This window comes from Ranitomeya variabilis, chromosome 2 (assembly GCF_051348905.1).
Source record: "Ranitomeya variabilis isolate aRanVar5 chromosome 2, aRanVar5.hap1, whole genome shotgun sequence".
Taxonomy (NCBI): domain Eukaryota; kingdom Metazoa; phylum Chordata; class Amphibia; order Anura; family Dendrobatidae; genus Ranitomeya; species Ranitomeya variabilis.
Genome location: NC_135233.1, coordinates 892,023,204 through 892,311,561, shown reverse-complemented (window position 1 = coordinate 892,311,561; position 288,358 = coordinate 892,023,204). Strand labels below are relative to the sequence as shown.

At 44.3% G+C, this 288,358-nt stretch overlaps 2 protein-coding genes across 4 annotated transcripts; one reads left to right on the top strand and one right to left on the bottom strand.

Annotated features, from left to right (window-relative positions):
* The first annotated feature begins 94,606 nt into the window (after positions 1–94,606).
* Positions 94,607–118,879, top strand: TTC14 (tetratricopeptide repeat domain 14). Of its 3 annotated transcripts, XM_077290450.1 has the most exons (12): positions 94,739–94,934; positions 99,718–99,842; positions 100,508–100,707; positions 100,798–100,882; positions 102,731–102,860; positions 105,510–105,662; positions 109,932–110,003; positions 110,090–110,209; positions 110,699–110,821; positions 113,598–113,715; positions 114,994–115,103; positions 117,676–118,879. In XM_077290450.1, exons 1-12 carry the CDS (start codon positions 94,801–94,803, stop codon positions 118,445–118,447), a joined length of 2,142 nt encoding a protein of 713 aa, XP_077146565.1. In that variant the 5' UTR covers positions 94,739–94,800; the 3' UTR covers positions 118,448–118,879. The 3 variants fall into 3 exon arrangements, with proteins under 3 accessions (XP_077146567.1, XP_077146566.1, XP_077146565.1); XM_077290452.1 differs by lacking the exon at positions 117,676–118,879 and having other exon boundaries at positions 94,607–94,934; positions 115,011–115,103; XM_077290451.1 differs by lacking the exons at positions 114,994–115,103; positions 117,676–118,879 and having other exon boundaries at positions 94,732–94,934; positions 113,598–114,987.
* An 898-nt stretch (positions 118,880–119,777) lies between these two features.
* On the bottom strand, positions 119,778–269,455 carry CCDC39 (coiled-coil domain 39 molecular ruler complex subunit). The gene is made up of 20 exons (XM_077290449.1): positions 269,097–269,455; positions 259,359–259,478; positions 253,422–253,568; positions 250,475–250,633; positions 250,134–250,226; positions 249,616–249,744; positions 244,114–244,305; positions 240,390–240,493; positions 239,934–240,066; positions 237,068–237,262; positions 172,504–172,668; positions 172,008–172,145; positions 171,313–171,521; positions 170,914–171,037; positions 170,067–170,226; positions 169,189–169,295; positions 162,622–162,762; positions 149,086–149,265; positions 143,813–143,895; positions 119,778–120,229 (listed from the first exon to the last, which is right to left on the bottom strand). Exons 1-20 carry the CDS (start codon positions 269,184–269,186, stop codon positions 120,079–120,081), a joined length of 2,820 nt encoding a protein of 939 aa, XP_077146564.1. The 5' UTR covers positions 269,187–269,455; the 3' UTR covers positions 119,778–120,078.
* Between the last annotated feature and the right edge of the window lie 18,903 nt (positions 269,456–288,358).

Below are 288,358 nucleotides of genomic sequence, written 5' to 3'. Positions count from 1 at the left end.
ACTTCCAGTGTTGTGTCAGGTTCAGGTCACGGTCACTTTAGTTTCCATCACCCGAGAGCTAGTCCGTTTGTTATTTTTCATTTCCCTGCCATTGGGAAAATCATAACAGTTTGGCCGGCCGCATGTGTTAAAACTATGCACTAAAGCAGGAAAGGATATGAAAAGGTTTTTTTTTTCCTTCTGTGTTTGGAAAGTGCACCTTAGTGCTTATTTATACTCCTTGCTTAAACTGCAGTCTTCAGCCTTTTTTTTTTTCCTCTCCTCTTAATCTCTGAATGGCTTTGGTTACACCTGTTTGAATCATGGATCCACAGAGTTTGGTTGCAGGTCTGAATAACCTGGCTACAAAGGTCCAGAACTTACAAGATTTTGTTATACGTGCTCCAATGTCTGAACCTAAGATCCCTATGCCTGAATTTTTTACCGGAGACAGATCCCGTTTTTTGAATTTCAGAGAGAATTGTAAATTGTTTTTGTCTCTGAAATCTCACTCTGCTGGTGATCCTGCGCAACAGGTTAAAATTGTTATTTCTCTATTGCGGGGTGACCCACAAAGTTGGGCATTTGCATTGTCGCCAGGGGATCCTGCGTTATTAAATGTAGATGCGTTTTTTCTGGCTTTGGGGTTGCTTTATGAAGAACCTAATTTAGAGATTTTGGCTGAGAAAGCCTTGATAGCTCTTTCCCAAGGGCAAGATGAAGCTGAGATATACTGCCAGAAATTTCGTAAATGGTCGGTGCTTACTAAATGGAATGAGTGCGCTCTAGCAGCTAATTTCAGAGAAGGTCTCTCTGATGCCGTGAAGGATGTCATGGTGGGGTTCCCTGTGCCTACAGGTCTGAATGATGCCATGAAATTGGCTATCCAGATTGATCGGCGTTTACGGGAGCGCAAATCTGTGCACCATATGGCGGTATCTTCTGAGCAAAAATCTGTGCACCATATGGCGGTATCTTTTGAGCAAAAACTTGTGCACCATATGGCGGTATCTTCTGAGCAAAAACCTGTGCACCATATGGCGGTATCTTCTGAGCAAAGACCTGTGCATCATTTGGCGGTGACCTCTGAAAAGGCACCAGAGCATATGCAATGCGATAGTGTATTGTCTAGAGGCGAACGACAGAATTACAGGCGCAAAAATGGGTTGTGCTTCTATTGTGGAGATCCAGCTCATGTTATATCAGCATGCTCTAAACGCATAAAGAAGGTTGATAAAAAGGTTGATAAATCTTTTTCTATGGGTACCTTGCAGTCTAAATTTCTTTTGTCCGTGACATTGATTTGTACTTTATCATCTGTTACTGTGGATGCTTATGTGGATTCTGGCGCCGCTCTGAGTCTCATGGATTGGTCCTTTGCCAAGCGTTGTGGGTTTGATTTAGAGCCTCTGGAGGTTTCTATTCCCTTAAAGGGTATTGATTCTACACCTTTGGCTAGCAATAAACCACAATATTGGACACAAGTGACTATGCATCTTTCCCCAGACCATCAGGAGATTATTCGTTTCCTTGTGTTATATAATCTACATGACGTATTAGTACTTGGATTACCATGGTTACAAATTCATAATCCAGTCTTGGACTGGAGATCAATGTCTGTGCTGAGTTGGGGATGTCGGGGGATTCATGGGGATGCACCTTTGGTTCCCATTTCTTCATCTACTCCCTCTGAGATCCCAGCATTTCTGTCAGATTTTTATGATGTCTTTCAGGAGCCTAAAACTGATTCTCTCCCCCCTCACAGAGAGTGTGACTGCGCTATTGAGTTGATTCCCGGTAGTAAATTTCCTAAGGGTCGCTTGTTTAATTTGTCTGTACCTGAACATACTGCTATGTGGGAGTATATCAGAGAATCTTTGGAAAAGGGTCATATTCGCCCCTCTTTGTCTCCATTGGGGGCAGGGTTTTTTTTTGTGGGTAAAAAGGATGGTTCATTGAGACCTTGTATCGACTATCGACTTCTGAATAAGATTACTGTTAAATACCAGTACCCGTTACCTTTACTGACTGATCTTTTTGCTCGCATAAAGGGGGCGAAGTGGTTCACTAAGATCGATCTACGTGGTGCGTATAATTTGGTGCGGATTAAGCAGGGGGATGAGTGGAAGACCGCATTTAATACGCCTGAAGGCCATTTTGAGTATTTGGTAATGCCTTTCGGTCTCGCGAATGCCCCTTCCGTTTTTCAGTCCTTTATGCACGATATTTTCCGTGAATATCTGGATAAATTTATGATTGTGTATTTGGATGATATTTTGATTTTTTCGGAGGACTGGGAATCTCATGTTCAACAGGTCAGGAGAGTTTTTCAGGTTTTACGAGCTAATTCTCTGTTTGTGAAGGGCTCAAAGTGTATTTTTGGGGTCCAGAGAATTTCCTTTCTGGGATATATTTTTTCCCCTTCATCTATGGAGATGGACCCTGTTAAGGTTCAGGCTATTTGTGATTGGATACAACCTACTTCTCTAAAGAGTCTTCAGAAATTCTTGGGATTTGCTAATTTCTATCGCCGATTCATAGCGGGTTTTTCTGCCATTGCTAAACCTTTGACTGATTTGACCAAGAAGGGTGCTGATGTTGCTAATTGGTCCTCTGCGGCTGTGGAGGCCTTTCGGGAGCTTAAGCGCCGCTTTTCTTCTGCTCCTGTGTTGCGCCAGCCTGATGTTTCGCTCCCGTTCCAGGTTGAAGTAGATGCTTCCGAGATCGGAGCAGGTGCAGTTTTGTCGCAGAAAGGTCCTGACTGCTCAGTGATGAGACCATGTGCGTTTTTCTCTCGGAAGTTTTCGCCCGCTGAGCGAAATTATGATGTTGGAAATCGGGAGCTCTTAGCCATGAAGTGGGCATTTGAGGAGTGGCGTCATTGGCTTGAGGGTGCTAGACACCAGGTGGTGGTCTTGACTGACCACAAAAATCTAATTTATCTTGAGTCAGCCAGGCGTCTGAATCCTAGACAGGCGCGCTGGTCGTTGTTTTTCTCTCGATTTAATTTTGTGGTCTCGTACCTGCCTGGGTCTAAGAATGTGAGGGCGGATGCCCTCTGTAGGAGTTTTGAGCCTGACTCGCCTGGTGATTCCGAACCTACTGGCATCCTGAAGGATGGGGTGATATTGTCAGCTGTCTCCCCAGACCTGCGGCGCTCTTTGCAGGAGTTTCAGGTGGATAGGCCTGATCGCTGTCCGCCTGGTAGACTGTTTGTCCCTGATGACTGGACCAGTAGAGTTATTTCGGAGGTTCACTCTTCCGCGTTGGCAGGTCATCCTGGAATTTTTGGCACCAGGGATCTGGTGTCTAGGTCCTTCTGGTGGCCTTCCTTGTCTCGAGATGTACGTATTTTTGTGCAGTCTTGTGATGTTTGTGCTCGGGCTAAGCCCTGCTGTTCCCGGGCCAGCGGGTTGTTGTTGCCCTTGCCTATTCCTGAGAGGCCTTGGACGCACATCTCTATGGACTTTATTTCTGACCTTCCTGTTTCTCGTAGGATGTCCGTCATCTGGGTGGTGTGTGACTGTTTTTCCAAGATGGTTCACTTGGTACCTTTGCCCAAATTGCCCTCCTCCTCTGAGCTGGTCCCTCTATTTTTTCAGAATGTTGTGCGTTTGCATGGTATTCCTGAGAATATAGTGTCTGACAGGGGTACTCAGTTTGTGTCTAGATTTTGGCGGGCGTTCTGTGCCAGGATGGGCATCGACTTGTCGTTTTCGTCTGCATTCCATCCTCAGACTAATGGCCAGACTGAGCGTACTAATCAGACCTTGGAGACTTACTTGAGGTGTTTTGTGTCCGCTGATCAGGACGATTGGCTTGATTTTTTGCCATTGGCAGAGTTTGCCCTTAACAATCGGGTCAGTTCTGCCACTTTGGTTTCTCCATTTTTTTGTAATTCAGGGTTTCACCCTCGCTTTTCGTCCGGTCAATTGGAGTCTTCGGATTGTCCTGGAGTAGATGCTGTGGTTAATAGAATGCATCAGATTTGGGGACAGGTTGTGGACAATCTGAGGTTGTCCCAGGAGAAGACTCAACAGTTCACTAATCGTCATCGGCGTGTCGGTCCTCGTCTTTGTGTTGGGGACCTGGTTTGGTTGTCTTCTCGATTTGTTCCTATGAAGGTCTCGTCTCCTAAGTTTAAGCCTCGGTTTATCGGCCCTTATAGGATTCTGGAGGTTCTCAATCCTGTGTCCTTTCGTTTGGACCTCCCAGCATCTTTTACTATTCATAATGTTTTTCATCGGTCATTATTGCGGAGGTATGAGGTGCCGGTTGTTCCGTCTGCTGATCCTCCTGCTCCTGTGCTGGTTGAGGGTGAGTTGGAGTATGTGGTGGAAAAGATCTTGGACTCCCGTGTTTCCAGATGGAAACTTCAGTATCTGGTTAAGTGGAAAGGCTATGGCCAGGAGGATAATTCTTGGGTGACAGCATCTGATGTTCATGCTCCTGATTTGGTTCGTGCATTCCATAGTGCTCATCCAGATCGCCCTGGTGGTTCTGGTGAGGGTTCGGTGCCCCCTCCTTAAGGGGGGGGTACTGTTGTGAATTCTGTTTGTGGGCTCCCCCGGTGGTGTTTTATGGTATTGCCACTTATTTGCCTTCTTCTATCCTTGATCACCTGTTGACACCCATTAGGGGAGTTTCCTATTTAAGCCTGCTTGGCTGCTGGTCTGATGCCGGCCAACAATGTATCAGTAGCATTCTGTTGCATTCTCCTGCCTCAAGTTCCAGTTCAGCTAAGTTGAATTTTGTTCCTAGTTTATGCTATTTTTGTCCAGCTATCTGCAATGTGACTCTCTGTAGCTGGAAGCTCTCGAAGACTGAAATTGCCACTCCAGTGGCATGAGTTGTCACTGGAGTTTTAAAGTAATTTCAGGATGGTGTTTTTGAGTAGTGTTTTGAAGTTGACCGTGAAGTAACTCTTTCCTGTACTTCTGCTATCTAGTAAGCGGACCTCACTGTGCTAAATCTGCTGTTCATCCTACGTATGTCTTTTCCTCTTGACTCACCGTCAATATTTGTGGGGGCCTGCTATCTCCTTTTGGGGTTCATCTCTGGAGGTAAGGCAGGTCTGTATATTCCTCTGATAGGGGTAGTTAGATCTCCGGCTGGCGCGTGGTGTCTAGGGCATCGTAGGAAACACTCCCCGGCTACTTCCAGTGTTGTGTCAGGTTCAGGTCACGGTCACTTTAGTTTCCATCACCCGAGAGCTAGTCCGTTTGTTATTTTTCATTTCCCTGCCATTGGGAAAATCATAACAGGTGAGTATCCGTTCGACGTATCTTGCCAAAGGTGACAGTATAGACTCTGTGGAGGCCACTATGGGTCTCCCTGGTGGGTTTTCAAGATTTTTATGAACCTTAGGGAGTGTATAAAATACAGGTATAATGGGATTAGGGTTCATGAGAAAACTACATGTTTTCTGGTCCAGAACCCCCAGGTGTGTATATTTGTAAAGAATAGTTTCGATCGTGTGGCGAATCTCGTGTGTAGGATCCCTATCTAATACCTGATAGACAGACCTATCACTCAGTTGTCTCATTATCTCTGCAAGGTATTTGGCCCTGTCCATGATTACCAACGCCCCTCCCTTGTCTGCTGGTTTCATAATGATAGACTTATCCCCCTGTAGATTTTTGAGAGAATGTCTTTCCTCTACCGTCAAGTTGGGAGGATGGAAAAGGTTGCCTCTTTCAATGTCCCCCCTGAGAGATGTAAATGCATCTTGTACAAAACCAACAAAAGTTTCGACTGCGTGAGAACTTTGTAACAAGTTGCCAGCTCTATACATATAACAATACTACTGTTCACATGCCCGCATATCGGCCATTATAACTTGCAGCTCACACACTGCCCACAGCGTAATATCTAGCGACTCTGCTAGATACATTACCGCTGTTATTATGGAACGCATCCACACTGGCTGAAACGCACGGCCATGTTCTTCCGGTCTGGCCATTCCTATACAGCGTCACTTCCGGTTAGAACGCGTGTATATGACTCATACCCAGGGATAAAACAGTACCGCTCCCACATGGTTACAGACAAGCGGTGGATACCGTGTCTGCTAGGAACGCATTTCCCCACAGCGGCTCCCCTCCAGGTATGAAGAGCATTTGGACCACTACGACCGTATAACTGGTAAACCACTTTATATAACATCCAGCCCCCTTATGTTTTTTCCAGCCGGCACAAATCACAAATAGGTCGCCATGGGAGGCCAGTACTTTGCATCTGGGCAACGTTACCTGAGGTAAATACAAAATAGGTGGGGTGCCCCCTGAATAAATATGGCATTACACTGTGTAGACATATCTACATCCCTCTCTTATATTACCATTATTCCACAGTCTATCACAGGTCCCTATCTATACAGCAACATATGCTTCCACAAGCGACTACTTTTTGTGAGTACCACCATGCACTATCAGCTATACACTCACGTCTCACAGCTGTGAATGACTGTCTTCCTTTATCACGCCATTTCAGGCAACACGCCATATCTGCGTCCCGACTATTGGAACTATCCACACACTTTGATAAGATACAGTACGGTATGTGTCTCTCCCGTTTTGTCTTTCTCACATTTGGTTGGTAGATCGCCATGCTTAGCGAGAATATTGTGCTCGGTTATACTCTTATGGATCTTGTAATAATTTACAAATATGGCTCTGTTTCATGAATTGTACATACTTTGTTTTGTTATACGTATTGGGTGTTATCTGTACACTGTATTATACTATATTTTTGTTTTCACTTTGAATGTTGTAGTGACTGATGAAAGCCTAGTATAGGCTGAAACGTTTCTCCAGTGCTACTTCAGTACCAATAAAACCTGAAAAAAATCTATAGTTAAGTTGAGTGCGAGACTTCTTCTACTGTTTACTAACAGGTCACCATGCCTGGCACACCAGGAAGTCATTGTTTGACCACCGGATGCCATGACAACCTTCAACTCTCCTCTCACAACCTTGTAAATTCAGTGGTTGCTATCAACAAGGGCCACTGGCCCTGGCTGTTACTGCAGGAGCTTGGCGAGCTCTTAGTGGTGATGGTGCAGGGAAGTGCTGATATTTTAGCGATGTCCTGCAGATTACATGCTGTGATCAGTCAGTGACTCAGATTAAATGACAGATCACAGGGATCAGAGAGTGGGGACTGCTGAAATGGGTCCACGAATCTCTAGCTATGCCAGTCAGCTGTCAGTGAATGCTGTTGGCACGGAGCTGTCACTGTGTTTTCCCACAGTGACACTTATAGTACAGGTTGGTTTAGCTAGCATATCACTAAACACTCTCCAAGGGCAACTTCTCCTAAGGATTCAGGAACCGTGTGGTCAAGAACAATACGTTTTCCAGCATGATGAGACCATATCACGAGGCAAAAGTGATAACTGCAGTAAGCGGCTTGATGAACAAAATATTGGGTCCATGGCCAGGAAACTCCCCATACCTCAATCCCATTGAGAACCTATGGTAAATCCTCAAAATCAGGGGAGAAAAACAGAAACTATGATAAACTCAAGCACTAATTTGGCAAGAAAGGGCTGTGATAGTCAAGAATTGGCCCAAAAGCCCAGCATGCCATGGTGATTTGTTTCAGTCTTAAAACTTCTGATCATGACTCTATATTAAATACATTATATATTTATGTTGTTACATTCTAAAATACCTAGCATTTTTTGTGGAAGGAACTCTAGCTTTTTCATGTGCCATTTGCTCATTGTGTGGGTTAGAGGGAAGCTGTCAAGGTGATTCATGCTACCCAAACCACAAGCAGCATGAATTGCAGCCTTGCTGCACAATTGCCTGGGACATTATTTGGGGAATACTTAAAAGAACTGACCGGGAACCATAACCAGAGATGACACTAATCAGGCACCCCTGGCTGGCTCTTCTCAGCACTGCTGCAGGTGATTGACAGATTTTTCCCTCACGTGTACATAGGGAGAGACTTGTCGATCACCTCTAGAGAAACATAATTATGGAAAACATTCATAATGCATATTCAAATATATTCCAGTTTCTGAATGCAGAATGCACATCTCAAAACACATTCTTAAATTCTTAAGAGGAGCGTGGAATTATTTAAAATATTTCTCATCCTTTTTACAACCAAAGTGTCATGTCTTGCAAATATTATGCTAGCATATGCATTTTTACTTGTCAACCTCACAAGCGTCAAAAAAAAAAGAAAAGAAAAAAAAGGTGCTGGCTAAAAATACATTTTCAACTATTTCAGTTCAGAGAAGACATGGTGATTAAATACAAGAGCTTTGGCCTCTGGACCGTCACGTCAGCAAAAAGCAAACCTGAGCTCAAGAATAAAACTTAACCAGAGCAGAGATTTCCCTCATGACCCACACAAGCACTTACAGCAATAGAGCACTATTATATTTAATGTGCGCTTCAATGCCTCTAAACATAAAAGTTATTTTAAAATATTGCGCTACATAAAAATAAGTAACTGCATAAATGTGTGAGAAGACTTACTTATGTTCTTATTTTTTAGATTATTTACAGGCACTCCTATCCGTGTCCAGGTTATTTCTACAGTTTCCCCATCACTAATACATGATATATATCAACTGGACTCTTAACTTATAGTGAAGATCCTTAGGTTTGAGTGTGACTTTTTGACAGCAATAGTAGCTGTTTGTGCTGTCAGCAAAAAAGTATGGAATAGGATGAAACTGCAACGTCAACATAACTTTGGGAGTTATCCAGTTTTAGTCCAGCATGAGATGGCAAATGTAAGTGAAAGCCCTTTCTAAGGACAGGTGGAATGAGTTAGATCCTCAGCAATGGTTCAATTCTAACCTGTCTATAGCGTTGAGAAAACCCTTTTAAAAATGAACAATCAGAAAAATATTGCTACATAGTCCATATTAGCCCATATCCAATATGGATCCAGTGGGATTGTGACATTCTTTACTTAGGGTTTCTAAGGTGGTGGCCAGTGGAAAGAGCTTTCACGCTTTGTCTAAGCACTTAGATGTCAATTAAGGATTTTATTCACACCACACGTTTCTGCGCCGGTCTGGTGCCTTTTTCAAGGTAAAAAAAAAAACTTTTGTGTTTTTTTTACCTTGAAAAAGGAATTGGTCCAGCAGGTGTGATTAAAAACCATATACGATCAAGGCTTCTTAATTTCCACAAGCTTCAGCTACCATGATATCTCCACTAAAGTGAATTGCTATCTTGAACAATTTCTTCTCCAGCCACGGGGCCGCAGCTGTGGATTCTAGGGCTGTTATAGATGTTATGTCCTCACACAACCCCCCCCAGGTGAGCACTACCATCACTTTCACCCTCTCTTACGGTATTGCCCTAATGTCCAAACCAGACCTTCTTAGGGGCTAAACTCCACTAGAACAAGGTCATGACTGGCTTCACATCACGAATTGGGTTGTTTTGACAGAAAAAAAGTACAAAAAAAGTTACAAGCAAAAAGTAACAAAAAAGTTATTTCTGTTACAAAATCTGCCACATGTGAATTCATGGCTTTACAGTTGTCAGCTGAAAGTGATGGTGTGGGCTGAGTTATGCAATGTACCATGTAACTATCTGTTAAATACTGGATGTCCCTACTACAACACAATTAGTATATTAGTTTACGGCAGGGCAAAAAAAGAGGTAAATTTTGAATGACATAAATATGGCTCATTATTAGAAGTCAGATGTATGCCAAGTATGCCATTGTTAACGCATGTGAATCACTGAAGCAAATATGAACAATCTCATACATTTACAGATGGACGATTTGTTCATTTGTAATCTCCACTTCATCCAGGTACACACGCCTTTGAAGAAAAACCTAAGTGTAAGTAAATTTGCTCTCTGCAGATTGCACAATCCAGCAACAAAAGAAGTGACTAAGGTTGGCTAAATTTCCTCTATATGTACATACATCCTCTTTAATAACAATTTCCTGCTGATTTTTCAATTACCTGTTATGCTAGCATTTTATTTTTAGTACCGAACTTAACGACTTTGGTTTATAGTAATTCTATATGTTTCATTCTCAAAGTACACTTTAAGTAAAATAAACGAAGTAGTATTAGCATTTAATGAGGATCTATCATGAGTATTCGCTCTTAATTTGATCCTGATGCTTCCCTGAATTTTCAGATGTTTGGGGTGTTTTTCATAAAATCCACCATAGTGGCCCAGAGATATGGGCCTTTTTATTTAGTATTAATTTTTAAATTTTTAACAAGGGTCGTGGCCCAAAGCATTCTCTGAGGGCATGTCTTTAGGCTACTTTGCAAAATTACCATGTGAGCAATTCCCCTTGGTAAAGATACCATAAATAGTAACACTAAACAACAAGGCTAATATGTCTGGAGCAGGTACATTTGAGAAAAACAAAAAAATGGAATACTCAGGGGAGAGGTGGGAATAAAATAAGAGCAACAACAGCCCAGTTTTGAACTGGTGACAGGTCCTCTTTAAAAGGGTTGCCTCACTTTCAATCTTCTGGAGCGCACTGCTCTTCTTCCTCGAGGCTTCCTGCTTGCCGAGAGGTTATGGTCAACATATGGCTTAGCCACTAGATCAAACTCTGCACCGTTCCAATACTGCTAGCACAGGCAACTTTGTCTCTGCAGCAATCAAGGAGCAAAAGAGCACTGAAGCTGGCCAGATCCAGTGATAAGGCAAGCTTCAGAGCAATGCTGTATAGCAAACAGCTTGTAAGTGCACACTCCTTGTCTAAGAAACCAGGCACCTATGGGGTGGCAGTTAACTTGACAATGACTTGTAAACTATGGAACTAAAAAGTCCTACGTTCTTGGGAACAGAAGATTTTTAATAAGAGGTAAATTGAAAATTAGCTTTATTTAATCCCTTAATGACAGCCAATACGTCTTTTAACTGACCTGAGATATAAGAGAATAGCATCCCCATACAGGTGACAATCCAGCAGGTGTCACCTGTACACTATAGCTAACAACTTGCTGCATCAGCCACGATCAGTGTTTGCACCTTCCATATCTTTTTAACCCCTTAGATGCTGCTGTCAATAGTGACTACATCAATATAAATGGTTAACAGCGTGTAGGGGCTACCTGTTTATCCCAATTGGTGCCCTCAGATCATAATTTTGTGGTCCAGATGTTTGTCATGGAAATTCATGACCAAATAGCGGCCTTAAGAGTCTGATGGCTGTTGTAACCTGTTCAGAAGTTAGAGACATTAAGGTGGTAAAAATACACATTTTAATTTCTGTCATACCACTTTGCATTAATTCCTGAAAAGCACCTGAAGGGTTAATAAACTACCTGACAGCAGTTTTCAATATGTTAGGGGGTGCCGTTTTTAAAATGGTATCATTTTTGGGGGTTTCCCAATATATGGGACCCCTAAAATCACTTAAAACATGGATAAATCCCTAAAAAAATAAATTTTGTAAATTTCCTTGAAAAAATGAAAAATTACTGCTACGTTTTTAAACCTCCTAAAATGCTAACAAAATAAAATAAAATGTTACAAATGGTGCTGATGTAAAGCAGACATGTGGGAAATGTTATTCATTAATGTTTTGCTTTGGTATGACTATCTGGATTAAAGGGATAATCATTCAAACTTTGAAAATTGCTAATTTTTTAACATTTTTCTCAAATTTCTTATATTTTTTATAAATAAACACAAAACATATCAACCTAAATTTACCATTATCATAAAGCATAATGTGCCACGAAAAAACATTCTCAAAATCACTGGGATTTGTTGAAGCGTTCCAGAGTTATTACCACATAAAGGGATACTGGTCAGATTTTAAAAATTTGGCTCCGTCACTAAGGGGGTTAAAGAACTTTAAAATGTTACCAATTTAATAAAAATGAGACAGCCCCTTTAAATTGTAATCTCTTTTGGTCAGCTTCAGGTATATATTAGGTGCTGTTATAATTTCCTGCCTACTTGTAAGGGTCTTATTATTACTTTTTCTGCATGGTGTTTGGGTAGAAGCTTCCAGATGCAATGCTTGCCCTTACTTGAGTAACTTTTGCTGCTGCCCTTAGGTCCCATAATGCTATACACCAGTGTTTCCCAAACTCCAGTCCTCATGGGACCCAATAGATCAAGTTTTCAGGCTTTCCTTAGTATTACTCGGGTGAGAGAACCTGTGGCAATTTCTGATGCCACAGATGCCTGTGCAATACTAAGTACAGGGTGGGCCATTTATATGGATACACCTAAATAAAATGGGGATGGTTGGTGATTAGTGTTGAGCATTCCGATACCGCAAGTATCGGGTATCGGCCGATACTTGCGGTATCGGAATTCCGATACCGGGATTCCGATACTTGCCGCGTATCGGATACCGGAATCGGAAGTTCCCAGATTCAAAATTCCGAAATTCAGCCAATGAGAATGATTCCAAGTGTGGGCACATCCTGTTTAGCATGGAGGGCATGAAACTACTGGCAAGGCTGTGATTGGCTGCTGAAATGATGTCATGATGCAGTTTAAAAGTCGCTGGCGCCATTTTCCGATCACTCTGCTGTGAATTCAGTTAGTGACAGGACACTGTTTGCTGACTGAGGGACAGTTTAGAGATAGCGATTTGCTTCTTTGTGCTTTTCAAAGGCTAATTTAGCAACCGCTGTGTTCACCTACTATTCACCTTGCTTTTGCCTTGTAGCGCTGTTTTCACAGCGATCTGCAAGGTCTGTGTGTGTGTGTGTGTGTGAGTGCAGCCCACTCTCTAGTCTGAGTGCAGCCACATAGGCCATCCATAGCTGGTTGTATTCAGTTCAGGGAGGGTGGTTCATTGCCTCATACTGTTCTTTTTTTTTTTTTTTTTTCAAGTAGTGTAGTCTGCTGCTAATTTATTCAAAAAAATCCTATTAGTGTCTTTCCACCCGTCTCCAGCTAATTTGTGGAAAAACACTACATAGGATAAAGTAGAGGAGGGTTTTTGGGCCTTGCAGCGCCGTTTACGGCTGTCTGCACGGTCTCCGTGTGACTGCAGCTCGCCCTGTAGTCTGTGAGCAGCCGTAGCCTGGTTGTCTCCAGCTCAGGGTTGTTCACTGCGTCATACCGCCAAATCAATTTTAATTTTTTTTCAAGTAGTGTAGTCTGCTGCTAATTAATTTTAAAAAATCCTATTAGTGTCTTTCCACCCGTCTCCAGCTAATTTGTGGAAAAACACTACATAGGATAAAGTAGAGGAGGGTTTTTGGGCCTTGCAGCGCCGTTTACGGCTGTCTGCACGGTCTCCGTGTGACTGCAGCTCGCCCTGTAGTCTGTGAGCAGCCGTAGCCTGGTTGTCTCCAGCTCAGGGTTGTTCACTGCGTCATACCGCCAAATCAATTTTAATTTTTTTTCAAGTAGTGTAGTCTGCTGCTAATTAATTTAAAAAAATCCTATTAGTGTCTTTCCACCCGTCTCCAGCTAATTTGTGGAAAAACACTACATAGGATAAAGTAGAGGAGGGTTTTTGGGCCTTGCAGCGCCGTTTACGGCTGTCTGCACGGTCTCCGTGTGACTGCAGCTCGCCCTGTAGTCTGTGAGCAGCCGTAGCCTGGTTGTCTCCAGCTCAGGGTTGTTCACTGCGTCATACCGCCAAATCAATTTTAATTTTTTTTCAAGTAGTGTAGTCTGCTGCTAATTAATTTAAAAAAATCCTATTAGTGTCTTTCCACCCGTCTCCAGCTAATTTGTGGAAAAACACTACATAGGATAAAGTAGAGGAGGGTTTTTGGGCCTTGCAGCGCCGTTTACGGCTGTCTGCACGGTCTCCGTGTGACTGCAGCTCGCCCTGTAGTCTGTGAGCAGCCGTAGCCTGGTTGTCTCCAGCTCAGGGTTGTTCACTGCGTCATACCGCCAAATCAATTTTAAATTTTTTTTCAAGTAGTGTAGTCTGCTGCTAATTAATTTTAAAAAATCCTATTAGTGTCTTTCCACCCGTCTCCAGCTAATTTGTGGAAAAACACTACATAGGATAAAGTAGAGGAGGGTTTTTGGGCCTTGCAGCGCCGTTTACGGCTGTCTGCACGGTCTCTGTGTGACTGCAGCTCTATCTGTTGTCAGTTCAGCCCCCAAAAAAGAAATAAATAATAAAGTTCACCAAACACACCAGTGACACCACTTTACATTTCTGTAGGCCACATTAGCTCATATTAAAGTCTAGTCCACACTTTAGAAAATTAGTGTTTCTTATACCTGTTAGGAGGAGTTGCTCAGGAATAAGCACACAAATCCGTTAGTACTTTTCTGCTTATCTTTATCAGTCAACCAAGATGAAGAAGGCAGTGAGTAAGGCACGTGGGCGTGGGCGTGGGCGCGGAGCAGGGAGGGGACGTGGGGATTCTGTGCCTGCTGCGGGCACCGGTGACTCATCAGCACCCACTTTCACCAGGCAACAGTCGTTAATGCGCAGCTTTGTGTCAGAGCGTCGTACACCGCTGCTGCGTCAAGACCAAATTGAAGCTGTTGTCGGATGGATGGCAGCTAATGCATCAACTTCCATTAGTGCCACATCCTCTCAGACACAGAGCACTGGAGAGCAGCCATCTGTCTCTTCACCACCTGCCAAATTGCCCAGGCAGACAGAGAGCCCAGGACAGGAGCCGTCTCTACTTCTGTTCTCTGAATCTCTTGGCTTGGAAACAGGGGGCCAGCCAAGCAGCATTGGAGAAATGGAAGAAGAGGCAGGGTGCAGTGATGCCCAACAGCTTTTTCTGTCTTCCTCTGAAGAGGCGGGTGGGCCAGTGGCTCCGGTCACCACATCGCAGGCCGCATCAGCTGATGATGACACTCAGGTGCCACTTACTGGTGCGTGCTCTGCTGCTGAGACTACCCAGGAGGAGCAGTTGGGGGCAGAGGGTAGTGTAGATGATGAGGTCCTCGACCCATCTTGGCGTGAGGGACAGGAAGGTGGTGGGAGCAGCTCTGAGGAAGAGATTCCCCGTACGGCCCAAAGAGGGAGAGGGAGGGGGAAGACCGCGGATCCTGCAGCCTCCGCTTTGGCACCCGTTAGGAGCATGTCTCTTCCAAAGGCCAAAAAGGGCGCTCCCAAGACTTGCAGTGCCTGGTCCTTTTTTGACACAGTTGCAGATGACATTTGCTATGTCAGATGCAACGTGTGTCATCAAAAAGTCAAAAGAGGTCGAAATGTCAGCAACCTCAATACCTCCAACATGTGGAAACATGTGCGCAACAGGCACCCGGCGGAGTTAGAAAAACACACTGAAGAGGTAGGCCAACCAACAGCGGCAGCTACCACCTCTTCAGCTCGTGTTGCCTCTTCCTCTAGCTCACACGCAGCTGGTTCGGCTTCCTCCCAGGATCGCCGTGGAAGAACCTCTGGCCCTGTTGTCCAGAGACCCGCTGTAATTCCACCCGCAGCACCACTTTCCCAGTCATCCACACACTCCCAGCCCAGTCTACAGCCATCGGTAGTACAGGCATGGGAGAAAAGGCGGCCTTTCTCGTCAAACCACCCACGAGCACAGGCTCTGACTGCAGGCATTGCCAAACTGCTGTCACTGGAAATGCTGTCATTCAGGCTGGTGGAGACTGACAGCTTCCGTGACTTGATGTCATTGGCAGTCCCACAGTACAATGTGCCCAGCCGCTTTTACTTCAGCAGGCAAGCCGTCCCTGCCCTGCACAAGCATGTGGAGGGACACATAAAACACGCGCTTCTGAACGCCGTCAGTAGCAAGGTCCACCTCACCACCGATGCGTGGACCAGTCAACATGGACAGGGGCGATACCTTTCCCTCACTGCCCATTGGGTTAATGTCGTTGAGCCAGGTACAGACCGTGCGAGTGGCGCAGGACGTGTCCTGCCCACTCCAAGGATTGCAGGAATCCATTCTGTACGCATTGACTCCTCCTCTTACACCAGTTCCTCAGAATCATCGCTGCAGGAGCCGTCACAGTCCACCTCCACATGGACCCGTGATGAACGTGTACCTGTTACGACCGACATGAGCACAGCCGTGGCCAAACGTCAACAGGCCGTGTTGAAATTAATTTTTTTGGGGAATCGTAGCCACACAGTGCAGGAGCTCTGGAATGCCATCAAGCAGGAGAGCGATGTGTGGTTTGTGCCAGCGAATCTCCAGCCAGGCATGGTAGTGTGTGATAATGGCCGAAATCTGGTGGCAGCTCTGGGCCTCGGCAACCTCACTCACATCCCATGTCTGGCACATGTGCTCAATTTGGTCGTGCAGAGCTTTTTGAGGGACTATCCGGATCTTGATGCACTGCTGCACAAGGTCCGCCTAGAGTGTGCTCACTTGCGGCGTTCCAGCACGGCAAAAGCGCGCATTGCGGCTCTGCAGCGCCGACACCGCCTGCCGGAACATCGCATCATATGTGACCTACCTACCAGGTGGAATTCCACGTTACATATGTTGGAGCGGTTGTGTGAGCAGCAGCAAGCTGTAATGGAGTACCAGCTGCTTCAGGCGCAAAAAAGTCGCAGTCAGCGCCGTACAGACTTCACAACCACAGAGTGGGCCACTATGAATGACGTCTGCCAGGTTTTGCGTCCCTTTGATTATTCCACGCGGATGGCGAGTGCAGATGATGCACTAGTCAGCATGACTGTCCCCCTTATCTGCCTGCTTGAAAAATCACTGCAAGCGCTAAGGGATGATGTTGTGGAAGAGGTGGAGGATGAGGATTCACCATTTCCATCATCTTCTGGACAGTCAGCGCCACGTGGTTCCTCACAAACGCGTAGGCAGGGGACAGTTTGTGAGGAGGATGAGGAGGAGTCAATGGAGGAGGAAGACGTCCGTCCAGAGGAGGGAGTTACCGAATTGTCCAGTACTCAGTGTGTACAGCGAGGGTGGGGTGATGACGAGCAGGCAGAGATCACGCCTCCAGCAGGGGACAGCGTTTCTTGGGCAGTTGGCAGTCTGCAGCACATGGTGGATTACATGCTGCAGTGCCTGAGAAACGACCGCCGCATCGCCCACATTCTCAACATGTCTGATTATTGGGTGTTCACCCTCCTCGATCCTCGCTACCGGGACAACGTAGAAAGCCTCATCACACCGTTGAACCGGGAGCGAAAAATGCGGGAGTACCAAGACACACTGGTCAATTCCATCATCTTCTCCATTCCAACTGAGAGAAGTGCTGCTAGTGCATTACAAAGCAGCTCAGTGCGTCCAGGCAGTGGAGGAGGCTCTGCACAAAGAGGGAGCAGAAGCAGTGCCTCTGCCCAAGGCAAGACCAGTATGGCCCAACTGTGGCACAGTTTTCTGTGCCCCCCACAAAAGTCTACACCATCACAGACGGCTCCAGTCAGCAGGAGGCAACGGTTCCGTCAGATGGTGACAGACTACATGTCTTGCCCTCTTGCTGTACTCCCAGACGGCTCTTCCCCTTTCAAGTTTTGGGTCTCAAAGCTGGATACATGGCCAGAGCTAAGCCAGTATGCATTGGAGGTGCTGTCTTGCCCTGCGGCCAGTGTATTATCGGAACGTGTCTTTAGTGCTGCAGGTGGTGTACTAACTGACCGTCGCATGCGACTATCCTCCGATAACGTTGACCGGCTTACTTTCCTGAAAATGAACAAGGCCTGGATCTCGCAGGAATTTGCCACTCCTCCTCCTGATTAAATAATTAGGTCACTGTATACGTTATCCAGGTCTCCTGTTGTGTTCATCTTTCTACCACCTGAACTTAAATTCCTGTGCTCCAACACCGCCAGTTGAGGCTCAGAAGTGCCGTCTGCACAGTCAAAACATACGACCCAGTGTTATTGGGTTTCAGTAACGTCAGCTGATCCCCAGCTGTGTAGCCGGCAATGTGTCATGCGACCGCCACGCTGACACAACAACTGAAATGTAAGGGAATCTGTCCCCCCCCCCCCAAGGCGTTTGTTACTGAAAGAGCCACCTTGTGCAGCAGTAATGCTGCACAAGGAAAAGGTAGCTATTTTTGTTTAGCTCCTTGCACACGCAGAACTTAACACTTATAAAATGTGTCCACTGATACCGTAAAACCGTCCCGGAGGTGGGACTTTCCTTCGTAATGTGACGCAGCACAGCCGTCATTCCTACCCCCACGGCGCCGCGCACCGGCTCCTCAGCATTGTTTTATTCCGTCCCGGAGCCTGCGCTGTTATGTTATCCCGTGGCCAGGCACACTTAGCGCTGCCCGTCTTCTGGCATCATTTGGTGTCAGGATGGCTGCGCCTGTGCGGCCGCGCTGGCAGAGAGCCCGCCTCGCAGTGTCTTCTGATTTAATCCCACTGGGGGCCTGGGATCCATGGACATGCGCAGTGCATATCTGAACCTCCACCTCTCACTCATTTCCCTATGGCTTCTTCAGACTGTTCGGTGTCAGCTGGTCCCTAATAGCATGCCACGGCCGTGACACCGCACAGTCTTAAGAAGCCGTAGGGAGGGGAGTGAGAGGCGAGGATATGCACTGCGCATGTCCATGGATCCCAGGCCCCCAGTGGGATTAAATCAGAAGACACTGCGAGGCGGGCACTCTGCCAGCGCGGCCGCACAGGCGCAGCCATCCTGACACCAAATGATGCCAGAAGACGGGCAGCGCTAAGTGTGCCTGGCCACGGGATAACATAACAGCGCAGGCTCCGGGACGGAATAAACCAACGCTGAGGAGCCGGTGCGCGGCGCCGGGGGGGTAGGAATGACGGCTGTGCTGCGTCACATTACGAAGGAAAGTCCCACCTCCGGGACGGTTTTACGGTTGCAGGGGACACATTTTATAAGTGTTTAGTTCTGTGTTTGCAAGGAGCATGATGAAAAGAGCCACCTTTTCCTTTTGCATCTTTTGTGCTGCACAAGCTGGCTCTTTCAGCTACAAACGCCTTGGGGGGGGTTAAAGGTTCCCTTTCGACTTTCTCAGGCTTCGGCCTACATTGTGTTCCTCTGCTTTTCCACCTGTCCCTGGGCTCCAACACCGCCAGTTGCCGTCCAGAAGTGCTGTACGCACAGTCAACAGTCCCTCCTCTGTTATTGGGGTTCAGTAACGTCAGCTGTTCCCCTGCTGTGTGTGTGGCAATCCCTCCTCCAACCTCCTCCAACCTCCTCCTCCTCCACCTGTCCCTGGGCTCCAACACCGCCAGTTGCCGTCCAGAAGTGCTGTACGCACAGTCAACAGTCCCTCCTCTGTTATTGGGGTTCAGTAACGTCAGCTGTTCCCCAGCTGTGTGTGTGCCAATCCCTCCTACCTCCTCCTACCTCCTCCTCCACCTGTCCCTGGGCTCCAACACCGCCAGTTGCCGTCCAGAAGTGCTGTACGCACAGTCAACAGTCCCTCCTCTGTTATTGGGGTTCAGTAACGTCAGCTGTTCCCCTGCTGTGTGTGTGGCAATCCCTCCTACCTCCTCCAACCTCCTCCAACCTCCTCCTCCTCCACCTGTCCCTGGGCTCCAACACCGCCAGTTGCCGTCCAGAAGTGCTGTACGCACAGTCAACAGTCCCTCCTCTGTTATTGGGGTTCAGTAACGTCAGCTGTTCCCCTGCTGTGTGTGTGGCAATCCCTCCTACCTCCTCCAACCTCCTCCAACCTCCTCCTCCTCCACCTGTCCCTGGGCTCCAACACCGCCAGTTGCCGTCCAGAAGTGCTGTACGCACAGTCAACAGTCCCTCCTCTGTTATTGGGGTTCAGTAACGTCAGCTGTTCCCCTGCTGTGTGTGTGGCAATCCCTCCTACCTCCTCCAACCTCCTCCAACCTCCTCCTCCTCCACCTGTCCCTGGGCTCCAACACCGCCAGTTGCCGTCCAGAAGTGCTGTACGCACAGTCAACAGTCCCTCCTCTGTTATTGGGGTTCAGTAACGTCAGCTGTTCCCCTGCTGTGTGTGTGGCAATCCCTCCTCCAACCTCCTCCAACCTCCTCCTCCTCCACCTGTCCCTGGGCTCCAACACCGCCAGTTGCCGTCCAGAAGTGCTGTACGCACAGTCAACAGTCCCTCCTCTGTTATTGGGGTTCAGTAACGTCAGCTGTTCCCCAGCTGTGTGTGTGGCAATCCCTCCTACCTCCTCCTACCTCCTCCTCCACCTGTCCCTGGGCTCCAACACCGCCAGTTGCCGTCCAGAAGTGCTGTACGCACAGTCAACAGTCCCTCCTCTGTTATTGGGGTTCAGTAACGTCAGCTGTTCCCCTGCTGTGTGTGTGGCAATCCCTCCTACCTCCTCCAACCTCCTCCAACCTCCTCCTCCTCCACCTGTCCCTGGGCTCCAACACCGCCAGTTGCCGTCCAGAAGTGCTGTACGCACAGTCAACAGTCCCTCCTCTGTTATTGGGGTTCAGTAACGTCAGCTGTTCCCCTGCTGTGTGTGTGGCAATCCCTCCTACCTCCTCCAACCTCCTCCAACCTCCTCCTCCTCCACCTGTCCCTGGGCTCCAACACCGCCAGTTGCCGTCCAGAAGTGCTGTACGCACAGTCAACAGTCCCTCCTCTGTTATTGGGGTTCAGTAACGTCAGCTGTTCCCCTGCTGTGTGTGTGGCAATCCCTCCTCCAACCTCCTCCAACCTCCTCCTCCTCCACCTGTCCCTGGGCTCCAACACCGCCAGTTGCCGTCCAGAAGTGCTGTACGCACAGTCAACAGTCCCTCCTCTGTTATTGGGGTTCAGTAACGTCAGCTGTTCCCCTGCTGTGTGTGTGGCAATCCCTCCTACCTCCTCCTAACTCCTCCTCCACCTGTCCCTGGGCTCCAACACCGCCAGTTGCCGTCCAGAAGTGCTGTACGCACAGTCAACAGTCCCTCCTCTGTTATTGGGGTTCAGTAACGTCAGCTGTTCCCCTGCTGTGTGTGTGGCAATCCCTCCTACCTCCTCCAACCTCCTCCAACCTCCTCCTCCTCCACCTGTCCCTGGGCTCCAACACCGCCAGTTGCCGTCCAGAAGTGCTGTACGCACAGTCAACAGTCCCTCCTCTGTTATTGGGGTTCAGTAACGTCAGCTGTTCCCCTGCTGTGTGTGTGGCAATCCCTCCTCCAACCTCCTCCTCCTCCACCTGTCCCTGGGCTCCAACACCGCCAGTTGCCGTCCAGAAGTGCTGTACGCACAGAGCCAAACACCTCGCCAATGTGTTAGTGGGGTTCAGCACCGCCAGCTGTTCCCCTGCTGTGTATACGGCAACGTGTACTGCGACCGCCACGCAGGCACAACAAGTTAAATTTAAGGGAACCTGTCCCCCCCCCCCAGGCGTTTGTTACTGAAGGAGCCACCTTGTGCAGCAGTAATGATGCAAAGGGAAAAAGTGCCTCTTTTCGTGGTGCTCCTTGCAGATGCTGAACCTAACACTTATGAAATGTGTCCCCTCACAGCGTTCAACCGTCCGGTAGGTGGAACTTTCCTTTGTCATGTGACGCAGCACAGCCGTCATTTTTACCCCCTTGTCGCCGTGCGCCGCCTCCTCAGCGTTGTTTGAATCTGTCCCGGAGCCTGCGCTGTTAGGTTACCCCTTGGCCATGCACACATTTTGCGCTGCCCGTCTTCTGACATCATTTGCTGTCAGGCTGGCTGCGCCTGTGCGGGTGCGCTGTCCGAGATTCAGCCTCGCGGTGTCGTCTAATGTAATCCCACCGCGGGCCTGGGATCCGTGTCCATGCGCAGTGCATATCCTCGCCTCTCACTCCCCTCCCTACGGCTTCTTCAGACTGTTCGGTGTCAGCTGATCCCTAATAGCATGCCACGGCCGTGACACCGCACAGTCTTAAGAAGCCGTTGGGAGGGGTGTGAGAGGCGAGGATATGCACTGCGCATGGACACGGATCCCAGGCCCGCGGTGGGATTACATTAGACGACACCGCGAGGCTGAATCTCGGACAGCGCACCCGCACAGGCGCAGCCAGCCTGACAGCAAATGATGTCAGAAGACGGGCAGCGCAAAATGTGTGCATGGCCAAGGGGTAACCTAACAGCGCAGGCTCCGGGACAGATTCAAACAACGCTGAGGAGGCGGTGCACGGCGACAAGGGGGTAAAAATGACGGCTGTGCTGCGTCACATGACAAAGGAAAGTTCCACCTACCGGACGGTTGAACGCTGTGAGGGGACACATTTCATAAGTGTTAGGTTCAGCATCTGCAAGGACCATAATTAAAAGAGCTAAGTTTACCTTTTCCAGCATTAGTGCTGTACACGATGGCTCTTCCAGCTACAAACGCCTGGGGGGGGGGTTAAAGGTTTCCTTTCAACTTGCTCCAGTGCAGGCTTCGGCCTACACTCTGCTCCCCCTGCAGAGCCCGGGCTCCAACACCGCCAGTTGGGGCCCGGTACTGCTAGCTGCACAGAGAAAAACACCTCGCCAATGTGTCAGTGGGGTTCAGCACCGCCAGCTGTTCCCCTGCTGTGCAGCCGGCAACGTGTCCTGCAACTGCCACGCAGGCACAACAGACCCAAAAGCTGCCGCCAGTGCAGGCTTCGGCCTACACTCTGCTCCATCTCCTCCTCCTGCTGACCCCGGGCTCCAACACCGCCAGTTGGGGCCTGGTACTGCTAGCTGCACAGAGAAAAACACCAGCCAATGTGTCAGTGGGGTTCAGCACCGCCAGCTGTTCCCCTGCTGTGCAGCCGGCATCGTGTCCTGCAAAAGCCACGCAGACACAAGAACTGAAATTGAAGGGAACCTGTCCCCCCTCCCCCAGGCGTTTGTACGTTTTTAAGGCCACCTTGTACAGCGGTAATGCTGCATGTGTGCAAGGTGGCTCATAAACGTATTCTCCTCGCACATGTGGAACGGAAAACAAGTCTAAAATGTGTCCTCTGTGTGACCATTTAACCGTCCCGGTGGTGTGACTTTCCTTTGTAATGACACGCTGCAACCCCCTTGGTAGCGCTGCCCGTCTTCTGGCATCATTGTTTGGCTGCCTGCGCCTCTGCGGCCGCCCTGACCCACACAACGCCCCTCGGTGTCTTATTTCTTGGGACTGCGAGGGTGTGTTTGATGGGCATGAGCAGTGCATCAGTTCGCCTGTCCCTCATCTCCTTCCGCCTTCTTCAGACTGTGCGGCTTCATGGCCGTGGCATGCGATAAGGGATCAGCTGACGCCACATAGTCTGAAGCAGGTGTAAGAACCCAAGCGAGAGGCGAACATATGTACTGCGCCAGGCCATGAATCCCAGCCCCGCAGTGTTTTAACTATGTCAATACACTGCGGGGCTGTGATTCATGGGCATCGCGAACCGCACCAGCCAACATTAAATGAGGTCAGAAGATGGGCAGCGCTAACAGCGCTAGGCCAGGGGATAACACGACAGCGCAGACTCCTGTACAGCAAATAACAACGCTCAGGAGGCTGCACCCAGCACCAAGGTGGGATTCTTGACATCTGTGCTGCGTCTCATTACAAAGGGAACTCGCGCCTCCAACACAGTTTGACTGTATAAAGGGCTAAATGTTATACGTGTTCCATTCAGCGTGTGCAAGGAGCCAAATTAAAAGAGCAACCTTTGACTTGTGCACCACTACTGCTGCATAAGCTGTGGCTCTTCTACTTTGTAACCCCTGAGGGGGGGTTAAAGGTTACCTTTGAAATTGGTTCGATTAGGCTTCGGCCTACACTCTGCTCCCCCTGCAGAGCCCTGGGCTCCAACACCGCCAATTGGGGCCCGGTACTGCTAGCTGCACAGAGAAAAACACCAGCCAATGTGTCAGTGGGGTTCAGCACCGCCAGCTGTTCCCCTGCTGTGCAGCCGGCAACGTGTCCTGCAACAGCCACGCAGGCACAACAGACCCAAAGCTGCCGCCAGTGCAGGCTTCGGCCTACACTCTGCTCCATCTCCTCCTCCTGCTGACCCCGGGCTCCAACACCGCCAGTTGGGGCCCGGTACTGCTAGCTGCACAGAGAAAAACACCAGCCAATGTGTCAGTGGGGTTCAGCACCGCCAGCTGTTCCCCTGCTGTGCAGCCGGCATCGTGTCCTGCAAAAGCCACGCAGACACAAGAACTGAAATTGAAGGGAACCTGTCCCCCCTCCCCCAGGCGTTTGTACGTTTTTAAGGCCACCTTGTACAGCGGTAATGCTGCATGTGTGCAAGGTGGCTCATAAACGTATTCTCCTCGCACATGTGGAACGGAAAACACGTCTAAAATGTGTCCTCTGTGTGACCATTTAACCGTCCCGGTGGTGTGACTTTCCTTTGTAATGACACGCTGCAACCCCCTTGGTAGCGCTGCCCGTCTTCTGGCATCATTGTTTGGCTGCCTGCGCCTCTGCGGCCGCCCTGACCCACACAACGCCCCTCGGTGTCTTATTTCTTGGGACTGCGAGGGTGTGTTTGATGGGCATGAGCAGTGCATCAGTTCGCCTGTCCCTCATCTCCTTCCGCCTTCTTCAGACTGTGCGGCTTCATGGCCGTGGCATGCGATAAGGGATCAGCTGACGCCACATAGTCTGAAGCAGGTGTAAGAACCCAAGCGAGAGGCGAACATATGTACTGCGCCAGGCCATGAATCCCAGCTCCGCAGTGTTTTAACTATGTCAATACACTGCGGGGCTGTGATTCATGGGCATCGCGAACCGCACCAGCCAACATTAAATGAGGTCAGAAGATGGGCAGCGCTAACAGCGCTAGGCCAGGGGATAACACGACAGCGCAGACTCCTGTACAGCAAATAACAACGCTCAGGAGGCTGCACCCAGCACCAAGGTGGGATTCTTGACATCTGTGCTGCGTCTCATTACAAAGGGAACTCGCGCCTCCAACACAGTTTGACTGTATAAAGGGCTAAATGTTATACGTGTTCCATTCAGCGTGTGCAAGGAGCCAAATTAAAAGAGCAACCTTTGACTTGTGCACCACTACTGCTGCATAAGCTGTGGCTCTTCTACTTTGTAACCCCTGAGGGGGGGTTAAAGGTTACCTTTGAAATTGGTTCGATTAGGCTTCGGCCTACACTCTGCTCCCCCTGCAGAGCCCGGGCTCCAACACCGCCAGTTGGGGCCCGGTACTGCTAGCTGCACAGAGAAAAACACCAGCCAATGTGTCAGTGGGGTTCAGCACCGCCAGCTGTTCCCCTGCTGTGCAGCCGGCAACGTGTCCTGCAACAGCCACGCAGGCACAACAGACCCAAAGCTGCCGCCAGTGCAGGCTTCGGCCTACACTCTGCTCCATCTCCTCCTCCTGCTGACCCCGGGCTCCAACACCGCCAGTTGGGGCCCGGTACTGCTAGCTGCACAGAGAAAAACACCAGCCAATGTGTCAGTGGGGTTCAGCACCGCCAGCTGTTCCCCTGCTGTGCAGCCGGCATCGTGTCCTGCAAAAGCCACGCAGACACTTGCTCTTGTACCTTCTGCTCCCCATCCTGGTTCCAGTACCGTCAGCTGGTTCCGGGCAGAGCCTTTGGCTTAGGTGCCTCCCTCTGGGTATCCGAGTTCCACCAACGTCAGGTGGTCCTTGGTAGTGCTTTCAGGCACGGGTACCTCCTGCTTAGTAACCGGGTTCCAGTAACGTCAGCTGGTCCTCGGTAGTTCCATTGGCTCTTGGACCTTCGGCTACCCATCCGGGTTCCAGCACCGTCAGCTGGTTCTCGGCAGTGTCTTTTGCTCTTGTACCTTCTGCTCCCCATCCTGGTTCCAGTACCGTCAGCTGGTTCCGGGCAGAGCCTTTGGCTTGGGTGCCTCCCTCTGGGTATCCGAGTTCCACCAACGTCAGGTGGTCCTTGGTAGTGCTTCCAGGCACGGGTACCTCCTGCTTAGTAACTGGGTTCCAGTAACGTCAGCTGGTCCTGGGTAGTTCCATTGGCTCTTGGACCTTCGGGTAGCCATCCGAGTTCCAGTTCCATCAGCTGGTTCTCGGCATTTTCTCAGCCTTCTTGTACCTTCTGCTACATTTCCAAGTTCAAGAGACTAAACACGATGACCCGGAAGACCACCCCTAAGATGACGACGACACCAGAGACGACAACCACCGTGATGACGACGACCCTGGAGACGATGACCCCGAAGACCACCCCGATGACGACGACCCCGGAGACGACGACCCTGAAGACCACCCCGATGACGACGACCCCGGAGACGACGACCCTGGAGACGACGACGACCTGGAAGACCGAGAAGCAGAAGAACAAGAGGCTGCAGAACAAAGAGCAGAAGAACATTAAGCATAACACTAAATATCAGAGCAAAAAATATTATCTAAATTATAAGCAGAAGAAGACTAAGCAGTGTATGGGGGTGAGTCCGTTCCTCCTCGTGGTGCCCCTGGATAAAGCCTGATGCTGCAGGCCAAACTGAACGCGGACAAATGTAACTCTTTTGTGACAGGCAGAACGGAAGGTGTAATCTTCAAAGTTTTATAGATAACAACTACGGGAATGCCTGTCACAAATAAGAATATGATGAAGAAGTAGAATATGATGAAGATAATAGTAAAATAAAAAGAATATGAACAATGTAACCAAAAAAATAATAGGTAGAAGATGAAGAAGAAGATGAATAAGGTGAAGAAGTTGATGTCAAAGAAGCTGATGATGAGGATAATGAAGAAGAAAGTGTGGGAGAAGTAAAAAAGAAGGTGAAGGGCGTGGAAGTAGTGAAACATCAATATCTGACAAAATAAAAAAAAAAATTAACATAGTCAAAATCTTTCTACCGCCGAACGTCATAAAAAACCCCCAAAATCCTGCTATTCTATTACATTGGGCTAAACCTCTGTGCCTTTAATGTCTCCACCACGTCCCCCAATACATCCTACATTATTCTTAGTTGTTTTCCTTCATGTAGAATGAACCTACAAGTTTATAAAGGGTTTATTTTAATTCCGATATTTTCGTCCCATTGACTTGCATTGGGATCGGGTATCGGTATCGGATTGGATCCGATATTTTGACGGTATCGGCCGATACTTTCCGATACCGATACTTTCCGATATCGGAAAGTATCGCTCAACACTATTGGTGATATCAACTTCCTGTTTGTGGCACATTAGAATATGGGAGGAGGAAAACTTTTCAAGATGGGTGGTGACAATGGTGCCCATTTTGATGTCTGCCATTTTGGAGCCAACTTTATTTTTTTCAATGGGAAGAGGGTCATGTGACACATCAAACTTACTGAGAATTTCACAATAAAAACAATGGTGAGCTTGGTTGTAACATAACTTTAATCTTGAGTTAACTCATGAGTTGAGTTATTCATGAGTTATTTACAAGTTTATGACCACTTATAAAATGTTTTCAAAGTGCTGCCCATTGTGTTGGATTGTGAATGCAACCCTCTTTTCCCACTCTTGACACACTGATAGCAACACCTCAGAAGAAATGCTAGCACAGGCTTCCAGTATCCATTGTTTCAGATGCTGCACATCTCATATCTTCACAGCATAGACAATTGCCTTCAGATGACCCCAAACATAACAGTCTAAGGGGTCAGATCAGGAGTCCTTGGTGGTCATTCAACTGGCCCACGATGACCAATCCACTTTCCAGGAAACTGTTCATGTAGGAATGCTCTGACCTGACACCCATAATGTGGTGGTGGAGCACTTTATGCGCCACATAAAGTAAGCTCATTTCTGGCAATAGAAATGCAATGACAAGACTGGTGCCATACTATTCTGTCTTCCACAGCTGTCAGCACAATGCCAGGCTGATTGCTTGGGATGCGCTCCCCAGATGCCGATACAGCTCACCATGCGATGAGAGGCAGGGCGCCCACTACTGGCACCGGGCCCCTCCACCTGCTCAGGGGCCACATAGCGGCAGAGCAGGGAGATCGATTCTTCCTGCTCTGCCGCTGAATGTAACTGTATCGGCGTCCTGGGAGCGCCGATACAGTTACAGTAGCGTAGCTCCGGGTGGGTGACCACCCCCTCTGCCCCCCCAGTAGCTATGCTACTGTGTTATACACAAACACTGCATGTTACACACAATTATTGCATCTTGCAAACAGAACACTGAATGAGTCCAAAGGCTCCATATTTACATTCTGGACCACACCGTGGGGTGGAGATATGGTGAACAGCCTCCCACCTACTCTTAAGATGTTCCCAAAAACCCAGCCTTTAACATGGCAAACTAACCTCTCTCAGCACTTAGTATGCTGGAGCATTTTTCCAGGTTCACATCACTGAGTCTAACATCCTGAGTGACACATATCTCACCTCCAGTATTTTACCATGGACCTTCTCACACTCCTTGTTCCAAGAATAGTCTATCTTTGACCCTTAATCAGTTATAATATTTTTTATCAATCTTTTAGTATCCCTGAAAATAAATATTTTAGCAAAATTCCTGTAGATTGCAGTACTCCAATCACATAGTTTGCAGGTGAGTACTGATTAAGTAGTCTTTTTCACTCAGTGTAACCACACATTCATTAACATTATGATTCTAGACTCTATATTTAATATACGTCCTGTGAACACATTGATAGTCCTACAGAAAGTAGTAGGAAAAACTATTTATGCCCCCCAATTTTAGAGGTAACAAATAGAGAAATACAATAACAATAACACCTACACTAATCCAGCACACGACCGTTAATCTAATATTAATATAATCTTTACTGAAAAAGTGGATAAAACATATAAATTAAAACCATATATGACAAAACAGACAAGATAAAATAGATGTAGAGGAATACAGTGCAAAAATTGTGAAGTAGAGTGCAAAAATATGAATGTATAAATACAACAAAGTGCCAATGCACAATAAAAAATATGCAGCACTTAATTCATAAGAATGTAGAGTTCAAATCATAATGAATTATGGAATACTAAGCATATATCACCGAAAGGTATACAAAGTTCATATGAGTGGTCACAGCTCATCAAGAGAATGCCAAGAGTGTGCAAAGCAGTCATCAAAGCAAAAGCTGGCTACTTTGAAGCACATAGAAAATAAGACATAATTTCAGTTGTTTCACACTTTTTTGTAGTATATAATTCCACATGTGTTAATTCATAGTTTTGATGCCTTCAGTGTGAATGTACAATTTTCATAGTCATGAAAATACAGAAAAAAAATGAGAAGGTGTGTCCAAACTTTTGGTCTGCACTGTATCTAAACAGTAGAAACCCCCCATAAATGACCCCATATTGGAAACTAGACCCCCCCAAGGAACTTATTGTCAGGACTCTGAACATTTTTTCCTTTTGTGCATTACTGCCCTTTTCCAAGATGGCATCTTTGGTCTCATGTGCACTGTGTCTTCCTGCTGTAAAACTCCACCCCAGCCTATAGTCTGTGCTAGAGTATTCTGCCTTGCATCCAGCTCATGACCTCTGATTACTCCCTGGCTATATACCTGCTCCTGTGAACCTTTGTGGTGATCCTGCTACTCTGCTCTGAGTTCCTGCTGCATACACAAGTTTCCAGTAATCCTCCTTCATCTGCTGCTCGTGTTTACTTCCATCTGCATTTGCTGGACATGTAAGCTGTTGCTGCTCTGCAAAAACCTGAGACTATTAACCAGGCCTCCCTGGTTGAGCTAAGATATGATTTGAACTGCCTTATAAGCTTATCTATTTGTGTTTGGACTAAGACAAGGATTTATTCCTGTCAAGTATCCTCAAGAATAACTGTGCTTCATAGACTTTCTGCTTGATTGCATTTTCCTCTGAAGTTTCCTATAGACTGCTAAGCTGCGTTTAATATTTACACCAAGTGTTGTGGGCTTGAGTTTCTCTCTTCCACCTGTTTGAATCGCCGTGTGATAATATAGACTTTACCACTTATAAAACTGTGTCCTGTAGTTGTCTTGTTCCAAGCAAAGAGTCTTCTGAGTTATCCCCTATAATTATTACACTTATCTAGATGTGTTGGGACAACTTTGAACCCACAAGTGTATCACTACAACCCTAACCCCAACACACCCCTAACCCCAACACACTCCTAACCCTAATCCCAACCATAACCCAAACCACACCCCTAACCTTGACACACTCCTAACCCGAATCCCAACCCTAACCTAATCCCAGCTGAAAATGTAATCCAAACCCTAAGTCCAAGTCTAGCCCCAACCCTAACTTTAGCCCCAACCCTAACCCTAGCCCTAACCCTAATGTTAGCCCTAACCCTAACCCTAATGGGAAAATGGAAATAAATAAATTTTTTGTTTTATTATTTTTCCCTAACTAAGGGGGTGATAACGGGGGGTGTGGTTTACTATTTATAGTGGATTTTTATGTCGGGTTTTTATGTTTGGAAGCTGAAACACATTAAAAGGTGCTTTTTATTGCAAAAAACAGTTTTTGCATCACCACATTTTGAGGGCTATAATTTTTCCATATTTTGGCCCATGTGAGTCATGTGAGGTCTTGTTGTTTGCGGGACAAGTTGACGTTTTTATTAGTACAATTTTCGGGCACATGACAATTTTTGATCGCTTTTTGTTACGATTTTTGGGAAGCAGAATGAACAAAAACCAGCAATTCATGAAATTCTTTTGGGTGGGGCATTTATATCATTCCGCGTGTGGTAAAATTGATAAGGGAGTTTTAGTCTTCGGGTCAGTACGATTACAGTGATACCTCATTTATATAATTTTTTTATGATTTGGCGCTTTTATACAATAAAAGCTATTTTATAGAAAAAATAATTGCTTTTGCATCGCTTTATTCTGAGAACTATAACTTTTTTATTTTTTCTTGATGATGCTGTATGGCGGCTCGTTTTTTTGCGGGACAAGATGAAGTTTTCAGTGGCACGATTTTTATTTACATCCGTCTTTTTGATCGCGTGTTATTCCACTTTTTGGTCGGTGGTATGATGATAAAGCATTGTTTTTTGCTTCTTTTTTTATGGTGTTCACTGAAGGGGTTAACTAGTGAGACAGTTTTATAGGTTGAGTCATTACGGTCATGGGAATACCAAATATGTGTACTTTTATTTTTTTTTATTGACATAAAGGAATGTATTTATTTAAACAATATTTTTTTTTCTTTATTTAGGATTTTTTTAAAAAAAAGATTTTTACACAGTATAATATTTTTTTCTTTTCTACTTTGTCCCAGGGTGGGACATCACTATATAGTGTCAGATAGCTGATCTGACGCTTTGGAGAGTACTGTGTCAGATCAGCGATCTGACAGGCAGAGCAGGAGGCTTGCCGGCGCCTGCTCTCAGCAGGCACTGACAAGCCACCTCCCTGCAGGACCCGGAAGGACCCCGCGGCCATCTTGGATCTGGGGGTCTGCAGGGAGGAGACAGGAGGAGACCCTTGGAACAATGCGATCACATCACATTGTTCTGAGGGTCTCAGGGAAGCACGCAGGGAGACCCCTCCCTGTGCGATGCTTCCCTATCCCACCGAAACGCTGCAATCTTGTTTGATTGCAGTGTTTCGGGGGTTAAAGTGCCAGGAGCGGTCCGTGACTGCTCCTAGCACATAGTGCCAGATGTCAGCTGTGATAATCAGTTGGCACCCGGCCGCGATCGGCTGTGCTCCCCCCCAGTGAGCGTGGCTGATTGCATATGACGTACTATCCCATCAATGGTCATATGGGCCCAGGTCACCTCGACGGGATAGTACGTCTGATGTCAGAAAGAGGTTAAGTTGCTGACCATCCCCTCAGAGGTGATAGAAGCCATAAAACACACAATGTCTGGGATTAACCACTGAGGACCCCCCAACAGAGCTCAAATAATTCAGCCTACGAAGTCACAAGAGGACTACCTCAGAGACTACACACAACACAGGACCTAGAGGACAGCTGATATTGATTTTATTAACCCCTCAGCAGCGGTTTAACCTGGTGAAATCCTCACTCAGTGACACATTAATTTGTTTATAACTTAGAGGTTTATACAGTGTTCCAAATTATTATGCACAAAGAGTTTAGGAGTGATAAGGTTAGAATTTTTTGTTTGTCATTTAAACTCATTGATGGTGATGTGTGTCAGGGCTCTTTATATCACTGAAAGCAATTGCAGATACCTGTGCAAATTAGTTTGGCAGGTGTGTCCAAATAAAGGCAAGACTACTTAAGAAGGCTGTTCCACATTATTAAGCAGCGTACATTTTTTGCCAAAATGGGAAAGAAAAAGGATGTGTCAGCTGCTGAGAAGTAACAAAATTGTGGAGTATTTAGGTCAAGGCATGACTACAATCAACATTGCCAAGACACTTCATTGTGATCATCGCACAATCAAGAAGTATGTAGCTGATTCCCAGCACACACGTGTGCGTGCTGATAAGGAAAAATTGAGGACTCTTTCCAACAGGCAATTGCATAAGGTTAAAAGAGCAGCTGCAAAAATGCCTTGTTATAGCAGCAGACAAGTTTTTGAAGCTGCTGGTGCCTCCAAAGTCCCCAGAACAACAAGATGCAGGGTCCTTCAGAGGTGTGTAAGCCATCCTGTCGACCACCTCTATCCACTGCACACAAGCAGAAATGGCACCAGTGGGCCAAACGATACATGAAGATTGACTTCCAAACTGTTTTGTTCACCGATGAGTGCCGTGCAACGCTCGATGGTCCAGATGGATGGAGTAGAGGATGGCTGGTTGATGGACACCCCATGAAAACACGGCTAAGGCGCCAACAAGGAGGAGGTGGAGTAATGTTTTGGGCTGGAATCATGGGGAGAGAGATTGTCGGCCCCTTTATGATCCCTGAAGGGGTAAAGATGAACTCCATAATCTATGTGGAGTTTCTAAAACAACACTTCCTGCCATGGTTCAAGAGGAAGAACCGTGCTTTGCGCAGCAAGATCATTTTCATGCATGATAATGCACCGTCTCATGCTGCAAAAAACACATCTGCATCTCTGGCTGCTATGAGCATAAAAGAGGACAAACTTATGGTGTGGCCACCATCTTCCCCTGACCTCAACCCCATCGAGAACCTCTGGAGCATCATCAAAAGGAGTATCTATGATGGCGGGAGGCAGTTCACATCTAAGCAACAGCTCTGGGAGGGTATTCTGTCCACATGCAAAACAATTGAAGCAGAAACCATCCAAAAACTGACAAATTCAATGGACGAGAGAGTTCAGAAGCTTCTTTCGAACAAGGGGTCCTATGTGCAAATGTAACATCACCTAGAATAAAGTTTTCACTTGAAAACTGTTTGATTCCATTTTGTAATAAGCTGATAATGCTTATAACTTCACAATTGACCATTTTTTTGTTCAAAATAAAAAAAAAGGTTGAAAACTCTGCTGTGCATAATAATTTGGAACATGCATTTTGAGTGTTTATTTTTTTTTTAAAAAGAAACTGTTTTCATAGGCAGTTTGTTCCACAATATTGCAGCTATACTAGAATAGTAGATGACTGGAAAATAACAATGACTGCAATTCAGATAGGTAATTTAGAGAAAATATGAGGAAATATTATTTGCATAATAATTTGGACCACAGTGTATTAGTCCTCTCGGAAATTCAAGGTTATTTAACCTCTATAGATAAAGGTCAGCAGCAAGAGCTCCATACTCTATATACTCCATACAGGAACTACATGCTACATAGCAGATTCTAATGTAACTCTTCTGAACTGAGACATCACCGCCTTCTATCTTATGATCATTGTTGCTGGGTATGGATACATTTGTGGGCAAACAAACTAAAGGAGGCTGCACCTCTTCTCGAAATCAATAAGGCTCATCCTCACCTAAATCTACCTCTGATACTAGTGGCGAGACTTCACATTCAATAGCGGATGCCATCATGGAACGCCCTATGGCCAAAATACATTTCAAACCTCAATAGACTCAATAATAGACTCAATAATAGACTCAATAATATCACAAGTTAACAGTCAGGGCACTTGCCTGGATGAGGCCAAACTACGTATCTCTGATTTGGAGGATGTTACCAGGGAAATGGCAGAACATCTAGAGAGAAAAGAGAAAGTCATCACAGAGCTTCAATCTAAAGTGGACGATTTAGAAAACCGATCTAGACACAATAACTTGAAACTGATAGGACTAACAGAGTCCATAGATCCCTCTGAATTGCTAAAATTAACATCTGAATGGCTGCCGGGAGTCTTTGACATTCACCTGACATCGGCTTTAATGGCAGTTGAGAGAGCACATAGAGTAGGCCCGCCGAGGGGAAAAGACGACAGACCCAGACCGGTGATATTTAAGGTCCTTGACTTTCAAGACAAAATTTGTCTACTCACTGCTTACAGGAAGAAAGAACACCTATCCTACGAAGGGCACAAAGTTCTGATGTTCCAGGATTATTCGGCCATGGTGATGACCAGACGCAGGGCCTTCAACCCAGTGTGTAAGCTGCTGGCTGACAAAAACATCAGGTTTGGCCTACAATATCCGACGATACTGCGCTCTAACCTATCTGGGAAGAGCTGGGTCATCGACGACCCGGTGAGGGCTTTAGTGGTTGTCCGGGAAACTGCCCAGCCACCATTAACAAGATCCAGAGTGGCTTATGCAGTGACAATATCATGAATCACATAAGGTGATGTCACTTGACATCGGTTTATTATGTTGTAGTTTTTTGCTATTTTCTTACTTCTGCGTCTAATGTTAGGATGCAGGTTTAAGGGAAAGGTTGATTTTGGCACACAGTTACAAATTTTGTGGGAGGGGGAGGTTTTTTGGGGGGAGGGTTTCTGCATTTGATTTCAGGTAATCAACAATGCAGGGATTTTAATGCCTACTCGCTGGGATGAGCAGGGATCCCTTTATTATGTAACGGTTACATCTAATCATATTTCCCGCACTGGAGCGGGTTAATGGTAGATATCAATAGGCAAAAAAAGTCCGCTATGACATCTTTTCTTTGGTGTTCCTGGAATGTCAATGGGCTAAATTTCCTGGTCAAAAGGAAAAAAAAAAAAATTATTGGGCTAATGTGCTGAAACAAATCGTGGGTTGGGACACCTCCCACATGATTGTGGGTGGCGATTTTAATGCGTGACATCACTATGGATAAATCTAATTCTCAATCTCCTCATATACCTACGCAAGGGAGACTAATACAATCTTTTTTAGATCACCTGGGACTGATGGATGTTTGGAGAGTGCAACACCCTGTTGAGGGAGATTACTCTCACTATTCACATGTTCACAACTCTCGTGCTAGAATTGACTACAGATTGCTGGGCCCCTCACTCAAGAATCACACATACCAAAATTCTGGACGGGCATATCTCAGATCATGCATCATGATAACGTTCAGCCTAAAACTAACTAACCCAATCTATTTTCATAGGAAATGGAGCTTTCTGTAATACTTATACCACTCAGATGATTTTAAAAAATTCATACAATTTTCATGGGATACGTACAAATCTGACAACCAAATACACTGTGAAACACGAATTCTTTTCTGGGATACCTCTAAAGCAGTGTTAAGAGGTCAAATAATTGCGTATGTATGTCATAAAAAAAACCGTTGCAGGAGCGGACCCTGGCAGCGCAGAGGGCTTTAACTTTAGCATATAAAAATTTTAAACTCAGTAATTCACCCCCCACAAAAAACAATATATCGAGACAAAAGAACTAGCTTATGCACTAGCTCATAAATGGGCCACTTATAGTCTTGATCTCCAAAAACAAACATTTTTTAAATGGTGCAATAAACCTGCCAAATTACTTGTGTCTCTTACTAGACCATATAGAAAGGCCACAAGGATTCGCAAAATTCGGACCAAAGAGGGCAGTGTGTTGACAGAGAATGAGGAGATTGTAGAAGAATTTAGATAATTTTTTGGCTCCCTGTTCAAAGAGGAGAAGAGAGAGGGGGACGATATTTTAAACTTTATGCAAACAAGGTGGCACATTTACACCTTTACAGAGGAACAGAGGGAAATCCTTAACGCCTCCCCTTCGGAAGTCATCCAAACTATAAGCTCCTTGAAGCTCTCTAAATCTCCTGACCCTGATGGGTATAGCAATGAATTTTACAAAATATTGGGAGGAAGTATAGGGACACATCTTTGTGAAGTCTTTAATCAGTTGGTTTCGTTCAGGGCAGCTCCCGGACCGTTTCAATGACATAATAATGCTCCCCAAAGCGGGCAAAGATCTTTTACTAGTGGAAGGATATAGACCAATCTTGCATTTAAACTCCGACTTTAAAATTTTCACTAAAATACTAGCAAACAGAGTGCAAAAAATAATCCCCAATCTGATATTGCCTCAATAAATTGGGTTTGTCCACCATAAATCCATAACATACAACATATGGACGACTTTGGGAGCTATCTCTTACGGAAAATCTCATGGTTGTTTAGAGTCTATTGTGATCAGCCTGGATGCTGACAAAGCGTTTGACAGGATAGCATAGGATTACCTCTTTGATATCCTGGAGTTTAGAAACTTTGGTTCATGGTTCTGTGAGGCGATAAAGTTGCTATATAAAAGCCCGGTGTCCAGGCTGGCCATAAACGGTATACTCTCTGCCACAATTGAAATTCAGAGAGGAACGTGTCAGGTTTGCCCCTTTTCGCCCTTACATTTTAATGTCGCTTTAGATCCTTTGCTTAGAACCCTCCAAAATTCTTCAATATACAGGGGCATAGAGGTAGGCTCCACCTCACTTAAAATTGCGACAATATTCTCCTATTCTCCTACTCATCTCCAATCCCAATGCAGCAATACCAGCTATCATGGAGGCCCTAAATCATTATGGCAAATGCTCAGGCTTTAAAATAAATTATAATAAATCAGAGGCCCTGGCTCTGCTTAAGCAAGGGAAATTAAATAACTCGACACTTCCTTTCCAATGGAGCACATCATCTATCAAATATTTGGGTGTCCATCTCTCGGCAAATTTGGCGTCATTATACTACGTTAATATCACACCCCTAATTACGTCCATATTTAATCTTCTAAACTCCTGTAAAAATTTTACTTTGCCTTTTTCCGGATTATGTCATTTAATTAAGATGATAATATTTCCAAAACTATTGTATATTTTCCAAACACTACCTATTTTGTTGACACGAGCGGATGTTAAAATTCTAAACACTGCTTTTAGGAATTTTATTTGGGGAGACAAAAAGCGTACATGTATAGGTCTAATCAAACTACAAGCCCCAAAGGAGGAGGGTGGCATCAATTTCCAGGATATTGGAAAGTATTATCTAGCAGCAAATCTCAGATACACCATTGATTGGATAAAAGGTAGCTCACATTTTGCAAATGTACTACTAGACCAACAATTAAGCCCTCGTATCTCCTTACCAGCATTACTACATATGGCCAATGATAACCTTATAGCAGACATAAGAAATCACCCCACCTTATGGCAAACTATACAGACGTGGAGGAGATGCAGGAAACTATGTCATCCGAGAAGCAATTTTATGCCCTTTCTGGGTAACCCGGGTTTTGTGGGAGGTAAACCTCCTTTATCATACATTGAGCTGGCTGGGCAGGGTTGCATCTTGGCAGCTGACCTATTAGATGATAAGTTCTCCACGCTTGCATTTGACATAGCAGCACAACGTTTCCCATCATTTGTAAACAAGTCCTTCCTTTTTCTTCAAGCAAGGAGCTTAACTTTGAAAAGTATAGCAACTAGGGGTGTAGATAGAGGGAGGAACGCTTTGGATGGCTTTCTTAGGACCACCAAGATGCAGATAGCCTCGACAAGCAGTATCTACACAATATCTAAGCAATGGTCATGGGAGGGCAAAAAGACAGGCCCAGCATGATGGGTTAATGATATACAGAACATCACAGTCGGGGAAATCTTAGATGCCTCTTTGATGCAACGGACGGTGATCCCCTCCAGCAGTTATGCAGACATGTCTTTATTGCACCTTCATAGAGCTTATATTACTCCACACATTAAGTCTAGGATGTCTCCAGTGGGCACATTCACATGTTCCAAATGTGGGACAAGAAACACAGACATATTTCATCATATGTGGGGATGTCCCAAAGTGCAAAAAATATGGCAGTCTATCCACACCGAACTGCAGTATCTTGGTGTGATATTGTTTCCATTTTCGCCGTAATGGGCAATATTTAATATTTTAGATAGCTCTCAGCACAAACTCCCAAAACATCTTAAGGTAATATTGATAATATGGGTCTCAGCTACCAGAAAAAGTATTTTGCCGCACTGGCTAAATCCATTGCCACCACCCAAATCTCTCATATACTCAAAAATAATGTATATTTTTCGAATGGACAGGTTAGACACCCTGACAAATAAAGAAAAATTGACTGGGAAGTTTTTAAGTACATGGTCATTATTCATCCCATCACTATCTGAGGACAAATGAGGACGCATTTTGAAAACACCCAGTGGTATCTTCTCCAGAAAATTAGCGGACATAACCCTATTCCTTGAGCTTATCGATCGCTAATCAAATGCAGAGTTAAGGGGTTTATATGTTGGGGGGTGGGAGGGTAAAGTGAGATGGGGACTTTTAGGGGTCGAGTTCCCGCCTCTGCACAGGGGGAATCTCGGGCCATCTCCGCTGCGGTCTCCCATTCTTCTCCTGCCGCAGTGGAGCCTGCTCAGAGGAGACGTCAGTCCCAGCGTCTTGCTCATGCTGACTCTGTGCAAAGAGTTGCTGCTGCCTTTCCTGCTTCTGCCATTGAGGCCAGTGTTGGGCAGCGGCGAGCAGACGCTGCTGGGACTAAGTCCTGCTTTCCTCGTTCTGAGCATGCCCAGAGTAAGATCTCTCAGTAGAGATCGAGGGTCACATGTTCAGATACTGCTGTCAATTCTATTGGTCCTTCTAGGAAGGTCCTGTAGGTGCGCAGGCTCTGTAGCAGCCTCTCATTGGTCCTTCTAGGAAGGTCCTGTTTGTGCTGCAACTATTTAAGGCTCGCATGGCCGCACGGCCATGCGCTAGTGTCTTTTCAAGTTATGTGCTTTGCGCCAGTGTGGTCATGTGGATGTATGTGTTCAGGGACCCGGCTGAAATAAGCCCCTAGAATGCTGGCACCTCTGATGAGGAGATTGTGTTTGAATGTATTTAGGGACCCAGCTGAAATAAGCCCCTAGAATGCTGGCACCTCCGGCGAGGAGTTTTGTATGCATGCGTGACCACTGACTGCTCTAATTTGGGTAGTTAGCCTGTGCCTCTGTGAAAGTTAACAGGGCACAGAGCTTTGCTTTCTCGGCTGCTCTGTGAAGCTAACAGAGCTGGTTCATACCGCCATATAGTGCCGCCATTTCCTAGGAGCAGGTTCTCCTGCACGGTGGACCCCGGGCTGCGAATGCATCTGTTTCAATAAAACATTTATATTTACTCAGTGCGTTCCGCTAGCCCTAACAGGGACATTTAGGAGTATTATACCTGTCAAATAAGCAGCAAATAAGATTGATACCTTCAAACCTGCTCTTTAACCCCTTAATGACAGCCAATACATCTTTTAACTGACCTGAGAGATAAGAGAATAGCCTCCCCATACAGGTAGCAATCCCGCAGCTGTCAGCTGTGCACTATAGCTGACAACTTGCTGTATCAGCAATGAACAGTGTCTGTACCGTCCAAATCTGTTTAACCCCTTAGATGCTGCTGTCAATAGTGACTACATAATATAAATGGATAACAGAGTGTGGGGGCTTCCTCTTTATCCCAATTGGTGCCCTCAGATCACGATTGTGTGGTCCTGATGTTTGCCATGCCCATTCATGACCAAATAGCGGCCTTAGATTCTGACGGCTGTAGTATTCTGTTCATAAGTTAGAGGCATTTAGGTGGTAAAAATACACATTTTCATTTCTGTCATACCACTTTGCATTAATTCCGGTAAAGCACCTGAAGGGTTAAAAAACTACCTGACAGCAGTTTTCAATATGTCAGGGGGTGCTGTTTTTAAAATGGTATCATGTTTGGGGGATTCCCAATATATGAGACCCCTAAAGTCACTTTTAACATGGATAAGTCCCTAAAAAAATTTTATTTGTACATTTCCTTGAAAAAAATGAAAAATTGGTGCTACATTTTTAAACATCCTAAAATGCTAACAAAATAAAATAACATTTTACAAATGGTGCTGATGTAAAGCCGACATGTGGGAAATTTTATTTATTAATGGTTTGCTGTGGTATGACCATCTGGATTAAAGAGATAATCATTAAAATTTTAAAAATTGCAAATGTTTGATTTTTTTTTATAAATAAACACAAAACATATTGACCTAAATTTACCATTATCATAAAGTATAATGTGTCACGAAAAAACCATCTCAAAATCACAGGGATCTGTTGAAGCGTTGCAGAGTTATTACCACTTAAAGTGACACTGGTCAGATTTCAAAAATTTGGCTCCGTCACTAAGGGGTTAAACCAATATTTTAAGTTTTATGCCTGTCAAATAAGCTTGTTACTTCAAGACCTGTATGATTATCTTTTATTGTAATGCTCTTTAAATCAATAAAACATGTTGGAAAAAAAAAAGATTTTAATAATCCTTCAATTTTAAAAATAAGTTAAAGTCATATATATATTTTTTAGGAGATACAATGTGGGAGCAGTATATTGTATATTTTAAGTATACAGGCCCAAGGATTGAGAGAGGAAATATATTAATATGAATCATGTTGATATAATGTGGCACATACAATTGGATCACACTATGCAATAAGAAATATTTTGCAAAGTTATTAAATGTAAAGATAAATAAGTATTATTCATGCACTGTATATCTTATCACTTGCAGCTTACTTATTTAGGGGAAACAGGGTCTTACTTTGTAAAAAAAAAAATATTCTGTCTCTGTTAAAAGAATACATTCTATTTTGAAAATGAACGTAATATTTGCTTTAATCTATGCATTGCTTGCAACTCTTATCTTTTTCATCTATCTTGGCAGAAAAAAGCAGCGAAACTTGTAAGAGTCTTGCAACTGATTTTCCTTAATCATGTGTGCTTTGAACTAACACTTTGGAACAGTCGTTTCTAATATAAAAAGGATTTTGCAGTTTAATTACAAGCAACTCTAAAAACGTAAATTGGAAAAAAAAATGTGAAAATATATTCTAATATAACTAACCATCAGAATTTTCCGCTTGACCCTCATCAGGATAATTTCATTAGGTCTTATGCTCAAGGGCAATATTTTTACACAAAGACATAATGTGCCTTCAAATACTGGATGATGCATGACTTTGCAATACTATGGATGAAAGGTTAATGGGCAGACTACACACTGCTTTGTATCTCTACCATTGCCTAGCTCTACTTCAATTCATAAAGGGGCCAAACATAAGCTAAACATGCCAAAATTCTGGTGCTATTTGTGCCCAAAATGTGTCTTTCATGACTTGCACCATATTTATTATTATTTTCAGACACTTTCAATGCCTTGTCAGACAAGAGGGGTAGTAATTCTATAGAGAAGTGTGTTTTCATAGTAAAGACTGCAACCCAAAATGAAAGACCATGCAGGAAAAATTTTGGTGCAAATTTCAGGCAGAAAGTAAAACAATAGTCATGAGCGAATGTGCTCGGATGACGTCTGTTAGACAGCCTCAACATATGCAGGGATTGCCTGTTTGTTAGGGAATTCCCACATGTTCAGGCTGTCTAGCAGCCGCAAATCATGCAGGCGAAGGGACTTGAACTTAATATAAGCACACCCAGATACTCGAATAACACCTGAGCATGTTTGAATAATCGCTGATGAAGAAGGACTGAGCTCCTTCGAAACACGTCGGATACCTTTTGGCCCCAGCATCACTCCGTAGCTCTTGTAACGTCACACGCTGAGCGCTTTCATCGGCCATTTTTTTCCTGTCTGTATCCAGGGACAACCACCGGCCGGTGCGTTTTCTGTCTCTATGCTGATTCACTGCCACGCCGCTTCACTGTGGCTGCGGTCAGCCCCACTCCATGGCCCAATCCCCACCTGACAGGACCACCATCAGGAAACCTGACAGCCGTCTGTGCATCCAGAGCCCTGTGCATCTACTACACCCCGGGAACCTGGTGAGTCAGATCGGTGCTACTGGTGCAAGACACTTTAGAGAGCCGTGCTGGCTTTTACTGTATGTCTATATTGCACGTGCACTACATTCAATTGGGCAGATCTATGAGTGTTAGTTTCCTTGTATTTTGCCAACACGCTTGTTGTTTAGTGGCCCATCCTGAAGCGCGGTATCAATCCTTTTCATTATTAAGATTTGTAAGCTGCCCATGCCATAGGCACTAATACAAGTCTATACCATCAGAGATGCAGGATTTTGAACTGTGCGCTGATGAAAAGCTAGATTGTCCCTTTCCCCTCATGTCCGCAGGACATCAAAACAATGTGTAACCCATGCACCACTCTGTATCCCATGCAGACTTGGTGCAGCCCCTCCACTAGGTTGTAAAAATGGCACATACTCCAAGAATCCAAGGCACTGGGAATTTTGTTTCTACAAAAATATTTTTATTGACAGCAGTGTACACAGGAAAGTTTGGAACGTTTTGGCCTTGCAAGACCTTTGTCTTGTCAAAAAAAAGTGAATAGTGAATTAACACAAGACAGAAAGTAGTCTTATTACATTATAATCATTAGCATAAGTATACTCCCAGTGCTGACCCATCCAGCCTATAGTATGTGAACACAAAAACCTCAGTGATATGTTATTAATATCACAACAAGGGCTCAAAAATAGCCCATATGCCAACAGGCACCAGCAAACCAGCTCCAAAATATAAATATATAAAATAGGAGAAATTAAGGAGCAATCAGGTATATAAAAAATAGAAAATTTTATTAACAGAAGTCCACAAAAATGTAACACTAAGTGAAAGCAATCAAAACATTACAGGATTAAATGCAGGAAACTATACCATGAGGAAAAAGACTCCAATAGTTCTACCTGCCCATATTTGTGCAAATGTTATATTCAATAAGGTGCAAGTGCAGTCATAGATCGCACATCAATGGCAAGCCGCATAGCCCTGCAGTAATTTGTCAACACATCATATTATCAATTTGGGAATGCATAATGCTTACCACGGACAGGGGTAGAGGAGTCTAAGACCAGGTGTGGATACCCCAACAGTCCCCGACGCGCGTTTCACGGGTTAATGAACCCGCTTTCTCAAGGGGAAAGCGGGTTCATTCACCAGTGAAATGAGCTGTTTCTTATTATAGTTTTTGTGAACCTGTCCTGTCTCAACCTGTACCTGTGTTATCTACCAGTGATGCAGAAATTATCTTTCCTAAACCCTGAGTCTGTTCTGGCTGAGTATCTTGATCTGTCCATGCCTGATCTTGTTCTGTCTGAACCGGCTCCGATATCTGTTCTACCAGTTATCTGAATCATGTCTTGCCTGCGAGCCCGTGACTGCTATCCTGACCCTGGAGTGATACCTGGTGGCTACCTGCAGCTCAAGCCTAACTCCACCATCAGGGGCTCTAGTGAAAACCAGGTAGATCATAGAAACAACGCTAACACCTTGTGCTGCCATTCCTTATAGTCAGTGTATATAGATCTAAAGGTTCCAATTCTACCCCCAATCAGTATTCTGGCATCAAGCACACTCCCACCTAACTGCACGTCACCTAACCGCTTACCCATGCCCTTCCAGGGTAAGCCCGCCCCTTACGCAGTGTGTCCATGATCCACCACCATGACATACCATAAACTCCTGACAGGATGAAACTTGCAGTTAATTGGGGTAGAATAGTTACCTTTAGATCTAGATATACTGCATATAATGAATGGGAGCACAAGGTTTCAGTGTTTTTTCTTGGGGAAGTTTGGTCTCATTATACGGCTAATTGGGGTCTCACTATTGTTGTATGGAAGGGTGTCAGATGTAGCTCATAACCATCTCTCAGAGCTGAATGTGGTCTCAAGTCAAGAAAGTTGAAGACTAATGATGAGTGAATAGTGAAATATTCAGATTCAGGAAAATCGATACAAATAATTTCTAATATCCGTGTATTCGTACCGAATAACGAATCCAATGCGAGTCAATGGAAAAGGCGAATATTTTTCAACTGGACCCAACAAACAGGTCTGGGGGCATGGGAAAAAAGCTGAAATTGATGGGAAAGGGCTAAAACTAAATGGTAACAGCATGGAGAAGATGCCTGCATGCCATTCTGACACACATATGGTATCTGGGAATAATGTTGTCAGACTACCAAACAGTTTTTTAAAGACAAAAATGTTAAGAAACATTTTTTCCTTCATAATTACAAGTATGTAAATGCTAAATAAAAAAAATTATACCTCCCATTTAGCATATGTTCACACTGAGCGTTTTGGCTTTAGTTTTTCATTTAACATTTTTCCCTCATGTTAAATAGCAAGATAGTGGAATAGATATTCCCCATTCCTTTACAATGCCATTTCAAACATACCCATTGGAATTTTGGGCTTCACCAGCCACCACCACCACCACCACATCCACCTCTCATTATGCGGCCCTCGCTTTACATTTTCAGAGGGCCAGCAAGTGCTATGAAACCTGCGTTCTGTAAGCTCAACAGTTAATTTTTGCCACCGGATCCCAACAGAACAACTGGTGGGTGAAGCCGCTGTAAGGTGAATATTGTACAAGAGTTGGGGGAACTGTATGATAAATGTCAGGAAATTGGATTCTACCAGACACCAAAAGCATTAGAATTAAGTTCTAAATACAGTATGCAAGCGAGGGCCTCTATTATCAGTCCTGAAATTATTATCAGGCCTGAAACCCATGTCAGAAACATGTTCAAGCCTCAATTTACTTGGAAGTAGCCTCCTCAAAGGAAAGAGACAGGAGTGCCATTTACCAATCTGCACAAGTCTACGCACTTCTTCTGGAAACTCCACAACCAGGCAGTATGTATCTTTTGCATGGTTTTGAGCAACAATGGCGTAATTACTTGTACAGGATATGTCCCAGAGAGTGTTGAGGTCTGTGGAGTGTATTACTCAGGTGACAGAAAGTGCTACAGAACTCAGGTAAAGGCGTTAGCGTGGCAATGACCATGTTGCAATATGTGTAAGGCTGTGGCCTGAATGGATCTGTGGAGTGTATTAACCCAGTCTCTTAGACATTCTTAAAAATATAAGGAAATGTCCCTTAACATCACCCTTTCTCATCTTGAAAGCAGTATGCTTATGAAACAAAAAATACTGGCTTTATTTTTCACACGTACATTTACAAAGGTCTTATGTACAAATTCACTATATCTAGCAAAGTGTGGCTATTTTTTTGGATATTGCAGCTTAATTATACATGGCAACAGCAGACTGATTTAAATTGCATGTAAATAGTCATGTTTGCGTATCTCTGCAGGCTATGCGCCAGTCGCACAATCAATAAAAAATTATGATTTTTTTAGATCGCTTTGCTGAGACGCTACAAATGTGGAGTAATGAAGATTATTGCCACTGCTAAATTGTCACGTAATATTATCTCTACCCGGATTGCGCCAGTTACACAACTGCCAGATAAAGATACGCTATTTTTTAAACAAATATATTTTGGGGGGGATTTTTTTACATCGACTTTATGTCACACCAACAGCACACTATAGTAAATTGTGACGTTTCCGTAGCTCAAGAGGTTTTGCTCCAGTCGCACAACTGCTATACAAATATTACGCATTTAGGCAATAGACTAGGAATATTATTTAGCAAATAGATTTTAAAATGGATGCTACTATATGCTGGCTCAGAGGAATATTAAATTGCGGTAAAAAATATATATAGGTTGCTACACAGGATTATGTAGCACCCAAGAAAATGGTTTTGTATTTGCTGGTACTACTTAATATTTCCCTCTACAAATAGCTGATGTTTATATTTTGGTAGTGGATGAAACATCCCTATTTCACCCTAATCCCACAGTCTGTTCCTAATACTATTACTGTACAACACAGTGGAAAATAGCAGAGATCTACAGCAAGTACTTGCAATGATGAGAACACCCAGGTGCCTGCCTTTCACGCTTCATCCTTTTATATCTCTCCCTACTAAATTCCCACTTAACAGACAACTAATCTTGACAATCTTCAGGTCTTAAAAAAGCTTTTTGGAATGAATAACGCTTACTATAAGCTCCTACCACTCTTCCTATGCTCCTTTTACTCTTCCTACGCTTAAACTACACTCTCCCTATGTTGTTTCAGGCTGCCATGTGTGCAAGATGGTGCCAGCAGCCTTTAAATATCCCCTATGATGCTGGAAGGCCAGGCAATCACAGTAATGCCACATCAAAGATGGCACCAGTATTACTCTGATTGGCAAGCCAGCCCAGCATGTTTATTGGCTGCAAATAAAGAGCCAAACATGCTGGGTGGATCACTCAAATATACAAAGGTGAATACCTCATTACTGAGTAATGAATTGCCCGAATACCGTACTATTCATGTGAGTAGCAGATAGTGCCAAATGTATTCGCTCGTCACTATTGAAGACCAAAGGTATAGGTAACCAAGAGATCATAGGTTCAAGTCCCTTAAAAGGACTACGGTAATAAAAAAAATTAAAATACACAACCCCAATTTCAAAAACGTTTGGGATGCTATGTAAAATGCAACGGAAACAAGAATGCAATGATTTGAACGTCTCTTATAGCCATATTTAATTCACAAGAAAGCATAAAACACATATCAGAAGTTGAAAGTTGAATATTTTTCCACTTCAATTGAAAAAATTAACTCATTTAGAAATTAATGGCAGCAACACATCTCAAAAAGTTGGGACAGGGTTAAGAAAAGGCTGTAAAAGTAAGTGTTACTAATAAAAACAGCCGTTGGGTCAATTTTCAACTAAGTCACATAAATGTGTATAAAAAGATGATGTGTTTATATAAGGAGTTTAGTTTTTGACATTCAATTTTATGCAGAGGGAATACATAATGTTAGAGACAGTGGAAAGACAATCACTGGTATTTTGTAGTAATGCAGGGGTGATATACGGAGACGATGTGCATAATTTGGTGTTGTCAGCATATAGATAGTACTGAAAACCGAATTTACTGATTGTTTGTCCAATAGGGCCAGTATACAGTGGGCAAGGAAAGTATACAGACCCCTTTAAATTGTTCACTCTTTCTTTCATTGCTGCCATTTGGTAAATTCAAAAAAGTTCTTTTTTTCTCATTAATGTACACTCTGCACCCCATCTTGACAAAAAAAAAACAGAAATGTAGAAATTTTGTATTAAAAAACAAAAACTGAAATATCACATGGTCATAAGTATTCAGACCCTTTGCTCAGACACTCATATTTAAGTCACATGCTGTCCATTTACATGCTGTACAAGAAAAAGAGGATGGGCATAGGACTGATCTTTGAAGGACCCCTACAGTAAGGGGGAAAGGAGAGGAGGAGGAGCCAGCAAAAGTGGAAGAGTGGTCATAGAAGTAGGAGAACAGGAGAGAAGGATGTCCTTGAGGTCAAGAGCTCGGCGCAGTGAGGAGGAACTGGTGATCCAGAGTGTTGAATGTTGCATAGAGCTCTAGGGTAATATGCAGGGAGTAGTGACCATTAGATTTAGCTGATACTGGATCATTAGAAACTTTAGAAAGGGCAGTTTCAGTAGAATGTAGCGGAAACCAGATTGTGAAGGGTCCTTGTTTCCCTCCATGGATTAAAACCATATTTAGCAATACATTGATTAGATTCTCAACTTGCTCCTTCAGAGCAATATCTAACAAACCCATCATGTCATGCAAAAAAAAGGTTTTCACTAAGAGTGAGAAAATCTATTTTATGCAAAACAAATTTGTGTAGAATTTTTAGTAATTCGCTAAACCTGGCAAATTAGAACAATTTATGATTACTTTGCTTGATCCACTGATTAATGTAACTTACACCAAGGGGATATCTTAATGATGTGTCAATGACTTGAATATGCCATATGGCACTTACCATTAGGTAAATCTGATGTTTGTGTGTGTTTTTCTTTCCACTTCTTGTTAATTTTTTTGATATTTTTGTTACTTGATAAATGCCACTAAAAATGATATTATTAAAAAAAATATATTGCTTTGCTAAAAACGCCAAAAATGTATGCCACCATTTTACACATTGCAGAAGATTGCATCAGCCAGAGGGGGGCTCATGTGACCTGGAGAGAAGCTGGGTGGGCTTCCCCATTATGCCTTTCAGCTATCTCATCACATGGTATGACAGCCAATCAAGAGAGACCATCATACTTTGTATAAAAGCAGAGGCAGGGAATACAGAAGTCATTTTGTGGTGAATCTGGATAGTGACTGGATATCAAACCTTACTAACTAAGCATTAGAAATCCAACTGGAATAATACCACTCCATACATTCAATTAAGAAACAGAATACGGCACTCTTAAAGTCACAAGGAATATTTTAGTTCTAATGAGAATGGCAATCAAAAGAAATTAGCGAGTAGTGATGTTTCGGTCAACAAGTCCTTCTTCAGGCTATTTTGCAATCAGATTACTATGTGGAATAGCGCTATGTGTTATAGGGATATGCTGCGATTCTCATTAAAACAGAGCACTGGCTCTGCATTGGGGCTGGCTGTCAGTCAGGGTCGGGGGCGCAGCTAAAATGCCCGCTCTGTATGCTTACAACAGTGTCTCAACAAGCTCTTGTGCTGCCCCGTGATTGAAACCAAATGCTGCCAGGGAGAAAAGTTCATGTTCTCCCCGTTGCATTCGCCGGGCAGGTTGGTAATGCTGTTAACCTGCACATTAACCACGTATCTGCATGTTAATAGCACTATTTCTGGTGACACGTTCCCTTTAAACAGTTGCAGGTGGCCACAAATAAGAAAAGAAAAAAATCCAAAGTGTGCATATCACAAACTACTGATTTTGCGCACCTGTAATATTAGTCTAATTTGACATACATATAAGCCACACTAATACCGCAGCCTTGTCTGCTCGTTGTTTTGGGGGCGTACTGTGTACCTAGCATACCTTGTTTAGTCCTTATTTTGGGAAGAATGGAGAAAGCTATACTAAAAAAAACACAAAAGAGAATTAAAAAATTCAGATGTTTAACCCCTTAGCACTGTTTGAAGTTTACATCTGTCAGGAGCAAAGGTCAGTTAGTGATCTATGACGGATATATCCATCATGGTAATCACACATGACATCTTCTGTACTGATGCGATCAGTTGCAGGAGCCCAACTGATCTCCATAGCCAAGCTCCGGCTGTAACTGCTAGGAACGCCTTACTTACCAATCCTAGCTGTTTAACCCCTTATATGCCACATTAATAGTGATGGCGGCACATGAGGAGTTTGATAGAGGTTAAGTGCTCCCTCTTTCAGTCCATTGCCCTTGTAATGCGATTTCTGGTGCCGTTGGGTTGTTATGGAAACCAGTAGCGTGAAAAAGGTCTCTGGGTCTGCCATACATTATTGCCAATCAGACCTTGCTGGAGGTGAGGGCTGATAGGCTTACTATCAGTAGTGCACTGACAGGATAGTGTGATGCACAGCACTGCTAAGATGGTGCTGTATATTACCAATGTGATATTAACCCCATCATGACTTATGATGCACTATATCCGTCATAAGTCATCTCCTTGTCTTTGATGTGGGTTTGCACACCGATCATTTTTCCTTGCAGATGTACCTCTAACAGATGTTAACCCTGCTAAATGCCGCGGCCAATCGGTGACAGCGGCATTAACATCACGCCGACAGAGAGGCACGTCATTCTATTTTCCTCATCGGCGCTCCTGTGATGCGATCGCAGGACGTCGATATGTTGCCATGACAGCCATAGGTTTGTCTGCTGAAGACTCCTGTGTCTGCCATCACAGTACACCTGTGAAAACTAGTATGTGGCTGGCATTCATAGTAGACCGTAATTTTTGCTATATACAGCAATGCCACAGCACGTAGCACAAGCAATCAGTATGTATATAAAAATTAGAATCACTCTACTTTTCCCCTCATTAAAAATGAAGAAATAAAAATGTTTTTAACAATACACATATTTCGTATCATCGTGTCTGTAAAAGTACAATCTGTCAAAATATCAAATAAATTAATCTGATGGGTAAACGATGTAGCTTACATTGATGGAAAAATAAAATTCCTTTGTCCTAAAGACCTTAAATGGTCAAGTTCTTAAGTGGTAGCTGTTCAACTCTCTCACAAAGTGTGTGCCAAAAACTACTGGTTTGTTTTTTTTGCACAATTGTTTTACTAGTCAAATTTGACGTTCTTAACCCTTTCATGTCGTGTCTCCCCCTTTGATGTAGGCTCCGGCGGTGAGCCCACATCAAAGTCGCGACATGTCAGCTGTTTTGTACAGCTGACATGTGCGCGCAAAAGCGGCGGGTGAAATCGCTATTCACCCGCCGCTATTAACCTGTTAAATGCCGCTGTCAAACGCAGACAGCGGCATTTTACTGGCGCTTCCGGCAGCCGGAAATGACGTCATCGCCGACCCCTGTCACATGATCGGGGGTCGGCGATGCATCAGGATGGTAACCATAGAGGTCCTTGAGACCTCTATGGTTACTAATGCCGGCCTGCTGTGAGCGCCCCCCTGTGGTCGGCGCTCACAGCACACCTGCATTTTTGCTACATAGCAGCGAACATCAGATCGCTGCTATGTAGCAGAGCCGATCGAGTGGTGTCTGCTTCTAGCCTCCCATGGAGGCTATTGAAGCATGGAAAAACAAAAAAAAAATGTTTTTAAAAATATGAAAAAAATAAAAAAAATATGAAAGTTTAAATCACCCCCCTTTCGCCCCATCCAAAATAAAACAATGAAAAAAAAATCAAATCTACACATATTTTGTATCGCCAGGTTCAGAATCGCCCGATCTATCAATAAAAAAAAGCATTAACCTGATCGCTAAACAGCTAAACAGCGTAGCGAGAAAAAAATTCGAAACGCCAGAATTACGTTTTTTGGTCGCCGCGACATTGCATTAAAATGCAATAACAGGCGATCAAAAGAACGTATCTGCACAAATGTGGTATCATTAAAAATGTCAGTTCGGCACGCAAAAATAAGCCCTCACACGACCCCAGATCACGAAAAATTGAGACGATATGGGTATCAGAAAATGGCACATTTTTTTTTTTTTTAGCAAAGTTTTGAATTTTTTTTCACCACTTAGATAAAAAAACCAATGATGACTTTCAAAAGTACAACTCGCCCCGCAAAAAACAAGCCCTCACATGGCCATATTGACGGAAAAATAAAAAAGTTATGGCTCTGGGAAGGAGGGGAGTGAAAAACGAAAACACAAAAACGAAAAAGGGCCGCAGCATGAAGGGGTTGAGTGCCAAATCTATTCACACATTACACATTTACCAACAAATGAGCAAGCACGCTTTCAGTTTTGCTTTAGTTCTTTGTACATTTGTTTGAGTACCTACCATCATTTGGGCTGTGCACCTTGTCGTTTTAGTTTTGCACAGGCTGGTGTAAAACAGTCAGGCCCAGGTCTTTCTCGGCCCACCGTCTATTTTGAGGTCTGCGGGCACATAGTCAGGTGAATTACTAGAGATAGCAACCATCCTGATAGAGTACACCTTATGACAGTTTACAATTTTTTGATTAATAAAAAGTCAACTAAGTATCCTATGTTTTTACATGTATTATTATCTACTTACGGAAGTGTATACATTCATTGTTTTTATTCTAAGTTACACTTGTCTGTTAACCCCTTAGTGACAGAGCCAATTTGGTACTTAATGACCGAGCCAATTTTTACAATTCTGACCACTGTCACTTTATGAGGTTATAACTCTGGAATCCCGCTGATTCTGAGAATGTTTTTTCGTGACATATTGTACTTCAAGTCAGTGGTAACATTTCTTCGATATTACTTGCGATTATTTATGAAAAAAATGGAAATATGGCGAAAATTTTTAAAATTTTGCAATTTTCAAACTTTGTATTTTTATGCCTTTAAATCAGAGAGATATGTCATGAAAAATAGTTAATAAATAACATTTCCCACATGTCCACTTTACATCAGCACAATTTTGGAAACAAAATTTTTTTTTGTTAGGGAGTTATAAGGGTTAAAAGTTGACCAGCAATTTCTCATTTTTACAACACCATGTTTTTTTTAGGGACCACATCACCTTTGAAGTCATTTTGAGGGGTCTATATGATAGAAAATAACCAAGTGTGACACCATTCTAAAAACAGCACCCCTCAAGCTGCTCAAAACCACATTCAAGAAGTTTATTTACCCTTTACGTGCTTCACAGGAACTGAAACAATGTGGAAGAAAAAAATGAACATTTAACTTTTTTTTGCAAACATTTTACTTCAGAACCATTTTTTTTCACAAGTGTAAAAACAGAAATTTAACCACAAATTTTGTTGTGCAATTTCTCCTGAGTACGCCGATACCCCATATGTGGAGGTAAACCACTGTTTGGGCGCACCGCAGAGCTTGGAAGTGAAGGAGCGCCGTTTGACTGTTTCAATGCAGAATTGGCTGGAATTGAGATCGGACGCCATGTCGCGTTTGGAGAGCCCCGAATGTGCCTAAACAGTAGAAACCCCCCACAAGTGACACCATTTTGGAAACTAGACCCCTTAAGGAACTTATCTAGATGTGTGGTGAGCACTTTGAACCCCCAAGTGCTTCACAGAAGTTTATAACGTAGAGCCGTGAAAATAAAAAATCGCATTTGTTTTCACAAAAATTATTTTTTCGCCCACAAATTCTTATTTTCACAAGGGTAACAGGAGAAATTAGACCACAAAAGTTGTTGTGCAATTTCTCCTGAGTACGTCGATACCCCATATGTGGGGGTAAACCACTGTTTGGGCGCACCGCAGAGCTTGGAAGTGAAGGAGCACCGTTTGACTTTTTCAATGCAGAATTGGCTGGAATTGAGATCGGATGCCATGTCGCGTTTGGAGAGCCCCTGATGTGCCTAAACAGTGGAAACCCCCCACAAGTGATACCATTTTGGAAACTAGACCCCTTAAGGAACTTATCTAGATGTGTAGTGAGCACTTTGAACCCCCAAGTGCTTCACAGAAGTTTATAACGTAGAGCTGTGAAAATAAAAAATCGCATTTTTTCTACAAAAATGATCATTTTGCCCCCAAATTTTTATTTTCACAAGGGTAACAGGAGAAATTATACCACAAAAGTTGTTGTGCAATTTCTCCTGAGTACGTCGATACCCCATATGTGGGGGTAAACCACTGTTTGGGCGCTCCGCAGAGCTTGGAAGAGAAGGAGTGTCGTTTTACTTTTTCAATGTAGAATTGGCTGGAATTGAGATCGGACGCCATGTCACGTTTGGAGAGCCCCTGATGTGCCTAAACAGTGGAAACCCCCCACAAATGACACCATTTTGGAAACTAGACCACTTAAGGAACTTATCTAGATGTGTGGTGAGCACTTTAAACCCCCAGGTGCTTCACAGAAGTTTATAACGTAGAGCCGTGAAAATAAAAAAAATCGCATTTTTTCTACAAAAATGATCTTTTTGCCTCCAAATTTTTATTTTACCAAGGGTAACAGGAGAAAATGGACCCCAGAAGTTGTTGTACAATTTGTCCTGAGTACGCCGACACCCCATATGTGGGGGTAAACCACTGTTTGGGCGCATGGCTGAGCTCGGAAGCAAAGGAGCGCCATTTGACTTTTCAATGCAAAATTGACTGGAATTGAGATCAGACGCCATGTCGCGTTTGGAGAGCCCCTGATGTACCTAAACAGTAGAAACCCCCCAAAAGTGACCCCATTTTGGAAACTAGACCCCCCATGGAGCTTATCTAGATTTGTAGTGAGAACTTTGAATGCCCAAGTGCTTCACAGACGTTTATAATGCAGCGTAGTGAAAATAAAAAATATATTTTTTTCCCACAAAAAAGATTTTTTAGCCCCCAAATTTTTATTTTCACAAGGGTAACAAGAGAAATTGGACCCCAAAAGTTGTTGTCCAATTTGTCCTGAGTATGCTGGTACCCCATATGTGGGGGTAAACCACTGTTTGGGCACACGGCAGAGCTTGGAAGAGAAGGAGCGCCATTTTGGAATTCAGACTTTGATAGAATTGTCTGTGTGTTATGTTGCGTTTGCAGAGCCCCTGATGTACCTAAACAGTAGAAACCCCCCACAAGTGACCAAATTTTGGAAACTAGACCCCCTAAGGAACTTATCTAGATATGTGGTGAGAACTTTGAATGCTCAAGTGCTTCACAGAAGTTTATAATGCAGAGTAGTGAAAATAAAAAAATATTTTTTTTCCCACAAAAAAGATTTTTAGCCCCCAAGTTTTTATTTTCACAAGGGTAACAGGAGAAATTGGACCCCAAAAGTTGTTGTTCAATTTATCCCGAGTACGCTGATGCCCCATATGTGGGGGTAAACCACTGTTTGGGCGCACAGCAGAGCTCAGAAGGGAGGGAGCACCATTTGACTTTTTTAGCGCAAAATTGTCTGTCGTGTTTGGGGAACCCCTGATGTACCTAAACAGTGGAAACCCCCCAATTCTAACTCCAACCCTAACTCCAACACACCCCTAACCATAATCTCAACCTGATCCATAATCCTAATCACAACCCTAACGATAATCACAACCCTAACCCCAAAACAGCCCTAATCTCAACTCTAACCATAACCCTAATCAAAACCCTAAATCCAACACACCCCTAACCCTAATCTCAACCCTAACCTCAAACCTAACCCTAATCCCAATACACCCCTAACCCTAATCCCAACCCTAACCTTAACCCTAATCCCAACCCTAATCCCAAACGTAACCCTAATCCCAACCCTAACCTTAACCCTAATCCCAACCCTAATCCCAAACGTAACCCTAATACCAACCCTAATCCAAACCCTAACCCTAATCCCAACTCTATCCCTAACTTTACCCCAACCCTAACCCTAATTTTAGCCCCAACCCTAGCCCTAACCCTAACTTTAGCCCCAATCCTAACCCTAAATTTAACCCTAACCCTAGCCCTAACTTTAGCCCCAACCCTAACCCTAAGGCTACTTTCACACTAGCGTCGTACTCGGCCCATCGCAGTGTGTCGGGCCGACGTACCGACGCTAGCGTTGTAATCGCCGCACAACGGGTGCAGAGGATGCTGTTTTTTCAACGCATCCGCTGCCAATTGTGAGGTGCGGGGAGGCGGGGGCAGAGTTCCGGCCGCGCATGCGCGGTCGGAAATGGCGGACACGTCGCACAAAAAAAGTTACATGTAGCGTTTTTTTGTGCCGACGGTCCGCCAAAGCACGACGCATCCGTCGCACGACGGATGCAACGTGTGGCAATCCGTCGCAATGTGTCGCTAATGTAAGTCAATGGAGAAAAAAACGCATCCTGCAAGCACTTTTGCAGGATGCGTTTTTTCTCCAACGACGCATTGCGACGGAAGCCAAAAAACGCTAGTGTGAAAGTAGCCTAACCCTAACCCTAAATTTAGCCCCAACCCTAGCCCTAACCCTAGCCCTAACCCTAGCCCTAGCCCTAACCCTAACCCTAACCCTAATTTTAGCCCCAACTCGTCTCTCATGCCGGCCGGCAGATGGCAGCAGATGGCGGGCGCACTGCGCATGCGCCCGCCATTTTCTTTGCAGAGGAAGAATCCGGCCGGCAAGAGGAGACGCAGGAGGACCCGGGGACACCGGGTGAGTATGATAGGATCCCCGAATCCCCCTATTTCTCTGTCCTCTGATGTGCGATCACATCAGAGGACAGAGAATTACAGATCGCTTTTTTTTTTTTTTTGCGGTCGCCGGTAAACTGTTAATTACCGGCGATCGCAAAACAGGGGTCGGTAAAAACCGACCCCGATCATGTTCTTTGGGGTCTCGGCTACCTTCGGCAGCCGAGACCCCAAAGATCTTCCGGGTGCCGGGCGGCGGGCGCACTGCGCATGCGCCCGCCATTTTTTCCCGGAAAAAAGATGGCGGCGCCCATCGGGAGACACGAGGAGCACCGGGGGAGATAGGTGAGTATTGGGGGGCTATTGGGGGCCATCGGGGACACTATTTCTCTGTCCTCCGATGTGATCGCACATCGGAGGACAGAGAAATTAAATGGCAAATCGCGTTTTTTTTTTTTTTGTTGCGACCGCCGGTAAACGGTTAATTACCGGCGATCGCAACTCGGGGTCGGTAAAAACCCCCCGAATCATGTTCTCTGGGGTCTCGGCTACCCTTGGCAACCGAGACCCCAGAGAAAATCCGACTCTGGGGGGCGCTATTCATTTTTTCCACAGCGCCGTTAATTAACGGCGCTGTGGTTTAAGTACCCTTAGCGGCCGCCGTTAAAAGGCGTATCGGCGGTCGTTAAGGGGTTAATGGCCAGTGTGCCTGCCCATGTTTTCAGTTTTGCTTTAATTTTGTGTACTTGGCACACTTGGGCATGTGGCCCCCACCTTGTTTATTTAGCTTTCCACAGGCAGGTGTAAAACATCCATGCCCAGGTCCATCTTGACCATCGTCTATTTTGAGGCCTGCTGGCCATAGCGAGTTGAACTACTAGTTAGAGACCATCCTTAACACTGTAGCCTTGCGGTGCTGGAGTCCTGGGTTCAAATCCCACCAAGGACAACATCTGCAAGGAGTTTGCATGTTCTCCCCGTGTTTGCGCGGGTTTCCTCTGGGTTCTCAGGTTTCCTCACTCATTCCAAAGACATACTGATAGGGAATTTAGAGCCCCATTGGGGACAGTGATGATAATGTATGTAAAGCGCTGCAGAATATGTTAGCGCTATATAAAAATAAAGATTATTATTATTATCCTTATTGAGTACACTTTGTCACAGTGGGATGACTTTTACGCTCTTTGGATCAAAAGAATGCCAACTAAGTACCTTCTGTTTGTTTGGGTTTTTTTACATGTGTTACTATACTACTACAATTTTACTTACTACAGGGTATACAGTCATTGTTTTTAGTCTAGGTCACATTTGTCTATTAATGGCCACAGTGTGAATGTGCACCTACACATTACACTTATACCAACAGGTGTGCTGGCCCATGTTTTCAGTTTTACTCAAATCCATATTGTGGCATTTTGCCGCTGTTGTTTTTGTACCTGGACCTTGCATTTCTTGCTGTTTTTTTTGTAAAGAGTGAAATAATTGCACTCAAAAATGCTAAGAAAAATGAAAAAAATTCAGAAATGTCACTGTGTGAATGTCTGCCTCTCAATGTGTGCATGTTGCAAATTACTTTTTTTTGTACACCTAATTTATTAGTCAAACTTGACATTCATACATGCTACAACAATACTGCAACCTGTTGCTGTTTTTGTATATGTACCTACTAACTAGAATTTCTTATTCTGTCCTTTTTGAGAGGTAGAGAATTCTGGTCGAAAACCATGACAACACTTCATTGTAGTGTAGTAAAACATGTATGGCAATAGAAAGAATGTCAATTGATGGGTTAAAAGAAAAATCTAAATAAAAGGGGAGAAGCCAGCACTGCTTGTGGTCAGAACGCAATACAAAAGTGCAAATGCACATATTAATTTCTAACTGTATATCAAAATGAGACATTTAGCAAACAATTGATCAATTCTCCCCGCCACGCCCAGGCATTCTCATAATGGGGCACAAATCAAACAGAGCCTGGGGCAGGGCAGGGCTGCTGTAAGTGAGTACAGCAGCCTAGATCAATCACAATGAAAATAATCAATTCTTTGAGCCACCCCGCCACGCCAAGGCATTCTCATAATGGGGCAGTCCTGCCCTGCCCCAGGCTCTGTTTGATTTGTGCACCTGTGCCTGTCTCACTCTTTATCTGTGGTGCTGGTCAGGCAGTGTGGAGGTCAGATCTGAAATGTCTATGTTTGGACCTGGTCGACCTTCATCAGCGCGTACCCTTTCTAGCGCCATGGGAGTGATTCTGAAATGCTACAGGTACAATTTGCATTCAATATGGTCCCGCTTTTAATACATTTAGGAGGCCGTAATGGCACAGCGAATATAAAAAACGTAAAGTGGTATTAATGTGGTTTTGCTTCCAACACATTTAGAAGGCCATAATTGCACAGCGAATATAAAAATTGTAGCGTAGGACTGCCCTATTATGAGAATGCCTTGGTGTGGCGGGGTGGCTCAAATAATTGATCAATTGTTTGCTAAATGTCTCATTTTGATATACAGTTAGAAATTAATATGTGCATGTGCACTTTTTGTATTGCGTTCTGACCATAAGCAGCGCTGGCTTCTCCCCTTTTATTTTAAAAGAAAAATTCCAATGCCACAGCATCTGGCAATACGAATGTGGAAAAACAACCACTGGCAACAACCATCTAAACAGTAGTACTACCAACTACAGGTCACAACTATCCTCCTTTTACCGTTCAAAATAGTTTTATTGGTTAGAAAGTGGAGGATATTTTGTAATACAAGGCACAATTGTTTTAGTCACAATAGAGCAATTTTACCTGATATTACCTCTGATAGTGACACTGTCAATTTGAGCCAGTGTTATGCACTGACCTCCTACTCTGCCATTCTAACAGTTAATCTTTTCAGTTGTCGACTTTAAAATTTGTCAGTGACACCTCTGTCTTTTCTACCCCCCATTAGCCACAGTAGTCATGGAGATAAGGAAGGCATTTCAAGATAAGAGCATTATCAGCAGTTGGATAGAGAAACACAGGCTATGGTCCAACACAGAGGGAAACCAACCCACAGCCAGAGATCGCCGGAACAAGTCTTGGAGTTAAGACATGACACACATGTTCTCAGCATGCCATATGTCTTAAATTTTTAATGAAAGATAGCTTGTTTTAATAAGGTGGTGACCATGGCAAAGAGAGTGTCTGCACATTTCAACTGGTCTTACATGGCTTAGAATGCCCTACAAGCTTTGTAAAAGCAGAACTGTCTGTAATGGACTTGTAATACTTGAATTCAATTCTGCAAATGTTCGAGTGTCTGTATGAGCAATATAAAGCAGTGACTTATTTCATGCAGCTGTCACACTGGAGCTGGAGGTATTTTAAAATCTGCCATTGGCAGCTGCTTCGTAATGTGTGTCACCTACTGAGGCCCTTTGAAAAGGTTGCTAAATTTGTCATCCCCTTATATTTATATTGAAAAAAAAAAAAAAACAAGGATGCAGCAGGTAATGGAGGAAGAACAGCAACTTCTACATGTTTATCACCGCCCTGGGTGCTGTTAAGGACCCTTAGAAAAAATGTCACATGCAGGAGAATGTGGAAGAGGGGGAAGAAAAGAAAGAGATGCAAAGAGTACAAGTAGATATGGAGGGGGACATTGAATTATTCTTGGCACAGGCAGGGGAAAAGGCTGACAGTCAGTGTGATATTGAGCATAACGATAACGACGTTGACTATGATGGCCATCACAATGGAAGGTAGAAAGGGAGCAACTTGGACCTAGTGCTAGTGAACATGGCAAGCTGCATTCTCGTTTGTTTGAGGTCTGACAGATGTATTGTTAGCAGCTGGTAAAGAAATCACAACTGAGTATCCATGCTTTTTATGTGTATATATTTCTGTTTCTTCAGAAGTCCCGAAAGCTTGCTTTGTAACATTTTTTTGTGTTAGCTATTAAAAAGTATCAGAACTACAAGATTATCTTGTTTTTCACAATGAGAGCATTATTTTTCCAACTGGCTAACACGGTACCAAAAATGGAGAAACTCAAATAAATAACTTTTACAAGTTTATTTCAAAATTGCAAAGTGAGATATGATAAATGCACTAAAGTAATTTTGCAGAAAATAGCAAAAAAAAGTAAGCTACGGGTTACGCATTCTAGGGTTAATTGTGTTTGTGTATTTGTAGCCTGTGTTCTATAGTAATTTCTTCACATCACAACACCCCACTAGACTTGCTGTCTTAGGCCAGGGTCACAATTGCATGTGCAATGCGAGAAACTTGCGCGAGTCTCTTCAATCAATACCCGGCACAGCCGTAGGCACTCAGGAACAGAACATGTGGCTGCATGTATTTCTATGCAGCTGAACGCTATGGTCCCGAGAGCCGGCGGCAGTGTCGGGTATTGATTGAAGAGACTCACGCAAGTTTTTCGCATTGCACACGCAAGTGTGACCCCGGCCTTAGAGATGCTCTAACTTAGTCGTCTACTCATCAAAATGTGTTCCCTGTCATTGAACAGATTTTTACAAATGCCAATTGCACCTGCCTGCAGAACTTGAAGTTCAAGAACGACTATTCACTTGCTGCCTGATAAATACCACTACTTGACAGAGGTCATTCAGAAAATCAATATTATTAATTTTTCCTGACACCTTGTTAAATTTTACAGCTTAATGGGTGTACACACTGTATATTGCATATATATAGAAACCACTTAACAAAAGAATGACGCATAATTGCATCATTATGGGGGTAACCGTGTGTGCAAAGGGCTCAAGAGCTAAGTTCTGTCCACATGTGTCTAAATAAAAAAAGATATTATTATTTATTTATATAACACCATTAATTCCATGATTCCATGAGAAGGGGTAGCATACAAAATACAGATGTCACTTAAAGTAAACATACTAGCAATGATAGACTGGTACAGAGGAAAGAGGATCCTTACATTCTACAAAAATAAGACAAATTTGGTATTGATGCATCCATAAAAGTCCAATCTATGAAAATATAAAATTCAATAATCATACAGATGAAGCCAAAAAGAGAAAAAAAATATCAAAATATCAGAATTGCATTTTTTCGGTCACCAAACCTCGATAAAACATGCAATAAAAAAGATCACTAAACACTGTACACTATAATTGGTATCAGGAAAAAAATCAATTTGCCATGCAGAAATAAGATCTCACACAGCTCAGTCAACAGAAAAATAAAAAGGTTACAGGCCTTGGAAACCAACACTTTTTTTAAAATTTCAAAATTGTTTTTGACCACTTAAATAAAAAATAAAAAAATACAAGATTGCGATGGCCGTAATTGTATTGACCTGGAAAACCATGTTTCTAGGTCATTTTTACCATATAATGAATGCTAAACCAGAACACATGAGCTGCGCGCACAGTGAACAAGCCAGTAGAGACATGTTCACACCACCAAGAGACTTGAAAACACAAAAAAGCACAGTAAAACCAAAAACACTCTGTTGCAAAAAAATCACAGTGGACAGCAAGTGCTAGTAAAAAGATGGAAAAAACAGGGTATTTGGTTGATACATTTTTTGCAAAAAATGTATATTAAGCCGCTCCACCAATCGCCAAGGTATACCCATATCAGAGCAGTCCTAACTAATGTATGTAATCCCTATCTGATGTATTTAAAACCTGGTCATATGTACCTGTATGAGCAGGATTCAGAAAAGGAATGTCCATGTGGACACGCTGGACAGAATGGCTAATGTGCGCACAGCTCAAAAAAAGAGGGGTGGAGGCCTCCCCAGTCTTGTGGAAACAAGAAAAACAATTATGTAAAACCAGAACACATGAGCTGCGCGTACAGTGAACAAGCCAGTAGAGACATGTTCACACTACCAAGAGACTTGAAAACACAAAATAATGAATGCTGTAAAGAACAAAGCCCAAAAAACAATGACGGAATAGAATTTTTTTTCACCATTTCATCCCATTAGAAATGTTTTCACATTGTTTAGTACATTATATAAAAGTGGATGGTATCATTTAAAAATTGCAAAAATCAAGCACTCATATGGCTTTGTCGATGGAAAATAAAAATGTTATGCGTCTTGGAAGAAGAGGAGAAAAAAAACAATGCAAAAATTTAAATTGGCAGCGGACCTAGAAGTTAACACATACCTGCATAGAAAATCTAGACAATTTTCAAGCACCCTTGCCTAGTTCTAGATATTGGTTTAACCCTTGCCGTCAGCTGTCGTTTACATATGGAGGCCATGCGCCACCACTCTCTGGAGTGGTCTCAGTAGCTGAGAGCCCACTTTGTATAGCGCTATTTCTAGCTGTGTTACATATCTGGCACCCGGCACTAAGGCTATGTCTCCACGTTAAGGCTACGCGGCGTTATCGCCGCAGCGGCGAAGCCGCTCGGCGCTAAGCCCCACCCCCTTAATGGGACGCGATGGTGCCGGATGTGTACAGTACACATCCGGGATCATCGCACCCCTCGCCATAGGGCCCTGTGATATGCCTTGCGGGGACGCTGCGTCCCCGCAAGGTGTACGGACATGCTGCGTTCTGAAAAGACGCGCAGCATGTCCGTAGTCGCAGGGCCGCCGCGTGCGGGTTTCCACGCATAGTGGAGACGGGATTTCATAAAATCCCCTCCACTATGCTGGAACATCTGGACGCTGCGTGTTTGACGCTGCAGCGTCAAACACGCAGCGTTTACTGACCGTGGAAACATACCCTAACTGGTGCAGTCAGAGCTAGCTCTGATCACATAAGTTTAACCTCTTTATTGCAAAGTCAAGCATGACAGCAGCATTTAAACAGCACCCGGCATCATCATCATCATCCCACTCAACATACGAAATGTCGAGGGGTTGCCATGGTAACTGAGGGCTTTCTGACATACTCTGTGTTTGCAATGGTGTAACCCCGATGAAGCCCAGCGTATGGCTGGGCTTCATGTGAGACGAGTAATTATACAATACACTGCAACGCTGCAGAATTGCAGTATATTTTATAGGTAATCAAGAGATCCTGGATTCAAGTCTCATAAGAGGATTACTACAAAGTATTTCTTTATATTTTTTACAAAATATTAGTTAACACAAAATACCATATATACAGGTTTAACTAGTTAAACTGGGCATGGAAAAACACAAACCCTCACACAGGTCTACTGGAGAGGAACAAAGGGGGGAAATTTAAAAAAAAGCTACAGATCTTAGAAAATGGAGCCATAGACCAACGTATCAATTTTAGTTACTTACATATATATATTTTTTTGCAGAATTCTGAAAACAAAGTATGTACAGAAAAATTGTATTAATAAAAACCTTAATTCAGCATTAAAACAAGTCCTTACAGAGCTCCATTAATGGGAAAATACAAAATTTACAGATCTGAATAATTCAGCCATCATCATCGGGGAAAGGTGCGAGTTCGGCATGCGAGCCTGCATCAAAGTTAGACACAACATATGACATAAATGCACGTCATATGTTGTGAAGGGATTAATACAATACTCATATTACCTGCTCTGTGCAGATGACTTTTCAGAAGTCATATCATTGTTATTACAGGCAGGATTACTATTACAGATAACACAGGATCCACCATGATGGTCACAGATCAACTTCTCACCTCGCTTTACAATTACCTCTGCACAGATTACAGAACATACATAAACAACAATAGACTGGTTCTGGCTCCTATTGAAGTCAATGATTCAAAGCGAATATATCGCTGTACCTGCCATAAATCATATAAATGTTGTAATCAGAAGCTCCGGCAAGATAGCGTCCTCCGTAATCATGTAAAGGATATAAAATAAAAAATCTACAATTAAAACAACAAAAATAGATGAAAAAAAGAGAATATGGTTCACTATCAGGTTTTAATGATTACAATTAGTATAGGTGAGACACATAAGCTCTACAAACCGCTAACTTCTTTCTACAAAGGACCTAGAAAGTGCAAGCATCAGCAATTCTGCATTCTCATCCGGTCATAAACAGTAGCATTCATTATTATATATATATATATATATATATATATATTTATTTCCATTTTCATTTTAACTGTTTCATTACAGAAAATGCCTGAGTGTCAGCTAACATACAGTACCAGAAACACTTTTACCACATTTTGCTGTTGCCTTAAAACACTTTACTTATTCAATAATATGACACAAACAGGTTTCCCACAAAAATTTTAATTTGGAAAACTAGTTCATACTTCTCTAGCTGACGGTGGCGAAAAATGGGATTTTGCAGAATGACTTTTTGGAAACTTTATTGAAAAGTGTCAGAGCACCCTCTAGTGGTAGCCCAAACAAATAGTAGGACAGATCGCTTTTTAATCCCTTGAAGAATATATAATAGATCACATTAAAATCTCCAATACATACCTACATACAAGCCGGGAAGGTTCCAACTCTGTCTCTTCTACTTTATCACACTCTGGGCAAAAATTAGTAAAATTAGTGTGGTAATATGGTAATATACTTTTTCCTCCCCATCGTAAAATATACTTATTGGAATGCAATTTCTGAACAACTAGCTATTCTAAATTTCTGTAAGTACACTTTCTCAGTACACTATGCATTTAAAGGGGTTGTCTTCTTTCAGAAAACTTTTCCTGATATCCACAGTCCCTTGTAAAAAAAAAAACAAGCTGAGCTTTACTCACCCTCCCCGGGTCCAATGCTGTGTCTCTGTGCAGCGGTAACAACACATCGACATTACTGCATAGAATCAGTGAGATCAGATGCTCTGCCGCTGAGAACACTGAGTGGCTGCAGCAAAGTCAACAAAACATCACTGCTGCAGTCAAAAAGCAGATATTTCAATGCACATAGTCTGCCATAGTCACCGGCAGTACGAGTCCTGTTTACACAGGATGCTGCACTGCTGAGCACCATGATTATTTGCACTGTGCATTTTGCTTGTTCATCTGGTTATTGTCAGCCTGTTTAACCCCTTCACCCCAAAGCCTGTTTTCACCTAAGTGACACGGCCAATTTTTACAATTCTGACCACTGTCACTTTATGAGGTCATAACTCTGAAACGCTTCAACGGATCCTGGTGATTCTGAGATTGTTTTCTCGTGACATGTTGTTTTCTCGTGACATGTTGTACTTTATGATAGTGGTAAAACTTCTTCGATATGACTTGCATTTATTTGTGAAAAAAACAGAAATTTGTCGAAAATTATGAAAATTTAGCAATTTTCAAATTTTTCGTTTTTATGCCCTTAAATTAGAGAGTTATATCACATAATATAGTTAATAAACAACATTTCCCACATGTCTGCTTTACATCAGCACAATTTTGGAAACATAATTTTTTTTTGTTAGGGAGTTATAAGGGTTAAAAGTTGACCAGCGATTTCTCATTTTTGCAACAAAATTTGCAAAACCATTTTTTTTACGGACCACCTCACACTTGAAGTGACTTTGAGGGGTCTATATGACAGAAAATGTCCAAAAGTGACACCATTCTAAAAACTGCACCCCTCAAGGTACTCTAAACCACATTCAAAAAGTTTATTAACCCTTCAGGTGCTTCACAGGAATTTTTGGAATGTTTAAAAAAAATTGAACATTTAATTTTTTTTTCACAAAATTTTTACTTCAGATCCAATTTGTTTTATTTTACCAAGGGTAACAGGAGAAATTGGACCAAAAAAGTTGTTGTACAAATTGTCCTGAGTACGCCGATACCCCACATGTTGGGGTAAACCATTGATTGGGCACATGGCAGAGCTCGGAAGGGAAGGAGCGCCACTTGACTTTTCAATGCAAAATTGGCTGGAATTGAGATCGGAACCCATGTCGTGTTTGGAGAGCCCCTGACGTGCCTAAACAGTGGAAACCCCCACAAGTGACACCATTTTGGAAAGTAGACCCTCTAAGGAACTAATCTAGATGTGTGGTGAGCACTTTGAACCTCCAAGTGCTTCACAGAAGTTTATAATGTAGAGCCGTAAAAAAAATTAATATTAATTTTCACAAAAAATGATCTTTTTGCCCCAAATTTTTTATTTTCCCAAGGGTAGCAGGATAAATTGGACCCCAAAAGTTGTTGTGCAATTTGTCCTGAGTACGCTGATACTTCATATATGGGGATAAACCACTGTTTGGGCGCATGGCAGAGCTCGGAAGGGAAGGAGCGCCATTTGACTTTTCAATGCAAAATTGGCTGGAATTGAGATCGGAACCCATGTCGTGTTTGGAGAGCCCCTGACGTGCCTAAACAATGGAAACCCCCACAAGTGACACCATTTTGGAAAGTAGACCCTCTAAGGAACTAATCTAGATGTGTGGTGAGCACTTTGAACCTCCAAGTGCTTCACAGAAGTTTATAATGTAGAGCCGTAAAAAAAATTAATATTAATTTTCACAAAAAATGATCTTTTTGCCCCAAATTTTTTATTTTCCCAAGGGTAGCAGGATAAATTGGACCCCAAAAGTTGTTGTGCAATTTGTCCTGAGTACGCTGATACTTCATATATGGGGATAAACCACTGTTTGGGCGCATGGCAGAGCTCGGAAGGGAAGGAGCGCCATTTGACTTTTCAATGCAAAATTGGCTGGAATTGAGATCGGAACCCATGTCGTGTTTGGAGAGCCCCTGACGTGCCTAAACAATGGAAACCCCCACAAGTGACACCATTTTGGAAAGTAGACCCTCTAAGGAACTAATCTAGATGTGTGGTGAGCACTTTGAACCTCCAAGTGCTTCACAGAAGTTTATAATGTGGAGCCGTAAAAAAAAATTAATATTAATTTTCACAAAAAATGATCTTTTTGCCCCAAATTTTTTATTTTCCCAAGGGTAGCAGGATAAATTGGACCCCAAAAGTTGTTGTGCAATTTGTCCTGAGTACGCTGATACTTCATATATGGGGATAAACCACTGTTTGGGCGCATGGCAGAGCTCGGAAGGGAAGGAGCGCCATTTGACTTTTCAATGCAAAATTGGCTGGAATTGAGATCGGAACCCATGTCGTGTTTGGAGAGCCCCTGACGTGCCTAAACAATGGAAACCCCCACAAGTGACACCATTTTGGAAAGTAGACCCTCTAAGGAACTAATCTAGATGTGTGGTGAGCACTTTGAACCTCCAAGTGCTTCACAGAAGTTTATAATGTGGAGCCGTAAAAAAAAATTAATATTAATTTTCACAAAAAATGATCTTTTTGCCCCAAATTTTTTATTTTCCCAAGGGTAGCAGGATAAATTGGACCCCAAAAGTTGTTGTGCAATTTGTCCTGAGTACGCTGATACTTCATATATGGGGATAAACCACTGTTTGGGCGCATGGCAGAGCTCGGAAGGGAAGGAGCGCCATTTGACTTTTCAATGCAAAATTGGCTGGAATTGAGATCGGAACCCATGTCGTGTTTGGAGAGCCCCTGACGTGCCTAAACAGTGCAAACCCCCACAAGTGACACCATTTTGGAAAGAAGACCCCCTAAGGAACTTATTTAGATGTGTGGTGAGCACTTTTAACCCCCAGTTGTTTCACTAAAGTTTAGAATGTAGCGCTGTGAAAATCAAAAAATCATTTTTTCTTTCCACAAAATGATGTTTTAGCCCGCAATTTTTTTTCCCCCAAGGGTAACAGGAGAAATTGGACCACAAAAGTTATTGTCCAATTTGTCCTGAGTACGCTGATACCCCATACATTGGAGGGAACCACTGTTTGGGCGCACGGCAGAGCTCGGAAGGGAAGGAGCGCCGTTTGAAATGCAGACTTAGATGGATTGGTCTGCAGGTGTCATGTTGCATTTGCAGAGCCCCTGATGTACCTAAACAGTAGAAACCCCCCACAAGTGACCCCATATTGGAAACTAGACCCCCCACGGAACTTATCTAGATGTGTTGTGAGAACTTTGAACCAACAAGTGTTTCACTACAGTTTATCACGCAGAGCCATGAAAATAAAAAATATTTTTTTTTCCACGAAAATTATATTTTAGCCCCCACATTTTTATTTTCCCAAGGGTAACAGGAGAAATTGGACAACAAAAGTTGTTGTCCAATTTGTCCTGAGTACGCTGATACCCCATATATGGGGGGGAACCACTGTTTGGGCGCACGGCAGAGCTCGGAAGGGAAGGAGCGCCGTTTGAAATGCAGACTTAGATGGATTGGTCTGCAGGTGTCATGTTGCATTTGCAAAGCCCCTGATGTACCTAAACAGTAGAAACCCCCCACAAGTGACCCCATATTGGAAACTAGACCCCCCACGGAACTTATCTAGATGTGTTGTGAGAACTTTGAACCCCCAAGTGCTTCACTACAGTTTATAACGCAGAGCCGCGAAAATAAAAAATATATTTTTTTCCACGAAAATTATATTTTAGCCCCCATGTTTTTATTTTCCCAAGGGTAAGGCTGGTTTCACACTTGCGTTTTTATCTGCATGCGTTTTTTTAAAAAACGCATGTGTGAAAAAACGCATGTAATCGCGGTAAAACGCATGCGTTTTTTTAGACGCATGCGTTTTTATAGAAAAACACAAGAAAACAAGAAAAAACCAAAAAACCCTAACCCTACCCCTACCCCTACCCCTAACCTGAAATACGTGGCACTGAAATACGTTTATATACGTATATACGTATATAAGTGCCACGATATTTCAGTGGCCACGTATATAAGTGCCACGTATTTAAGTGCCACGTATTTAAGTGCCACGTATTTAAGTGCCACGTATTTAAGTGCCACGTATTTCACGTAAATGCCACGATATTTCAGTGCCACGTATTTCACTGAAATATCGTGGCACTTAAATACGTGGCACTGAAATATCGTGGCACTGAAATATCGTGGCACTGAAATATCGTGGCACTGAAATATCGTGGCACTGAAATATCGTGGCACTGAAATACGTGGCACTGAAATACGTGGCACTGAAATACGTGGCACTGAAATACGTGGCACTGAAATACGTGGCACTGAAATACGTGGCACTATGACTGTCAGAAAATGTTCATTAAACGGTTAGGGATGAGTTTAGGGGTAGGGTTAGGGTTTGGATCCCTTTATCACCTTGATGGTGGTGGGTGACTTTTCAGTGTGTGTTCTGGTTTTTTTCTATAAAAACGCATGCGTTTTTAACGCAAACAAACGCGTTGAGATCGGACGCCATGTCGCGTTTGGAGAGCCCCTGATGTGCCTAAACAGTGAAAACTCCCCAATTCTAACTGAAACCCTAACCCCAGCCCTAACCCTAGTCCTAACCCTAGCGCTACTTTCACACTAGCGTTTTTTTGCATACGTCGCAATGCGTCGTTTTGGCGAAAAAACGCATCCTGCAAAGTCATCTGCAGGATGCGTTTTTTCCCCATAGACTAACATTAGCGACGTATTGACACACGTCGCAAGCATCGTGCGACGGTTGCGTCGTGTTGTGGCGGACCGCCGGCAGCAAAAAACGTTACATGTAACTTTTTTTGTGCTGACGGTCCACCATTTCCGACCGCGCATGCGTGGCTGGAACTCCGCCCCCACCTCCCCGCACCTCACAATGGGGCAGCGGATGCGTGGAAAAACAGCATCCGCTGCCCCCGTTGTGCGGCGCTTGCACAGCATGCGTCGGTACGTCGGGCCAACGCAGCGCGACGGCCCCGTACCGACGCTAGTGTGAAAGTAGCCTAACGGGAAAATGGAAATAAATATATTTTTTAAAATTTTATTATTTTTCCTAACTAAGGGGGTGATGAAGGGGGATTTGATTTACTTATATAGCGTTTTTTGGGCGGATTTTTATGGTTGGCAGCCATCACACACTAAAAGACGCTTTTTATTGCAAAAAATAGTTTTTGCATCACATTTTGAGAGCTATAATTTTTCCATATTTTGGTCCACAGAGTCATGTGAGATATTTTTTTTGCGGGACGAGTTGACATTTTTATTGGTACCATTTTCGGGTACATGACATTTTTTGATCGCTTTTTATTCCGATTTTTGGGAGGCGGAATGAACAAAAACCAGCAATTCCTGAAATTCTTTTAGGGGGTGCGTTTATACCGTTCCGCGTTTGGTAAAAAGGATAAAGCAGTTTTATTCTTCGGGTCAGTACGATTACAGCGATACCTCATTTATGTAATTTTTTTATGTTTTGGCGCTTTTACACAATAAAAACTATTTTATATAAAAAAATAATTGTTTTTGCATCGCTTTATTCTGAGAGCTATAACTTTTTTATTTTTCTGCTGATGATGCTGTATGGCGGCTTTTTTTTTGCGGGACAATATGACGTTTTCAGCGGTACCATGGTTATTTATATCCGTCTTTTTGATCGCGTGTTATTCCACTATTTGTTTGGCGGTATGAGAATAAAGCGTTGTTTTTTGCCTCGTTTTTTTTTTTTTTTTTTTTTTTTTACGGTGTTCACTGAAGGGGTTAACTAGTGATATAGTTTTATAGGTGGGGTCGTTACGGACGCGGCGATACTAAATATGTGTACTTTTATTGTGTGGTGTTTTTTTTATTTAGATAAAGAAATGTATTTATGGGAATAATATTTATTTATTTTTTCTTTATTTAGGAATTTTTTATTTTTTTTTTACACATGCGGAAAAAATTTTTTTTAACTTTTTTACTTTGTCCCAGGGGGGGACATCACAGATCGGTGATCAGACAGTGTGCACAGCACTCTGCCTGATCATCGATCTGACAGGCACATTGCAGAGGCTTGCCGGCGCCTGCTATGAGGATTCTCAGCAGACGCCGGCAAGCAGGGTCATCTTATGACCCGGAAGGAGTCCCGCGGCCATCTTGGATCCGGGGACTCCTTCCAGGTCACCGGAGCAGCGCGATCTCATCGCGTTGCTCCGGTGGGAGAGCGCAGGGAGCCCCCGTCCCTGCGCGATCCCCCTCTATGCCGCTGTCACTATTGACAGCGGCATTAGAGGGGTTAAATGCCCGCGATCGGCGACAGCGCCGATCGTGGGCATTGCTGCGGGGTGTCAGCTGTCATATACAGCTGACACCCGCACCCGATCACCGCGGCGCTCAGCGTGAGACCGCGGTGATCGGGGCGCCGTACTAGTACTGCGGCTGGCACTAATGCAGTGCCGGCAGCGCAGTACTAGTACGGCGCATGTCGCGAAGGGGTTAACACTGCAAGATAATTGTGCAATGAGCATTTTTAGGAATGCTTGTTCAGGGTTATCTTTCAGTGTAAATGCAGATTTAAAAGGAATTTGTCAGCAGGTTTTTGCTATGTAATCTGAAGACAGCAGGAGATAGAGGCTGAAACACAGATTCCAAGGATGAGTCACTTATCAGGCTGTGTGCTGTTGTTTACTTACAATCACATGGTCATTATCATTGACCTGAGGCCAGGGCAATGATGAGGTCCTAGACTCCACATGGAGCAAAGGCCATCTTAGTGACGTGCACAGTTCGGAAAAACAGGAGTTTGTCACGCTGCCCCAGCAGCACAGCAAAAGAGTTAGCAGGGTGCAAAAGCACAGCAGGCGGCCCCTAGTCAGTATGCCTGCTGCTACTGCCCGCCGCTCTGACAAAATCTACACACCGAAGCCAGCTTCCTGGTGAGGCATTTCTTCATGCAAAGTGCTGACAACAAGCAACGGGTGGTTTGCATGCTGTGCTGTCAGAGCATGAAGCAAGGCATAAATGTTCTGAACCTGAACACCACCTGCATGACAAGGCATCTGACTTTCAAGCAGGAGGTGCCGTGGCGTACACACCTGAAAAACCAGGAAAGATCTGAGGCTCCTCCTGCTCCCTCTTCTTCTGAGGTCTTGGCCTCTTCCTCCCGCCCCCAATCAACAGGGCCACCTGGCTCAACACAAAAAAGAGGATGTGACAGCACCACCACCAGTATACACATCAGAAAAATGACTGTCAGCACTCACTGTAAAAGGGCGCTCGTTCAAAGTCCAGGGAACCCTCCTGGGTAATAAACGTAGTCAGAAGATCATAGGAACAGCGCTCCAGCCGGGTGTTATAATCCAAAATAAATCTTTATTCCAGCCATGTTACAGCAACGTTTCGACCGTACACCGGTCTTTCTCAAGCATACATAGTAGTGTTACAGGCAGTCTTAAATAGTGTGGACACCATGCAGGGAGCCAATCACTATCCAGTACCAGCCCACAGTATAGTATCATATACAATATAGAAAAAAACAGACATCAGACACGTGTATATACATAAATACCCCATAAGTAAACTCACAACACATATATTAATCTAATAATCTTTATAAGAATATAAAAACAATGCAATGTTTTTCCGCAGCTCATGTAATCACTCAATGTATCCCCGTCTCCATGGTGATCAGCTACCAATGAGACGATCTTCAACATTCCCTTCCTGTATGAGTGGGACCAATCCGGACTTGCGGCGCCAACACATATAAGTGACCTATCCACCACCTTCACATACAACCGAACCTCATTCCTATCCAATCAGATCTACTGATCTATTGATGGTGTACTCACATCAGCACCACCACCAGTGTCACCGAGCAACTCCACACCGTCCCATTTAAGTGTTCGGATCTTCATCCCCCAAACTCTTGAGAGAAAGAGGAAATACCCCTCTACCCACTCACGAGCCCTGGTCCTGAATAGCAGCATTTCAAAATTCTGAAAGGCTGTCATTTCAGTGGTGGAGATGAACACTTTTAAAAAACTGATGGTGGTGGCTGTCCCGAAGTACTGTACGTTGTTCCCAACAGCCACTATTTTTTCAGGCAGGCCATCCCTGCCCTGCATGCACATGTTGCGGACCAAATCAGGTGATAGTGGATACGTAGACTAGTAAGCATGGACAGGGATCTAACTGCCCACTGGGTAAATGCAGTGGTGGCTGAGCAAGAGGAGGAAGGCATTGTAGTGCATATCCTACCACCACAGAGAATTGCTCGATCTTTCTCTGACCATGTTACCTCCTCTTCCTATTCCAATTCTTCCACCACCTCCTCATCTGGTTACAGTAAGACCTGCATCACCAACTTCAACACAGCCAAGGGGTAACGACAGCAGGCTGTTTTGAAACTCATCTGTTTGGGGGGACAAATCCCACACCATGCAGGAGCTATAGACTGGGCTCAAACAGAAGATGGATGAGAGGTTGGTGCCGATGAACCTTAAGACCTGCCTGGTGGTGTGCGATAACAGGCGAAATCTCATACTTGCTTTGGGCCTAGCCGGTTTGATGCACATTGCTTGCGTGGTGCTTGTGCTGAATTTTGTGGGCAGCACGGTGGCGCAGTGGTTAGCACAGCAGCCTTGCAGCGCTGGAGTCCTGGGTACAAACCCCACCAAGGACAACATCTGCAAAGAGTTTGTATGTTCTCTCCATGTTTGCGTGGGTTTCCTCCCGGTACTTCGGTTTCCTCCCACATTCCAAAGACATACTGATAGGGAATTTGGATTGTGAGCCCCAACAGGGACAGCGATGATAATGTGTGCAAACTGTAAAGCGCTGCGGAATATGTTAGCGCTATATAAAAATAAAGATTATTATTATTATTATTGTGGTGCAGACCTTCCTTAAAAATTACCCACATGTCAGAGCTGCTGATGAAAATGTAGGCAGGGTAAGCGCTTTTGGCGTTCTCACCCAGCTGCTGCTTGTCTGACCTGCAGAATCACTTCTGCCTTCTCGCTCACCGCCTCATAAGTGACCTACCAACAAGGTGGAATTCCAACTTGCATATGCTGGAAAGACTGTGTGAGCAGCAGGTAATAGGGGAGATTCAGCTGCAGCATGCATGGGTGAGTCGCTCTGTGTACAGTAACTACACCACTTCGCCACTAATGAGAGGGCCTTCATGCAAGACTTGTGTGCCGTATTGCACTACTTCAAATACTCCACCAACATGGCCAGAGATGATGATGCCATCATGAGCGTTATACCACTTCTAAGCCTGCTTGAAAAAATGCTTCTGGCGATGATGGATGTGCTGGCACAGGAGGAAGAGGATCAGGAGGAACCGGGACCATTCACATCATTATCAGGCCTGTCGTCCACACATGGATCGGAAGGTGGGTTCCTATACCAACAGTGGCAAGGTACACAACTGTCCAGCCAGGGGACAGTTTTGGAAAATGAGGAACTGTGCTCACAGCAGGGTGGCACTCAAAGCAGCTCACGGGCATCACTGGAGCGTGGCTGGGGGGATACAGAGCACCCAGACGATATACCTCCCACCAAGGACAGTTTGTTGTTGCCTCTGGGCAGCCTGGCACACATGACCCAATACATGCTGCTGTGCCTGTACAACGACTGCTAAGTTGGCTGAATTGTTACCACTAGGGTTGAGCGAAACGGATCGTTCATTTTCATAAGTCGCCGACTTTTGGTAAAGTCGCCAAAGTCGCGTTTCGTATGACGCGTTTAGCGCCATTTTTACAGCCAATGAAGGAGCGTGGGCAGAGTGATGACATAGGGGTTAGGGCGCGCATGCCTATCATCATTTTATCGCTTGTGCGCAGTAGTGATTTGGAATGTGTAAAACGAAATTTTTTTCGTTTTCGAAAGAGACGAAAACAAAAAAAAAAAATCCCCATTGACGTGCATAGGGTTTCGTGTTCCGGCCGATCCTCGACTTTGCGCAGTAATCGGCCGACTCGACTTTTCCAACAGTCGGGTTTCGTGAAACATGACTCGACCCTAAAAAAGTCAAGGTCGCTCAACCCTAGTTACCACTGCTGATTACTGGCCACCCTGCTGGATCCCCACTACAAGGACAACATACTATCCTTACTTCCATCACTACACACAACAATTGTGAAAACTATTGAAATTTTATTAATTAAATCACAAAATATCAATTACCGCAAAAATAGATAAAAGGAGAAACAACTCAACAAGACAAAAATGGATAAAAAATGGACAAAAGGTGGGTCCAAAATCAATGTATATAATAACAATATAGTTGTGAACCAGCATCAGGTAAGTGAAATGGTGAAAAATGACTGTATCTGAGGTGGTAAAGAAAAATCAGTCCAGTCCCATGATTATAACTGGCAATTACAGACAAAAAATCGGTACCGTTGGTAAAAGGAAGTCAATTTATCAGAAGAGGGAATTGTCACATAGATGGAAAAAATAATAATGTCCTGGTGCAGTGGCAATTGGGGTAATAGTTTTTGGGGTTCATGTCAGCTGTGTAATGTCAGCTGGCATCAAGCACAGGGGTTAGTAATGCAGAGGCGTCTATCGCACACCCACATTACTAACTATTTAAAAATAAAGACACAGAGACAGGAAAAAAGTTTATTTGAATAATCACTCCCCCACACGTTCCCTGATAAACCATATTTATTATTCAAAATTAATCCCAGCAGCTCCAACGTAATCCATTATGGTTCCCATGACGTCCAGCTATTCTCTCGTGCAAACTATGGAGTGTTATTCTGAGGACGCTTCATAGGTTACTCGCGGTTATGTCTCATGAGCGATGATGTCAGTAACATCATCATCTGTGACACATGTCAGGAGTGACCTATGGAGGTTGGGTGATGGGTGGGAAAGAAACCTTTATAAAATCTCATCTAGAGAAACTCATTGTTAGGCTGGTTTCACACTTGCGTTTTGATCTGCAGCGTTTTAGCGCTAAAAAACGCATGCGTTTTTTTCCCTATACTTAACATTAAAAACGCATGCGTTTTTTAGCATGCGTTTTGACGCGTTTTTGACAACGCATGCGTTTTTTGACGCGTGCGTTTAGTTGCAGAAATGCAACCTGTAGTAATTTCTAGCGGCTTTTTTTGCCGCAAAAAAACGCATGCGTTTATTCACGGCAAAAAAATGTATTGCTATCTATGTAAACACGTGCGTTTTTAAGCACATGCGTTTGCTTGCGTTAACAACGCATGCGTTTTTATAGAAAAACAAAAGAAAACACAAAAAAAAACAAGAAAACCCTAACCCTAGGGTTACTAGGGATCCTAACCCTAACCCTAAGGTTAGGATCCCTAGTAACCCTAGGGATCCTAACCCTAACCCTAGGGATCCTAACCCTAACCCTTAGGGTTAGGATCCCTAGGGTAACGGTTAGGGTTAGGATCCTAAGGGTTAGGGTTAGGATCCCTAGATTTAGGGTTAGGATACCAAGGGTTATGGTTAGGGTTAGGATCACAAGGGTTATGGTTAGGGGTAGGGTTTGGATCCCTAGGGATATGGTTAGGGGTAGGGTTTGGATCCCTAGGGTTATGGTTAGGTTTTGGATCCCTTTATCTCCTTGATGGTGGGGGGTGGCTTATCAGTGACCTGGTGACCAGGACATTCTTCTAATAAAAAGCTACCCCTAACCCTAACCCTAGGGATCCTAACCCTAACTAACCCTAACCCTAGCTAATTCTATTAATAGTGGGTTTTCTAGTTGATTTTGATGATTGACAGCTGTCACACACTTCTCAGCATGCGTTTCAAAAACGCAAACGCAGGAGAAAACGCATGTAAACGCGTTAAAACGCTGCGGTTTTTTTTCTGCATGCAAAAACGCATGCGTCTAAAAAAAGCAGCGTTTGCATGCGTTTACATGCGTTTTTTCACCACCTGCGTTTTTTTTAAAACGCTGCAGATCAAAACGCAAGTGTGAAACCAGCCTTAGATCCCAGGAGAGATTTCATATTATAGATCTGTCCAAATTTCTATGGTGATCTCCCTGCCTGAATGGCTCAGAGATCCAATTCGTAAGACATTACTGTATTTATCCTTTTTATTCTTGTGATTTTTTTGCTTTATATACTTATGTATGTCTTTTTGTAACTTTGTAATTTACTCGAAAATGTAATAAGTTTCCCTAAAGCGGGAAAGTATAGTCTGGTAGTGTTACCCTATGGATGTCGATGTCAGAGAGCTGTACTTGTGCTTGAGAAGGTTGGAAGGCATGTTTGCTAGTGTATTATTCAGTGCATATGTATCGCTGGCCTTGTAAATGAATGGGTAGTGGCAAAAAAACGTGTGGTGTGGATGGGTAAACTGGCTGCGGGGTGCGCTTAGCGCATTGTCAGCCTATTATGATAGGCGAGATAACGAGTTAATTTGAGAAACAGTGTTCCCCTTTACAGTCACATCTAGGTCATGTGTGCTGTGTTCGTTCGGGACATTAGACATATTTTTTGATGGGCTAGGGCAAGAAACAGAGATTTTGACAGGTGGTGTTTCTCTTTTTTTTAGTTATGATTCTTAATTTATCTCACATGCTGTGCCCTCCTATAACCAGCAATCTAGTTTTATTCACTTGTGTATTGCCACCTTTAGTGTCAATTCTACTCCTCTTGGAATTCTGTATATTACAATCCTCTTCACCTTTGCACTGGATCCCTTTCTAAAACATATACAGTTGTGCTCAAAAGATTACATACCCCTGGAGAATTTTTGCTTTCTTGGCCTTTTTTCAGAGAATATGAATGATAACACCAAAACTTTATCTCCAACCATGGTTAGTGGTTGGGTGAATCCATTTATTGTCAAACTACTGTGTTTTCTCTTTTTAAATCATAATGACAATCAAAACATCCAAATGACCCTGATCAAAAGTTCACATACCCTGGTGATTGTGGCCTGATACCATGCACAGAAGTTGACACAAATGGGTTTGAATGGCTACTAAAGGTAACATCCTCACCTGAGACCTGTTTGCTTGCAATCAGTGTGTGTGCATAAAAGCTGATTGAGTTTTGGGGATCCAGACAGACTCTTGCATCTTTCATCCAGCCAATGACGTTTCTGGATTGTGAGTCATGGGGAAAGCAAAATAATTGTCAATGGATCTGAGGGAAAAGGTAGTTGAAGTGTATAAAACAGGAAAGGTATACAAAAAGATATCCAAAGAATTGATAATGCCAGTCAGCAGCGTTCAAACTGTGATTAACAAATGGAAAATCAGGAGTTCTGGAAAAACAAAACCACAGTCTGGTAAACCAACAAAAATATTGTCCACAACTGCCAAGAAAAGTGTTCAGGATGCAAAGACAAACCCACAAATAACATCAACTGAAATACAGGATTTTCTGAAAACTAGCGGTGTGGCTGTTTAAAGATGCACAATAAGGAGGCACTTGAAGAAAAATGGGCTGCATGGTCGAGTTGCCAGAAGAAAGCCATTACTGTGCAAATGCCACAAAGTATCTTGCCTACAATACGCAAAACAGCACAGAGACAAGCCTCAAAACTTCTGAAACAAGGTAATTTGGAGTGATGAGACCAAAACTGAACTTTTTGTCCACAACCATAAATGTTATATTTGGAGAGAGGTCAACAAGGCCTATAATGAAAGGAACACCATTCCTACTGTAAACCACGGATGTGGATCACTGATGTTTTGGGGATGTGTGAGCCACAAAGGCACAGAAACTTGGTCAAAGTTGAAGGAAAGATGAATACAGCATGCCATCAGCAAATACTGAAGGCAAATTTGCACTCATTAGCCCGGAAGTTGCGCATGGGATGTACTTGGACACTCCAACAGGACAACGATCCAAAATACATGGCCAAGTCGACCTGTCATTGGCTACAGCAGAACAAACTGAAGGTTCTGGAGTGTCTCCTGACCTCAATATCATTGAGCCACTCTGGGGAGATCATAAGCATGCAGTTAATGCTAGACAGCCCAGAAATTTACAGGAACTGGAGGCTTTTTGCCAAGAAGAGTGGGCAGCTTTACCATCTGAGAAAATAAAGAACCTCATCCACAACTACCACAAAAGACTTCAAGCCAGAGGCGTAGCTAGGGTTTTGGTCCAGGGGGGGCGAAACTTCTGAGAGGGCCCCTAACTAGGTAACCTTCATTACAATTCGGTGATGCGCCCTAATAGTGGAGGAGAACCTCAGCTGATGACCGCGCTGTTACTGAAGATAATCTCTATATAAAGACCAACACAGATATTACCGCCATATGGTCAGTGGTAGATACCAGCCCTACAGAACATATAAGAGATCACTGCACAGTTACAGATAATGACTTACCTCTGACGTTCTTTCTGATAGGAAAAATGAACAATTCTGTCTTTTCCATCTGGCCCAGACGGACATGACAACTTCTTCCAGCTACAACTCATCTGCAGAGAATACAGCAAAGACACGTTTCACTTCTCACATTCCAGCCCAATCACCATCTATTCCCAACCTCCTCATCCTGCTGATACCCCAATACAGAGCTGCTGCTGCCGTATGTGTCCCTATTACTGCACCTGATACCCCAATACTGAGCCGATGCTGCCATATGTGTCCCTATTACTGCGCCTGATACCCCAATACTAAGCCGATGCTGCCGTATGTGTCCCTATTACTGCACCTGATACCCCAATACTGAGCCACTGCTGCCGTATGTGTCCCTATTACTGCACCTGATACCCCAATACTGAGCCACTGCTGCCGTATGTGTCCCTATTACTGCCCCTGATACCCCAATACTGAGTCGCTGATGCCGTATGTGTCCCTATTACTGCCCCTGATACCCCAATACTGAGTGGCTGCTGCCGTATGTGTCCCTATTACTGCGCCTGATACCCCAATACTAAGCCGATGCTGCCGTATGTGTCCCTATTACTGCACCTGATACCCCAATACTGAGCCACTGCTGCCGTATGTGTCCCTATTACTGCACCTGATACCCCAATACTGAGCCACTGCTGCCGTATGTGTCCCTATTACTGCCCCTGATACCCCAATACTGAGTGGCTGCTGCCGTATGTGTCCCTATTACTGCACCTGATACCCCAATACTGAGTCGCTGCTGCCGTATGTGTCCCTATTACTGCACCTGATACCACAATACTGAGTCTCTGCTGCCGTATGTGTCCCTATTACTGCACCTGCTGTGTGGTTCTCTGTGCCCTCTAAATTCTAAAGCACCCCTCTATAATATAGTAATGCCGGGTGCAAGTGCCCTAGAAAACACTGCCCACATTTTTGTCCCCTAGAAAGTAATAATGCCCTCTGTGTGTGCCCCTTTGATAGTCACAGTAACCTGAGTTCCCCTGTAACAATAAGTGCCCACTTTACATTTAATAAAGTCCCGATTCTCCCCCACTGTACAGCTCCCCTATACACAGTATGATGCCCCCTCACTGTATATACTGACCCCTTAATATCCCCCAAACTGGCTCCAACACTGTATGATGGCCCCGTCACTGTAATCTCCACACTGAATGATGGCCCTCTAGATAGCCTCCATATAGCATAATACACCAGATAGTCCTCAATATGGTATAATACATTCCCCATAGGCCTCCATATAGTATCATGCACTCCCCATAGGCAGACCCTATAGTATAATGCCCTTCACATAGGAACACTATATAGTATAATGCAGCTCCCATAGGCAGCCTCTATAATGAAGGCTGTAAATGTGTCCCCAATCCCCTCCGCAAGGCATAAAAATGACCTCTCATTATACTCACCAATGGCGCTCAACAAGGCATAGCTGGTCTTGAGTTAAGATCGCCATCCTCCATTACTGCTTCATCTGGATGACACATCCTACGTCATCCACACAGTGTCACCCATCGCTCTCCTGTGCAGGCGCACTTCTTTCTGAGCTGCTGAAAGCAGAGCCAAGTACTGTAGTGCATATGCGCTGGGAAAGGCCAAAGGGCGCTGATTACCTGGAAATAAAGCCGGCGCATGCGCACTACAATACTGTGCTCTGACTTCAGCAGGGCAAAGAGAAGTGCGCCCTCACAGGAGTGCGATAGAGGACACTGAATGCACGATGTAGGAAGCATCTTCCACATGAAGAGGGACAGTGATCACAGGAAGAGGGACGGCGCCGGATCAAGACTAGTGACTAGTGTTGAGCATTCCGATACCGCAAGTATCGGGTATCGGCCGATATTTGCTGTATCGGAATTCCGATACCGAGTTCCGATATTTTTGTGATATCGGAAATCGGAAGTTCCCAGTGTATGTTTCCCAGGGTCTGGAGGAGAGGAGACTCTCCTTCAGGCCCTGGGATCCATATTCATGTAAAAAAATAAAGAATTAAAATAAAAAATATGGATATACTCACCCGTCCGGCGGCCCCTGGACCTTACCGATGTAACCGGCAGCCTCTGTTCCTAAGAATGAGGAGTTTAGGACCTGCGATTACATCGCGGCTTGTGATTGGTCGCGTGAGCGGTCACATGAGCAGTCACGCGACCAATCACAAGCCGCGACGTCATCGAAGGTCCTAAACTCCTCATTCTTAGGAACGGAGGCTGCCGGTTACATCGGTAAGGTCCAGGGGCCGCCGGACGGGTGAGTATATCCATATTTTTTATTTTAATTCTTTATTTTTTACATGAATATGGATCCCAGGGCCTGAAGGAGAGTTTCCTCTCCTTCAGACCCTGGGATCCATCCAGGATACCTTCCGATACTTGTGTCCCATTGACTTGCATTGGTATCGGGTATCGGTATCGGCGATATCCGATATTTTTGGGATATCGGCCGATACCATCCGATACCGATACCTTTGAGTATCGGAAGGTATCGCTCAACACTACTAGTGACGCCCAGACTGTGCCATCCGTGAGTATAATAAAAGCTCTTTTTTGTGCCCTGCATAGAGGATTGGGGACATAGACAGCATTCTAGAACACTCTGTGAGGGCGTACAGATGCTGGCCGGACCTTATATGGTGACAGGCTCCCACATGTAAAAGCCGTCCTGCAAGATTCCAGCCGCTCGCAAACTTAAGAAAATAATCATTCTCCTTCTCATAAGCTAATCAGCAGTAAATAAACTATGTGCCAAGACACTTAGCGATTACATGTCAGTTTTCAGTGTCTGTCCAGATTGCAGGATAAACAAGATATACAAGTTTAAGAACCTTCATTGCTTTATATACTGTGCCTGTATGTATGTATTCAAGGCAACAGATCAGACATATGAAATAGCAAATGACATGTGCCAAGATACTCATCATGCTGTGTGGAGAGTGTCCTCTGGTCCTGGGGGCTGCTCCTCCCAGTCAGATGCAGACATCATGTGTAGGCAGTGAGCTCAGGTCAGAGGCAGAGTCCCCCTGCGTCCCCGGCTGCTGCTGGAGCTGATCACTTCTCTGCAGCACAGGAGCTTTGAAGCAGAGCGCGCTCAGCCAGGATTGGGTGAGTGGTGAGTGACCTCCCTTCCCCTCTCCTCCACAGACTGCAGAAGAGCGATCACATGACTCACTCCCTGCACTCTGATTGGAGGCCTTCTCTTCCTTCTCTCTGCTGACCCCCTGTGAGCGTTTGTACCGTGCATGTTACTTTAGCTACATACACAGTACAAACGCAGGGAAAATTAAAGATAAACATTGACCGGAGGCAGGGGCCCCTAACGCCGGCCCTGACAGTGGCGTAGCTCCAGGTGGGCCCCCTCAGAGCACAGAGCCCGGGGCGACCGCCCCCTCTGCCCCCCTGGTAGTTACGCTACTGCTTCAAGCTGTAATTGATGTTAGAGGAGGCAATACACGGTATTAAGAAATAGGGTATGTGAACTTTTGATCAGGGTCATTGGGATGTTTTGGGTTGTAATCTGATTTAAAAGGAGAAAACACAATAGTATGACAGTAAATGGCTTCACCCAACCACTAGCCATGGGTAGAGAAAAAGTTTTGGTGTTATAATTTATATTATCTGAAAACAGGCCAAGAAATTAAAAATCCTGCTGGGGTATGTAAACATTTGAGCACGACTGTACCTTTTAAGGGAAGGGATGCATTTTAATATATTAATACATAATTTTATATTTTTGAATTCCCCTGTAACTGTGACTATTGATGTTGTCTTATTATCCCAAATTACAGAGGAAATCTAGCCTCCAGCTGCATAACAAAGCTGACTGGGTCTCCAAGGACATAGCAGCTCCTGCTCTCTCCCAACACGTACGAACACGATTACTGTGATTACTGGGTCCAGAGGAGGAAGTGCAGAATGTTCAAGAACCCAGACATTTCTTTCGGTTTTGCTTTTTCATTATTACTACTCTTGCTAGAAGAGCCATTTTTCTTTTTCTGTCAAATATTAGAGGGCTTATTTTTTGTGGGACAAGTTGTAGTTTTTAACGACATAAAAAGCTGGTATTAGGGGTAAGCAGACCAGGCAGCTGCTTAGTGCCCTCGCTCCTCCAGGGATCCCCAGCCAGTGGCGTGCGCCTAATAGCGGCACACTATGCGGCCGCTATGAGGTCCGTGAATATGAAGGGCCCGCTGCCCCCCCGCATTTAACTTAAGGCATCATAGATGACGATACAGTTGAAAGCAGTAATGGAAGAGAGAGCGTCAGATGATGGGTGCACAATGATGTCACTTCATCGTGTGACACGCTAATGAGACCAGAGCAGAGCCTGGAGCAGCTTGGGGAGCTAGGAGAGGTGAGTTGTGTGAGGGGACTGCATTATACTGTGAGGTGGGTGGCTGCACTATACTGTGTGTGGGAGGGACTGCATTATACTGTATGTGGGGCTGCATTATGCTCTACTCTAAAAGGGGGCTACATTATACTGTGTGTGAGGGGTGCATTACACTGTGTGTGAGGGGCTGCACTATACTGTGTGGGGGGGCTACATTATACTCTGAGGGGGCTGCATTATGCTCTGAGGGGGCTGAATTATGAGGGGGATGCATTATACTCTATGAGGGGGGCTGTATTATACACCGAGGGGCTGCCAAGTCTGAGGTGCAGAGCACTCTGTAAGAGGTTTTCTTCCAGGATATCTCTGTACTTGGCCGCATTCATGTTTCCTTCAATGGCAACCAGTCGTCCTGGCGCTGCAGCTGAAAAACACCCCCATAGCATGATGCTGCCACCACATTTCACTGTTGGGATTGTATTGGGTGATAAGCAGTGCCTGGTTTTCTCCATAGATACCGTTTAGAAGTATCACCAAAAAGGTCTATATTCGTCTCATCAGACCAGAGAATCTTATGTGATACCCCAGGAGTTCAGGTACCACAGTGGTATTGCCTTCCTCTCGGGGAGGGTGATGCCATGACTTGAAACGAGGAGGATCCCTTAACAGGTCATCTGTACATGCAACATGTTCTGATTCCAGGCCAGAAGGGGAAAGCTCTAGACCCGGTTTCAGGGGAGCTTCCCTATATATATGTTCTGGCTTGGTGGAGGAGTTCAGATCAGTCTGTAGAGAGTGTGTAGGAGAAAGCAGCAGAGGAGAAGTGAGGAGCTGGAGGGGAGCTGCGGCAGGGCTCCTGTTATGATCCCTAGTGGCTGAGGATCACAAATAGACCAGCAAGTGATTAAACTAAGGACGAGCTCTAGGGAGATGGTAACTGGACTGATCGCAAATCTGAACCTATCCAACACAACTAGAGGTAGCCGGTGAACGTGCCTAAAAAATTACTAGACATCTCGAGCCAGCCTGAGGAACTAGCTACCCCTAAAGAGAAAGAAAGACCTCGCTTGCCTCCAGAGAAATAATCCCCAAAGATATAGAAGCCCCCAACAAATATTAACGGTGAGGTAAGAAGAAGGCACATACATAGGGATGAAATCAGATTCAGCAAAAGAGGCCCACTAGTACTAGAAAGCAGAAAAATAGAGCAGGGGTCTATGCGATCAATAAAAAACCCTTACAAAATATCCATCCTGAGATTTCAAGAACCCACACACCAACTAACGGTGTGTGGGGAGAAACTCAGCCCACTAGAGCAACCAGCAAGCGAGGGAATTACATTTTAGCAAGCTGGAACAGAAAACATGATAAACACTGCTGATCAAAAAATGAGCAAACAAAACTTAGCTTGTCCTGGATGGACTGGGAGCAAGGTAGTCAGAAAGAATCTGAGTAGCACTGATTACATCGACAGCCGGCAACAAGTGAAAGTAAAACAGAGCTATATAGGAACCTCCCAGAGGATAATGAACCAGCTGATAGCCAGAGACCAGCAGGATAACAGACAAAGCCACCAGGGGGAGCCCAAAGCAAAAGACACACCATACCACCAGTGACCACAAGAGGGAGCCTGAACACAGAGTTCACAACAGTACCCCCCCCTTGAGGAGGGGTCACCGAACCCTCATGAAAACCACCAGGGCGATCAGGATGAGCCACATGGAAGGCACGAACCAAATCGGCTGCATGAACATCAGAGGCGACAACCCAAGAATTATCCTCCTGACCATAGCCCTTCCATTTAACCAAATACTGGAGCCTCCGTCTAGAAATACGAGAATCCAAGATCTTCTCCACCACGTATTCCAATTCTCCCTCAACCAGCACCGGGGCAGGAGGCTCAACCGGAGGAACCACAGGCACCACATACCTCCGCAACAACGAGCGATGGAACACATTATGAATAGCAAATGATGCTGGGAGGTCCAGACGAAATGACACAGGGCCAAGGACTTCCAGAATCTTATAAGGACCGATAAACCGAGGCTTGAACTTAGGAGAGGAGACCTTCATAGGAACGAAGCGAGAAGACAACCATTCCAAGTCCCCAACGCGAAGTCGGGGACCCACACAGCGACGGCGGTTGGCAAAGAGCTGAGCCTTCTCTTGAGACAGCTTCAAATTGTCCACCACATGATTCCAAATCTGATACAACCTATCAACCACAACATCCACTCCAGGACAGTCAGAAGGCTCCACCTGACCTGAGGAAAAACGAGGATGAAACCCCGAATTACAAAAGAAAGGAGAAACCAAAGTAGCAGAACTAGCCCGATTATTAAGGGCAAACTCGGCCAATGGCAAAAAAGTAACCCAGTCGTCCTGATCAGCAGAAACAAAACATCTTAAATAAGTCTCCAAGGTCTGATTAGTTCGCTCGGTTTGGCCATTCGTCTGAGGATGGAAGGCCGACGAAAAAGACAAATCAATGCCCAATTTAGCACAAAAGGTCCGCCAAAATCTAGACACAAACTGGGATCCTCTGTCAGAAACAATGTTCTCAGGAATCCCGTGCAAACGAACCACATTTTGAAAAAACAGTGGAACCAACTCGGAGGAGGAAGGCAACTTAGGCAAGGGTACCAAATGGACCATCTTAGAAAAACGATCACACACCACCCAGATGACAGACATTCTCTGAGAGACAGGGAGATCTGAAATAAAATCCATGGAAAGTGCGTCCAAGGCCTCTTCGGGACAGGCAAAGGTAACAGCAAACCACTGGCTCGAGAACAGCAAGGCTTAGCCCGAGCACAAATTCCACAAGACTGCACAAAGGAACGCACATCCCGCGACAAGGAAGGCCACCAAAAAGACCTGGCCACCAAGTCTCTGGTACCAAATATTCCAGGATGGCCCGCCAACACCGAAGAATGAACCTCGGAGATGACTCTGTTGGTCCATCTATCCGGGACAAACAGTCTCTCCGGTGGACAGCGATCAGGTCTATCCGCCTGAAACTCTTGCAGCACACGTCTCAAATCTGGGGAGATGGCAGACAAAATCACCCCCTCTCTAAGAATACCAGCCGGCTCTGAATCTCCAGGAGAGTCAGGCACAAAACTCCTAGAAAGTGCATCAGCCTTCACATTCTTCGAACCAGGCAGGTACGAAACCACGAAATCAAAACGAGAGAAAAACAACGACCAACGAGCCTGTCTGGGATTCAGCCGTTTGGCCGACTCGAGATAAATCAAATTCTTGTGATCAGTCAAGACCACCACACGATGCTTAGCTCCCTCGAGCCAATGTCGCCACTCCTCAAATGCCCACTTCATAGCCAACAACTCCCGATTACCAACATCATAATTCCGCTCGGCAGGCGAAAACTTTCTTGAAAAGAAAGCACATGGCTTCATCACAGAGCCATCGGAGCTTCTCTGCGACAAAACAGCCCCCGCTCCAATCTCGGAAGCATCAACCTCCACCTGGAAGGGAAGTGAGACATCTGGCTGACATAAGACCGGAGCCGAAGAAAACCGACGCTTCAGCTCCCGAAAGGCCTCCACAGCCACAGAAGACCAATTAGTCACATCAGAAACTTTCTTGGTCAAATCCGTCACAGGCTTAACAACACCAGAAAAATTAGCTATGAAGCGACGGTAAAAATTAGCAAAACCCAAGAACTTCTGAAGACTCTTAACAGATGTAGGCTGCGTCCAGTCATGAATAGCCTGAACCTTGACTGGGTCCATCTCAATAGTAGAAGGAGAAAAAATGAAACCCAAAAAAGAAATCTTCTGGACTCCAAAGAGACATTTTGAGCCCTTCACAAATAAAGCATTGTCACGTAGGACCTGAAAGACCATCCTGACCTGCTTAACATGAGACTCCCAATCATCCGAAAAAAACAGAATATCATCCAGATACACAATCATAAACTTATCCAGATATTCACGGAAGATGTCGTGCATAAAGGACTGAAAGACTGAAGGAGCATTAGAAAGTCCAAAAGGCATCACCAAGTACTCAAAATGGCCTTCAGGCGTATTAAATGCAGTTTTCCATTCATCACCCTGTTTTATACGCACAAGGTTATACGCATCACGAAGATCTATCTTGGTGAACCAACTAGACCCCCTAATGCGAGCAAACAAATCAGTTAACAATGGCAAAGGATACTGAAATTTGACCGTGATTTTATTCAAAAGGCGATAATCAATACAAGGTCTCAGGGAACCATCCTTCTTAGCCACAAAAAAGAATCCTGCACCAAGAGGGGATGAGGACGGGCGAATATGTCCCTTCTCCAAAGACTCCTTTATATAACTCCGCATGGCAGCATGCTCCGGCACAGATAAATTGAAAAGTCGTCCCTTAGGAAACTTACTACCAGGAATCCAATCTATAGCACAATCACAATCCCTATGAGGAGGTAGAGAATTGAGTTTGGGCTCCTCAAATACATCCTGGTAGTCTGACAAAAACGTAGGGACTTCAGAAGGAGTGGACGAAGCAATTGACACCACAGGAGCGTCACCATGAATTCCCTGACAACCCCAACTTGACACAGACATAGCTTTCCAATCCAGGACTGGATTATGAGTCTGCAGCCATGGCAGACCCAACACGACTACATCATGCAAATTATGCAGTACAAGAAAACGAATCACCTCCTGATGAACAGGAGTCATGCACATGGTCACTTGTGTCCAGTACTGAGGTCTATTCGTAGCCAATGGTAACATAGTAACATAGTTAGTAAGGCCGAAAAAAGACATTTGTCCATCCAGTTCAGCCTATATTCCATCATAATAAATCCCCAGATCTACGTCCTTCTACAGAACCTAATAATTGTATGATACAATATTGTTCTGCTCCAGGAAGACATCCAGGCCTCTCTTGAACCCCTCGACTGAGTTCGCCATCACCACCTCCTCAGGCAAGCAATTCCAGATTCTCACTGCCCTAACAGTAAAGAATCCTCTTCTATGTTGGTGGAAAAACCTTCTCTCCTCCAGACGCAAAGAATGCCCCCTTGTGCCCGTCACCTTCCTTGGTATAAACAGATCCTCAGCAAGATATTTGTATTGTCCCCTTATATACTTATACATGGTTATTAGATCGCCCCTCAGCCGTCTTTTTTCTAGACTAAATAATCCTAATTTCGTTAATCTATCTGGGTATTGTAGTTCTCCCATCCCCTTTATTAATTTTGTTGTCCTCCTTTGTACTCTCTCTAGTTCCATTATATCCTTCCTGAGCACCGGTGCCCAAAACTGGACACAGTACTCCATGTGCGGTCTAACTAGGGATTTGTACAGAGGCAGTATAATGCTCTCATCATGTGTATCCAGACCTCTTTTAATGCACCCCATGTTCCTGTTTGCCTTGGCAGCTGCTGCCTGGCACTGGCTGCTCCAGGTAAGTTTATCATTAACTAGGATCCCCAAGTCCTTCTCCCTGTCAGATTTGCCCAGTGGTTTCCCATTCAGTGTGTAATGGTGATATTGATTCCTTCTTCCCATGTGTATAACCTTACATTTATCATTGTTAAACCTCATCTGCCACCTTTCAGCCCAAGTTTCCAACTTATCCAGATCCATCTGTAGCAGAATACTATCTTCTCTTGTATTAACTGCTTTACATAGTTTTGTATCATCTGCAAATATCAATATTTTACTGTGTAAACCTTCTACCAGATCATTAATGAATATGTTGAAGAGAACAGGTCCCAATACCGACCCCTGCGGTACCCCACTGGTCACAGCGACCCAGTTAGAGACTATACCATTTATAACCACCCTCTGCTTTCTATCACTAAGCCAGTTACTAACCCATTTACACACATTTTCCCCCAGACCAAGCATTCTCATTTTGTGTACCAACCTCTTGTGCGGCACGGTATCAAACGCTTTGGAAAAATTGAGATATACCACATCCAATGACTCACCGTGGTCCAGCCTATAGCTTACCTCTTCATAAAAACTGATTAGATTGGTTTGACAGGAGCGATTTCTCATAAACCCATGCTGATATGGAGTTAAACAGTTATTCTCATTGAGATAATCCAGAATAACATCCTTCAGAAACCCTTCAAATATTTTACCAACAGTAGAGGTTAGACTTACTGGCCTATAATTTCCAGGTTCACTTTTAGAGCCCTTTTTGAATATTGACACCACATTTGCTATGCGCCAGTCCTGCGGAACAGACCCCGTCGCTATAGAGTCCCTAAAAATAAGAAATAATGGTTTATCTATTACATTACTTAGTTCTCTTACTACTCGTGGGTGTATGCCATCCGGACCCGGAGATTTATCTATTTTAATCTTATTTAGCCGGTTTCGCACCTCTTCTTGGGTTAGATTGGTGACTCTTAATATAGGGTTTTCATTGTTTCTTGGGATTTCACCTAGCATTTCATTTTCCACCGTGAATACCGTGGAGAAGAAGGTGTTTAATATGTTAGCCTTTTCCTCGTCATCTACAACCATTCTTTCCTCACTGTTTTTTAAGGGGCCTACATTTTCAGTTTTTATTCTTTTACTATTGATATAGTTGAAGAACAGTTTGGGATTAGTTTTACTCTCCTTAGCAATGTGCTTCTCTGTTTCCTTTTCGGCAGCTTTAATTAGTTTTTTAGATAAAGTATTTTTCTCCCTATAGTTTTTTAGAGCTTCAATGGTGCCATCCTGCTTTAGTAGTGCAAATGCTTTCTTTTTACTGTTAATTGCCTGTCTTACTTCTTTGTTTAGCCACATTGGGTTTTTCCTATTTCTAGTCCTTTTATTCCCACAAGGTATAAACTGCTTACAGTGCCTATTTAGGATGTTCTTAAACATTTTCCATTTATTATCTGTATTCTTATTTCTGAGGATATTGTCCCAGTCTACCAGATTAAGGGCATCTCGAAGCTGGTCAAACTTTGCCTTCCTAAAGTTCAGTGTTTTTGTGACTCCCTGACAAGTCCCCCTAGTGAAAGACAGGTGAAACTGTACAATATTGTGGTCGCTATTTCCTAGATGCCCGACCACCTGCAGATTTGTTATTCTGTCAGGTCTATTAGATAGTATTAGGTCTAAAAGTGCTGCTCCTCTGGTTGGATTCTGCACCAATTGTGAAAGATAATTTTTCTTGGTTATTAGCAGAAACCTGTTGCCTTTATGGGTTTCACAGGTTTCTGTTTCCCAGTTAATATCCGGGTAGTTAAAGTCCCCCATAACCAGGACCTCATTATGGGTTGCAGCTTCATCTATCTGATTTAGAAGTAGACTTTCCATGATTTCTGTTATATTTGGGGGTTTGTAACAGACCCCAATGAGAATTTTGTTACCATTTTTCCCTCCATGAATTTCGACCCATATGGACTCGACATCCTCATTGCCTTCGCTAATATCCTCCCTTAAAGTGGACTTTAGACAAGACTTTACATAGAGACAAATCTCTCCTCCTCTCCGATTTTTACGATCCTTTCTAAACAGACTGTAACCCTGTAAGTTAACTGCCCAGTCATAGCTTTCATCTAACCATGTCTCGGTTATTCCCACTATGTCAAAGTTACCTGTAGATATTTCTGCTTCTAGTTCTTCCATCTTGTTTGTCAGGCTTCTGGCGTTTGCGAGCATGCAGTTTAGAGGATTTTGTTTTGTTCCAATCTCCTCGCTGTGGATTGTTTTAGAAATGTTCTTACCTCCCTTCTGAGTATGTTTTCCTGGGTCTTCTTTGTTCGAGTCTAATGTTTTTCTTCCCGTCTTCCCTGGTGTAGAATCAATTCCCCTTAGTGGAATAGGGAATTTCAAAGGCTCCAAATCAAAACCACAGCGCCTGGCAAACGACCAATCCATCAGACTCAGGGCAGCACCTGAATCTACAAAAGCATTAACCGGGTAAGATGACAGGGAACAAATCAGGGTAACAGACAAAATGAACTTAGGCTGTAAAGTACCAATGGTGACTGATTTATCAACCTCCTTTTTGCGCCTAGAGCATGCTGAGATAACATGAGCTGAGTCACCACAGTAAAAGCACAAGCCATTCTGCCGTCTATAATTTTGCCGCTCACTTCTGGTCAGAATTCTGTCACATTGCATAAATTCAGGTGTCTGTTCAGAAGACACCGCCAAATGGTGCACAGGTTTGCGCTCCCGCAAACGCCGATCAATCTGAATGGCCAGAGTCATTGACTCATTCAGACCTGCAGGCGTAGGGAACCCCACCATGACATTCCTAATGGCTTCAGAAAGACCTTCTCTGAAATTTGCAGCCAGGGCACACTCATTCCACTGAGTAAGTACCGACCATTTCCGAAATTTCTGGCAGTACACCTCTGCTTCATCTTGCCCCTGTGAGAGGGCCAATAACGCTTTTTCAGCCTGGTTCTCAAGATTAGGTTCCTCATAGAGCAATCCAAGGGCCAGAAAAAACGCATCCACATTGAGCAATGCAGGATCCCCTGGCGCCAATGAAAGCCCAATCTTGAGGGTCACCCCGCAAAAAATAAATGATAATTTTAACTTGCTGAACGGAATCACCAGAGGAACGAGATTTCAAAGAAAGATACAACTTACAATTGTTCTTGAAATTCAGGAACCTAGATCTATCTCCAGAAAACAACTCCGGAATAGGTATTCTAGGCTCTGACATAGGACTGTGAACAACAAAATCCTGAATACTTTGAACCCTAGCAGCAAGATGATCCAGACTGGAAGCCAAGCTCTGGACATCCATGTCAGCAGCTGAACTCAGAGCCACACCAAGATTAAGAGGAGGAGAGAAGCCAGCCACAGCAGCTAGACACACGGCAAAAAAAAAATAAAAAATTCTCAAGGCTTCTTTTCTCCTGCTTCTGCCATGCAATTAACACTTTGTTGGCCGGCTGTACTGTTATGATCCCTAGTGGCTGAGGATCACAAATAGACCAGCAAGTGATTAAACTAAGGACGAGCTCTAGGGAGATGGTAACTGGACTGATCGCAAATCTGAACCTATCCAACACAACTAGAGGTAGCCGGTGAACGTGCCTAAAAAATTACTAGACGTCTCGAGCCAGCCTGAGGAACTAGCTACCCCTAAAGAGAAAGAAAGACCTCGCTTGCCTCCAGAGAAATAATCCCCAAAGATATAGAAGCCCCCAACAAATATTAACGGTGAGGTAAGAAGAAGGCACATACATAGGGATGAAATCAGATTCAGCAAAAGAGGCCCACTAGTACTAGAAAGCAGAAAAATAGAGCAGGGGTCTATGCGATCAATAAAAATCCCTTACAAAATATCCATCCTGAGATTTCAAAAACCCACACACCAACTAACGGTGTGTGGGGAGAAACTCAGCCCACTAGAGCAACCAGCAAGCGAGGGAATTACATTTTAGCAAGCTGGAACAGAAAACATGATAAACACTGCTGATCAAAAAATGAGCAAACAAAACTTAGCTTGTCCTGGATGGACTGGGAGCAAGGTAGTCAGAAAGAATCTGAGTAGCACTGATTACATCGACAGCCGGCAACAAGTGAAAGTAAAACAGAGCTATATAGGAACCTCCCAGAGGATAACGAACCAGCTGATAGCCAGAGACCAGCAGGATAACAGACAAAGCCACCAGGGGGAGCCCAAAGCAAAAGTCACACCATACCACCAGTGACCACAAGAGGGAGCCTGAACACAGAGTTCACAACAGGCTCCCTCCACGCTGAAGCACAGGAACCGGACTCCGGGAGTCCGAGGCTGTGTGTGACTTTATACCCCACAGCAGAAAACGGAGGGAAGGAGATTGAAAGTTACTTGCTCACATCTACACCCGAAGGCACAGAAGCATCCAGAGCCCGGAGTCACAGTATATACAGACACCTGTAAAAAGGCTTGCGCTGCCTGCCATGCGGGTACTGTCCTATGACACAGAGAGAGAAAGAGAAAGGACCTTTTTACAAACCATAGGCAATAAGGAAGGCTCCTAACCCCACCTGGCTAAGGGGATCTCTAATCGTTTCCAGGCTGCCTGGACCTCACCATCACCTGTTACCAGTACCCTGTACTGTGACTTTTCACCACCAGTAAACAGGTAAAGAGACGGCAACCATGTGTCCTCTGATTCTTTCTGGCACCACACCATCTTTGCCTATTACACCGGGAGCCCTGGGGACCCAGCTTCACTTGTGGGAAGCCATACCATCCTTGCTGCGGTGCCATCACCCCCAGAGGACCCCTTTAAGCAGCGTCGGTTATCCCTGACCGAATACCACAGGTGGCATCACGAACACTCTTTATTCAAATAACCTCCTTAAAGTCCTTTCTTTTACTTGGATGCCCAGGGTCATGGACCGGGTCACTGCCACCGTGACCACCCCTTTAACTACCACCAGACCCAGCCCAAGAACCCCAGGGTCCTAGCGGGCGCTCCACTTAGTTCTCAAAGTCTGGGAGTCCTTCATGTGTTTTTTTAGCAAACTCTAAGCGGGCTTTCACATCTTACACTGAGGAGAGGCTTCCATCGGGCCACTCTGTCACAAAGGCCTGATGGTGGAGGGCTGCAGTGATAGTTGACTTTGTGAAACTTTCTCCCATCTCCCTACTGCATCTCTGGAGCTCAGCCACAGTGATCTTGAGGTTCTTCTTTACCTCTCTCACCAAGGTTCCTCTCCCACGATTGCTCAGTTTGGCTGGACATCCAAGTCTAGGAAGACTTCTGGTGGTCCCAAACTTATTCCATTTAAGGATTATGGCCACTGTGCCCTTAGGAACCTTGAGTACTGCAGAAATTTTTTTGTAACCTTGGCCAGATCTCTGCCTTGCCACAATTCTGTCTCTCAGCTCCTTGGCCAGTTCCTTTGACCTCATGATTCTCATTTGGTCTGACATGCACTGTGAGCTGTGAGGTCTTATATAGACAGGTGTGTGCTGTAACAAATCAAGTCCTATCAGTTTAATTAATCACAGCTGGCTTCCAATAAAGGAGTGGAACCATCTCATGAAGGATCACAGGGAAATGGACAGCATGTGACTTAAATATGAGTGTCTGAGCAAAGGGTCTGAATACTAATAACCATATATTTCAGTTTTTTTTTATTAAATTTGCAAAAACTTCTACATTTCTGTTTTTTTTAGTCAAGATGGGGTGCAGAGTGTACATTAATGTGAAAAAAAAGAACTTTTTGAATTTACCAAAAGGCTGCAATGAAACAAAGAGTGAAAAATTTATAGGGGTCTGAATACTTTCCGTACCCGCTGTATGGTCACCATATGGTGGTAGTGTTGGTGTTTGAATAGGGATTTATTTTCAGTTACAGTAGGATCATCTGCAGTTTCCCCTATTCCCATGATTAAAGTGTGCCACCATAGTTGTAATCAAGAGTTAGGGGCCCACTCAAAATGTTTACCCCCCAAGTTGAACACCTAGCTGCGCCTCTGACTATCACACTCAGAAGGCTATCCATTCCCACTTCCTTCCGTCCCAACATACAGCCCCATGTAAATAACATTATACCCGATTTTTTAGCCTCTTCAAAGACAGTCCCATGTAAATAACATACCAGCCCTCCTTTGAACGTATAATCCCACATAAATATCATCCCTTCCATACAGTCCCATGTAAAAACAATGATCCATTTTCAACCCCCAATACGCAGCCTGTGTAAAACAATGATTCTTCTTTTCTGACCCCTCCAAGAAACAGCCCCATGTAAACCATTATTCTCACTTTCTGACCCAACATATTCACATGTAAACCATTATTCTCCTTTTCTGAACCCTCCAGCATTCAGTCCCATATAAACCATTAGTCTCCCTTGCTGACCCAGCATATTCCCATTTAAACCATTAGTCTCACTTTCTCTCCCCTCCAACATACAGTCCCATGTAACCCATTATTCTCCCTTTCTGATCCCTCGAACATACCAAGAAAAAACATATTTCCCCTTCTCAGACTCCTCAATTTAAAACATATTTCCCCCTTTGTAGCCCAACTTCAGCACACAGCCCCATGTAAAACAAAATAATTGCCCCCTCCAGCGCCTAGAACTGCACACGCGCTCCCCTCAGCTCCCAGCAGTCCACCGTGCACAGCACACACACTCCACAGCTTCCTGGTCTGAGCGCTGTGCACACAGTACTGGGATGCCCCGCCCCTTCCCGTGACGTCATCACTCACAGGAGCATCTCCATTGTAGACAGGACGGTGATGGCCGCTGTGCGGTGAGGAGCTCGTCTTATCATGGACAAGGACCTGGTGCGGCAGTGCCTCAGCTACCACGGCCCCACTCTGCTCTCACTGGTAAAGTGTGAGCAGCATGACCACGCCGGCTTCAGGCAGCTGCTGGGAGAGCTGTCCAAGTGGCCGCAATACAGGTAATGCACGTAGCGCTGGGCTTATAGACAAGCAGAGGCAGGCTAGGGTCACAGGCGGTGTGCATGTATACATATGGACAAGCAGAGGCAGGCTAGGCTCACAGGCGGTGTGCATGTATACATATGGACAAGCAGAGGCAGGCTAGGGTCACAGGCGGTGTGCATGTATACATATGGACAAGCAGAGGCAGGCTAGGCTCACAGGCGGTGTGCATGTATACATATGGACAAGCAGAGGCAGGCTAGGCTCACAGGCGGTGTGCATGTATACATATGGACAAGCAGAGGCAGGCTAGGCTCACAGGCGGTGTGCATGTATACATATGGACAAGCAGAGGCAGGCTAGGCTCACAGGCGGTGTGCATGTATACATATGGATAAGCAGAGGCAGGCTAGGGTCACAGGCGGTGTGCATGTATACATATGGACAAGCAGAGGCAGGCTAGGCTCACAGGCGGTGTGCATGTATACATATGGACAAGCAGAGGCAGGCTAGGGTCACAGGCGGTGTGCATGTATACATATGGACAAGCAGAGGCAGGCTAGGCTCACAGGCGGTGTGCATGTATACATATGGACAAGCAGAGGCAGGCTAGGCTCACAGGCGGTGTGCATGTATACATATGGACAAGCAGAGGCAGGCTAGGGTCACAGGCGGTGTGCATGTATACATATGGACAAGCAGAGGCAGGCTAGGCTCACAGGCGGTGTGCATGTATACATATGGACAAGCAGAGGCAGGCTAGGCTCACAGGCGGTGTGCATGTATACATATGGACAAGCAGAGGCAGGCTAGGTTCACAGGCGGTGTGCATGTATACATATGGACAAGCAGAGGCAGGCTAGGTTCACAGGCGGTGTGCATGTATACATATGGACAAGCAGAGGCAGGCTAGGCTCACAGGCGGTGTGCATGTATACATATGGACAAGCAGAGGCAGGCTAGGCTCACAGGCGGTGTGCATGTATACATATGGACAAGCAGAGGCAGGCTAGGGTCACAGGCGGTGTGCATGTATACATATGGACAAGCACAGAGGCAGGCTAGGGTCACAGGCGGTGTGCATGTATACATATGGACAAGCAGAGGCAGGCTAGGGTCACAGGTGGTGTGCATGTATACATATAGACAAGCACAGAGGCAGGCTAGGGTCACAGGTGGTGTGCATGTATACATATGGACAAGCAGAGGCAGGCTAGGGTCACAAGCGGTCTGCATGTATACATATAGACAAGCACAGAGGCAGGCTAAGCAGAGGCAGGCTAGGGTCACAGGTGGTGTGCATGTATACATATGGACAAGCAGAGGCAGGCTAGGGTCACAAGCGGTCTGCATGTATACATATAGACAAGCACAGAGGCAGGCTAAGCAGAGGCAGGCTAGGGTCACAGGTGGTGTGCATGTATACATATGGACAAGCAGAGGCAGGCTAGGGTCACAGGCGGTGTGCATGTATACATATAGACAAGCACAGAGGCAGGCTAAGCAGAGGCAGGCTAGGGTCACAGGTGGTGTGCATGTATACATATGGACAAGCAGAGGCAGGCTAGGGTCACAAGCGGTCTGCATGTATACATATGGACAAGCAGAGGCAGAATAAGCTCAGGCGGTGTGCATGTATACATATGGACAAGCAGAGGCAGGCTAGGGTCACAGGTGGTGTGCATGTATACTTATGGACAAGCGGAGGCAGACTAGACTTACAGAGGCGGTGTGTTTGTATTCATATAGACAAGCAGAGGCAGACTAGGCTCACATATGTGGTGTGTATGTATACATATGGACAAACAGGCAGGTTAGGCTCACATGTGGGGTGTATGTATACCTATAGACAAGCAGAGGCAGACTAGGCTCACACAGGCGGCGTGTATGTATACATATATATTTTCTCTCCTTTTCACATATGGAGTTTTGGAGACTTTTTTTATTTTTAACCTTGTACTAAAACGCTGCCTATGATTTATTCAAGCAGTGTTCAGACACAACTGAGATGTTGTTTTACCATCACATGACCAAACATGGGATTTTGGACCCAACATATCTTCCTTTTAAGTGTTTGAATATGAGAGCTACCGTATATTTCATTCATTTTAATATGAACTTTGTGCTCGACATAGACAGCTTTATAAGGTAGAATTTGTCCGGCTATAAAATTTGACATATCTTGTGGGTTTCTTTTTTTCCCCCTCTCTTTTTGATACATGGAGTCTTTTCCTTTGACTACCGTCCTATACACAGGTTTATCGGAATGTAATTAAAAGATATATGCCCTGCTCCCTATGCCATGTTGTTTTTTGGACTTTTTTATTTTTAATATTGTGCTAATAATATCCACTTATGATCTATTTAAGCTTCGTTCAGATACAATCAAATGTTGATGTACCATTGCACGATGAAACATGGGCCTTTTGAACCAACACATTTTTCCTCTAAAGAAGGGGATTGGTCACCCCAGGGGACATATATGACCTATTAAAGGGAACCTGTCACCCCCCCCCCCCCCCCCCAGTCGCTTCAAACTAAAAGAGCCACCTTGTGCAGCAGTAATGCTGCATTCCGACAAGGTGGCTCTTTAATTATTGGTGCTGTAACTAGAGAAACAATCTGTTTTATAATTTGTCAGAAATACCTTGTCTTCAGTCCTGGAGGCCGGCGTTTCCCCCCTGCTTCAGACGCCACACAGACGTCACTCAAATCTTCTTGGCACCGGGCGCCGACTCCTCAGCGCTGTTTTGAAAATAGCCGGCGCCTGCGCTCTTTTGTCATGCCTTGGGCAGGCGCAGTGAGCGCTGCCCGTCTTTCCTTATATGCAGTCTCGGTGACTGCGCCTGTGCGGCCGCCCTGCCTGTGAATCCCAGCCCCGCAATGTGAATAAATCATAAGACACTGCGGGGCTGGGATTCACAAGCAGGGCGGCCGCACAGGCGCAGTCAGCTGGGCTGCATATGAGGAAAGACGGGCAGCATTCACTGCGCCTGCACCAGGCAGGGGATAAGAGTGCAGGCGCCGGCTACTTTCAAAACGGAGCTGAGGAGTCGGCGCCCGGTGCCAAGATTTGTGTGGCGTCTGCAGCAGGGGGGGAAACACCTGCCTCCTTGACTGAAGACAAGGTATTTCTGACAAATTACAAAACGGATTATTTCTCTAGTTACAGCACCCAGAACTAAGAGAGCTACCTTGTCAGAATGCAGCATTACTGCTGCACAAGGTGGTTCTTTTAGTTTGAAACGACTGGGGGGGGACAGGTTCCCTTTAATATGGGCATACAGGTAATAGAAATGTTACACTGGTCCTACCTGTATGCCTCATATCAATGGTCTTGTTAAGGAGAAATGTTATATTCTGTCTTTATGTTAATGATTTCTTCCAGGCTCTGGGGCGTGAGGTGCCTGGAAGCAATCCCTGCCTCCTGTCTTCATTGTAATACTACCCCCCTCCCAGTCAGTTATGGCCATGGAATCTTGCACCCCCTCAGAAATCCATACCTCATCCTCCCTTCTGTGGGCGCTGCATTCAGGGATCTTCTGCACAGGTGAGTCTCTGTGATCTCTGGTGTGTGCGCTGATAATATGCTCTCCCAACAGTCATCGCTAGGAACTATGTGTACATGGCGATGACTATGCGGGGAGAGCACCTTATCGGCGCTCACACTGGAGGTCATTGGAGTGGAAGTTGCCCCCGCAGAAGGTCCCTAAGTGCAGTGCCCACAGAAGGGAGGATGAGGTATGTATTTCTGAGGGAGTGCACGGTGCTGTTATACTGATTAAAATGATGAAATCTGTCTTCTGGTTGTTGTTTAATCTGTATTTTTAGTTTTGAGTTAATGATATGCTCGTGCTCCAGGGCGGCCTGTAGTGTTGGGGGGGGGGGGAGGGTCTTCATGTGGTGCTCTGCTTAGCTATTTCTGTATGGCTTCTGACAGGTCACTGATCCCTTAGTGACCTGCGTATCATCAACTCAAAACTGAAAATAAAGATTAAACAAGAACCACAAGACTGATTTAATCAACCAAGGTATCATTGTAATCAGTAGAACGGTGCCATCCTGTTACTGTCTATAGGTTAAAGACAGGTTCCTTTTAAGGCTATGTTCACACATTGCGTTTTTTATGCGTTTGTTTCCTAAGGCAAAACCTGCTCTCTTGGCATTCAGAAACTTTCCTCAAAAAGCAGATTTTTCTTAGTTTTTGTTGCTTTTTTTAATTTTTGTGCAGCGGTTTTTGTCTCTTGTGCATGCTGATGAAGTTCAGTTCAAAAAAAGAAATCTGATTTGACTTCATCAGGTTTTGGGCTAAAAAGCGCAGCATAAACTGATGCCTGTGTTTTTTCAGCTTTTTTTTCAGCACCCCCAATGGGTGAAAAATGCTGAAAGTGGCATGCTAAATTGTCCAAAACCTCAGGTTTTGCACAAAATACTGAGGGCAAAAAAACAAACTGTGCATGAGATTTCTGAAATTTCATTACTTTGCTGGTACTGTAAAACACAGGTATAGATTTGCATAAAAATGCATAAAAAAGGCAACATGTGAACATAGCCTAATACTGCATGAAAGTTATTGAATCTGAGACTTTAGGCTGCATTATCCTTTTTCCACTGTTTCATTAGTGTTTTGGTAACTAAGAACACAGTGTAGTCTGCTGCGTCAGGATTATGGGCTGCTGGGATTTCTTAGTGCAGCCATGATAGCAATAACAGAAGCTGCTGCGAGCAGGACCTTGGCTACCTGTACACTTACACTGACAGATCGCCATAGACTTCTCTTTTCATTTTATTTCCTGGCAGGAAAGAGAGGAATCTCGACACCATTGAAATTCAGCAGTTCATTGCCAGGAAAGCAGATCTGCTCTTTGCCCTGTCATGGAAGTCTAATGTCCGGGAGAATGCAGAGTCGCAAGAATCGTCAGAAGGTATGCCAACATTTCATGTTTGATGAAACTGCTTTGGGTTCTTTTAGCCTCTTGGTATCGAAGAAAGTCTTGCTACAGGTTAGTCATATGATGTTTTTTAAAGTGGTTACCCCACCAATAATCTATCACTTACCCCCGGAATTAGAAATGTATAGTATGAGTCCAACTGCTAAGACCCCCACCTATCCCAAAAATGTGGGTTCTGTTAACACTGTTCAAGTCATGGTCTCTGGGAGTTGAGGTCATCTTGCGTACTACAATGCTCATAGCACCTTAGGATAGATCATTAATGTCTGATCGGTCAGGGTCCGACACCCGGCACTTCTGCTGGTCAGCTGTTATCAGTGTCGGTGGCGGCCCCTGCCACCGTCCGGTAACACTCACTAGCGGATCTGGCAGTCTTCTGGTAGAAGGCGAGACATGGTACTACATATCCGCCTACTATTCAAGTCTATAGGATACGGATGTGTAGTACCCTGTGGGGGCCACTACCAAAAAATGGCCAGCTCCACAAGTATTTCCAGCCAACGGCGGCTGACACTGATAACAGCTGATCGGTGTTGTACCCCGACCGATCAGACATTGATGACCTATCCTAAAGATAGGTCATCAATGCTAAAGTAGTGGACAACCTCTTTAATCTGCATTGAATTTTTATATTGTAGGTTGCTATGCAGTCATGCCCCCTTTGGAGCAATTCATGGAGGTCCCTAGCACTCAGAAAAGGGAGTTGTTTTGCAGAGATGTTGAGCGCGGTGATGTCGTTATTGGAAGAATTACTTCGATTCGTGACTTTGGATTTTTCATGGTGCTGATCTCAATGGGCAGTGGCATATTGAGAGCTCTCGAGTCATTAGAGATAAGTGTAGGTATTTATGCTGCCTCAAATTGGGTTCATGATCTGGATGTGGTTGCCAATAAAGTACTTTAATGTTTTATTTATTTTCTTAATCAGGCTTTGTGTCCTATTAGAGATGTGCCTTCCCAAAGTAACCATGGTGATCCTTTGTCATATTACCAAATTGGAGACCTAATTCAAGGTAATGTCACAACGTATGCTTCATGTAGAGAATAACTCACAATTGCACATATAACACAGTGACGCTTTGATATCGATATATTGCAGCTGTGTGTGCAGCAAAACTGCATATGATTCTATCATGAGAATCCATCCTTTATCGTAATTTTAAAGGGAACCTGTCACCAGGTTTTTCCTATAGAAAGTAAATTCACCATCATTAGGGACTTTTTTACAGCATACTAGAATGCTGTATAAAAAGTCCTCAATGCAGTCTGCAGATCCCAAAAAAGAACTTTTATAACACAGTCCGGTCCAATGGGCCTTTCAGGTCTTGATCCGGCTCCTCCTTTCTTTTTGTGATCGCTGTCCTCCTTCCTTGCTTTCCATATTATGGTTGGTCTGTTACTAAAGGGTTTGTTCACTACTAAATGACGTAGAACCCCCCCTTGTAAAATAATTAAAAAATATATACTCCTCTCCCACACCTTCCACACAAGCGCCTTTCCAGCAGGGATGGCGCTGGGGTTTGTGTGGCATTATTATGCCACGTGAGCCCTGGAGGCATAAAAATGGCTGCTATTGGGCTGCTGCATCCTTACATCAGACAAACATCGTATCAGCGGTAACAGTGATTGCAGCAACCTAGTAGCAGCCATTAATTCCACCCAAAACCCAGGAGAAACCGCTCCAACGACATCAATTTGGGAATGGAGTTTGTCCATTTTTCTTTTATACATAGAACTACTTTTATTTAAAAGGGGATTATCAATCTAGTGATTTCTTAAAGCTTTTTATTGATTCACTGGATAACATCCTTCTAGAGCAGGGGCTCGCGGTCTCATGAATTGTGGTTCGTGGCTGTCTGCGAGCCCGGTGCATTAATTCCAGGTCTATCAAACAACTATGAAGAGCAAATCTCAAAATGGTAAATTTTGTTTGTAACCCTACACAGAAGAGCAGATCTGGAAACTCATATACTTGTCTTAGGGGTTTAGAGAGATTTTAAGTATGGTAGGCTGGAGACAGGATGATACTACCTTTCAGAGGAGGTGCTTGAAGCTGGCTGAGACAGTGTGTTGGAAGAATACTGAACGGGGGGGGGGGGGTATTGTGGGAACCTCTGGATCTTGGTATACTGCTTGTGGTGTGTTAGTAGTGTGTGTATGTAAAATTTTGGTGCTGTAGGTGTTAAAGGATTAATTGACTGAAAAAACTGGCGTGGGCTCCCGCGCAATTTTCTCCACCAGAGAGGGAAAGCCAGTGACTGAGGGCAGATATTAATAGCCTAGATAGGGACCATGGCTATTGCCTCCCCCCCCTGGCTAAAAACATCTGCCCCCAGCCACCCCAGAAAGGGCACATCTGTAAGATGCACCTATTCCGGCACTTAGCCTCTCTCTTCACATTGCCCTGTAGCAGTGGCATATGGGGTAATGAGGGGTTAATGTCACCTTGCTATTGTAAGGTGACAATAAGCCTGGTTAATAATGGAGAGATGTCAATAAGACACCTATCCATTATTAATCCAATAGTATGAATGGGTTAAAAAAAAAAATACACATTAAGAAAGTCTTTTTCATTAAATAATTAAACACAGGTTTTCCATCTTTATTACACTCTCAATCCAAGCGAAGCCCTCGTTCTTCTGTAAAAAATCCAAAATAAAAAAGCAACAGAATCCCATACCTGTCTGCCGTACAGTGAAGTCCCACGCTGCAATCCATCTCAAGGGGTTAAATAGTTTACAACCTGGAGCGGTGCTAATGCTACCGTCAGATGTTCTGGTATCTGATAGAGGATGAGCTGCTTATATCGTGTTCTGTTTGCAGTTTTTAGATGTAATTTAATTTATGTTGATCTCTTCTAGCTGCTGTAAAGGATATTGACCGTTACCATGAAAAGATCACTCTGTCCTTACATAAGTCTTCACTTCCAAGTCATCTGTCTCATCTAAAGCTTGGAGTTATCAGCTCAGAAGATATGCCTGAATATTATAAGTATGATTAGATATCTTCTCTCAGATATTTATTTAAACTTTCATTGGCATAGTGGGGTCTGGCAGATTTCCATCAGACGTTATGGTATTTTTTACAGCAGTTCCTCATTTTGTGGTTCTATGCTTGCCTGGTTTCATATTTTAACACACCCTATTAAAGCTAATGAACACCGTGAAGACTTACTGTAATCCTGTAGAAAACCAATGTCACATAGCTATTGTCAGTTACAAAGGAAAGTCGGGACCCTAGTGTTGAGACTAAAGCAGATCTTGCACTTCTGGTCATAACTGATAGGTCTGCAGGCTTATGAATTTACCACCAATGTGCACTGCGGAGATTCGCCGGTTTCTGCTCCCAGAATGGAGGGTATGTATGAGCTATACATACTCCTGGCCAGAGCCCGTCTTATATGCGTGGCCTCCCTCCATACACTTATATTGAATGAGGCCGCACCCCGTCTATTGACACTGCTGACCAGTGGGCATGGCAGATTAGAGAGCCTGGCCTCGCTCAATACAGGTGTATTGTATGCCCACTGGCCAGGAGTATGTATAACTCATCCCGGCTCAATAAACGGCAAATGCAAATTCCGCCGGCAGTGCAAAGTGTGTGCCCTGGGGAGGGGGGATTCATAAGTCTGCAATCGCATAGTGACTGCAGACTTATCGATTTGAACCAGGCAGCTATTTATGTACAGGCCATTTTCTCTTGGTAGCGACATGGCTGTTGTGAAGCAGGCTCAAGTGGTAGTCTGTATTTCTTCTTCACAGGTGTTCTTTTTACTGTGCAAATGTTTTAGGCAAATGTGGGAAAAAATGTTGGCTGTAAAATACAAGTGCTAATAGTTAATTTTCATCAATTAACAAAATGCTAAGTTACTAAACAAGAGATATGTAAATGAAATAATTATTTGGTGGTGTGTCCACCCTTTGCATTCAAAACATCATCAAAGCATCAATTCTTCTAGAAATAATTTTTGAAGATGCTCAGCAGGGAGGTTGTTCCAAACATCTTGGAGAACGAACTACAGATCTTCTGTGGATATCACTTGTGCAGATCCTCCTGTCTTTTCATGTAAATGCCACACAGACTCGATGTTGAGATCCGAACTCTGTTGCTATAGTGCCATCGTATACCGCAGCGCTTTACATAGATTATCCTCCCTATCCCCAATGGCGCTCACAACCTTAATTTTCCTATTATGTCTTTGGAGTAATCGGAGGTAACCCACGCAAACATGGGGAGAACATACATACAACATACATACCCTGCGCAGATGTTGTCCTTGGTGGGATTTGAACCCAGTACCCCTGCAAGGCTGTATCATCACTTCCAGGACTCCTTGTTCTTTACACTGAAGTTAGTTCTTAATGACATTGGCTGTATGTTTGGGGTTGTTGTCCTACTGCAGATTAATTTAAATTTTTTTAGGTTGTCTGCAAATTTACCTAGACGAATTGATGCTGTTTTGAAGGCAGAGAGTGCGAATTGATACAAATAATCTAACACTTCTATTTATGCAAACATTTGTAATTTCCAGCATGTTTCCACATCTTAACATAAATATATACCCTACCTATTCATGAAGCTTTTACTTTGCAACATCCATGTACTGTTCTACTGGTGCAGAAAATATTTCCTGATGCAACCTCTTTTTCATGTCAATACATTATGCCAAGCTTCCCAGTTACCCAGTGTAAGGGATATCAGCGATCACACAATTTGTTTACAGATCTGTATATAGCAGACAAGTACTTGATTTGCTTAAAGGGAACCTGTCACCCCCAAAATCGCACATGAGCTAAGCCCACCAGCATCAGGGGCTTATCTACAGTATTCTGTAATGCTGTAGATAAGCCCCCGGTGTATCCTGAAAGATAAAAAAAACAGGTTAGATTATCCTCACCCAGGGGCGGTGCCGGTACGATGGGTGTCGCGGTCCGGGGCCTCCCATCTTCTTACGATGACGTCCTCTTCTTGTATTCAAGCTCCGGCGCAGGCGTACTTTGTCTGCCCTGTCGAGGGCAGAGCAAAGTACCGCAGTGCGCAGGTGCCGGGAAAGGTCAGAGAGGCCCAGCAGCGCCGCACTGCAGTACTTTGCTCTGCCCTCGCCAGGGCAGATAAATGGCATTACAGAATGCTGTAGATAAGCCCCTGATGCTGGTGGGCTTAGCTCACCTTCGATTTTGGGGGTGACAGGTTCCCTTTAATACTAGCGTATGGCATCTGTATGTTTAATGGATATTAAATAATACTTGCCCGTTTTTAGGTTTTTGGGTTTTTTTTTGGAATGACAAACACATGAATGTAAATATATTTTGACATCCACTAAAAAATCCAAATTCAGTTTCCTTTTTTATTGCTTGGAACGGGATCCATTAAAAAAAGGATGCAGTGTTGAATTCTTTATTTTTCTTCAGCTCTCCGCCTTGGCTGTTAGAGGCTTCATGGGACAGCCATTTGTGGGGTTTGCGGTCCTAGTTGTACAAGTATATCTTTGTTTTTCCCATAAAAGTGCAGACCTGAAATTTAATGAAAAGCTCAGCAAATCAATCTGTGCGAGCATAAGGTAAAAAAATGGATTGCACAGCCTTTATCCTGTATTGCTAGATGTATATTAAGTAATGGATGAATTTTGTTTCCATCAAGACACAGCACTGCCTTCTCCAACAGCAGCGACACTTATGAAAAGGTCCTGCGACAATCTGTGGCGTTTTCCAACCCATCTACTGTTGAATTCCTCCTCAGTACTCTTGGAATTGATGAATCTAAGCCACCATCTTTAATACGAGGCCTTCAGAGGTAATAGATGAAAAACAGGGGTAGATCAGCTCACCAACTAGTTGGGCGTAGTAGAAGTGGAGTTGTGAAAAGGCACACACAGATCCTGACGGAGCAGCTGCACATGTACAGAACTGAAGGGAGAACCGATCCAGCGGGAAGAGAGAATTTCTTTTTCAAGTAAAACTTAGTAGTTATTCAAGTATAAAAACCATCAAAAATACAGGCAATGTAGTATACAATACTGTTAGGAGGACCTATTCGTTTTGACAATGTATTACTACGGTATTAGTAAGACAGATTGTTGAAACTAGTTAGTAGGTCTTGTTACCAGTATTTTATACTACATTGCCTGTATTTTTGGCATTGAATAAATGTGAAGTTTTACTTATAAAAGAGAGGTTCTATTCCTGCTGGATCATTTCACTTCAGAGGTAATGTTACATAACAAAAACAAGCTGTAAAATGATGCCATGGGTTACAGAAGATGCTGCTGCATATTGACTTGTGTCACATTTGCTAATATGCATACGAAGGGAGGGGAGAGAGCCCCCATGTGTATCGCTGCAACACAAGCCGCTTCTTCAGGGGGAGAGAAAATGAAGCGCCTGCTTTTGTTGCAGCGATACGTGTGGGGGCTCTCTCCCCTTGAAGCTATCCATATTATAGGCACTTATGCGTCTGGATTTCATTATTTAGTATTTGCATTCATTACATCCATACATGCCTTTTCACCTTTGTAGGATATCTTCATCCTCTGACCATACAAATTGTGTGGTTAATGTGTTATTTTTTGGCTGGATTATTTTTCTAGTTTGTGTTTGGATATTTTGATACCATTACAGTGTATGACACATGTTCGCCTAGTTTTTCTATTATACTTCTTGTCGTTTGCACTCTTTAGCTTCTCAGGGGTTTCTGAGACAGCCGTGCACATAATTACAGCATTCTGTTCACCTTGAGATACCTGTACCGGAGCAGTATTAGTTGTTACATGGTTTTATTATAAGCCTATGTGCCACAGTGCCTATTACTGTGCATATGTGTATTCATCTCTGCTAATAGGGGGAGTTTGTTTTTGATTGTTTGTGTTCAGTAAAAATGTAATTTTCTATCTATAGGTGTGCACCTTCTGCATTGTGTTGCTCTTCTCCCTTAGTATCAGTTGCGTTTCTTGCAGTGGTAGCACACTATTATTTATTGTGGCTGTGCATCTACATGGTCCATAAATGCTTACTAATGCAATGGTCATATGAAAACACATCACAATTAATAAATCACTTCCAACCATAAAGCAGACAACATCCACTTATCTATATTCCAGATATTCTTTTGACTGTGATTTTCAGTGTGACATTAAAACCATATTCACACATTTTTAAACTGCAGTATATCCTATCATTTGTATGTTTTACTGTGTTTGCCACCAAAACGTTTCCTCTACCGCAATGCAAAAACACAGTATTTTCAGCCATTTTGTACGTTTCTTCTGCACCTTTTCAAGTGCATGTTCACATACATGTGATGGATCTATAGTCCAAAGAGGTCTTAAAGGGTTATTCCTAGCGATGAGTGAGCGTGATCGTGTGCTTATAAAGTATTTTCGGCGTTCTCAAATACTATCCATGCGGCTGTTGTACAGGTGCGAAACATGCAGCCAAGGCAACTCGAACATATTATACTGGGAAGCCGAAGATACTGTATTAGCACACGAGCATGCTGGGATAACACCATATCTGAGCACACTAGTTATTACCATCTTGATGATTATAATTGGAAAGTACTGGATTTGTAACAACATTTAAGGGTAAGTTCACACAGGGCGTTTTTGCTGCGTTTTTTATGCTAATTTTCAGCTGCTTCTTACAGTACCAGCAAAGCCTATGAGATTTCAGAAATCTAATACACACATTGTTTTTTTTTTTTTTGTGTGATCAGTATTTTGTGCTTTGCTGCAGTTTTTGGACATAGGGCATATCACTTCTTTCAGTGTTTTTTCAGCGTTTTCCACCCATTGACTTGAATGGATGGTGAAAAAACGCTGTAGCTGTGGCAAGCGGGGTAATGAGGGGTTAATGTCACGGTAAGGTGACATTAAGCTGGCTTAAGGTACCTTCACACGAAACGACTTTGTAACGATATCGCTAGCGATCCGTGACGTTGCAGCGTCCTCGCTAGCGATATCGTTTAGTTTGACACGCAGCAGCGATCAGGATCCTGCTGTGATGTCGCTGGTCGCTGAATAAAGTCCAAAACTTTATTTGGTCGTCCGATCGCCGTGTATCGTTGTGTTTGAAAGCAAAAGCAACGATACCAGCGATGTTTTACACTGGTAACCAGGGTAAACATCGGGTTACCAAGCGCAGTGCCGTGCTTAGTAACCCGATGTTTACCCTGGTTACCAGCGTAAAAGTAAAAAAAACAAACAGTACATACTCACCTGCGCGTCCCCCAGCGTCTGCTTCCTGACACTTACTGAGCGCCGGCCCTAAAGTGAAAGTGAAAGCACAGCGGTGACGTCACCACTCTGCTGTTAGGGCCGGAGCTCAGTCAGTGTCAGGAAGCAGACGCTGGGGGACGCGCAGGTGAGTATGTACTGTTTGTTTTTTTTACTTTTACGCTGGTAACCAGGGTAAACATCGGGTTACTAAGCGCGGCCCTGCGCTTAGCAACCCGATGTTTACCCTGGTTACCCGGGGACCTCGGCATCGTTGGTCGCTGGAGAGCGGTCTGTGTGACAGCTCCCCAGCGATCAAACAGCGACGCTGCAGCGATCGGCATCGTTGTCGCTATCGCTGCAGCGTCGCTTCGTGTGAAGGTACCTTTAGGCTACTTTCACACTAGCGTCGGTATGGGGCTGTCGCCATACGTCGGCCCGACTTACCGACGCACGTTGTGAAATAAATGCACAACGGGGACAGCGGATGCAGTTTCTCAACGCATCCGCTGCCCCATGGTAATGTCCGGGGAGGAGGGGGCGGAGTTTCGGCTGCGCATGCGCGGTCGAAAATGGCGGACGCGATGCAAAAAAAGAGTTACATGAAACTTTTTTGTGCCGACGGTCCGCCAAAACACGACACATCCGTGTGGGCATACGTCGCAATGCGTCGCTAATGCAAGTCTATGGAGAAAAAAACGCATCCTGCGGGCAACTTTGCAGGATGCGTTTTTTCTCCAAAACGACGCATTGCGACGTCCGTCACACGACGCTAGTGTGAAAGTAGCCTTAGTAATGGAGAGGTGTCAATAAGACACCTCTCCATTAGTAATCCTATAGTAGTTAAAGGGTTATGTAAACACACACACGCACACACTAAGAAAAAAGTCTTTTAATGAAATAAAACACCACACAGTTTTGCCATCTTTATTAGCCTGCCATTCCAAGCGAAGCCATTGATCTCCTGAAATAAAAATAATAAACCAACACAAATACTCCCTGTTCCGACGCAGTCCAATATAACGAGTGTCCCACGCAGTATTTGGGGGAGATAAAGTTTACAACCGGGAGCGCTGCTAATGCGACTGCTCCTGGCTGTAAACTACTGGGGAATGAGGAGATGCTTCCGGCGCCTGCTTCAGTGACTGGGGGTGACGTCACTGAGCCTGCGCTCCCTCACAGCCTGACCTGAGGTAACCTCTGGACCGTGGGAAAATGCCAGTGAAGAGGTTACCCCAGGTAATCTATCTGTTCATTCTATCTATCTATTCATTCTGCTATCTACAGGAAGTTGTTTTTTTTTTCTCTGTGGGCACTCAACTTTATTGCACAAAGAAAAAAAAAAAGCATGAGAAAAACGCACCAAAAATGCACCTAAACCTGCATTTTTGGTGCAGCTTCGTTCCTGCCAAGAAGATCAGGCTTTGCTGCAGAAACAAAAAAGCAGCAAAATGCCCTGTGTAAACTTACCCTAACTATTCAATAGCTCTTTACTGTTGAGCTTGTAAGTATTGCACTAAAGCTGGATGGCTGGAGTGCAGTACTGCCTCCACATTGTGTCCAGCTTCAGCGCTCCTCCGATGCTGCACAGACCAGGTGGCGGCATCATGGTGCAATGATCCGGACTCTGAGCTCTCAATACTGCTCCCCAGCAAGCAGTAAGCTGGGGAGGGTTGTGCTCTTGAAAATGAAATCTGGGTGAAACCTTTAATGCAGTAAGCTGGGGAGGGTTGTGCTCTTGAAAATGAAATCTGGGTGAAACCTTTAATTGTTGTAATATTTGTGTGTATGTTTTTTCAGCCATCAGATGGCAAGAAATTAAAAGAAAAACAAAAACACTTTTCTTTCCACAGGGAGAATTTTTGTGATCAAGATTATGCTCCTTCTTTAAGAAGAAGGCAGTCCTCCTCATGGGCATTAAAGTGGTAAGTTTGTCTGTTTTTGTAGACTGGTAAAATCTGATTTCTGTTAAATATTAAAATACCTTTTATGACTATTTCATTTTTTACAGTGTGAAGATGGGAGTTGATTACTTCAAGCTGGGACGCCATGTTGATGCCATGAATGAATACAACAAAGCTTTGGAAATTGATCCCAAAAATGTTGAATCTCTGGTAGCACGAGGTGCCTTGTGAGTATCCTCTAATTGCTATATCCTAATGATAAAGTGTACAAGAAGGTAATATTGGGGCGTAATGAAGGTATGTGTAATGTCTGATTTTTTTTTATTATTTAAATATACCATTATACTGGGATTAATTTGGGAAAAAATTCAGGTGCTTCTTTAACCCCTTCCAGACATCTTGCTTGTAGTATATGTACAGAACATGACAAGTTTGGGTGTGTTGGGCTGGCTTAGGAGCTCAACCATCACTGTACTGTAAATTCCCATGGTGCACAGTTTTGGGTGCCCATCAAGCATTTAAAGCATTCTGATGGGTTGCTATGCCTACTGGGCCTGCTGAAAGCCCCCAAAGCAGCCATGCTGGTGTTGCTGTGAAGCCCAGTCTCGTATAGAACACAATTGGCCATAGTGGCAAGGACTTGGGGTGTCACAGACTTGCTGATGAAATGTAATGTGCTTCTATTATTTTTTACTATCTTTTATTCTTTTTCCTAGATATGCTACAAAAGGCAGCTTAAATAAAGCAATTGATGACTTTGAAATTGCCTTAGAAAACTGCCCATCTCATAAGAATGCAAGAAAATACCTTTGCCAAACGCTCGTGGAGAGAGGTGGCCAGTGAGTCCATTTTATACAGGATTGCTTTGTCTTGTGATCGTTTACCATCTGTAAAGTACACGCCTTCCCTCCTAACTACTTGTAATCTTCAGTCTCGAGCATAAAACGGCTAACATATGTTTATTAGTATAACTATTTTCCCAGTTGTAATCTGTCCATTCATTCTGAAATCTTGCAGTAAGTACACATCTCTATTAGGCCCCTTTCACACAGTTTTTTTGCCGTCAGTCACAATCCGTTGGCTCGAAGGATCTGTCACAGATTGTGAAAAACTGATGCAACGGATCCATTTTTTCGCCGGATCCGACTAAGGGGGGCTGGCTAAAGGATCCTAAAAAAAAATCTGAGCATGCTCAGTTAAAAAAACGGAATCCGTCATTTGACGGATCCAGTGCCCATAGGTTTTTATTCTAACAAACGACGGACGGATCCGGCGCTATCCGTTTTTTCGACAGAGACAAAAACGTTACTTTGTCCGTCATCTCCGGCCGCTGGATCAACAATTTTCGATGGATCCGGCGAACGACGGATGAAACATGAGGCCATCCGTCGCTAATACAAGTCTATGAGAAAAAAGCGGATCCGGCAGCATCAGTCACTGAATCCGTTTTTTTCAAAATTTGACGGATTGCGACTAGTGTTGAGCATTCCGATAATGCAAATATCGGGTATTGGCCGATATTCGCTGTATTGGATTTCCGATACTGAGTTCCGATACTTCTAAGATATCGGATACCGGAATCGGAAGTTCCTATAGTGCAATGATGCACTATAATGGAGTGTGGGCGGAGACTGCGTGTCTGTGTGTGCGGGCGGGGTCTGTGCGTGACCGTGTGCGGGCCTGCCGGGGGTCTGTGCGGCCTGCCGGGAGGTCTGTACGGGCCTCTCGGGGGTCTATGTTCCGGCACTTAGCCCCTCTCTTCCCACTTTCGTGTAGCGGTTGGATATGGGGTAATAAGGGGTTAATGTCACCGTGCTATTGTAAGGTGTCATTAAGCCGGGTTAATAATGGAGAGACGTCAATAAGACGCCTATCCATTAATAATCCAATACTAGTAAATGGTTAATAAAACACGCACACATTAGGAAAAAAGTATTTTAATATTCTTCATTTCCCCATACTTACCATACTTCAGCGCCTGCAAAAAACGTAAAATAATAAACCGTATACTACCTGTCCACCGTAGTCCAATTAATAACGAGTGTCCCATGACGATCTACCCTATAGAACCGTGACATCGGGTGATGTCACTGCTCTATAGGACCTTCAGTGGCACATTGACAGGAGACCATGGCTCCTGCAGTGCATCACTGAGAGGTTACTAGAGTTCAGAGTCTCACTTTATGGCAATTGCTCCGTGGGAAAATTTCTCGCACAGCAATGCCAAAAGTGAAACTAGGGACTATTTTTTTTTACAGCGGCGGAGGAATACAGTGCGGAAGGATATCTTCCTCCCGTCATTGTGTTCCTGGAGCCCCTAGAGAGCGGTCGCATAAGCTAATGCTGCCGTTCTCCACGTGAGATCGTCGTGGGACACTCGTGGATTTCTGCGGATCAGGGAGTATATTGGGACTTGTAGTCCCATCGGACGATGCCTGCACACAAAGACCCCCGAGAGGGCCGCAAAGACCCCCGGCAGGCCGCACAGACCCCCGAGAGGCCCGTACAGACCCCTGGCAGGCCCGAACAGACTCCCCACGGTCCCACACACACGTAGTCTCCGCCCACGCACCGCCCAAACTCTCCCCCCCCCCCCCCTCTGGAACAGGATGTACAAGGAAAGAAAGGGTTTATTTTCATTCCGATATTTGTGTCCCATTGACTTGCATTCGTTTCCGGTATCGACGAAATCTGATATTTTTTGGATATCGGCCGATAAAATTAGATCCTGATATTTCCGAATATCGGAAGGTATCGCTCAACACTAATTGCGATAGCAAAAAACTGATGTGTGAAAGAAGCCTTAGGCTGTGTGCCCAGAATGAGTTTTTGAAGCCGAGTATCTTCACTATGCAAAGAATATAGACGGTATTTTTCAAAATCTCTCGCCCATTGTTTTTTGTTTTTTTTTAAACTCCGTGTAAATGGACGAGTTGGAAATCCGCAACGTCATTTTCTCTTGCGGGTACACTGAGTGTTACGTGCGGATTTTCCCCATGAAATACATTTTTAGTACGTTTCTGCTGCAGAAATGCATTAGAAATGCATGCAAACGACACATGAATGTGTCAATAATGTTTTGTCAAAGCCTAATACCAGAAAGTGTCGAATGATAAACCGCAAAACATAATTTACTTAATAGGAGCAGAAATGCTTCAGAGAATCTGCAGCATCAAAAATTCACCAAAAGCTCATAGTGGGAACGTAGCCTTAAGATCTGTTTACATGGGCTGTCCGATTGGCACTAAATGACTATGAAATATTTGCTGATTGGCGGTCGTTTATTAGCCTGTTTACACAGGCAGACCGCTTGGTGCAGTGAGCGATCAGTAATAGATTGTCCTGTGCGCTTAGGCTTTCATTGTTCTCTGCAGCGCAAGTCCTGTTAACACTGGCCAATGTGCTGTTGAGAATGATCATTTTTAAGCTTGCTTTATAAATCACTGCACCCGATGAACAAGCATTTTGTTAGTTCATCTGGCGATCGGCAGCCTGTGTATACTGAAAGAGTATGGTGAAACAAGTGTTCATAACATCGCTTGCTCCCTATAATATTTCATTGTTAATGCAGCTTAAGTCTGTTTTGTCGAAACTAACATGGTGACCTAATTGCAGGCTGGAGGAGGAGGATAAACTACTGAATGCGGAAAGTTACTACAATAAGGCTTTAACCATTGACAAATCCTTCATGGAGGCTGAGGAAGCTCTGAATAAAGTGCGCCAATGTATACAGGTGATTCTTTATTTTCTCTATGCTATGAGCTGGGACAAATAAGCAGCATGCTACCCTATACATTGATATTATTGGGCTCCTATAAATACTTAAATGGAAGCTGCTTTCTCTCCATATATTATAGTAAAGGGGTTATCCAGCCATAAAAAGAATGAGAATAGCTTAGAATATTATAAAAATTAATAAGAGATGCCATCCAAATTCCTGCTGCTCCAATTTTGCCACTCTTTAGTCCCACAACAGTCTCTGTACATGCCTGCAGCCGATCATGTGCAATCTGCCCGCATGACCGCTGCAGTCAGTCGCCAGAGGTCAAGAGTGCAAACATCATGTGGTTAGCCTTCAAGTTATCAGCTATAGAATGATCAGTAAGGGGCGCAGGACTATATAATTTTTATTATTTCTTATTAATAATTATTTACATTATAATGTTCTCAGGATTTTTTTTTTCTTAAAAAAACAACAACTTATAACGGATCAATAAATGTTTCGACTTCAGCTCTGCATTCCTTGAGGTCCATACTTGGAATTCTGTTTAGTAATCCATTAACTGCTGTCTATATACTACGGATATGTTGCTTATTTTTGCCTTATTTGCAGAGACTTTTTTTGGGGGGTGGGGTGGGGGGAGGGGAGCTTGTGACTAAGATCAGTTGACTGGAGGATTAATCTTTTCAGGACATGGGGTAATGTAGGTAAACTGGGCCTTCACACGTCAGATCAGTGGTCACCATAAGCCGTCAGATCACTTATTAGCCACTTAATTGTTTCCCTCTTGTATACTGTGTCCTGTAATACTGATGATGTGTCTCTCTGTGTCTCCTCCTGCCTTGAACTCTTGGTGCTGTGACTGTGAATAACCATCACTTCTCCTACTGCTTTGAAACTGGATTAATTCCTAAACTACCACTAAAATGGATTCGGGTCCATGTCAACTGGTTTGTATGAACATATTGTCACTACTTCTATGTTACGGATTACCATTTTGGGCTGTGTACCTCCGTGTTCTGATGGCTGTGCTACTAACGCCTTGACATGAATTCCATACTTTGTGAATTTTATGCCCATGTATATTGTGATTTATGGCAAATTATACGTAATGGGTTTAATGTGGACATTGCTATTTTTCCACTTTTTATGCCCATTGATCCTTTGCATAAATCTTGGATCTTCTAAAACTACACATATGGCTTATTGTCCTATATAATGTGGGTGGGGGGTCTGCTGAATCTTATCAAATGTGTTATAACAATATCTTTTTGATAACTTGATAAAAAGAAATCTTTCGAAAAAAGAGAGAAACATGAAGAAAAGGAAGAAAAAGCTAAAGAAAAGAAAATAGAAACCAGTGCAGAGAAATTGCGTAAACTTCTAAAAGAAGAGAAAAGGTACAGATATTCCATCATCTTTTAGGGATCCTGATAAACCAGCTTTATTGCCAGTATTTAATGCAGCTGCTGAGTATTAAAGTGGTTTTAGTCTCTGTAGGTTTACACCCCATGGAGCTGTGCGCAGGAGCCGGGCACAGGAGCTGAGCCCACACCATATCCGGCAGATGCCGTGTTATTACACATGCCTTAAAAGGGAACCTGGCACCCCCAAAATCGAAGGCGAGCTAAGCCCACCGGCATCAGGGGCTTATCTACAGCATTCTGTAATGCTTAAGATAAGCCCCCGATGTAGCCTGAAAGATGAGAAAAAGAGGTTAGATTATACTCACCCAGGGGCGGTCCGGTTCTGGTCCTATGGACGTCGCGGTCCGGGGCCTCCCATCTTCTTGCGATGATGTCCTCTTCTTGTCTTCACGCTGCGGCACCGGCGCAAGCGTACTTTGTCTACCCTGTTGAGGGCAGAGCAAAGTACTGCAGTGCGCCGGGAAAGGTCAGAGAGGCTCAGTGTCTGCGCACTGCAGTACTTTGCTCTGCCCTTAACAGGGCAGACAAGGTACGCCTGCGCCGAAGCGTGAAGACAAGAAGAGGACGTCATTCTATCAAGATGGGAGGCCCCGGACCGGATCACGACGCCCATCGGATCGGACCGCCCCTGGGTGAGTATAATCTAACCTCTTTTTCTCATCTTTCAGGATACATCGGGGGCTTGTCTACAGCATTACAGAATGCTGTAGATAAGCCCCTGATGCCGGTGGGCTTAGCTCGCCTTCGATTTTGGGGGTGACAGGTTCCCTTTAATTGCTGTGATTAGAGTTTAAAGAAAATTAAAATTTGAATCCCCCCACCCTTTTTCCCAGTTAAAAAAATTAAACACATTCGGCGCTGCCACACCTGTAAAAGTTTGATTTATCAAAATCAAATTTTATTTTTTTTTTAACCTGTATGACAAATTCCATAAAGCAAAAGAAAATTATTATTTTTTCATCGCACACTCTTCCCCCAAAAAATGCAGTGAAAAATGATCAAAACGCCTTGCTTACCACAAAGATGGTATCAATAAAAACTTCAGTTCCCCACTCAAAAAAAAAAAAAAAAAAGCCATCTCTCGGTTCAGTTGAATGAAAAATATGTTACTGGTTTCAGAAAATGATGACACAAACCAAATTTTGGTTTTACAATTTTTTTTTTCTCACATACAAAAAGGAAAGAAAAAAAATCAAGTTTTTCATCACTGTAATCGTATGGACCTGGAGAGTCATGTTGACTGGATATTTTTGCCACTCAAAAATGTGGTATATTACAAAGTTTGGTTACCCTTTCCCGTAAAGGGTAACCAAACTTTGTAATATACCACATTTTTCAGATTATAGGACATACACCCCATAGTTTGCACACCATAAAATGGGGAATAACATTTTCTACTTATTAGAACTTCCCGAACATTGTAAATAAGTGGTGGGGTTAGTATCACTAATATTAATAGAATAGGGAGGTAAAAGACCTATTGTTTCTCTAGGCGGCTCATACAACACTGCTCCATGGACAGTACATGCACACTGCATAACTACAACACGCTTGGCTCAACTACTATGGTTTGATGGTCCTACAAGGCTTGTGACTGATCAGACGACCTGAAAAATCCTCCTGCTACTTAGGTGAGAGGTCCTTCTGCAGGTCCCAGTAGCTTTCTCTCCTGCCTCAATCGATCAGATAGATCAGTGTCCAGCAGGAGGAGAGAGGACAGTCCTCTGTGATCGTGAAGGGTGCTATGCCAGCGGTCTCATGAGATGAAGCTGCCTCTAGAGTATAAGACGCAAACTCTTACTAGCAAGATTTTTTATTTCTTGCTAAAAAAAAATGCGTTTTATAGTCTAAAAAATTTGGTCTGAAGAGCAGATCACTAGATTAGGTGTAAGAGACCTCAGTGAGTGCATCATCAAGGAGGTGTCTGATAGGTTCCAAATTTGTTCCACAGCAGGACAATGACCCCAAACATACTGCCAATGCCATTAAGATCATTCTTAAGTATAAAAAGGAGTCCTGGAAGAGATGATATGGCCCCACAGATCCCTGATGGCAACCTTAAAAACTGTGCAAGATTACCCAGAAGAATTCATGATGTTTTGAAATCAAGGAGCGGTCATACCAAATATTGGTTTGATTTAGACTTCTCTTTTGTTAATTCACTTTGGAGTTTATTAATTGCTAAAATTAAACACTTATTTTTTTTTTTTTTATTTTTTTTTTAAAGCATTCTTATTTAGATATTTCTTCCACATCTGCCTGAACTTTTACACAGGACTGTCCATTTGAGGACAACATTGGCACGTACAATTATAAACTTTTAGCCCTTTAGATGACCATGCATTTACTAAATAACCTTTCTTCTCTATAGGACATGCATTAGTGGTAGTCTAGTGTGTTGGCTGTGCATACTAAATTATATCAGTCGTGTTTTCTCTTCATCATTGAAGTTAGTCTTGCATTTAAGCACTTCCACTGTCAGGTTACAGCTGTATGTGATAACATGTCTACTAAACTGCTTGTCAATTACTATTTATTATGATAGAAAGAAGAAACACAAAAAATCTTCATCTTCCTCATCAAGCACTTCATCTTCAGAGAGCTCTTCATCTTCTTCTAGCCATAAAAAACATAAGAAAAAGAGAAGTAGAAAGCATTCCATATCGTCAAGCCGCTCACAAAGGCATTCATCTAGTGTACCAGCTCGTGAAGATGAACAGCTTACCCCACCTGCAGACACTTCGGCCTCTTTTCTCAAAGGCGATTGCAGAATATATGACCGCTTGGATAGATCTCACAGAAAATCCATAGAATTTCAAAGCAGGAATCGATCCCTGTCGTCTTCGTCTTTGGAGTTAATAGATCCTGCTGGAGGTAGGTCTGAAGATTCAAGAGATTCTTACAGTAGTGCAAAAACTCATGCGAGCGGTAGCACATCAAAAAGTGCAGCTTCATCCAGTAAGTATAGACCTAGTAGAAGAGAATCTACAGCTTCGAGCAGCACAAGAGCAGAGGGGAAATACAGAGATGATCCTAAAGACCGTCACAAAGACAGCAAAACCTCATTCAGCAGGAAGTCAGAGTCCTATCAAAGGAAGTATTCCATGTCTGACACTGGAGCCAATGAAAGCAAGCCTTGTGATGGTGGTGGTAGTAGATCACACGAACAGTCTCTTCAAAGGAGTGCGAATACATCTCGCAAAGAGGCCCCAAACGGTAACACAGCCACCAGTAAGGATGTACCTGGAAACCTACTTAATATTCTCAACCAAATTGCTGAGTTTGAGAAAGAAAAAGTGGGTCAAACAAAAATGTAACTAAAATGTTCTCCCTGTGTTAAAATGGACTTTTATTCTGAAGGAGAAATCTATTTTATGGGTTTATAATGGAACAATTCAGATGATTTGTTATATCAGCATTTTCTTGATTTATGGATAAACTGTTTCTTTTGTACAAAGACACTGCCTGTACTGTAGGTATTCTTTATTTGTAATGTTCTGCCTCCATTATGCGTCTGTGCACAAGGCTGCTTTACATGGATAGAAGAGGAATAAGTTGCAGCACAACCCAGAAGTGAGCTGCTGAGTTATTGACAACCATTGGAAAAGAACTACACGATCGTCCAACTGCCTTTTGTATCTTTTTGTGCATTCCCTGCTGTCTTCAGACAGTACAAAGGTGTGTATCGAATGTGCATCCTACATGGTGCAGTATTGTTTCACGTCTTAATAAACTCCTAACATCTATACAAATTGAAGGTGTTTGTCAGCTTGTCCATCTACTGGTCATGCAGTCTTATACAGGAGAGTGCCTACTAGGTGGTAGAACTGCGGAGATGCATGTGAGGCTAGGGTTATGGTCCCTAACAGAGCAGAACCTGCTCATTGCTTTTCTGTATTGGTAATCAGTCTTATCCTGGTCAGCCGTTGAGAAGTGACAGTGACACAAAATGATAAAGTATTGAACTACATTATGGACTTAATTTTGGGGTAGCTCTTGCTCAAGTTTATCTTAGAGGGAACCTGTCAGCATGAGTTTGCTATGTAATCTGAAAGCAGCATAATCTAGGGACATAGAACCTGTAGGTTCAATACGATCAGTATTTTATCAGCAGGAAATGATCATCTCAGGACTAGGCGTGCCACATAGCTCAGCTAATCTATGTAACCCTGCCCCACCCACCGATTGGCAGCTTGCTAACCATGTACAGAAATCACAGCATTTGTGAAGTGGGTGGGATTATACACAGCTCAGCATTCTGACCACTGCTACATCTACAGCAGAGAAAGCATTTTGTTTTTTCAGAACTAAGCAGCCCACTAAGCGCTTCATTGCTGTCTGATTCCGTAGCATATCCTGCTGACAGATTCCCTTTAACTGCTTCCTTGTTGCAAGTTAAAACTGTTATTAATGAGAACCTGTCGGCATGATTTAGCAATGTAAAGTAAAGGCATGGTCATAATGGTGATGTTACATTAAATTAATACCTTTTAGTAAGTAAATCCTAAAACCTTCACAAGCATGTTACGTTTTGCCGACTGTATAGTCAGTTGCAATAGGAGGTGACATTTCACAGTAATACAACACCTTCTCAATTATTAGCTACCCAGAAAAATGAAGTTCAGCTAATGGAAGCAGAAAGCAATGTAATTAGCTAGTGCACAATGGATTTATTCAATGGCTGTCCTTGTTTTAGCTGCTTGTTTCGTGACTGCTTTTATGATTTAGTGAGAAATTGAGTCTAAATATTTTGCTCTTCCTTATAATACTTCTGTACTGTGACTAACTTTAAAGCCACAGGACTGTTACTTTTCTTATCCAAAATGATGACAAATTGGGGGAAAATAGAGAATCTGGAAAAAAAAAACCTAATTGGCCTATTCCACAGTACACAAATCAATAAGATCAAGCAATCTGGAAACTACGATCCATATTTTCCATAGTGCTGCTACTTTGGGCTTCTTTGGGTGCTTCCTCTGCTTGATGACTTGGAGCTGCGAGCTGTTGCGCTTGATGGCGGAGAGGCTATAGGAAGACCAAGTTGGACTACGTTTACTCTCGATGACGGAAGTGAGCTTGTTGAAGCTCTTGAAGTTGATCTGCAAATGTAGTAAATAAGTATATGGATATTATCAGTGTTTATTATGAACAGTTCAAATTATTAAATCGCAGTTCCTCATCAAAAACGTATAAAAGTGCTTGTAAACAATTTCACCATTTACCTCTTCATAAAAATCCCCTTTGCTCTGAAACCTGCATTTTTAATTGTGTAATGTACTTCTTTTAACCAGGTTACCAGCCACTGTTAGTCTGACATATGGCCAGTTTCCTAGGCAAAGAGTGCAACTTAAAGCTTGTAACAGCCCATATCCATACATGATGTTGGCATTGGAGATTTGAATGAAGCGTTACTCAAAATACTTCTGAATATGGGTGAATTAGTTTCACAATATTTATCTATTTTGATACGAATGCTGATTTCAGTCTTAACTCTTTGTAGTCTATGGGAAGCTCAAAAGGCTGTTAACAGAGGGCATTGCATCTCTTTAAGTTTAACAATCCGATATACAACAATTGATCTCCTAATCATCTCAGTTATGCACTTTAGAAGTAACGATACGGATATGCCCTACTAGATCTGAAAATGCATAAAGTTGAGAGGCTAAACCTTTATACCAGACAGAGGTAACATGAAAAGGGCAACAAGGCCCACACCATCCTTGTCTGACAACTTGGGGAACGTACAAACCTGCGGACACTACCTGTAATTTGAAAAAATTATGATACCCTTATATATGACCCCACTGCTATTTCACAAGCATTTAGGGATTATTTTTCTAAATTTATACTTAACACCCAATAATTTTCCAAATAATTCTCTTGTAAGGCGTTAATAAGTTTTCAATTCCTTATGCCTTAAATACACTGCCCAGAATGCTGTATCACCTCTCTTAATGCCATTATATAGGGAGAGGTTTTTTAAAGATTTTCCAAAAGGAAAAACACCAGGCCCAGATGGGCTCTTACATTTGTAATGCAGACGTTTAGTTTTTACTTGTCCCTCCTAGAATCTTTTTAGTACCTCCTTGATTGATGAACTTATTCCATCCTCAATGTTACATTACTCATAACGAAACTTGGTACGGATCCCATGAATTGTGCTAACTAAAGGCAGATTGCTCTTCCCAAGTCAGACTTTAAGATATTCAATTAGATTGATTTATTTTACTCACTTATATAGCACCATTAATTCCACAGCACTTTACAGACATTATCGGCACTGTCCTCATTGGGGCTCACAATCCAGATTCCCTATAAGTATGTCTTTGGGAGTAAAAAGGAAAACCTGAAGGAAACCCACACAAACACGAGGTGTACAAACAAACCCCTTTGAGATGTTGTTCTTGATGGGATTTGAACCCAGGACCCCAGTGCTGCCCGACACGACATTTGCTGTAACTATACATGATGATCAGGAAGGGGGTCCCCACAAAATGATATACACAAACGTTATGGCCATGATCCAGCCACATAAGTATTGTCTGCACAATCGCCGCTAGGAGTTCAGCTTATGGGATAGGCTGAGCTCTGGCTGTCACTGCCCTAGCCTGTTTAACCCCCTAAATGCTGCAATCAATAGCAAGCGCAGCATTTAGGAGGCTAGGAAAGGGAGGGCTTTCGATGGTAGTCATGGCAATTGGAGGTCAAATGATGACCTCCGGGTCTGCCAGCTAGGATGACCAGGAGCATGGTCTAAAAGACATTCTGCTAGTGTCACACTGACTGATTATAATGCATTGCAGTATATGTGTATTGCAAGGCATTATACCAGTGATCAGAGTAAGAAGTTAAAATCCCACAGATGCACTCAGTAAATATAGCTAAAATTATAAAAATACAAAAAAAAACCAAAACAATAAAGGCTTATATTTACGTGTTCACAAAAACTGTACACCTATTTGGGATCACCGCGTATGGAACCAAACCTATAAAACTAACGCTAGTTAACCCATTCAGTGAACACAGTAAAAAAAAAAAAGTGGCAAAAAACTGCTTTTTAAACATACGACCAAACACAGTGTAATAAAACGCAATCTAAAACTTGAATGGAAATAAAAATGTCGCTGAAAATATAATATTCTCCTGCAAAAAACAAGCTGCTATACAGCTCCATCATCTGAGAAATAAAGAAGCTATAGCTCTATGAATATAGCTATGCAAAAGCAATTTTTTTAAATATAAAATTGATTTGGTTATGTAAAAGCAGCAAAACAAAAAAAATGATATAGATGTGATATCGCTGTAATCAAACTGACCAAAAGATTAAAGCCGTTTTAGCACTTTTACCACTCTGTGATCAGCATAAAAATACAAATAATTCCTGAATTGCTGTTTTTCTTCATTCTGCCACCCAAAAATCGGAATAGAAAGCGATCACAAATGATGTGCCTGAAAATGGTAACAATAAAAACATCAACTCGTCCTGTAAAATACAAGCAGTCACTTGACTGTCGGAAGAAACAGAAAAATTATAGCTGTAGCCACACATAAAAAACCCTGATATAAATGTGGTACCACTGTAATTTTGGTGACCTGAAGAATAAGCCTTCTTATCGCTAATGCCACACAGTGAATGGCGTAAAAAATATATAAAATCAATTCTTAACCTGCTGTTGATTTATTTATTCTGACTCCCAAAGATCACTAGTAAGACTCTGCACATTTATCCTGCGCTCTACGCTGAGCGCTTACACCTGGGTTTCCATGTAAATGTCTGAAATACGTGATTCAGATAGAACCCCTTGCTGAAGATTCCCAATAATGAAGCAGATGGAAACACTTTGGACTCTGCCCTATGATCCAGTGTTGTCCATCTTTTTAAGAATCCTTTTAGGTGTGCACAAAAATGCGTTCAGCCACAGTTCTGTGTACGTCTGTAAAGGACACCGCTAAACAGAGATCAGACTGAGTCCAAAGCAACTCTGCTGCTTCATGATAGTGAAAGGATACTTTGGGGGTTTCATCTGACTTGCGTCATTTGGAGATTTAGATGGAAACTCGATGTAAGTGCTCAGCAGAGAACACAAGATAAATGTGATCCAAAATGTTCCCAACAAAAGCTTCAAATCAACTTACCAAAAAAAGTCCTCAGTCGAGTCCGTCATCTGTAATTGGAAAGATAGGGGGCTTCCACCTTGCTGATAGCACAAAGGCTCTGGAAAAGTGCTATACTCCAACCACCCCTCACCAAAAAAAAAACAAACGGATAAGTCTGGGCTCCCAAATCCAAATATCCCCCTCCCTTCTGAGCCTAAACCACATTTAGCTTCCACAGGAAAATTGGTAAAAATGGCACCAAAATTTGTCACAATTTCTACTGAATAAGGCAATACCCCATATGTGGCTGTACAGTACTGTTTAACCACACGGCGAGACTCGGAAGGGAAGGAGTGCTATTTGATTACTAATCCTATAGTTGTGAATAAACACACAACCAGAATAAAGTCCTTTATTTGAAATAAAAAGAAAACCCTTTTCTATTCGCCACGACAGCACCCACTAGAGAGAAGGGATCCGCCCCTAGGAACAGGAAACCTACAGAGAGATAAAAGGGGCGGCCCCCCCTCGCTCCTCAGTTGGTTTCCTGTTCCTAGATGGGAACCCACAGAGAAGACTCTGGTGGATACTATGGACGAAGAGGAAAGCCCGCCTGGACTGCCGCCTGTTCGTCTCTGCTGAGCGGCAGGGGCTCCAGAGCGGGTGACAGAGTCGGGGGAATGTTCCGGTTGGCTCACCCCTCGTCTGGTGATCCTGCTATGAAGTATCAAACAGCTCCCTACTGGGACGCTGTTTGTAAGGCCCCCCGCTGAAAAGTGCAGAGCGGCGCCTGCCAGGAGGGCCTGGGTGGCAGAAGGTATGTGCAGCACCTACCCTGTAGTCCGGAGTCCTGTACCGCATGGTGAAGTGTTCTGGGGTCAGCAGAGCCGGCGGTGAGGCTGCAGAGGCAGCGTGTCCGGATTTCTCCGGCGGCATTGCAGGCGCACGCGCGGTAGCATTTCCGTCCCAGAAGTAGTTGGTTGAACTTCCGGGGTCGCGAGGTTGGAGTACCATTTCCGGGGGAACCGCCTTAATGGATTCCTCTGAGCGGTCCCATCCACCCTGGCGTTGAGGCCTGATTCAAATAGGACGCAGGTAAAAAAAAAAAAATGATGATGATGATGATGGAACGGCAGGAAGGGGTGTGTTTAGTGAAAGCCTGCGTTATAAAATGCATCTCGGCAGAGGGTAGTGTGCGCTATCATGTCGTCCCAAGAGGAAGTCACTGAGCGCCCTATGGAGGAGTTAATGTTACCCGGTGGTGATACCAGGAGGAAGAGTAGTGGACACTCGAAAGTAAGTGACTCCACTGACAAATCGGGGAAAAAGTCATCCCGTTCCACACCCCAGGCCGATCAAACAACCCGGCAGCCTGTATATAAATATATTTCCGGGTGAGTGTATTCACGGCTTCATGGAAGCTTATAGTAGTCTCTTCTGGTTGTGTTTTTTCTAGGCAAAAAAGACGGGGAAGTCTAAGCACAAGCAGTGTGCGATATGCACCGAGCCCGTACCTGATTCTTATATTAAGAAATTGTGTCAAAGTTGTATAAATAACACCTTGCAGCAGGAGGGGTCGGTCAAAATGAATGAGATACGTCTAATGATACGAGAAGGGCTTCAGTCCTTAGGTGGTGGCCCATCTGTGAATATTGAGAGAAGCAGGAGAGCATCCTCACCTACAGCAGACACGTCTGCAGAAAGCGGGGAGATTGATTCTGACATTTTTCAGATTTCTTGTTAGGGTACCGTCACACAGTACCATTTTGATCGCTACGACGGTACGATTCGTGACGTTCTAGCGATATCGTTACGATATCGCAGTGTCTGACACGCAGCAGCGATCCGGGATCCTGCTGAGAATCGTACGTCGTAGCAGATCGTATGGAACTTTCTTTCGTCGCTTGATCACCCGCTGACATCGCTGGATCGTTGTGTGTGACAGCGATCCAGCGATGTGTTCGCTTGTAACCAGGGTAAACATCGGGTAACTAAGCGCAGGGCCGCGCTTAGTAACCCGATGTTTACCGTGGTTACCAGCGTAAACATAAAAAAAACAAACAGTACATACTCACATTCCGGTGTCTGTCCCCGGCGTCTCAGCTTCTCTGCACTGTGTGAGCGTCTGCCAGCCGGAAAGCGAGCACAGCGGTGACGTCTGACGTCTGACGTCACCGCTGTGCTTTCCGGCTATGGCGCTTACACAGTGGAGAGAAGCTGAGACGCCGGGGACAGACACCGGAATGTGAGTATGTACTGTTTGTTTTTTTTACGTTTACTCTGGTAACCAGGGTAAACATCGGGTTACTAAGCGTGGCCCTGCGCTTAGTTACCCGATGTTTACCTTGGTTACCGGGGACTTCGGCATCGCTCCAGCGCCGTGATTGCACCGTGTGACCGCAGTCTACGACGCTGGAGCGATAATCATACGATCGCTGCGACGTCACGGATCGTGCCGTCGTAGCGATTAAAATGGTACTGTGTGACGGTACCCTTACTCAGAAGAGGAGGACTATGTCTGTTTTCCTACTGATGGTGTGAATAATTTGGTGAAATCAGTAAGGAGTACAATGGGGTTATCAGAATCCAAGGAACCTCAGATGACGCAGGAGGTTATGTTTGCAGGTCTTGCTCAGCGAAAGGGTCATGTTTTTCCTGTAAATCAGACCATTAAAGACCTTGTCAAAAAGGAATGGAGTAAGCAGGGACAAAAAGGGTTTGTACCGATATCTTGTAAGAGTCGTTACCCCTTTGATGATGAGGACTTGGCCACCTGGGCTAAAGTGCCTAAAGTTAATGCAGCTGTAGCATCCACCTCTCGCCGTTCCTCTTTACCTGTAGAAGATGCGGGCTCTGATCCAATGGACAGAAAATCAGACGCGCTTCTTAAAAGATCATGGGAAGCTTGTATCACCGCATTTAAACCAGCAATCTCAGCCACATGCACTAGCAGGTCTATGCAGGTTTGGCTGGAGCAGCTTGATCAAAACATCAAGAGTGGTGTATCCAGAGAAAAATTGCGTGCCTCTATTCCCTTGATTTAAGGGTGCTGCGGCCTTTCTATCAGATGCCTCAATAGACTCGCTCCGCTTAGCAGCCAGAACAGCTAACCTTACTAATACAGCTCGTCGAGCGTTGTGGTTAAAGAACTGGAAGGGGGATGCCCAGTCCAGGTCTAAGTTGTGTGCCATACCCTGTCAGGGTGAGTACCTTTTTGGAGCAGTTCTGGATGATATACTCACTAAGGCGGGTGAGAGGAAGAAGGGGTTCCCTAATCCCTTTATTCCTTCTTACAGAAGGGCGTTCAGGAAGCCACCATTTGGCAAGAAAAGAGACTTTAAAGACCGCTGGAGTAACAAGGAGTTCAGGCAAAAGGGAAATTTATTCAATAAACGCCCCTTCAAACCAGCGGATATATACCGTTAATGCTATTCTACCTGTGGGAGGTAGATTACTAAGATTTGTTAATCAATGGAAGGAAATAAAAGCTAATTCATGGGCCATAAATTTGGTATCTTCAGGCCTTACCTTAGACTTTATCCGGACACCTCCGGATTCTTTCCTTCTAACTTCCTTAAAATCCAGGCTACAGCAAGAAGCACTTGAACTTGAAATTAGATCCCTCTTAACTAAACAGGTTTTAATAGAAGTTCCATCATCTCGGATAGGGAAAGGATTTTACTCTCCCTTGTTTGTAATTACTAAGCCTGATGGGTCTTTCAGAACTATAATTAATTTGAGGAAATTGAACACCTTCATAAAATCCAAAACGTTTAAAATGGAATCCATTCGTTCAGCTATAAAAAATTTATTTCCAAACTGTTATATGGTAGTATTGGATCTTAAGGTTGCTTATTACCATCTTCCTATACACCAATTACATCAGCAGTTTGTTCGGGTGGCAGTTTTAATGAATAGTCAGGTTTGTCACCTACAGTTCAGAGCAATGCCCTTTGGGTTATCTATGGCCCTGAGGGTTTTTACCAAATTGTTATTAGAAGTAATGTCCTTTCTATGGTTGAAGGACACACTGGTCATTCCGTACCTAGATGACCTGCTGATTATAGGGAAAACCCCCCTCCAGTGCAAGCAAAGGTTGGAGGAAGTTGTGGTTTCTCTGCAAACACTAGGCTGGATCATCAATTGGGAAAAATCCAGACTCCAACCTGTTACATACCAAAAATTTCTGGGGCTCCTTCCAGATTCAGTGGACCAGGTATGTTTGTTTCCTGAAGATAAGAAGGCCTCCATAATTGACAAGGTGAACTTAGCAATTGAAAAACGCAGTATGTCACAAAGAAGTGCCATGTCCTTGCTAGGTTCACTGACTTCATGTATTCCTGCGGTTCAGTGGGCACAATTTCATACGAGACATCTTCAGAAATTTGTGTTAGAGGAAGACATTAAAAACCGTGGACATTTAGATCAGACAGTTTTGTTAACTTTAGAGGTGGTTCACTCCCTTACATTGTGGTTGGATTGGGAAAATCTCTCGAGAGGAGTTCTGTGGGTGATAACTCCTTCAAGCATAGTAACCACAGATGCTAGTCCTGAAGGCTGGGGAGCACATTTTCAGGATCAGATGGTTCAGGGTCTTTGGTCCAGATCAGAATCTTATAATTCTAATGTTAAAGAATTAAGAGCTATATATTATTCTATACTCCACTTTCTTCCTCAGCTGCGAGGCTCTCACACAAGGGTCCTTTCCGACAACACCACTGCGGTGGCCTATCTAATCCATCAAGGAGGTACACGGTCGGACACACTCATGGATGTTACATCAGACATCATGAATTTAGTTGAATGTCATCTGTTGTCCCTGTCAGCGGTACACGTCAGAGGCATAGACAATTTTCATGCCGATTTCCTCAGCCGCCACACCCTTCATCAAGGAGAATGGATGCTCAACAAGAATATTTTCAGACTAATAACAGCCCGATGGGGCATACCTCAAATAGACTTGTTTTCAACTAGATCCAACCGTCAGGTCAGAACATTTGCCTCGCTATGCAGACAGGACAATCTGGACATATTCGATGCCCTTCAGGTGCCATGGACATTCAGTCTGGCTTATGCTTTTCCCCCATGGAATCTACTGCCCATAGTTATAAGAAAAATAAGGGAAGAAGGGGCAAGAGTTCTGTTGATAGCCCCATTTTGGCCCAAGAGGCCATGGTTTTCGTGGCTCAGGGCAATGTCAATTACAGACCCTTGGATTCTTCCTCAGACCAAGGACCTGCTCTCTCAGGGACCATTCTTCCACCCTCAGGTAAAGGGCATGAACTTGACTGTCTGGAATTTGAGAGGCAGTTAATAAATCTTAGAGGATTCTCTAGAGGGTTAATAGATACCCTCATGAAGAGTAGAAAGCCTTCTACTACCAAAATTTGTAAAACTTTCTTGAATTCCATACAGCACAACTTTCTTCTGAGGTACCCATATTCTCAATATTAGAGTTTCTGCAGAAGGGTCTTGAGTTAGGGCTCTCTGTAAGCACTCTGAAGGTTCAAATTTCAGCTCTAGGAGCTCTTTTCAATTATGATGTTGCAGGCGATAGGTGGATATCCCGTTTTATATCTGCATGTGAGCGATCAAAACCGATCAATATACCACAGGTCCCTCAGTGGGATCTATCTTTAGTCCTAGATGCATTAACACAGAGCCCTTTCGAGCCTCTTCATACGGCCTCATTGAAAAATATTTCATTAAAGACGGTATTGTTAGTAGTGTTGGTATCTGCTAGAAGAGTGAGCAATCTCCATGCCTTATCAATAGATCCTCCATTTTTATCTGTAACATCTGACAAAATAGTTTTGAAAACGGACCCGTCTTATCTTCCTAAAGTAGCCACTAGTTTTCATAGATCCCAGGAGATCTTCCTGCCTACTTTTTATAAAGACCACTCAACTCCAGAAGAAGTGCGACTTCATACCCTAGACGTTAAAAGGACCGTTCTGACCTATTTAGAGAGGACTAGGGACTGAAAGAAGAGTAGGGCTCTTTGTGTCTTTCCAGGGTAAAAACAAAGGATCCAGAGTCACAAAGAATACGTTATCACGCTGGATTAGAGATGCCATAATCTTGACGTATAAAGCTAGAGGAAGAAATCCTCCACTGCATGTGGGAGCACACTCTACAAGAGCCTTGTCGACTTCCTGGGCAGAGAAGGCGAACGTGCCAATAGACCTTATATGTAAGGCCGCAACCTGGTCTTCACCTAGTACTTTCTATAAGCACTATAGATTAGACCTATCTTCCGCCTCTGATCTAACCTTTGGAATATCGGTCCTTGACACGGTGAACTCACCCAATCTATAGTCTCTGTAAATCTCTCTAGTGAGTGCTGTCGTGGCGAATAGAAAATACCGGATTACTTACCAATAATGCTCTTTTATAGAGCCCACGACAGCACGCATTCACATCCCTCTCTTTTTATAGTAGCACGTGGTGCCGTTGTGGTGAGGTATAAATAGAACAATATAGTATAAGGTTGTAAATATGTACATATTACTGAGCCTATTAACTAAAACCTGGTGGTGGTTCCTCCTATTCTCTGTAATACAACTGAGGAGCGAGGGGGGGCCGCCCCTTTTATCTCTCTGCAGGTTTCCTGTTCCTACGGGCGGATCCCCTCTCTCTAGTGGGTGCTGTTGTGGGCTCTATAAAAGAGCATTACCGGTAAGTAATCTGGTATTTTCCTTTTTTTAATTTAAAAATAAACTGTCCCCAGTGAGTTGTGGTGATGTAATGTGCATCACTAACATATTTTTATCATTAAAACCGGCGCTGTAATGATGTCCAAAAAGCACATTATATAGTTAAATCATACCTTCTCCTTTAGTCATAGAGGTGTGCTTAATTTTCTGTTCAGTCACAGGCTTTGACGCCCCCCACCCCGATTTGATTTCTCTGGTTGCGCCGATGTCACTGGAATCCCGCGCTTGCACCCTGTAGCTGCGATTGCATAATGTCTATCGCGGAGCCGTGCATCTGCAGTGATGTGACTTTCGCAGAAAGTCCTTTTTCTCACTAACGGTTATTAACTCCAGCAGGTCTCTCCGTTGTACGACTGAGGCCTCATTTAATGTTACTATATGATATTTAGTATTATTGGTATATGATATGACTGGTATTTATGGTCAAATCCTCTGTATTACTTTAATTTCGATATTCGAGTGGCGGACCTTCCGCCAAGGCAATAATAGAATGGTATACTGTTTATCACGTTTCTTCCTTTGCAGATGCATGCACCTAATGGTTAAATGTTTGCTTGAGCCCCATATCTTACTAGTAAGGGCAGGTTTACTACATAAATGGGAGGGGTTTCATTGGTTCATAGTTGGTAGAGATGGAGGGGTTGGAATGCTTCTGCATCAAAATTTGGATACTTTTAAAAACGGCTAGCTCACAAGGGTCTTCTTCTTTCATGGGCGTTCTTAAAGTTAGGTACTATGATTTTTATTTCTTGGAGTATTTGTGGGTTGATCAACAATCCCATTAGGGCTAAACTAATAATGTAGTTCAGGATGCTACGAAGGCCTTTTTAAGTGGGATACTGATCAAAGATTAAACTGATAAAAGATAATTCACAAAAATTGGAAAGTTAGGGTTGAGAAACCGAAACATTGTTTACCTAGGATAATAACCCTGTGAACAGAATGCTTTGGAAAGAGGCCCAGAAAGAACTAAGATTAGTTCACATAGAACAAGCTGACAAAAAAATGTTTTTGAACCATCAGTTTTATGAAGTGGGAGAAACCACTGGCTGCTTATTGGCCAAAATGGCCCAAGCTCAGCGAGAAAATGCTTTTATACACTAGTTCAAGATAGGGGAGGATTAACCCCTTAACGACAGCCGATACGCCTTTTAACGGCGAGTTAAGGGTACTTAAACCACAGCGCCATTAATTAACGGCGCTGTGGAAAAAGTGTATAGCGCCCCCCCAGAGTCGGATTTTCTCTGGGGTCTCGGTTGCCAGGGGTAGCCGAGACCCCAGAGAACATGATTCGGGTCAGTTTTTACCGACCCTGAGATGCGATCGCCTGTAATTAACCGTTTACCGGCGGTCGAAAAAAAAAAAGGCGATTTGCCATTTAATTTCTCTGTCCTCCGATGTGATCGCGCATCAGAGGACAGAGAAATGGGGCTCCCGATACTCACCCGTCTCCCCCGGTGCTCCTTGCGGTTCCCCATGGGCGCCGTCATCTTCTTCCGGTAAAATAATGGCGGGCGCATGTGCAGTGCGCCCGCCGGCCGGCACCCGGAAGATCTTTGGGGTCTCGGCTGCCGGGGGTAGCCGAGACCCCAAAGAACATGATCGGGGTCGGGTTTTACCGACCCCTGTTTTGTGATCGCCGGTTAATAACTTTACCGGCGACCGCCAAAAAAAAAAAATGCGGTGTGTTATTCTCTGTCCTCTGATGTGATCGCACATCAGGACAGAGAAATAGGGGGATCGGGGACCCTGTTATACTTAACGGTGCCCCTGGTCCTCCTGCTTCTCCTGGCCGCCGGCATGTTCCTCCGGGAAGAAAATGGCGGGCAGTGCGCCCACCGTGATCTGATGGCCGGCAGAGGAAGATTCTTCTTGTTTTATTTTGGTCACTGTGAGATCCTATCACAGTGATCAAAATAAAAAAAATAGTAAATAACTCCCCCTTTATCACCCCCTTAGTTAGGAAAAAAAATGTATGTATTTCCATTTTCCAGTTAGGGTTAGGGTTGGGGCTAAAGTTAGGGTTGGGGCTAAAGTTAGGGTTGGGGCTAAAGTTAGGGTTGGGGCTAAAGTTGGGGTTAGGGCTAAAGTTAGGGTTAGGGCTAGGGTTGGGGCTAAAGTTAGGGTTAGAGTTGGGATTAGGGTTTGGATTAGGGTTAGAGTTGGCATTAGAGTTACGTTTGGGATTAGGGTTGGGATTAGGGGTGTAATGGGATTAGGGTTAGGTTTAAGGTTAGGGTTGAGATTAGGATTAGGGGTGTGTTGGGTTTAGGTTTTTCATTAGGGTTATGGTTAGGGTTGGGATTAGGGGTGTTTTGGGGTTAGGGTTGTGATTAGGATTATGGATCGGGTTGGGATTAGGGTTAGGGGTGTGTTGGGGTTAGGGTTGGAGTTAGAATTGGGGGGTTTCAACTGTTTAGGTACATCAGGGGGTCTCCAAATGAGACAGCCAATTTTGCGCTCAAAAAGTCAAATGGTGCACTCTGTAAAAAAGGGGGAAAAGCCAGCGCTGCTTGTGGTCAGAACGCAAAACATAAAGTGCACATGCACATATTGATTTCTAACTGAGTTTCAAAAATGAGACATTTAGCAAACAATTGATCAATTCTTTGAGCCACCCCGCCACTTCACAGCATTCTCATAATGGGGCAGTCCTACTCTACGTTTTTTATATTCACTGTGCCATTACGACCTCTAAATAGCAAGACCACATTAAATGCAAGCTGTACCTGAAGCATTTCTGAATCACTCCCATGGCACCAGAGAGGACAGCACGGATAAAGGTTGACCAGGTCTGGACATAGACATTTCAGGTCCAACCTCCACACTGCCTAACCAGCACCACAGATGAAGGGTGAGACAGGCTTGGACACAGGTGCACAATCAAACAAAGCCTAGGGCAGGGCAGGGCTGCTGTGTGTACAGCAGCCTAGGTCAATCACGAAAAAACCCCAGAAAGAATGGCGTACATGACCCAGCGCGCACGGCAACAGTGGTGGTCAACCACAAACCAATATAAAAGTAAAAAAGGGGGAAAAGCCAGAAAGAATGGCGTACATGCCCTGCCCTAGGCTGTTTGATTGTGCACCTGTGTCCAAGCCTGTAATGGCACAGCGAATATTAAAAACGTAGAGTAGGACTGCCCCATTATGAGAATGCCGTGAATTGGCGGGGTGGCTCAAAGAATTGATCAATTGTTTGCTAAATGTCTCATTTTTGATACTCAGTTAGAAATCAATATGTGCATGTGCACTTTGTTTTGCGTTCTGACCACAAGCAGCGCTGGCTTCTCCCCCTTTTTTACTTAAATGGTGCTCTCTCCCTTCTGAGCTCTGCCGTGCACCCAGTGGTTTACCCCCACATATGGGGCATCAGCGTACTAAGTACTAGTTGGACAACAACTTTTGGGGTCCAGTTTCTCCTGTTACCCTTGCGAAAATGAAAAAAAAATTGGGGGCTAAAAAATCATTTTTGTGGAAAAACAAAATGATTTTTTAATTTCACGGCTCCGCGTCAAACTTCTGTGAAGCACTTGGGCGTTCAAAATGCTCACCACACATCTAGATAAGTTCCTTGGGGGGTCTAGTTTCCAAAATGGGGTCACTTGTGGGGGGTTTCTACTGTTTAGGTACATCGGGGGCTCTGCAAACGCAACATAATGCCCGCAGACCATTCTATCAAAGTCTGCATTCCAAAACGGTGCTCCTTCCCTTCTGAGCTCTGCCATGCGCCCAAACAGTGGTCCCCCCCGCATATGGGCTTTCAGCGTACTCGGGATAAATTGCCCAATAAATTTTGGGGGCCAATTTCTCCTGTTACCCTTGTGAAAGTAAAAATTTGTGGGTGAAAAGATCATTTTTGTGGAAAAAATATGATTTTTTATTTTCATTGCTCTGTGTTATAAACTTCTGTGAAGCAGTTGGGGGTTCATAGTGCTCACCACACATCTAGATAAGCTCTTTGGGGGGTCTAGTTTCCAAAATGGGGTCACTTGTGGGGGGTTTCTACTGTTTAGGTACGTCAGGAGCTCTGCAAATGCAACATGACGCCTGCAGACCATTCCATCAAAGTCTGCATTTTAAAACGTCACTACTTCCTTTCCGAGCCCCAATGTGTGCCCAAACAGTGGTCCCCCCCACACATAAGGTATCAGCGTACTCAGGACAAATTGGACAACAACTTTTGGGGTCCAATGTCTCCTGTTACCCTTGGGAAAATAAAAAACTAGGGGCTAAAAAAATCATTTTTGTAGGAAAAAAAATATTTTTTATTTTCACAACTCTGCATTGTAAACTTTTGGGAAGCACTTGGGCATTCAAAGTGCTCACTACACATCTACATAAGTTCCTTGTTTCCAAAATGGGGTCACTTGTGGGGGGTTTCTACTGTTTAGGTACATCAGGGGCTCTGCAAATGCAACATAACTTCCGCAGACCATTCTATCAAAGTCTGCATTCCAAAACTGCGCTCCTTCCGAGCTCTGCCATGCGCCCAAACAGTGGTCCAACCCCAATATAGGGCATCAGCGTACTCAGGATAAATTGCCCAATAAATTTTGTGGGCCAATTTCTCATGTTACCCTTGAGGAAATAAAAAATTGCGAGCTAAAAAAATCATTTTTGAGGAAAAAAAAAGACTTATTTTCACGGCTCTACGTTATAAATTTCTTTGAAGCACTTGGTGGTTCAAAGTGCTCACCGCACATCTAGATAATTTCCATGAGTCTAGTTTCCAAAATGGGGTCACTTGTGGGGGGTTTCCACTGTTTAGGCACATCAGGGGCTCTCCAAACGCGACATGGCGTTCGATCTCAATTCCAGCCAATTTTGCATTGAAAAAGTCAAACGGAACTCCTCTTCCAAGCTCTGCCATGCGCACAAACTGTGGTTTACCCCACATATGGGGTATCGGCGTACTCAGGACAAATTGCTCAACAACTTTCAAAAGATTTATTTTCACGGCTCTACTTTATAAACTTCTGTGAAGCACCTCGGGGTTTAAAGTGCTCACCACACATCTAGAAAGGTTCCTTAAAAAGTCTAGTTTCCAAAATGCTGTCACTTGTGGGGGCTTTCCACTGTTTAGGCACATCAGGGGCTCTCCAAACTCGACATGGCGCTTGATCTCAATTCCAGCCAATTCTGCATTGAAAAAGTCAAACGGCGCGCCTTCTCTTCCAAGCTATGCCGTGCGCCTAAACAGTAGTTTACCCCCACCTATGGGGTATCGGCGTATTCAGGAGAAATTGCACAACAAATTTTGTGGTTCATTTTCTCTTTTTACACTTGTGAAAATAAAAAAAATTGGTTCTGAAGTAAAATGTTTGCAAAAAAAAGTTAAATGTTCTTTTCCTTCCACGTTGTTTCAGTTCCTGTGAAGCACGTAAAGGGTAAATAAACTTCTTGAATGTGGTTTTGAGCACCTTGAGGGGTGTAGTTTTTAGAATGGTGTCAAGTTTGGGTATTTTCTGTCATGTACACCCCTCAAAGTGACTTTAAATGTGAGATGGTCCCTAAAAAAATGGTTTTGTAAATTTTGTTGTAAAAATGAGAAATCGCTGGTCAACTTTTAACCCTTATAACTTCCTAACAAAAAAAAAAAATTATTTCTAAAATTGTGCTAATGTAAAGTAGACATGTGGGAAATGTTATTTATTAACTATTTTGTGTGACATATCTCTCTGATTTAAGAGCATAAAAATTCAAAGTTTGAAAATTGCAAAATTTTAAAAATTTTCGCCATAAAAAATTTCCATTTTTTTCATAAATAATCGCAAGTAATATCAAAGAAATGTTACCACTAACATGAAGTACAATATGTTACGAAAAAACAGTCTCAGAATCAGCGGGATCCGTTAAAGCGTTACAGAGTTATAACATCATAAAGGGACAGTGGTCAGAATTGTAAGAATTGGCTCGGTCATTAAGTACCAAATTGGCTCTGTCACTAAGGGGTTAACACCCAAACTCCTGCAATTTTATAGACTTTACATAGTTTTCATACCAATTTGTATTTGTCCGTGGTGAAGTATTCAGGAGAAGAATTAGCAGATTACCTAACAAGGATTAAACTTCCAACTTTGGGAGAACATGATGGAGATTTAAGCTGTTCTTTCCTTAGATACCACAAAAGCTTTTGATAGTGTGGATGGAAATATATATGGCTAGTGCTAAGGAAAATTGGATTTGGGCCATCAAACGGGAAATGCTACTGTACAAGATCCCGACAGCTACAATTAGAACTAACGGGGATATGTCGAAGAGTTTTGATCTTTTTAGGGGAACAAGGCAAGGATGTCCTCTATTGCCCCAGCTTTTCCCTATTACAATACAAATATTTAGCCTCTATCATTAGACAACAGGGGATTTAAATATGGTGGCAAAGAGTAATGGATCACCCTATATGCGGATGACTTATTTGTTGTTAACTTGAATATCTCTCTCCCATTAATAACGGGGTAGAGATATTCAAGTTTGGGGTCTTTTTTTCTAGCCTAAGGCTGTGTGCACACGTTGCGGATTTTTCACGTTTTTTTCGCTATAAAAAACGCATACATATGCATCTCATCATTTAGAATGCATTCCGCAATTTATGTGCACATGTACGTGGTAAAAAAACGCAGCATATTCATTAATTTTGTGGATTTCCCACCATATTATTGCATTGGGAAATCTCCGGAAAAAAAAGCAAAAAAAACGCGAGAAAAATGCGAAAAAAACGCATGCGGATTTCTTGCAGAAAATGTCCGGTTTTGCTCAGGAAATTTCTGCAAGAAATCCTGACGTGTGCACATAGCCTAAATATGAATTGGTCGAAGTCTGCTTTGTTCCCCCTGGATAATAATGTACATCTTCGACCAAATTAATATTTAGAAAGCATGATGGTTCAAAAGTTCAAATTCCTAGGTATGTACTTTACCAGGAAGGTTAATGACTACATCTCTTTAAACCTGAATCCTCTGATAGTTAAGTCAAGAAATAAAGTGGGAGCATGGGGGAAACTACCTGTCTCTGCTTGATAGAACAAACTTCATTAAAATGTGCCTCATGACATCTGTAAACTATGCCCTACATAATTCTCCTGTTTGGATCCCCAAGCCCTGGTTTTAAAAAATGCATATCTACCGGGTCCTGGTCTGGAAAAAGGGTGTCACTAGAATAAAGCTGGGAAAAATACAGTTATCCAAGGATCGGGGCGGTTTAAATAAATAATAATCTTTATTTTTATATAGCGCTAACATACTCCGCAGCGCTTTACAGTTTGCACACATTATCATCGCTGTCCCCAATGGGGCTCACAATCTAAATTCCCTATCAGTATGTCTTTGGAATGTGGGAGGAAACCGGAGAACCTGGAGGAAACCCACGCAAACACAGAGAGAACATACAAACTCTTTGCAGCTGTTGTCCAGGGTGGGGCTTGAACCCAGGACTCCAGCGCTGCAAGGCTGCAATGCTAACCACTGAGTCACCGTGCTGCCCCTTAGCCCTTCTTAACACATGGGAGTATTTTCTGGACTCGAAGCTACAACATATCGAGAGCTGGGCACTGGAGAAGACTATGGATGCAGGGGAAGGTACTTAAATACTTGGTGGGAGGGAATAATACTTTGGAACTCCTAGAGTAAAAAATACTCCAAGAAAAATCCAGTAATGTCCCGATCCTTGCTCTTATACATAAAGTCTGGTGGACCTGTTAAAAGCTGTGGTGTATAGGGGCCTATTCTAAATATACTCTTACTGTATTTGGAATAATCCAGACGAGGGAGCTCTGTCATCTGGAATGGTTTGGAGAATGGAGGAAACAAGGGCTGAAATATTTGTCAGTTATATTTGGATGGACACTTCTGTGTGTTTGTTCACCTAGAACAGATGTTCCAGTTATGAAACTCTTGTCTTATACAAATATCTACAGTTAAGGCAAATTATAAGGGCCCAGGAAAATAAATGCGATCTTTTGATTTCTTCCAATGTGCTTTTAGACTATATTGAACAAGCAAAAGCAACTAAAGGCCCGATTTAATTAATGTTCAAATATTTGCTTTTCCAATATTTCAGGGTATCCTATGGTTTAGATGGGAAAGTGATATAGGGCACATTTCACCAGAAGGAAGGGAAGGTATATTGGAATCCCCTGCAAAGGTGTCTATTAATGTTGTGCACTGAAGATCCCAATTATTTCTTATTTATAGAACATACAGAACTCCAAAAATTATGCTAAAAATGAACCTCAGATTGGATGACCAATGTCCAAGATGTAGTGAAAAAGGGGAATATTTGGTCCAAATGTTCTGGTCATGTGCCAGACTTCTGGCAGAGAGTATGCATATCGCATACTTGCGGTCACGATCCCGTTCCCAGCACTGACACTGGAGAATCCTCACCGCTCGCCTGTGCTTTAGGGATTCACAATTCTGGTTCACAGAATAACTACAAACTTGTAATTTCAGACCAGACCACCCTTTTAAACCATCAATTCACTATGTGTGCAATCACAGAACATATCTTAGATTCCAAGTATTCTCTTCCTAGCGAATGAGTCAATTGTTAGATGGTATTAACACTCCTACTTGTGTTTCGATAGAATGCACACAGAAATACAAGTGGTAAGGTCTTCCACCTGACTTAAAAATACTGGGCAGATGCTGTGATGGTGACACTGTGTGTTGTAACACAGGATTGTCATAAAAGATTCATCCCATGGAGCTTCACCATCAGAAAGACCTGTCCTACTTCTATCTTATTTTGTAATGGCTCAGATGGGCGGCACTGTGTGGGTAAATGAAAGACTGGGGGATATGTTTCCAGACAATCTGTTTCCAGACATTCTGTTGGGAGTGTGAATACAATCTGGAAGTTGACTCATTCACTTTGGGAGAGAAGACTGTATCCTCTTAGGTAAGTTCTGTGATTGTGTGCATTATAGTGTATTGATAATTTTTTTGAAGGATAGGAGACAAGTCCTGGGACAGGGCAAATGACCGTTTTTACCACTTGTGGCTCTGGAAATCATTTCATATAAGCAGACACCAAAAAGTAGGGAGACTGCAAAAGGTAAAGCTGTTATGAACACTGAGAAATTGATCCACTGACCAATGAATCTTTTATGCAGACAGGTACAAAAGAGGCCAAGACACAGAAAATAAGTCTCCCTTGATCCAGGGGGGGCACCCAAAAGTTAATTCCCAGCATCTCCCAAAAGAGCTGGTGGATCAGTTCCACCAGTTTTCCCTGAAGAGCTTCATAGAAGTTACGGCACTTAAAACCTTCATTATCCTAGCAGAAGCATAAACTAGCCTAAGAAGAGTGCACTGCCTTAAAGGAGGACCTAGCAATGGATTTGTTAAAGAGGTATCAGATTACGAAAGGTGGCTGCATCTGTCATGGGTATGATAGTTGTCTTAGCTAGACAAGCGACTGGACTATTCATTGTTAGGGACTTGTACCACTTGGAGACTTGGAGAGAAACTCTTCTAGGAAAGAGTATATAAACTTTTTATATTCGTGCTGCTATTCTTTTGATACTCAAATTCTGTGCAGGGAGGAAAAGCCTTAAAGAAGTACTCCTGAGTAGTAATGCTTAATCAGCATTAGTCCAAGTTAGCAAAAGCTTTTCAGGAGGTCTATCATGGAGTGGGAGACATTGCTTAGATCACTCACAGGTATCCCCTTAAAAAATTAGATTTTATTATGAATATTTTAAAAATACCCAGTGCTATTTAGGCACAATTCGGCCTAAAGGTAAAAAAGACCAAGGTCTAGCGCATACCCTGCAATGGCCTACTCTGTCACCTGCCTGGCTGTGGAGGTTGGCACCCTAATTACGATGTTTTGGCGCCCCCACTCAACGTGGACTACCCCTCACTGCCCTAGATCACCCTATGCTGCAGGTGTGAAAACAAAATACATAAGAACAGAGATGAAGAAAGCAAAAAAATGGTCAAAAAAACACACAAAAAACTCAATAGAAAAAAATTAGCAAAAGAACAGAGGCAAAAGCAGGATATTAGATAAGACCTATATAGGCTCCGGCCCCTTTCATAAACCAATTTGCTAAACACCAATAATAGGCAATGGGTATGCTGTCAGATGTGCCACATAAAAATTTATAGCATCAATCACTACAGCCTATACCACATATACTCAAAATACTGCAGTTTGTCTAGCTATTATTAGCATAAATTATACCCATAAGGGATTAAAGCCTGCAGTTAATATTAAACACAACCCAAATAGATAACCAGGGCCAAGTATTTAAGGTATCTCAGTGGTGTAGGTAGAATTATATGTTATTTATCATGATATATTGCACTTCGCCTCATAGCCTTAGCATAGATAACTGCCTTAAAAATTGCAAATTATACCATATACATTTTCTTCTTCATGGACTATCAAGCCATAGATATACCAGCCCTAGGGGGTTGCCCCCATATATAAACAGGGCTAAACAGTCACAAAGATACTAGTGCAAAAGCCTAAAACAGGCAAGACTGTACAATTTTACAATGGTATAAGCAGGATGGCGTGTTACTTATCATGATACACTGTGCCTCGCCTCAGAGGAGGCGAGGCACAGTGTATCATGATAAGTAACACGCCATCCTGCTTATACCATTGTAAAATTGTACAGTCTTGCCTGTTTTAGGCTTTTGCACTAGTATCTTTGTGACTGTTTAGCCCTGTTTATATATGGGGGCAACCCCCTAGGGCTGGTATATCTATGGCTTGATAGTCCATGAAGAAGAAAATGTATATGGTATAATTTGCAATTTTTAAGGCAGTTATCTATGCTAAGGCTATGAGGCGAAGTGCAATATATCATGATAAATAACATATAATTCTACCTACACCACTGAGATACCTTAAATACTTGGCCCTGGTTATCTATTTGGGTTGTGTTTAATATTAACTGCAGGCTTTAATCCCTTATGGGTATAATTTATGCTAATAATAGCTAGACAAACTGCAGTATTTTGAGTATATGTGGTATAGGCTGTAGTGATTGATGCTATAAATTTTTATGTGGCACATCTGACAGCATACCCATTGCCTATTATTGGTGTTTAGCAAATTGGTTTATGAAAGGGGCCGGAGCCTATATAGGTCTTATCTAATATCCTGCTTTTGCCTCTGTTCTTTTGCTAATTTTTTTCTATTGAGTTTTTTGTGTGTTTTTTTGACCATTTTTTTGCTTTCTTCATCTCTGTTCTTATGTATTTTGTTTTCACACCTGCAGCATAGGGTGATCTAGGGCAGTGAGGGGTAGTCCACGTTGAGTGGGGGCGCCAAAACATCGTAATTAGGGTGCCAACCTCCACAGCCAGGCAGGTGACAGAGTAGGCCATTGCAGGGTATGCGCTAGACCTTGGTCTTTTTTACCTTTAGGCCGAATTGTGCCTAAATAGCACTGGGTGGTGTATTTTTAAAATATTCATAATAAAATCTAATTTTTTAAGGGGATATATGTTCACTAGTTAATTCAGATTCCCAGGTTTATAAATATTTTTTCCTATATTAGATCACTCACAGCCACAAAGACGGAACAAGTGCATTACTGTTCAGCATTTTGTTACATGAGTTATGAGTTGTGGAAACCACTTTACTTTACTCATCTGAAGTCTACATAGCGAAAGTCCAAAATAAGAGCAAAGTGACATTTTCCTTTAAACTCAAAGACCATTTTCAAGGCAGAATTAGGAATGGGGTATTTGAAGTGAAGGTAGTGTGCAGTGTAATTTGATTTGAGCTCTGCCTCGGCAAACCACTTGAAAAAATTGATTAAAGTGCTAAACAATTCTGTTATACAGAGGTGAATAGGGTCTCGGCACACTACAGGGGGTAACATCTGGATTAGGTGGACCATCAATAGCTAGGCCTACCTAAATAACGTGTTGGATGTTCACTGCTAAACGTTAAAAGGGTTGTCCACTACATGGACAACCCCTTCTTAAATGCAAGACTGACTTATCTACTATATAATTGTCTAAGGGTCACCTCCGTCTTTCTTTCTGTCTGTGTGTCGCGGATATTCATTGGTCGCGGCCTCTGTCTGTCATGGAAATCCAAGTCGCTGATTGGTCGTGGCAAAACGCCCACAACCATTGCCACGACCAATCAGCGACGGCCATAGTCTGGCAGCGAAATGGCCACTGCTTTACTGCCCTGCAGTCAGCGCTGAGCGCTCACACAGGGTTAATGCCAGCGTTAACAGACCGCGGTGTAACGCACTCCGTTAACGCAGCTATTAACCCTGTGTGACCAACTTTTTAGTAAAAAGATCTAATGTTACAAATAATAATAATTAAAAAAAAAAGGTTATTCTCACCTTCCGACGTCGCGCGCTGTCCTCGGCAGTGCAAGCGGCAGGTTCCGGTGCCAAGGATGCTATGCGAGAAGGACCTGCCATGACGTCACGGTCATGTGACCGCGACGTCCTCACAGGTCCCGCGCTCATACCAACCCTGGGACCGGAAGCTGCCGCGTGCACCGCACACAGGCGCCAGGACTTCAAGGGGCCTTCGGAAGATGATTATATGTTTATTTTTTATTTTAAGTCTTTTTTAACCACTTATATAGTGCCCACATTGCTATATACTACGTGGGCTGTATTACATACTGCGTGGGCTCTGTTATATACTACATCTCTGTGCTATATACTATGTAGCTGGGCAATATACAACGTGACTGTCCAATATACTACATGGCTGTGCAATATACTATGTGGCTTTGTCGGTTCTGTTATATACTACGTCGACTGCAATATACTACGTGGCTGTGCTATATACTACGTGGCTGTTATATGCTACGTGGCTGTGCAATATACTACATGGCTCTGTTATATGCTACGTGGCTGTGCAATATACTACGTAGCTATGCAATATACTATGTGCCTCTACAATATACTACGTGGCTCTGCTATATACTACGTCACTGACCAATATACTACATAGCTGTGCAATACACTACGTAGCTGTGCAATACACTACGTGACTGTGTTATATACTACGTGGCTGTGCAATATACTACGTGCATGTGCAATATACTACGTGGCTCTACAATATACTACGTAGCTATGTTATATACTACATGGCTCTGCTATATACTACGTGGCTGACCAATATACTACATACCTGTGCAATACACTACGTGGCGATGTTATATACTACGTAGCTGTGCAATATACCATGGCTGTGTCGGTTCTGTTATATACTACGTCGACTGCAATATACTACGTGGCTCTGTTATATACTACGTGGCTGTGCTATATACTACGTGGCTGTGCTATATACTACGTGGCTCTGTTATATGCTACGTGGCTGTGCAATATACTATGTAGCTATGCAATATACTACGTGCCTCTACAATATACTACGTGGCTCTGCTATATACTATGTCGCTGTGTTATATACTACGTGGCTGACCAATATACTACATACCTGTGCAATACACTACGTGGCGATGTTATATACTACGTGGCTGTGTTATATACTACGTAGCTCTGCTATATACTACGTACGCTGTGTTACATACTACGTAGCTCTGTTATATACTGCGTAGCTATGTTGTATACTACGTCGGTTGTGTTATATACTACGTCACTGTGCAATATAGTACGTAGCCTGTGCTATATACTACCTACATATTCTAGAATACCCAATACGTTAGAATCGGGCCACCATCTAGTATAAAATAAAAAGACTACATATTTACCTCTGATGCCAGCACTAACTTGACATTCTTGTATGGGAGTGCCATAGACTTGTAGTGGACAACTCCTTTAAGTTGATTTGAGGCTATAGTGCTGTCCTACCCAGTACTAGAAAGAAATACCGTAGACTATAAAATAACCACCGATTAACTGTTTACTTACCGGATAGAGGATATTGAACTTTGTCCAGAACCTGATCTTGAACTTCCTGGTGTTGAAGACCCGGATGGTATTTGTAATCCAAACTAAAACAAAGCATTGTAAATGTAAATTAACTTTAAAGAGCTGTAAATTCAAAGTCCTATATCTAGTCTGACTATATTGCTTCCTAGGTTAAAATGCTTATACTGTACACAGTATTTCTCTAAAAAAAATTGGCCAGATTTAATTTAATCAATGCTTACATCCTTGACAATCCCTATAAATAATCCGCTTAATTAATAGAAGGCAACCCATAAATAATGAAATATGTTGATCACATGTTTGATTGCTTTTAGGACACATTCGCACGTTCAGTATTTGGTCAGTATTTCACATCAGTATTTGTAAGCCAAAACAAGGAGTGGGTGATAAATGCAGAAGTGGTGATGTGTTTCTATTATACTTTTTCTCTGTTTGTGCCACTCCTGGTTTTTACTTCCGAATACTGATGTAAAATACTGACCAAATACTGAACGTGTGAATTTAGCTTAAAACTGGTGTGAATAACTTAAAATGGCCATACACATTTGTGTTGGCTGAACCAGCTAACCAAATATGACAGTGTCTGACTTTTCATGCATGAAAGATGCTGGGGAAAGAATAACCAGATTGTTGAATTTCAACGTGCCTGATCCTTTCTTTTCAAGGAAGATAAGGAGCTGTCAGGTGTGCAGCAGCAGCTGTTGCCATTTTCCCCAATCAAAATACAATTGTGCTTGAATAAACATAGACAGCAATCTGAAGTGTTAAGGCACCTGAAAAGGCTACATTTTCTTCCTGAACACCTAGTGCAAACTCACAAGTACTTCAGTGCTGGGGTCACACTATGAGGATGGGCACAGTAGCTGACTTGCTCTACACATGATGGATGTTGGCTATGCTACATCTACTATCTCTTAACAGCAACAACCGAAGCTGAGCTCCAATCAGTGCAGTTAATCATTTATGTGACACTGTCAATCTATGACAGTGACACTTAAATGGAGATCAAGCCTATGTCCCATCCCCAGATGACGCAACTAGTACAGTGAAACATGTTGGGGGGGACGCTGGTACTAAACTTTTTTGCCCTATTCTGCCAATATGTATTCGCATACCTGGTGCTATACACTTTATAAATATAAATTAACAGGAATACTGCATACAATAACTGCAGTCTTCTGAGACAGATTAGGGACAAAATGTTTTATACCCTTTGTATATACTTTAATTCAATTAATAGAAATAAAAGTTAAATTTTACGGTCTTCTAGTGAGGGTTTATTTGGGGTTCTCCCCAATTTGGAAACTAATAAAAAAAAAATATATATATATATATATATATATATATATAATATTGCTAAAAAAATAAAGGGAGCACTTAAACAACAGAATATAACTCCAGGTAAATCAATCTTCTGTGAAAGCAAACTGTCCACTTAGGAAGCAACACTGTTTGACAACAGATGGAAATTATTGGCAATTATCATGACACACTCAATAAAGAAGTGGTTCTGCAGGTGGGGACCACAGACCACATCTCTGTACCAATGCTTTCTGGCTGATGTTTTGATCACTTTTGAATGTTGGTTGTGCTTTCACACTCGTGGTAGCATGAGACGGACTCTACAACCCACACAAGTGGCTCAGGTAGTGCAGCTCATCCAGGATGGTACATCAATGTGAGCTGTGGCAAGAAGGTTTGCCGTGTCAGTCAGCGTAGTGTCCAGAGGCTGGAGGTGCGACCAGGAGACATGGAGGAGGCCGTAGGAGGGCAACAACCCAGCAGCAGGACCGCTACCTCAGCCTTTGTGCGAGGAACACTGCCAGAACCCTGCAAAATGACCTCCAGAAGGCCACAAATGTGCATGTGTCTGCACAAACGGTTACAAACTGTCTCCATGAGGATGGTCTAAGTGCCCGACATCCACAGGTGGGGGTTGTGCTCACAGCCCAACACCATGCAGGACGCTTGGCATTTGCCACAGAACACCAGGATTGGTGCTCTTCACAGATGAAAGCAGGTTCACACTCAGCACATGAGACAGACGTGACAGAGTCTGGAGACGTTGTGGAGAGTGATCTGCCTGCAACATCCTTTAGCATGACCAGTTTGGCAGTGGGTCAGTAATGGTGTGGGGTGGCATGTGCTCGCCAGAGGTAGCCTGACTGCCATTAGGTACCGAGATGAGATTTTCAGACCCCTTGTGAGACCATATGCTGGTGTGGTTGGCCCTGAGTTCCTCCTAATGCAGGACAATGCCAGACCTCATGTGGCTGGAGTGTGTCAGCAGTTTCTGCAAGATGAAAGCATTGAAGCTATGGACTGACCAGCCTGTTCCCCAGACTTGAATCCGATTGAACACATCTGGGACATCATGTCTCTCACACTCCACCAACGTCACGTTGCACAAGACTGTCCAGGTGTTGGCGGATGCTTTAGTCCAGGTCTGAGAGGAGATCCCTCCGGAGACCATCTGCCGCCTCATCAGGAGCATGCCCAGGCATTGTAGGGAGGTGATACAGGCACGTGGAGGCCACACACACAACTGAGCATCATTTCCTTGTCTTGAGGCATTTCCACTGAAGTTGGATCAGTTTGTAACTTCATTCTCCACTTTGATTTTGAGCATCATTCCAACTCCAGACCTCCGCGGGATATTAGTTGTGATTTACATTGATAATTTTTAGGTTTTATACTCAACGCATTCCACTATGTAATGAATAAAGATAAGATTTACAACTGGAATATTTCATCTAGTGATATCTAGGATGTGGGATTTTAGTGTTCCCTTTATTTTTTTGACCAGTGTATGTATGTATGTATGTGTGTATATGTGTGTATGTGTGTGTATATGTGTGTATGTATGTATGTATGTATGTATGTATATATATATATATATATATATATATAATTGTCTAAGGGATTTTCCATCTGTCTGTCTGTCCCGTTTATTCATTTGCTGATTGGTCGAGGCCTGGCGGCCTCGACCAATCAGCAACGGGCACAGCATGGCGACGATGATATCATAATGGAAATCCCGCGTCTCTGATTGGTCGAGGCCTAGCGGCCTCGACCAATCAGCGAAGGGCACAGTATCGACGTAGATGATGTCAAAAAGGTTGCCTCGACCAATCAGCGACGGGCACAGTCTGCCGCGAATTCTGGAATCATCATTGTCCATGTACTACGGGGACATGCATATTCTAGAATAATGTTCCAGCTTCCTTGTTAAAATGTAAAACTTTAATCCATCATATAAAATAGTAGAGGACACACTCCTGGGACAATGCCATATCACAAGTGAAGAAAGCTACGGCGTTTCGACCATACGGTCTTTGTCACAGCTGTGACAAAGACCGTATGGTCGAAACGCGTAGCTTTCTTCACTTTTGATATGGCATTGTCCCAGGAGTGTGTCCTCTACTATTTTATATGATGGATTAAAGTTTTACATTTTATCAAAGAAGCTGGAACATTATTCTCTTTTACTTGGATTTGCATCACGTCGAGTCAGGACGAAGTTCCGTGCTTCTTGCATATATCGGTGAGCTGGCTTTTTTTCTTTCTTTGTACTTAATATTCTAGAATACCCGATGCGTTAGAATCGGGCCACAATCTAGTATATATATATATATCTCTCCCTCCAAAGACCATCATAGTTCCTCTACTATTTTTGCTACTTTAACATGATGAGAATAACCCTTTAAGACAGGGATGTCAAACTCGAATACACATAGGCCCAAATATAAAAGCTTGTACAAAGTCGCGGGCCAACCTTGATATTTGTTAAAAGAAAGTCTACAATTGATGAAGTTTTTCATCAAAAAAAATTATAGTAACTTTTGGATATATAGTAGAATAATATGATATGTTATGTAAGAGCAGTAAAAAGCATATGGCCCAATGGCCTAATATAAATATGTAATAACAAAGGATAAAAGAAACCTTGAATAAAACAGATAATGTGTAATGCAAACAAAAGTTTTCCCAAACACAGTATGATGACCCTACTGTACCCCTCTCCCTCAATTTCCCCAACAAAGAATGGTGACCCCATCACAGTATGATTCTCCAACTGTAATCCTAGCAAAGCTCTCCATACAGTATAATGGGCACAAAAAGTCCTTTATACATTAGAATGGCCACATATAGTCCCCCATACAGTATAATGACCCAACATAGTGCTCCGTAGAGTATAATGTCCTGATATAGTGCTTCATACAATATAATTGCCCCGCACAGTCCTCCATACAGTGTAATGGGCTTCACATAGAGAAGAACAAATATGGTAAGCTGTAGATAGGACGATACTATTTGAGGGGTTTTGAAGCTAGGTGCAGTATTGTGGTGAATGTGCGAAGATTATGAATAGTGCTCTACCCCCGGATGTAAGTATACTGCCTGTAAGAGAAGGTGGCACAAGATGTATTTTATGTGGAATATTTGGCTGTCATTATACTGGTAATTAGCGCTCTGGGTCTCAATACGGTGGTGGTGGTGGGGGGGGGGGTTGTAAGAGCGTTGGATATGGTCATCTCTCAGAACTGAATGTGGCTCTGAAGGTAAGAAAGGTTGGGATCACTGCTCTATACGTCGCTAGCTATCTGCCTGTTACTGCCAGTGCAGATCTCTGTCGGCACAGACTGCTCCTGGCCATGACTCTGCAGCTACCACTGATGTCTTGTTAACAGAGCAGCAGCTTCTCTTCCACTCTGCTCTGTTTACGGGATGCGACTGCCATCATCTTTCTGAATGAAAACCGGCTTTCTGCTGTCTAACTTCTGGGGCCGGCTGTCAATCGGCATGATGTCAGCATTCACGTCCGATCAACAGAGCAGCCTGGAGGAGGAAGAGCTGTTGGTATCGAGATTATAGGGTTAATCTGCAGGTAAATAGCACTATAACGCTGCCTTATTCAAACTGTCTACTAGGAAAAAATGAATTTATTTACTCCTGAGAGATGCCGGCTTTCAGTCATGAGGGCATGCACAGATTATTCACCGCTCAACTATACTGTGAGCGGTGGCTGTAAGCACACCCGGACACTTTGTTACCTGGTTCTGCAGCACATCTGAGCAGAGCAAGCTGTCAACAACTTTCAGTGCGGTTGTCAGGCAGCATTGCAATGCTATTTACTTGCAGATTAACAGCATGTAAATTATGTTTTCCAAGGTCATAGTTTCCTTTAATTGGGTAACATTTCTATTTGATAAACATGATAATGCATAGTAATTTTACAACAATCTACTGACCTGTTGAAAGTACATCTGTAATGGTTCAGTAAGTTCAGGGTGTTCATCCATTGCTCGGGCCAACATCTTGTTGATGGATTTGTTGAAGTCTCGCAGCTCACGTATATTAATGTCACATTCATCTTGGGTTTCTCCTTTGCTTTTCTTTGCAGAACGGATTTCTTTTACCAGCTTTGAACACTAATGGAAATCATAAAATATATATTTTTTTTATAATTGTCAATTTTTATTGAAAATAAACATTTCCAAAGTGATTAACATATAACATGAATAAAGACATTCTCTTATAGAAAACAGTGTCAAACAATAAACTGTCAAATCAATGAACCAGTAGGATGTTGCCGACATTATATTAGGTGGCTTTATAACAAATGATATACCAGCAGATTGTTCAACCATTGTATACATGAATCGGTATACTCAAAAGTGGGGGACCAACCAAACAGACACAAGACAGGACATTAACAAGAGAGGGGATCTGAAAGAAATCATAAATTATTTTGACAATATCATACACGCACACATACACACATGGCCAAAAGTGTTGACACTTTTGAAATTGTTCCAGAATATTAAGTATTTCTCCCAGAAATATCTGAAAATTATTGCAATTAGACATGTTTTGTTATACACATGTTTATTTCCTTTGTGTGTATTGGAAAAATGTAAAAAAAAAAAAAAAAAACGATAAAAAGGCAAACTGGACATCATTTTACACAAAACACCAAAAATGGTCTGGGCAAAATTGTTGTCAACTTTCCAAAAATGTGGGTAAACAACTTTGTTTCAAGCATGTGATGTTCGTTCCAACTCACCTGTGACAAGTAACAGGTGTGGGCAATATGAAGATCACACCTGAAACCAGATAAAAAGGGGAGAAGTTGATTCAATCTTTGCATTTTGTGTCTGTTTGTGCCACACTAAGCATGGAGAAAAGAAAGAGGAGAAGAGAACTATCTGTTGACATTTAAGTGAAATGAAACGCTATGGCAGGAGACCCCACTGCTCACACAGAGATCTAAAAAAGCTAGACTTAAGTTTGCCAAAATGCACGTGATTAAGCCACAATCATTCTGGGAAAGCTTCTTGTGGACAGATGAGACCGAGATAGAGCTTTTTGGTAAAGCACATCATTCTACTGTTTACCAAAAATAAGAACAAAAAGAAGAAAAAACGATGAGCAAATGACCCCAAAAATAGTCAAAATATTTTTTTATTGAGAAACCAGAAGTAGGAGAATGGAGGTATATACACATGTGTAGAAACAAGGATGCACATACCAAAAAAAAAATCTTTAGCATATAAATATGTCAGACAACCCAATATTAAATATGCATGAGTTCATGCACCATGGCACAGCCCAAGTCTGTATGTAAGAGAGATGTATATCTCTGCCCAGGTTTAGCAGTGTAACTGCACTTGTAAGTGTATAAAGCATTGGGTAAAGCAATAATTAACCTGGGTCTTGTACTGATTATATACATCAAGGCTCCTGAATGGACTTGCGTCCACCCTGACGTGCGTTTCGGCACAGCCATAGTCGGGTTCATGTAAATTTATTATTGTGTTGTCTGACATATATTTAGATGCTAATGATTTTTTTGTATGTATGCCATTGTTTCTTCTTGTGTGTATATAGCCCTCTTCTGATTCCTCAATAAATTTTTGCATTTTAACTATTATTGGATACATTTGATAGTTGTTTTTTCTTTTTCTGCTTGTCTCATTTAACGATTTGTTCTATCATGTTTAAAGTAATTTTTGTTTACAGAAAATGTAATGACACCCACAAAGAAAAGAACACCGTACCGACAGTCAAATATGGAGGAGGTTCAAAGATGTTTTGGAGTTGTTTTGCTGCCTCTGTCACTGGCTGCCTTGACTGTGTGCAAGGCAGCATGAAATCTGAAAATTGCCAAAGGATTTTAGGTTGCAATTCAGTGCCCAGTGTCAGAAAGCTGGGTTTGTGTCCTAGGTAACGAGTGTTCCAACAGGACAATTGCCTCAAACATACTTCAAGAAGCACCCAGAAATAGATGGAAACAAGGTGCTAGAGCGTTCTGACGTGGCCAGCCACGGGTCCAGATCTAAATCCCTGTGGAGAGATCTTTAAATTGATGTTGGGAGAAGGCAACCTTCAAATATGAGAGACCTGGAGCAGTTTGCAAAAGAAGAGTGGTCCAAAATAAGAAGTGTAAGAAGCTTGTTGATGGTTATAGAAAGCAATTGATAAGTTATTTATTCCAAAGGGAGTGCAACCAAATATTAACCCCTTTACCCCCAAGGGTGGTTTGCACGTTAATGACCAGTCCAATTTTTACAATTCTGACCACTGTCCCCTTATGAGGTTATAACTCTGGAACGCTTCAACGGATCCCGGTGATTCTGACATTGTTTTCTCGAGACATTGTACTTCATGATAGTGGTAAAATTTCTTTGATATTACCTGCGTTTATTTGTGAAAAAAATGGAAATTTGGAAAAAAATTTGAAAATTTCGCAATTTTCCAACTTTGAATTTTTATGCAATTAAATTACAGAGATATGTCACACAAAATACTTAATAAGTAACATTTCCCACATGTCTACTTTACATCAGCACAAGTTTGGAACAAATTTTTTTTTGTTAGGGAGTTATAAGGGTTAAAAGTTGACCAGCAATTTCTCATTTTTACAACACCATTTTTTTTTAGGGACCACATCTCATTTGAAGTCAGTTTGAGGGTTCTATATGGCTGAAAATACCCGAAAGTGACACCATTCTAAAAACTGCACCCCTCAAGGTGCTCAAAACCACATTCAAGAAGTTTATTAACCCTTCAGGTGTTTCACAGGAATTTTTGGAATGTTTAAATAAAAATGAACATTTAACTTTTTTTCACAAAAAATTTACTTCAGCTCCAATTTGTTTTATTTTACCAAGGGTAACAGGAGAACATGGACCCCAAAAGTTGTTGTACAATTTGTCCTAAATACGCCAATACCCCATATGTGGGGGTAAACCACTGGCGCATGGCAGAGCTCGGAAGCGAAGGAGCGCCATTTTACTTTTCAATGCAAAATTTACTGGAATTGAGATGGGACGCCATGTTGCGTTTGGAGAGCCACTGATGTTCCCAAGGGTAAGAGAAGAAATTGGACCCCAAAAGTTGTCCAATTTCTCCTGAGTACGCTGATACCCCATATGTGGGGGTAAACCACTGTTTGGGCGCATGGGAGAGCTCAGAAGGGAAGGAGCGCCATTTGACTTTTCAATGCAAAATTGACAGGAATTGAGAATGGGACGCCATGTTGCGTTTGGAGAGCCACTGATGTGCCTAAACATTGAAAACCCCCCACAAGTGACACCATTTTGGAAAGTAGACCCCCTAAGGAACTTATCTAGATGTGTGGTGAGCAGTTTGACCCTTTAAGTGATTCACAGAAGTTTATAATGCAGAGCCGTAAAAATAAAAAATCATATTTTTTCACAAAAATGATCTTTTCGCCCCCAATTTTTTATTTTCCCAAGGGTAAGAGAAGAAAATGGACCCCAAAAGTTGTTGTACAATTTGTCCTGAGTACGCTGATATCCCATATGTGGGGGTAAACCACTGTTTGGGCGCATGGGAGAGCTCGGAAGGGAAGGAGCGCCGTTTGACTTTTCAATGCAAAATTGACAGGAATTGAGATGGGACGCCATGTTGCATTCGGAGAGCCACTGATGTGCCTAAACATTGAAACCCCCCACAAGTGAAACCATTTTGGAAAGTAGATCCCCTAAGGAACTCATCTAGATGTGTTGCGAGAGCTTTGAACCCCCAAGTGTTTCACTACAGTTTATAACGCAGAGCCGTGAAAATAAAAATTCTTTTTTTTTCCCACAAAAATTATTTTTTAGCCCCCAGTTTTGTATTTTTCCAAGGGCAACAGTTGAAATTGGACACCAAAAGTTGTTGTCCAATTTGTCCTGAGTACGCTGATACCCCATATGTGGGGGGGAACCGTTTGAGCGAATGGCAGAGCTCGGAAGGGAAGGAGCGTCATTTGGAATGCAGACTTAGATAGATTGGTCTGCAGGCGTCACATTGCGTTTGCAGAGCCCCTAATGTACCTAAACAGTAGAAACCCCCCACAAGTGACCCCATATTGGAAACTAGACCCCCCAAGGAACTTATCTAGATGTGTTGTGAGAACTTTGAACCCCCAAGTGTTTCACTACAGTTTACAACGCAGAGCCGTGAAAATAAAAAATCTTTTTTTTCACACAAAATTATTTTTTAGCCCCCAGTTTTGTATTTTCCCAAGGGTAACAGGAGAAATTGGACCCCAAAGTTGTTGTCCAATGTGTCCCGAGTACGCTGATACCCCATATGTTGGGGTAAACCCCTGTTTGGGCGCATGGGAGGGAAGGAGCACTGTTTTACTTTTTCAACGCAGAATTGGCTGGAATTGAGATTGGACGCCATGTCGCGTTTGGAGAGCCCTGATGTGCCTAAACAGTGGAAACCCCCCAATTATAACTGAAACCCCAATCCAAACACATCCCTAACCCTAATCCCAATGGTAACCCTAACCACACCCCTAACCCTGACACACCCCTAACCCTAATCCCAACCCTATTCCCAACCGTAAATGTAATCCAAACCCTAACCATAACTTTAGCCCCAACCCTTACTGTAGCCTTAACCCTAGCCTTAACCCTAGCCCCAACCCTAACCCTAGCCCTAACCCTAGCCCTAACCCTAACCCTAGCCCTAACCCTAATGGGAAAATGGAAATAAATACATTTTTTTTATTTTTCCCTAACTAAGGGGGTGATGAAGGGGGGGTTTGATTTACTTTTACAGTGGTTTTTTTTGCAGGTTTTATCATTGGCAGCCGTCACACACTGAAAGACGCTTTTTATTGCAAAAAATATTTTTTGCGTTACCACATTTTGAGAGCTATAATTTTTCCATATTTTGGTCCACAGAGTCATGTGAGGTCTTGTGTTTTTGCTGGACGAGTTGACGTTTTTATTGGTAACATTTTCGGGCACGTGACATTTTTTGATCGCTTTTTATTCTGATTTTTGTGAGGCAGAATTACCAAAAACCAGCTATTCATGAATTTCTTTTGGGGGAGGCGTTTATACCGTTCCGCGTTTGGTAAAATGGATAAAGCAGTTTTATTCTTCGGGTCAGTACGATTTCAGCGATACCTCATTTATATCATTTTTTATGTTTTGGCGCTTGTATATGATAAAAACTATTTTATATAAAAAATAATTATTTTTGCATCGCTTTATTCTGAGGACTATAACTTTTTTACTTTTTCTTTGATGATGCTGTATGGCGGCTCGTTTTTTGTGGGACAAGATGACATTTTCAGCGGTATCATGGTTATTTATATCCGTCTTTTTGATCACGTGTTATTCCACTTTTTGTTTGGCGGTATGATAATAAAGCGTTTTTTGCCTCGTTTTTGTTTTTTTTACGGTGTTCACTGAAGGGGTTAACTAGTGGGACAGTTTTATAAGTCGGGTCGTTACGGACGCGGTGATACTACATATATGTATACTTTTATTGGGTTTTTTTATTTAAAGAAATGTATTTATAGGAACAATATATATATATATATATATATATACACATATATATATATATATATATATATATATATATATATATATATATATTTTTTTTTTTTTTTTTTTTTTTCTTACACATGTGAATGGTTTTTTTTTTTTACACTATAACATTGCCCCGGGGGGGCATCATGTTATAGTGTAAGATCGCTGATCTGACACTTTGCTGTGCACTGTGTCAGATCGGCGATCTGATGTGCACAGCTCCAGGCTTCCCGGCGCCTGCTCTGAGCAGGCGCTGTAAAGCCACCTCCCTGCAGGACCCGGATGCAGCGGCCATTTTGGATCCAGGCCTGCTGCTGGGAAGAGGAGTTAAAGGGAAGGTGCCATAAAAAAAAAAATTTTTACAGCAATTGTAAAAATGTAAAGAATTAATGTTTAAATTTTCTTAAAAAATATTTTCATTTGTTTATAATTTAGTAAAATATGAAAAATAATTTGAAAAGTTTTGGAATTTCCACTTTTAAACACTAGGGGGAGCAGCTGCTGAAATTTCAGAAAAACCTAGTGTACAACTAGCTCACATTACAGCACTGCAGTAATTATGGGCGGAGTCTGCTGACGTGTGTGATGTCTCCTCTCCTTCCCTTCTGGGTGTTTGCTAAGGGATAAGAGGATGATATTCAGGAACCCAGTGAGCAGCCATTTTGTTGGTGACTGCAGAGTAAGGCTGCCGTCACACTAGCAGTATTTGGTCAGTATTTTACCTCAGTATTTGTAAGCCAAAACCAGGAGTGGAACAATTAGAGGAGAAGTATAATAGAAGCATATGCACCACTTCTGCATTTATCACCCACTCCTGGTTTTGGCTTACAAATACTGAGGTAAAATACTGACCAAATAATGAATGTGTGACGGCAGCCTTATACTGACAAGTAGACAGTCACCGAGGATGGCAGGCAGCAAGGATTCTGGGAGATATGTGGTGGAGGGAGCAGGGTGACAGCAGCACAGAGTATTTCAGGAGAGCAGTGTGTTGGTCTATGGAGGGGCACCATGTTCAGTGCGCAGAGCAGCCAGGGATTGTATGCACATAGAGCGCTGTCTTTTATACACATGGATGGACCGTCTGCTCCACAGAAATCCAGGAAACATTTCTGCAGATCGATGGCCTGTTCTGATCCAGACTTTGCATGCAGACCCCATTCCCCTCCTCAGATCCTGTCTTCTCCATCCTGTCCTGGCGATGTGTGAAAGCGAGACGACAGGCGCAGTCCGGGGTGATGCTGGGAAGGAAATGTAAGCCATATAGTAACGATAAAAATGAGACCCCTCTCTTCAGCTGCATCACCAGCCCTGACTGCACCTAACTGGAGGTCATGCTGCCCCCTCTATTACCCCAGACCCGCGTGCAGGTGCTCAGCCAGAACACCATAGAATGGGTCCGCTTTCTGAAGATAATACTGCCATAGAGTTCTCACATAATACCGCCATAGTGTTCTCACATAATGCCACCATATAGATCACACATAATACCGTCATATACATCACGCACAATACTATCAAATAGATCACACAATACTGTCATACAGTTCTCACATACCACCATATAGATCACAAATAATACCGCCATATAATTCTCACCTAGTACTTCCACATAGATCACACATAATCCCACAATATAGTTCTCATATACCACCGTCATATAGTTTTTACATCATTCCACAACACTGATCAAACATAATATTGCCATATAGATCTCATATAATACCGTCACATAGATCACACAATACTTGGCGGCATAATGTGTGATATTATATATATATATTATAATATCCTGGCATAATGTGTGGTCTTTATGGGAGTATTATGTGATATATATATATATATATATATATATATATATATATATATAGCGGCATTATACGTGATCCATATGGTATTGTGCTGCTCTAGGGAGGTGAGAGACGTATGGTGGAAGGAGCAGGGTGACAGGAGCACAGTATTTCAGGAGAGCAGTGTACTGGTCTGTGGGTGGGAGGGTGTGCTCACACTCACACGCTCCCAACTGTACTTGCAGCCTTTACTGGCTATTAAAATGGGGGACACCCCCCAAAAAAAGACGTGGGGCCCCCTATAATTAATAACCATCAAATATTATGCAGACAGCTGCGGGCTGACATTAATAGCCTAGGAAGGGGCCATGGATACTGTCCCCCCCCCCCCCCCAGGCTAAAAACATCAGCTCTCAGCCGCCTTTTACATGCGCCTTTTCTGGCGCTTTGCCTGGCAATTTCCACTTGCCCTGTAGCGGTAGCAAGTGGGGTTCATATTTGTGGGGTTAATGTCACCTCCATATTGTCCAGTGACATCAAGCCCACGGCTTAGTAATGGAGAGGCGTCTATAAGGCACCCATTCATTACTAATCCTATAGTTGTATTGTAAATAAAGACTCGGCCAGAATAAAGTCCTTTATTAATCTTTTTTAAACCATACCGAATGCATAATCCTCGACTCCCTCATCTCCCACAACAAAAATAATAAACCACATTGAGGAAAGACACGCGGGGGGGAGAGGAGTGCATAGGAGAGGATTAGATACTGACTGCTGAGCCGTGTATCTAATCCTGTCCTGTGTGATACCGACGGCTGAGCCGTGTATCTAATCCTGTCCTGTGTGATACCGACTGCTGAGCCGTGTATCTAATCCTGTCCTATGTGATACTGACTGCTGAGGACACAGTACACGGGACAGGATTAGCTACCCAGGACAGAGGTAGCAGTGGTAGGTGTATATAGAGGCAGACAGTGGTATACAGAGGCAGGCAGACAGTGGTATACAGAGGCAGGCAGACAGTGGTATACAGAGGCAGGCAGACTGTGGTATACAGAGGCAGGCAGACAGTGGTATACAGAGGCAGGCAGACAGTGGTATACAGAGGCAGGCAGACAGTGGTATACAGAGGCAGGCAGACAGTGGTATACAGAGGCAGGCAGACAGTGGTATACAGAGGCAGGCAGACAGTGGTATACAGAGGCAGGCAGACAGTGGTATACAGAGGCAGGCAGACAGTGGTATACAGAGGCAGGCAGACAGTGGTATACAGAGGCAGGCAGTGGTATACAGAGGCAGGCAGTGGTATACAGAGGCAGGCAGTGGTATACAGAGGCAGGCAGTGGTATACAGAGGCAGGCAGACAGTGGTATACAGAGGCAGGCAGGCAGTGGTATACAGAGGCAGGCAGTGGTATACAGAGGCAGGCAGTGGTATACAGAGGCAGGCAGTGGTATACAGAGGCAGGCAGGCAGTGGTATACAGAGGCAGGCAGTGGTATACAGAGGCAGGCAGTGGTATACAGAGGCAGGCAGTGGTATACAGAGGCAGGCAGACAGTGGTATACAGAGGCAGGCAGACAGTGGTATACAGAGGCAGGCAGACAGTGGTATACAGAGGCAGGCAGGCAGTGGTATACAGAGGCAGGCAGGCAGTGGTATACAGAGGCAGGCAGGCAGTGGTATACAGAGGCAGGCAGGCAGTGGTATACAGAGGCAGGCAGGCAGTGGTATACAGAGGCAGGCAGTGGTATACAGAGGCAGGCAGTGGTATACAGAGGCAGGCAGTGGTATACAGAGGCAGGCAGGCAGTGGTATACAGAGGCAGGCAGTGGTATACAGAGGCAGGCAGTGGTATACAGAGGCAGGCAGTGGTATACAGAGGCAGGCAGGCAGTGGTATACAGAGGCAGGCAGCAGTGCTAGGTGCTATATAGGGGCTGGTAGCAGTGGTAGATGCATAAGAAAATAAAAACGCTGTACTTACCTTCTTTCCTCTACCAGGAAGTGCCGAGTCATGTTCAGGGAAGAGCAGTGGGACGATCTCCCTGCTGTGCTCTGAACAGGTCGGCAGTGATTGCAGCCTGTAATGTAATACTAAGTACAGGCTGCAATCACAGCTCCTCGCTGCAGATACTTACCCTGGATCCTCGGCAGCAGCTTCTCCCAGCAGCAGCTTCTGCCATCGCACGCACTGAGCTGTGTGTGCGATGGCAGAGGGAAATAAACAAAATGGCCGCGATCTCCTCTCACAGCTGTGACGTGGCAGCTCAGTGGGCGTGGCCAAGTCACAGCTGAGAGGCAGGAGGAGCGGCCTCAATGAAAGAGATGCGGTCGGGGCCCGACTGCAGTCTCCTATGTACATGGCTGCCGTAAGTGAGGTGTGCAAGTGTCGTGCCCAGACACTTACACCCACACTAATGAAAATGGCGGCCTCCAGTGGTGAATGTAAAAGTGAATAAATAAAAAAGTATGAAAGAGGTACATTTACTTTTGTATTAAAAATAATTGATTGTATAATCAATAATTATTAATACAAAAACTAAAATCACGGCACCCTCCCTTTAAGAGACCCTCGGAGCAACGCGATCACATCGCGTTGCTCCGGGGGTCTCAGGGAAGCACGCAGGGAGCCCCCTCCCTGTGCGATGCTTACCTATACCGCCAGAACACTGCAATCATGTTTGATCGCAGTGTGTCGGGGGTTAATGTGCTGAGGGCGGTCCGTGACCGCTCCTGGCACATAGTGCTGGATGTCAGCTGCGATAGTCAGCTGACACCCGGCCGCGATCGGCCGCGCTCCCCCCGTGAGCGCGGCCGATCGCATATGACGTACTATCCCGTCGGTGGTCATACGGGCCCACCCCACCTCGACGGGATAGTACGTCTAATGTCAGAAAGGGGTTAAGCTGAGGGTGCCTACAATTCTGGCCAGCCTATTTTTAAGGTTTTCTGTGAAATGATGTCCAATTTGCCTTTTTTTCCTCTGTTTTCTTTTGTGTTGTTCCAATGCAGACAAAGGAAATAGACGTGTATAACAAAACGTGTAATTGCAATCATTTTCTGGGAGAAATATTTCAGTTTCTGGAAAAATTTCAAGCGTGCCAACACTTTCAGCCACGACTGTGTGCATATATATATATATATATATATATATATATATATATATATATATATATATATATATATATATATATATATATATATATATATATACTTTCAACAAAACGTATTACAAACCTAATATTTTTATTGGTTTAGCTGTATATATTCATCTCGTTTCTTTGCCTAGTATATAATTACATACATAGCCCTATATATGCCGTATTTTTCAGACTATAAGGCCCACCTTTTCCCCCCAAATTTGGGAGAAAAATGGAGGTGCGTCTTATAGTCCAGATGTAGCTTTACCGGGCGATACTGCGGGCCCTGGGATGGGAGGAGTGGGTGTCCGGAGATGAGGTGCTGCGAGTCCCAGGCTGGTAGGAGGGAGTGTTCGGCGGTGCGGGAGCTCTGCTGACATTTTGTGAAAGCCTGGATCCCCAAACTTCCATGGTTTCAAAATGGGAAAATGTGCAGATTGAGATCTTCTACCAGCCTGGGATGGGTCTTGCAGCGTCACCACGCAGCGTTGCACCTCTGAACACCTCCTGTGACCACAATCCACCTCCACCACTCCCAAGCTGGATCCATCGTAAAATCACTGTCCGTCGGGCGGAGACAACGCACATAGAAGCATTTTTGTGTACATCTCAGAAAATCGCTCAGCGACGGATCCTGCGCTGTCCGTCGTTGGCTATAATGGAAGCCTATGGACGCAGGGTCCGTCGCTGACCGTCAAAAGCAGGAATCCAGCGACGGATACCGTCTTTTAAAACTGAGCATGCCTGGAAGAATTTACAGTCAGTGAAATTCTCTCTCTCTCTCTCTCTCTCTACTGTTGATGCTGCCTATGCAGCATCAATAGTAAAAAGATATAATGTTAAAAATGATTAAAAAAAAATAAAACATCGTGATATTCTCACCTTCCCGCGTCCCCGGCAGCCTTCCTGATGCTCCCGGCAGCTCCCGTTCCCAGTGATGCCTTGCGACAACAACCCGATGAAGTAGCGGTCTTGCGAGACCCCTACGTCATCACCGGTCATTGTCTCGTAAGGCATCACTGGGAACGGGAGCTGCCGGGAGCATAGGGAAGGCTGCGGGGGATGCCGGAAGGTGAGAATATCACGATTTTTAAATTTGTATTAATTATTCTTAACATGGGTTGTGTTGTGTATGCGTTTTCGCAACGAAAGTACGCGGCGAAGACGCATACACAACATGTGCACGTAGCCTTAAATTCTAGCAACAACTGCCTAGACGAATCTGTCAAAAAATGGATCCGGTGCTTCAGTTTTTTACAATCTGCACAGGATCTGTCGTTTCAACATTTTGACAGATTGTGACTGATTGTAAAAAACGGAAGTGTGAAAGAGGCCTTAGCCTTGTCTGTTAGAGCAGGACAAGCATTCCAGCTATGCCAAGCATAAGTCAGGGTCTTTCTCAGAATAAGACAGGGATAGGAATGTGATTGCTGCAAAAGGTGAAAAACAACATCTAGAGACGCTAGGGAGCTTAGGGTTGCGCAGTGTCAGGGATGCCCCCCTTTTATCTTTCACTAGTGGCAGAGCTCCCCTACCCTTCAGTTTTGTTGTGCGCCGTCTTGCTTCTGGTAGAAGCGTGACAATATATCTACAGTCTTAACTAATATAAGATTATGCGTCATAGTGCACATTACTCAGTCATTATATATTGATTGCTGGTTAGAAGGGGTTAAGATAACACTCCAGGCAAACTAAAGGTACCGTCACACTAAGCGACTTTGCAGCGAGAACGACGACGATCCGTGACGTTGCAGCGTCCTGGATAGCGATCTCGTTGTGTTTGACACGCAGCAGCGATCTGGATCCCGCTGTGATATCGCTGGTCGGAGCTAGAAGTCCAGAACTTTATTTCATCGCTGATCACCCGCTGTCATCGCTGGATCGGTGTGTGTGACACGGATCCAGCGATGTGTTCACTTGTAACCAGGGTAAATATCGGGTTACTAAGTGCAGGGCCGCGCTTAGTAACCCGATATTTACCCTGGTTACCATTGTAAAAGTTAAAAAAAAACACTACATACTCACCTTCTGATGTCTGTCACGTCCCCCGCCGGCAGCTTCCCTGCACTGAATGTGTCAGCGCCGGCCGGCCGTAAAGCAGAGCACAGCGGTGACGTCACCGCTGCTGCCGGCGCTGACACATTCAGTGCAGGAAGCTCTGAGCAGCAGCGCGTAACCCTGTGGACGCCGGGGGACGTGACAGACATCAGAAGGTGAGTATGTAGTGTTTTTTTTTTACTTTTACAATGGTAACCAGGGTAAATATCGGGTTACTATGCGCGGCCCTGCACTTAGTAACCCGATGTTTACCCTGGTTACCCGGGTGCTGCAGGGGGACTTCGGCATCGTTGAAGACAGTATCAACGATGCCGAAGTCGTTCCCCTGATCGTTGGTCGCTGGAGAGAGCTGTCTGTGTGACAGCTCCCCAGCGACCACACAACGATCGCATCGCTGGTCGTGATCGTTGGTAAGTCGTTTAGTGTAACGGCACCCTAAGTTGTCTGATATATCTACCTCACAGTGGGGGGGGGGGCAGTACATGATTTAGTCCTTTCCTGTTCTTTGAAACAGGCCCAGCACCAGACACAACACTGTATTTTGCCTGCAGCATCCTTTTTATGGATGTCGCAGAGAAGCTACATTGTATGTTTGTTGCCTATACAGTGAAGGTGAGTCAAAGGGGGTGCTTCCCTATAAAACGTAATGTACTATAAAAAGGGGTGCATTCAATACCTTCAATTAGCAATTTGCTGCAATTACATTCTTTTGAAACTGGGTTGTCAACGCATCATTAGGTAATCGTTTTATATGGACTTGTGTTTAAGTTTTACTTGGGAAGATAAAGGCGTTTTCTAAAGATTTGACGAAAAGTTACCAAGGTAAAAGATTACACATTGAAACTTTTGTGAACAGAAAAATCACTTGAAACAAAACCGATCCTTGTAAGAAATTCGCACTGTGTTCTGTACAGTGTATAAGCCATGTATCTCCTGCACAATTGTGCACATTAACCTGTTTTATGACTCTCTCCAACTTGTTCTTTTGATCCTCCATCTCTTTGTGAAGCTGTGTAATGCAGGGAAGCATATCATTCACCTTCTCCTGGTACGACAATTCCTCTTTCATCATGCTATCAAAAGTGTTTTTCATAATCTGGAATAAAGTAACAGTTTCTTGCTAGATCATATAGATAGAGCCTGTTGTTATGATTTTCAAAGTCTGATTTGTCTTTCAACACTAAGAAGACATTTTATCAGAAAGTGTGTCTGTACAGCTGGATACATCGCTAATGGGTAATGACGATGGGTAACATTTATCAAGCTTCATATTAATATATTTCTGCCTTCTAACATGTGACCACTTGACAAGTATCATTGCCCTACATTTGATGGGAAGTTTAGGATGAACAGAAAAAAAGTTAACTATTATATGTTTAACTATTGTATAGACAATGTACTACCTAAACATATAGTTGCGAATAAGATCAATACTAATTCTGCTCACACATTAGTCTAAAGTAGATTAAAATGGACGTGTTCAAGCAAAATCCTCCTTGGTTGTGTGAAATTTCAGAATATAATTGTCTAGAAAGTAGGCAGCCTGGCTTAACCGCTTCCAGGCGATTTTTCATTATTACACTTTCGTTTTTAAGTCTCTTTCATTCAAAAACTCTTTACATTTTCCCATTGATAAAGCATATGACTGTTTGTGCGTGTTTTTGTGGGACTAGTTGTAGTTTTAAATTACATCATTCATTTTACCATTAGATGCATTTGAAAACAGGAAAACAATTCCAAATGTAGTAAAATTGCAAAAAAAAACAACAAAATTTGGTAAAACAAAAGGACCTGGCAAAACAATTCTACAGGTTAGTCCAGTTGGTACTTTTCTTCATTTTAGATGTGAAAAACATTTGGAAAGAATGAAAAAACGCTCTGCTTATGTTGTCATTTTCCAAGACATGTAACATTTTAATTTCTTCATCAATTAAACTGTGCGAAGGCTTGTTTTTATCCCTTTTTATTGTATCTTTTTACGTGTATGATGAATGTTCAGTTCCTGAGCCTGCATCAAAGACTGGGACCAGACATTGAAAGTAACACTATGTCTAATGTCAGTAAGGGGTTAAAATGTTCTGCCAATAGTCCTAGTTCAAAATCAATCTTTTCCTGAAAAAAAAAAACAATCCATGACATCCCCAAAAAGAAAATTTGCACCAGTTTCATTGAAACTGAATAGTCAATTTGAAAAACTGTAATTATCAATATAGAGTAAAATTTATTCAATCATTTGTTCAACTTTTGTGTAACCAGCAATCTAGTTTTATTCACCTGTGTATTGCCACCTTTAGTGTCATTTCTACACCTCTTGGTATTCCGTATATTACAATCCTCTTCACCTCTGCACTGGACCCCTTTCTAAAACATATACGCTTGTGCTCAAAAGTTTACATACACATGCAGAATTTTTGCTTTCTTAGCCTTTTTTCAGAGAATATGAATGAAAACACCAAAACTTTTTCTCCACTCATGGTTAGTGGTTGGGTGAAGCCATTTATTGTCAAACTACTTTTTTCTTTTTAAATCATAATGACAACCCAAAACATCCAAATGACGCTGATCAAAAGTTTACATACCCTTGTGATTTTGGCCTGATAACGTGCACAGAAGTTGACACAAATGAGTCTGAATGGCTACTAAAGGTAACATTCTCACCTGTGACATGTCTGCTTGCAATCTGTATGTGTACATAAAAGCTGAGTCAGTTTCTGGGATCCAGACAGACTCTTGCATCTTTCATCCAGCCACTGGCATTTCTGGATTGTGAGTCATGGGGAAAGCAAAATAATTGTCAACGGATCTATGGGAAAAGGTAGTTGAACTATATAAAATGATACAAAAAGATATCCAAGGACTTGATAATGCCGGTCAGCAGCGTTCAAACTGTGATTAACAAATGGAAAATCAGGGGCTCTGAAAACAAAACCACGGTCAGGTAGACCAACAAAAATGTTGTCGCCAGGAGAAAGGCATTATGTGCAAATGCCACAAAGTATCTTATCTACAATAAGCAAAACAGCAGAGAGACAAGCCTCAAAACTTCTGGAGCAAAGTAATTTGAAGTGATGAGACCAACATTGAACTTTTTGGCCACAACCATAAATGTTACATTTGGAGAGAGGTCAACAAGGCCTATGATGAAAGGAACACCATTCCTACTGTAAAGCACAAAGGTGGATCACTGATGTTTTGGGGATGTGTGAACTACAGAGGCACAGGAAACTTGGTCAATGTTGAAGGAAAGATGAATGCAGCATGTTATCAGCAAATACTGGAGGCAAATTTGCACTATTCAGCCTGGAAGCTGAGCAATGGGACGTACTTGGACATTCCAACATGACTACAATTGAAAACACAAGGCCAAGTCGAACTGTTATTGGCTACAGCAGAACAAAATGAAGGTTCTGGAGTGGGCATTTCAGTCTCCTGACCTCAATATCACTAAGCAACTCCGGGGAGATCTCAAGCACACAGTTCATGCTAGACAGCCCAGGAATTTACAGGAACTGGAGGCTTTTTACCAAAAATAGTGGGCAGCTTTACCATCTGAGAAAATAAAGAACCTCATCCACAACTACCACAAAAGACTTCAAGCTGTCATTGATATTAGAGGGGGCAATACACGGCAGGGTGGATAAAAATCAATGTTTTTTTAAAAAAATCAAAAAAATCGGATTTTTTTGATTTAAATCGGATTTTTTTGATTTAAATCGGATTTTTTTCAATAAACTGCTTTTTGAGGAAAATATTTTACCATCCAAAGGTTCTTCCATCATGAGATAAAGCTGAGTTGTTTAACTCAGTAGAATAAAGGCTGTATATGTGTAACATTCACAATGCCATGCTCTTCCAGAGGTTTCTGTAGGATGCTGACTATCCAACAAGTTTGGGCATGTCAACTGAATGGAAAAAGAAACTAAACCAAAAGTGAAACCAAGCTAGAAGTGTGGAATTAAAGGGGCAGTATGAACAAAATGTGGAGGCTATTAATAGTTTATACAATTAAGACATGCTGCTTTTAAACACCTACCTATTGCCATATAGTAAAACAAAAAAGATTTTTACTTACTTTGGGGTCCCCCCCTCACCCTGGCGTTAGATCGTTGCCCCTAGTTTCGTCCGTGTAACTATGGGCGCACATGCGCACTGCTCTCACTTCTCATTTTAATCGTGATTTATATTAAAAAAAACCTTTTGATTTAAATCAGTGATTTAAATCATGATTAAAATCATGATTTAAATCGATCCGATTTAAATAGAAAAAAATCTTTTGATTTAAATCGTGATTTAAATCATGATTTAAATCGGCGTGATTTAAATCAATCCACCCTGATACACGGTATTAAGAAATGGGGTTTGTAAACTTTTGATCAGGATCATTTGGATGTTTTGGGTTGTCATTATGATTTAAAAAGAGAAAACACAGTAGTTTGACAATAAATGGCTTCACCCAACCACTAACCATGAGTGGAGAAAATGTTTTGGTGTTATCATTCATATTCTCTCCAAGAAAGCAAAAATTCTGCTGGGGTATGTAAACTTTTGAGCACAACTGTACATTTTAGATTTCTGTGCACGAGTTGACCATCTAATGTCTATAAGGGCTTCCCGACTCTCCAACGATAGTTGTATTGAAATTGTGACGCAATATTTTTGTTATCAGGAAAATAAGCGCTACCAAAAGTGCATACTATATGTAGACAGTTTATACATTCTTTTTCTATCCTATATTTGGAGGATATTTTTCACCGTTTTGGTATTATTAGATCTATTCAAATAATTGCTAATAATGTTCTATAACTGCAGTTCTACATTCACAATTCTTCATGCGTCAGTCCTAAAATACTTGTCAGCTCTTTTACCCTCTGTGTGCATCTTATATTGAACAATGAGGGGCAGACATAATCTACATGGCTCTGGTTCTAGGTTCTTTATATCCTGAGGTATGAGACTATATAATATTCATATACAGTGCAAATCTCATTTACCGTATATACTCGAGTATAAGCCGAGATTTTCAGCCCAACTTTTTGGGCTGAAAGTGCCCCTCTCGGCTTATACTCGAGTCATGATCGGTGGTGGGGTCGGCGGGTGAGGACTGTCATATACTCACCTAGTTCCGGCGTTCCTGGCGCTCCCCCTGCCCGTCCCACGGTCTTCGGTGCCGCAGCTCTTCCCCTGTTCAGCGGTCACGTGGGACCGCTCATTAGAGAAATGAATAGGCTGCTCCACCTCCCATAGGGGCGGAGCCACATAATTCATTTCTCTAATCAGCGGTGCCGGTGACCGCTGACAGAGGAAGAGGCTGCGGCACCGAAGACCAGCTGTCCGGGGGAAGGAGCGGGACGCCGGGAGCAGGTAAGTATTACATATTCACCTGTCCTCGTTCCACACGCCGGGCGCCGCGCCATCTTCCCAGCATCTCTCTGCACTGACTGTGCAGGTCAGAGGGCGCGATGACGCATATAGTGTGCGCGCCGCCCTCTGCCTGATCAGTCAGTGCGGAGACGCCGGGATGGGACGCTGAGGAGCTGCAAGCAAGAGAGGTGAGTATGTGTTTTTTTTTTTCATTGCAGCAGCAGCAGCAATGTATATATGGCACAGATTAATGTGGAGCATCTATGGGGCAACGGTGCAGAGCATTGTATATATGGCACAGCTTTATGTGGAGCATCTATGGGGCAACGGTGCAGAGCATTATATATATGGCACAGATTAATGTGGACCATCTATGGGGCAACGGTGCAGAGCATTGTATATATGGCACAGATTAATGTGGACCATCTATGGGGCAACGGTGCAGAGCATTGTATATAAGGCACAGCTTTATGTGGAGTATCTATGGGGCAACGGTGCAGCAGCAGCGTTATATATGGCACAGAGTTATGTGGAGTATCTATGGGGCAACGGTGCAGAGCATTGTATATATGGCACAGAGTTATGTGGAGCATCTATGGGGCAACGGTGCAGAGCATTGTATATATGGCACAGAGTTATGTGGAGCATCTATGGGGCAACGGTGCAGAGCATTGTATATATGGCACAGATTAATGTGGAGCATCTATGGGGCAACGGTGCAGAGCATTGTACACTCACCGGCCACTTTATTAGGTACACCATGCTAGTAACGGGTTGGACCCCTTTTGCCTTCAGAACTGCCTCAATTCTTCGTGGCATAGATTCAACAAGGTGCTGGAAGCATTCCTCAGAGATTTTGGTCCATATTGACATGATGGCATCACACAGTTGCCGCAGATTTGTCGGCTGCACATCCCAAAGATGCTCCATACAAGGCAGGATGGATCCATGCTTTCATGTTGTTTACGCCAAATTCTGACCCTACCATCCGAATGTCGCAGCAGAAATCGAGACTCATCAGACCAAGCAACGTTTTTCCAATCTTCTACTGTCCAATTTCGATGAGCTTGTACAAATTGTAGCCTCAGTTTCCTGTTCTTAGCTGAAAGGAGTGGTACCCGGTGTGGTCTTCTGCTGCTGTAGCCCATCTGCCTCAAAGTTCGACGCACTGTGCGTTCAGAGATGCTCTTAGGCCTACCTTGGTTGTAACGGGTGGTGATTTGAGTCACTGTTGCCTTTCTATCAGCTCGAACCAGTCTGCCCATTCTCCTCTGACCTCTGGCATCAACAAGGCATTTCCACCCACAGAACTGCCGCTCACTGGATTTTTTTTCTTTTTCGGACCATTCTCTGTAAACCCTAGAGATGGTTGTGCGTGAAAATCCCAGTAGATCAGCAGTTTCTGAAATACTCAGACCAGCCCTTCTGGCACCAACAACCATGCCACGTTCAAAGGCACTCAAATCACCTTTCTTCCCCATACTGATGCTCGGTTTGAACTGCAGGAGATTGTCTTGACCATGTCTACATGCCTAAATGCACTGAGTTGCCGCCATGTGATTGGCTGATTAGAAATTAAGTGTTAACAAGAAGTTGGACAGGTGTACCTAATAAAGTGGCCAGTGAGTGTATATATGGCACAGATTTATGTAGAGCATCTATGGGGCCATAATCAAAGGTGCAGAGCATTATATATGGCACAGCTTTCTATGGAGCATCTATGGGGCCATAATGAACTGTGCAGAGCATTATATATGGGGCAGCTTTATATAGAGCGTCTATGGGGCCATACTGAACGGTGCAGAGCATTATATGTGGCACAGCTTTATGTGGAGCATCTATGGGGCCATAATGTACGGTATGGAGCATCTATTTTTAATTTTGAAATTCACCGGTACCTGCTGCATTTTCCACCCTAGGCTTATACTCGAGTCAATAAGTTTTCCCAGTTTTTTGTGGCAAAATTAGGGGGGGTCAGCTTATACTCGGGTCGGCTTATACTCGAGTATATACGGTATACAAGAAATTATACGAGAGTGCAGCTAAGCTTCTAGGCATGTCAAGCTTGATGACTGCCAAAAGGACACTACACTAGAGTATAATACAGGCTGTAACTTTTAGTCAGTATAAGATACTTCAAGTTAAAACAAAGAAATCTTACCTGCGTGTCTTCCTGAATCTCCTTTATTTGTCTCCTCTTGTACCTATATTTCTCCTCAGCTGCTTTCTTTTGCTCTTCTAGTTGCATTTTTTCTTCATACTCCTCACCTAAGATTCAATGGTTACTGTTCTTTCAACAAACTTGGCTTAAACCAATAGTGCAAATGAATATAAGAAACATTATAATACATCAGAAAATCTACTTCTTTCTCCACTTATCAGTCACTTCTTCCAGTCCACTCTTTGTTTCCCGAACTCATTAACCACTTTGAAAAACAGCTCAATTCTGTCTTCGTAAAAACAAGATGGAGAATCGGCACAGTGAGGTGTCAGGTTACACCTCCTATTATAAATTAGGGAGAAGAAAGAGCGAAATGAGGAAAACTCTGCACAGTGTGACACACATGGACTTGTGCTGCAGCTTTAAGAAACTGCTATACATCAGTACATTGCTGGATTCCCAGCCACACAGCTCAGTACTGCTGTATATTATCCTCCATGCTAATGTAAATTGTCTTCCATGCGGTTGCTACTTCCAAATATGTGCTACAATGAAAGAGCAGGAATCTGTTTCTGTGTGCTGTGTATAGGAGACATCATAGTAAGTAGACTCTTCCCAATAGATAAGAGAGAACTGAAAATTAGAGATAGATCCTACAAAGGGGAAAACTGGGGAAATATAAAGATTACAAGACATATAATGGTGTTATTCCTAATGTGCACACATATGACAGCTTATTTAAAAAAGTCGCCTAAAATTGCAGATACGCATTAAGTTTATCATGTATATAGTAAGCACTTAAGACAAAAATGAACCTTCATATAGCTTTATGAAGGTTTGCATATAGATTGTTTCCCATAATGTAATAAAATACTTACTTGTTTCAGTCACTTTGTGGAATGATTTCCTATAGGAATTGTTACAGCCATTTATGACTTGGAGGGTGTTTTCTAAAGCATTGATTTCCTTTTCCGCCTTGCGAATTTTAGCATCCAGCTCATCACCATTTCGCTGAAGTTCTTCTTTTTCTTGTCCAGCCTTAAAAGCACATTATATTGAGTAAACAGTATTATTCACAAAAATTATTCACAAGAATTGTTGATAGGAGCCCTGTTGCTGTAAAGACTAACTAAACTTTAAAGCATTTTTATTTTTATATTTTGCAAGCACTTAAATTTGGTCAAAAGACCCCCAAGAAGTGCACAGGAGATAGGAATGCACAGATCGTGCTGGAGCATGCACACAGAGTGGAGAGTGGATTCAATAGAAAGCATATGCAAAATATAAATAAAAACTGCTAAAAGTTTAGTTATTCTTTAAAAGTTACAAGAAACATTTTACATTATGATGGATACTGATCTTGTTCAACTGAACACATTATATGGGTGTTAGAATCGTCCCTTTGCGCCTTCCAAGGGCTGCAGATTATAATTACTGACCTGCTTTTCCTAGTTGGCAGATCAGAGGTGACCACACATAGGTAGTCACTCTCCATTGCAGTCTATGGGAATGACTGTACATGTGTGGTCACTTCACATCTGCAAGCATGGAGCCCAAAACTCCAGTTCTTGGTATTAGTGCTGCTGATGCCAACAAGGTCGCAGCTTGAAACTTAAAATATTTCAAATCTGGGACTCGTTGGTATGAGCATGATATCCTATGGCACAAACATAGACAGAAGAGAAGAATAAGCGCCCATAGAAACAGCATCGGAGGCTTTATTACCTTTATGATATAATACGCCTGTGACTTCTCCTCTTCACCCTCTGGTGGCATCATTGCAACAGTAATTATTTCAAATCTTTTTCTCATTTTATCAACTTTTGCAAGTCTTTCATGAAGTTCTTGGCTGTAGAGAGAAGCAAAAATTTTCCATTAAACTAAGTGATAAATAATCACACAAAAATAAAAAAAATGATTACCATACATTCATATGTTACGCTCCATGTTGACAGAATTGTCAAAAGACCGCACACACATCCCGGTTAGTGACACTGAATGTGATTTGTTAGAGCCCTCTCGGAAGATCCAGCTTTGCATTCTCTTTAGTAAAATTGTAATAAATTGTACAATTTTAATATAGCAAGGATTATACACATCAGCATTAAATCTATACACAGATACCTCATAGTTTGTCTTTCCTGGTCTGCAAGTCGTAGCTGAGATTTCAGCATCTCTTTGTGTATAGCAATCTCTTGTGTCCGCTCTTTCATAGCCGTCTGCAAATTCAACTTGCGTTTTTCCAAAGAGAACACATCATCAGCTTTGTTATGTAGCATGTCCCTCAGGCGCTTGATTTCCAGCTTAAGGATATTGTCGTCAACCATTAAATCCTACAAATTGCAATGGAAACACACAGAAAAATCAGTTTTAAATTACACAAAAAAATTAGTGGGGCTTAAAAGAAGGCTATGATCATCAACAGCCTATAATCTATGCCACAGATTAACACCAATTTGTTTCCATAACTGGTTTACATTTCGGCGTGTGGTACAAAGACAGCCCAAAAATGTGCTAAATTTATTAAGAAGTGGCACTCTTGATTAACTCCCCTTTTGGATTGTATGGTGGAAGAACTGCCTATATTAATGAACTAGGTCTGACATTGAGGCAGCCTAATAATTAGAAAAGTCACCTGGAATGTTGGATATAGAATTAGGACTTTCACTCTTTTCCGGTCTGGCAACCATGGAGTAATGACAATGCCGCTGGAAAAGGGTCCTGTACATTTTTTGGCACAACTGTACTTCAGTGCCAAAAAACGTACTGCTTACAGACATTTTTTTTTTTCATGCTATGGTTTTGAGATAATGAATTACCTGTTTGGAAGTCCTGAGTTTTTTCAATGCTTTATCGGACATACTATTGAACAGTTTCAGTTCTTCCATTTTGCTGATAAGGTTCTCCTTCTCCTGGCCAGTCTTTTCAAGCTCTCGTTTGATATTACGAACATCTCCCTGTTTATAAGCAAATGTCATTTAGAAAAATAGGTTAAAAAAAAAAAGATAAATGCAACAGATTACATGAAAAGATGAAACTAGGAAAAAATGCTGCCAGTCCCATTAAAGCTGCAAATAAATGGTTGTCAATGTGTTAATTGCTAGCATCTATGATGAAAGGGTGAACGTGGTCTAGTGAGGAGCGCTAGGCTGGTGATGATAAGGGTCAGGAAGGATTAAAGGTGCAAACCTTTATTGAATCATAAGTCCACTGAATAATAAGTCCACTGAATAATAAGTCCACAACGCGTTTCAATGGCGTTCTGCCATCTTCATCGGGTGGTAATTGCTAGTATCTATTTAGGTAATCTCTTACCTGAAGCTTCTTGTGCTGAGAATTTAGGATATTAAGGGCAGCTTTACGCTCATCAAACGTTTTACTGAGATCAGATACTTTCATTTCCAGTGCATGCTTTTCATCTGTGTTGACTTCTCCTTTCAGTCTTGCCAGTCTGCGCTCCAGTTGTTGTATCTGGAAATCCTGATCAAAATAGTCAGAGTAAGAAAACCAGAAATATGTATCACGAGCAAGTAATAACTACAATGTGCTACGTGCTACACGTACTGTCATGATTCCCAATGGCAGGGACTTAGGCAAAAAACGGACAAGCTCTAGGAAGGATGGTATCTTAGGTAACCGCGATACTGAACCTAACACGCAACTAAAAATAGCCAGGGGGTGTGCCTACGTTGTCTCTAGACACCTCGCGCCAGCCGGAGAACTATCTACCCCTAATAGAGGAATACACAGACCTGACTTGCCTCCAGGGAAACCCCAAAGGTTATAGTAGCCCCCCACATATAATAACGGTTAGGTAAGAGGAAAACACAAACGCAGTATGAATATAGATTCAGCAAAGCGAGGCCCTCTGACTAGATAGCGGAATATACCAAAGAGGACTTCGCGGTCACCTCAAAACCCTGAACAGCCATCCTGGAATTACCTTAACTCCGTTGTCAACTCATGACACCGGAGTAGCAATTCCAGATCACTAGAGCTTCCAGCCGCACGAGATATGAAAATGCATGCTGGACAAAACAAACACAAAAGCCAAAGATTCAACTTAGCTGACTTGCAGACTTGGAGCAGGAAGCAAGCAACAAGGTGCTCTGATAACATTGATTGCCGGCACTGCAATGACTGGGAAGCCAGACTAAATAGGAGACTCCCAATTTCCTAATGGAAACAGGTGCACTGGAAAAAACAAGACACCAGTCAACCAGTACCACCAGTAACCACCAGAGGGAGCCCAAAAACAGAATTCACAACAGTACCCCCCCCTTAAGGAGGGGGCACCGAACCCTCATGAGAACCACCAGGGCGATCTGGATGCGCCCTATGAAAGGCGCAAACCAAATCCGAAGCATGAACATCAGAGGCAGTCACCCAAGAATTATCCTCCTGACCGTATCCCTTCCATTTAACCAAATACTGAAGTCTCCGTCTGGAAATGCGAGAGTCCAAAATCTTCTCCACAACATACTCCAATTCACCCTCCACCAGCACAGGAGCAGGAGGCTCAACAGAAGGAACAACCGGTACCTCGTACCTCCGCAACAACGACCGATGGAAGACATTATGAATGGTGAAAGATGCTGGTAGATCCAAACGAAAAGATACAGGATTAAGAATCTCCAAAATCTTATAAGGACCTATAAACCGAGGCTTAAACTTAGGAGAGGAGACCTTCATAGGGACAAAACGAGAAGACAACCACACCAAGTCCCCAACACGGAGATGATGACCCACACGACGATGACGATTAGCAAACTGCTGAGTCTTCTCCTGAGACAGCTTCAAATTGTCCACCACATGACTCCAAATCTAGTGCAGTCTATCCACCACAGTGTCCACTCCAGGACAATCTGAAGATTCCACCTGGCCAGATGAAAAACGAGGGTGAAACCCTGAATTGCAAAAGAAAGGAGAAACCAGAGTGGCAGAACTGGCCCGATTATTGAGGGCAAACTCTGCCAACGGCAAAAAGGCGACCCAATCATCCTGATCAGCAGACACAAAACACCTCAAATAAGTCTCCAAGGTCTGATTAGTTCGCTCCGTCTGGCCATTAGTCTGGCTGATGGAACGCAGACGAAAAAAACAGGATTTTTGGTTGCTTACCGTAAAATCTGTTTCTCGGAGCCTTCATTGGGGGACACAGGAACCATGGGTGTATGCTGCTGCCACTAGGAGGCTGACACTATGCAAATAAAAAAGTTAGCTCCTCCTCTGCAGTGTACACCCTACCGACAGGAAGTAGGATATTCAGTTAGTGAGAAAGCAGTAGGAGAAACAACGTGTAAATGAGAAAGAATAATAATAATCTTCAATTATACAGCGCCAAAGACTGTAAAGCGCTGCTTAAGTTTGAACAGTTTCAAACCCTCAAAGAGCGTTCAAAGAACACAAACTTTAACAGTATAACACAATAAACAGAGCTGTTCAACATGGGAGGGTGCTGTGTCCCCCAATGAAGGCTCCGAGAAACAGATTTTACGGTAAGCAACCAAAAATCCTGTTTTCTCTATCGCCTCTCATTGGGGGACACAGGAACCATGGGACGTCCCAAAGCAGTCCCTGGGGTGGGAACAGCAGAAAACTCCATTCAGGTCAGAGGACACATCACTGCCGCCTGCAGGATCCTCCCGCCTAGGCTGGCAACTGCCGAAGCGCAGGTATATAACATTTGGCAAACCTTGGAGGCCGACCGGCCTCTTGGCGTGCCGTCTGGAATGACAAATAGACGGTCCGTCTTCCTAAAGAAGGCGATCCTAGATAAATAGATCCTCACCGCCCTGACCAGGCATAGCCTGCTCAGCGAACGACCCCAGAGAATCGGTCGGAGCAGGACAAAGGTGGGACGGACGATCTTACTAAAGTAGAAGGAGCGATGAAGGCCGTAAAACTACCCTATCCTGGTGAAGAATCCAAGAAGTGGGGCGACAGGAGAGAGCCACCAACTCCGAGGATAATGGAGGAAAAGGCCACCAGAAAACGCTACCCTTCAGAACAGAAAACAGACAGTGAGACCTCATGGGGGGGGCTCAAGGGAGGAACCCCACTGAGCCTCCAGAACAAGATTGAGGTCCCAGGGATCCACGAGAGTCTGGTACGGGGGAGCCGCATGTGCCACTTCTTGAAGAAAAGATCTGATCTGAGAACTGAACGGATATAAATCTCTGTACCGTGGTAGCCAGTAGCTAAGGACTACTGAAAGGGACTTCAGAAAAGGAATGGCAAGGGATGCTATCTGACCCTTTAGAGAACTAAGGGCAAGGCCAGCATCAAGTCCCGCCTAGAGAAAACGACCAAAATGGAAGGTTTCAGGGGCAAAGCTGTTAAATCGAGCCACCAAGAACTCTGTGGCAGATCGGTCCTTAGTACAGACGATCTGGCCTGTCTGGGGCCTGCAGTGGGAGTCCACGAGGATATGAACGATCTCAGCAACCAGAACCTTCTGGGCCAATCTGGTGCGGTCAGAATGATCGGAACCCCCTCCGCATTGAGCTTCAACAGCCTGGGAAGGAAGGGAAGGGAGGAACAAATAGGGAAGTACAAAATGCGACCCAGGAATGGTCAAAGTATCGGTATCCGCAACAAGAGGATCACCGACCTGGAGACAAAAAGTGGAACCTTGCTAAGCAGTCGGGACGCCAGGAGATCCGCGTCCGGAGTTTTCCATCAAGGCAAAATTGAAGGAAGGCCCCCTGAAGAAGGGACCATTCTCCTGCCGTAAGGCCCTCGTGGCAGAGAAAACACCTAGTTGACCACGACGGGGATATGCACTGCGGATAGTGCCGAAAAGGTCGCCTCTGCCCAGGAGGATGATCTTGGATACCTCCGCCATTGCCAAGAGACTCTGATTCCCTTCCTGGTAATAGACATATGCCACAATCAAGGCATTGGACGTCTGGATTCTGACTGGCAGACCTCTGAGAAGCCTTTCACAGTGACTCAGAGATAGAGGAATGGCCCCTATCTCAAGGGTGTCGATCGGCAAAGAGAACTCTTGCTCCAACCAATGCCCCCATCACTGACAGATGGCGAGAAACCACATCTCAGCCAGGAAGGCGGGTGACCGTCGTCACCACCTGCCTTGGAAGGACCGGACCTGGAGAATGAGAGGGAATGTTCCGACCAATGTCCCCATCACTGTGACAGCCACCAGTTGAGAGGCTATTGGAATCAAATGGAAACCCGGATCAGGGATCCAGAGACCGTACAGACGTGTCCCACTGAAAAAGGATGGCCTGCTGAAGTGGTCTCAAGTGGAACAGCGTAAAAGAGAACGCTCCCGATGCTGTCACCATGCGTCACAGTACCGTCATTGCTGAACGGAAGGAAGGCAGCTGAAGGCCTTGCAGAGGGCGTATGTAGAATTGCCCGCTTCTCCTCGAGAAGAAAAACCCCCGACTGACGGTGTCGAACAACATGCCTAAGAGGACAAAACGCTGACTCGGAATAAGAAAAGACTTTGTTCTGATGGCCAGCCACCAGAAACGGGACAGGGAGTCGAGGACAATGGTCAGACTCACCTGGGCCTGAGAGAGAGGCAGAGGCATGATGAGGAAGCACTAGGCCCCTGATCCTCAATATGGCCATAAATGTGGCCATGATCTCTATGAAGACACCAGGAGCGGTCGCAAGACCGAGCGGCAGGACGACAAACCGGAAATGACCCTTCTGCGTCGCGAAACGCAGGAAAACTCAGGTGTGCTGGGAAAATCAGGGCATGGAGCAAGGCATCTTGGATATCCATGGAGCACAGGAATTCCTGTGGATCCATGGGAGCCAGAATCTTACAGAGGAACTCCATCCAGAAATGCCGCATGCGGAACCTTCTGTTCACTAACTTCAGAGCCAGGGTGGGTCGAGCTGCGCCGCTCTTCTTCGGCACTACAAGCAGGATTGAATAGAAACCTGTGAAGCGTTCCTGCTGTGGGATGGAAACGATAACCTCCGAACAAAGAAGGAAGGTAATGGACGCCAAGAAAACCTGGGATCAAAGGAGGATTTTTAGAGGGCGAGATTCGAAGAAGCGATTCCGGGCCGCGAAGCGAACCCTACCTTGTATCTAGAGGACACCACCTCCCTGATCTAAGCGTCCTCCACCGAGGCCAGCCAAACATTTCTGAACAAAACAGGAGACGCCCGCCCAAACTGAAGGGAACGCTGGGCCCCTAGCCAGAGTTCTGCCGAGGAAGATCTGCCAGATCTAGGCCTGGTGGACAAACTATGGGAGTTGCGGGGACGCCAGGAAGGGGTAGGCTTAAAGGAAGCCTTTTGTCTAGCCAGACGAGATCGCGGTCTGTGTTAGCTAGAGGAATCTTCCGACACTGCAAAACAGCGAAAGGACAAGGGAGCTCGTGCCTCCCGTGGCGTCCTTAATAATTTGTTCCAGCATGTAGCCAAAGAGACGGGCCCCCTGGAAGGGGAGTCTGGTAAGGGACTTCTTGAAGACAAGTCCGCCTGCCGGGAGTAGAGCCGAATATTCCGTCGGATGGCCCCCATATTGCTGGACGCGTGAGTTGCACAAGCCGCACATCTGGGGAGACAGATACCAAATATTTCCCTGCACAGGAAATCTGGTCCGTCAGGTCGGCTAGCTCTCCCAGAGGAGCTCCAGCCGGGGTGCTCTTACAAGGCTGATTGATCCATCTAGCTATAGTCCTTGAGACCAAGGTAGAGGTGATGGCCGACAAAGTAGAAGCAGCCGTTTCAAAGGCTGATTTATCCAGCGATTCTAGAATTGTATCCTTGGAACCCATGAGGGAAGTGGAGGGGCCAAGTTGGTAGCCAGTCTGGGGACTGACAAGTCCACAATTGACCGCATCCTGCCGTCTGTTAGCGATGAGCTCAGACGAGAAGGAATATAGGATGCAGAGATGCTTCCCTGTCTGAAGCATCTGGTATGGTTCGCCTTTCCCCTGACAAGTACCACCACAAATTCAGTGAGTGGGGCAAAGACCTTGGAAGGTGGTTTTGACCGTCTAAACGAAACCGCCTATCCTGCGGGTTCCGTAGAGGTATCCATGATGCTTAAGGTCTGGTTTATTGCAACAATAAGGTTATACCTGTTGAGAACCAAGTCTGAAACATCCTTTGCAAACATGACAGAGGACGCCCGTCTCTCTCTCTCTCTTGAGAGAGAGAGAGGAGGATCAGGAAGAGGGATCTCACCGTTCCAGACCGGAGGGCGAGAAGGAAGGTGTCAGACGTCCATGGAGCTGATGGTGGACGTCCTCGTCTCCTCCAACCGACAGGCTCTGGTGGGCGAGTGGGTGGGTGACGGAACTGGGACCGAACTTCTAAGCACGCTTGTGCGCTAGGATCATGGTCCTGCTGTCGGATCTGTGAGGATACGGGGTGGCAGTACATGCCGTACTCATAGTCCCTAATGTGGGAATACAGGTGTGAATATTCACCCTGTATCCCTCCGAAAAAGGAACCTAGAATTTCGCTCCTGTCTGGATCTCTTGTGCCAGAGTTGAAAAGGCCAGACGGAGAATCCTGTGACCCACTGGCAACTGCGGTCAAGCACAGACCCCAGGGTCGTGACATCCTGGTGTCTCGGTCTCGCCCGGCGAGGGGACTCCTGGACGGACAGTGGAAGTTGCTGCAGCAGGCGAACGGAACGCTGTCTTTTTAGGATTAGGCCTGGGAGCAGACCCACTAAATGATTAGGGGAAACAGGAGAGGGGAGTAATGGACTGCATGGCAGAGCTACTCACAGCAATAGTAGGGTCCTGTAGACTGCTCCCGGCTGTAGCTGCGGCCAGATCACGGCACAGGTCCAGGGCACCAGCAGGGAGACGGAGGATGCAGGGGACCCAGTCACCGGGTCCGGAAGAGAACGCTCCTCAGCAAGACAGCGGCGATCCCAGGCCGAATGGGGCGGCTAGAAGTGGGCGGAGCTAGCCGCTCTGTACCAGGGGAGCACCAAGATGGCGCCGGTGGGCGGCTCTGACAGTCGGGCGGGAGAAAAGCCCGCCCGACAGAGGAGGAAGTGGGCGGAGTCAGCCCCGGAAGAGTAGGCCTGAGTAGAAGCCGGGGGCTAAATTAGGAACCGCCGAAGAGTGCAGGGAAGTGCCGCGGCACCGGCACCGGATAGCGGAAGATCGGCGCGGCAGCTGCCAGACCGTCGCAAGAGCGCGGCCTAAGGTTAGTTGCCGGAAGTAGGCCCCGGGGAAGCCGGGGCCTAAATTAGGAACCGGCGACCGCCGGAGAGTGCCGCGGCGCCGGCGCGGCAGCCTGCAAGGGAGCGCGGCCGCAGGCTAGCACATCGCCAGGAATGGGCCCCGGAAGGAGCCGGGTCCTAAATTAGGCCAAAAACGGCGACCGCCAGAAGGGGCCGCGGCGGTTAAAAGAGCACGGCTGTCAGAAAATCAGCCGCTTCGGACAATGTCCTTGCTGCCCACTCCTAAAGGGGATACTCACCTAAAACATCCCACGTCGTCCATTACTAACCTCAAACCTTGTGAAGGTATCAGACGTCCATGTGAGCTGCTGATGGACGTCCTCGTCTCCTCCGACCGACAGGCTCTGGTGGGCGAGTGGGTGGGGGACGGAGCCAGGACCGGACTTCTGAGCACGCTTGTGTGCTAGGATCTTGGTCCTGGACAGGGATCTATGAGGATACGGGGTGGCAGTACACGCCGTACTCATAGTCCGCTATGTGGGACTACAGGTGTGACTGTTCACCCTGTATCCCTTCGGAAAAACCTGAAAAGAAACGACGCACATTGAGGTAGATAAGGGTCTAATGAAAGACCCGTGTCCACCTCCTACTGACACTAAGCTAAACTGAATATCCTACTTCCTGTCGGTAGGGTGTACACTGCAGAGGAGGAGCTAACTTTTTTATTTGCATAGTGTCAGCCTCCTAGTGGCAGCAGCATACACCCATGGTTCCTGTGTCCCCCAATGAGAGGCGATAGAGAAAACAAATCAATGCCCATCCTGGCACAGAACGCTCGCCAGAACCTGGACACAAATTGAGATCCCCTGTCAGAAACGATGTTTTCTGGGATACCATGTAAACGAACCACATTCTGAAAAAACAAAGGAACCAACTCCGATGAAGAAGGCAATTTGGGCAAGGGTACCAAATGAACCATCTTAGAAAAACGGTCACACACCACCCAAATGACAGACATTTTCTGAGAAACCGGGAGATCCGAGATAAAGTCCATAGAGATGTGCGTCCACGGCCTCTTCGGAATAGGCAAGGACAACAACAATCCACTACCCCGAGAACAGCAAGGCTTGGCCCGAGCACAAACCTCACAAGACTGCACAAAGGTACGCACATCCCGAGACAAGGAAGGCCACCAGAAGGATCTGGCCACCAAATCTCTGGTACCAAAAATTCCAGGGTGGCCTGCCAACACAGAAAAATGAACCTCTGAGATGACTCTACTGGTCCACTCATCTGGAACGAACAATCTCCCAGGCGGACAACGATCAGGCCTATCAGTCTGAAACTCCTGCAAAGCACGCCGCAAGTCTGGGGAGACAGCAGACAAAATCACTCCATCCTTAAGGATACCCGTAGGCTCAGAATCACCAGAGGAGTCAGGCTCAAAACTCCTAGAAAGAGCATCTGCCTTCACATTTTTCGAGCCCGGCAAGTATGAAACCACAAAATTAAACCGGGAGAAAAACAAAGACCAGCGCGCCTGTCTAGGATTCAGACGCCTGGCAGACTCAAGGTAAATCAGATTCTTGTGATCAGTCAAGACCACCACCTGATGTCTAGCACCCTCAAGCCAATGACGCCACTCCTCAAATGCCCACTTCATAGCCAAGAGCTCCCGATTACCGACATCATAATTTCGCTCGGCGGGCGAAAATTTTCGAGAGAAGAATGCACATGGTCTCATCACTGAGCAATCGGGACCTTTCTGCGACAAAACCGCCCCTGCTCCAATCTCGGAAGCATCAACCTCAACCTGAAAAGGGAGCGAAACATCAGGCTGACGCAACACAGGGGCAGAAGAAAAGCGGCGCTTAAGCTCCCGAAAGGCCTCCACAGCCGCAGAGGACCAATTGGCAACATCAGCACCCTTCTTAGTCAAATCAGTCAGAGGTCTAACCACACTTGAAAACCCAGTTATAAATCGACGATAGAAATTAGCAAAGCCCAAGAACTTCTGAAGACTCTTCAGGGAAGTAGGCTGCGTCCAATCACAAATAGCCCGAACCTTGACAGGATCCATCTCAACAGAAGAAGGGGAAAAAATATACCCCAAAAAGGAGATCTTCTGAACCCCAAAAATGCACTTTGAACCCTTTACAAACAAAGAATTGGACCGCAAAACCTGAAAAACCTTCCTAACCTGTTGAACATGCGACTCCCAGTCATCCGAAAAAATCAAAATATCATCCAAATACACAATCATAAATTTATCCAGGTATTTACGGAAAATATCGTGCATAAAGGACTGAAAGACTGAAGGAGCATTAGAAAGACCAAAAGGCATTACCAAATACTCAAAATGGCCCTCGGGCGTATTAAATGCAGTTTTCCACTCATCTCCCTGCTTAATCCGCACCAAATTATACGCACCCCGAAGATCAACCTTAGAGAACCACTTTGCCCCTTTAATACGAGCAAATAAATCAGTCAATAGTGGCAAAGGATACTGATATTTGACTGTAATCTTATTCAACAAGCGATAATCAATACAGGGCCTCAGGAAGCCATCTTTTTTACCCACGAAAAAAAAACCTGCTCCTAAAGGGGATGAGGATGGACGGATATGTCCCTTTTCCAAGGACTCCTTAATATACTCTCGCATAGCAGCATGCTCAGGCACAGACAGATTGAACAAATGACCCTTGGGAAACTTGCTGCCTGGAATCAAGTCTATAGCACAATCGCAATCCCGGTGAGGGGGGAGAGAACTAAGTTTAGGCTCCTCAAAAACATCACCATAATCAGACAAAAATGCCGGAATTTCAGAGGGAGTAGATGAAGCAATGGAAACCAAAGGTACTTCCCCATGAGCCCCCCAACATCCCCAGCTTAACACAGACATTGTTTTCCAGTCGAGGACTGGATTATGAGTTTGCAACCATGGCAATCCAAGCACTAAGACATCATGCAAGTTATGCAACACAAGGAAGCGAATCACCTCCCGATGGTCAGGAGTCATACACATAGTCACTTGTGTCCAGAATTGTGGTTTATTCCTAGCCAAAGGTGTGGAGTCGATACCCTTCAGAGGGATAGGAACTTCCAAAGGCTCTAGGCTAAACCCACAACGTCTGGCAAAGGACCAATCCATAAGACTCAAGGAAGCGCCAGAATCCACATAGGCATCCACAGTGATAGATGACAATGAACAAATCAAAGTTACAGACAAAATAAACTTAGATTGTAAGGTGCCAATTGAAAAAGACTTATCAACCTTTTTTGTGCGTTTAGAGCATGCTGATATAACATGAGCAGAATCACCACAGTAGAAGCACAACCCATTTTTGCGCCTATAATTCTGCCGTTCACCTCTGGAGAGAATTCTATCACATTGCATAATCTCTGGTGCCTGCTCAGAAGACACCGCCAAATGGTGCACAGGTTTGCGCTCCCGTAAACGCCGATCAATCTGAATAGCCATAGTCATGGATTCATTCAGATCTGTGGGCGTAGGAAACCCCACCATGACATCTTTAACGGCGTCAGAGAGACCTTCTCTGAAATTCGCCGCCAGGGCGCACTCATTCCACTGAGTAAGCACAGACCATTTTCGAAATTTTTGACAATATATTTCAGCTTCATCATGCCCTTGAGAGAGGGCTATTAAGGCCTTTTCAGCCTGAATCTCCAAATTAGGTTCCTCATAGAGCAACCCCAGTGCCAGAAAAAACGCATCCACACTGAGCAGCGCAGGATCCCCTGGTGCCAATGCAAATGCCCAATTCTGGGGGTCACCCCGCAACAAGGAAATAACAATTTTAACCTGCTGAGCGGAATCTCCAGCGGAGCGAGATCTCAGAGAAAGATACAATTTACAATTGTGCTTAAAATTCAAAAAACGAGATCTATCTCCAGAAAAGAACTCGGGTATAGGGATCTTGGGTTCAGACACAGGAGCATGCATAACATAGTCTTGGATATTTTGAACCTTAGAAGCGAGAGCATTTAGGTTTGAAGCTAAACTCTGGATATCCATTTTTCAACAGCAGAGATCTGAGCCATTCAGGGGTTAAGAGGAGAGAAAAAAAAAAAAAAAAACAGCAGACTGCAATTATGGCTAGGAGAACTTCTGAGCAAAAAAAAAAAAAAAAAAAAGTGTCAGAAACTTCTTTTTACTCTCTTTCTTCAGCCAATACTCTTAATACATTAGGCCGGCAATACTGTCATGATTCCCAATGGCAGGGACTTAGGCAAAAAACGGACAAGCTCTAGGAAGGATGGTATCTTAGGTAACCGCGATACTGAACCTAACACGCAACTAAAAATAGCCAGGGGGTGTGCCTACGTTGTCTCTAGACACCTCACGCCAGCCGGAGAACTAACTACCCCTAATAGAGGAATACACAGACCTGACTTGCCTCCAGGGAAACCCCAAAGGTTATAGTAGCCCCCCACATATAATAACGGTTAGGTAAGAGGAAAACACAAACGCAGTATGAATATAGATTCAGCAAAGCGAGGCCCTCTGACTAGATAGCGGAATATACCAAAGAGGACTTCGCGGTCACCTCAAAACCCTGAACAGCCATCCTGGAATTACCTTAACTCCGTTGTCAACTCATGACACCGGAGTAGCAATTCCAGATCACTAGAGCTTCCAGCCGCACGAGATATGAAAATGCATGCTGGACAAAACAAACACAAAAGCCAAAGATTCAACTTAGCTGACTTGCAGACTTGGAGCAGGAAGCAAGCAACAAGGTGCTCTGATAACATTGATTGCCGGCACTGCAATGACTGGGAAGCCAGACTAAATAGGAGACTCCCAATTTCCTAATGGAAACAGGTGCACTGGAAAAAACAAGACACCAGTCAACCAGTAACCACCAGAGGGAGCCCAAAAACAGAATTCACAACAACGTACATAACATTGTGCTAACACTTTACAACTTCCTTTTCAGCCACCTCATTTTCTTTAGAAACAATTCTGTTTAGCAAATAATTAAAATCCTTACCAAGGGCTGTACAGCAACTTACAGACAGTTTCCAACCCTAACGGTGTACTCTCTGGCTTTCACTACTGGTTCTGCACGTCTAAAGGCTCATGGGTTAGAGTTGTAGGTAACAACGTTTCTGAGGGGACATTTGTTTTAGTCAAAAATGCATCCTAGGGGGCATGGCTATGTGCTTGTGCTGAACAGACATGCGGGACATCCCTGGGTCCTAGTGCCAGGTGTGTTGGTCCAGTAAAAGCAGAAGCATCGCAGTGTGGGGGGTTCTATAAAGGGACAGTAGCTATCTGGAAGCTGGGAGTGAGGATCCTGGGCCACAGGGGTGAAATGAACCATAGCAAGAAGTTGGGGAAGGTGAACGGTATATCACAGGCATATCAAGATGGTGCCTGTAGGTCATGCCGGAGGAGGCAAAGGGATGGTAGTGGAGATGTGGCTGCCAGATTAAAGCAAGATGCTCATATAGCTCATCCTACAACCCCCATAAGGCAGAGATCAGTAACAAATGTGAAAAGACCCCAAAGAAAGTCCCCTACGGGGTCTTGGTACTCAGTTGTAGCACAGGAGGGGGAGGAGGAAAGCTCTCATGTCATGGAACCATAGAACAGACTTTGCAGGAATCTACTGAAGTGAGGAAGACCCATAGAGGGAAATAATGCACTACTGAAGAAATATCCCTGGATGAATCCCCTTATTTCCTGGATATTCTTAACGCAGTTAACAAATGTAATAAGACTATTAATATAGTGGGGCAGGTGAGGAACATCCAGGTAACTATCTCTATAACCGGCCATGATGTACAAAAAGGAGAGGAAAGTGTCACAGCAGCGGAGGAACTGATGAGTGAGATAAAGGATTCTCACCCCTAGTCCGTAGAGAGATTCAAAACCATACTTAATCTTTGGTGGCCTTGATAGCGAAGGTGAATCATGTGCAGAATCGCCAAAGACGAAACAACATCAGACTGGTTGGGGCACCTGAGAAGGTGTAAGGGGGAGTCACTGACAGGCCGGGATCACACATACGCGAGATACGGCCAAGTCTCGCAGGTGAAATCCCTCCTCTGGCGCCGACACTCCGGAGCGGAGCGTGCAGCCGCACAGCAACACATGGAGCTGCACGCTCCGCTCCCAAGTGCCGGCGCCAGAGCTTGGTTTTCACCTGCGAGACTCAGCCGTATCTTGCGTATGTGTGATCCCGGCCTTACTTTGAAAAATGGTTGCTGGATAGCTTTGGAAAAGAGGTACTCACTCCTCTGTTTGCGGAAGAGAGGGCCCACAAGGTCCCCACGGGACCGGGGTCAGTGGACAGACCCGCTCAACCCATATTGATCAAAATCCTCTACTATAAAGACCTGAACATTATACTAATGAAAGCACGTTAGAGGCAAGACATTAGGCTTAAAGGGCAAAAGATTTTTATTCTTTCCGGATTTTTCAGTAGAAGTCCAGCAAAAAAGATCACATTTCTTGGACATTAAGAGAAGAATGCAAGCTTACAATATTCTATGATCTATCCCGCAAAACTAAGAGTGCTAGCTTTTGGCAGGTGAGCACGGCTTATGGACAAGCAGGCGGACACAGTTGATAGGCAGGCAGGTACACAGGAATACGAGCAATGAAAAGTAACAAACATGTTTGATAGACACAATGTTGCACGGGCACCTCCATGCAGATGGAGGCGGTTTAAATAGTATTTGTCTTTCAGCCATTGGCTGGGGAAACTTTAGGATGGTGCGCGTGCGACACACGAACGCCCTAAGCACAGTGCCCGGGGATTTGTGCGCAGTGTGTGTACCCTGGACATCAGCAGCAGGAGAAGAGGGAGGAAGAGCAAAACTGCGGCGGTCAGTGAGTTGGCGTATCTGCTGGAGAATGGTGGCAGAGGGCAGAGACGCCGGCTCTACAAAAGCCTTGCAGCCGCTGGCCACTGACTTGATTTATGATGAGGTTAGAACACTGGAGACGTGGCAGAAATACTCGCTCCTGTGATAAAACTGGCAGGGAAATGTATTACCTTAGAAAGTAGCAGCTGTGAGCCCCTGCTTTTTTGTCTGAATACTCACTAATCTCATTGGTGACTTATGCTTCCTCTCTCTGGCAAGTGAGTTGTGTTATGTACCATGAACTGAAACAGTTCTGCATGGTTGGAAGCAAAAAATAACAGTGTATATATAGTAGGGGCACATTAATAAGATTATCTCATCAAATGAACATTTTTTTGTAACACATCCAATTATGGAACTGACTATTATTTCAACATCTATTGATTAAAATGGACTTTGTTCGTGTGAAAACCACTTTAAGTCATATAAAATTAAGTTAGTATATGTCATAATTCACTGCATATTTTAAAGTCTCGTCCACTACTTGGACAACCCCTTCTTGATCTAAATCTTTGGCTGCGATAAAATAAAAAAAAATACTCCATTCCCGTGCTGGCACAGTTCCAAAAGTGTGAGTAATCGTGGTCCCGGGGCTCTCGTGTGGTTGTTGTGACATGTGATTCCAGCGCCAAATCAGCACCAGTGTCACTGTCCCCGCCTTCGAACAAATCGAACATGAAGAGGAAGTCCGGGCTGCAGCTGCTCTCTCACTTACTCTATATGTTCAATTCAACAGGAGGCGAGGACAGTGACGCCAGCGCAGACTGATCGCCGAGGTCAGGTGTTACAACAACCGCATGAGAGCCCCGGGGAGAGCAAGTGCCTACACTGCTGGAAAGGCACCTGCACGGGAGGCGAATATAAGCTTTTTTATTTTATCACGGCCAAGCGTGGGATATGAAAATAAGTTGTCCAAGTAGTGGACAACGTCTTTAAGATTAGTGATGAGTAAGCCCGTAGGGACCCAAACTTCAGTGCTGTAGAATAGTCAGAGTAAGGGCTAGGGGGCTGCAAAAGGAAATAAAAATGAGGGTAAGAGCAGGACAATTGCCTTGCACACAAATTTGGATAGGGAAATGACTTAAAGGGGTTCTGACAAGAGGTTACCACAACAGAGAGAGCCAGAAGACCGCAGCATCTGGTTACTCCTACTACGCTGAGAAGAAGAACTCCAGTGAATTAAACTTGTTTATTTCATCCAGCAAAACAGGGGTTAATCAGCCATATTAGAAAACTCCTACATTCAGTTGTGCTCGGTTAGCCACTCCTTTTCCATATAAAATCTGGACTCGATTAGCAAGTCATCATCAGAGTTAGCATTAGCTACATGATCTTGGAGTGGGAGAAGTTGGTGTTGTGAAGGAGAGCTGGAGGAATTTATTAGCAACTGTGGCCTGGTTTGTACGCTTGGAAATTCCTTATCCTTCCCTGCTTTACTTTCTTCCCCCTCCCTACACACCCTGGTGAATACCTCTGTTATATGTGAGTGTATATTTTGTGTGTGTGGAGTTTTCAGTTTACCCTTGTCTTTGTTACCCAGTCTTCAATAGCAGGAAAATAGAACAAATCACGCAGCACTCACCGGCACCGTGGTCAGCAGTCTTCTTTATTGCAACATGAGAAAATGTACAGCTTCACGGCACGGGGGAGTCTCCAAGGTTCATGGACCCGTAGAAGCGCTATTGTTCAGCGTGAAACGGCCGTCGTCCCGCCTCTCACACTCCTCACCTTGGAGACTCCCCCGTGCCGTGAAGCTGTACATTTTCTCATGTTGCAATAAAGAAGACTGCTGACCACGGTGCCGGTGAGTGCTGCGTGATTTGTTCTATTTTCCTGCTATTGAAGACTGTTTTATCTTAACGCTAGCACCTCCAGGATTTACGTCTGGGGTTAAACCGTCACACACCCTTTGTATCCTCTGTCGGGAGTTGTGCCATTTTTTTCTTTTTTTTTTTTTCTTTTTTTTCTTTTTTTTTTTTCTTTCTTTTTGGATTTACATTTGTTACCCAGTCTGTCGGGTTGGTGTACTGCAGTACACAGTAGCGCCTCTCTTCCTCGGGTGGGGGGAGGGGACAGACGAAGGGCTGTTCAGGGAGATAAGGCAAGGGCGGAGGCCCCAGCATCTTCACTATCTAAAGTATCCCGGGGAAAAGGGCAAGCTAGGGTGCCCTCTAGTGTTAGGGCCAGGAAAAGTGCCCCCTGGTCCCAGGTCACTCGGCAGGCGAATTGTGACAGATTCTGTCACCATAGCAATCATGCTAAGGCTACTTTCACACTTCTTCACGTCTTTTGCAGACCGTCACAATGCGTCATTCTGTGGAAAAAACGCATCCTGCAAAGTTGCCCGCAGGATGCGTTTTTTTAACATAGACTTGTATTACCGACGCATCGCGACGTATGGACACACGTTCCATACGTCGTGCACTAGATGCGTCTGTATTTGGCGCGTCGTTGTATCGAAAAAACATTCAAGGGAACTTGGCTTGAGCTGGCGGTCTGTAGCGAGGCTTGCTACCGTCAGTCCAATTAAAAATTTCACCCACAGAGCATGTTTTCACATTTTCCCCACAGAAACTGATAAATTTCAACCACAGAGCAGGTTTAATATTTCCCCCAAAGATGCTGATAACAAAGTTCACCCACCGAGCGTGTTCTCACATTCCCCCCAGAGAAGCTGATTAACCCCTTAACCCCAGGAGCGGTTTTTGTTTTTCGCTCCCCTTCTTTCCAGAGCCATAACTTTTTTATTTTTCCGTCAATATGGCCATGTGAGGGCTTATTTTTTGCAGGGCGAGTTGTACTTTTGAACGAAGCCATTAGTTTTACCATGTTGTGTAACAGAAAATAGGAAAAAAATTCCAAGTGCAATGAAATTGTAAAAAAAGTGCAATCCCACACTTGTTTTTTGTTTGGCTTTTTTGCAAGGTTCACTAAATGCTAAAACTGACCTGTCATTATGATTCTCCAGGTCCAAACATGTCTAGGTTCTCTTTTATCTAAGTGGTAAAAAAAAGTTTTGGGTGAGGGCTTATTTTTTGCGTGCCGAGCTGACGTTTTTAAATATACCACTTTTGTGCAGATACGTTATTTTGATCACCCGTTCTTGCATTTTAATGCAATGTCGCAGTGACCAAAAAAACGTAATTCTGGCGTTTTGATTTTTTTTTTCGCTATGCCGTTTAGCATCAGGTTAATCCTTTTTTTATTGATAGATCAGGCGATTCTGAACGCGGCAATACCAAATATGTGTAGGTTTGATTTTTTTTATTGCTATATTTTAATTGGGGCGAAAGGGGGGTGATTTGAACTTTTATATTTTTAATTTTTTTTATATATTTATAAACACATTTTTTTTTTTAATTTTGGCATGCTTCAATAGCCATGGGAGGCTAGAAGCATCCACTACTCGATCGCCTCTGCTACATAGAGGTGATGCACAAATCACCTCTACAGTTATATGAAAAAGTTTGGGCACCCCTATTAATCTTAAGCTTAATGTTTTATAAAAATTGTTTTTTTTGCAACAGCTATTTCAGTTTCATATATCTAATAACTGTTGGACACAGTAATGTTTCTGCCTTGAAATGAGGTTTATTGTACTAACAGAAAATGTGCAATCTGCATTCAAACAAAATTTGACAGGTGCATAAGTATGGGCACCTCACCAGAAAAGTGACATTAATATTTAGTAGATCCTCCTTTTGCAAAAATAACAGCCTCTAGTCGCTTCCTGTAGCTTTTAATGAGTTCCTGGATGAAGGTATTTTTGACCATTCCTCTTTACAAAACAATTCCAGTTCAGTTAAGTTTGATGGTCGCCGAGCATGGACAGCCCTCTTCAAATGATCCCACAGATGTTCAATGATATTCAGGTCTGGAGACTGGGATGGCCATTCCAGAACAGTGTAATTGTTCCTCTGCATGAATGCCTGAGTAGATTTGGAGCGGTGTTTTGGATCATTGTCTTGCTGAAAGATCCATCCCCTGCGTAACTTCAACTTTGTCACTGATTCATGAACATTATTGTCAAGAAGCTGCTGATACTGAGAGGAATCCATGCGTCCCTCAACTTTAACAAGATTCCCGGTGCCGGCATTGGCCACACAGCCCCAAAGCATGATGGAACCTCCACCAAATTTTACTGTGGGTAGCAAGTGTTTTTCTTGGAATGCTGTGTTTTTTGGCTGCCATGCATAACGCCTTTTTGTATGACCAAACAACTCAATCTTGATTTCATCAGTCCACAGGACCTTCTTCCAAAAAGAATTTGGCTTCTCCAAATGTGCTTTTGCATACCTCAGCCGACTCTGTTTGTGGCGTGCTTGCAGAAATGGCTTCTTTCGCATCACTCTCCCATACAGCTTCTCCTTGTACAAAGTGCGTTGTATAGTTGACCGATGCACAGTGACACCATCTGCAGCAAGTTGATGCTGCAGCTCTCTGGAGGTGGTCTGAGGATTGTCCTTGACTGATCTCACCATTCTTCTTCTCTGCCTTTCTGATGTTTTTCTTGGCCTGCCACTTCTGGCCTTAACAAGAACTGTACCTGTGTTCTTCCATTTCCTTACTATGTTCCTCACAGTGGAAATTGACAGGTTAAATCTCTGAGACAGCTTTTTGTATCCTTTGTATCCTTCCCCTGAACAACTATGTTGAATAATATTTGTTTTCAGATTATTTGACAGTTGTTTTGATGCCACTCTTCAGAGGAGATTCAAACATGAGAACAACTTGCAAGTGGCCACTTTAAGTAGCTTTTCTCATGATTGCATACACCTGGCTATGAAGTTCAAATCTCAATGAGGTTACAAAACCAAAAAAAGTGCTTTAGTAAGTCAGTAAAAAGTAGGTAGGAGTATTTAAAACAAGAAAATGATAAGGGTGCCCATACTTATGCACCTATCAAATTTTGTTTGAATGCAGATTGCACATTTTCTGTTAGTACAATAAACCTCATTTCAAGGCAGAAACATTACTGTGTCCAACAGTTATTAGATATATGAAACCAGGGTGGATTTGATTTAAATCTAACTGATTTAAATCACGATTTAAATCACGATTTAAATCACTAGTCAGTAAGGCTTGATTTAAATGTGATTTAAATCAAAGTTTCTACCTAAACTAGTTCTTGCTACTTTAACATGCAAGTAGATAAAGATTTTTAGAATCACTTTTTATATTACTTTTTTTTCCCCAGTTTAATGGGTTAATCATTCATATTTGGACACCACTGTTCTGTTGTACTTAGGAAGGAGAAAAATAATCCTGACCTTAATAACAATTTAAATAGATTTATTCAACTGAAACAATAACAACATTACAGCATAAGTTATTTGCTTAAACAAACATCCATGTTTGTTAACTAATTTGGCTAAACAAAATATATATATATTTTAAGAAACTTAGACTGTCAGCCCAGCCGACACATGAAAAACTTAAATACTACTGTCCCTGCTGTCCTCTGTAGCTCACTTGTCGTCATCTTCATCATCATCTTCTTCTTTGTTCCTATTCATAATCTGGAAAAGAAAAACAAGCTTTCCTGCTTTATTGGGTCCCAACCGATTTCTCAATTTAGAATGAATGAGTCCAAAGGAAGAGAATATTCTTTCAACGCCTGCAGAAGAAGCTACTGCTGTTAAAAGTGAAATCATTACTTGAACAGTCTCTAAATCCAAGTGCTTAAGTGACTTCCACCAGTTTACTGGTGTGACCTTCCTTAAAATATCTTCAGCAAACATATATTTCTTCAATGGTTCCCCCTTAGCTCTGAAGTTTATTATAGTTGGCATTAAAGATGGATGATTGCTGGATACCCATGTCATAGCTAACTCCTCTTCCTCAGCACTTAGGTTTTGATCCTGATATTGGATATTGACAATATTTGCCAAAAAATGAGCTGGAGTCAGTGTTTGTCCCATTCGTTTGTTTACTGCTTGTAATTTAATTCTGTCCATGTGTAGTTCTGTTTTTAAGTGTTCACTCAGTTCCTTCCAAATTTCAACAGCATCCGCAATAAAACAGCTATTTTTCTGTATTTTGTTTAAAGCTTGAGAGATGGGTTTCAGGAAGCTCAGCATATGTTCAACATTTCTCTTAAGCCCAATGTTGAGGATTTTGGCCTTGACAGTGCCATCTATTTTATCTCGATTTTCTTCACAAAGTGTCATCTGAATAGGCCAGTTTTTGATATACTGCTCAAAACAGTCCACCACAGAGTTCCATCTAACATCTTGTGGGAGCGTTAGCTTGGTTCCACCCATCCTTTTCAGAGCTGCTGCAGCAAAATGATTATTATGGAAGTATTTAGCAATTTCAACAACATTAGCCTTTATTTCTGGAACACTTAAGTCTTTGGCTAAGAGGTGCAGCAAATGAGCACTGCAACCATATGTTATTAGCAGCTTTGTATTCCCTCCCTGCTCTTCTAAATCTCTTCTCATCTTGGATACGTTTGCAGCATTGTCAGTGACCAAACTGCGTACTAGACATTTGAATTTTTGTTCACATGTCGTTATAGCTTTTACTGCCACTTCTTGTAAGTATTCTGCTGTGTGTGCATTTCCTGACGTATCAGTTGTTTGTGCAAGGAAGAAGTTACCTTCTTCTGTTGTTATACAAGCACATACAATAGGATCATTGTGGACATTACTCCACCCATCAATACTTAGGTTAACAATTTTACCCTCCAGAGCTGTTGCACATTGCTCCATTTCTCTGTCATACACTTGATCCAGCAGTTTCCCTGCAACATCAGCTCTGCTGGGTGGACTGTATCCTGGTCTCAGTGACTGAACCATATTAATGAAATGTGGGTTCTCAGTCAGATGGAAAGAAGAGTTCGTTGCATAAATAAACTTGGCAATTTTTTCATCAATCAACTCTTTTTCTAATCTGCTAGTTCTTATCACAAACCTATCTATGGTGGTTCCAGGAGGTAAAGGTTTTTTCTTCTTTTTGGGTGATGGTGATATGTGGCTGTGGGTGTCTGATGATGATGCTGCTGCTAATGAAGCACTATCCTGGATGGATAACTCTGAAACTGTAGAACAGGATGATGGTGATCTTGGAGGTGGATAGTTTCCAGAATCCATGAATTCCCCTAAACAAAAAAAGTCAATGCTGTTATTTTATTGTTTATACAATTTCTGCTTATTGTACACAACACATCACTGCCCCTGCCCCAAAAGGAATATTTGTTTTTCTTCATAACTGTACCAAATGACAGTAACATGCAGTAATAATAAGAAATATAATTTTTCTCACACATGACAGTTCAGTCTTTAGAAATAGGATTCAATAAAAATGTTTACCAACCTGAAGATCCTGCCTGTTCAGAAGTGTTTCTTTGGTCATCTTCATCACCGCACTTCTCATGATGTTGCCTCATTCGCGCCACCAGGCCTTGAATCTCTTTGTTGCATCGTTTGCATTTTGCACGCATGCCTGCCTTACCGATAGGTGAAGGAGCTTCATTAAAATATTCCCAAACTGGGTCTCTTTTACGGCCTGCTGCCATTATAAGGAAAGAATGTAATAAACCTCAGATCGTATCGTACACACAAACAGATCCAGACTTGTCTGTCTGTGGCTATGCTGCAGTATTGTGCTCAAAGTTTCACTTTCATTTTCTTGTCTGCTTGCCCTTCCTCCTCCTCACACTTAGATTCACATTCTTCTTGTGTTGTGCAGATCTATTCCACTCCAAACAATCAGAAACATATTGTCTAACTTCTTGGACTTGGCACTGAAGGGGTTGATTCTGTATTCATAGGTTTGTAGAACAATAGGATTAAGGTCTTTTTCTCAACTCTGTTCATGTTGTAACATTTTTGCCGTGAAGAAGAGGCTGGGACCTCTGCGGAGTCAAATTCAGCTTTGAGAACTGCGTAAGTAAAGCGAGCGTCTGTGATAATATAGGAGAGAAACTGCCCACTAATCCTACAGAAACCTCTGGAAGAGCATGGCATTGTGAATGTTACACATATACAGCCTTTATTCTACTGAGTTAAACAACTCAGCTTTATCTCATGATGGAAGAACCTTTGGATGGTAAAATATTTTCCTCAAAAAGCAGTTTATTGAAAAAAATCCGATTTAAATCAAAAAAATCCGATTTAAATCAAAAAAATCCGATTTTTTTTATTTTTTTTTTAAAAACATTGATTTTTATCCACCCTGTATGAAACTGAAATAGCTGTTGCAAAAAAAACAATTTTTATAAAACATTAAGCTTAAGATTAATAGGGGTGCCCAAACTTTTTCATATGACTTTATGTAGCTGAATTACAGCATTGCTATGAGCGCCGACCACAGGGTGGCGCTCATAGCAAGACGTCATCAACAACCATAGAGGTCTTCAGGAGACCTCTGGTTGTGATGGCAACACATCGATGACCCCCGATCAGAGTTTGACAGCGGCATTTAACTAGTTAATGGGCGCAGGCGGATCGCTATTCCGCTTGCGCCCATTGCAGGCACGTGTCAGCTGTTGAAAACAGCTGACATGTTGCGGCTGTGAGGTGGGCTCACCGCCGGAGCCCACCTCAAAGCGGGGGATACTGCCAGCTGACGTACTATTCCGTCAGCTGGCAGAAAGGTGTTAAAAATTTCACACCCAGATAATGAGGCACAGTACCCCCACAAGCAGGGTTGCAGAGTACACACAGTGACTTAAAGGCACAGTACTCCCACAGATATGGGTTAAAGTATACACACAGCAGGTTTTGGCACAGTACCTCCACAAAAGCTGATAACAAATTTCACCCACAGAGCATGTTTTCACATTTCCCATACAAAAGGGGAGAACAAATTTCACCCACAGAGCATGTTTTCATATTTGCCACACAGATGCGGATAGCAAATTTTACCTACAGAGAATGTTTTCACATTTCCCCCACAGAAACTGATTAAAAAATTAATCCCCAGAACATGGGGCACAGTACCCCCACAGGCGGGGTTGCAGAGTACACATGGGTAATACAAAATTGGGGTTCTATTCCGGAGAGGCAGCCTGAGAAAGAGGTATCACACCCAAGGAAGGCAGCAAGCAGTCAAGCGAATTAACCAGTGCACAGAGGCTTTTGGGCACATTACCCCCATAGAAGCTGATAACAAATTTCACCCACAGAGCATGAGGCAGAGTACCCCCACAGCTCCATAATGGCAACTCCAGTAGCATACATTACAAATGTCGCCGATGAAAAGTTGCATGATCTTGAATCGAGCTGGTGGTCGCCACGCGTCTTGCTAACAGAATTCCAGTTAAACATTTCACCCACGGGCAGAGTAGCAGAGTAAACACAGCAGTGTAAAAGCACAGTACTCTCGCAGATATGGGTTAAAGAATACACACAGCGGATTTTGGCTCAGTAATCTCACAGACATGGTTGCATAAGAGTAGAAAAATATGTTTTGATGACATGGTTGAAGATTATAAAAACTTTTGGTTACACATGGTACTATCAAAGACATGGGTTCAGAGTATACTGTGAGTATTTTTCGAAAACTGCGCTCATGCAAAACCAAGTCCTGTCCCTATGCTAAACAGAGAAAAAATAAAAAATAAGAATCTTGAACCAGGGCGAACAAAGTCAAGTGGAGGAGGCGGTGGACGTGGCTGTCTAAGTGGAAGAGGCAAGGCAGAGCAGTGGCTCAGTGGTTAGCACTGCAGAGCTGGGGTCCTGGGTTCAAATCCAACCAAGAACAACATCTGCAAGGAGTTTCTATGTTCTCCCCGTGTAATCCAGTTTTTTTTTTTTTTTTTAGGGACTTGACTTCAAAGAATATAGAATGAACCCAACATAAGCTAACGAGCTACAACCAGACGGCGGAGGTCCAACTGGAGAAGGTGGACGTAGCGGTGTAGGTGGAAGAGGTAGTGGAGGAGGATGAAATAGCCAAAACAGCTTTGTTTTGTTTTTTATTTGGGGAGGAGGCACCCAAATAAAACGAATGGCAAATAGAGTTGAAGACTTGCTGGGTTCGGATGATATAGTTGTCTAGTCATCCAAAAGGTGACAAGTCCTATGGAATCCAAGCCCAGGTCATTTTAAGGAATGTTAGCTTCCCCACATTAGATGTGGACAAGCAGATGCACCTGTCTGTGATGACACCCTCTGCTGTGCTAAATACACGGTCCGACAGTACACTTGCTGAAGGGCAGGCCAGCACCTCCAAGGCATAAAGGGCAAGCTAAGGCCATGTATCCAATTTGGAAATAGAAGAAAAACTTTGTTCCAGCTCCTTAAAATCGAAAATTCTTTATTAATTCATATAAAACTTCTTAGTCGGCATCAGATCCTTGCCCATGCAGGATACAAACATATAGGAAGATAAGTTAAAGTGATGTGTTTCGATCTATAGAGATCTTCATCATAGCTTAGCTTAAGTGTTCTAAACCGTTCTTTTTCTAGTGTTCACTAACCTCTCCCATCAACTCTTCCTCTCACCTGATTTCACTCAAGGTTCTAAATTCCCATTGGTGGCTTACTTGCGGGCTGTTAGTCATAATAAATGTCATAATGACACACTGAATATTAAAATAATCAACAATAATGATACATAATCTTGTTTTTCTTATTAAGGCCATTTGGATACCTGGTTTGTAAATTATAAATCCAGAACGCCTCCCTAGTCAGGAGGTGTCTTTTCATATCACCTCCTCGCTGGGGATTTGTTACTCGCTCTGTACCTTGAATTGCCATTGCTGAAATATTGCCCCAATGGTGAGTAACAAAATGTCTCGCTACCATTGAGATACTCCTATTACTTACATTATAATTTCCTATGTCCCTCAAGTGTCCCGCTATTCTGGTCTTTAATTTTCTAGTGATACAACCCACATAAGATAATTGACACTCAGTACAGTCTATTTTATACACTACATTTTTTGTGTGACAATTGATGAGTTGTTTAATGTTATAATTTTTAGATTTATCTGCATTTTTAAAGATTTTACCGATTTGCCCAGATATACAAGTACTGCAAGCGGGTGTTGGGAGAGGAGCATCAATAGTAAAAAGATCTAATGTTAAAAATAATTTTAAAAAAATTGTGATATTCTCACCTTCCGGCATCCTTCGCACGCTTCCCGCTCCTCGTGATGTTCCCGGCAACTCCCGTTCCCAATAATGCCTAGCGGCAATGGCCCCAGATGACTTAGCGGTCTCGCGAGACCGCTACATCATCACAGGTCATTCTCGCAATGCATTATTGGGATCGGAAGCATCACGAGGAGCGGTAAGAATGCGGGGAACGCCGGAAGGTGAGAATATCATGATTTTTTATTTTAATTCTTTTTTTAACAATTATATGGTTCCCAGGGCCTGGAGGAGAGTCTGCTCTCCTCCACCCTGGGTACCAACCGCACATGATCCGCTTACTTCCCGCATGGTGGGCATAGCCACATGCGGAAAGTAAGCGGATCAATGCATTCCTATGTGTGCGGAATCCCCGTGATTCCGCACAAAGAATGAACATGCTGCGTTTTTTCCGGAATGTGATTCCACCGCGGAAAAAAACGCAGCATGTGCACAAAAAATGCGGATTGCATTCTAATAAATATGATGATTAATGTATGCGTTTTTTTCGCGGGTTTTATCGTGTTTTTATAGCGAAAAAATGAAAAAAAAGCGAAAATTCCTGAACGTGTGCACATAGCCTAAACATGGGCTGAAAGGCCACTATGCCAGGAAGAAACCATTACTCTAAAAGAAACATAAAAAAGCCAGATTAATGTTTCCAAATGCACACAGGAACAAAGTGCTTAATTTTGGAGACATGTCTTGTGGTCTGATGAAACTAAAATTTAACTTTTTGGGCATAATGACCATTGTTACGTTTAGAGGAAAAAGGGAGAAACTTGGAAACCTAAGAACACCATCCCAACTGAAACATGGGGATGGCAGCATCATGATGTGGGTTTGTTTTGCTGCAGGAGGGACTGGTGCACTTCACAAAATAGATGGTATCATGACAAAAGAAGATTATGTGGCAATACTGAAGCAACATCAGCCAGGAAGTTAAAGCTTGGGCAGAAATGGGTCTTCCAAATGGACAATGACACAATTAAGGAAAACAAAGTCAATGTTTTGGATTCGCCATCACAAAGCCCTGAACCCAATCCTATTGAAAATTTATGGGCAAAGCTGAAAAAGCCGTTGTGAACAAGGCCACCTACAAACCTGAATCAGTTACACCTGTTTTGTCAGGAGTAACGGGCTAAAATTTCGACCAATTATTGTGAGAAGCTTGTGGAAGGATATCCCAAATGTTTGACCCAAGTCTTTCAGTGTAAGGGCAAAGGTACCGCATAGTAATGAAATGTATGTAAACTTTTGACTTTGCAGTAAGTAATAAAAATGCCTTAAAACATTTTTTCTCTCTCTCTCTCATTATTCTGACATTTGGCAAATATTAATAATTATGGTCATCCTAATTGACCTAAAACTGTAACGGATTATTCTGATTTCATGTCAGACATTGAGAAAAACATGCATATGTGTCTTTTTATACAGTGTATATAAACTTCTGGCTTCAACTGTATCTATTATACTATAGATACTATTTATAATCAACATCCGGGTTTAAAAGATCACAATCGGAAGACATGCAATGGTGACAGCTAGTGTTGAGCATTCCGATACTGCAAGTATCGGGTATCGGCCGATACTTGCTGTATCGGAATTTCCGATACCGAGATCCGATATTTTTGTGATATCGGGTATCGGGTATCGCAACAACATTAATGTAATAATGTGTAAAAAAGAGAATTAAAATAAAAAATATCGCTATACTCACCTGTCCGACGCAGCCGGGACCTCAGCGAGGGAACCGGCAGCGTTGTTTGTTTAAATTTCGCGCTTTTACTTGGTTACGTGAAGTCCCGGCTTGTGATTGGTCAGGGCGGCCATGTTGCCGGGACGCGGACCAATCACAGCAAGCCGTGACGAAATTACGTCACGGCTTGCTGTGATTGGTCCGCGTCCCGGCAACATGGCCGCCATTAACCAATCACAAGCCGTGACATCACGGGAGGCTGGACATGCGCGTATTTTGAAAAGCGCGCGTGTCCAGCCTCCAGTGACGTCCCGGCAACATGGCCGCCATTAACCAATCACAAGCCGTGACGTCACGGGAGGCTGGACATGCGCGTATTTTGAAAAGCGCGCGTGTCCAGCCTCCAGTGACGTCCCGGCAACATGGCCGCCATTAACCAATCACAAGCCGGGACGTCACGGGAGGCTGGACATGCGCGTATTTTGAAAAGCGCGCGTGTCCAGCCTCCAGTGACGTCCCGGCAACATGGCCGCCATTAACCAATCACAAGCCGGGACGTCACGGGAGGCTGGACATGCGCGTATTTTGAAAAGCGCGCGTGTCCAGCCTCCCGTGACGTCACGGCTTGTGATTGGTTAATGGCGGCCATGTTGCCGGGACTCGGACCAATCACAGCAAGCCGTGACGTAATTTCGTCACGGCTTGCTGTGATTGGTCCGCGTCCCGGCAACATGGCCGCCCTGACCAATCACAAGCCGGGACCTCACGTAACCAAGTAAAAGCGCGAATTTTAAACAAACAACGCTGCCGGTTCCCTCGCTGAGGTCCCGGCTGCGTCGGACAGGTGAGTATAGCAATATTTTTTATTTTAATTCTTTCTTTTACACATTAATATGGTTCCCAGGGCCTGAAGGAGAGTTTCCTCTCCTTCAGACCCTGGGAACCATCAGGAATACCGTCCGATACCTGAGTCCCATTGACTTGTATTGGTATCGGGTATCGGTATCGGATTGGATCCGATACTTTGCCGGTATCGGCCGATACTTTCCGATACCGATACTTTCAAGTATCGGACGGTATCGCTCAACACTAGTGACAGCTCCTCAAGGCATTGGGGGCGAGCACAGAAGCAGACAGCCCTCGTCTTTCTGTGTACAGGCTCTGCCTACGTTTTCAGCTCAGTGCCAGTCACCTCTATGTGTGTGTCGGCAGCCAGCATCTCCACTCCAGAGATTGACTGTGATGCAGCTGGCCTTTCATACTAAAGTTTTATAATTTTTTTCCTTTTTTGTGCAGAGTAATGAGCAGAACTGCGGTTGGAAGAGGATGTAAATGTTGAGGAACTAATGGGTAGAAAAATGAGCAGGGGTCCAGTCAAAAAGTTTTCTCTGGAGCCCCTGGTAATCCATTTACACCACTGCCCCGCACATAAAACAAAGAATCTGGCTTTTTTAATTTGCAAAAACAAAAGGGGATGTTTTACTGTCAAAGTAGTGAGACTATCAAACAATCCAAATTTTGGAGACATGGATTTTTTTTTACCTAAAATAAGGATTTTTGCTTTTGCCTCACTGAGATTTTATCTTCCTTTGGATTAAAGCCGCAGTATAAAAGGCACTAAAGTAAGTAACTGGGCATATCTTCTACTATATAATCGTCTAATTCTGTCTGTTTGTAACGGAAATCCCGGGTCGCTGATTGGTCGTGGGCGGCTGGCGCAACCAATCAGCGACAGGCGCAGTCCGGCCGCGAATTGGCGCGGGATTTGAACCACGCTTCGCTGATTGGTCGCACCAGGCCGTCGGCAACCAATCAGCGATATGGGTGCGGTATTTAAACACCGCTTCGCTGATTGGTCGCGGCCGGCCGGGCACGACCAATCAGCGATATTGGAGCGTGATTTAAACACCGCTTCGGTGATTGGTCGCACCCAGTTGGCCGCTACCAATCAGCGATATTGGCGCGGGATTTAACCCCCACTCACGTTTACTGAACAAGTTCTGTCAGTCACAATGCCATATAGTTCAGTCACGTTTACTGAGCAAGTTCTGTCATAGTGCCGCATAGTTCACTCACGTTTACTGAACAAGTTCTGTCAGTCACAGTGCCACACAGTTCAGTCACTTTTACTGAACAAGTTCTGTCAGTCACAGTGCCACGCAGTTCAGTCACGTTTACAGAATAAGTTCTGTCAGTCACAGTGTGATGTAGTTCAGTCACGTTTACTGGACAAGTTCTGTCAGTCACAGTGCCACGTAGTTCAGTCATGTTTACTGGACAAGTTCTGTCAGTCACAGTGCCAGGTAGTTCACTCACGTTTACTGAACAAGTTCTGTCAGTCACAGTGGCACGTAGTTCAGTCATGTTTACTGGACAAGTTCTGTCAGTCACAGTGCCACGTAGTTCAGTCATGTTTACTGGACAAGTTCTGTCAGTCACAGTGCCAGGTAGTTCACTCACGTTTACTGAACAAGTTCTGTCAGTCACAGTGTGATGTAGTTCAGTCACGTTTACTGGACAAGTTCTGTCAGTCGCTGTGCCACGTAGTTCAGTCGTGTTTACTGAACAAGTTCTGTCAGTCACAGTGCCACGTAGTTCAGTCATGTTTACAGAATAAGTTCTGTCAGTCACAGTGCCACATAGTTCAGTCACATTTACTGAACAAGTTCTGTCAGTCACGGTGCGGCGACATAGTTAACTCACGTTTACTGAACACGTTCAGTCACAGTGCGACATAGTTCAGTCACGTTCACTGAACACGTTCTGTCAGTCACAGCGCGCTGAACAGATACTTCTTTACTGTACGCTATCACGATATACGCTTCCTGTCTTCCAATGGGTCGTAAGCGAAAATGCGCCAATGAGGATGACAGAAAAGCAGCAGCAGCAGCAGCAAGGCAACGACAACGTCGAGAGCAAGAGACACTTCAACAAACTGCCGCCAGACAAGCCGAGGATGCGGAATCTCACAGACAACGTCGCCAACAGGAGACACCACAACAAATTGCCACACGACAATGATAATGTATATATTTTACCCGGAAAATCCTGTGTATTCATTGCATTATTCTTAAATCTTCATAAATAAACTACATACATATTCTAGAATACCCGATGTGTTATAATCGGGCCACCATCTAGTGATTAATAAGCTGTTTACAACCAAGAGACTACTTTATGAATGTAAATCCTCTAGGATTAGATCAAGATGAAAGCACTAATAATAATAAGTTTATTAATATAGCACCAATATACAGCACTTAACCACTGGTAACAGAAAAGAACAGAGGGGACAGATTACACTTTGCTGAAAAACACAAATCCTACACATGTTGATAATCTCCTACACAGGATCATTATTGCTTTGTGCTACTCTACTTGGTACTGTGGATATGGAATATCATATTATATGTTACTTATGTTATTTTTCATCTTAAAGAGAACCTGTCAGCAGGATTGAGCTCTATAAACTAAAGGCATGGCCATGATGGTGCTGTGATGCTGATTAATATGAAACCTGATGTGAAGGGGTCCGCTCAGTGGTTGCTTAATACTCATCTTATAAAGTTTTCATAAAATTACGTCATGTGCGCTTTAGGGTGGGATGCGGGGGCAGGGTCTTCTCGTTCTCCGTCCCCCAACCAGCCTCCTCTGCTTCTTCTGCAGGTTACTGATTATTCAGTTACCTGCCTCCCTTTTAAAATTCCACGCCACTGCCACCATCAACTTTGTTTGTGCAGAACATGCGCAGTAGGAGCTGGCGTCCTATGTGCAGGAATTCAATAAAATAGCATCGGAGGCGAGATACGTACAGATCTAAATTTCGGCCTGGTTCCGGGTCCCACTGCGTATGCACCACCCAAACAAAGATGATGGCGGCGGTGCAAAATGTTAAAAAGGAGGCAGGTGACCTGAACAAGAAGCAGAGGAGGCTGGGGGGGGGAGGAAACCAGAAGAAGACCCTGCCGCCACGTCCCGCACTCAAGCACACAGAAGTACAGAAGACGTCATTTTATGAAAAATTCATAAGGTGAGTATTAAACAACCACTGAGAAGATCCCTTCACATCAGATATCATATTAATCAGCATCACTGTGTCATTATGACCATGCCTTTAGTTTATAGGGGTCAATCCTGCTGACAGGTTCTCTTTAAAATAAGAAATAAAAGGAAGCAAATTGCATTTTACGGCTCAACCCCTTCCCTATATAGGATACAATACCACATCTTAAATCGGGTGCATGAAGCAAGCTCAAGAACTGAGCCACACCATTTATAGAAAGTTTTGCTATACAGTGGCTAACAGTAGTGACCAGAGCGAGCTCTGGTCACTGCTATTTCTTACCATTTAGAAGCCACTTTCAATTAATGATATTGGCATTTATTCGGACTGGTTGCTGGTAAGCTCATTAACCACCACACTCCTTACGATACAACTGTGGGATGCCGATGATTTGCCGTTGCAGCTGAACGCCTACTGAAGGCATCAGTTTTCTGCCTATCTTTGGTCTCCTGCCCATTGCTGGACTTCATAGGCTTGTCCTATATACTACAATATCCCACTATATAGTATAAATGATGGTCCTATAAAGCGCAGGGCTATCAAGATGACAACCATGTTGGCCTTCAGCAGACCCCCAGATGCCTTGCCAACCAATCGATACTGTGTACTGTGTCCAAACCAGCAAGCCACGTGGAACAAAGGCTGCTGTCAGAGATTGACAGAGACATTAAAAAAGTTAAATAACAGAAATTAAAAAGACAGCTGCCAACTGGTGTGGAATGGGTTCCACTCCAAACCACCATACCCAGCTGATGTCACACATTGGATATTGCAAATGTTGGAAAAAATCATTGCTACACAAGGTGGAAAAAATAATGTGCTGTCCAAATTCAATATTTTTAGATTTATATTTTAATAGTGAATTATGATTTCTATTATAAGCAATTTTTTTGGCTCTATTTATGGACCATTGTGAGTAATTCCTCACTATGAGCATGACTTTCCCTGGAATAGTCAGACAAACTAGAGCAATTGCACTTTAGGCGAATAAATTCCCGTTCAGGGATGTTTTTTGTAACATGGCTGGGATGACAAGATTGGGCATGAAGGGTGGTATTTCACGCTGTGGATTTACAAATAGTGGTGTGAATTGATTTATTTGATTAACTACCACATAAACATAAATCCAGAAAATTAATTGTGTCAGTATAGTGGGGAAAAGTAAAAGATAAATGTAAACTATTTGAGTTAAAGTAACAATTGAGGTCAGGTATGGATGCCACATCGCCAGGCCAAACAATGCCTACTATGCTATGACTAAGGATACTATGTGTATCCAAAACACGTCAGATTGGAATCGCTCCTGTCCATGTGTATTCTGTACATGCTTTTAATGGAAGAATAAAGTTCTTTTTTTACTCGCCTGAATGATGGACACCCTCTCCTTTGCTGCAGCTATTGAATATAATTACACTTGTCAATATTGAAATTACACCAAGGAGGAAAAGTCATGAAATTAGGGAAATTATAGGATGGATATACATGTTAATGGTATGCAAATGATCAAAAAATGGAAACATCATTTTCAAAACATCTCTATTTAATCAGTACTGTGTATGATCACCACATGCAGAAACACACATTAGATGCCTCGGCTGCTATCAATGAGACATTAATGATTGTCTGAGAATTGTTCTGTCATGCTGAATGCACTTGAGCACACAAGTCAAATGCAAAGGGATCTGCCAGCAGCAGATCTTGATGATCTGTGCGCCCAAGTGCATTCAGAGTGGCAGAACATTCCTCAGACAGCCATTGATAAGCTTCAACGATAGCAGACCAGGCATGTAAAGGGGTGTATTTCTGTGTGTGACACTCATTCTCAATACTGAATAAATTGAAATGTTTTGCTAATTTTATTTTCATACTTTTCATAATTTTTATAACAATAACAAGTCTATCCATCCTGTGATTTCCATAATTCCATGACTTTTCCTTTTCAGTGTTGCAATTTTAATGTTGAGGAGTGTAATTACATTTATAATTATGTCGTCTAATTTAATTAATTTTGAGGCTGTGAAAATAGAATGAATTTGTAGAAAATTGCTCTAAAACCTAAATGGTTTTTGCAAAGCCCCTTGATTAAAACTGTCCTCGCTTCAATTATATTTTGAGTCCTTTTTTTCGCAATTCCATTGTACTGATGTATAGAGGGTAAATTATACAGGTGCTTATCACAAAATTAGAATATCATCAATTCAGTTCTTCAATACAAAAAGTGAAACTCATATATTACAAAGAGTCATTAAAGAGTGATCTGTTTCAAGTGTTTATTTCTGTTAATGTTGATGATTATGGCTTACAGCCAATGAAAACCCAAAAGTCATTATCTCAGTAAATTAGAATACTTTATAACACCAGCTTGAAAAATGATTTTAAAATCCAAAATGTTGGCCTACTGAAATGTATGTTCAGTAAATGCACTCAATGCTTGGTCGGGGCTCCTTTTGCATCACTTACTGCATCAATGTGGCGTATCATGGAGGCGATCAGCCTGTGGAACTGCTGAGGTGTTATGGAAGCCCATTGTTGGGTCTGGTGTCTCTTATCTTCCTCTTGACAATACCCCATAGATTCTCTATGAGGTTAAGGTTAGGCGAGTTTGCTGACCAATCAAGCACATTGATACTGTTGTTTTTAAACCAGGTATTGGTACTTTTGGCAGCGTGGACAGGTGCCAAGTCCTGCTAGAGAATGAAATTTCCATCTCCAAAAAGTTTGTCGGCAGAGAGAAGCATGAAGTGCTCTAAAATCTCCTGGTAGATGGCTGCGCTGACTTTGGTCTTGATAAAACACAGTGGAACTACATCAGTAGATGACATGGCTCCATAAAAACCATCACTGATTGTGGAAACTTCACACTAGACCTCAAGCAGCTTGGATTGTGGCCTCTCCACTCTTTTCCAGAGTCTGGGACCTTGATTTTCAAATGAAATGCAAAATTGACTTTCATCTGAAAACGCCTTGGACCACTGAGCAACAGTCCAGTTCTTTTTATCCTTGGCCCAGGTAAGACGCTTCTGGCGTTGTCTATTGGTCATGAGTGGCTTGACACAAGGAATGCGACACTTGTAGCCCATATATAATACGTTGATACATGAAATGAGAACAATGGGAATAGGGAAAAGTATGTGTAAATGGGATAAGAACTGGCTCAGGGATAGGAAACAAAGGGTGGTTATTAATGGAACACACTCGGACTGGGTCGCGGTTAACAGTGGAGTACCACAGGGGTCAGTATTGGGCCCGCTTCTTTTTTACAAATTTATTAATGACCTTGTAGGGGGCATACAGAGTAGAATTTCAATTTTTGCAGATAACACTAAACTCTGCAGAGTAATCAATACAGAGGAGGACAATTTTATATTACAGGAGGATTTATGTAAACTAGAAGCTTGGGCTGATGAATGGCAAATGAGCTTTAATGGGGATAAATGTAAGGTCATGCACTTGGGCAGAAGAAATAAGATGCATAATCATGTGCTTAATTGTGAAACACTGGGCAAAACTGTCACTGAAAAAGACCTGGGTGTATGGGTGTACGACAAACTGACATTTAGTGGCCAGTGTCAGGCAGCTGCAACAAAGGCAAATAAAATAATGGGATGCATTAAAAGAGGCATAGATGCTCATGAGGCGAACATAATTTTACCTTTATACAAGTCACTAGTGCGACCACACTTAGAATACTGTGCACAGTTCTGGTCTCCGGTGTATAAGAAAGACATAGCTGAACTAGAGCAGGTGCAGAGAAGAGCGACCAAGGTTATTAGAGGACTGTGGGGTCTGCAAAACCAAGATAGGTTATTACACTTGGGGCTATTTAGTTTGGAAAAAACAAAGGCTAAGGGGGGGATCTTATTACAATGTAAAAATATATGAGGGGACAGTACAGAGACCTTTCTAATGATCTTTTTACTCGTAGACCTGAGACGGGGACAAGGGGGCATCCTCTACGTCTGGAGGAAAGAAGGTTTAACCCCTTCATGACCTTGCCGTTTTTTGCAATTCTGACCAGTGTCCCTTTATGAGGTAATAACTCAGGAACGCTTCAACGGATCCTAGCGATTCTGAGATTGTTTTTTCGTGACATATTGGGCTTCATGTTAGTGGTAAATTTAGGTCGATAATTTCTGAGTTTATTTGTGAAAAAAATGGAAATTTGGCAAAAATTTTGAAAATTTCGCAATTTTCACATTTTGAATTTTTATTCTGTTAAACCAGAGAGTTATGTGACACAAAATAGTTAATAAATAACATTTCCCACATGTCTACTTTACATCAGCACAATTTTGGAAACAAATTTTTTTTTTGCTAGGAAGTTATAAGGGTTAAAATTTGACCAGTGATTTCTCATTTTTACAACAAAATTTACAAAACCATTTTTTTTAGGGACCACCTCACATTTGAAGTCAGTTTGAGGGTTCTATATGGCTGAAAATACCCAAAAGTGACACCATTCTAAAAACTGCACCCCTCAAGGTGCTCAAAACCACATTCAAGAAGTTTATTAACCCTTCAGGTGTTTCACAGCAGCAGAAGCAACATGGAAGTAAAAAATGAACATTTAACTTTTTAGTCACAAAAATGATATTTTAGCGAAATTTTTTTTATTTTCCCAAGGGTAAAAGGAGAAACTGGACCACGGACGTTGTTGTCCAATTTGTCCTGAGTACGCTGATACCTCATATGTGGGGGTAAACCACTGTTTGGGCGCACGGCAGGGCTCGGAAGGGAAGGAGCGCCATTTGACTTTTTCAATGAAAAATTGGCTCCAATCTTTAGCGGACACCATGTCGCGTTTGGAGAGCCCCCGTGTGCCTAAACATTGGAGCTCCCCCACAAGTGACCCCATTTTGGAAACTAGACCCCCCAAGGAACTTATCTAGAAGCATAGTGAGCACTTTAAACCCCCAGGTGCTTCACAAATTGATCCGTAAAAATGAAAAAGTACTTTTTTTCACAAAAAAAATTATTTTAGCCTCAATTTTTTCATTTTCACATGGGCAACAGGATAAAATGGATCCTAAATTTTGTTGGGCAATTTCTCCTGAGTACACCAATACCTCACATGTGGGGGTAAACCACTGTTTGGGCACATGGTAAGGCTCGGAAGGGAAGGAGCGCCATTTGACTTTTTGAATGAAAAATTATCTCCATCGTTAGCGGACACCATGTCGCGTTTGGAAAGCCCCTGTGTGCCTAAACATTGGAGCTCCTCCACAAGTGACCCCATTTTGGGAACTAGACCCCCCAAGGAACTCATCTAAAGGCATAGTGAGCACTTTAAACCCCCAGGTGCTTCACAAATTGATCCGCAAAAATGAAAAAGTACTTTTTTTTCACACAAAATTTCTTTTAGCCTCAATTCTTTCATTTTCACATGGGCAACAGGATAAAATGGATCCTAAAATTTGTTGGCCAATTTCTCCTGAGTATGCCGATACCTCATATGTGGGGGTAAACCACTGTTTGGGTGCACGGCAAGGCTCGGAAGGGGAGGCGTGCCATTTGACTTTTTGAATGGAAAATTAGCTCCAATCGTTAGCGGACACCATGTCGCGTTTGCAGAGCCCCTGTGTGCCTAAACATTGGAGCTCCCCTACAAGTGACCCCATTTTGGAAACTAGACCCCCCAAGGAACTTATCTAGATGCATAGTGAGCACTTATAACCCCCAGGTGCTTCACAGAAGTTTATAACGCAGAGCCGTGAAAATAAAAAAATAATTTTTCTTTCCTCAAAAATGATTTTTAGCCCAGAATTTTTTATTTTCCCAAGGGTAATAGGAGAAATTGGACCCCAAATGTTGTTGTCCAGTTTGTCCTGAGTACGATGATACCCCATATGTGGGGGTAAACCACTGTTTGGGCGCACGGCAGGGCTCGGAAGGGAAGGCACGCCATTTGGCTTTTTGAATGGAAAATTAGCTTTAATCATTAGCGGACACCATGTCGCGTTTGGAGAGCCCCTGTGTGCCTAAACATTGGAGCTCCCGCACAAGTGACCCCATTTTGGAAACTAGACCTCCCAAGGAACTAATCTAGATGTGTGGGTAAACCACTGTTTTGGCACACGTCGGGGTTCGGAAGGGAAGTAGTGACGTTTTGAAATGCAGACTTTGATGGAATGCTCTGCGGGCATCAGGTTGCGTTTGCAGAGCCCCTGATGTGCCTAAACAGTAGGAACTCCCCACAAGTGACTCCATTTTGGAAACTAGACCCCAAAGGGAACTTATCTAGATGTGTGGTGAGCACTTTGAACCCCCAAGTGCTTCACAGAAGTTTATAACGCAGAGCCGTGAAAATAATAAATGTGTTTCCTTTCCTCAAAAATATTTTTTTAGCCCAGAATTTTTTATTTTTGCAAGAGTAACAGGAGAAATTGGACCCCAAAAGTTGTTGTCCAGTTTCTCCTGAGTACGCTGATACCCCATATGTGGGGGTAAACCACTGTTTGGGTACATGCCGGGGCTCGGAAGGGAAGTAGTGACGTTTTGGAATGCAGACTTTGATGGAATGGTCTGCGGGCATCATGTTACGTTTGCAGAGCCCCTGATATGCCTAAACAGTAGAAACACCCCACAAGTGACCCCATTTTGGAAACTAGACCCCCGAAGGAACTTATCTAGATGTGTGGTGAGCACGTTCAACCCCCAAGTGCTTCACAGAAGTTTACAACGCAGAGCCGTGAAAATAAAAAATCATTTTTCTTTCCTCAAAAAAGAGGTTTTAGCAAGCAATTTTTTATTTTCACAAGGGTAACAGGAGAAATTGGACCCCAACAGTTGTTGCCCAGTTTGTCCTGAGTACGCTGGTACCCCAAATGTGGGGGTAAACCACTGTTTGGGTGCACGTCGGGGCTTGGAAGGGCGGGAGCACCATTTGACTTTTTGAACGCAACATTGGCTGGAATCAATGGTGGCGCCATGTTGCGTTTGGAGACCCCTGATGTGCCTAAACAGTGGAAACCCCTCAATTCTAACTTCAACACTAACCCCAACACACCCCTAATCCTAATCCCAACTGTAGCCATAACCCTAATCACAACCCTAACCCCAACACACCCCTAACCACAACCCTAACCGCAACACAACCGTAACCCTAATTCCAACCCTAATCCTAACCCTAATCCCAACCGTAACCCTAATCCCAACCCTAACCACAACTGTAACCCCAACACACCCCTAACCCTATCCGTAACCCTAACCACAAGCCTAATCTTAACCCTATTTCAAACCCTAGCCCTAATTCCAACCCTAACTCTAATTCCAACCCTAACCCTAAGGCTATGTGCCCACGTTGCGGATTCGTGTGAGATTTTTCCGCACGATTTTTGAAAAATCTGCAGGTAAAAGGCACTGCGTTTTGCCTGCGGATTTACAGCAGATTTCCAGTGTTTTTTTGTGCGGATTTCACCTGCGGATTCCTATTGAGGAACAGGTGTAAAACGCTGCGGAATTCGCACAAAGAATTGGCATGCTGCGGAAAATACAATGCAGCGTTTCTGCACGGAATTTTCCGCACCATGGGCACAGCGGATTTGGTTTTCCTTAGGTGTACATGGTACTGTAAACCTGATGGAAAACTGCTTCGAATTTGCAGCGGCCAATCCGCTGCGGATCCGCGGCCAATCCGCTGCAGATCCGCGGCCAATCCGCTGCAGATCCGCGGCCAATCCGCTGCAGATCCGCTGGGGATCCGCGGCCGATCCGCTGCCGATCCGCTGCGGATCCGCTGCCGATCCGCTGCGGATCCGCGACCGATCCGCTGCGGATCCGCGGCCGATCCGCTCTGTGTGCACATGCCATAACCCTACCCCTAACCCTAACCCTACCCGTAACCCTAACCCTACCCCTAGTTCTAACCCTAGTTCTAACCCTAACCCTAGTGGAAAAAGAAAAAAAAATATTTTCTTTATTTTATTATTGTCCCTACCTATGGGGGTGATAAAGGGGGGGGTTTATTTATTATTTTTTTATTTTGATCGCTGTGGTAGAACCTACCACAGCGATCAAAATGTACTTGTAACGAATCTGCCAGCTTGCAGATTCGGCGGGCGCACTGAGCATGCGTCCGCCATCTTGGAAGATGGCGGCGCCCAGGGAGAAGACGGACCGACTTCGGGAGGATCGGTAAGTATGAGGGGGTGGTGGGGGGGGTGGATCGGAGCACAGGGGCGGGGATCGGAGGACGGGGGGAGCGGACAGGAGCACGGGGGAGCGGACAGGAGCACGGGGGAGCGGACAGGAGCACGGGGGAGCGGACAGGGGGACGGAGGGGGGTACCGGACAGAACGGAGGACTGGGGAGGAGATCGGGGGCGGTGGGGGGGGCCAGAACATGATTTCCAGCCATGGCAGATGCTATTGCAGCATCGGCCATGGCTGGATTGCAATATTTCACCATTTTCATAGGTGAAATATTGCAAATTGCTCTGATTGGCTGTTGAAAGTGCAACAGCCAATCAGAGCGATCGTAGCCACGTGGGGGCAAAGCCACCCCCCCTAGGCTGAAGTACAACTCCCCCTCTCCCTGCAGATCGGGTAAAATAGGAATTAACCCTTTCACCCGATCTGCAGGGATGTGATCATTCCATGACGCCGCATAGGCGTCATGGGTCGGGAAGGGGTTAATCATAATCACAGACGCGGATTCTTTACTGTAAGAGCAGTGAGACTATGGAACTCTCTGCCGTATGATGTTGTAATGAGTGATTCATTACTTAAATTTAAGAGGGGACTGGATGCCTTTCTTGAAAAGTATAATGTTACAGGTTATATATACTAGATTCCTTGATAGGGCGTTGATCCAGGGAACTAGTCTGATTGCCGTATTTGGAGTCGGGAAGGAATTTTTTCCCCAATGTGGAGCTTACTGTTTGCCACATGGGTTTTTTTGCCTTCCTCTGGATCAACATGTTAGGGCAAGTTAGGTTAGGCTATGGGTTGAACTAGATGGACTTAAAGTCTTCCATCAACCTTAAAAACTATGCTACTATGTCATGGATACGTCTGTGTGTGGTGGCTCTTGAAGCAATGACTCCAGCAGCAGTCCACTTCTTGTGAATCTCCCACAAATTTTTGAATGGCTTTTTCTTAACAATCCTTTCAATGTTTGTTGTTTGTGCATCTTTTTCTACCATACCTTTTCCTTCCACTCAAGTTTTCATTAATATGCTTGGATACAGCACTCTGTGACCAACCAGCTTCTTTAGCAATGATCTTTTGTGGCTTACCCTCCTTGTGGAGTGTGTCAATGACTGCCTTCTGGACATCTGTCAAGTCAGAAGTCTTCCCCATGATTGTGGAGCCTACTGAAACAGACTAAGGGACCTTTTAAAATGCTTAGGAAGCCTTTGCAGGTGTTTTTGTTAATTATTCTAATCTACTGAGATAATGACTTTTGGGTTTTCATTGGCTGTAAGCATAATCATCAACATAAGCAGAAATAAATACTAGGAATAGATCACTCTGTAATGACTCTATATAATATGAGTCTGACTTTTTGTATTGAAGAACTGAAATAAATTAACTTTTTGATGATATTCTAATTTATTGAGAAGCACTTGTACTTGTGCTTTGCGAAAGTATTCGGCTCCCTGGAACTTTTCAACCTTTTCCCACATATCATGCTTCAAACATAAAGATACCAAATGTAAATTTTTGGTGAAGAATCAACAAGTGGAACACAATTGAGAAGTTGAACGAAATTTATTCGTTATTTTAAATTTTTATGGAAATTCAAAAACTGAAAAGTGAGGTGTGCAATATTATTCGGCCCCTTTAAGTTAAATGAAATCTGTCACCCTAAAATTAGCCTATAAAGTAAGGCCACCGGCATCTGAGGCTTATCTACAGCATTCTGTAATGCTGTAGATAAGCCCCCAATGTATCCTGAAAGATAAGAAAAACAGGTTATACTCACCCTTGGGCGGTCCCGCTGTGGTTCGGGTCCGATGGGAGTCACGGTTTGGGTCCGGCGCCTCCCATCTTCATCTGATGTCGTTCTCTTCTTTTCTTCCTGCCGCGGCTCCTGCAGTGCGCAAGTGCCAGGAAAGGTCAGAGAGGCCTGTCGCCTGCGCACTGCAGTACTGTGCTCTGCCCTCAACAGGGCAGACAAAGTACGCCTGCGCAGGAGTCAAGGCAGGAAGACAAGAAGAGGACTTCATTGTATGAACCCGGCGCCGAACAAGGACCGCGACGCCCATCGGACCAGACCGCAGCGGGACTGCCCCTGGGTGAGTATAATATAACCTGTTTTTCTTATCTTTCAGGATACATCTGGGGCTTATCTACAGCATTACAGAATGCTGCAGATAAGCTTCTGATGCCGGTGGCCTTAGTTTATAAGCCAAATTTGGGGTGACAAATTCCGTTTAATACTTTGTTGCGCCACCTTTTGATGTGATTACAGCTGCAAGTCACTTGGAGTATGTCTCTATCAGTTTTGTACATCGAGAGACTGAAATTCTTGCCCATTCTTCCTTGGCAAACAGTTCAAGCTCAGTGAGGTTTGATGGAGATCGTTTGTGAACAGCAGTTTTCAGCTCTTTCCACAGATTCTTGATTGGATTGAATATCTGGACTTTGAATTGGCCATTCTAACACCTAGATACGTATATTTGTGAACCATTCCATTGTAGATTTTGCTTTATGTTTGGGATCATTGCCTTGTTGGAAGACAATACTCTGTCCCAGTCTCAGGTCTTTTGCAGACTCCAACAGGTTTTCTTCAAGAATGGTCCTGTATTTGGCTCCATCCATCTTCCCATCTATTTAACCATCTTCCCTGTCCCTGCTGAGGAAAAGCAGGCCCAAACCATGATGCTGCCACCACCATGTTTGACAGAGGGGATGGTGTGTTCAGGGTGATGAGCTGTGTTGCCTTTACGCCAAACATATCGTTGCCAAAACGTTTGATTTTGGTTTCATCTGACCAGAGCACCTTCTTGCACATGTTTGGTGTGTCTCCCAGGCGGCCTGTTGCAAACTTTAAACAACACTTTTTATGGATATCTTTGAGAAATGGCTTTCTTCTTGCTACTCTTCCATAAAGGCCAGATTTGTTGTTATGATCCTTAGTGGTTGAGGATCACAAATTACTCCAGCTAAGTAACAAACATAGGACAAGTTCTAGGGAGGTGGCAAACTGGACTGACCGCAAATCTGAACCTATCCAAACACACTAGAAGTAGCCGGTGAACGTGCCTAAAAAATCCTAGACGTCTCGAGCCAGCCTGAGGAACTAACTACCCCTAGAGAGAAAGAAAGACCTCTCTTGCCTCCAGATAAATAATCCCCAAAGATATAGAAGCCCCCAACAGATAATAACGGTGAGGTAAGAGGAAGGCACATACACAGGGGGGAAAGCAGATTCAGCAAATGAGGCCCACTAATACTAGATAGCAGAAAATAGAAAAGGGAATCTATGCGGTCAGTAAAAAACCCTTACAAAATATCCACTCTGAGATTTCAAGAACCCCCGCACCAACTAACGGTGTGGGGGGAGAAACTCAGTCCCCTAGAGCAACCAGCAAGCGAGGAAATCACATTTTAGCAAGCTGGACAAGAAACATGATGAATGCTGATAATCAAAAAATGAACAAACAAAAACTTAGCTTGTCTTGGAGAGACTGGGAGCAAGGTAGTCACAAGGAATCTGAAGAGCACTGAATACATTGATAGCAGGCAAGGAACTGAGTATCCAGGTGAGCTAAATAGGAAACCAGCCAAGGATAACGAACCAGCTGATGCAGCCAACCTGCAGAAAGACAACACTACACAGTACCGCTTGTGACCACTAGAGGGAGCCCAAAAATAGAGTTCACAACAGTACCCCCCCCCCTTGAGGAGGGGTCACCGAACCCTCATCAAGACCCCCAGGGCGATCAGGATGAGCCGCGTGGAAGGCACGAACCAAATCGGCCGCATGAACATCAGAGGCGACAACCCAGGAATTATCCTCCTGACCATAGCCCTTCCACTTAACCAAATACTGAAGCCTCCGTCTAGAGATACGAGAATCCAAAATCTTCTCCACCACGTACTCCAATTCGCCCTCGACCAGCACCGGAGCAGGAGGCTCAACAGAAGGAACCACAGGTACCACATACCTCCGCAACAAAGACCTATGGAACACATTATGAATGGCAAACGATGCTGGGAGATCCAAACGAAAAGACACCGGGTTAAGGATTTCTGTCATGATTCTCAATGGCGAGAGAACATAGCCCAGCATATATAAGAACTAGCTCTTGGAAGATGGAATCTAAACTGACCATGAACTAAACCTGCCGCACAATTAACAGTGGCCGGGTAGCGTGCCTACGTTTTATCCCTAGACGCCCAGCGCCAGCCGGAGGACTAACTAATCCTAGCAGAGGAAAATACAGTCCTGGCTCACCTCTAGAGAAATTTCCCCAAAAGGCGGACAGAGGCCCCCACATATATTGGCGGTGATTTTAGATGAAATGACAAACGTAGTATGAAAATAGGTTTAGCAAAATCGAGGTCCGCTTACTAGATAGCAGGAAGACAGAAAGGGCACTTTCATGGTCAGCTGAAAACCCTATCAAAACACCATCCAGAAATTACTTTAAGACTCTAGTATTAACTCATAACACCAGAGTGGCAATTTCAGATCACAAGAGCTTTCCAGACACAGTAACGAAACAGCAGCTGTGAACTGGAACAAAATGCAAAAACAAACAAGGACGAAAGTCCAACTTAGCTGGGAGTTGTCTAGTAGCAGGAACATGCAAAGAAAGGCTTCTGATTACATTGTTGACCGGCATGAAACTGACAGAGGAGCAAGGTTATATAGAGACTCCCACATCCTGATGGGAACAGGTGAACAGAGAGGATGATGCACACAAGTTCAATTCCACCAGTGGCCACCGGGGGAGCCCAGAATCCAATTTCACAACAGATTTCCAAGATCTTATAAGGACCAATGAAGCGAGGCTTGAATTTAGGAGAGGAGACCTTCATAGGAGAAGACAGCCACACCAAATCCCCAACACGAAGTCGGGGACCCACACCGCGGCGGCGGTTGGCAAAGCGCTGAGCCCTCTCCTGTGACAACCTCAAATTGTCCACCACATGGTTCCAAATCTGCTGCAACCTATCCACCACAGAATCCACCCCAGGACAGTCAGAAGGCTCAACCTGACCCGAGGAAAAACGAGGATGGAAACCAGAATTGCAGAAAAAAGGCGAAACCAAAGTAGCAGAACTAGCCCGATTATTAAGGGCAAACTCGGCCAATGGCAAAAAAGTCACCCAATCATCCTGATCAGCAGAAACAACACATCTCAAATAAGTTTCCAACATCTGATTAGTTCGCTCGGTTTGGCCATTAGTCTGAGGATGGAAGGCCGACGAAAAAGACAAATCAATGCCCATCTTAGCACAAAAAGTCCGCCAAAACCTGGACACAAACTGGGATCCTCTATCAGACACAATATTTTCAGGAATGCCGTGCAAGCGAACCACATTCTGAAAAAATAGAGGAACCAAATCGGAGGAAGAAGGCAACTTAGGCAAGGGCACCAAATGGACCATCTTGGAAAAACGATCACACACCACCCAGATGACAGACATTTTCTGAGATACTGGAAGATCCGAAATAAAATCCATGGAAATGTGCGTCCAAGGCCTTTTCGGAACAGGCAAAGGCAAAAGCAAACCGCTGGCACGAGAACAGCAAGGCTTAGCCCGAGCACAAATCCCACAAGACTGCACAAAGGAACGCACATCCCGCGACAAGGAAGGCCACCAGAAGGACCTAGCCACCAAATCTCTGGTACCAAAAATCCCAGGATGACCCGCCAACACCGAAGAATGAACCTCGGAAATAACTCTGCTGGTCCATTTATCCGGGACAAACAGTCTCTCTGGTGGACAACGGTCAGGTCTATCCGCCTGAAATTTCTGCAGCACTCGTCGCAAATCTGGGGAAATGGCAGACAAAATCACTCCCTCTCTGAGAATACCAGCCGGCTCAGAAACTCCCGGAGAGTCAGGCACAAAACTCCTAGAAAGTGCATCAGCTTTCACGTTCTTTGAACCAGGCAGGTATGAGACCATGAAGTTGAAACTGGAGAAAAACAACGACCAACGAGCCTGTCTAGGATTCAGGCGCTTGGCAGATTCGAGGTAAATCAGATTTTTGTGATCAGTCAAGACCACCACACGATGTTTAGCTCCTTCGAGCCAATGTCGCCACTCCTCAAATGCCCACTTCATAGCCAACAACTCCCGATTACCAACATCATAATTCCGCTCGGCAGGCGAAAATTTTCTTGAAAAGAAAGCACATGGCTTCATCACAGAGCCATCAGAGCTTCTCTGCGACAAAACAGCCCCTGCTCCAATCTCAGAAGCATCAACCTCGACCTGGAAGGGGAGAGAGACATCTGGCTGACATAAGACTGGAGCTGAAGAAAACCGGTGCTTCAGCTCCCGAAAGGCCTCCACGGCCACAGGAGACCAATTAGTCACATCAGAACCCTTCTTGGTCAAATCCGTCAAAGGTTTAACCACGCTAGAAAAATTAGCGATGAAACGACGGTAAAAATTAGCAAAACCCAAGAACTTCTGAAGACTCTTAAAAGATGTGGGCTGAGTCCAGTCATGAATAGCCTGGACCTTGACTGGGTCCATCTCCACAGTAGAAGGAGAAAAAATAAAACCCAAAAAGGAGACTTTCTGTACTCCGAAGAGGCATTTTGAGCCCTTCACAAATAAAGCATTAGCACGCAGGACCTGAAACACCATCCTGACCTGCTTCACATGGGACTCCCAATCATCAGAAAAGACCAAAATGTCATCCAGATAAACAATCATAAATTTATCCAGATATTCTCGGAAGATGTCATGCATGAAGGACTGAAACACAGAAGGAGCATTAGAGAGTCCAAAAGGCATCACTAAGTACTCAAAATGGCCTTCGGGCGTATTAAATGCTGTTTTCCATTCATCTCCCTGCTTAATGCGCACAAGATTATACGCACCACGGAGATCTATCTTGGTGAACCAACTGGACCCCTTAATCCGAGCAAACAAATCAGACAATAGTGGCAAAGGATACTGAAATTTGACTGTGATTTTATTCAGAAGACGATAATCTATACAAGGTCTCAAAGAACCGTCCTTCTTGGCCACAAAAAAGAATCCTGCACCAAGAGGGGAAAAGGATGGGTGAATATGTCCCTTCTCCAAAGACTCCTTTATATAACTCCGCATCGCGGCATGCTCTGGTATAGACAAATTAAAAAGTCGTCCCTTAGGGAATTTACTACCAGGAATTAAATTTATAGCACAGTCACAATCCCTATGAGGGGGCAGGGCACTGGACCTGGGCTCATCAAATACATCCTGGTAGTCAGACAAAAACTCAGGGACCTCAGAAGGAGTGGAAGACGCAATAGACACCAACGGAGTATCGCCATGAATTCCCTGACAACCCCAACTTGACACAGACATAGCTTTCCAATCTAAAACTGGATTATGAGCCTGCAGCCATGGCAGACCCAAAACGACAACATCATGCAAATTATGCAGAACAAGAAAGCGAATCACCTCCTGATGTACGGGAGTCATGCACATGGTCATTTGCGTCCAATACTGAGGCTTATTCTCAGCCAATGGCGTAGCATCAATTCCCCTCAGAGGAATAGGAAATTCCAAAGGCTCCAGGACAAAACCACAGCACCTGGCAAACGACAAATCCATCAGATTCAGGGCAGCACCCGAATCCACAAAAGCCATAACCGAGTAGGACGACAAAGAACAAATCAAAGTAACAGACAAAATAAATTTAGGCTGTATAGTACCAAAGGTGACAGGTTTAGCGATTTTTTTTAAGCGTTTAGAGCATGCTGAGATAACATGAGTAGAATCACCACAGTAAAAGCACAAACCATTTTGACGTCTATGACTTTGTCGCTCAATTCAGGTCAGAGTTCGGTCACATTGCATAGACTCAGGTCTCTGTTCAGAAAATACCGCCAAAGGATGAGCAGATTTGCGCTCCCGCAAACGCCGATCAACCTGAATGGCTAAAGCCATAGAATCACTCAGACTTGTAGGGGTGGGAAACCCCACCATAACATTCTTAACGGCCTCAGAAAGACCTTCTCTGAAATTTGCAGCCAGGGCACACTCATTCCATTGAGTAAGCACCGACCATTTCCGAAATTTTTGACAATACACCTCTGGTTCATCCTGACCTTGGGAGATAGCCAGCAAAGCTTTTTCTGCCTGATTCTCAAGATTAGGCTCCTCATAAAGCAGTCCAAGAGCCAGAAAAAATGCATCTACATTAAGCAATGCAGGATCTCTTGGTGCCAGAGAGAAAGCCCAATCCTGAGGGTCGCCACGCAACAAGGAGATAACAATCTTAACTTGCTGAGCGGAATCACCAGAGAAACGAGGTCTCAGAGATAGAAATAACTTACAATTATTCTTAAAATTTCGAAACCTAGATCTATCTCCAGAAAACAACTCAGGAATGGGTATCTTTGGTTCTGACATAGGGCTATGAATAACAAAATCCTGAATACTTTGCACCCGTGCAGTAAGATGATCCACACTAGAAGTCAGAGTCTGAACATTCATGTCTGCAGCTGTAGGGTTGAGCGAAACGGGTCGATCATTTTCAAAAGTCGCCGACTTTTGGCTAAGTCGGCGTCTCATGAAACCCGATCCGACCCCTGTGCTTGTCGGCCATGCGGTACGCGACTTTCGCGCCAAAGTCGCGTTTCAATGACGCGAAAAGCGCCATTTCTCAGCCAATGAAGGTGAACGCAGAGTGTGGGCAGCGTGATGACATAGATCCTGGTCCCCACCATCTTAGAGAAGGGCATTGCAGTGATTGGCTTGCTGTCTGCGGCGTCACAGGGGCTATAAAGGGGCGTTCCCGCCGACCGCCATCTTACTGCTGCTGATCTGAGCTTAGGGACAGGTTGCTGCCGCTTCATCAGAAGCAGGGAGAGCGTTAGGCAGGGTCCACTAACCACCAAACCGCTTGTGCTGCAGCGATTTCCACTGTCCAACACCACCTTCGGTGTGCAGGGACTGTGGAAGCTATTTTTTTTTTTTTTTCCCCTCAGCGCTGTAGCTCATTGGGCTGCCCTAGAAGGCTCCGTGATAGCTGTATTGCTGTGTGTACGCCACTGTGGAAACCAACTGCTTTTTTCAAAGCACATATCCTCTTGTTCCTTCCTTTCTGCACAGCTATCTTTTCTGTTTTTCCACACTTTTTATTTAATTTGTGCATCAGTCCACTCCTATTGCTGCCTGCCATACCTGGCTTACATTACTGCAGGGAGATAGTAATTGTAGGACAGTTTTTTTTTTTTTTTTGTTTGTTTTTTTTGTGGGAGATTAAGATTGGCATTTCTGCTACAGTGCCATCCCTGTGTGTGCCATCTCTCACTGAGTGGGCCATAGAAAGCCTATTTATTTTTTCCGTGATTTGTGTTCTAAAATCTACCTCAACACAAAAACAGTACATCAATCAGTGGGAGAAAAATATTGGCCTCAGTCAGGGCTTGTGTGCCACTGCTGTGTGTGCTATCTCTCATTCAGTGGGCTATAGCAAGCCTATTTTTTTTTTTTTTTTTTAATATTATTTGGTTTCTAATTCTCCCTGAAAAAAAAAAAAAAAACCTAAAAAAACAGTGGGAGAATAATATTGCCCTTTCAGCTTGTGTGCCAGTCTTGACTCCTGGGTGTGCCACCTCTCTCCCTCTCATTCAGTGGGCCATAGAAAGCCTATTTATTTTTTTTTTTAAATATTATTGGGTTTCTAAAGTCTCCCTGAAAAAACAAAAAATACATAAAAAAACAGTGGGAGAGTAATATTGCCCTTTCAGCTTGTGTGCCAGTCTTGACTCCTGGGTGTGCCACCTCTCTCCCTTTCATTCAGTGGGCCATAGAAAGCCTATTTATTTTTTCCGTGATTTGTGTTCTAAAATCTACCTCAACACAAAAACACTACATCAATCAGTGGGAGAAAAATATTGGCCTCAGTCAGGGCTTGTGTGCCACTGCTGTGTGTGCTATCTCTCATTCAGTGGGCTATAGCAAGCCTATTTTTTTTTTTTTTTTTTTTTTTAATATTATTTGGTTTCTAAAGTCTCCCTGAAAAAAAAAAAAAAACATAAAAAAACAGTGGGAGAGTAATATTGCCCTTTCAGCTTGTGTGCCAGTCTTGACTCCTGGGTGTGCCACCTCTCTCCCTTTCATTCAGTGGGCCATAGAAAGCCTATTTATTTTTTGGTTTTTTTAATATTATTTGGTTTCTAAAGTCTCCCTGAAAATAAAAAAAAAAAATACATAAAAAAACAGTGGGAGAGTAATATTGCCATTTCAGCTTGTGTGCCAGTCTTGACTCCTGGGTGTGCCACCTCTCTCCCTCTCATTCAGTGGGCCATAGAAAGCCTTGTTTTTTTGTTTTTTTTTTAATATTATTTGGTTTCTAAAGTCTCCCTGAAAATAAAAAAAAAAAACATAAAAAAACAGTGGGAGAGTAATATTGCCATTTCAGCTTGTGTGCCAGTCTTGACTCCTGGGTGTGCCACCTCTCTCTCTAATTGTGGGCCATAGAAAGCCTATTTATTTTTTGGTTTTTTTAATATTATTTGGTTTCTAAAGTCTCCCTGAAAATAAAAAAAAAAAATACATAAAAAAACAGTGGGAGAGTAATATTGCCCTTTCAGCTTGTGTGCCAGTCTTGACTCCTGGGTGTGCCACCTCTCTCCCTTTCATTCAGTGGGCCATAGAAAGCCTATTTATTTTTTGGTTTTTTTAATATTATTTGGTTTCTAAAGTCTCCCTGAAAATAAAAAAAAAAAATACATAAAAAAACAGTGGGAGAGTAATATTGCCCTTTCAGCTTGTGTGCCAGTCTTGACTCCTGGGTGTGCCACCTCTCTCCCTTTCATTCAGTGGGCCATAGAAAGCCTATTTATTTTTTGGTTTTTTTAATATTATTTGGTTTCTAAAGTCTCCCTGAAAATAAAAAAAAAAAATACATAAAAAAACAGTGGGAGAGTAATATTACCATTTCAGCTTGTGTGCCAGTCTTGACTCCTGGGTGTGCCACCTCTCTCCCTCTCATTCAGTGGGCCATAGAAAGCCTTGTTTTTTTGTTTTTTTTTAATATTATTTGGTTTCTAAAGTCTCCCTGAAAATAAAAAAAAAAAACATAAAAAAACAGTGGGAGAGTAATATTGCCATTTCAGCTTGTGTGCCAGTCTTGACTCCTGGGTGTGCCACCTCTCTCTCTAATTGTGGGCCATAGAAAGCCTATTTATTTTTTGGTTTTTTTAATATTATTTGGTTTCTAAAGTCTCCCTGAAAATAAAAAAAAAAAATACATAAAAAAACAGTGGGAGAGTAATATTGCCCTTTCAGCTTGTGTGCCAGTCTTGACTCCTGGGTGTGCCACCTCTCTCCCTTTCATTCAGTGGGCCATAGAAAGCCTATTTATTTTTTGGTTTTTTTAATATTATTTGGTTTCTAAAGTCTCCCTGAAAATAAAAAAAAAATACATAAAAAAACAGTGGGAGAGTAATATTGCCATTTCAGCTTGTGTGCCAGTCTTGACTCCTGGGTGTGCCACCTCTCTCTCTAATTGTGGGCCATAGAAAGCCTTTTTATTTTTTTCCTTCATTTGTGTTTTAAAATCAACCTCAACACAAAAACACTACATCAATCAGTGGGAGAAAAATATTGGCCTCAGTCAGGGCTTGTGTGCCACTCCTGTGCGTGCCATCTCTCATTCAGTGGGCCATAGAAAGCCTTGTTTTTTTGTTTTTTTTTTAAATATTATTTGGTTTCTAAAGTCTCACAGAGAAAAAAAAAAAAATAAATTAGGTGGGAGATTAATATTGACATTAGTGCTTGAGTGACAGTCCTGCGTGTGTGTCATCTCTGTGATTTGGTGTCACAGAAAACAGAGTGTGTAACATTGTGCCTGATTTTCCTTGTGGTCTCACCAACCTGTTAAGGGATATTGAAATCATACTGAAGTTATAGCTCACCGTGTAAGTTGTTTGACAGCAACAAATAAAGTTAGTTTGGTTACGATTTTTAAACAATGAGGAAGTCTGGTGCAAGAGGTCGTCGTGGGCGTTCATTGTCAGCTGGTAATGATGGTAGTGGTAGTGGAGCATCAGGTGGTCGTGGGGATAAAAATATTCCACCTAAGTCTGGAGCTGTGGAGCCAGTTTCGTCGTCAGGCTACACAAGGCCTCGAACGCTCTCTTTTCTGGGAGTAGGAAAACCGCTTTTAAAGGCTGAGCAGCAACAGCAAGTTTTGGCTTACATTGCAGACTCAGCCTCTAGCTCTTTTGCCTCCTCTTCCGAAACTGGTAAATGTAAAAGCAGCGCGTCGCTTGTGGATGTTCACGGTCAGGGACAAGTCGCTTCCTTGTCCTCCTCAGCAAAAACTACAACAAGAGAGAAGGATGCAGCAGGCGACACAACGGGTCACTCCATGGAGCTCTTTACACATACCGTCCCTGGCTTAGAAAGTGAAACATTTAACAGGCCATGCCCATTACAAGTAGATTCTGACATGGAGTGCACTGATGCACAGCCACAGCCAGAGTACTATGCTGCTCCTTTGACTCAGACCACCACATTGCCCTCTCAGGGTACAGATCCACAATCAGACCCTGATGAGACTATGTTGCCCCGCCACGAACGCTATACCACCGACCGACACAGTGACACAGACGAAGTTGCACACGAGCTCGAAGAGGAGGTAATAGATGACCCAGTTATTGACCCCGATTGGCAGCCATTGGGGGAACAGGGTGCAGGCGGCAGTAGTTCAGAAGCGGAGGTGGAGGAGGGGCCGCAGCAGGCATCAACATCGCAACAGGTTCCATCTGCCGGGCCCGTATCTGGCCCAAAACGCGTGTCAAAGCCAAAACCTGTTGGAGGACAGCGTGGCCATCCGGTTAAAGCTCAGTCTGCAATCCCTGAAAAGGGATCCGAGTCTAGGAAGAGTGCAGTCTGGCATTTTTTTAAACAACATCCAACTGATCAGCGCAAAGTCATCTGTCAAAAATGTTCAACTAGCTTAAGCAGAGGTCAGAATCTGAAAAGTCTAAATACTAGTTGCATGCATAGACACTTAACCACCATGCATTTTCAAGCCTGGACTAACTACCAAACGTCCCTTAAGGTTGTAGCACCCTCGGCCAATGAAGCTAGTCAGCAACGCAACATCCCTTCCGTCACTGTAAGGCCACCATTTTCCGCACCACCGGCAGTATCTGTGCAGGTTTCTTTGCCAGCCAAAAGCAGTCAGGGTCAGGGAATCACCAGTTTAGTAGGAGGAAATATTGCATCTAGGGCACCGGCGGAAACAATACCGTCTCCAACCGTCTCTCAGTCTGCCATGTACACCGGCACACCCGAAAGTTCCACGATCTCCTGCTCTCCAGTCCAGCTCACCCTACATGAGACTCTGGTTAGAAAAAGGAAGTACTTATCCTCGCATCCGCGTACACAGGGTTTTAACGCCCACATAGCTAGACTAATCTCGTTAGAGATGATGCCCTACCGTTTAGTTGAAAGCGAAGCTTTTAAAGCCCTGATGGAGTACGCTGAACCACGATACGAGCTACCTAGTCGACACTTTTTTTCCAGAAAAGCCATCCCAGCCCTGCACCAGCATGTTAAACAGCGCATCGTCCATGCACTTAGGCAATCTGTGAGTACAAAGGTGCACCTGACTACAGATGCATGGACCAGTAGGCATGGCCAGGGACGTTATGTGTCCATCACGGCACACTGGGTGAATGTGGTGGATGCAGGGTCCACAGGCGACATCAATTTAGGGACAGTTGTGCCTAGCCCACGGTCTAGGAAACAGTTGGCTGTAGGCGTTCGCACCCCCTCCTCCTCCTCCTCGTCCTCCTGCAGAAGCTACAGCTCTTCCACAGAACGCAGTCGGCCAACCACTCCATCGGCAGATGACACTGTTGCACACCAGTTGTCCCATTATGGGCCAGCTACTGCCAAGCGTCAGCAGGCTGTATTGGCTATGAAGTGTTTGGGCGACAACAGACACACCGCGGAAGTTCTGTCCGAGTTCTTGCAACAAGAAACGCAGTCGTGGCTGGGCACAGTAGATCTTGAGGCAGGCAAGGTAGTGAGTGATAACGGAAGGAATTTCATGGCTGCCATCTCCCTTTCCCAACTGAAACACATTCCTTGCCTGGCTCACACCTTAAACCTGGTGGTGCAGTGCTTATTGAAAACTTATCCTGGGTTCTCCGACCTGCTCCTCAAAGTGCGTGCACTTTGCTCACATATCCGACGTTCGCCTGTACACGCCAGCCGTATGCAGACCTATCAGCGGTCTTTGAACCTTCCCCAGCATCGCCTAATCATAGACGTTGCAACAAGGTGGAACTCAACACTGCACATGCTTCAGAGACTGTGCGAACAGAGGCGTGCTGTTATTTATTTGTGGGAGGATACACGGGCAGGCAGTAGGATGGCAGACATGGAGTTGTCAGGTGTGCAGTGGTCGAAGATACAAGACATGTGTCAAGTCCTTCAGTGTTTTGAGGAATGCACACGGCTGGTTAGTGCAGACAACGCCGTAATAAGCATGAGCATCCCCCTAATGCGTCTGCTGATGCAAAGTTTGACGCACATAAAGGAGCAGGCGTCTGCACCAGAGGAAGAGGGAAGCCTTGATGACAGTCAGCCATTGTCTGGTCAGGGCAGTGTACAGGACGAGGTAGCGGGCGAAGAGGAGGTGGAGGACGAGGAGGATGATGGGGATGAGTATATTTTTAATGCGGAAACTTTCACGGGGGCACAGGAAATTGGTTGCGTGTCACGGCCGGGTTCTGGTTTTTTGAGGGACACAAGTGACGTAGATTTGCCTGCAACTGCCCCTCAACCAATCACAACCGGAGATTTGACAACTGGAACTTTGGCCCACATGGCGGATTATGCCTTACGTATCCTAAAAAGGGACACACGCATTACGAAAATGATGAACGATGACGATTACTGGTTGGCCTGCCTCCTTGATCCACGCTATAAAGGCAAATTGCAAAATATTATGCCACATGAGAACTTGGAACTAATATTAGCAACCAAACAATCAACTCTTGTTGACCGTTTGCTTCAGGCATTCCCAGCACACAGCGCACGTGATCGTTCTCACACAAGCTCCAGGGGGCAGCAGACTAGGAGTGTTAGGGGTGCACACATCAGAAGTGGCGTTGGACAGAGGGGTTTTCTGACCAGGTTGTGGAGTGATTTTGCTATGACCGCAGACAGGACAGGTACTGCTGCATCAATTGAAAGTGACAGGAGACAACATTTGTCCAGTATGGTTACTAACTATTTTTCATCCCTTATCGATGTTCTCCCTCAACCGTCATTCCCATTTGATTACTGGGCCTCCAAATTAGACACCTGGCCAGAATTGGCAGAATATGCATTGCAGGAGCTTGCTTGCCCGGCAGCAAGTGTCCTATCAGAAAGAGTATTCAGTGCTGCAGGTTCAATATTAACCGAAAAAAGGACTCGTCTGGCTACCCAAAATGTTGACGATCTAACATTCATTAAAATGAACCACAACTGGATTTCGAAATCTTTTGCCCCACCTTGCCCGGCCGACACCTAGCTTTCCTATGAAAAGCTCTTGCCTGTGAATTACTTTTCTAATGTCTAATTTGCTGCAGCTGATTGTACAGCATACGACATGTTTACACCTCCCTAAATGGCAAAACTCCCCACACGGGGCCGTGGTATCGCGACTTGGCGCAAGCACCCGTGAGACTGCTGTTTGTCTGAAGAGGTGGGTGTGCTCGCTTTTGGTTGACGGCATTGCTACTGGGTCCCTCATAGTACAATGTAGTGTCTCTGGCGGTGGTGGTGCGCACCCAACGTCAGACACACCGTTGTAACATGAGGGGCCCTGGGGCGGTCCCGCCGGCCTCAAGAGAGTTCCCCCCTACCCCAGCTCAAAATGTGCTCTACCACGTGCAAAATTATGTCGCACAGCTCCACCAATCTTTAGTCTATTCGCTGACATCATTCAATGTCTGGCACTGACAATACAAATTTGTAGACATCTATGATGCAACTTAAAGTAGTCTGTGTCTGTGTCCTATATTGGCACCATTAAATAGTTACTGCCAAATTACAATGTCAGAAACTCAGTAGATGAGCCCACCCCTGTACCTAAGTATGCCACCTTTTTTTTTTGTTTTGGTTGTTTTGCGAGACATTAACATCTATTTATATTTTGGGAGTACTGGGACAGACACTCCTTGCACTACTCCTCCACTCACCACCAAGCTGCCTGTGTATCCATGTAACCGCTGTAAAACTGCCATGAGCCTATTGTTTGTTATTTTAGGCCTTTGATAGCCTGTCTGCGGTCCCTACTTTAAATACTCCTCCACTGACCACCAAGCTGCCTGCCCGTGTATCCATGTAACCGCTGTGAAACTGCCATGAGCCTATTGTTTGTTATGTTAGGCCTTTGATAGCCTGTCTGCGGTCCCTACTTTAAATACTCCTCCACTGACCAGACCACTGCTGCCCGTGTACCCCTGGAACCAATTATAAAGTGCCTACAGCCAGCCCATTTTCTTATGTTAGGCCTTTGAAGCCTGTCTGCGGTCCCTACTTTAAATACTCCTCCACTGACCAGACCACTGCTGCCCGTGTACCCCTGGAACCAATTATAAAGTGCCTACAGCCAGCCCATTTTCTTATGTTAGGCCTTTGAAGCCTTTCTGCGGTCCCTACTTTAAATACTCCTCCACTCACCACCACCAAGCTGCCTGCCCGTGTATCCATGTAACCGCTGTGAAACTGCCATGAGCCTATTGTTTGTTATTTTAGGCCTTTGATAGCCTGTCTGCGGTCCCTACTTTAAATACTCCTCCACTCACCACCAAGCTGCCTGTGTATCCATGTAACCGCTGTAAAACTGCCATGAGCCTATTGTTTGTTATTTTAGGCCTTTGATAGCCTGTCTGCGGTCCCTACTTTAAATACTCCTCCACTGACCAGACCACTGCTGCCCGTGTACCCCTGGAACCAATTATAAAGTGCCTACAGCCAGCCCATTTTCTTATGTTAGGCCTTTGAAGCCTGTCTGCGGTCCCTACTTTAAATACTCCTCCACTCACCACCACCAAGCTGCCTGCCCGTGTATCCATGTAACCGCTGTGAAACTGCCATGAGCCTATTGTTTGTTATTTTAGGCCTTTGATAGCCTGTCTGCGGTCCCTACTTTAAATACTCCTCCACTCACCACCAAGCTGCCTGCCCGTGTATCCATGTAACCGCTGTGAAACTGCCATCATGAGCCTATTGTTTGTTATGTTAGGCCTTTGATAGCCTGTCTGCGGTCCCTACTTTAAATACTCCTCCACTGACCAGACCACTGCTGCCCGTGTACCCCTGGAACCAATTATAAAGTGCCTACAGCCAGCCCATTTTCTTATGTTAGGCCTTTGATAGCCTGTCTGCGGTCCCTACTTTAAATACTCCTCCACTCACCACCAAGCTGCCTGCCCGTGTATCCATGTAACCGCTGTGAAACTGCCATCATGAGCCTATTGTTTGTTATGTTAGGCCTTTGATAGCCTGTCTGCGGTCCCTACTTTAAATACTCCTCCACTGACCAGACCACTGCTGCCCGTGTACCCCTGGAACCAATTATAAAGTGCCTACAGCCAGCCCATTTTCTTATGTTAGGCCTTTGAAGCCTGTCTGCGGTCCCTACTTTAAATACTCCTCCACTCACCACCACCAAGCTGCCTGCCCGTGTATCCATGTAACCGCTGTGAAACTGCCATGAGCCTATTGTTTGTTATTTTAGGCCTTTGATAGCCTGTGTGCGGTCCCTACTTTAAATACTCCTCCACTCACCACCAAGCTGCCTGCCCGTGTATCCATGTAACCGCTGTGAAACTGCCATGAGCCTATTGTTTGTTATTTTAGGCCTTTGATAGCCTGTGTGCGGTCCCTACTTTAAATACTCCTCCACTCACCACCAAGCTGCCTGCCCGTGTATCCATGTAACCGCTGTGAAACTGCCATGAGCCTATTGTTTGTTATGTTAGGCCTTTGATAGCCTGTCTGCGGTCCCTACTTTAAATACTCCTCCACTGACCAGACCACTGCTGCCCGTGTACCCCTGGAACCAATTATAAAGTGCCTACAGCCAGCCCATTTTCTTATGTTAGGCCTTTGAAGCCTGTCTGCGGTCCCTACTTTAAATACTCCTCCACTGACCAGACCACTGCTGCCCGTGTACCCCTGGAACCAATTATAAAGTGCCTACAGCCAGCCCATTTTCTTATGTTAGGCCTTTGAAGCCTGTCTGCGGTCCCTACTTTAAATACTCCTCCACTCACCACCACCAAGCTGCCTGCCCGTGTATCCATGTAACCGCTGTGAAACTGCCATGAGCCTATTGTTTGTTATTTTAGGCCTTTGATAGCCTGTGTGCGGTCCCTACTTTAAATACTCCTCCACTCACCACCAAGCTGCCTGCCCGTGTATCCATGTAACCGCTGTGAAACTGCCATGAGCCTATTGTTTGTTATTTTAGGCCTTTGATAGCCTGTGTGCGGTCCCTACTTTAAATACTCCTCCACTGACCAGACCACTGCTGCCCGTGTACCCCTGGAACCAATTATAAAGTGCCTACAGCCAGCCCATTTTCTTATGTTAGGCCTTTGAAGCCTGTCTGCGGTCCCTACTTTAAATACTCCTCCACTGACCAGACCACTGCTGCCCGTGTACCCCTGGAACCAATTATAAAGTGCCTACAGCCAGCCCATTTTCTTATGTTAGGCCTTTGAAGCCTGTCTGCGGTCCCTACTTTAAATACTCCTCCACTGACCAGACCACTGCTGCCCGTGTACCCCTGGAACCAATTATAAAGTGCCTACAGCCAGCCCATTTTCTTATGTTAGGCCTTTGAAGCCTGTCTGCGGTCCCTACTTTAAATACTCCTCCACTCACCACCACCAAGCTGCCTGCCCGTCTATCCATGTAACCGCTGTAAAACTGCAATGAGCCTATTGTTTGTTATTTTAGGCCTTTGATAGCCTGTCTGCGGCCCCTACTTGCAATACTCCTCCACTGACCACAATGCTGCCTGGAGTGCCTGCCTGTGTATCCATGTAACCGATGTAAAACTGCCATGACTGCCTACTGTTTGTTATTTTAGGCCTTTGATAGCCTGTCTGCAGCCCCTACTTGCAATACTCCTCCACTGACCACACCAATGCTGCCCGTGTACCCCTGGAACCTATTTAAAAGTTCATAGAGCCTAGTTATATATTTTATTTACTATTAATAAGGCCATGATGGACTACGCTGTACCACGCTACAAGCTAACCAGTCGACACTTCTTTTGCGAGAAAAGCCATCCCAACCCTCCACCAGCATGTAGAAGACCGCATTGTCCATGCACTCTGGCAATCTGTGAGTACAAAGGTGCACCTGACAACAGACGCATGGACCTGTAGGCATGGCCACGGAAGATTACGTGTCCATTACGGCGCAATGGGTTAATGTGGTGGATGCATGGTCCACAGGGGACAGCCTACTAAGTCTGTCTGCAGTCCCTAATTCAAATTGTGCTCCACTGTCTAAATCGGAACTTCCACCTTCTGGCTTTCGGCCTATAGTATCAGAAATTAAACTGCATTTGGCCTTCAACTTTGGTTAGGGCCTACTAACGGCTTCTGCCCCTCCCTGGTGTTGCCCTCAACTAAATAAAGCTGAGCTTCAACCTTCTGCTCCAAATTACCATTTTGAAAAATGCAATAGGCTTTTCAGGCCTACTAAAGGAGTCTGTCTGTGTGCCCCTCCCTGGTGTTGTCCTCAACTAAATAAAGCTGAGCTTCAACCTTCCGGCTCTCATTATGTGGTTTTAAAAAAAAAAAAGGTGGTTAGGGCCTACTAACGGCTTCTGCCCCTCCCTGGTGTTGTCCTCAACTAAATAAAGCTGAGCTTCAACCTTCCGGCTCTCATTATGTGGTTTTAAAAAAAAAAATGGTGGTTAGGGCCTACTAACGGCTTCTGCCCCTCCCTGGTGTTGTCCTCAACTAAATAAAGCTGAGCTTCAACCTTCCGGCTCTCATTATGTGGTTTTAAAAAAAAAAAAGGTGGTTAGGGCCTACTAACGGCTTCTGCCCCTCCCTGGTGTTGTCCTCAACTAAATAAAGCTGAGCTTCAACCTTCCGGCTCTCATTATGTGGTTTTAAAAAAAAAAAAGGTGGTTAGGGCCTACTAACGGCTTCTGCCCCTCCCTGGTGTTGTCCTCAACTAAATAAAGCTGAGCTTCAACCTTCCGGCTCTCATTATGTGGTTTTAAAAAAAAAAAAGGTGGTTAGGGCCTACTAACGGCTTCTGCCCCTCCCTGGTGTTGTCCTCAACTAAATAAAGCTGAGCTTCAACCTTCCGGCTCTCATTATGTGGTTTTAAAAAAAAAAAAGGTGGTTAGGGCCTACTAACGGCTTCTGCCCCTCCCTGGTGTTGTCCTCAACTAAATAAAGCTGAGCTTCAACCTTCCGGCTCTCATTATGTGGTTTTAAAAAAAAAAAAGGTGGTTAGGGCCTACTAACGGCTTCTGCCCCTCCCTGGTGTTGTCCTCAACTAAATAAAGCTGAGCTTCAACCTTCCGGCTCTCATTATGTGGTTTTAAAAAAAAAAATGGTGGTTAGGGCCTACTAACGGCTTCTGCCCCTCCCTGGTGTTGTCCTCAACTAAATAAAGCTGAGCTTCAACCTTCCGGCTCTCATTATGTGGTTTTAAAAAAAAAAAAAGGTGGTTAGGGCCTACTAACGGCTTCTGCCCCTCCCTGGTGTTGTCCTCAACTAAATAAAGCTGAGCTTCAACCTTCCGGCTCTCATTATGTGGTTTTAAAAAAAAAAATGGTGGTTAGGGCCTACTAACGGCTTCTGCCCCTCCCTGGTGTTGTCCTCAACTAAATAAAGCTGAGCTTCAACCTTCCGGCTCTCATTATGTGGTTTTAAAAAAAAAAAAGGTGGTTAGGGCCTACTAACGGCTTCTGCCCCTCCCTGGTGTTGTCCTCAACTAAATAAAGCTGAGCTTCAACCTTCCGGCTCTCATTATGTGGTTTTAAAAAAAAAAAAGGTGGTTAGGGCCTACTAACGGCTTCTGCCCCTCCCTGGTGTTGTCCTCAACTAAATAAAGCTGAGCTTCAACCTTCCGGCTCTCATTATGTGGTTTTAAAAAAAAAAAAGGTGGTTAGGGCCTACTAACGGCTTCTGCCCCTCCCTGGTGTTGTCCTCAACTAAATAAAGCTGAGCTTCAACCTTCCGGCTCTCATTATGTGGTTTTAAAAAAAAAAAAGGTGGTTAGGGCCTACTAACGGCTTCTGCCCCTCCCTGGTGTTGTCCTCAACTAAATAAAGCTGAGCTTCAACCTTCCGGCTCTCATTATGTGGTTTTAAAAAAAAAAAAGGTGGTTAGGGCCTACTAACGGCTTCTGCCCCTCCCTGGTGTTGTCCTCAACTAAATAAAGCTGAGCTTCAACCTTCCGGCTCTCATTATGTGGTTTTAAAAAAAAAAAAGGTGGTTAGGGCCTACTAACGGCTTCTGCCCCTCCCTGGTGTTGTCCTCAACTAAATAAAGCTGAGCTTCAACCTTCCGGCTCTCATTATGTGGTTTTAAAAAAAAAAATGGTGGTTAGGGCCTACTAACGGCTTCTGCCCCTCCCTGGTGTTGTCCTCAACTAAATAAAGCTGAGCTTCAACCTTCCGGCTCTCATTATGTGGTTTTAAAAAAAAAAAAGGTGGTTAGGGCCTACTAACGGCTTCTGCCCCTCCCTGGTGTTGTCCTCAACTAAATAAAGCTGAGCTTCAACCTTCCGGCTCTCATTATGTGGTTTTAAAAAAAAAAATGGTGGTTAGGGCCTACTAACGGCTTCTGCCCCTCCCTGGTGTTGTCCTCAACTAAATAAAGCTGAGCTTCAACCTTCCGGCTCTCATTATGCGGTTTTAAAAAAAAAAATGGTGGTTAGGGCCTACTAACGGCTTCTGCCCCTCCCTGGTGTTGTCCTCAACTAAATAAAGCTGAGCTTCAACCTTCCGGCTCTCATTATGTGGTTTTAAAAAAAAAAAAGGTGGTTAGGGCCTACTAACGGCTTCTGCCCCTCCCTGGTGTTGTCCTCAACTAAATAAAGCTGAGCTTCAACCTTCCGGCTCTCATTATGTGGTTTTAAAAAAAAAAAAGGTGGTTAGGGCCTACTAACGGCTTCTGCCCCTCCCTGGTGTTGTCCTCAACTAAATAAAGCTGAGCTTCAACCTTCCGGCTCTCATTATGTGGTTTTAAAAAAAAAAATGGTGGTTAGGGCCTACTAACGGCTTCTGCCCCTCCCTGGTGTTGTCCTCAACTAAATAAAGCTGAGCTTCAACCTTCCGGCTCTCATTATGTGGTTTTAAAAAAAAAAAAGGTGGTTAGGGCCTACTAACGGCTTCTGCCCCTCCCTGGTGTTGTCCTCAACTAAATAAAGCTGAGCTTCAACCTTCCGGCTCTCATTATGTGGTTTTAAAAAAAAAAAGGTGGTTAGGGCCTACTAACGGCTTCTGCCCCTCCCTGGTGTTGTCCTCAACTAAATAAAGCTGAGCTTCAACCTTCCGGCTCTCATTATGTGGTTTTAAAAAAAAAAAATGGTGGTTAGGGCCTACTAACGGCTTCTGCCCCTCCCTGGTGTTGTCCTCAACTAAATAAAGCTGAGCTTCAACCTTCCGGCTCTCATTAAGTGGTTTTAAAAAAAAAATGGTGGTTAGGGCCTACTAACGGCTTCTGCCCCTCCCTGGTGTTGCCCTCAACTAAATAAAGCTGAGCTTCAACCTTCTGCTCCAAATTACCATTTTAAAAAATGCAATAGGCTTTTCCGGCCTACTAAAGGTGTCTGCCCCTCCCTGGTGTTGTCCTCAACTGAACAAAGCTGAGCTTCCACATTCTGGCTTTCGCCCTATACTATCAGATATTAAACTGCATTTGGCCTACTAGTGTGGTTAGGCCCTTGAAACAGTGTCTGCTGCTCCTGGGTTTGCTACTCCACTGAACAAAGCAATGCCGCCTGTTTAGTCCTGTTACCAATTTTGAACTGCATGTAGCCTACTTTATTCTTTGGCCCTATATCTGTTTCCTCCTCATCCTGCCCATTGCCCAGCCACTGCTAAATGAGTCTGCTGGTACATTGACCGAGACCACTACATTCCCCTTGTACTCTACACAGCCAGAATCTGTCCCTGCTGAAAGTAAGGTTCCCCTTCCCGCATGTTATACCACCTTACACAGGGACAAAGAGGAAGGTGCAGATGAAAGTGCAGGTTCCTTCATCAGGTGGGGGGGCATACTCGTTGGCGACGTCACTGGCACAGGGCCCCTCAGAGTACGCAAAAGTGTCGCTGCTGGTGGGAGGCGCCCCCGCCATGCAAACACACCGCCGTACTTTGAGGGGCCCTGTGCCAGTGGCAATGCGAACGAGTGGGCCCCCCCCCTGCTTGCTCAGGATCACAGCACTTGCAACTTTTAAATAATTACCTTTCCCTGCAACACCGCCGTGACGTAGTCCGCATTTCCTGGGCCCACGAAAAACTTGAGCCGGCCCTACTCCCCCCACAACTTTTGCCAAATGACCCCCAATTCCCTATGCCCAACTATTATTATAAAGTTAATTAAGATTGACAAGCTTCAGAAACAAGAATGGATGTTTTTGGCATTAAAATGGGCACTGTAGGTGTTTTCCTGGCCTCCACTCACTGCCGACTATGCTTCCCCATTGACTTGCATTGGGTTTCGTGTTTCGGTCGATCCCCGACTTTTAGCGATAATCGGCCGACTGCACTCGACTCGACTCTGGACAAAATCGGGTTTCCCAAAACCCTACTCGATCTTAAAAAAATGAAAGTCGCTCAACCCTATGCAGCTGAGCTCAAAACCACCCAGAGTTCAAGGGGATGAAAGAAGCTAAACAGACTGCAGCAAAGGAAAAGCAGGAGGAGAAAAAAAAAAAAAATGTACTCAGGTCTTCTTTTTATCCCACTTCGGCGATGCATTAAACACTTTTTGGCCTGCTATACTGTTATGATCCTTAGTGGTTGAGGATCACAAATTACTCCAGCTAAGTAACAAACATAGGACAAGCTCTAGGGAGGTGGCAAACTGGACTGACCGCAAATCTGAACCTATCCAAACACACTAGAAGTAGCCGGTGAACGTGCCTAAAAAATCCTAGACGTCTCGAGCCAGCCTGAGGAACTAACTACCCCTAGAGCGAAAGAAAGACCTCTCTTGCCTCCAGATAAATAATCCCCAAAGATATAGAAGCCCCCAACAGATAATAACGGTGAGGTAAGAGGAAGGCACATACACAGGGGTGAAAGCAGATTCAGCAAATGAGGCCCACTAATACTAGATAGCAGAAAATAGAAAAGGGAATCTATGCGGTCAGTAAAAAACCCTTACAAAATATCCACTCTGAGATTTCAAGAACCCCCGCACCAACTAACGGTGTGGGGGGAGAAACTCAGTCCCCTAGAGCAACCAGCAAGCGAGGAAATCACATTTTAGCAAGCTGGACAAGAAACATGATGAATGCTGATAATCAAAAAATGAACAAACAAAAACTTAGCTTGTCTTGGAGAGACTGGGAGCAAGGTAGTCACAAGGAATCTGAAGAGCACTGAATACATTGATAGCAGGCAAGGAACTGAGTATCCAGGTGAGCTAAATAGGAAACCAGCCAAGGATAACGAACCAGCTGATGCGGCCAACCTGCAGAAAGACAACACTACACAGTACCGCTTGTGACCACTAGAGGGAGCCCAAAAATAGAGTTCACAACATTTGTGCAGTGTATGACTGTTTGTTGTCCTATGGACAGACTGTCCCACCTCAGCTGTAGATCTCTGCAGTTCATCCAGAGTGATAATGGGTCTCTTGGCTGCATCTCTGATCAGTCTTCTCCTTGTTTGAGATGAAAGTTTAGCGGGACGGCCGGGTCTTGGTAGATTTGTAGTGGTATGATACTTCTTCCATTTCAATATGATCGCTTGCACAGTGCTCCTTGGGATGTTTAAAGTTTTGGAAATCATTTTGTATCCAAATCCAGCTTTAAACTTCTCCACAACAGTATCACGAACCTGCCTGTTGTGTTCCTTGGTCTTCATGATGCTCTCTGTGCTTCAAACAGAACCCTGAGACTATCACAGAGCAGGTGCATTTATATGGAGACTTGATTACACACAGGTGGATTATATTTATCATCATTAGGCATTTAGGACAACATTGGATCATTCAGAGATCCACAATGAACATCTGGAGTGAGTTTGCGGCACTGAAAGTAAAGGGGCCGAATAATATTGCACGCCTCACTTTTCAGTTTTTGAATTTCGACAAAAATTTAAAATAACCAATAAATTTCATTCAACTTCACAATTGTGTTCCACTTGTTGTTGATTCTTCACCAAAAATTTACATTTTGTATCTTTATGTATGAAGCACGATATGTGGGAAAAGAATGAAAAGTTCCAGGGAGCCAAATATGTTCGCAAGGCACTGTATATAGCTGTGGTCATGTATGTACATGTATATATATACGTATATATATATATATATATATATATATATATATATATATATATGTGTGTATGTATGTATGTATGTATATATATATATATATATATACACACATGCACATACACGAATACTAAATGAGACGTTAATTACTGTAATTCAACTAATACACTGTTCTTAATCGTGATTTCTGACCCTTTGTTATCCTTCAGATGGTTGGTTATGTTCTTGGAAAGCTTTTTCCTAGCTGTCTTTCTATATTTGAAAATATTTCAATTACAATAAAATGTCCTGCATGTGGTTAGCTTTTCTTAATCACAGCAATGGTATTTAAGGGATTTAATGGTTGAAAACCAGCATGCATTTGTACCTGATTGTAAATGATCCCCTGTTGCTTTAAAGCATGCAGGTCAAGTTTTTGCAGTTGACTATTAAGGTTTCTCAGCGAGGCTTGGCTTCCATTAATTTCTGATATCATGTGCTTTTCTTTTGTCTTGTGCTCGTGCAGCTCCTGTGATTTCTTGAAATGTTGCTCTCTTATCTGTTGCAGCTGGGCTTCAAGATCCTGGGGAGATTAATGACAATATTATGATGGTAGTTCTACACAATATCTGAGAAAGACATTTCAGTCTTATTCATATAAGGCCTGTCTTAAGGAGGAAGTGTCATTTAATTGATCGCATTTTAGATTTATAATTTAACGTATAAATGTCGTCTGCCTCACTGTTAGCTCACAATCGGATGGAAACAAAAAGATCAATATAAATGACTACCTGCAATATAACAGGCACCAAGAATGACATTACAACTTACCGCGAGCCAATCACGGAGCTCAGCGCTTGTGTGACAGATGGCGTCTCTTAATCCCACTCCATATACCAGCACCCGGCAATGCCACATAATAGTATGTTACAAGTTGGGAAGGAGTTAATTTTGCACTCACTCAACTACTTCCGTAAATGTATTCTTTTAACGTCCAACACTAAGTGCAGGTGCACATGGGCATCGAGACTCTCATCTGAGAGAATCGGGCTGATTATGCCAAACTCTGACCAGAATGTCAGCATATTGTGATCCGATTCTCCAGGATGAGAAAATAGGAGCACACTGTGAGTAGATGATGGAGAACAAAATGTCTCCATCTTCTCCACTGTGTTAGTGAACGGAAATCGGACTGCACTCACGTGTCATCTAAGTGCAGTCCGATGGTTTGATTTGCATGGCTGTGTCATCCGAAAATCGAATAAAAATCTGACATGTGCGCGGTCCCATAAAATAACATCGGTACAAGTGCAATCCAATGTTTTGTTGGATCATACTCAGACAGAAAATACAGTGGTGTGAGCGAGCCCTGAAGGGAACCTTCCCCGTTGTTAACCCTCTGTATAAAAGGAAATTAGAGTATTCTATCATTCTCTGGGCACCCCTCCATTATGCTGCCTTTACAAGAATGATTAGGATCTGTCATGAAAAACAACAGGACTGTAAATACCACCTGTATTATGTTGATAGTGCCACACAAACCTGATGTCCAAGAGACCCCCCTCCTATTAACATATTGGGACAGATATTTCAGAAACTATCATTCTTACCTTCTGTGGAATACTGAAATCGAAAATGTATTTTTTTTCCCACAAGTCACAAATATTACCTGGTCTTTTGTATAGTCATTAGGAGAGAAAAAAAATCATGTGCCGGTTCTCTGTATTAACCACACATAATAACAAGATCACCTCCAACGTATATATTTCCCATGTATTTATTTTCTAACATGTCTGATTTTTGTAGCTTTCCATCATAAGAAAGACCTTCTATCCTACTTAGTAATTTAAGGCCCCGTCTCACATAGCGATTTATTAACGATCACGACCAGCGATACGACCTGGCCGTGATCGTTGGTAAGTCGCTGTGTGGTCGCTGGGGAGCTGTCACACAGACAGCTCTCTCCAGCGACCAACGATCAGGGGAACGACTTCGGCATCGTTGAAACTGTCTTCAATGATGCTGAAGTCCCCCTGCAGCACCCGGGTAACCAGGGTAAACATCGGGTTACTAAGCGCAGGGCCGCGCTTAGTAACCCGATGTTTACCCTGGTTACCAAAAAAAACAAACAGTACATACTCGCCTTTCGGTGTCCGTCAGGTCCCTTGCCGTCTGCTTCCTGCTCTGACTGAGTGCCGCCGTACAGTGAGAGCAGATCACAGCAGTGACGTCACCGCTGCGCTCTCACTGTACGGCGGCTCAGTCAGAGCAGGAAGCAGACGGCAAGGGACACCGAAAGGCGAGTATGTACTGTTTGGTTTTTTTGGTAACCAGGGTAAACATCGGGTTACTAAGCGCGGCCCTGCGCTTAGTAACCCGATGTTTACCCTGGTTACCAGTGAAGACATCGCTGGATCGGTGTCACACACACCGATTCAGCGATGTCAGCGGGACCTCAACGACCAAAAAAAGGTCCAGGCCATTCCGACACGACCAGCGATCTCACAGCAGGGGCCTGATCGCTGGTACGTGTCACACATAGCGAGATCGCTACTGAGGTCGCTGTTGCGTCACAAAACTAGTGACTCAGCAGCGATCTCGCTAGCGATCTCGCTATGTGAGACGGGGCCTTTAGTCACCACTTTTAAACCATTATCAGTTGACCTAAACAACCTACAATCTTGTTTGCTTTTGCGGCTGCTGCTTGACATTGAGTGCTGCTGCTCAGCTTACTTGTAACCAGAATACCCAAGTCCTTCTCCTGTTCTGTAATCCCCATTTTTATTTCTATGTATATGCAGTAATACGATTACTCCGGCCTAGGTGCATCACTCTACACACTTATCAACATGACATTTTGTCTGACATGTCTCTCTCGATTATGTTTCTTTGTCATTTTTTTTCTTTTGCCCTAGCATTGTAAAGCTGGTCACTCACATTTGATGTATATAGTTGGTACCTGTCAATTTGGTAGATCTGGCCAACCATCTAATGTGTATACGGAGCCTGCCAAGTTTTCCTTGACAAAGATAGATTCAAGGTACGCAACTGCCCGCTCGTTTTATTACTGATGCACACTATTCCAGACAAGCATGAGCATAGAGGGTGAGGGTGGCATCATGTTAAATGTCATTCTAAATATTCGGTTAGTTCCGATCAATACTAAGTGAACATAGAAGTATACAGTTAAAACTTGTTACTACTTGTAATGGGGTCCATGTCAGCACAACACTCTTAAGAGTGTTGAAACTCACCTTTATTGTTTTCTCCTGTTCCTTCAGCATGTCCTCTACACGTTGGGCTCTTTCCTCCATACTCAGAGCTGAGTCTGTCACAAGCTTCAATTTTTCAGACAAACCTTCATTATATTCTTTAGCCTGACTTAATCTAAAAATATAATTCCAATTATGCAATAAATTCTCAGCCTCATTCATTACAAATTATAATTTGACTATGATTCATATGTGACATGTCCCCAAAGTCTGGAGACAAGGGCAGTCACCTCTAAACCCCCAGCATGTAATGAGAAGTAGTTACTACCTGCCTGTTAGTGCTCAGGCTCATTATTTTTTTTTTTACAAAGTCCCAGATAACCCCTTTAATGAAAAGTAATTATGACCACTTTTATATTTTATTTATTTACTTAAAACTACGCGTTAAATATTCTTACACGCTTCGCCTTTCTGCTAAGTAACTGACGTATACAGTACCTTTCATCCTTTTTCCGAACCTCTTTTTTCAGGTTGTTAACTTGAACCCGCATAACTTCTAATTCAGTCGCTGTCCTATCAACCGTCCCTTTAAGTGTGTCCAGCTATATATAAAGATACATGTCATAAATACAACATGGTACATAACAGTTACCCCAGTAATAACCATATAACAATATATGTCAATGTTCTTAATGGACCTTGTGTTTAAAATGTTAAACTTTAACCTCTCGGTGAAAGGGCAATTTTTCATTTTTGATATTCTGTTTTTCCTACCCTTTTTCCAAGAGCCATAAGTTTATTATTTCGCTGTTAATATACTGTAGCTATATGATAGGGTTTGTCATCTGCAGGATTGGTTGTAGCGGTGAATGACACCATATATCTGACCACTCTGTGTGCTGCAAAACTTGAAAAAAAAATTGACGTGTGGAAATATTGCGATCTTACCACTCGACTCTCCAAGAATCATTTGGGTGAGACCAAACATGTCACATTTTTTTTTTTTACTTAAGTGATTAAAAAAAATATGGAGTTTTGAGACTCCTTTTAAATTATGACTTTTCCATTGATGCAGCTGTGTCATGAGTGGTTTTTGCGTGGCATGCTGACATTTTCACTGTTACTTTTTAGGGTAGACAAGATGTTTTACTGCAAAATTTTAGAGGTGTGTGGTGACCAAAAAGAAAGTGATTCTGGCATTTCGTTATTTTTTTTAAAATTACGGTTAATTAATATTTTATTTTGATAGATTGGACTTTTACACGTCAGACTTTCTTTTCCTTTATTATTAATGGGGGAAGAGAGGGGTGATTCAAATTTTTATATTTTTTATGTTTTTTAACATTTTATTTTTTACTTGAAACTACGATTGTCTAATCGCTTATACTAAACACTGCAATACAATTATATAGCATTATTCTGATTAAATAACATCCTTCTATGAAGTCCAGCGACAGGCTGGACTTCCCAGTAAGACAAAGATGAGGGCCATAGGGGCCATCAGCATGCTCCCAAATGCCATCACGGCCCATCAGCACCCCATCATTGCATTGTAGGGGGAGCAATGGAAGCGGTGCATGTAAGTGCTGGTAATCACAGTTTAAATACCAGTCAGTGATTGACAGCAACATTTAAATGGTTAAACAGCGGCAATCAGCGTTTGTTCAGGTCACAAATGTTACAGCAAAATGCTTGCTGTGTATCACAGCTGGTATCAACTGTTTATGGTGTGGGCTAACCTCCTGAGCCCACTCCATACACCGGTAGCCAACATATGAAGCAAGAGATATGATGTGAAAGGGTTAAATATTTTGGCAATTTAATTTTAAATTGTTCTCTAAATAGTGCTATCAATAGAGGACTTATGTTCCCAATATCCTCCTGCAGCCCCAATTTCGATCCATGAAGTCAGTCATATGACGTTACGCAGACAAAAACCTGAGCTTATGGTCGGATCAGAGGTCAGTATCACACAACGGGAATATACAAACAAAAGAATACAGCAGCCTCGGCAAGTTCTAAGATGTAGGCAAACACTGAACATATGGAAGCTGCAATACTAATATATAGAATATACTTCGAAATAAAGGTACTTAGAGACCATGTTAGCCAATTCATGTGAGTCCTCCATCCACAACGAGACATATCATTCTTCACTGGGATCCTAAACCCAATATTTAGGACCGCACAGTGGGTCAGTGGTTAGCACTGTTGCTTTGCAGAGCTAGGACCTGGGTTCAAATCCCACCAAGGACACGATCTGTAAGGAGTTTGTATGTTCTCTCCGTGTTTGTGTGGGTTTCCCCTGGGTTCTCCAGTTTCCTCCCACACTCCAAAGACCTACTGATAGGAAAATTAGATTGTGAGCCCCAATGGGGGCAGTGATTGTGTCTGTAAGGCGCTGTGGAATTAATGGCGCTATATCAGTGAGTGAAATAAATAAATAAAAACATGTCAAACATGACTCTCCGATGCTTATAGCTTACAAATTTAAGAGGCAGGTAGAATCCAGCACTAACTAATAGGAGAAGTGTCTGTTAGAAAAGGAGGCAGTCACCACCTCCAATATTAAAGGGACTCTGTCAGCTCAAATTGGCGGGATATTAAAATGATTTCTTACCGGTCAGATGGGCGGCGTATCCTCTTTATTTCTCCACCCCGCCCGTCCCTGTTTTCCACATTATTTTTGGGAATAAGAGTATGCGTGCACCATAGTTAGCGCGTGTGCCATGCAGTCTTCGTTGGTGCACGCGCAGTATGCTTTGCCCTACTGCGGGCAAAGCCGAAAAGCATTACTGCGCATGCGCCCGCGCACTGTGTCCCGGAAGTATTTTGCTGTGTTCCGGGACATAGTGTGCAGGGGCATGGGCAGTAATGCTTTTCAGCTTTGCCCGCAGTAGGGGAAAGCATACTGCGCTTGCGCCACCGAAGACTGCATGGCGCACACGCCAACTATGGCGCACGCATACTCTTATTCCCAAAAATAATGCGGAAAACAGGGACGGACGGGGAGGAGAAATAAAGAGGATACGTCGCCCATCTGACCGGTAAGAAATCATTTTAATATCCAGCCAATTTGAGCTGACAGAGTCCCTTTAAACTTCAAAAAACTGGCGAGCCCCTTCTAACAGAATCATAAACTGTGAAATTGTGCGCTAAGCACCTTCATTTCCTTGGTATAGTCTACATAGCAGTAATAAAGTCCAGATTCCATATATTCAATGGTTTGCATACATTTTACCGCTTACAGAGTGCTGCTGTATTCTTTTCTTTGTATATTATGCAGTCACAGCAGCTTGGACCTGTTCACACTTGCGTTACTCTGTTCACATGACATGAATGACTTCTGCTCTGCCAAAATGTGACATCACTTCACTGTGAGAACCTCATATTCCTGGCTTTTTTTACTTTGCCCCATAAAATCACAACTTAGAAGAAAGGAATGTCAGGAAATTACACAGTGTGAGGCTGCATAATTACTACACTTCTTCTGCTTTATTCAAGATTGAAATAGAAGTCAAATATGGTAGGCTGAAGATATAGAATCAGCTCTTGAAGAATACCATTAGGCAATTGCTTCTTATTTTTTACCTTTTTAAACGGCTATTACAAATGGCATTATGTTGCTATTAAAAAAAATTTATGGTTGCAGCTCCATTCAATGTGTAGTGGCTATTACCGAGTAAATACAAGAGAATAGGAGCTGATCTGCAGCACCAGGCAGCGGCCACTACACATTAAATGGAGTTTTGCAGTGCAGCTTTCTTAATTGTGTACAACTGGCTGCTTTCTAAGCTAAAAACATCTGAATAATGGGGGTCCCAGGAGTTGGACCCCCACTGATTTGATATTGATGACCTATTCAAAATCATATGTTAATATTTGCCATTTCTTTAACATTAGCATCTGATTAAACAGTCTAAAACCTACAAACTAAAAACTTTATAAACTTTAATGATTTTGACAACTACCCCTACACCGCTATAGAAAATCATTTATGAGGGTATCATATTATTGTCCTGCCAGATTCATTTGCTTAATTCCTACATGGTTTTTTCAACCATATGATCTGCAGACATTTCTGAGTTTAGGCGTATCCGAGGTTTTCACCGATTTGCCATGTTTCCTAGCAGAACCAAGGCCACGAGTTTACAAGTGACCAACTCATCACTCATGTGCTGTTAGAAGCTTGATAATGAAGAACATTTCTTCTCCACCATACCTCATCTTGTAGTTGACGTTGACTATTCTCCTGCTCCTGATAGTCCTGCCTCAGTCTGGCAGCCTTTCGTTCTGCACTTGAAATCTTCTTTTCATATTCCTTATTATTCTCTATTTCGCTGTTCAAAAACTGGATTTTCTCTTTTATAATATTTTCTCTTTCTCGTAATTCTCGTTTCACCTGGGCCAGTTGCTAGGATAAAAATAACAGAATATCTGGCATATCACATCAATTGTTGTGTTGTTCACAATCCTTAGCAAAAAAGGAAGAAGTTTATGGCTGAACACTTGAAGTCTAATGTTCACATAATTACGATTTTGGACAAACTTTTAATAAACAAAATTATTGTCATGATTCCACCTATCTGTGTGTAAATAACTGTTCTGCAGCTCAATATATGGCAGCGGCGTGCTGAGATGTCAGTGTAGTGATGGACAGTTCAGCCGTCCAATCGGGAGCTGGGGCGTGCTGATGTTAGTGTCTTGAGTGACCATTTAGCCGTCCAATCAGCACCAGGGTGTTCTGGGACTTCCTCTATGTGTCTACAGTTCGGAGTAATTACCTGGCTATTTAGCCGGCTCTCTGCCTTAGATTTCTGCAAATTGTAGCTTTGCTCAAGTGGTGTGCATTAGCTCTGTGCTCCTAGTCTTGTATTCTAATCTTTGCTTCTCAACCTTGGATTTGCCTTAGACAATTCTTTTGCCTAGCCCTTTTCTCGTGATCCGCTAGCTTCTTGGAATTCTGACCTTGGATTGTTTCCTGACTAAGCCTTTGTCTAACCCCTCTGTCTTTGATGTACCTCCTGGGTTTTGACCTCTTGACTACCCAGCCTCACGGCTTGTCTGTTAGTAGTGACTAGCATCACAATTACATTCTAGATAAACACATTTGTGAAGCTTATATGTAAGGAGAAAGAGTACTCGTGATTTTATACAGAAAACTAATGGCATGTATGTAAAGGTGCTGTGATACTGAGTAAATCCCTACCTTGCTTATAGAAATCTATTGTGCTGTTTTAGACAAATCCATAATTGAAATTGTATGGTAACGACTTGCAAGTGCAGTGGGGTGGGCCTTGCACTTACAGCTCTCCTGCTTTTCTCCCTATAACTTGCCCACTGCCCAGGTTCTGTCATTGCTCTGGGAAAACAGAGTGGAAGCTGTAATCGCACAAAGCCAGTGCCAATCAGGGCCTGGGGCACGGTTACAGCCGCCACTGTGTATACTCGGCGGTGACTGAAACCTGAACGCTGCAGGGGGAGAATAAAGTTCATTTTCTACAAACAGTGTTCGGCTATGTGCAGGAGGCAGGCAGCTTAGTAACACATATCTGCAGGTTAATAGAGCGTATACCTGCGTACCGATTCACATGCGTTTTGCGTACATATATTTAACATTGAGTACGCAGGGACATGTGTTAGCATGCATCGTTTCGTGGTGTGCGGCAAACGCAACATGTTGCATTTTTTGAGGCGTCAATTTAGCGCAGACATACGCATGCAGATGAGTGCGTCAAAACAACGCATTACTGTCTATGTGAACGCATTGGTACACAAGGACATGTGTACGCATGCGTTCAATGCGCTTGTGTATTTCGGACTGAGCATGTCCAGGACACACCCATTGAGACACGCCCTCCTGGAAATATCGAACGCATACGCAAAATCAACACAAACCCAGGCTAAAATGCATACAAACGCATGCAAACGCATCGGTTTTTTTTGCGTCATACGTAAGCTGATGCGGATAAAAAACAGAGTGACCATGGGTTTGAATGCATTTTGGCATGCATTTGCGCATGCAGATGATACGCTAATGTGTACTTAGCCTTAGTTACAGAGATAATTTTGTACTTAATGACCAGGCCAATATTTACAATTCTGACCACTGGCACTTTATGAAGTTATATCTCTGGAACGCTTCAATAGATCCCACTGATTCTGAGACTGTTTTTTCGTGACATATTGTACTTCATGTTAGTGATAAAATTTCTTCGATATGACTTGTGTTTATTTATGAAAAAAACTGAAATTTGGCAAAAATGTAGAACATTTTGCAATTTTCAAACTTGTAATTTTTATGCCCTAAAATCAGAGAGTCATATCGCACAAAATAGTCAACTTTACATCAGGACAATTTTGGAAACTTTTTTTTATTGTTAGGATGTTATAAGGGTTAAAACTTGACCAGCGATTTCTCATTTTTCCAACAAAATTTACAAAACCATTTTTTTAGGGACCACCTCCACTTGATGTTAGTTTGGGGGGCCTATATGACAGAAAAAAAAAAAAACTGACACCATTCTAAAAACTGCACCCCTCAAGGTGCTCAAAACCACGTTCAAGAAATTTATAAACCCTTTAGGTGCTTAACTATAACTAAAGCAATGTGGAATGAAAAAATGAACATTTTCCTTTTTTCACCAAAAATTTACTTTAGACCCAAACATTTTTATTTTCACAAGGGTAACAAGAGAAAATGGACCACCGTGTGTGGGGGAAAGCCACTGTTTTGCCGTGTGGCAGGGCTCGGAAGGGAAGAAGAACCATTTGACTTTTTGAACCCAAAATTGGCTGGAATCAATGGCGCACACCTTGTCGCACTTGGAGAGCACTGGATGTACCTAAACACTGGAAATCCCACAATTCTAACTCCAACCAAATACTAACACAGCCCACCCCTGACCCTAATCCCAACCCTGACCCTAATCCCAACCCTAACCCTAATCCCAACCCTAACCCCAACACCCCAACCGTAACCCCAACTCCCCAACCGTAACCCCAACACAACCCTAACCCAAATACAATCCTAACCCCAACACAACCGTAACCATCACATCACAACCGTAACCCCATCACCACAACAGTAACCCCAACCATAACCCCAACACAACCCTAACCCTAACCCCAACCCTAACCCTAGCTCTAACCCCAATCCTAATCCTAGCCCAAACCCTAACTCTAACCCCAACCCTAGCCCCAACCCTAACCCCAATGGAAAAATGGAAATACTTTTTTTTTATTTTATTATTTTTACTTAACTAAGGGGGTGATAAAGGGGGGGGGGGGGGTTGATTTACTATTTTTTTTTATTTTGATCACTGTGCTAGGGTCTATCACAGTGATCAAAATTGGGGATCCTAGTTAACGATAAACTTACCTGGAGCAGCCAGTGACAAGCAGCGGCTGCCAAGGCAAACAGGATCATGGGGTGCATTAAAAGAGGTCTGGATACACATGATGAGAGCATTATACTGCCTCTGTACAAATCCCTGGTTAGACCGCACATGGAGTACTGTGTACAGTTTTGGGCACCGGTGCTCATGAAGGATATAATGGAACTAGAGCGGGTACAAAGGAGGGCAACAAAATTAATAAAGGGGATGGGGGAACTACAATACCCAGAGAGATTAGCAAAATTAGGATTATGTAGTCGAGAAAAAAGACGACTGAGGGGCGACCTAATAACCATGTAAGAGTATATAAGGGGACAATACAAATATCTCTCTGAGGATCTGATTATACCAAGGAATGTGATGAACACAAGGGGGCATTCTCTGCGTCTGGAGGAGAGAAGATTTTTCCATCAACATAGAAGTGGATTATTTACTGTTAGGGCAGTGAGAATTTGGAATTCCTTGCCTGAGGAGGTGGTGATGGCGAACTCAGTTGAGGGGTTCAAGAGAGGCCTGGATGTCTTCCTGGAGCGTAACAATATTGTATCTTAAAGTTATTAGGTTCTTTAGAAGAGCGTAGATCTGGGGATTTATTCTGACGGAATATAGGCTGCACTGGATGGTCAAATGTCTTTTTTTGGCCTTGCTAACTATGTTACTATGTTACTAAAATGAACCAATAGGAAAAATCGCCTATCGTTGCCAGGTGCCAGCCAGCAGACCTCGGCGGGCACACTGCGCATGCGCCCACCATTTTCTTCCTGGACGACATCAAGGGCCGGGGGACAGAGCCGGAGGGCCCAGGGACAATGGAGGTATCGGGAGGCTTGGGGGACCCCATTTCTCTCTCCTCTGGTATGCTAAATCATATCAGAGGAGAGAAATAAATGGGAAATTGGACTTTTTTATGTGGTCACTGTTATTCGGTGAATAACGGCGATCGCAACACTGGGGACGGTAAAAACCGACCCGAATCATGTTCGCCGGGGTCTCAGCTACCCCCGGTAGCAGAGACCCTGGAGATTTTCCAACACTGGTGGCGCTATAAACTTATTTCTCAGCACTGTTAAAAAGCGGTGCTGAGGAATAAGTACCATTAACTGCCGCCATTAAAAGGCGTATCGGCGGTCGTTAAAGGGTTAAACAAAAAAGTAACCACTTATTTCTCAACAGTGATTTTTATTGATTTACAAAATCTTAAGACACACATATAAAACTATGTTTACAATTTTCTAACAGGACTTAGCAAATCAAAGCCTGCTCAACAGTCATACAATAAATTTGGTGTAATATACGGTAAGGCATAAATCTGGAATAAATTGTAGCTGGCATAGATCTAATTTTCTGGCTTGCAGAAATCCTAAAGATGTGCCTTTTGTAGAAATTTAGAGCACCTTACTCCAATAAGCTATACTGCAAGAGTGGCATATAAAACATCAGACTTAATAAAGTCTCCCCCATAGAGTTCATATACTGTATGAATGAGGAAGCTGCTTGATAAAATGAAATCATGTCAGCACTTATTAGTCATTTTGTCTTACTTAATAGGGAACTGTACTTTCAAGCAACTTAAATACGCTTTCTTTATTTCCAGCCACAATATTACTTGCATCATGCATTTTCCCCTCTGCAGACTCTTACCTTGCAACTGAGCTTGTGAAAGAAGAGACTACCTGCCATGATGTCTCCCATGTACAGTTCAAAAGACAGGGATGAATAATTGCATTCATTCCTTACTTAGCACACAGATAGAAGCAGAATAATGGAAGTTATTATAGTACTGAACAAGCTAGCTGTGAATCCAGCTCTGGAGGTGAGGTAAAGGACTTGTTAGAAAGCTCAGCATAATCTCTCTTGTCTTTCCCTGCTTTTTTCCCACTCTGTTCCTCACTCTTCTTCTTTCCTTCCCTCTTTTTAGACTATAATATGAGGTGTAACCTGACAGCTCACTGTGCTGACAGTGTTTTTGTCTTGGGAAAGACAGAGTAGGGTTATTTTACCAAAGTGGAAAGGGAGTTCAGGAAGCAGACAGGAGAAGAAGAAATGGCTCATAAATGGAAAATTGTGTCTAATAAGATATATTACAAAGGTTTTTTTTATATGTGCTTATACTCTTGATTTATGCAAATTTTGCTGAAAGTCTAGTTCCCATTTATGCCGATAAAATATACTCAGGAGTGACCTTGCACCCTTAATCAATTCAAATTAAAATCAACTGTTTCTTTGCCTATCTTATATTGGCTTATATTCCCAAATACCTGGCACATAATTCTGTGATCGGTTTAATTAGAGTAACAGTTACTACAGGAGAGAAAGTACTCACTTACCAGTGCACACTGGTCAATTTCTCTATCTCTTTTCTGCATCTGATCAATTGTGTTTTCCCACTGTCGAATCAGCTGTTGTCGCTCATAGTGGGCCTTGCGGAAATCCTCAGCTGCTTTGTCCAGTTCAATCTGTAAGACACATCTATCTGTGCAGCTTCTCATATTTAAAGCAATATTACTTGTACAATCATATTAAGAGATACAGCAATACTACTTTACAGACAAAAAAAACAGTATTTCTCATCTTCTAAGAATTGTTCAGATATCTGGTGCTGTTCACATCTATGTTTTTAAATTCCGTCTTTGTGATTTTAGTTCCACTCTTACAATAGAAAGATACAATATATATGGATGACTAACAGATACATTGTCTATTTCCAAGTAAAATCAGCATTGTATAGATGTTGTAGAAAACAGAAAATAACTTGAAATCAGTGTAATAATTGGACGCCCATCCTGTCTCCCTGTTAATAATGGGATGGGATGGGATACTGGGAGATTCTTGTGTAAATACAAACCTGTGTAGTGATGGTCTCTGTCATCTCATTGTCCAAAAGTTTGCGTTTGTGGTTGGACTCCACGGTCAGTCTTTCAACCTGCAGTGACAAATCCTATGGCAAGAAATAAGAGTTACATTATAGATAAGGCATGGAATATATACATGGGGTTCCCATTAAAGTGAATAGTGCTGTTCTGCAATTCTCTGCGCAGCCAGTTATGAGGGTAAATCTGTGAAGGAGCCGCAGCCCTAACCCAAAATGGAGGTGCCGACTGTCCGGTCTCCCACCAGTCACTTAGCGATGGCATATCATAGTGATGTCACACTACTTTCTACAGTTAGTTACATAAAATGACTTACTTTAATTTTTCCTTCATCTTTCTGTGCATACTTCTGAATGGCAACAGTATCTTCATCTTTACGAGCAGATTCTTCGAGCCAGGCCTCCAGGGCTTGCTGGTCCCAATTAAGTTGACACTTCAAGTTCTCTAGTTTTTGTGAAGCCTTGAATATGTTATTCTAAATGAAATAAAAGATGCAAAGAATAGATTGGTGTCTCTTAACAATACTGTATTGTGATTCTTTACTGTGAAGGTTAATCTAGATTTAACTAATTACGGTAACTCTTTAACCCCTTTGGATCAGGACAACTTAATTTTTTCATTTAAAAAAAAATAGTGTCACCAATTTTGGAGACTCGTACCATTTTTATTTTTCTCTTGATTGACTAAAGGTTTAAAGGCTTATCTTTGTGTGCCAATCTGACATCTTTATTGACACTATTTTGGGGTACATGCAACATATTGGTCACTTTTTACTGCATTTTGGGGGGGTACTGCAGAGACTGAAAAAATATAAATCTAGAATTTTGATTCTTTTTTTGTTTTGTTTTTTGGCTTTGAACATATGTCTTCTCACATTGTGTATTGATGGAGAGTCATAGACTTGGTGATACCAATTGCAGTAGACATAAAAAGTTTACACAGCTCTGTTAACATCCAGGTTTTATCATGCAAAAATATCACACTAAGAAGAGTCATTTCAGAACTTTTTCCACCGCTATGTGCACACGTAGGAAATGTGGTGCAGAATTTTCTGCACTAAATCTGCATCTCCTGGCAGAAAACGCAGGTGCAGATTTGATGCAGTTTCTGTGCAGTTTCTGTGCAGATTTTACCAGTGCAGATTTTTATCACGGAGGGGTGCAGAAACGCTGCAGAACAGCACAAAAGAAGCGACATGCACTTCTTTGAAATCTGCAGCGTTTCTGCGCAGATTTTTGTGCACAGCTTTTTTTTTTTTCACATTGCTTTACATTGTACTGTAAATCACAGTGCAGTTCGACAAGCGTTTCTGCAGCTGAAAAATCTGCTGCAGTTCTGCACCAATTCTGCACTAAATCTGCATCGTGTGCACTGTCACCTATAACACAGGTCAACAAAAAAAAAAAAATTTTTCTGGTGTCCAAAATATTTTAATGAATTTGGGGTATTTTTGGGGTGCTGATTCTGAATATGTCCTCAGTTTTGCCAGATTGGCTCAAGTTTTTGAGATTTTTGGTATCTTATTTATAGCACTTGTTGGTAAATGCGACGCATCATCTCATTAATTTCTTTGGATTAGTACTTGAACTGAGCAGTTCTCAATATAGTTTTGTGTTAATTAGTGTTCTAAAAGTTTGTTCATAGCTTGATTTTTGCACTAACTTTATGTTGTTGTCTGTTTTCCAGTGAAAAGCATGAACTCATCAAGAAGAAGTTGTCTTAACGATCCAGACTCATTCTGTTACATTTGTGATGAATAGACACTGCCAAAACATAGAAGAAACATAACAGACTTCGTAAAAAAAGTGTATTTTGCCTATTTTGGGGTTATGCTTGGGGACCAAGACATAGTGTGCAAAGCATGTATCGAATTATTACGAAAATGGAGCAAAGGACAAAGAAAAAGCTTCAAATTTGGTGTTCCAATGGTGTGGAGAGAGCAAAAAAATCATCATGATGACTGTTATTTCAATAAAGTTAATGCGCGTGTAGCAAATTACGTCTTTTTTTTACACATTTTACGAAAAATCTCAAAAACTTGAGCCAATCTGGCAAAACTGATGACATATTCAGAATCAGCACCCCAAAGTTACCCTAAATTCGATGAAATATCTTTGGCACCAAAAATGCTGTTGACCAGTGAATCTGTACAATTCAATTGAAAAACTAAATTAAATCTTTTGGGTGGAAAAAAAATAATGAACTAAAACAAAGCAGTTGCATAAATATGCACACCACTAAACTAATGCTTTGTTGAAGTACCCTTTGAATTTATGACAGCATTCAGTCTTTTTTGTTGGAGTTTATTCGCATGGCACATCTAGAATTGGCAATCTTTGTCCTGGTTTCCTTGAATCGTGCTCCAAATCCGTCAGATTTGGAGAACCCATGTCTGGGTTCATCAGGCGACATGAGGATATTGGCACAAAGCAGAGGATCAATGTCCTAGCGATGAGGCTGCTATAGTTGTCTGATACCTCTCCTTTGATCTGTCTTCTATTGTTCACACAAGACGACTCTTGAATATAACCAGTAGTTGCTATCTATTATACTACTGTATTGGACAGGAGGCATAAGGCATAATATTATTTACAGATACTACTGTATATTAGCCTACTTTCTGTCCTTTCTAGTCCTTTGTATATGCTTATCTATTTCATATATTGCACACTGTACTCTTCACTTTATTATAGGGTACTAATATTTTTGTATTTATATTACTTAATAAAAGTTACATTTTAGTTAAGGGGTTTTTGTTAGTAAGTCGCATAGTTCACACCTTTTCATATATCTCTTTTATGTAAGCCCACATAGCAGACAACCCTTTTTAGAACCGAAACGTCACATGGTCATCAAAACTAAATATTAATACAAAACTAACCACTGTTTTTTATATTTCTGGTCTTCCAGTTCATCCCATATTTACCAGAAATACAAGTTTATTGGATTCTTCTTAAAAATAAATCAATTGTATACGTAACACATAAATACATATAGACAGTATACATATATGATCCTTTTTATTATTTTGGACTTTCCATTTTCTAATTTAAATATGATTATTCAGTTATTGAAAGCTATGAAATCCAAATGTAACAAATTCAAATAGTCATGTTCTATTGTTATAATGCCATTAATTTATATTAGTCTGTTGTATACTGTACATACTAAAAATAATGTCCACGGCTAAGGAAAACCTCTGTATTCACATTGAATGCATAACCCTGTGGAAAGAAAAATAAATATACAAGAATGACCCTTACTTCTTGACTATTTTTCTTTTCTCTCAAGGATACCAGCTCATTTTCAAGACGATGCATTTCTTGCGTAAGACGCCCAATCTCCCTTTCTGATAGAGTCTTAAAATGTTCTTCACATTCAATTTCTTTTTCTCTAGCCCTACAAAGAGACTGGAAGAAGAGTTATAATAAAGACCCCCTGTCTGTGTTATTGGCCAAATAACACACATTTTGCAAAAAAATAAACACGGTGAACGAAAAGAGGCATTTTGAATCAATGTTTTGTCAATGTGGCACTGCTTCCCGCATCTCACAAAGCAGCGCTGCCATCACTGCTCACATAAGGCTTCACGGTTTCTTCCACAAAACAAAAACTTGCTCTCAGCAACTTGACAGAATCAAAGTAGAAAAAACAGCAGTAAATGACCAAAATGAAGAATTAAAGTATCACTGGGATAGAAAAATCTGTTTATGAGATAGATGATGGCTTAAAGTGAGATGACCCAGATTAATTTAGGTGGATATCACGTTTATAGAAAAATTGTGAAAAATGCTATATCTTTAATGTACTTATAATAAAAGAAATGTTTTTATAATGATGTAACACCTAGAAGACAGTTTCAAGTTAAATGCTAACCACATATCACAATATTACCTGAATAAGAGTAAATGACTGTGCCGGCAGTGCTAGTTTTTTTTTTTGTTTTTTTAAAGCATCATGGTAATACCACTCATGAGACTTCTCCTGCACACTGGGTCAGGCTGGTATTTAAATTGGGTGGCTAAGGCTCTTTGAAACACTTTCACAAGAGGAAAGACTTTCCTCTGCGGCATAACCCAGCACTTCTCTCACCCCAGCCCCTCCTCTGCTCTTTGCTTTAGTCACCCAACACCTAACCTGCTCTCTCTTCAGTCACTCAGGCCCCTTCCACACTCTCCTGCTTTCCACTTCACACAATTGGCCCCTCCTCCGCTCTCTTCCTCTCCTCAATCACTTCGGCCTGCTCAGTTCTCTGCTTTCCTGGTCCCTCCTCCACTCTCCTGCTCTTCCCTTCAGTCACCCCGATCCCTCCTACACTCTCCTGCTTTTCACATCGGCCACCCCGGTCCCTCCTCCACTCTCCTGCTTTTCACATCAGCCACCTCGGTCCTTCCTCCTTTCTCATGCTCTTCGCTTCAGCCACCCCGGTCCCTCTTCCATTCTCATGCTCTTGACTTCAATCACCCCGGTCCCTCCTCCACTCTCCTACTCCTCGCTTCAGCCACCCCGGTCCCTCCTCCACTCTCCTACTCTTCGCTTCAGCCACCCCGGTCCCTCCTCCACTCTCCTACTCTTCGCTTCAGCCACCCCGGTCCCTCCTCCACTCTCCTACTCTTCGCTTCAGCCACCCCGGTCCCTCCTCCACTCTCCTACTCTTCGCTTCAGCCACCCCGGTCCCTCCTCCACTCTCCTACTCTTCGCTTCAGTCACTCCGGTCCCTCCTCCACTCTCCTGCTTTTCGCTTCAGTCACCTCAGCCCCTCCTCCACTCTCCTGCTCTCTGCTACACAGCCAATGCACTTCCAGACTCATGTTTAACTTCAAAATGTATTTCCCCTGCTACAACAGAACTTTAGGGCCAGTGATTGGCTGCAGCATTCAAGTACATTGTAGTCTTTTAAATTTACATTTAGGATATGTGCACATGAGGTCTTGAAGACACCAGTGGACCCTACAAGGTTTTATTGGGCGAAAATACTTTTGCAAAAAAAATCTCAGCACAAGAAAAAAAAAATTAACACATCCAAATGTGAAACTTATTATTCCAAGATCTATTAATTAAAATGTACTTTGTGTGAAAACCATTTAAAGGGACTCTGTCACCTGAATTTGGAGAGAACAATTTTCAGTCATATGGGCGGGGTTTTCGGGTGTTTGAGTCACCCTTTCCTTATCCGCTGGCTGCATGCTGGCTGCAATATTGGATTGAAGTTCATTCTCTGTCCTGCGTAGTACATGCCTGCACAAGGCAATCTTGCCTTACGCAGGCGTGTACTATGGAGGACAGAGAATGAACTTCAATCCAATATTGCAGCCAGCATGCAGCCAGCGGATAAGGAAAGGGTGAATCAAACACCCGAAAACCCCGCCCATAGGACTGAAAATTGTTCCCTCCAAATTCAGGTGACAGAGTCCCTTTAAATAATATGTAAACTTTATTTTTTTGTGAATAATTTTGTCTAGCATGGGAAGTTTTGAAACTTTTCAAAGCATGTTATCAGGGGATTTATCTTCATTCCTGTAAAAAAAATGCATACAATTGACTTCCATACCCCTGCTTTTCTCCAGTCTCCTGCTCTGGCTCTAATCAGGAGCTGACAAGAGAGCGCACTGTCAGTGCTCATTGTAAGAATGCCCACCATGTGGCCTCTGCTTTTCACTGACAGTACGCTCTCTTGCCGGCTCCTTACTTCTGATCAGAGATTTAGAATGCACTGTCACAGTGATAAGAATCTATTGAGCATTGCTGAATTGCTTCAGGAGATTGTCCTGATAAATACAATATTCGGAGGAGGGCACAGTGGCTGACCCTTTCACTGCCAATATCTGTACTCCAAATAAATATGCTTTGATATCAATGCAGCTGAAGGCAGGCAAATAAGTTGGGAAATGCAGGGGTTTCAAAGCCAGTTACAGTTAGGTCCATATATATTTGGACAGAGACAACATTTTTCTAATTTTGGTTATAGACATTACCACAATGAATTTTAAACAAAGCAATTAAGATGCAGTTGATGTTCAGACTTTCAGCTTTCATTTGAGGGTATCTACATTAAAATTGGATGAAGGGTTTAGGAGTTTCAGCTCCTTAACATGTGCCACCCTGTTTTTAAAGAGATCAGAAGTAATTGGACAATTGACTCCAAGGCTATTTCATGGACAGGTGTGGGCAATCCCTTCGTTATGTAATTCTCAATTAAGCAGATAAAAGGCCTGGAGTTGATTTGAAGTGTGGTGCTTGCATTTGGAAGGTTTTGCTGTGAAGTAAACATGTGGTCAAAGGAGCTCTCCATGCAGGTGAAACAAGCCATCCTTAAGCTGCGAAAACAGAAAAAACCCATCCGAGAAATTGCTACAATATTAGGAGTGGCAAAATCTACAGTTTGGTACATCCTGAGAAAGAAAGAAAGCACTGGTGAACTCATCAATGCAAAAAGACCTGGGCGCCCATGGAAGACAACAGTGGTGGATGATCGCAGAATAATCTCCATGGTGAAGAGAAACCCCTTCACAACAGCCAACAAAGGGAACAACACTCTCCAGGAGGTAGGCGTATCAATATCCAAATCTACCATAAAGAGAAGACTGCATGAAAGTAAATACAGAGGGTTCACTGCACGGTGCAAGCCACTCATAAGCATCAAGAAGAAAAAGGCTAGACTGGACTTTGCTAAAAACATCTAAAAAAGCCAGCACAGTTCCGGAAGAACATTCTTTGGACAGATGAAACCAAGATCAACCTCTACCAGAATGATGGAAAGAGAAAAGTATGGCGAAGGCGTGGTACAGCTCATGATCCACAGCATACCACATCATCTGTAAAACACGGCGGAAGCAGTGTGATGGCTTGGGCATGCATGGCTGCCAGTGGCACTGGGTCACTAGTGTTTATTGATGATGTGACACAGGACAGAAACAGCTGAATGAATTCTGAGGTATTCAGAGCCATACTGTGTGCTCAGATCCAGCCAAATGCAGCCAAACTGATTGGTCGTCGTTTCATACTACAGATGGACAATGACCCAAAACATAAAGCCAAAGCAACCCAGGAGTTTATTAAAGCAAAGAAGTGGAATATTCTTGAATGGCCAAGTCAGTCACCTGATTTCAACCCAATTGAGCATGCATTTCACTAGTTAAAGACTAAACTTCAGACAGAAAGGCCCACAAACAAACAGCAACTGAAAACCACCACAGTGAAGGCCTGGCAGAGCATCAAAAAGGAGGAGACACAGCGTCTGGTGATGTCCATGAGTTCAAGACTTCAGGCAGTCATTGCCAACAAAGGGTTTTTAACCAAGTACTAAAAATGAACATTTTATTTAAAATTATTGAATCTGTCCAATTACTTTTGGTCCCTTTAAAAACAGGGTGGCACATGTTAAGGAGTTGAAACTCCTAAACCCTTCATCCAATTTTAATGTAGATACCCTCAAATGAAAGCTGAAAGTGTGAACTTTAACTGCATCTGAATTGCTTTGTTTAAAATTCATTGTGGTAATGTCTACAACCAAAATTAGAAAAATGTTGTCTCTGTCCAAATATATATGGACCTAACTGTATATGCATTTTTTAGGCCGGCCTCACACTAGCGAGTTTTACGGACGTATGAGCGCATAAACTACGTCCGTAAAATTCGCATTACACACGGCCCAATGAATCTCTATGGCCCAGCTCCTATCTGCCGTATATTACGCATCCGTAATATATGGTCTTGTACGGCCGTAGAAAATCGCAGCATGCTGCGTTTGTCACCGTATTGCGCAAAAAAATCGCCAATGAAAGTCTATGGGGGCGAGAAAAATACGGATTCCACACGGACCAGCAGTGTGACTTGCGAGAAATACGCAGCGGTGTTAGTGAAAAGCCGGTAATTCAATTGCCGGCTTTTCATTTCTCAGACCCGACATGATATGAGACATGGTTTACATACAGTAAACCATCTCATATCCCCTTTTTTTTGTGCATATTCCACACTACTAATGTTAGTAGTGTGTATGTGCAAAATTTTGGCGCTGTAGCTGCTAAAATAAAGGGTTAAATGGCGGAAAAAATTGGCGTGGGCTCCCGCGCAATTTTCTCCGCCAGAGTGGTAAAGCCAGTGACTGAGGGCAGATATTAATAGCCAGGAGAGGGTCCATGGTTATTGGCCCCCCCTGGCTACAAACATCTGCCCCCAGCCACCCCAGAAAAGGCACATCTGGAAGATGCGCCTATTCTGGCACTTGGCCACTCTCTTCCCACTCCCGTGTAGCGGTGGGATATGGGGTAATGAAGGGTTAATGTCACCTTGCTATTGTAAGGTGACATTAAGCCAGATTAATAATGGAGAGGCAAGAATGAGAGACCGCAGTGGAGATGGTTTGAGATCCCCCCTGTGCAGAGGCGGGAACTCGCTCCCTAACAACGTGCACATGTTCAGTATTAGCCAAAGTCAGGAGTGGAACAATCTGAGGAAAAGTATAATAGAGACACGTCACCACTTCGGTATTTATCACCCTCTCGTGGTTTTGGCTTACAAATACTGAGGTAAAATACTGACCAAATACTGAATGTGTGAACGTGCCTTAAGAAGTATATGTCATTGTATCAAATGAAAAACAGACTTTGCAGCAAAGATGCCCTCTCATCAAGGCTGGGGTCACACAAGTGTAGCAAAAAAACGGTCCCATGCTCACCAATTAAAGTGGGCCGAATTTTTCTTAGTCATCTTCCGTGTGCAGTCTGTTTTTTATTTTCAGCAACTATTAATCTTTTACAACACCATTATTATTTTCCCATCTTACAGAACTGCAATGTATTCGTAAAAATCTGAATTCCTTTCTCCCATTGAACCGATTTCGGAGTCAATCGCATACCAGCGATTTGCAGACCAGCAAATTTTTCCACCGACAACAGCTGAGAACTGCACTGCCTCACTGAATAACATTGGTTCAAATGCAAGACTTTTTTTATTGGATTGCACTTGTCCAATTTTTACACTCGTGTGATCGAGCCCTTAAAGTGATGGCATATCCCAGGTTTAATGGCGGTCTTCCTGCCGGGCCCACCCACTGATTTTTAGAATGTAGGACTGGTCTCGTCATTCTCAGGACCCACCAATCATAATCATGTGGATTATCATGGCAACATTTTATCATAGTACAATATGGAAATACTCTTAAAACCCATTTATTTGCAGAATGCGCCATGCTCCATTACCTGTGTGTAGCTCAGCTCTTGTCGGACGTTCTTAAGGTGGTCAGCCATTGCTTGAATTCGATCTTCCATTTCTTTGATCAGGTTTGACAAATTCATCTTCTCCTTTTGTTTTCTTTGTAACTAAAAGAAATATGATATTATTGTCGCCAGCAGGGAGGAAAAGGGGGACACTGCTGTGTGTTAGTATGGTGGTTAGGAACCTCAGGCCTGGCTCACACATTCTGCGCAAAGTGTATTTGTTGGACATTTTGCAATATTCAGATTGACTCTTACAGGTAAGAAAGAGGAAGAATTTCTTTATTATTTATTACCCTCTTCCCTTCAATCTGAAAAATAAGATGCCTCAAGTGTGACTTTTTGGCTTGTGTGATCCAGCTCCACAATATCTTAAAGGGTGTTTCAAAGAATAACTTTTTGGACTCACTAGACTAACCCTATGTAAAAATAACCAAATGAGCTTTACTGCACCCCCCCCCCACCACCACCACCACTGCTGCCCGAGTCATTGCTAACAAGCTACAGCGGATACATCACAACTACAATACATGACCACTGCAGCCAATCACTAGGCTCAGCAGTGATGCCGATGTAGTTGGCACGAGACTGCTGAGTCCAGTATTGCCTGCAGCGGTCACTTGCACTGTATGATGTAACCGCTGCAGCCTGTAAAGGAAACCTTTCACCAGTTTTAACACGCTAAACTGAACCTACCACCTTGGAAAATGTTATTTGCCGGCAGACATATAGGGTCAATCTGTGGGTAAATAGCATTTAAAGGGCGGCTACAGGGAGAGAATTAACTTATTTCCTCGAGGGAGCTGCCAGCGTTCAGTCATGGGGGCTGTGGACTGACTAATTACAGTCACCACTGACTATACTGTGAGCAGCGGCTGTAAGCACGCCCTGGTAGTTTGACTGACAGCTGTCTCTGCACAGATGTTTGTCAGAGCCGGCTATCAATCTAAGTGCCGGGGCGTGCTTACAGTCGCTCATCAGTATAGTCAGCGGAGCTTTGAGCACTGACTGCAGACGCTCCATGCATCTCCCAATAACTAAGTTCATTTTCACCCGGTAGCCGCACTTTCAGTAAGGTAGCCCAGCAGCATTGTCATGCTATTGACCTGTAGATTAACCCTATATCTGCAGGCATTTTCTGTAGTAACAGGTTCCTTTTAAATTAGCCACATAAAAAGAAGAGAAGAACCGGCTTCCTCAGTGAGATATGGTCAGACACGTAGCGACACCCAGCTCCGCTCTCCTCCGCAGGTCACACAGGTCTCACTGCTGACACCTACTGTGAAAGAGCTGCGTCAGTTCATGCCACACTGCGTTCTGGCGCCCATGTGGTGGCCCCACCGGCGCTTATGTCTGATCCCCCCACAGACGTAGTAGACTGTACCTGGGTGTCCGTCTCCAATAGGCGTACACGCCCCAAGATGATGCCCGACATAGCGCACGGTCGCCCGCCCAAATCCCGTTTTGCAGGGGGATCAGACTTCAGCTCTATGGGGACAAATGAACGATTGCCAGAACGCAGAGTGAAAGTGCCCTGACATAGTGATAGACGGGTCTGACGCTCCCTGGGAGCCTTTTTTTTCCTGTATGTCGCTTATGATGTTATACAAGAAAAAAAATAACCAGCCCAGAGAAAAATCTCTGCTGACGGCCACAGAAAAAAGGGGGAAGTGCTCGTACTTATGACAGTCTATGGGGTTATTCTCGTGTCCATGTTATTTTGAAGACTGAGTGATCAGGGCAAAATCACCGAAATAGGTCCGATATCGATCCGAATGTTGGATCAAAATGGGAGCAGGGCTAGAATTCTGTTTCTGGTGTCCTTCATCAGCTCTTTGGTCTTCACCATGGTGGAGTTTGGAGTGTGACTGTTTGAGGTTGTGGACAGGTGTCTTTTACAGTATACTGATAACAAGTTCAGAGATGGCACACAGCGGATAGCACACAGAGCAGGCACACAGGGATGGCACACACAGATGGCACACACAGGTGTCATACACAGATGGCACACACAGGTGGCATACACAGATGGCACACATACACATGGCACATACAGATGGCACACACACAGATGACACACACAGATGGCACTCAGGTGGCACACACAGATGGCACTCAGGTGGCACACACACAGATGGCACACATAGATGGCACACACAGATGGCACACACACAGATGGCACACACAGGTGGCACACACAGATGGAACACACAGGTGGCACACACAGATGGCACACATACAGATGGCACATACAGGTGGCACACATAGATGGCACACACACAGGTGGCACACACACAGGTGGCACACACACAGATGGCACATACAGATGGCACACACAGGTGGCACACACAGATAGCACACACACAGGTAGCACACACACAGGTGGCACACACAGGTGGCACACACACAGATGGCACACATACAGGTGGCACACACACAGGTGGCACACACAGATGGCACACACATAGGTGGCACACACACACAGATGGCACACACACAGGTGGCACACACGCAGGTGGCACACATACAGATGGCACACACGCAGGTGGCACACACACAGATGGCACACACACAGGTGGCACACAAACGTGGCGCACACACACAGATGGCACACACACAGGTGGCACACACACAGATGGCACACATACAGATGGCACACACAGATGGCACACACACAGACGGCACACACAGGTGGCACACACAGATGGAACACACAGGTGGCACACACAGATGGCACACATACAGATGGCACATACAGGTGGCACACATAGATGGCACACACACAGGTGGCACACACACAGGTGGCACACACACAGATGGCACACATACAGATGGCACACACAGGTGGCACACACAGATAGCACACACACAGGTAGCACACACACAGGTGGCACACACACAGATGGCACACATACAGGTGGCACACACACAGGTGGCACACACAGATGCCACACACAGGTGGCATACACACAGGTGGCACACACAGATGGCACACACACAGGTGGCACACAAAGGTGGCGCACACACACAGATGGCACACACACAGGTGGCACACACACAGATGGCACACACAGGTGGCACACACACAGATGGCACACACACAGGTGGCACACAAAGGTGGCGCACACACACAGATGGCACACACACAGGTGGCACACAGGTGGCACACACACAGATGACACACAGGTGGCACACACACAGGTGGCACACACAGGTGGCACACACACAGGTGGCACACACAGATGGCACACACGCAGGTGGCACATACAGATGGCACATACAGATGGCACACACACAGGTGGCACACACAGATAGCAAACACACAGGTGGCACACACACAGATGGCACACACACAGATGGCACACACACAGGTGGCACACACAGATGGCACACACAGGTGGCATACACACAGGTGGCATACATACAGATGGCACACACACAGGTGGCACACAAAGGTGGCGCACACACACAGATGGCACACACAGGTGGCACACACAGGTGGCATACACACAGGTGGCACACACACAGATGGCACACACACAGATGGCACACAAGCAGGTGGCACACAGATGGCACACACACAGATGACACACAAAGGTGGCGCACACACACAGATGGCACACACACAGGTGGCACACACAGGTGGCACACACACAGGTGGCACACACAGGTGACACACACACAGATGGCACACACACAGGTGGCACACACACAGGTGGCACACACAGCTGGCACACACACAGCTGGCACACACACAGCTGGCACACACAGGCTGCACACACCAGATGGCACACACAGGTGGCATACACACAGATGGCACACACACAGGTGGCACACACACAGGTGGCACACACAGGCTGCACACACCAGATGGCACACACAGGTGGCACACACAGATGGCACACACAGGTGGCATACACACAGGTGGCACACACACAGCTGGCACACACACAGATGGCACACACACAGATGGCACACAAAGGTGGCGCACACACAGATGGCACACACAGGTGGCACATACAGATGGCACACACAGGTGGCACACACACAGATGGCACACACGCAGGAGGCACACATGCAGGTGGCACACACAGAGATGGCACACACAGATGGCACACACACAGATGGCACACACACAGATGGCACACATACAGGTGGCACACATACAGGTGGCACACACACAGGTGGCACACACAGGTGGCACACACACAGATGGCACACACAGATGGCACATATACAGGTGGCACACATAGATGGCACGCACACGGGTGGCACACACACAGGTGGCACATACAGATGGCACACACACAGGTGGCACACACAGATAGCACACACACACAGGTGGCACACACACAGATGGCACACACACAGGTGGCACACACAGGTGGCATACACACAGGTGGCACACACACAGATGGCACACACACAGATGGCACACACACAGGTGGCACACAAAAGTGGCGCACACACACAGATGGCACACACAGGTGGCATACACACGGGTGGCATACACACAGGTGGCACACACGCAGATGGCACACACAGGTGGCACACACACAGGTGGCACACACGCAGATGGCACACACGCAGATGGCACACACACAGGTGGCACACACAGGTGGCACACACACAGATGGCACACACACAGGTGGCACACACACAGGTGGCACACACGCAGGTGGCACACACGCAGGTGGAACACACACAGATGGCACACACAGGTGGCACACACACAGATGGCAAACACAGGTGGCACACACACAGATGGCACACACAGGTGGCACACATGCAGGTGGCACACACACAGGTGGCACACACACAGATGGCAAACACAGGTGGAACACACACAGATGGCACACACAGGTGGCACACATGCAGGTGGCACACACACAGGTGGCACACACACAGATGGCACACACACAGGTGGCACACACAGGTGGCACACACACAGATGGCACACACGCAGGTGGCACACACACGGGTGGCACACACACAGATGGCACACACAGATGGCACACACACAGGTGGCACACACACAGGTGGCACACACAGGTGGCACACATACAGATGGCACATACAGATGGCACACACAGGTGGCACACAGATGGCACACACACAGGTGGCACACACACAGATGGCACATACAGATGGCACACACACAGGTGGCACACACAGATAGCACACACACAGATGGCACACACACAGGTGGCACACACACAGGTGGCACACACAGGTGGCACACACACAGGTGGCACACACAGGTGGCACACACGCAGGTGGCACACACGCAGATGGCACACACACGCAGATGGCACACACACAGATGGCACACACACAGGTGGCACACACGCAGATGGCACACACGCAGGTGGCACACACAGGTGGCACACACACAGATGGCACACACAGGTGGCACACACACAGATGGCACACACACAGGTGGCACACACAGGTGGCACACATACAGATGGCACATACAGATGGCACACACAGGTGGCACACAGATGGCACACACACAGGTGGCACACACACAGATGGCACATACAGATGGCACATACAGATGGCACACACACAGATGGCACACACACAGGTGGCACACACACAGGTGGCACACATACAGGTGGCACACACAGGTGGCACACACACAGGTGGCACACACAGGTGGCACACACAGGTGGCACACACGCAGGTGGCACACACGCAGATGGCACACACGCAGATGGCACACACACAGGTGGCACACAAAGGTGGCGCACACACACAGATGGCACACACACAGATGACACACACACAGGTGGCACACACACAGGTGGCACACACGCAGGTGGCACACACACAGGTGGCACACATGCAGGTGGCACACACACAGGTGGCACACACACAGATGGCACACACACAGGTGGCACACACAGGTGGCACACACACAGATGGCACACACGCAGGTGGCACACACACGGGTGGCACACACACGGGTGGCACACACACGGGTGGCACACACAGGTGGCACACATACAGATGGCACATACAGATGGCACACACAGGTGGCACACAGATGGCACACACACAGGTGGCACACACACAGATGGCACATACAGATGGCACATACAGATGGCACACACACAGGTGGCACACACAGATAGCACACACACAGATGGCACACACAGATGGCACACACACAGGTGGCACACACACAGGTGGCACACATACAGGTGGCACACACAGATGGCACATACAGATGGCACATACAGATGGCACACACACAGGTGGCACACACAGATAGCACACACACAGATGGCACACAAAGGTGGCACACAAAGGTGGCGCACACACACAGATGGCACACACACAGATGACACACACACAGGTGGCACACACACAGGTGGCACACACACAGATGGCACACACGCAGGTGGCACACACACAGATGGCACACACGCAGGTGGCACACACACAGGTGGCACACATGCAGGTGGCACACACACAGGTGGCACACACACAGAGGCACACACACAGGTGGCACACACAGGTGGCACACACACAGATGGCACACACGCAGGTGGCACACACGCAGGTGGCACACACACAGATGGCACACACAGGTGGCACACACAGATGGCACACACAGATGGCACACACACAGGTGGCACACACACAGGTGGCACACATACAGATGGCACACACAGGTGGCACACAGATGGCACACACACAGGTGGCACACACACAGATGGCACATACAGATGGCACACACACAGGTGGCACACACAGATAGCACACACACAGATGGCACACACACAGATGGCACACACACAGGTGGCACATACACAGATGGCACACACACAGATGGCACACATACAGGTGGCACACACAGGTGGCACACACGCAGGTGGCACACACGCAGGTGGCACACACGCAGATGGCACACACACAGGTGGCACACACAGGTGGCACACACAGGTGGCACACACGCAGGTGGCACACACGCAGATGGCACACACGCAGATGGCACACACACAGGTGGCACACAAAGGTGGCACACAAAGGTGGCGCACACACACAGATGGCACACACACAGATGACACACACACAGGTGGCACACACACAGGTGGCACACACACAGATGGCACACACGCAGGTGGCACACACACAGGTGGCACACATGCAGGTGGCACACACACAGGTGGCACACACACAGATGGCACACACACAGGTGGCACACACAGGTGGCACACACACAGATGGCACACACGCAGGTGGCACACACACAGATGGCACACACAGGTGGCACACACGCAGGTGGCACACACGCAGATGGCACACACGCAGATGGCACACACACAGGTGGCACACACAGGTGGCACACAAAGGTGGCGCACACACACAGATGGCACACACACAGATGACACACACACAGGTGGCACACACACAGATGGCACACACGCAGGTGGCACACACACAGGTGGCACACACACAGGTGGCACACACACAGATGGCACACACAGGTGGCACTCACACAGATGGCACACATACAGATGGCACACACACAGGTGGCACACATACAGATGGCACACATACAGATGGCACATACAGATGGCACATACAGATGGCACATACAGATGGCACACACAGGTGGCACACATAGATGGCACACACACAGGTGGTTAAAAAGCAAAGAAAGGCGGGCACCGCACAAAAAATATGTAAGCTCCAGGGATCAGCCACGTGCATATATAATGTACACACTCAACACAAAGGAAAAGAATATGCACACAGTGGGATCAACCTGATATGATAAATTTTATTTTATTTTAGAATAACACCTCACCACACATAAAGGCAAAACAGGAAGGAACATACATTTAAAAACATCTAAAAACTAGACAGACCTACCCTCAACCCCCCACATATGCAAGCAAGGGTCCATAGATGAAAGAAATATACATGTGCAAATACCGCAGAGAGCATAACATACAAATGGGCAGATAAGAAACAATACATATATATAAGTTTAATTTCTGATGTAGCCAATTGGCATAATGCCCCTACACAGACAAATATATTTATAGAACCCTAAACAATAGCCCTACCTCCCAGTCCTGTCACAGGCCTGTGGCAAAAACACAATACCATTCGCCAGGTTAATACCTGGTGTAGCCACAGCCTGTCCTAAGTGTAGCACCCCAAGCCATACATTGTCAAGCTAAATGTGAAGTCTCCTGCCACCAAAGATGATAATGTGTCTAAGTCCAAGAAATGCCTATGGGGCAGGAGCACAACAGGCTGGTGGAGGTATATATACCTAAGTGCGGCTGGGGTAGATGAAAAAGTCCAGGACCGGATCCAAGGCAACACTAGTAGCGTCGATACGCGTGGGGCCTTCATCCCCCCCCCCCCCCCCCCCCCCTCCTCTATGTTGCCTTGGATCCGGTCCTGGACTTTTTCATCTACCCCAGCCGCACTTAGGTATATATACCTCCACCAGCCTGTTGTGCTCCTGCCCCATAGGCATTTCTTGGACTTAGACACATTATCATCTTTGGTGGCAGGAGACTTCACATTTAGCTTGACAATGTATGGCTTGGGGTGCTACACTTAGGACAGGCTGTGGCTACACCAGGTATTAACCTGGCGAATGGTATTGTGTTTTTGCCACAGGCCTGTGACAGGACTGGGAGGTAGGGCTATTGTTTAGGGTTCTATAAATATATTTGTCTGTGTAGGGGCATTATGCCAATTGGCTACATCAGAAATTAAACTTATATATATGTATTGTTTCTTATCTGCCCATTTGTATGTTATGCTCTCTGCGGTATTTGCACATGTATATTTCTTTCATCTATGGACCCTTGCTTGCATATGTGGGGGGTTGAGGGTAGGTCTGTCTAGTTTTTAGATGTTTTTAAATGTATGTTCCTTCCTGTTTTGCCTTTATGTGTGGTGAGGTGTTATTCTAAAATAAAATAAAATTTATCATATCAGGTTGATCCCACTGTGTGCATATTCTTTTCCTTTGTGTTGAGTGCACACACACAGGTGGCACATACAGATGGCACACACACAGGTGGCACACACAGATAGTACACACACAGGTGGCACATACAGATGGCACATACAGATGGCACACATACAGGTGGCACATACAGATGGCACACACACAGGTGGCACATACAGATGGCACACATACAGGTGGCACACACAGGTGGCACACACAGGTGGCACACAGACAGATGGCACACACACAGGTGGCACACACACAGATGGCACACATACAGATGGCACACATACAGGTGGCACACACACAGATGGCACACATACAGATGGCACACATACAGGTGGCACACACAGGTGGCACACACACAGGTGGCACACACAGATAGCAAACACACAGGTGGCACACACACAGATGGCACATACAGATGGCACACACAGGTGGCACACACAGATAGCAAACACACAGGTGGCACACACACAGATGGCACACACACAGGTGGCACACACACAGGTGGCACACACAGGTGGCACACACAGGTGGCATACACAGTTGGCACACACACAGATGGCACACACAGGTGGCACACACAGATGGCACACACACAGGTGGCACACACACAGGTGGCACACAGACAGATGGCACACACACAGGTGGCACACACACAGGTGGCACACAGACAGATGGCACACAGACAGGTGGCACACATACAGATGGCACACACTGTCCGTCCTCACCTCATCCTCCAGCGCTTTATTCTCGGTATTGGCCACGGGTATAGCGAAGCCGTCGGCCCAGCGCAGCTCAGCCAGCACCTCCCGGCTCATGTTCCCCAGCAGCAGACACCACAGCACGGAGAGAAGGCTACAAGGACGCGGCTGTGGTGATGGAGCTCAGGCCTCTCCTCCGGCTGCAGTGTGTTGTGCTCAGCGCCCCTAGCAACCGGCACGGTCTCCAGGAAGCGGGAGGTTGTCAGCGGCCGCCGGCCCCTCCGCACCTGCCGGGCAGCGCGGCTCCGGTCACACCTGGCATTCCCAGCAGGACACTGCCGTGTGGTGGTCGCGGGGGGACACTGCATGTCACTGGGCGTCTCCGCACTCGGGGACTGCCCCTCATTACACCTTATGTGATTATTACGTTATTAGTTATTCATTATTGTTATTATTACAGTATTAGTAGTATTATATTTCATAATTACTGAGATTATTATCATTATTATTAATTATCATTATATTATAACATTATTTGTTTACGTTAGCACAGTATTAATATTAATAATAATAATACTTTAACCCTTTCAAGATAGGGCGATTTTTCATTTTTGCTTTTTTTGTTTTTTCTTAAAGGAGCCAACACTTACATATTTTTTCGGCGACTGGTATATGAGGTGTTTTATGCAAGACAAGTTGTAGTTTTCGTTGTCACCATTTATTTTGCCATATTGTGTACTAAATAATAGGGAAAAAAATTCCAAATGGGGTGAAATGATTTTGGGGGTATATACTATGTGTTATTCCCCTTTTATTATACCTTTGGTATCAATGAGGTGATCAAAAAAGGTCGATTCTGGGGTTCCAATTTATTTTTCTTTTCAGCGTTTAAACGTGCGGTTTAAATAATTTAATATTTTGATAGATCAGGCTTTTACGGACACGGAAATAACAAATATGTTTATTTTTTAATGAATTTTTGAACGTGTGTATAGGAAGACATTTATAGTTTTAGATATTTATTTTAAAAAAAAATGTTATTTAACATTTTGACTTTACTTCTTAGCCCCCTATCAGACAGGACCATGCAATTGCTTGATCACTTATTCTATACACTGGATTACAAGAATACAATGCAATTGCCCATTACATGTCCCTGTCAGTGATTGTCAGCGGAATCTGAAAGGTTATGTAAGGTGGCGCAGGGCAGTAGCCGTGGGCGAGGTACTCATCTCTTGCCCCTGAAGGTGGGGGTCCTGGCTGGGTGTGCGGACTTGTACTGTGAGGGCGCTACACTCTTGCAGGCCGCATGCTACCGATGACTTGGATTGGCCAGGACCAGATGTTGGACATTTCAATGATGGAGACAACCAGTCAAAAATAAACTTTTTATTGAATGACAACTTGGTGGGGATTATGTACAACAAGCAGCAGCTGCACAGCTTGATAAACATTTCCTTCACAATATGGAGTATTTTCACACACAGTAGAGAAAAAAAAAATCAGCTCACCATGTCTTTTATCTTGACCTCCTGTGTGATCACCAAACAAGTATCCACCAACGAAAGTCTCAGAGGAAACTACTACCTTGCTTCTAATGCAGATCATGACTAAGACCACCAGGTCGAAACGTGTAGATCTTGACCCCGATCCCATCCCTTCCTCTAATGTCCTATCAATTTCTAATCTAGGGCTGCGAAACAAAAGCAGCTTCCGACCTCCCTATGGATCGCATGCTGTAGAGACATTTATTACTTTTATACAGAACTCTTTCCATACTATGCGTGAGGAGTTTATGGAAAGGGGGAGACTCTTTTTTCCTCCTAATCTACCTTCTGTGAGACAAGCGCGTCTTCAGCACCACAGCAGGGCTGCGCCCATACCCGAGTATTCTGACCAGTGCCTCCCCCTAATGGGCAATTGGCACTATAGTCTGTTAAACAGAGCTAACACTTACTTCACCAGCAATCACTTTTAGGCCGGTTTCACACGTCAGTGGCTCCGGTACGTGAGGTGACAGTTTCCTCACGTACCGGAGACACTGACACACGTAGACCCATAAAAATCAATGCATCTGTTCAGATGTCATTGATTTTTTGCGGACCGTGTCTCCGTGTGCCAAACACGGAGACATGTCAGTGTTCGTGGGAGCGCACGTATTACACGGACCCAATAGAGTCAATGGGTCCGTGTAAAACACGGACCTCACACGGACATTCTCCGTCTGGGGTCCGTGTGGCGTGCAGGAGACAACGCTACAGTAAGCGCTGTCCCCCCCACATGGTGCTGAAGCCGCGATTCATATCCTCTCTGCAGTAGCGTTTGCTGCAGAGAAAATATGAAGAATAGTGTTAAAAATAAAGATCCATGTGTCCGCCGCCCCCCCACCCCCTGTGCGCCCCCCCGCTGGTCAGAAAATACTCACCCGCTCCCTCGCTCCTTCCTGGTCTGGCCGCGGCTTACTGTATGCGGTCACGTGGGGCCGATCATTTACAATCATGAATAGTCGGCTCCGCCCCTATGGGAGGTGGAGCCACATATTCATGACTGTAAATGATCGGGCCCACGTGACCGCATGCAGGAGAAGCCGCGGCCAGACCAGGAAGCAGCGAGGGAGCGGGTAAGTATTTTCTGACCAGCGGGGGGGCGCACAGGGGGTGGGGGGGCGGCGGACACCTTAATCTTTATTTTTAACACTATTCTTCATATTTTCTCTGCAGCAAACGCTACTGCAGAGAGGATATGAATCGCAGCTTCAGCAGCTTCAGCACCATGCAGAGTGGGTACCACACGCTCCGTGTGGTACCCACTCGCCATACGGGCGGCACACGTGTGCCGCACGTATGGCCTCCGTGAGTTCCCAGGCACACGGACACGGATAACTCCGGTACCGATTTATTCCGGTACCGGAATTATCTGGACGTGTGGGACAGCCCTTACGGAACTGATGAAGGTCATGTGTTTATGACCGAAACGTTTGCTGTTACTGCACCTCCGCTTGGAATAATAAAATATCACCTATATAAAGTTGAGTGCCAGGTTTTTCTTATATGAAACACGTAGATCGTCATTAGGTTCTATAGCCAGTGTGTACTGAGTGCTGGATACCATATATATGGATATATTTTTAATTTATTTTCATTAAAAGTTATTTTTTTGCCTTCACCACTCGCTGGACACACCTGCTTTTCTGTTATTCTGACACACAGTCTCGGTTCCTTTCTCCTAACAGACTTGTTCTCTGCCTTCACTTTTACACCTTCCCTCTCCACTACCCAGCTCAGTACTACAGCCCAGTTAGTGAGAGTTCCATTCTGAGCCCGCGGTTCAACGTCTTCTTTCCTCTCAAGGGAACTAGTTTGCTAATATGGCCGGTCCTTAGCTTCTCTGCTACCGATGCCTTGGAACGCCCACTCAGGGCACTCTCTTCATCTCACGCCCTGTCTCATCCTGGCCCGTTACCTTTCTGGGGGCCATACTGTCCCAGGACCCGTCTCCGGTACATTACTCTGTCCTTCAATAACTTCTCTCTTTACACAGACTCACAACCACTGGCTTGGTCTCCTCTCACTTTGGGACACCCACGTCATGCAGCACTGCTTATTGTCTAGACTTTAGGTCTGTTCTTGACGCTCTGTCTGACATCCTAAGGCTACTTTCACACTAGCGTCGTTTGCAATACGTCACAATGCGTTGTTTAGGAGAAAAAACGCATCCTGAAAAGTTGTCTACAGGATGCGTTTTTTCCCCATAGACTAACATTACCGACGCATTGCGACGTATCGCCACACGTCGCAAACCATCATGCGACGGTTGCGTCGTGTTTTGGCGGACCGTCGGCACAAAAAAAGTTACATGTAACGTTTTTTGCACGTCGTGTCCGCCATTTTCGACCGCACATGCACGGCCGAAACTCCGCCCCCTCCTCCCTGGACCTTACAATGGGGCAGCGGAAGCGTCGTAAGACTGCTTCCGCTGCCCACGTCGGGCATTATTTTCACAACGCGCGTCGGCCCCGTGCTGACGCTAGTGTGAAAGCAGCCTTACAGGAAATTGTCTCTGTTCCTTCACCTCATCCCCTCCCACTCTGGGCTAGTTCCAATCATTAACTCTAACTTTCCATACTGTCGACAGAACATGATAACAGCACTATTAACGCATATCACAGTTCACATTATACAGTACACATGTTTTTCAAAGGGGAACATGGACAGTAAGTCCATCTCCTTATAGCTACACAGTGGCGATCGGAGCTTGCTCCAGACACTGCTGTTACAGGAACATGGCGGCTGTGTAAGACAGACCGCATCTGCTCAGTATACACTGAGTCCACTCCATACACCCTGCTCGCGACCTGTGATGAAAATGTAAAATCACAGGTCATTAAGGAGTTAAGATAGATCTATATTGGCACATATTATCATACATACCAAAAGCGATAGATGCCACAATTATCTTCTCAGATTCGTATTATCTAACTGATAAAAATGAAATTGAAAGCTCATGGCCCTACTCCTGATATTTAGTTGCAATCTTATATTTTACCCTGTATGAAACAGAAAATATAATACCGCTGCATGAGACCTTACTCATATATTCAATAATGCAAATAAAATTAGGCTTCTTTTTTTTTTCACAAATCACCCAGCACAATATTATATGAGCTGTGACAGTTATAGGAATTATGTTGTTCTGTCTGCTGTAAGTAATCATTTTCATTTTTACTGAAAAAAGTTTTAAAAAAAAATTACTTTCCAAAAACTAATACATATATTGCACCAGGAATTAAACAAATTTTACACCATCCATATGCCGCAGAAAAAAAATGTTTTATTGAGCCGAGTGACTGGCTGTAGCGGTCACATGTGCTGTAGTCTGTAAACAATCACTGAGAGCAGCGGTGGAGAGTCGTTGCTGGAGCAAGGATAGGCAAGTACGGCTTTCTTGTTATTTTAAACAGCAAGTCAAAAGACTTTAATAAATTATAAATGGGACCCTCTCTAACCCCATAGCGTACCCCGTAGCACTGTTTTACATATGTATCCGCCATGAATACGCCTTTTTGTGGTCCATGATGGATATTCACACTGTACTGATTGCATGGTACAGTTTCTGTATCGGTGCGATTAGCTGGAGGAGCCCGACTACTATAAACATCTGGGCTCCTGCTGTAACTGGTCGTGTTACATGACCATATTTTCATCCGAGAACATCGGGACCATTATGTTAATCACACTGTAATCAAACTCTGATCAGAGACTGTGTAGCTCTAGTCTTACACTAAGGCCGGCGTCACACCTAACATATAAAACTACGGTCCTTTTTTTACAGCCGAGATATGCAGAAATGTTCCTGAACACTGATCCGTAAGTCATCAATATGCAATGCGAGGATGCAATTTTTTTCTCAAAAAAGTATCCGTGTGACAACCGTATAGCATCCGTATGGCGAGATTTTCTCGCCGGCTTGCAAAATGGACATATAATGGATTCATGGGCTCAAATATTCGTGAAAACATATATTTATATATAGTCTATATATACAGTACAGACCAAAAGTTTGGACACACCTTTTCATTTAAAGATTTTTCTGTATTTTCATGACTTTGAAAATTGTACATTCACACTGAAGGCATCAAAACTATGAATTAACACATGTGGAATTATATACTTAACAAAAAAGTGAGAAACAACTGAAATTATGTCTTATATTCTAGGTTCTTCAAAGTAGCCATCTTTTGCTTTGATGACTGCTTTGCACACTCTTGGCATTCTCTTGATGAGCTTCAAGAGGTAGTCACCGGGAATGGTCTTCCAACAATCTTGAAGGAGTTCCCAGAGATACTTAGCACTTGTTGGCCCTTTTGCCTTCACTCTGCGGTCCAGCTCACCCCAAACCATCTCGATTGGGTTCAGGTCTGGTGACTGTGGAGGCCAAGTCATCTGGCGTAGCACCCCATCACTCTCCTTCTTGGTCAAATAGCCCTTACACAGCCTGGAGGTGTGTTTGGGGTCATAGTCCTGTTGAAAAATAAATGATGGCCAACTAAACGCAAACTGGATGGAATAGCATGCCGCTGCAAGATGCTGTGGTAGCCATGCTGGTTCAGTATGCCTTCAATGTTGAATAAATCCCCAACAGTGTCACCAGCAAAGCACCCCCACACCATCACACCTCCTCCTCCATGCTTCACGGTGGGATCCAGGCATGTAGTGTCCATCCGTTCACCTTTTCTGCGTCGCACAAAGACACCGTTGTTGGACCCAAAGATCTCAAATTTGGACTCGTCAGACCAAAGCACAGATTTCCACTGACAGGGCCGTATTTAGAGTTTCTGCTGCCCTAGGCACTTTTAGTGCTGCCTCCCCCATTGTTGAGTATGACACTATCGGCAGTGACTTTGGCAAAAATCGCTGATGTCAAAGTAGCCTTTTGCAGCAGATCCGGCAGTTTTTCCGCATCTGCCGCATAACGGATCACTTACAGCAACACTGCCTTTGGCGTCATTCATTCCCTATGGGACTTGCGGACATGTGCGGCACTTGCGGTTTTGCAGCCATCCGGCAAATGCGGTATTTGCAGCAATGGAAAAAAACGCTGTTAGTGCAGCGCCCCAGAGTCCTGGTCGTTGCAGTACTGTGGCTCCGTCACGATGGGGAGCTATGGTGCGTCTGATGGCACTGAAGGAGTTCATCTGATCAGGTATCACAGACACCAATACATTTCACAGCCGGGCCTCCGGGGGGAGCTAAGGGTTCTATTCACTAGGCCACTCCCCACCATAGTGGGTAAACTGGGGGTCAGGCAGGAAGTTAGATCAGAAAGCTGACTGGGTTGGAACCAGGCAACACCTTGTGGCAGAGGGTGTTGTGGGGGGAAGATACAGTAGGGTCTCTGTCAGGGGTGGGATCCTGACAGAGGCTTGGCAACTTGAACAAACGTATCGGGACCGTGCCTGCTCAGGATAGCGGCGGTGCCCAAGGAAGGACGAGAAGCGAGATAGATTGTGCTGAGTGAGAAACGAGATCAAGCATTAGGAGAATACCAGTAGGGGTCGTGCTGTAAGACCGAAGCAACACCCTACTGAGGCGCACTACCGGTGGCCGGAACGCCGAGAGGGTATTTCAACATCCAGCTTCAAGCAATACTCTAAACAGCGGCAGGACAGTCAGTCTAAGGCGGGCTGTCTAACTTAAATCACCTATGCAGTCTTGGGGGGCAACTTGTGGAGAGGGGCGACTCTAGGGTCCCGGAAGAGCTCCGAGCCTACCCGTCAAACGGGTGCCGTCCCAACCAGAACATCAGGGAGGGACGGAGGATTAGCAGAACATCATCTAATCGAGTTGTGAGGGAACTTAAGAAACAGACACAACAGTTGTGGGGACTTTCTGTAAGCACAGCAGGGAAGGACCACAACACATAGCGCTAGAAGGAAGGCACAGATTTCCACCTGCTAAGAGAACTCTGGAGGTGCCATTGGACCGGCCGGACTTGCGCAGCCTGGTTATCCAGATTCTGGACTGAGGACCCAGAGATCTTCAGTAAAGAGGTAAAGAGACTGCAACCTGGTGTCCTCGTTATTTACTGCACCGCACCACTACAGCCTCACCACTACCATCATCCATCATATCTATCACTGTACGCCCCTCGGCAGGGTCACGGACTGGGCCTAGCCACCGTGACAACCCCAGAGCAGAGACTCACAGGCCCGTTACCGGGTACTCCTCGGCCCTGCGGCAGGGGGGGCGCTACAACTTGGCATCACGAACAGGATCTACTTAAGCCCCGGAAGAAGGCATATAGCGCCGAAACGCGTGTTGGGGAGGGTGGCACTGCAGAATCTCGGCACCCCTTCAGGTAACATAATTCTATTACTTACTATGACCAACTGATTTTTGTTTGCTCTTTTGTTTTTGGGATGGTTTACAGCCCTCCCTGTATACCTTTACTGTCTGTGACTTTGCATGACTATTTGGGAATCTCAGAGCATTCTGTCATTATTATATGTTTAGCCTGCTTGGGTCCTGCTGTTCTGTGGTGCCATCCACTCATGGTTCTCCCTGTCAAATCCCTATTTTATTTCTTGTATTTGTCTATTTGGTATGTTCTCAATAAATTTCTGTTATATTATTTTTCCATGGTGTTTTGTTCTTGTATGATTTTAAGCCTGAGGAATCAGGTCATGCGTGCCTTGGAACTGTGATTTGTTGTGCTTGGACTGTACTTTATTGCAAAGACTGTGGATTGTCACTTGCCGCCAAAAGTTCGCGCCAAAACCGCCACCATTGCGGCGTCACAGGGAGCGCAGAGGAAGAAGAAGGGCGTGCCATGGGAGGAGACTACCAAAGCGGCGCCAGAAGTAGCGACCGCCCCCTCCAACTCCTGCTGCGAGAGGACGATCTGCCCAGCAGCAGAGGAGAACCGCCCCCTGATTTGCAACGGCGGGAACGAGGTGAAGGAGGAGCCCGACCTCGGAGAAATGGCGGAGCCAGGTGCATGCGTTGGCCGAATGCCAGACAGCGACGATGAGCAGCAAGTGCCCGAGCAACGGCGAGGTGATCCCGGCTTGCCCTCACCCATCAGAAGCGGACTCGCGTCCACCGCCGGTGAGGGACCTGAACTCCTTGGAGCTGCCAGTGGAGGAGCCGAGCCTACCTATCCCAGCCACGGAACCATGGAGGGCGGAGTTACCTCAAGAGGTGACTCCGGAGGAGCCGCGGTCCGGGCTGCAGCCGATTCCAGTGCCCTTGTCAACGGACCGGAGCGACATCGGTGGAATCACATCAGGCGCAGGTATGGACGGCATCCCTACTCCCCTGGCCGATTCTGCTCTCCCGACCGATCCGGCTCCCCTGACCGATCCCGCTCCTGTGACCGCTCCTCACCCCAGCAATGATCGTTCCTTCTTGGTGGAGCGGGTCATCCTCACCTCTAACGCGATGGGGAAGCTAGTGCCTCCGCTACCAACCAAGATGGGAGAACCCATAGATGTGGGCCTAGACGGGGTGATCCTCCGGTGGGACACCCCCTGGACCGGGCCGGATGGGACCCGGGAGGATGGCCTAACCCTTGCGGTACTTACCTGGGAACAGTATAAGCAATGTCTAATACAACACTGGAAAGATCGAGACGAGACCGAACAACCTGACACACAACGTAAGAAGTCTGCGCCCGGCAGGAAAGACGTAGTAAAGCGGGGAACTGTGCTGGCCTACCACCCGAAGAGGGAATGGGGCTCCATACAGGAACCAGGGCTAGCAACTGATGTCTTTGTTACTAGCTACAACGTGAAAACCCCTTGCTGCAGTCGAAATGGTGACCCATTACAAAGGGGGGATCAGGTGACTTACACCAGTCATCGGAATGCACAAGGGTGGTGTGCCTGGAACGTTCGACGGTGTGAACCTGAGAGAGCGCCCCCTGTTGCCCCGATCAAGACTGATACCGATTTGCCAGATCTTGTTCCTATCACCACCGTACGCCTTGTAGCGGCTACTGAACTCGCAAGTAGGATTAGCCTTCAAATCCAGACACCGGCTGATCTGATGGCGCCTGAGAGACCAACTACCAGCATGGGTGCTGCCTCAGCCAGGGGTGGAGAACCACCCTCGGCATCAAAAGAGTAAGAAACTGCAGTACCTGTAAATAGTTCTTTAACTGTTTGTTCGTTTCCTGTTTTGCTGCTAAAACCCGTCCAGGGTTAACTTTTAAAGGGATTCCTTTTGTTGACCCGGGATCCCTATTGTTTTGTTTGTTCTTCTAAGTTTTGCACAAGTTTCCAGAACTGCCGCAATCATGAACAGTGCATGATACAAACTTTTTGTAAATAGTTTGCACCTTATTAAAGGTGCTCCCTACTGGTTTTACTTAAAGAAGGACTCTTTGTGAAGATACCACACTGGAACCTTTGCCGAGTATGGACTGGTAGCTTGAGAAGATATGCTACCTCATAGAGACTTGGTCCCCTCTTAAAGGGGATGTTCATTTGTTGCATTTAAATGGTGATATTGCTTTAAGACAGGTGGCAATAATGTTTGATGAAAGAAAGTGATGATAATGTTTACATGACAAAGTTATATGTATCCAACTAGTTAATTGTAAAGAAATGCTGATCATGTTGATAGACAATGAGGATAGAAGGTAAACCCTGAGTCCTCCTTGGAGCCATATAGAAATGGCTCAGTACTCTTAAACTGAAAGTAATGTTATGCTCTATACTGTGTATAGTAGTTGAAAAGGCAGTAGGCCCGGGCTGAACGGGGCGGTCCTGTAACAGAAAGGAGAGGCAGAAGGTCTGGTGCCGTTAGGACAGGCGGTCCTGCAGATTTAAAGTAGGAGAATGAAAAAAGTTAAATTGCCTTATAATGTGATTATAAGAAGGTCTTTAGTGGATGCAGAGTGTATGTCCTTAAAGGCAATGTTAAATTATTGTTCGAGCATTTGTACTAAGTAGAATACCCGGTTGGGTAAGAAAAGTTATTTATAGCATGTTGCTATGATATCTAACCATGTTTGTAACGTTCAAGTGTCCTCACCTCCCATAAAGGGAAGCTCTGTTTAAGTATACTTATTGTTATTGCACTCAACAAAACTGTATGTCTTTTTGCTAACTTGTATTGTTGTTTTCTTCTCAGTCCCGGAGTGCTGTGTTTAACCAGGGGGGAGTGCAGCGCCCCAGAGTCCTGGTCGTTGCAGTACTGTGGCTCCGCCACGATGGGGAGCTATGGTGCGTCTGATGGCACTGAAGGAGTTCATCTGATCAGGTATCACAGACACCAATACATTTCACAGCCGGGCCTCCGGGGGGAGCTAAGGGTTCTATTCACTAGGCCACTCCCCACCATAGTGGGTAAACTGGGGGTCAGGCAGGAAGTTAGATCAGAAAGCTGACTGGGTTGGAACCAGGCAACACCTTGTGGCAGAGGGTGTTGTGGGGGGAAGATACAGTTGGGTCTCTGTCAGGGGTGGGATCCTGACAGAGGCTTGGCAACTTGAACGAACGTATCGGGACCGTGCCTGCTCAGGATAGCGGCGGTGCCCAAGGAAGGACGAGAAGCGAGATAGATTGTGCTGAGTGAGAAACGAGATCAAGCATTAGGAGAATACCAGTAGGGGTCGTGCTGTAAGACCGAAGCAACACCCTACTGAGGCGCACTACCGGTGGCCGGAACGCCGAGAGGGTATTTCAACATCCAGCTTCAAGCAATACTCTAAACAGCGGCAGGACAGTCAGTCTAAGGCGGGCTGTCTAACTTAAATCACCTATGCAGTCTTGGGGGGCAACTTGTGGAGAGGGGCGACTCTCGGGTCCCGGAAGAGCTCCGAGCCTACCCGTCAAACGGGTGCCGTCCCAACCAGAACATCAGGGAGGGACGGAGGATTAGCAGAACATCATCTAATCGAGTTGTGAGGGAACTTAAGAAACAGACACAACAGTTGTGGGGACTTTCTGTAAGCACAGCAGGGAAGGACCACAACACATAGCGCTAGAAGGAAGGCACAGATTTCCACCTGCTAAGAGAACTCTGGAGGTGCCATTGGACCGGCCGGACTTGCGCAGCCTGGTTATCCAGATTCTGGACTGAGGACCCAGAGATCTTCAGTAAAGAGGTAAAGAGACTGCAACCTGGTGTCCTCGTTATTTACTGCACCGCACCACTACAGCCTCACCACTACCATCATCCATCATATCTATCACTGTACGCCCCTCGGCAGGGTCACGGACTGGGCCTAGCCACCGTGACAACCCCAGAGCAGAGACTCACAGGCCCGTTACCGGGTACTCCTCGGCCCTGCGGCAGGGGGGGCGCTACATTAGCAGTGATTTTTTTGTCTCACGGCAAGTGCAAAACCGCAAGTGCTGCACATGTCCGCAAGTAGCCATGACTACCTGTCCCTGCACCTTGCTAGCTCATCCCTAACCATCCCTCTCTGACCTAAAACTATACTATAAATCTTTAGAAAAACAATTTATTAACTGACATATTCCTATGATAATGAAGGCTCCAGGCTACGGGGTAGACTGGGACGGGCAGTCTCCAGGTCTCCATCCTCTCTGTGCACACCCTCAGTCCCTGCCTCACTGCCTATGCTGTGCACACACATCCCTCCACCGGACCCGGTAATCACCGCTCGCAGTAGCATACTGGTACAACAACTGTTAAGAGGAGACTTTGTGCAGCAGGCCTTCATAGTAAAAATAGCTGCTAGGAAACCACTGCTAAGGACAGGCAACAAGCAGAAGAGACTTGTTTGGGCTAAAGAACACAAGGAATGGACATTAGACCAGTGGACAGGGCCATATTTGCCACTAGGCACTTGAGGGCACGTGCCTAGGGCACCAGGATGCGTATTCATGACCTTAATGAGCGGTACCACATGACCGCTCACACAGGAAGAAGCTGCAGCGCCGGGACAGAGGTGCAGGGACTTTCGGAGCAGAGTAGAAAGGTGAGTATGATAGGGGAGGGAGGGAGGAGGACGGGGGATGGAGGGGGGAGCAGAGCCATACATACAAGATGGGAGGGGGGAGCAGAGCCATACATACAAGATGGGATGGGGGGAGCAGAGCCTCGATGTGGGAGGAGGCATGTCATTTATTTTGATTTAAATTTAGTGTATTACGTTGACTATGTCATTGGTTCTTTGATATTAATTATCCATCCAATTTGTTGTGACAGCGGATCTATACTGTACTGAGTATGCATACTTGTTTCTTAGCTATCACTCTCTTGTCATTGGTACTTAGAGTGCGGTGATCTGCGGCTGTGTACGCATGCGTGCCATGTCCTTCCCCTGTCTGTCGGCCTTTCGGCGTCTCCCGGGACACGTGACACTAGGTCACATGTTTGTGCCCTGGCTTCACCTCCCTCTGACGCCGACAGTGATGGCTTGAGTCCTGGCTGCGCATGCGTCAACAGCGGCGGAGATTATTAGCCACATTTGTAATTATAATCAGGCCGTCCTGCTGGCTCCCTCGTCCCCGGTTGTCAGCGCTGTGTGGAGATTCTCCCGGCGCAGCCCGGGTTGATGAGGTGATGCCTAACGACGTCGACGTTGCCTTGACAACGGAGCACTACTTCTGGGTTGACACCGATTTGTTCCGGCTCCTTTTTAAACAGCTCAATTTTGATTTGACTTATGCCCCCTGATGAAGGCTTTGCCGAAACACGCGTCGGGGTGACGTGGGAGTCACTGGCGTTCCCCCCCTCTCTGCCTCCCCTGGTGGTACACAGGTCATTGATATAGGTATGTTAATATGTGACATTTACTGCTACCTAATGATGATTTTTTTGATGCTGTTGTCCTATGCATACTGTTCTTGTGATTGATTACCATGTGCTATACCTTCTCTGCCATGCATACGTGAGATTAATCCACTATTAAGGGCTTATTTTGTGTGGGGGTAATATATTTGCATTATATATCTATTAATGGTTTGTTAACCAAGATAATGGAAATTTTAAATTTTTGATAACTCTGCCATCGTCTCCACGCCCCACGGTTGTAAATTGTACATATGTACTGTGATTGTATCCACCGTCCTAACCTGTTTTTTGTATCGATTTTCAATAAAGTTTTTCTATAGTTTCATATAACTTTGGGCTTGATGATCATTTTTTTCCTTGCTTGTTATGTAAGATGGAGAGTGTCATGCTCGCGCCCAGGCTGGTTGGCGCGGGCGTGCGGGGGAGTGGCCCCACTGGACCACAGACCAAACCTCCCTGGAAGGGGCGTAACTAAGTAGCTTCCTAGGTGTTCGCTGGAGCCTCTGATGGTGAGGTCAGACTTGTGCAATAGGAAGCTACCAGGTACCACTCCAGGGTGGAGTCTGGTTGTGGCTGCTGATCCCACCGGGGAACGGAACATAGACAAGCAAGCGGGCACGGCTGGCACATAGGCAGGCAGACGGGTACAACAGGAACACTGTCAGGCAGGCGGGCATGGCTGGCTCTCTGGTAGGCAGGCGGGCACGGCTGGCTCTCTGGAAAGGCAGGCGGGCACGGCTGGCTCTCTGGCAGGACTGGTGGACAAGACTGGTACACTGGAAGAACCGGTAGGGACCGGTCTGCAGGCAGGTATGTAGAACGGGTAAGAACCTGTTCAGACACAAGGACCTAGGAATAAGTAGATAAAGACCGCAAGAGCGGATGCAGAGCGAAAGCACAGGAGCTAGAGCCAAGAACAGAAATGCAGGAGGCGGAGCCAAGTGCAAACCGCAGGAGGCGGAGCCAAGAGCTGGAGGCGGAGCCAAGTGCAGACAGTCAAGAGGTGGAGCCAAGAGCTGGAGGCGGAGCCAAGTGCAGACAGGCAGGAGGCGGAGCCAAGAGCTGGCGGCGGAGCCAAGTGCAGGAGAAGTAGAACCGCAAGGAGCGGAGCCAGGTAGAAGCGCAAGGAGCGGAGCCAGGTAGAACCGCAAGGAGCGGAGCCAGGTAGAACCGCAAGGAGCGGAGCCAGGTAGAACCGCAAGGAGCGGAGCCAGGTAGAACCGCAAGGAGCGGAGCCAGGTAGAACCGCAAGGAGCGGAGCCAGGTAGAACCGCAAGGAGCGGAGAGGAGCTGCAGGAGGGGTCTCTGCAGCAAAGCTGAGCAGAGCCACAAAGAATGTGGAGAGAAGCTGCAGCAAGGGATAACTGCAACAGCAGAAGATGTTGTGAAATTGGATTTTGGGCTCCCCCGGTGGCCACTGGTGGAATTGAACTGGTGTGCTTCATCCCCTCTGTTCACCTGTTTCCATCAGGATGTGGGAGTCGCTATTTAACCTTGCTCCTCTGTCACTTCCATGCCGGTCAACATTGTAATCAGAAGCCTTTCTGTGCATGTTCCTGCTGCTAGACAACTCCCAGCTAAGTTGGACTTTAGTCCTCGTTTGTTTTTGCATTTTGTTCCAGTTCACAGCTGTAGTTTCGTTTCTGTGTCTGGAAAGCTCTTGTGATCTGAAATTGCCACTCTGATGTTATGAGTTAATACTAGAGTCTTAAAGTAATTTCAGGATGGTATTTTGATAGGGTTTTCAGCTGACCATGAAAGTGCCCTTTCTGTCTTCCTGCTATCTAGTAAGCGGACCTCAATTTTGCTAAACCTATTTTCACACTACGTTTGTCATTTCATCTAAAATCACCGCCAATATATGTGGGGGCCTCTGTCTGCCTATCGGGGAAATTTCTCTAGAGGTGAGCCAGGACTATATTTTCCTCTGCCAGGATTAGTTAGTCCTCCGGCCGGCGCTGGGCGTCTAGGGATAAAAAACGTAGGCAACGCTACCCGGCTACTGTTAGTTGTGCGGCAGGTTTAGTTCATGGTCAGTTTAGTTTCCATCCTTCCAAGAGCTAGTTCGTATGTTTGCTGGGCTATGTTCTCTTGCCATTGAGAACCATAACAGTTTGACCGGCCCAAAAGGGTTAAATTAATTGACAGAGAAAGGAGAGAAAAGAGAAGTCTGCTGAAGATTTTTTTTTTTTTTTTTTTTCCCCTTCCCTTCAGTTCTGAGTGTGCTTGTAATTGAATCTCTTGCAAGTCTGCCTATATTGCAGCCTTTCTCTCTCTCTCTCTCCTTCTAATCCTGGAATGGCTCTGTGTTCACCTGTTTAAAATGGATATTCAGAGTTTAGCTGCAGGTTTGAATAATCTCACCACGAAAGTTCAAAATTTACAAGATTTTGTTGTTCATGTTCCTATATCTGAACCTAGAATTCCTTTGCCTGAATTTTTCTCGGGGAATAGATCTTGCTTTCAAAATTTTAAAAATAATTGCAAGTTGTTTTTGTCCCTGAAATCTCGCTCTGCTGGAGATCCTGCTCAGCAGGTCAGGATTGTGATTTCCTTGCTCCGGGGCGACCCTCAGGATTGGGCTTTTGCATTGGCTCCAGGGGATCCTGCGTTGCTCAATGTGGATGCGTTTTTTCTGGCCTTGGGGTTGCTTTATGAGGAACCTCAGTTAGAGCTTCAGGCGGAAAAGGCCTTGATGTCCCTATCTCAGGGGCAAGACGAAGCTGAAATATACTGCCAGAAATTCCGTAAATGGGCTGTGCTTACTCAGTGGAATGAGTGCGCCCTGGCGGCGAATTTCAGAGAGGGTCTCTCTGATGCCATTAAGGATGTTATGGTGGGGTTCCCTGTGCCTGCGGGTCTGAATGAGTCCATGACAATGGCTATCCAGATCGATAGGCGTCTGCGGGAGCGCAAACCTGTGCACCATTTGGCGGTGTCTACTGAGAAGACGCCAGAGAATATGCAATGTGATAGAATTCTGTCCAGAAGTGAACGGCAGAATTTAAGACGAAAAAATGGGTTGTGCTTCTATTGCGGTGATTCAACTCATGTTATATCAGCATGCTCTAAGCGTACTAAGAAGCTTGATAAGTCTGTTTCAATTGGCACTTTACAGTCTAAGTTTATTCTATCTGTGACCCTGATTTGTTCTTTATCATCTATTACCGCGGATGCCTATGTCGACTCTGGCGCCGCTTTGAGTCTTATGGATTGGTCCTTTGCCAAACGCTGTGGGTATGATTTGGAGCCTCTTGAAACTCCTATACCCCTGAAGGGGATTGACTCCACCCCATTGGCTAGTAATAAACCACAATACTGGACACAAGTAACTATGCGGATTAATCCGGATCATCAGGAGATTATTCGCTTTCTTGTGCTGTATAACCTACATGATGTGTTGGTGCTTGGATTGCCATGGCTGCAATCTCATAACCCAGTCCTTGACTGGAAAGCTATGTCTGTGTTAAGCTGGGGATATAAGGGGACGCATGGGGACGTACCTGTGGTTTCCATTTCATCATCTATTCCCTCTGAGATTCCTGAATTCTTGACTGAATTTCGTGACGTTTTTGAAGAACCTAAGCTTGGTTCATTACCTCCGCACCGGGAGTGCGATTGTGCCATAGATTTGATTCCGGGTAGTAAATACCCTAAGGGTCGTTTATTTAATCTGTCTGTGCCTGAACATGCTGCTATGCGAGAATATATAAAGGAGTCCTTGGAAAAGGGACATATTCGTCCTTCGTCATCTCCCTTAGGAGCCGGTTTTTTCTTTGTGGCTAAGAAAGATGGCTCTTTGAGACCGTGTATTGATTATCGGCTTTTGAATAAAATCACGGTTAAATATCAATATCCGTTGCCACTGCTGACTGATTTGTTTGCTCGCATAAAGGGGGCCAAGTGGTTCTCTAAGATAGATCTCCATGGGGCGTATAATTTGGTGCGAATTAAGCAGGGGGATGAGTGGAAGACCGCATTTAATACGCCCGAGGGCCACTTTGAGTATTTGGTGATGCCTTTTGGTCTTTCAAATGCCCCTTCAGTCTTTCAGTCCTTTATGCATGACATTTTCCGTGATTATTTGGATAAATTTATGATTGTGTATCTGGATGATATTTTGATTTTTTCGGATGACTGGGACTCTCATGTCCAGCAGGTCAGGAGGGTTTTTCAGGTTTTGCGGTCTAATTCCTTGTGTGTGAAGGGTTCTAAGTGCGTTTTTGGGGTTCAAAAGATTTCCTTTTTGGGATATATTTTTTCCCCCTCTTCCATCGAGATGGATCCTGTCAAGGTTCAGGCTATTTGTGATTGGACGCAACCCTCTTCTCTTAAGAGTCTTCAGAAATTTTTGGGCTTTGCTAACTTTTATCGTCGATTTATTGCTGGTTTTTCTGATGTTGTTAAACCATTGACTGATTTGACTAAGAAGGGTGCTGATGTTGCTGATTGGTCCCCTGCTGCTGTGGAGGCCTTTCGGGAGCTTAAGCGCCGCTTTTCTTCCGCCCCTGTGTTGCATCAGCCTGATGTTGCTCTTCCTTTTCAGGTTGAGGTCGACGCTTCTGAAATCGGAGCTGGGGCAGTTTTGTCGCAGAGAAGTTCCGATTGTTCCGTGATGAGACCTTGTGCCTTTTTCTCGCGTAAATTTTCGCCCGCCGAGCGGAATTATGATGTTGGGAATCGGGAGCTTTTGGCCATGAAGTGGGCTTTTGAGGAGTGGCGTCATTGGCTTGAGGGGGCTAGACATCAGGTGGTGGTATTGACTGACCACAAAAATCTAATTTATCTTGAGTCCGCCAGACGCCTGAGTCCTAGACAGGCGCGCTGGTCATTGTTTTTCTCTCGGTTTAATTTTGTGGTGTCCTACCTGCCGGGTTCTAAGAATGTTAAGGCGGATGCCCTTTCTAGGAGTTTTGAGCCTGACTCCCCTGGTAACTCTGAACCTACAGGTATCCTTAAGGATGGAGTGATATTGTCTGCCGTTTCTCCAGACCTGCGGCGGGCCTTGCAGGAGTTTCAGGCGGATAGACCTGATCGTTGCCCACCTGGTAGACTGTTTGTTCCTGATGATTGGACCAGTAAAGTCATTTCTGAGGTTCATTCTTCTGCGTTGACAGGTCATCCTGGAATCTTTGGTACCAGGGATTTGGTGGCAAGGTCCTTCTGGTGGCCTTCCCTGTCTCGAGATGTGCGAGGCTTTGTGCAGTCTTGTGACGTTTGTGCTCGGGCCAAGCCTTGTTGTTCTCGGGCTAGTGGATTGTTGTTGCCCTTGCCTATCCCGAAGAGGCCCTGGATGCACATCTCGATGGATTTTATTTCGGATCTTCCTGTTTCTCAGAAGATGTCTGTCATCTGGGTGGTGTGTGACCGTTTCTCTAAGATGGTCCATTTGGTTCCCCTGCCTAAGTTGCCTTCTTCTTCCGAGTTGGTTCCTCTGTTTTTTCAAAATGTGGTCCGTTTGCATGGTTTTCCGGAGAATATCGTTTCTGACAGAGGAACCCAGTTCGTGTCTAGATTTTGGCGAGCATTCTGTGCTAGGATGGGCATAGATTTGTCTTTCTCGTCTGCTTTCCATCCTCAGACTAATGGCCAGACCGAGCGGACGAATCAGACCTTGGAGACATATTTGAGGTGTTTTGTGTCTGCAGATCAGGATGATTGGGTTGCTTTTTTGCCTTTAGCGGAGTTTGCCCTCAATAATCGGGCCAGCTCTGCCACCTTGGTGTCTCCTTTTTTCTGTAATTCGGGGTTTCATCCTCGATTTTCTTCTGGTCAGGTGGAATCTTCGGATTGTCCTGGAGTGGATGCTGTGGTGGAGAGGTTGCATCAGATTTGGGGGCAGGTAGTGGACAATTTGAAGTTGTCCCAGGAGAAGACTCAGCTTTTTGCCAACCGCCGGCGTCGGGTTGGTCCTCGGCTTTGTGTTGGGGACTTGGTGTGGTTGTCTTCTCGTTTTGTCCCTATGAGGGTTTCTTCTCCTAAGTTTAAGCCTCGGTTCATCGGCCCGTACAAGATATTGGA

Coding starts and splice junctions, on each gene's coding strand:
- TTC14 (XM_077290450.1), top strand. CDS start 94,801: ATGGACAAGGACCTGGTGCGGCAGTGCCTCAGCTACCACGGCCCCACT. Junction 110,004..110,089: donor TCCTCATGGGCATTAAAGTG/GTAAGTTTGTCT, acceptor CATTTTTTACAG/TGTGAAGATGGGAGTTGATT. Junction 113,716..114,993: donor AAGTGCGCCAATGTATACAG/GTGATTCTTTAT, acceptor CTTGATAAAAAG/AAATCTTTCGAAAAAAGAGA.
- CCDC39 (XM_077290449.1), bottom strand. CDS start 269,186: ATGAGCCGGGAGGTGCTGGCTGAGCTGCGCTGGGCCGACGGCTTCGCT. Junction 253,569..259,358: donor AAGAGCTGAGCTACACACAG/GTAATGGAGCAT, acceptor CTCTTCTTCCAG/TCTCTTTGTAGGGCTAGAGA. Junction 172,146..172,503: donor CTCAGCACAAGAAGCTTCAG/GTAAGAGATTAC, acceptor GCTTATAAACAG/GGAGATGTTCGTAATATCAA.